The 263,897-nt window shown below is 43.3% G+C and overlaps 6 protein-coding genes and 1 long non-coding RNA gene across 14 annotated transcripts; 5 read left to right on the plus strand and 2 right to left on the minus strand.

The window, feature by feature from the left end:
- The first annotated feature begins 5,231 nt into the window (after positions 1-5,231).
- LOC138651416 (carcinoembryonic antigen-related cell adhesion molecule 1-like) lies at positions 5,232-23,469 on the plus strand. Its single transcript, XM_069741599.1, has 6 exons — positions 5,232-5,311; positions 8,549-8,833; positions 10,575-10,823; positions 11,853-12,149; positions 13,552-13,662; positions 23,107-23,469. The coding sequence occupies exons 1-5, from the start codon at positions 5,260-5,262 to the stop codon at positions 13,659-13,661; spliced, it is 993 nt and encodes a 330-aa protein (XP_069597700.1). The 5' UTR covers positions 5,232-5,259; the 3' UTR covers position 13,662; positions 23,107-23,469.
- A 6,191-nt stretch (positions 23,470-29,660) lies between these two features.
- On the minus strand, positions 29,661-35,724 carry LOC138652152 (carcinoembryonic antigen-related cell adhesion molecule 1-like). Its single transcript, XM_069742922.1, has 7 exons — positions 35,664-35,724; positions 34,335-34,661; positions 33,588-33,866; positions 32,288-32,569; positions 30,556-30,849; positions 30,186-30,425; positions 29,661-29,725 (listed from the first exon to the last, which is right to left on the minus strand). The coding sequence occupies exons 1-7, from the start codon at positions 35,722-35,724 to the stop codon at positions 29,661-29,663; spliced, it is 1,548 nt and encodes a 515-aa protein (XP_069599023.1).
- Positions 35,725-60,059: 24,335 nt separating this feature from the next.
- On the plus strand, positions 60,060-64,019 carry LOC138651539 (carcinoembryonic antigen-related cell adhesion molecule 1-like). Its single transcript, XM_069741831.1, has 4 exons — positions 60,060-60,178; positions 60,281-60,607; positions 62,892-63,176; positions 63,685-64,019. The coding sequence occupies exons 1-4, from the start codon at positions 60,070-60,072 to the stop codon at positions 64,017-64,019; spliced, it is 1,056 nt and encodes a 351-aa protein (XP_069597932.1). The 5' UTR covers positions 60,060-60,069.
- A 26,485-nt stretch (positions 64,020-90,504) lies between these two features.
- On the plus strand, positions 90,505-103,732 carry LOC138650932 (uncharacterized). Its single transcript, XM_069740817.1, has 7 exons — positions 90,505-90,581; positions 93,943-94,233; positions 95,862-96,026; positions 97,370-97,446; positions 99,283-99,324; positions 100,678-100,723; positions 101,903-103,732. The coding sequence occupies exons 1-7, from the start codon at positions 90,518-90,520 to the stop codon at positions 101,974-101,976; spliced, it is 759 nt and encodes a 252-aa protein (XP_069596918.1). The 5' UTR covers positions 90,505-90,517; the 3' UTR covers positions 101,977-103,732.
- A 6,864-nt stretch (positions 103,733-110,596) lies between these two features.
- Positions 110,597-141,812, plus strand: LOC138651280 (carcinoembryonic antigen-related cell adhesion molecule 1-like). Of its 6 annotated transcripts, none has more exons than XM_069741357.1 (12): positions 110,597-110,687; positions 111,933-112,241; positions 119,189-119,473; positions 123,695-123,970; positions 124,255-124,494; positions 125,153-125,473; positions 131,278-131,400; positions 131,613-131,702; positions 131,908-131,969; positions 133,402-133,461; positions 137,718-137,763; positions 139,651-141,812. In XM_069741357.1, the coding sequence occupies exons 1-12, from the start codon at positions 110,648-110,650 to the stop codon at positions 139,722-139,724; spliced, it is 1,926 nt and encodes a 641-aa protein (XP_069597458.1). In that variant the 5' UTR covers positions 110,597-110,647; the 3' UTR covers positions 139,725-141,812. The 6 variants fall into 6 exon arrangements, with proteins under 6 accessions (XP_069597458.1, XP_069597464.1, XP_069597461.1 ...); XM_069741363.1 differs by having other exon boundaries at positions 133,402-133,434; positions 137,718-137,782; XM_069741360.1 differs by having other exon boundaries at positions 133,402-133,434.
- On the minus strand, positions 131,210-166,221 carry LOC138651281 (uncharacterized). Its single transcript, XR_011315461.1, has 4 exons — positions 166,078-166,221; positions 131,738-131,853; positions 131,529-131,636; positions 131,210-131,357 (listed from the first exon to the last, which is right to left on the minus strand). It is a non-coding gene; the product is annotated as an uncharacterized lncRNA (long non-coding RNA).
- A 160-nt stretch (positions 166,222-166,381) lies between these two features.
- Positions 166,382-223,702, plus strand: LOC138650917 (carcinoembryonic antigen-related cell adhesion molecule 1-like). 3 transcript variants are annotated; one of them, XM_069740792.1, is made up of 11 exons: positions 166,382-166,501; positions 167,421-167,729; positions 175,448-175,732; positions 181,739-182,014; positions 184,253-184,492; positions 191,022-191,342; positions 194,681-194,785; positions 195,044-195,097; positions 196,528-196,592; positions 220,778-220,838; positions 221,490-223,702. In XM_069740792.1, exons 1-11 carry the CDS (start codon positions 166,462-166,464, stop codon positions 221,516-221,518), a joined length of 1,785 nt encoding a protein of 594 aa, XP_069596893.1. In that variant the 5' UTR covers positions 166,382-166,461; the 3' UTR covers positions 221,519-223,702. The 3 variants fall into 3 exon arrangements, with proteins under 3 accessions (XP_069596893.1, XP_069596894.1, XP_069596895.1); XM_069740793.1 differs by having other exon boundaries at positions 195,047-195,097; positions 221,490-221,654; XM_069740794.1 differs by lacking the exon at positions 195,044-195,097 and having other exon boundaries at positions 221,490-221,654.
- Positions 223,703-263,897: the final 40,195 nt, after the last annotated feature.

Genomic DNA, 263,897 nt, shown 5'->3' on the forward strand with positions numbered 1-263,897 from the left:
TTTAATGATTAGCTAAAGTTATAAAACTTCCATTCCTCACACTGCCTGTCTACGTCTATAGTCCTGTGTGTGGAATTTTGGCATACTGTATATCTATGAGACTTAGCTTCACACTGCTAAGAGCTGACAGGAAGAAACTTATCACAAGCTGGAAGCAAAGGAAAAAAAAACAGCTGCATCTCATAGGAGTCATTCAGACTTATGCATCAAGTGACAGCACTTTAATGCCACAAACCGTTCATTGTATGGCCCTATATACAAGCAAATGCAATATGTTTAGACTTGACCCCTTCTGCAAAGCTAGGTGCCTGACAGATAATGCAATATGCATTAAGGAAAAATGGAATTGATATGGCAAATGCACCATAAATGGCACCTGGTGACCATATTATGATAGTCAGTGGGCTAAAAATAACCATCAGATCTACCATCTCAGTACAGATATCAGGTCCTTAGAAAGGGGTAGCATCTAACAGGATACTCTACATTACTGTGCTGACAGGCATAAAACATTGCAATACCAAAATACATTGCTACGTGGAAGTTTGTAAACCTATAAGAATTGTCCATATTAATTGCATGAGATAATTTGAAAGTGAAATTAGAGTTTGGTGTTTTCAATCAATGGGATGACAATCAGGTGTGAGTGGGTGACCTGTTTTTCTAAATGACAGGGAGACATAAAAATGTGATCTTAACAACACATTTTGTGGAAGTATATCATTACAGGTGCAAAGTAGATTTCAGAAGACTCCTGAAGAAAAGTTCCTGATGTTCAGGCTGGAAAAAGTTACTAAACCATCTTTAAAAACTTTGGGCTTCACCAATAAACATTCCTATAGATTGTATGCAAATGGTGCAAAATTCAATACAATTTTTACCCTTTCCAGGAGTGGATGATCCTTGAAGATCACTCCGAGAGCAAGGCCTATATAGTCTGCAAGGTCACAAAAGGAACCCAAGGTAACCTCTAAGCAACTAAAGGCCTTTCTCACATTAGCTAAGTTCACAGGGGTTTTGCCTGTTACAGAAATGTGATATTGGATCATTTAAAAAATATCAAAGTTTAATATTTTTGACTCATTTACTTTATTTGGATCCACTACTTTTAAGACTAATATGAATAGTTTTAAGCCACATTCAGAAGTATAGAAAATTCTGAAAGGTTCACACAAGACATCTGCTTCGATACCTCTGTCCTTGGTAGTACATATTAACATTTTGCTATTACCTACAGTAGCTTGTCTTGCTTATCCCAAGGATAATCAAAAATGTAATTCCCAGCACAATATATACATACTATATAAGTAAGAAATTATTCAGGCAGGGAATAGAAGCAGAGTGTTCAGAAAAGACCAGGGGCAATTATATCACTATCTCTTAGGATGATCTTATGTATTATCAGAGCTGTTTTCCTTTATTGATGGATACACCCTCTTTCCAATACATCACATTCCTCGCCCAAACGTTATACCAGATAACAGACTGCAATAAAATTCCTTTTATCACATTAGTATATTTTATGATTGATTCCTCTTCTTTCCTATGTCACAATTTCTGCTTTTCTGAAGTCATGAACTAGGCTACTGACCCAGAGTACAGTATATACGGTACCTTTGTCATTAGTATCCAAAATTGTTTCCTCTCAGATCCCAATATAAATTGCTCAAAAAAAAATAAAGGGAACACTAAAATCCCACATCCTAGATATCACTGAATGAAATATTCCAGTTGTAAATCTTTATTCATTATATAGTGGAATGTGTTGAGAACAATAAAACCTAAAAATGATCAACGTAAATCACAACTAATATCCCACGGAGGTCTGGAGTTGGAATGATGCTCAAAATCAAAGTGGAAAATGAACTTACAGGCTGATCCAACTTCAGTGGAAATGCCTCAAAACACAGAAATGATGCTCAGTAGTGTGTGTGGCCTCCACGTGCCTGTATGACCTTCCTACAATGCCTGCGCATGGTCCTGATGAGGCGGCAGATCCTGAGGAATCTCCTCCCAGACCTGGACTAAAGCATCTGCCAACTCCTGGACAGTCTGTGTTGCAATGTGACGTTGGTGGATGGTGCCAGTCATGATGTTCCAATTGTGTTCAATCGGATTCAGGTCTTGGGAACGGGTGGGCCAGTCCATAGCTTTAATGCCTTCATCTTCCAGGAACTGCTGACACACTCCAGCCACATGGGGTCTGGCATTGTCCTGCATTAGGAGGAACCCAGGCCCAACTGCACCAGCATATGGTCTCACAAGGGGTCTGAGGATCTCATCTCCATACCTAATAGCAGTCAGGCTACCTCTGGCAAGCACATGGAGGACTATGCGGCCCTCCAAAGAAATGCCACGTATATAGAATGCCAGGCAGGAAAGCAGAAGCAAAAAGACAACAAAGATCCACTTCCTGTAGAGAGACAAAGGCCCGCCCGCACTCCTTTTAAGGAGACAAAGAACCACTTCCACTTTCTGTAGAGAGACAAAGGCCCGCCCACACTCCTTTTAAGGAGACAAAGAACCACTTCCACTTCCTGTAGAGAGACAAAGGCCCGCCCCCATTCCTTTTAAGGAGACAAAGAACCACTTCCACTTCCTGTTGAGAGACAAAGGCCCGCCCACACTCCTTTTAAGGAGACAAAGAACCACTTCCACTTCCTGTAGAGAGACAAAGGCCCGCCCCCATTCCTTTTAAGGAGACAAAGAACCACTTCCACTTCCTGTAGAGAGACAAAGGCCCGCTCAGACTCCTTTTAAGGAGACAAAGAACCACTTCCACTTCCTGTAGAGAGACAAAGGCCCGCTCACACTCCTTTTAAGGAGACAAAGAACCACTTCCACTTCCTGTAGAGAGACAGAGGCCCGCCCCCACTCCTTTTGAGGAGACAAAGATCCCCTTCCACTTCCTGTGTAGAGACAACGACCCGCCCCTGCTTCCTATAATTTGCTTCAGTGAAACTATGCTTGACAACAGGAAATGGACAAGAGGAGTCTTTGGATTAAGCTAGACTACAGACAGTGGAAATTACAATTTACAGAAGAGAAAAACCTAGTGCTGAATATGGACACATTTTGTGCGGGATAAGATAGAATAATTTTTAAATGTGATTTGCAGATTTTCTCTTTATCATATTAACAATCAAAAAGGATTTAATTGCTTGAAAGTATTGAGAACATTTAAAGAAAATGTTTTAGCTTTTTATATTATTCTTGATGGCTGGTAGTTGTGATGCCCCGCTAAAGCTGGCATGGCAAAAGTTGCAAATGGCCTTTTTTGGGTTAACTGGACTGTCCTTAAAAAAGCGACAGATTCAGGAACACCTAACCCTTAGCTTGGCAACTACACCCATGTTGGTGCTCTGGTGAAAAGTTGCCCGACTTGTGTCTCTGGCCACCCCTCTGCCTCTTCTTGCCTGTTGTGCTCTCCCCCTGTGTGCTGCTATATTTGTTCTGCATGTGACCTTCCCAGGTTGGGTCAGTGACTTAATCGTGCGTCAATTCGTCTTCCACTTCCGCACCCTGGTCCTGCTCCTGATTTGGTGACATAACAAGACCACTTGTTGGCAATTGGGCTAGTCACGCGGTTTGGCAAATCCAAGAGTAAATCCTTCCTTCACCCATTTTTCCTTTTATAGTGATTTGGACTTCAATGTGGTTCCCTGGTTAGCTTTCACAGAGTGTCTGCTGGCTGGAGGAGCAAGCTGGAGGCAACAGTAGTCAAGCTAGAAAGGTCAGTAACGTCAGTGACAGAACAAGGAGAAAATCAGAAAACCAAAGCCAATATCTAGCAACATCAGCAAAATTTGGGGAGTTTAAATAGGGTGTGGTATTGCCCCATTGGCAAAGCTAATTACACATGCTGGGCAGCACACCCCCCATAACCGTAGCTGAGTGGAACCACAAGTACTAAACTAAATCTTGGCTGAACAGTATACGCAGGTACTAGCTATAACGTCTCTTCTATCAAAAGTGTTACCAGCTTACTGAATACAGTAGCACCTGGTAAAGCCATGGCAGTCCCCAAGATGGCACCGAGGAGGACACAACTCAGGTTCCTTGTTGGTGCTTGTATTTTGTATGTCTTGGCAATCACAAGATGGAAGGCACCATGATGTTGATCACTTTTTTCGAGTTGGATAGAGAAAGAGAATTTGATAAATGGGGCCAGAGTAGGTGGGTGTGCATTGTAACTTACAGTGCATGTGTAGCCCAGTTGAAGCCAAAGGAGTAGCAGTCGTGACTAATCAAAACCAACTTAGCTGAGATAGAGGCCACAAGAGGAGTCCTAGTGGGCACTTTACGAGAGGAGCTTGGAATCGCCTCTTCAAGTTGAATCACAAAAAACTTACTGAAGATGCAGGTCTTATGACGACACTGTGGGGCCAGAAGTAGAAGTTATATCAATATAAGTTGGCTGCCCGATAAACTGAAAATGTATTTTTTCATTGGGTCATCAGGTTCTTGTGTTGTTCTAATTTTATAGGGTTTGTAGGGCTTTTAACATTGATGGCCTATCCTTACGATAGATCATTAGATCATTAGTGTCTGATCAGTGGAGGTGCGACACCCGACATCCCTGCCCAACTTGATAAGTTAAAATGCTGCAAGAAGCAGTAGAATCAAACATCATAATTACTTGTGAGAAAAAAACCATGGGAAAAAAAGGTTTTCACAATTTTTTTTAAAGACAATAGGCTTACCATGAAATATAAATCATGAGTTTTTACCTTTTCTGAAGTAGCCTTAAAAATTATTTTAACTTTATTAGTTATACCTCGGCCAGTTGTGTTAGTTTTACATTATTTTAGCTAAGATTAAAATTTAATTAAATTACGTATTTTTTAGACCTGAGGCCAAATGATTATATTAACTGAACAAAAATTGTCATTTTAAAAGTATTTTTTTTTTTTTTGAAATTTCAAAAAATGTTTTCACATTTTATAATTACCGTAATTGACTTACAATTGAATCAGAGAAATTCACTTGGAAAATAATTTACTTGCATAAAATAAAATATTTTTAATGACAGCAAAATGGCATGTGATTCCAATGACATCACGATTGGTCAACTTGTGTGATAAGCAGCTTCTCATAGATATTGTATTAGCAAGTTGCAATAGTGAGAAGCTTATCACAGGAAAAAGTGAATGCAGCCAGGCTGTTGAGTTAATTATTAAACATTTTACAAGTAGTTACCATATAAAACCATGGATGCTGTGACGCTTCTTACACTAGAACATCATTTTGCCACCAAAGATGAGCCTCAATCAAGTTTGCACCTTCTTGATTTTATTTTTTGCTACTTTAGGTAAGTAAGAACCTTCTACATATTACTTTAAGAGATCAATTTGTTTCTTACAATCTTCTGTGGATTAACCAAAAGAAGCACCATTCTCTATCAATTAGGATGACTAATTTTTCATAGACGTTGGTGGTCGAAAGTGGTCTACTAGAGGTGGTCAATATGTAGTGTCTAATGTTGGAATTGATTTTGATCAAATAATCTAATTTTATAGTCTGATCTTCACTTTCAAAAAGGTCACTTTTTTTCTCATGTAGTTTTTAGAGAGAACCTTTCTAAAGGAACATGTTTTTCAGAAGACCACCATCCATCTAGGTTGGAATATCCAGCCATCCAAGCGATAATTGGCCAAGTTGGGTTTTTGGCTGATCCTCTGTTTTCCTCCATTCCAATCCTGACCATGGGTTTGATATTAGGGCATCAAAGGTAATAGCTTTTGGCCATACAACCATTCAGCTAACAGCTATGCATAGTCTTACCATCAGGGATACAATGGTGCTAGTTGACCAGTGGTCTCGACTTTACATGAAATGTGTTTTCAGTAGATGTACGGTAATAACTTCTGCATCTAAACTTCCTAGTAATTTTAAAGGAGTTTTCCAATTTTGGCATATCTAAGGCCAGCTTGTTCTACCGCTTCTATAACTCAGTGGAGAAAGGAGAACATTCACAACCACCCTACCATGGACACATCACTATGTGGGCCACCTGGGACCATCATTTTTCCAATAGGTGCAGTCCTATTCGAAATGTTGAGACACTGGGACTTATAGAAAAACCCTGCCTAAGTTAGGAAAATCCCTTTCAGCTATCTTGGGTACATTTTATGAGAAGACAAACAGTTTACCCAGTTTTATGGCCTACAATTCACTGCTGCTGATGGAACTGCACTCTGTCCTCTCAAGGCAGCAAAGCACAGAAAGCCATCTGCTCATATCCTTCAATTTATACTGTATTTACAGAAGATAAAGCAAATTGCCTTTAAAAATATTCAGGACGCTGTGTCCAAAGGACAATTAAAGGGACCTAATTTGTTTTTTGTCATTCTGCCAAAAATACTTTTTTAATCTTTTTCTATCAAGCAACTGATTAGCCATTTAAGAGCATTAACCAGAAAAGGTTTGGAACGATGTCTCCCACTTTTGAATATTTATCTAATAAAAAGAAAACAACAAAGCACCATTGCACCAATGCGGGTGCAAACTTCCAGATCTGCAGGTAATCAGATCCCAAAATGCAAGTAGGAAAATTAGGGGCAGCATATCCGTCAATAAAGCTTAGAAAGATATTTATTCCATGGCCAAGGTATGCAACACATCAGCTCTAACATTGAGCCAAAAGTCGCATTCCTTGGACATCGAAAAAATATCTATCACAGTTTTGTTTCTTTTTGTCTGTCTTTCTTTTTCTGTCTCTCTTTTTTCTTTCTTTCTTTCTTTCTTTCTTTCTTTCTTTCTTTCTTTCTTTCTTTCTTTCTTTCTTTCTTTCTTTCTTTCTTTCTTTCTTTCTTCCTTTCTTTCTTTCTTTCTTTCTTCCTCTCTTTCTCTCTTACTTTGCTCCTTCTTTACATCCTTCATTCTCCCTTCCTCCTTCTTACTTTGTCTTCTTTACTTCCTTTTTTCCTCTCTCTTTCTTCCTTCCGTCCTCCCTTCCTCCCTCCCTCTTTCCCTCACTTCTTCCCCCCCCTCCCCTCCCTCTTTATCTTCTTTCTTTCTTTCCTATCCTTCTTTCTTTTTTCCTCCTTTCCTTCTGTCCATCCTCACTTCCATCCTTCTATTCTTCCTTCCTTTCTCCCTCTCTACTTCTTTCTTTCATCCTATCTTACGCCTTTTTCATCTTTTTGCAGATTTATGTTTGAGATGTTCCCACTTTGCATATCTTGCACTCTATATCTCTTCAATTTTCACGGAGCACGTGCAACCATATACAGTATAATTAAAGAGAACCTGTCAGCAGGATTTTGCTAAGTAAATTACAGGCATTATCAGGTTGGTGCCGTTATACTGATTAAAATTATACCTGGGGCGAAGAAATCTGTCTTGTGGTTCTTGTGTGATCGGTGTTAGAAGATTTCAGTTAATGAGATGCCCGTGCTTTGGGGCAGGACTGTAGGCAGAGTCTTATCTTGCTGCTCTAAGCCAGAGAAACCAAGGAGAGGCCTGCCCACAGGCTGCCCGAAGCACAACCATGTTCCTCACCATAGAGAGACACAGAGAGAGAGAAAGAAAGAGACAGAGAGACACAGACAGAGACACACAGAGAGAAATACACAGAGCAGACAGCGAGATAGACAAAGGGAGAGACAGACTGAGGCAGACACAGAGACAAACAGAGCAAAACAGACAGAAAGAGATCCTCTGGTGGGGTCACTAACATACTCTGTGCTGCTGAGGCAGGGTCTCTGGAATGGGCTGTATACATATGAGTGGTTGATGTATAAGATAGAGAGAATCTGTCTATCTCTCTCTCTGCCTCTCTTTGTCTGTCCCTATGATGAGGAACATGCTGGTGGTTTGGGGTGGCCTGTGGGCAAGTCTTTTCTTGGTGTTCTGGCCTAGAGCATCAAGAAACGGCCCGGCCCAAAGAACAAGCATATCATTAAATGAAATCTTCACACAAACATTACACAAGAACCACAAAACTGATTGTTTTCAACACTGATATTTTAATCAGTGTAATGACGACAACCTAACACTGTCTGTAGTTTACTTAGCAAAATCCTGCTGACAGGTTCGCTTTAAGTGGTTACTGCCTGTCAGTGCTTCACATACTTGTATTAAAGGATTTTTTTAGATATATAAAAAGGTCTTCAGATGTGTTTAAAATAGAAATATATTCAACATACTAATATACTTGAATTAAGAAAGGGGTCCTGATCTCAAGATTTTAGGCTTTGTCTCGGGTCCTTGCAGCTCCATTTCTGGCTTGGAATCTTGTGTCGGCTCATGATCATGGATGTGAGTAAAACCCCCTTCACACAGCGCTCGTCTCCTATCTCAATGGTTGTGTGCTGACACTGGAAAATTTGTCCTGTGTAGAACCCAAACTGCTGGGATCCAGGACCATCGCTGATCTGTAGACGACCACTTTATGACCCCCTATCTGTATAAGACGATTGTAAAAGTTAACCGGACACTTTAGAATGATTGATATCAGGAAACGGGGATAAAAGTGTAATACATCTGAGATGCCGAGTCTGCACTACGTTTATGACTGTTTTCTGTTTTTGGTTCCTATATCAAGCCTCGGGCACCACAGTAAATCTGACCAGTAACTCCTCAGGATTGCTCTGGGATGGAGAAGATTCTGTCTCTCTTCAGTGCACAACTCTTATAAATGACACTTTCATTTGGAAACTGAATGGAGAAGCTCTGCCCCATAATCGTCGATACAACATCACCGAAGAGAGTTCAGGACTAATCTCTAATCTCATCATCAGCCCTGTCTCCAGAAATGACACTGGATCATTTACCTGTACAACCTCCAACACCAATGAGACCAGCAATGCTCTCAACCTCGCTTTAGCCTGTAAGTTCTATTGTGCGTAATGTGGACCCATAAAACCCAGTGAAGAGATTACATTCATTGTATATGTTCATAATAATCTGGGGTCATCTGTAGTCACCAATATTTCATCATCATCATCATCATCATCATCATGTAGAATGCTCCTCCTTCTTCTTGCAATGAGACTTCTGCACATGACACAGCATGCTCACTACACTCCAGCACAGTGACATCTGCACATGACACAGGGCATACTCAATACCCTCCTGCACAGTGACTTCTGCACATGACACAGAGCATGCTCACTACACTCCAGCACAGTGACATCTGCACATGACACAGGGCATACTCAATACCCTCCTGCACAGTGACTTCTGCACATGACACAGAGCATGCTCACTACACTCCAGCACAGTGACATCTGCACATGACACAGGGCATACTCAATACCCTCCTGCACAGTGACTTCTGCACATGACACAGAGCATGCTCACTACACTCCAGCACAGTGACATCTGCACATGACACAGGGCATACTCAATACCCTCCTGCACAGTGACTTCTGCACATGACACAGAGCATGCTCACTACACTCCAGCACAGTGACTTCTGCACATGACACAGAGCATGCTCACTACACTCCAGTACAGTGACTTCTGCACATGACACAGAGCATGCTCACTACACTCCAGCACAGTGACTTCTGCACATGACACAGAGCATGCTCACTACACTCCAGCACAGTGACTTCTGCACATGACACAGAGCATGCTCACTACACTCCAGCACAGTGACTTCTGCACATGACACAGAGCATGCTCACTACACTCCAGCACAGTGACTTCTGCACATGACACAGAGCATGCTCACTACACTCCAGTACAGTGACTTCTGCACATGACACAGAGCATGCTCACTACACTCCAGCACAGTGACTTCTGCACATGACACAGAGCATGCTCACTACACTCCAGCACAGTGACTTCTGCACATGACACAGAGCATGCTCACTACACTCCAGCACAGTGACTTCTGCACATGACACAGAGCATGCTCACTACACACCAGCACAGTGACTTCTGCACATGACACAGGGCATACTCAATACCCTCCAGCACAGTGACTTCTGCACATGACACAGGGCATACTCAATACCCTCCTGCACAGTGACATCTGCACATGACACAGGGAATACTCAATACCCTCCAGCACAGTGACTTCTGCACATAACACAGGGCATGCTCAATACCCTCCTGCACAGTGACATCTGCACATGACACAGAGAATACTCAATGCCCTCCAGCACAGTGACTTTTGCACATGACACAGGGCATGCTCAGTATGCTCCTGCACAGTGACTTCTGCACATGACACTGGGCATGCTCATTATGCTCCTGCACAGTGACTTCTGCACATGACACTGGGCATACTCAATACCCCAGCACAGTGACTTCTGCACATGACACAGGGCATACTCACTACCCTCCTGCACAGTGACTTCTGCACATGACACAGGGCATGCTCACTACGCTCCTGCACAGTGATTTCTGCACATGAAACAGAGCATGCTCACGACACACCAGCACAGTGACTTCTGCACATAACACAGGGCATACTCAATACCCTCCTGCACAATGACTTCTGCACATGACACAGGGCATACTCACTATTCTTCTACAGAAATTAATTGATTGTTACAAAATTTCAAAACAATTGAATCTCATATTGCAATTTACTATTGAAAGATCTTGTCTCCTTGCAGGGTCTCCGGATAATTTACATATTGCCTGCAATATCCAGTCTAATAAAAGTGCTTCATCTCTCCAGTTATCTTGCTCCTGGGGGGGTGGAGAGCCTGCAGCTGAAGTGACCATGATTTTTAATAATACTAAAGAAACAGCAAATAATACATTGATGAGGGATGTGCACCCAACGGGAGATGGCAACCCAATTATTCTGCACTGTGAAGGTGTCCACGTCAGAGCAAACTCCAGCTGTAGTATTACTCTTGGTAAGTTTCCTATAAATATGGGAGAATCTTTCTGATAGTTCTCTCTAAGGGTATGTTCACATGGAGTTTTTTGAGGCATTCAAAAACCACAAGTTTTCAAGTGAAATCCAATTCAAGAACGCACTTTTTTAGAGACATTTTCTAAGCATTTTTAATTTCCTGAAGAAATTTTGAAGATCTTTGGAAGAGTTTTTTTTCCTGGCGTGTTTTTTACAGCCTTTTGATTGGACAGTTCATAGTTTGAAGAGGCTCCCTTCAGGATCCACTTTAAAGGAGGAAAATGTACTTTCTTTTTTACCACTATGCATTTTTCAAAACGTCTTTAGGAAAAAAGCTAAAAAAAACTCCTCGAAAAATTGGATTTCTCATAGAAATGAATTGGGAAAAACTTTCCAAGCGATATTGGAGGGTTTATTTTTAAAGAAGATTTCAGAGAGAAGCTACTAAAAAAGCTGCTTAAAAAAACTCTGTGTGACCAAGGTTTAATGCCCACTCCAAGTTTCCTGAAGTCTGTATTTCAGTTCTGTGTGAAGGGTAGCACTCTACTAATGGGGGATACTTTACTTTTCTGGAGGTTTGTGCAATCCTTTCCTTGGGCTACTTGATATTTCATTTTCATATGTCTGATACCAAATGATAGTGCTTACTTTATAGCAACATTAAAGGAGCTGCAGTGGTGGGAACAATAAAAGAGCTGCAGTGGCTGCAACATTAAAGGTGCTGCAGTGGCTGCAACATTAAAAGCACTGCAGTGGCTGCAACATTAAAGATACTGCAGTGATTACAACAATAAAGGAGCGGCATTGGCTGCAACATTAAAGGCACTGCAGTGACTTCAACATTAAAGAAGCAACAGTGGCTGCAACATTAATGGAGCTGCAGTGGCTGCAACATTAAAGGAGCTGCAGTGGCTGCAACATACTGTAAAAGGAGCTTCAATTTCTTTTTTTATTGTACATCAGCTTGGATTTATAGTTATAGAAGGGTACTATAGTCACTTACTACACTTTCTTACTTTTTTTTCAACAGAACGACCACAGTCTTCAGATAACAAAAATGATACTACGACCTCAGTGAAGCCTGGAGAGACCACAGTACTGACTCTTAATCTGCAAGCCGGATTATATGCTCAGTTTGCATGGTTCCATCACGATCCAAACCCTGTCCCTCTCACAACGGGAGGAAAATACAAAATCGAGTCTGACGGGTCAAATTCCAGACTTCATATCTCTGAAGTGACTTCTAAAGAGAAAGGGACGTATGAGTGTGTCGCTATGACTCCTATAGGAAGTACAAGCTTCGTGTTTAAACTTGATGTGGAACAAGGTGAGATATTATCAATTTTTCCACTGCAACCAGATTTATACTACTCTCATCATGGCAGAACTGCATATGAAAAAATAACAGTAGTACGTATCATTTGATTGCTCTGATGACGCATTTAATGGGTTGGAAAACCCCTTTTGTGCATGGAGGAAACTTTGCCGCTGATAGCCTTGCTCTCTTTTTTTTGTTGGCTCCACCAGTGGCGGCTTTCACTCAAATACTTAAACTTTGTTGGGACAGTAAAATACTGCTTTCTTCACAGCAAAAACGGGAAAAACAGGAAGAACGAGGCATAAACACGATGTGTGTACATACCCTTAAGCGAAATGCTAAGTTTTTGGAGCAGAAACTGGTCGGAAACTCAACGTTTTTGAGAAGTTTTGAGATAAGGAGGAAGTTTCTGCTTAGTTTTTGCTCCGAAAATTTCTAAAAAAAAACTCAGTGTGAACATAACTATACTCTTTGATCGGTCCTTAAGGAATCATGATCACAACTTATTCCTTAAAGAGAACATTAGAGGACTCCATGGCTGTCTGACCAAATTTCCTGGTGATAGGACATGTGTAGATATGCTATAAAAACTGAGACTTTACTTTAAATACACTGGTTAATATGGGTAATACGGGTATATAGATATACGCCAGTACATTATACTAAAAGGGTACAAATCAAGAAAAAAAATGTAAGAAATTTTTTTTAAAAAAAGCTAAATAAATTATGAATAAATACAATCTACAAGTAAATTACAGTGAAAACATGCAAGTAAAGTTAAAAAATAATAATTTATAAATGAAATTGGTACAATAAATAACAAAAACGAATAGATATTACTATATTTCAGTAACAAAATCAAAATAAAAAAAAAATATAGAAAAAAAAAAATCAGTACCATAAAGTCCCCCATATACATTGGAAAATTGGAAACCCTGTTATTATCTGTTGCGGGAGACTTGGGAGGCCTCGAAATACTTTAGATTGTCGGTTCATATTATTGGTGTTACTGGCGTGTACAAGTGCCTTAAAAATTTCCAACACAAATGTGCATTTCATTACAATTAGTATTTTGTACCGTCAAGACCATAAAGAGAGAAACAATAAATTTGTATCATCATTTATGATAATCAATTGAGGTTGCAAAATCAGATTTGTTTTTTCTTCAACTTTTTTGCCAAAATTTTAAAAATTATTATATCTCACAAGGTAATGTTTTTTATATCCAAAGTGGTATTGACGCAGACAACGACGCATTTCGCCAAAAAAATATAATAGTTATAAATGTAAAGATATATAATACATTCTTCTGGTCATCAGAGCCAAAATTCAAATTTCAATGAGAAGAGACCAAGTTTTGACAATTCGGTATCCCATCATATTGCTAACGTGTTTTATTTTTGTGTATTAGTTGCAGATTCTGGACTCAGTGGTGGTGCGATAGCTGGAATCGTGATCGGAGTGCTGGCCGGAGTCGCCCTCATTGGAGTCGCTGTGTTTTTTATCTTAAAGAAAAAGTAGAGTAAGTTGAGCATCAATTCGAGAGGCCATTGCCGTGTCCACTTGGGTTGTCACCTTCAACCATCCTCCATCAGATGTTTAGACTTATGTCACTACCCTGTCTCTTACTGTTCTGCCCGATATGGTGACTGTAAGCCTGTCTAGGTGAGGTGGATCACTTAAGCCAGGTATGGGTGGGCATACGGGTCACGGGTGACAGTACCGAAGGAAGTTGAGGCACACGGGAACCGTAGACAGGTAGCGGAAGTCCTGGAAACCGCAGAGAAGTAGCAGAGGTCCTGGAGACCACACACACAGGTATTAGAGGTCCTGATGACTGCAGAAAGGTAACAGAGGTCCTGGAGACCACGGACAGATAGAAGAGGTCCTGGAGACTGCAGACGGGTAGCAGAGGTTTTGGAGACTGCAGACGGGTGGCAAAGGTCCTGGAGACTGCAGGCTAGAAGCACAGGTTCTGGAGACTGCAGCGGGGTAACAGAGGTCCTGGAGACCGCAGGCAGGTAGCAGAGATCCCAGAGACCACAGAAGGGTAACAGAGGTCCTGGAGATGACAGACGGGTAGCAGAAGTCTTGGAGACCACAGACAGGTACCAGAGGTCCTGGAGACGACAGACGGGTAGCAGAGGTCCTGCAGACGACAGACGGGTAGCAGAAGTCTTGGAGACCACAGACAGGTAAGAGAGGTCCTGGAGACGACAGACCGGTAGCAGAGGTCCTAGAAACCGTAGACGGGTAGCAGAGGTTCTGGAGACCACAAACGGGTAACAGAGGTCCTGGAGACGACAGACGGGTAGCAGAAGTCATGGAGACCACAGACAGGTAACAGAGGTCCTGGAGACGACAGATGGGTAGCAGAGATCCTAGAGACCATAGACAGGTAGCAGAGGTCCTGCAGATTGCAGAAGGTAAGCAAAGGTCCTGAAGACCGCAGGCAAATATCAGAGGTCATAGAGACAGTTACTGAGCAAGTCATGGTGCACAATCAAGCTGAAACTCTTAAAACCTAGACACGTGTGTTTTTTTGGGAGGCCTGATATAGGCCCAGGTAGAGCTTCACAATCATCACATGGGTGTACACCAGGCTACTTGCAAAGCATGACATGGAGCAGCACAAGGGAGTTTAGCGGACCAGGGTGAAGGGATCAGAGCCCGGCCCCGGTAAAAGTGGGTAACAGTGAAGTTGTGCCATTCCATTCTTAGATGATGAAAATAGTTTGTCCAGAGAGGAAGAGAACTAGAACTCTATTGTCACCTATTAAATGTAGTAATCCTTGACCCTTTAAGGAGCCTTGCTAGTAGACACTCTATTTTCAGAAACGTGTTTCGGAGTTTTTGCCCCTCATTAGTACAAAGCAGGAGACCAGATTTGACAATCTATAAGGAGCTCTTGGAATGGCTCCATGATTTCTATAAATGTCCAGATTATACAATGACACAAAAAACTTGGCCGTGGGAGTCGTAGAGGGAGTGTAAGAGAACATCTTGGAATGTAACAGGTGATTTCCCTTGACATTTCACGTTGCAAACAGAAATCCTCTCTGCTCTTATGAATCAGCTTTATCCCCAGATTAGGGTTTATATACAAAGAACAAATATTACAGAATCTTAATCCAGTAGACAGGTGACTAAGAAATATGTATCATGTCTTGTTCTTAAAGGGGAAATCCATTTTTTTGTTTTTTCAGATGTCAGAGGATTTGAAAAGATTGATATAAAAGTTTGTCAAAAATATTTTGTACAATGTGTTAATTATCAAATTATACCCATGCTATTTCTATACTTTAAGGGTCCCATGGGCGGTCCAAATCAATGATTGACAGTTCTCCTTTATGACAGCATTTATTGTTGTCAATCACTAAGTAGGACCGCCCACTGGACTTTTATGCATAAAGACTGGTAAAATAGGACATTATGCTGAATAATTTCCCATAAACCTATATATTAACCAGCTGGACTCCTCATTGTGATGCTGGGTCACTTCTCGTGGACAAGCCATGAGTCAGGGTAGTCAAGGAGTGTGAGGTCAAGAGCCAGAAGGCTACGTCATAAACAGAGGGAAGACACAAAGATGTAGTCAGGTAACGGTCCGAGGTCAGAGCACCAGGAGGAAAACGGATCAGAGCAAAGGGGTTAGACAAAATGGATGGTCAGAAGAAGATCCAAGATCAGGCAGCAAAAAGATCCACAAGTTACAAAGAGCTGAATCTACGTCTGGCAGAGATCTGGGACAGAAAGCCCAGATAAGTAGCTGGGCAATCACCTGGGACAGGGAACACCTGAAAGCAGCCCCGCACCTCCCAGTCTCAGAATGGATGGCTAAGCTGTCAATCAAAACAGCGACAGCTCAGCACGCCCCTGCATCAAACCGTACAACTGAGCTGTCAATCAAAGTACTGTCAGCTTAGCACGTCCCTGCACCAGATTGGGCGGCTGAGCTGTCAGTAACTGTATCCCAGACACACTGATTGGTTGAATCATGACACTCCTGCTTTATACAAAGTAGGACCGCCCACTGGACTCCTAAGCATAAAAACTTAGTCTAATTGCAAATTACATTGAATAAATTCCTATAAACCTATATATATAAATCTACTGCTCCTCCAGCATTATACTATAACAATATAATTAATTCCATTTAAAGGAATTGTCCACATTTGAGGACACTTATTTTTAATTACACACACATGGAAATTGTTGTCCCATTTGCCTTCTACAGCTTCTGTGCTACATTGCCTATTGCAGTCTGAATAGTGAGTTAACTGAGAATCCGTCAGTGAGCTCATTTTGATGGTATTACAGAGAATCGGTAACTATTTTATATCTTTTTTCATCTTCTCTCAACTGATTTGCGACTACAGATACATCAAGGGGTAATGCAAGGAAAGCAAAACCTGTAAAAGCCCCAAAATTTAATGAAACCCAATTGAAAAAAATATATATATTTTGTCTCCCAAATACACTCTCGATGATGTTAGTGGCCAATCAGTGGGTTTGGCAGCCTGGCGCTTCCATCCTGACAAGCGGTTGTCCTGAGGACACCGCCCCTTTAAACACTATACAAATGCCATGATACAATAGAGCTTCCATGACGTTTCACGTTGCAAATGGAAAATCTCAATGTGTTTACAAATCTTATTCATAAGCCTGAATTAAGACTGGGGTAGAAAAAGCAAATATTGTAGGCGGGTAATCCCATCCTGAAAGTGGTGAATAAGATGGATGGATTGTGTCCTTAAAGGGGAAGCGGGCACTCACTAAACCCCATAGGGACACCCATGACGAGGCACCGCCAGCTATTAGTCTGCCTTAAGATTGCACAAGTAACTGGCAAGAGCTGAAAGCGCAGAAGACGCAAGGGGTCTTGGCACAGAGCACTTTTCTTTACCTATTAGGTCCTAATTAAATTCATGTGTTCCAGAATGTGATCAGGGAGGAGAACCTCAAAAAAAGCTCCGCAAACTATTGGGGGCTTTGAAATGTTAACACATACGTCCATCTTCTGAACTAGTTTTATAATTATAGTCAACGGAAAACGTGGAGTCAAGTTGTAAATACGTTATATTACTAATGTTGGAGTCACATCCAGAGCTGCATTCACAATTCTGCTGATTGTTACTGGAGCCAGTCAGCACGCTTCTCTAAAATGCTGAGCTCCTATAATACAAAGGAGCAATGACAGAAGTAGCAGGCATTGGTCTGTTATCAGTGCAGACCCCTACACAAGCAGAATAGTGAGTACAGCTCTGGAGTATAATACAGGATGTAACTCAGGATCAGTAATGTAATGTATGTACACAGTGACTGCACCAGCAGAATAGTGAGTGCAGCTCTGGAGTATAATACAGGATGTAACTCAGGATCAGTAATGTATGTATGTACACAGTGACTGCACCAGCAGAATAGTGAGTGCAGCTCTGGAGTATAATACAGGATGTAACTCAGGATCAGTAATGTAATGTATGTACACAGTGACTGCACCAGCAGAATAGTGAGTGCAGCTCTGGAGTATAATACAGGATGTAACTAAGGATCAGTAATGTATGTATGTACACAGTGACTGCACCAGCAGAATAGTGAGTGCAGCTCTGGGGTATAATACAGGATGTAACTCAGGATCAGTAATGTAATGTATGTACACAGTGACTGCACCAGCAGAATAGTGAGTGCAGCTCTGGGGTATAATACAGGAGGTAACTCAGGGTCAGTAATGTAATGTATGTACACAGTGACTGCACCAGCAGAATAATGAGTGCAGCTCTGGAGTATAATACAGGAGGTAACTCAGGATCAGTAATGTAATGTATGCACACAGTGACTGCACCAGCAGAATAGTGAGTGCAGCTCTGGAGTATAATACAGGATGTAACTCAGGATCAGTAATGTATGTATGTACACAGTGACTGCACCAGCAGAATAGTGAGTGCAGCTCTGGGGTATAATACAGGATGTAACTCAGGATCAGTAATGTAATGTATGTACACAGTGACTGCACCAGCAGAATAGTGAGTGCAGCTCTGGAGTATAATAAAGGAGGTAACTCAGTATCAGTAATGTATGTACACAGTGACTGCACCAGCAGAATAGTGAGTACAGCTCTGGGGTATAATACAGGATGTAACTCAGGATCAGTAATGTAATGTATGTACACAGTGACTGCACCAGCAGAATAGTGAGTGCAGCTCTGGGGTATAATACAGGATGTAACTCAGGATCAGTAATGTAATGTATGTACACAGTGACTGCACCAGCAGAATAGTGAGTGCAGCTCTGGGGTATAATACAGGAGGTAACTCAGGGTCAGTAATGTAATGTATGTACACAGTGACTGCACCAGCAGAATAATGAGTGCAGCTCTGGAGTATAATACAGGAGGTAACTCAGGATCAGTAATGTAATGTATGCACACAGTGACTGCACCAGCAGAATAGTGAGTGCAGCTCTGGAGTATAATACAGGATGTAACTCAGGATCAGTAATGTATGTATGTACACAGTGACTGCACCAGCAGAATAGTGAGTGCAGCTCTGGGGTATAATACAGGAGGTAACTCAGGGTCAGTAATGTAATGTATGTACACAGTGACTGCACCAGCAGAATAATGAGTGCAGCTCTGGAGTATAATACAGGAGGTAACTCAGGATCAGTAATGTAATGTATGCACACAGTGACTGCACCAGCAGAATAGTGAGTGCAGCTCTGGAGTATAATACAGGATGTAACTCAGGATCAGTAATGTATGTATGTACACAGTGACTGCACCAGCAGAATAGTGAGTGCAGCTCTGGGGTATAATACAGGATGTAACTCAGGATCAGTAATGTAATGTATGTACACAGTGACTGCACCAGCAGAATAGTGAGTGCAGCTCTGGAGTATAATAAAGGAGGTAACTCAGTATCAGTAATGTATGTACACAGTGACTGCACCAGCAGAATAGTGAGTACAGCTCTGGGGTATAATACAGGATGTAACTCAGGATCAGTAATGTAATGTATGTACACAGTGACTGCACCAGCAGAATAGTGAGTGCAGCTCTGGGGTATAATACAGGATGTAACTCAGGATCAGTAATGTAATGTATGTACACAGTGACTGCACCAGCAGAATAGTGAGTGCAGCTCTGGGGTATAATACAGGATGTAACTCAGGATCAGTAATGTAATGTATGCACACAGTGACTGCACCAGCAGAATAGTGAGTGCAGCTCTGGAGTATAATACAGGATGAAACTCAGGATCAGTAATGTAATGTATATACACAGTGACTGCACCAGCAGAATAGTGAGTGCAGCTCTGGAGTATAATACAGGAGGTAACTCAGGATCAGTAATGTAATGTATGTACACAGTGACTGCACCAGCAGAATAGTGAGTGCAGCTCTGGAGTATAATACAGGATGTAACTCAGGATCAGTAATGTAATGTGTGTACACAGTGACTGCACCAGCAGAATATTGAGTTCAGCTCTGGAGTATAATGCAAGATGTAACTCAGGATCAGTAATGTAATGTACGTGCACAGTGACTGCACCAGCAGAATAGTGAGCTCAGCTCTGGGGTATAATAAAGGAGGTAACTAAGGATCAGTAATGTAATGTATATACACAGTGACTGCACCAGCAGAATAGTGAGTGCAGCTCTGGAGTGTAATACAGGAGGTAACTCAGGATCAGTAATGTAATGTATGTACACAGAGACTGCACCAGCAGCATAGTGAGTGCAGCTCTGGAGTATAATACAGGAGGTAACTCAGGATCAGTAATGTAATGTATGTACACAGTGACTGCACCAGCAGAATAGTGAGTTCAGCTCTGGGGTATAATAAAGGAGGTAACTAAGGATCAGTAATGTAATGTATATACACAGTGACTGCACCAGCAGAATAGTGAGTGCAGCTCTGGAGTATAATACAGGATGTAACTCAGGATCAGTAATGTAATGTATGTACACAGTGACTGCACCAGCAGAATAGTGAGTGCAGCTCTGGAGTATAATACAGGATGTAACTCAGGATCAGTAATGTAATGTATGTACACAGTGACTGCACCAGCAGAATAGTGAGTGCAGCTCTGGGGTATAATACACGATGTAACTCAGGATCAGTAATGTAATGTATATACACAGTGACTGCACCAGCAGAATAGTGAGTGCAGCTCTGGAGTATAATACAGGAGATAACTCAGGATTAGTAATGTAATGTATGTACACAGAGACTGCACCAGCAGAATAGTGAGTGCAGCTCTGGAGTATAATACAGGAGGTAACTCAGGATCAGTAATGTAATGTATGTACACAGTGACTGCACCAGCAGAATAGTGAGTTCAGCTCTGGGGTATAATAAAGGAGGTAACTAAGGATCAGTAATGTAATGTATATACACAGTGACTGCACCAGCAGAATAGTGAGTGCAGCTCTGGAGTATAATACAGGAGGTAACTCAGGATCAGTAATGTAATGTATGTACACAGTGACTGCACCAGCAGAATAGTGAGTACAGCTCTGGGGTATAATACAGGATGTAACTCAGGATCAGTAATGTAATGTATGTACACAGTGACTGCACCAGCAGAATAGTGAGTGCAGCTCTGGGGTATAATACAGGATGTAACTCAGGATCAGTAATGTAATGTATGTACACAGTGACTGCACCAGCAGAATAGTGAGTGCAGCTCTGGGGTATAATACAGGATGTAACTCAGGATCAGTAATGTAATGTATGTACACAGTGACTGCACCAGCAGAATAGTGAGTACAGCTCTGGGGTATAATACAGGATGTAACTCAGGATCAGTAATGTAATGTATGTACACAGTGACTGCACCAGCAGAATAGTGAGTGCAGCTCTGGAGTATAATACAGGATGTAACTCAGGATCAGTAATGTAATGTATGTACACAGTGACTGCACCAGCAGAATAGTGAGTGCAGCTCTGGAGTATAATACAGGAGGTAACTCAGGATCAGTAATGTAATGTATGTACACAGTGACTGCACCAGCAGAATAGTGAGTGCAGCTCTGGGGTATAATACAGGATGTAACTCAGGATCAGTAATGTAATGTATGTACACAGTGACTGCACCAGCAGAATAGTGAGTGCAGCTCTGGGGTATAATACAGGATGTAACTCAGGATCAGTAATGTAATGTATGTACACAGTGACTGCACCAGCAGAATAGTGAGTGCAGCTCTGGGGTATAATACAGGATGTAACTCAGGATCAGTAATGTAATGTATGTACACAGTGACTGCACCAGCAGAATAGTGAGTGCAGCTCTGGAGTATAATACAGGAGGTAACTCAGGATCAGTAATGTAATGTATGTACACAGTGACTGCACCAGCAGAATAGTGAGTGCAGCTCTGGAGTATAATACAGGAGGTAACTCAGGATCAGTAATGTAATGTATGTACACAGTGACTGCACCAGCAGAATAGTGAGTACAGCTCTGGGGTATAATACAGGATGTAACTCAGGATCAGTAATGTAATGTATGTACACAGTGACTGCACCAGCAGAATAGTGAGTGCAGCTCTGGGGTATAATACAGGATGTAACTCAGGATCAGTAATGTAATGTATGTACACAGTGACTGCACCAGCAGAATAGTGAGTACAGCTCTGGGGTATAATACAGGATGTAACTCAGGATCAGTAATGTAATGTATGTACACAGTGACTGCACCAGCAGAATAGTGAGTGCAGCTCTGGGGTATAATACAGGAGGTAACTCAGGATCAGTAATGTAATGTACGTACACAGTGACTGCACCAGCAGAATAGTGAGTGCAGCTCTGGAGTATAATACAGGATGTATCTCAGGATCAGTAATGTAATGTATGTACACAGTGACTGCACCAGCAGAATAGTGAGTGCAGCTCTGTAGTATAATACAGGATGTAACTCAGGATCAGTAATGTAATGTATGTACACAGTGACTGCACCAGCAGAATAGTGAGTGCAGCTCTGGGGTATAATACAGGAGGTAACTCAGGATCAGTAATGTAATGTACGTACACAGTGACTGCACCAGCAGAATAGTGAGTGCAGCTCTGGAGTATAATACAGGATGTAACTCAGGATCAGTAATGTAATGTATGTACACAGTGACTGCACCAGCAGAATAGTGAGTGCAGCTCTGGGGTATAATACAGGATGTATCTCAGGATCAGTAATGTAATGTATGTACACAGTGACTGCACCAGCAGAATAGTGAGTACAGCTCTGGGGTATAATACAGGATGTAACTCAGGATCAGTAATGTAATGTATGTACACAGTGACTGCACCAGCAGAATAGTGAGTACAGCTCTGGAGTATAATACAGGATGTAACTCAGGATCAGTAATGTAATGTATGTACACAGTGACTGCACCAGCAGAATAGTGAGTACAGCTCTGGAGTATAATACAGGATGTAACTCAGGATCAGTAATGTATGTACACAGTGACTGCACCAGCAGAATAGTGAGTGCAGCTCTGGGGTATAATACAGGAGGTAACTCAGGATCAGTAATGTAATGTATGTACACAGTGACTGCACCAGCAGAATAGTGAGTACAGCTCTGGAGTATAATACAGGATGTAACTCAGGATCAGTAATGTAATGTATGTACACAGTGACTGCACCAGCAGAATAGTGAGTGCAGCTCTGGGGTATAATACAGGATATAAGTGACTCAATTGATGAAGTTATGTAATTAGGGTGTGTCATGATACGCTTATTGATCGGGACCCCTCTGGTAATTATGTATCTCCTATTCATTATCGGAGAGGAACTTGTGTGAATACTACCCATTTTCACTGAAGTGGGAAAACATCTACCATTTTATACACAAATGATAAATAGGGAAGATGATGATCCGTTATAAATGATGCATTGATTTATATTTGTACTGACTCATTTGTCCTCGTCACCCGCTCATTCACTAATGTAAACTTCTCTTCACTTTCAGGTCTCACCTTTAGAGAACAGATTAATCCTCCAAATTCAATGCTGCAGTCCGTTGTTAGTAAACTTCAAGAACCATTAAAGATTTTTGACCCTAAAACATGAAGACCCTTTGAGCACTCGACACAATATTAGCCGGGATTGGACTGGTCGCACTGGTCATTATGAATGGCTTTTACTGGGTAATATTGGGGGTTATGCACCAAGCTTCTGACATATGATACTCCGAAAGGCAACGATCATGTGGATATTCTCTGTTTATCACATAATAGTGTCCGAGGAAGGAGCAGAATGCAGATTGGGTACATGCCACGCATTTTATTAGAAATTTATTTTGGACTAACTAATAAACATTTTTACATCAAGTTCTAATCGTTATTACACTTTTATTATCCTTTAATTTTGGAGTTCTTTTAACATTTTTTTCTCAGTCACTTGTATGGAAATGAGGATTTGCTGGCAGCCAAAAATACAATTCGAAGAATACTACTTTATAGCTACTATCTATGAATTAAAGGCGTTTTCTGCTTTGCACAATCCTTACCTGTAGGAAAGGTCGGACTGGTTGGACCAATATCGATCAGCTGTAATATGGGGGGATACCTAACAATAAGTGATTAATTTCCCTACAGCACACCCAGAGGGGAAGTGAAGTATTACACTGTTTGACAAAACTTCACAGAAATGCCCAGCTTACATCAGAGTTGGTTTGATAATCATGGGCATGCACAAGCTCCTCGGGGGCTTTCAGGCAACTTCAAGATCTCATGGATTTAGCCGCCAAGAATACCCAAACTTTATAGTATATTAATTAATTAAAAATTGATAGATTGATGCAAATGAGATGTCACCATGCGATGCGTTTTGAGCTATACTAGTTATGTCCCCACATAATATTGCAGACATGGCAATCAATAATTTTCTACAGTCGCTTAATCTGCATCATGTTTGATAACATTACCTCTAGGTTGAGCAAAAGGTTCCTCAGGACCCCCGTCCATTGGCCAAGTTGAAAACATGCTACCAGATGGGATCCTTGGCGGCTCTTTTGATTATTAAGTCTCGAGTGGGATTAAAGTTGTGGTGTAACGTGACGTCATGCCAAGGCTTCTAATCAGAAGGGTCACCGGGGATGTCGCTAGGTAGGAAGAGATTGACAGACTTATGGTCCAGTGGTCATGGACAACCAAAGTAGCCACTGGACTAGAGTCCTGAAGACCTTTTTGCTTCTCTAATTTCTTCACATCAAACCTTTACTTGTACTGCCCTTAGTCCTGGTCTAAAAGTCCTTTTTCTTATGATCTATTGTAAGAAATTCATATTAGCGCTATTGTCTTGTGCAAATCACATTTTATTGCCCTCCCGAATTCTATCCCCCATTCCTTTCTTAGGACGACAGAACTTTTTCCCCAAAATGTGAAGGACACAGAACTACTGGATGGTCATAACTTTATCTTTACTCAGATGTGACCTAAAGCTCTGGGTGAGATTGTAAGCAAATTCTTACCACACCCCATGGGTTTATCAGAGACAAAGAAGGTTAGGGAATTTTAAGAAGATTAAACCATGATATTTACAATGATCTCAAGGAGCGAACTCCATTAACTCTTCTCATCACAGACACTGAGATGGTGATGCTCAGGAGTCAAGTTAGAGCCAGAAAGCAAAAGCGAGTGAGATCTAGAATAAAATGATCAGAATTCCTTAGAGTTCAACATTTTTAAATGGTTATTCCAAAATATAACACCTGGAGAGCGGATAGACATAGTGATCTCTGGTGATCAGTCTGGTCGGTCCCTTGTGATGTGGGCTCTGGAAGTCTAGCAACGAGCCCTGTCCTGAGTGGTGCAGATGTGCACAGACTCCATCAATGTCCCGTTTGTTGTCTATGGAACTGAGGCAGTTAGTTGAACACCGTGCTTAGCTTTCTCTAAAAGTTCTGTAGACAATTAATGGATTGGAGGTCGAGCATGCACACCACCACTCCATTGAAAACAAGGTTCTATAGAATATGAGTACCAGGTCCCCAGTGGTTGGACTCCAAGCATTCAGTAAGTTTTCCTTTATTCCATGGAAATGGGATATGGATAAGGCATAACTTAATATTTTGCAAATAATTATTTTATACACCGTAATCCTTCTTTCCAGAAGATTCTACAATCTCTTACAAATTTTGGGACTTGGAAAGACCACAAGAAAAGCTCTACTGTTCCACTTTTTTTTTCCACCTATTCCACTGATTTCGTCCACCTACTTCCACCCAATTCGTCCACCTAACTTCCACCGATTTCGTACGCCTACTTCCACCCTTACTTTTTTTCCCACCTATTTTTGCTTGGAAAGGAAAGTTAGATTCTCGATATTTTATTATTTTACTAAAGATTTTTCAAACACAATCAAACTCTTGTGTGAAATTTCTCATGGAAGTCAAGATGACCAAGGTCAAGGCCCACGTTTCTAATAAATATGGAGAAGGCTTTCGTGTACTGGGCATATAGTCGTATTTCCAGACTTTACAACTTGGTAGGTGGCTTCTCAGCAGATCTAATAAATTACGTATCTTTTGGTTACCTCTAGACAATACCATCTTTATCTAAGAGCAGCGCTTTGATAATACATACAATTTAGGGATTTGGAGGTCGGTTAGATTTTGGAGAAACCAAATTTCTGGTGTTTTTTTTTTTTTTACAAGCTTAAAAAAAATTCTGAACTTTGTAAAAAAAAATTGATTTATAACATGATTGTCCAAGTCCCAATATATATTTTTTCCATCAATGCATGATGGGCTGTTTTGATCAAAGTTTGATCAGACTGTGATCCAATTTTCTCGGAGGTGGAGAACTTAAAAGATTTCTCCAACTTCTCCGTTCTGTCAACCCGTGAAAATCAGACCACACTCAGGTGACATCCATTTTTTTTTCCAAAGATCAATAGACATAAATGGCTGGGTAATGCAACTCGTGTATGCTGCAATTTTTTCCTTGGACCCACTCGACCCAAGTGAAATATCAGACATGTGCATAGAATAACATGGGGATGAGTGCTATTCGTCAAAACTCTCCGATTTTACCATCATGTGCACGAAACCTTCCTTAAATTTATATTTTCACTTTGGTTTTCAATTTTCCCATCTGGCTTGAACCTGCGATCGTTTGACTACTTGTACTATATACTATAATCTAGGGTTGGGCTTTCCAGGAGTCCCAATATAATGGCAATAGAAGTATTCAACACTCCTGGACTGCCCTAACAACACATTGGCAGCCCGATTGCTTCATGGAGAAAGGATCGGTTCCGGAACTGATGTCTCCCCTGGATCGCAACACTGAAATGTCACCGTCGAAGACTGAATGGTTGAACAGCAGCGATCAGAGCTAGCTCCAGTCGCTGCTGTTAGAAAAAGGTTTATAACTAGAGTTAGGCACATTTTTCAAAATTTGGTTCCGATTAAAATCGGCGGCGAATATTGTTTTAGCAATATTCACCCAACACAGCCGAATGTCATTGGCGTCAATGGAAGTAGAAATGAATGAATATGTTCGGAACTGATCATCAAACATAAATTTGGCACGGATAGGGTACCAATATGGCATGAATATGGCAAATTCAGATTCGGCATCGAAATCTGAATATATTCACTCAACTTTATAATACATGGGCACCTGCTTTACATGGAGGAGGCCCACCTCCTGAACTCACCCATATATCACCACCCAATTAGAATATTCTAGAATTCTGGTGTTAAATGATGCATAAGCAACTCTTCCTCTTAGAGTAGCTTTGCTCGTTTTGACAAAATACAGGTTGTCGATTTTGCAACCCATAACTATTTTTTTTTACTAGTTTTGAAACAGATTTGAATGATTAGTGCTAACATTTGGTAATTCCTCAAAATAGAGATGAGAATGCATTTGTACCTACATAGCACAGAAGGAAAGCACCGAAATCTTAATGGATGAGTCAATTGTCGGAGTGATTGCATTTACACACCTTGTAATTTGTTGATATTACCATCAACATTTTGTAGCCCTCCTGTATATCTACGATTTGGACCACTTAAAGGGGTAGCTATTATTGTTCAAATCAATCTTCTGTGATACACATATTTTAGAAAAAGTTTCTGAAAAATTGTCGTTACTCTTAATTTAGCAATTATCACACTGCCCACTAGGACTATTTTAGACTTGTGCAATGTGGTAGACACTGGTGGCATTATATTATATCTGGGCATCATACTGCAAGTGGGGGACACTGGGGGCATCATACTGTGTGTAGGGGAATCATACTGTGGGGGCATTATTCTGTGTATTGAATACTGTGGGAAAATATACTGTGGGGGTATCATACTGTTTGTGGTAGAATGGAATATAGGTGTCGCAAGTGTGTCAGGCCAACCTGGGTGACCTCGGGTAGAAGATCACTGCATATCTTCCATTTAGCCCGTGTGTTGGGATCCCATATTAAATGAATTTGGTTTCCTTTGGTGCTGAAGAGGTTAACAACTCTTTCTATGCTGGTCAGAAACAGGCAGCTCCATTTCAGCTGCTTCTGATCTGGTTGTTAACTCTTCCTATAAAACCTGGCCAGACTCTCATTGTCCTGCTGTGAAAGCTCTGCTTCATGGCTCTTAGGAAACACTGTTCTGTGTCCTAAAGCAAAGTAGTTGAAGATTGGAGTTGGAGTTGTGGTGTTCTGTGGTTTGCTGTTGTACGCGTGTGTTTATCTCCTAGTCCCCTTTTCCCATTTAGTTTATTCCTCCCTGTCCCTATCCTCCTCCCTGTTGTTGGTTAGTGCTTTTGTACGATAGAGGTTTTCTGTTATCCCTCTTTTGTCTTTATATCTAGTTTACCGTTCATTTCTGTCCCGTGCCTCATGGGGTGAGGGAGGGGAGAGATTAGGTTTTTTATAGGAGCATAGTAAGGTTGGAGACTCGGGCCTTTCTACCTTTTAAGAGTACCTCCGGGACAGGGATAGTTGGGGTTTGTGTCGACGTTCAGGATTCCATCAGGATTTGGTCAGGATTTTATGCAGGTAAAATCCTGACTAAATCTGCACCTGAGGTCACTGGCAGGTCACCTGCGTTGTTTCAGCATTGTAAGGACATGCTGCATTCTGAAAAGACGCGCCGCATGTCTGTTTCCGTGGGTCTGCCGCATGCGTCTTTTAATGCATTTCATGAAATCCCCTCCACTATGCTGTAACATCTGGACGCTGCGTGTTTGACGCTGCGGCTCTACGCTGCGTCAAACACACAGCGCTTCCTGAACGTGGAAACATACCTTAGGGTCCCAACTCCAGGGACAGTTTGAGGCCCCTCTTCCTTACTGAAGACGGTCACAGAGTGACAGTAGGTTTGTGGGTTTGGAGTCTGTAGGAACATCATACTGCATGTTGAGGTCTGTGAAGGCATCATATTATATATGAAAGTCTTTGCGGGCAACAAACTGTGTGCGGGGGGTCTGTGGGTAGATTATAGTGTGGTTGTACATTTGTGGGGACATCATTCTGTGTGTGAGGATCTGTGCGAGCTTCATGCTGTGTGTGGGGATCTGTGGGTGAATCATTCTGTGGTTGTGGATCTGTGGGGACATCACACTTTGCGTGGGGATCTGCAGGTGCATCATATTGCGTGTGGGAGTCTGTGGGGGCATCATACTCTGTGGGAGTCTATGGGGTATCATACCGTGTGTGTGTGTGAGAATCCTACTATGTGTAGGGATCTGTGGCAGCATCATAACATGTGGAGGGAATCTGTGTGAGCAGAATATTGTGTAGGGGTTTGGTGTGAGCATCAAACTCTGTGGGAGCATAATACTGTGTGGGGTTCTATCGGGGCATCATACTGTGTGTGGGAAACTGTGGGAGCATTATACTGTGTGTGGGGATCTTTGGAAGTATTATACTGTGGGGGGGATCTTTGGAAGTATTATACTGTGGGGGGGATCTTTGGGAGTATTATATTGTGTGTGTGGATCTGTAGGAGAATCATACTCTATGTGGGGATCTGTGGGGACATCATAGCATGTGTGGGGATCTATGGAGGCATCATACTATGCATGGCAAAATCTATTGTTGGTGCGTTGTACTATATGTGAGGTAATATACACAAGTAAAGGATAGGGAAAGGGCAGAGTACTGGCTTATGGTAAAATAAGGAAAAAATGATGTGGTGTACTCTGCAGTATGTGTCCCTCTTTCTTATCTTTCAAAGTTGGGAGGTATGATAATAGTCAGCGCAGTGGGTAGCTCATACACAGCCTAGACCAATTAGAAGTTGACAAAATCAGTTTTATTGTAGACCTTATACCCAGAATTTGCTTGGACCAAATTACAGGAAATACATTTTAGGGATATAGATAAAATGTACAAAATACGAGTACTAGGATCTACAGTATATACCCTCCAATATCTAAAAATACCACTTCCCCTGTCACCCAGGGAACTGGAAAAAACCTAACAAAAACATCCTGCACTGCATGCAATACATTTATATATCAGTTGTCTTCAGTGACCATATCGTTGGCCCAAGGCAGGAGAACCTGGGGGAATGTCAGGGCTTCAATTCTTTCCTTCTTTTACTGTTGTCACAGCTTTATCTTTACCTTTGGGTAACCGTGGGATCCCTGAAAAAAAAAATGTAGTCATCATTCACCTAGAATAGTCTTATGGATCTATGGCGATTGACACTTCTCTATGGCTGATTGTTGACTTCAGCCTCAACGTATAGAATTAACGGAAATGTCTGTTTTATATTGATTAGAAGAGAGAGTATGTGTGAGATAAATTACGGTTCTATTATGTCTAAATGTTACAGTTTACTTTTTTTATTTTGAAAAACTTTATAAAAGGCGGCCATTTTGAAAAAAAAAAGTTTCCTTCCTATATGGTCCGAAAATCCAGTGCAGAATGATTTGTGTGTTTTATGGCATCTGTAACGAGCAGTTACTGTATATAGTATTACATAAATCTTTTAGACCCGATTGTGCTGATTTGCTTCTTTTAAAAAAAAATCTGCACTAAAATGGTTGTATAATCTGCAAATAAAAAATGAACATTTTATAAGTCAAGCTCCTAACTCCTTACCGAAAAGTAAAGTGCAAGAAAATCTCTTCTGCAGGTGATTACTAATACAGGTAAGGTTTGATTTTTGGACGCTTCGACCAAAAGGCACATTTCTGGTTACTTCATTCTGCCCCATTGTTACTATGTTATTAAATATCATGGTCACATTGGCCGCAGGTTGACCTCCTGGCCAGGAGCAGTAAATTTGTAATCTACTATCATAGGGATCTGAGATACATGCAATGCTTCCTTCTGGATTCCCTGCAAGAAAGAAAAGAGACGCTTTAGACAATGGTCAGTCATGACAATTTTTCACGAAAAAAAAATATTTTCTGGTTGGTTATTAGAAAATATGTAGTCAAAATTCATTCAGATCTAAAATGTTGCTCACAGTTCAGAAGAAGCTTGAGCTCACTGCTGGTTTCACTGTTTAGGAGGTTGGATGCTTCACAGGTGAATGGTCCGGTGTCATTCTTGGAGACGGGACTGATGGTGAGAGTGGAGTTTGTAGGAGAATCACTCTGAGTAATGTAATATGGAGGATTCAGGGAAACCGGTTTTCCATTTAGTCTCCAGGAGAAAGAGATAGCTGAACCCTGAGCTGAGCAATGAAGAGACACCGAGTCCTCTCCTGCCCAGAGCTCTCTTGATGTCGTATTTGATAACATCACTGATGAGACCGGTGCTGGAAGGAGAAGATGACAGCTTAATATTGTTATATAATATTCATACCTGAGCTGTAGAGTATGAAGTGCAAGGAACTTAGATGAAAATAAGAAAGTAAACTCCCATCTGCCGTGATCATGACCAACGATGTGGAAGTCAACGAAAACTAAACCTACATCATCTTCTGAAGGTCTCAAAAAATGTTGTGACAATTCGAAATAAGGCAACATGAAGTCCTTAGACTGATGATAAATACCACCAAAATTTGCCAAGTATCTTGAGTCTATGGCCATCTCAACCTCAGGACATTAATGATTTCTTTACTATCACAATTTTAAGGAACAACCAAGTAGGAAAACTGGACGCTTTCGAAAGGACATTCTAGACTGAGTGAACATCACCTTTATTTCTTGAGAGGAATGGATCAATATGTAATTGAACAATGGAGTCTGGGAATCTAAAGGTCCCATACATATTAGAACAGTGGTCCCCAACTCCAGGCCTCGAGGGCCGCCAACAGTGCAGGTTTTCAGGATTTCTTTAGTATTGCATCGGTGGTAATGTAATCATCTGCACAGGTGATGATTCCAACCCCTGTGCAATACTAAGGAAAACCTGCACTGTTGGCGGCCCTCGAGGCCTGGAGGTGGGGACCACTGTATTAGAATAACATTGATGGAACCCACCAATGTCAACAGGTTTTGGCCAGCAGTCAAATGTGTATAGGGACCCCCAAAGTCTCCCCAGACAGGTAATCCCGGAAGGAGATAAGGATCTGGCATGTTCAATGTCGGATGACTGTTGTTGATCCTTTTGTTCTCTAAAACATAATTCACTGCCAGTGGTGTCTGGTAGAAGATCTCCTGTAGACAACTCAGGAGCTCGGCAGAGCAAGTGTTTTTGTGTGAGGGAGTTGGGCAATATAGCTACCAGCCAACCCATCGTTCGGCCAACAAATATCTGAAGTGTATGTGGGGCTTAACATATCTGAATTTCTAATTGATAGCCAAGTATTAAAGCTAAGGACAATGAGGATCATTTCACATCCAAGACATCATTTGATTTCTCACCTTCAAATAGCTCTTGACCTTCAATACCTGTGTCCCAACTCCAATAAGCATGTACACGAAGATTAGTCAACGTGCAGCTAATCCCAATGGAAAGAGGTGAATAAGTCACAGCCAGAAATCTATAGCTTATCTCCCATAAAAACAAAGGATTGGCTTGTCAAAATTCGACTTGCCGATCTGGCTCTACCTCACCATCTGCCATCGGAACTCGAAACATACATATAAAATAAAAAGGTTCCACCAAAATCATTGGGTTAGGATGAGTCTTCTCTTTTGTATACAGTCATGCTAATTATGTCCAATGGTTTGAGTTTCTTGTCTTAATTATTAGTTTTTTTAATGTACTGTTCAACATTTTTGAAAAATGTGAAAGATTTTCATACTTACAAGCAAATTTAAAGTCCAGTTTGTTGCTGGTCTCCGTGTTTACCCAGTTCGAAGCTGTGCATGTCAAGAGTTTGGTGTCATCAGAGGAGACTTGGTTAATGATGAGGGTGGAGTTATTTTTGGAGAGATGATATTGAGAACTTTCTGGCAGTGGTGCATCTTCCTTACTCCAGGAGTAGCTGACATTTGTACCGCGGGCCGAACAATGTAGAGACACTGAATCTCTTCCAGGCCAAAGCAATCCTGATGCGTTACTGGTAAGAGTTACAGAAGAGACTGGTACTGCAAAATAAAATATATATGTATGTGTGTTATATTAAGAAGAGAGAACAAACTACATCTTATCATTACTTTACTGAGTTACGTAGACAGTAGCAAGGTAAGGAAAATATGGGACCATTACTGCACCATTGTTACCGTCAAAAGGACTTGTCCTCTTCAACACCTCATGAACCTGGTTGCAGCTTGACTTGTTTCCAGAACCAGATCTAAGGGCCCTCATACACATTAGATTAAGGTTGACTGAACCTGTTGATATCGATGGGTTGGGCTGATTATCTAATGCGTATGGGGGCCCAAACAATTTATTGCTGGGGGGGATATTGATCTAGTTTATCCGAATTTGGACTGCTGAAAATTTTGTTCTCGCGAAGATAAGTTGAGGCCAGAAATTTTTGGTTGCAGCTCTCATAGAGAACACAGGAACGCTCAACCGAACTAAAGTCCCCATATATGGGATAGCCACTGGCCAAACAATTGGCCGAAGTATCATTTGGCCCACAGCTATCTCATGGGTTTGGCAGCCTTAAGCCTACGAGAACATCTCTCTGATGGGAAACAAATGCAGTATACTAGGATTATTTTGACTGCACAAAAATTGGATTCAGTGCATTTTTCTTGTGTTTGTGATAGCTTACGATGGAAGATTGAATACACAACAATCGCATCTCTGACAGCTCGGAGCCCTTCGAAAGGTAGGTTTTCTTAAAGCTGTTTTCCAGGATGCGAGAAGCTAAACAAAATGTTGAATCTATGGTCAAGCCAAAATTTATGGCTCAAGACTGTAGACTGGTATTTGGCAGCATCGATTGATGTATGACATGTAAAAAAAGCAAAGGAAAGTAAGGCGAACCACCAGCGTGGTGGTGCACCAAAAGATTTAATAGGAATTCACCATCTTTATCTTGGATTGCCCATTTAAGTATGACATTATTGTTATATTTAGCTTGTACTTTATCCAATCACGCTACAGGGATTGGTGTTTAGACTTTTTACAGGGTTTATTTTATCAAGCACTCACCAGATACAGTCACAGCTATGGAGTCGCTGGTGTTGGAGCTGACAGGGTTTTGGATGGTGCAGGTGTAGGATCCAGTATCATGCTCAGTTATTGACGTGAAGTCCAGGAATGATCCCTTACAGATCACATGGGGCTCAGAGCAGATAATCTTCTGACCATCTCGGTAGAAAGTGTAAGAAGTCACAGTCTGACTCTCGGCATCGCATTGGAGGGTCACATCGGTGCCACTAATAAGGGGACTTCTTCGGTTGAGAATGAGAAGCGGAGTAGTAAGTTTAGCTAGAAAAAAGAATCGCATAAATGTGGCTGAGAACAGGAAGGGAAAAAAAGTAAAATTAAACTAACTTTCTCTAAAAAGTCTTTTATTTTATTGCCAAAAGCCAATCGATTATCTAATGTAACTGAATTTGATTGGGTCATCTGCTTTGTAATATTTTCGTTTTCTTTTTTTTCTGGACGTCGCCCTGTATATTGTCCTGCTGTGTAGACTCCGAGCGATCACCTAAGACCCGCATAAAACTCAGTAACAAGTATTCCATATCCCTGCAGTGCCTCCACAGGTCAAATAGAGAATTACATCACGCTTATTGAAATCAATGAACAGTCTAGTACAAATTTAACATCAAACATCAGCAATGAAGAGGGTTTCCTCCCACCCTGTTGACCGTTTATGGGGCATCCGAATATTGCGACATTATGGCTAAACACATTTGAATGAGGAAAAAATAGAGTAAAATGAATACTTACAGTAGATGGTCAGCTGATAGCGCTGAACATAGGAATTGAATGTTACGGGATTGAATACTTTTGTTTTATACGTGCTCTCATCCGCAAAGGAGATGTTGTTCAGCCTCAAAGTCCCGTTTTCCATCAGCTCAGTCCTTTCTTTATACAGAGGATTGTACTGCGGAGAGCCACCAGACGTCAGTCTCGCAATTACAATAACTTTCCCGGTGTGTCCGCAATTCCAGTCTATTCTGTACTGAGGAGGTAAGGAAATGGGAATTTCGAAATTCACAGAATGTCCCAACATACCATCCACCTGCTCCATAGAAATGACTGGAGTCACTAAGCCTACAGCAGAAGATAAAAGAAAAACAGTCTATGTGAAGGTCCGGAATCGTATTGTTTGCCATAGGCATCAGTTCATGTTTTCTGTATTTTAATACATTTTATGTTATATGTTTTAATTAAAATATACTCTAGGGGACCTTACATGAGGGAGGACAACACATATTTATAGGATCTAAAATAATACAACGCCGTTGGGGTTCAGGTCTCATCAGACTCTACTTACGCCACCGGGAGGAAACATCTAGACCATCTTAGCTCAAGAGACAGAAGCCAACAAAAAACAGTCCTAGATGAATTTATTGGGTCCCTGGTGCCCATTATAATGACTTGTATCCCTTCCAATCTCCATCTGAGCATGTAGGGGTCTCAGTACCAGACATCTCATATGTACAAAACACCGTGCTTAATTAAAAAGGGGATGTCCAAAATAAAAAATCTCAATAGGAATGTGTCAAATTATAGAATGCTAAGCGTGATGGCTATTATGTAAGGATAATTTCCATTATCAATTTATTTTCTCACTATTTTAATCATAAAACCCTTTAAGATATCCCAGCATGGTGTCCCTTCGTCATATAAATCCCCAAAAGACATTCTTATCTTGAAGGAGTCAATGAAAATGGGATGAAATTTACATCCTGCAACTGAAAGACGTCATGCAAAGGCTATGTGCACACAGAGAGGGTTGAGGACTTTGTTTTGGAGCAGAAACTGAGCAGAACCTCTTCAAATTTCAAAACTCTTCAAAAACTTTCATTTTCTTTAGTTCTTTTCAGTTTCTGGTCCAAAAAGTTCCTTCACTGGTACAAGGGCAGGTTAAATAAACAATTTCCAACAGAATACAGAGATGTTTGATTGGTGCACACAAAGTCTTTTTTTGTAGAGTTTCTGGAGCAGAAACTGAAAGTTTTGAGATTTGGAGAAGGATTTTGAGAATTTTCGCTCTGTTTCTGCTCCAAAAAACTCATCTGCGTGCACGTAGTCATGTGAGGGAATTCTTACCTGAAGCCACCAGAAGTGTGAAGATTGGGAACATGGACGGAAACCTCGGGGCGCTCTCCATTGCGTCTCTGCACCAGGTCACAGCTAGTACTTTGCCTTGTTTCAAGTTCTCTAGTCTGTGGATTAGGATGTGGAATGAATTTTTCTAGTAAAAGGTTAGACTGTGACGTCTGTGTGATCCCTGCCAAAAACACACCTAAAATAGGAATTATTTAAAGAGCATCCTAAAATTAGAATCCTCATCCATTTCCAATTCCGATATCCCTGTGTGGGAGGATCTTGGATGACAACCAGTAAGACAGTGTTCTCTACACTTTACACTTCTGCAGACCATGGGACCTGCAAACAGCTGATTGATGATGATGAGTGTTGGTCCCCCAGTGATCCAATTGATTGATGATCTATCTTATGGATCAATATTTTTGTCCAAAATGCACATCTCCTTTAAGTAGGGGTATACACATGATTTTGTCAAGGAGGTTCATGCAAACAAAAAGATTACACACGTTCTCACTTCCAAAGTTAATCCCCCAAAAATCAAGTTATTCCCTTTCTATTTGATAGGGAAGAACTTGTTGATTGCTGGGGGTCCAACAACTGGGTCCCCAGTGATCCCAAAATCAAGGCCTTGGAATTCTAGAACAGGGGTTCTGCAGCCTTGTCCGAAATGGATGGCGCAGAGATGCGCATGCTCAGACTCTAGTTCATCCACTGTCTATGTGGTTGATGGAAATACCTTGAGAGTACCATAGACAATGAAGGGAGCAGAGACTGATCCCGTTCTAGGGATCAGTGGGGATCCCAGCTGTTGAATCCTCAGCAATCAGCAAGTTATGCCCTGTCAAGTGAATAGAGGAATGATATGATTTTTTGGGGACTTGATTGCTAGGGGTCTAGTTGCTGGGACCCCTAGTGATCTCGAAAATGGGGCACTTGAATTCTGGAACAGGGGTTCTGCAGAATTGTATGAAATAGATGGAGCAGAGATGCGCATGCTCAGCCGCTACTCTATTCCCTGTCTATGGGCTTGTTGGAAACAGCTTGACAGTACCGTAGACAATGAATGAAGCAGAGGTTGGTCCCGTTCTTGGGATTACTGTGGCTCCTAGCTGATGGATACCCAGCAATTATCAAGTTATCACCTATCAAGTGAATAGAGGAATAACATGATTTTTTGTGGACTTGATTGCTGGAAGTCCAGCCACAGGGACCCCCAGTGATCCCGAAAATGGGGCTCTGCAACTCTACAACAGGGGTTCTGCAGAACTCTTTGAAATGGTGAAGCAGTGATGCACATGCTCAGCTGTTGTGAATTCTGTGGCCAAGCTCCCTCCTGTGGTTGTGAGTGGTACTGCGGCTGGTTCTGTCTATAAGCTTCCCTTGGTGGATGAGAGTGGTACTTCGGCTTCTGAGTTTCCTTCCTCAGGTGATGAGGTTAAGTCGTTAGGTGCTGCTCTATTTAACTCCACCTGGTGCTTTGATCCTGGCCTCCAGTCAATGTTCTAGTATTGGTCTTGCTTCCTCCTGGATCGTTCCTGTGGCCTGTCTATCCTGCATAAGCTAAGTTCTGCTTATGTTATTTTTGTTTGCTATATTTTCTGTCCAGCTTGCTATATTGGTTTTTCTTGCTTGCTGGAAGCTCTGAGACGCAGAGGGAGCACCTCCGTACCGTTAGTCGGTGCGGAGGGTCTTTTTGCCCCTCTGCATGGTTGTTTGTAGGTTTTTGTGTTGACCGCAAAGCTATCTTTACTATCCTCGGTCTATTCAGTAAGTCGGGCCTCACTTTGCTAAATCTATTTCATCTCTGTGTTTGTATTTCATCTTTACTCACAGTCATTATATGTGGGGGGCTGCCTTTTCCTTTGGGGAATTTCTCTGAGGCAAGGTAGGCTTATTTTTCTATCTTCAGGGCTAGTTAGTTTCTCAGGCTGTGCCGAGTTGCATAGGGAGCGTTAGGCGCAATCCACGGCTACCTGTAGTGTGGTGTCATAGGATTAGGGATTGCGGTCAGCAGAGTTTCCACGTCTCAGAGCTAGTCATATGTTTTTGGTAAATGTCAGGTCACTTTGTATGCTCTGAACTTCAAGGTCCATTGTGGTTCTGAATTACCTGTTCATAACACTCAGCCTCTACTCCATTCCCTGTCTATAAGGTTGATGGAAACACCTTGACAGTACCATAGACAATGAATGGAGCAGAGGTTGATCCTGTTCTCGGGATCACTGGGAGTCCCAGCTGTTGATCAGCATCATATTCCCTATCAACTACAGTACAGACCAAAAGTTTGGACACACCTTCTCATTTAAAGATTTTTCTGTACTTTCATGACTATGAAAATTGTACATTCACACTGAAGGCATCAAAACTATGAATTAACACATGTGGAATTATATACTTAACAAACAAGTGTGAAACAACTGAAAATATCTCTTATATTCTAGGTTCTTCAAAGTAGCCACCTTTTGCTTTGATGACTGCTTTGCACACTCTTGGAATTCTCTTGATGAGCTTCAAGAGGTAGTCACCGGGAATGGTCTTCCAACAATCTTGAAGGAGTTCCCAGAGATGCTTAGCACTTGTTGGCCCTTTTGCCTTCACTCTGCGGTCCAGCTCACCCCAAACCATCTCGATTGGGTTCAGGTCTGGTGACTGTGGAGGCCAGGTCATCTGGCGTAGCCCCCCATCACTCTCCTTCTTGGTCAAATAGCCCTTACACAGCCTGGAGGTGTGTTTGGAGTCATTGTCCTGTTGAAAAATAAATGATGGTCCAACTAAACGCAAACCGGATGGAATAGCATGCCGCTGCAAGATGCTGTGGTTGCCATGCTGGTTCAGTATGCCTTCAATTTTGAATAAATCCCCAACAGTGTCACCAGCAAAGCCCCCCACACCATCACACCTCCTCCTCCATGCTTCACGGTGGGAACCAGGCATGTAGAGTCCATCCGTTCACCTTTTCTGTGTCGCACAAAGACACGGTGGTTGGAACCAAAGATCTCACATTTGGACTCATCAGACCAAAGCACAGATTTCCACTGGTCTAATGTCTATTCCTTGTGTTCTTTAGCCCAAACAAGTCTCTTCTGCTTGCTGCCTGTCCTTAGCAGTGGTTTCCTAGCAGCTATTTTACCATGAAGGCCTGCTGCACAAAGTCTCCTCTTAACAGTTGTTGTAGAGATGTGTCTGCTGCTAGAACTCTGTGTGGCGTTGACCTGGTCTCTAATCTGAGCTGCTGTTAACCTGCGATTTCTGAGGCTGGTGACTCGGATAAACTTATCCTCAGAAGCAGAGGTGACTCTTGGTCTTCCTTTCCTGGGGCGGTCCTCATGTGAGCCAGTTTCTTTGTAGCGCTTGATGGTTTTTGCACCTGCATTTGGGGACACTTTCAAAGTTTTCCCAATTTTTCGGACTGACTGACCTTCATTTCTTAAAGTAATGATGGCCACTCGTTTTTCTTTACTTAGCTGCTTTTTTCTTGCCATAATACAAATTCTAACAGTCTATTCAGTAGGACTATCAGCTGTGTATCCACCAGACTTTTGCACAACACAACTGATGGTCCCAACCCCATTTATAAGGCAAGAAATCCCACTTATTAAACCTGACAGGGCACACCTGTGAAGTGAAATCCATTCCCGGTGACTACCTCTTGGAGCTCATCAAGAGAATGCCAAGAGTGTGCAAAGCAGTCATCAATGCAAAAGGTGGCTACTTTGAAGAACCTAGAATATAAGACATAATTTCAGTTGTTTCACACTTTTTTTGTTAAGTATATAATTCCACATGTGTTAATTCATAGTTTTGACGCCTTCAGTGTGAATGTACAATTTTCATAGTCATGAAAATACAGAAAAATCTTTAAGTGAGAAGGTGTGCCCAAACTTTTGGTCTGTACTGTATATAGAGGAAACTTGATTTCTAGGGGACCTGATTGCTGGACGTACAGCCACTGGGACCCCCAGTGATCTCGAAAACAGGACTTTGGAACTCTGAATCACGGGTTCTGCAGAATTGTCCGAAAAGGATGGAGCAGAGATGCACATGCTCATCCTCTACTCAATTCACCATCTGTGGGGTTGATGGAATTATCTTGACAGTACCATAGTCAATGAATGGAGCAGAGGTTGATTCCTCTCTCAGCTGTTGGAACCCCAGCGATCAGCAAGTTATTCCCTATCAAGTAGATATGGAATATCTTTTTTTTTTGGAGACTAACCCTGTAATATCGGTATATAAGTTATACTATATGCTATTACTTGATCAATACTGGACCTAATGCACACTATAACCCAGCCCTCATTTACTGCACCTAGAGCACAGAGAGAATAGAAAGCCTAGATTTACTAATCCTGTCCAATATTTAGACAGTGGAAGCTTAGACTAAACAGTCTGCAGAAGCAGAACCTTTATCAGAGTCGATGATAACATTTGACTCATCTTTGGACATTTTTCATCTATGACTGTTAATATTTATTTATTGCAGTACCGCATTTCACCACCTGGTGGGATCGGGAGCCATGTTGGAAGTTTGGTAATATTATGACGTTGATAAGTGAACGGTGCCCAGGAGTGTGGTATTTAGTGTGTGCACAGCTACCTGGTGCATATAATCTCCGGGAGACGCCGAGCTGAAAACATCGCAAACAAATGGACAACGGCCAGGTCCCTTTCTGTTGGATTTTATTTATCTTTAGCCTCGGTAAGAGAACGTAAAACTCTTTATAATAGATGCTTTATAGGATATATCATTCCCAACGTTTTCTCTTTCAGCGCACACAGGTTTGGCAACACCTACCTGGCCGATAAATGGAACTTTTGGAGGATCTGTGTATTTTGACGCATTTGCCGACCTCCCTGATAAATATCGCATACAGTGGATCTTAGGAGAGACCGGAGATGTCGTTGTGATCGCTGAGGTCAATCCTGGTAGTGTTCCCGAGTACCATCCTCAGTACAGGGGCAGAACTCAGCTGTATGATAATGAGACATTGAGACTGGACAACCTGACGTCCGCGGATGAAGGACATTATGGCCTCTACGTGTTTGATGAAAATACGTTCAACACTGAAATCGTCTCCTACGATCTCAAACTCTACTGTAAGTAATGGCTTCTAGTGTATTTCCTCCATGTAATATAAAATAGAGACACCCGACCACTTTGAAATAAATTGGAAATAAATTCAAGCGCGCTGCAATACCAGATACCACCTGTGGGAAAGGGTGGCGCTGTTTCTGGTTCGGAAACAAAAAAAAAACCAGAACCTTTTTTTCTTGACTTAAATAGCTAAAAAATTGTATTTTATTAACATTTTTTTGCCTTCTATAGCCTCCGTGTTGCATGGTCTATGGCTGGGTATGGAATGAGTTATCTAAGAATCTGGCAGGAAAGTTTTTCACTTTTATCTTCCTTCTTTTGAGCTCTTCTCAGCTGATTTATGTCCAAGGATAATGTAGTATGTCCAAGGTAGACATCATCGTCCCCAGGAAGAAGCAGTAGTGAAACGCGCGTCGGGGCTTCCGCCACTTTTCTAGTTATTTAAACATCGGGGTCTCCTGTAGTGATCACGGGCGTCTGCTTGAACCCTTATGTCGTCATAAATCAGCCGAAAGGAGCTGGAAGAAGGAAGATAAAATATTCTCTCCCGACAGAACACAAAGCCAACGTCAGATGATTATATCATGTAATATTATGTTTCTATAACGTCCTTGTTTTGTTTCCATTCAGCTTTCCTAAATGTGCCGACTCTCAGCGTGATCTCTGACCGTATTGTTGATGCCACCAATGTGACCCTCCGCTGTGATGCCGGGAGTCAGATTGTGACTACTTACATGTTCTACCGTGAACAGAAATCAATCTGCTCTGAGCCCCATGTGAGCTGCAGGGGATCATTCCTTGACTTCACCCCGATATCTGAGAATGACGGCGGAGCCTACACCTGCACCATCCAAAACCCCATCAGCGCCAACAGCAGCGACTCCCTGAGTCTGACTGTAGCAGGTGAGCATATACTGTTGCCTTAACTTTCATGCTCCTTCATTCATTATGATTAGTGATGAGCAAGCATGCTCGGATAAGGTGTTATCTGAGCATGCTCGAGTGCCAATCAAGCATTTCGGTGTACTTGAAAAAATATGCTCGAGTTGCCGCGTCTGCATGTCTCTCTGCTGTTCGACAACCGCAACACATGGCATGGCCGCAATCCCTGCATGTGTTGCGATTCGAACAGTCGTGAGACATATAGATGCGACAACTCAAGCATATTTTTCGAGCATGCCGAAAATACTCGACTAAGATATGAGCGTGCACAGATAACGCATGCTCGCTCATCACTAATTATGATACAACGATCCACTAAGAATCTAAAATTTGGCAAATGTTGCACAATGTGTTATGTTTGTTTGTTTGTTTGTTTGTTTTCTTTGCAAATTCTATGTTACTACTGTATTTTTTTTGTTTGTTTTCTTAGCAAATTCTATGTTATTACTTTTTTTTTGTTTGTTTGTTTTCTTTGCAAATTCTATGTTATTACTGTATTTTTTTGTTTTCTTTGCAAATTCTATGTTATTACTGTATTTTTTTTGTTTGTTTTCTTTGCAAATTCTGTTATTACTGTATTGTTTTTTTGTTTGTTTTCTTTGCAAATTTTATGTTATTACTGTATTGGTTTTTTGTTTGTTTTCTTTGCAAATTCTATGTTATTACTGTATTTTTGTTTTTTGTTTTTTTTGCAAATTCTATGTTATTACTGTATTTTTTTGTTTGTTTTCTTTGCAAATTCTATGTTATTACTGTACTTTTTGTTTGTTTTCTTTGCAAATTCTATGTTATTACTGTATTTTTTTGTTTGTTTTCTTTGCAAATTCTATGTTATTACTGTATTGTTTTTTGTTTGTTTTCTTTGCAAATTCTATGTTATTACTGTATTGTTTTTTTGTTTGTTTTCTTTGAAAATTCTATGTTATTACTGTATTGTTTTTTGTTTGTTTTCTTTGAAAATTCTATGTTATTAATGTATTTTTTTTTTGTTTGTTTTCTTTGAAAATTCTATGTCATTACTGTATTGTTTTTAGTTTGTTTTCTTTGCAAATTCTATGTTATTACTGTATTTTTTTGTTTGTTTTCTTTGCAAATTCTATGTTATTACTGTACTTTTTGTTTGTTTTCTTTGCAAATTCTATGTTATTACTGTATTGTTTTTTTTGTTTCTTTACTTTGCAAATTCTATGTTATTACTGTATTTTTTTGTTTCTTTGCAAATTCTATGCTATTACTGTATTTTTTTGTTTATTTTCTTTGCAAATTCTGTTATTACTGTATTTTTTTTTGTTTTCTTTTCAAATTCTATATTATTACGGTATTTTTTTGTTTTCTTTGCAAATTCTATGTTATTATTTTTTTTTTTTGTTTGTTTGCTCTTTTGGAAAATCAAGTTGTTATCTTTATAACAGACATTTTGTTTAGCTCTTTCTGCTAGGGGGTATTCTTTTTCCATGTAGAAACTGCTATCTGGCATAGTAAGGGTTCGTTTACACGAGCAGATAATCGTCTAGATCAGGGGTGTCAAACTGCATTCCTCGAGGGCTGCAAACAGGTCATGTTTTCAGGATTTCCTTGTACTGCACAGGTGATAATTTAATCACCAACTCATTATTTGTGTAGGTGATTAAATTATCACCTGTGCAGTACAAGGAAATCCTGAAAACATGACCTGTTTGCAGCCCTCGAGGAATGCAGTTTGACACCCCTGGTCCAGATGATGAACGATTCGATTGTTATACTAATTATTTTGAATCACCAACCCAAAAAGAACAAAGCACATAGACCCAAATAATAAAATAGGATCATCTGTATTGATTGGTAAGATTAAAAGAAAAAATGCTAAAAATGGAAATTATACCATAGAGGAAAGAATAAAGAGCAGAGTGATGCCCAGCCCAAGGCACAATCAAAAATAAATATCCAAATATAATACAGGTATATTCACAATTGAGGAATAAATATAGATATGTCCATGGAACTCATCGTCCCCAGGAAGAAGCAGTAGCGAAACGCGCGTCGGGGCTTCCGCCCAGCCTAGCCGACACCTTACATCCATGCACTTTTCTAGTTATTTAAACATTGGTGTTTTCTGTGTCTCCAAACTACCTTTGGAATGATTAAATCTCTATTTTAGATTTACTTATGCTTCTCCATATGCACTTTGGATTGATATCATGTCATCAGATTAGATATCCACTAGATGTCTCTATTACTATTCAAGAGAAAAGTTTTTAGATGGAATGTAATAGAGACATCTAATCAAATGACATGGTATGACATTTTTACTTTTTGCTCTCCTAAACAATGTTATTCACAATTTGCATATTTAATTTTCCAGAGGAGCATGCGTGGCCTATAAGTCTCCTCACTCTGATATGCCAGGCCTGCATTGTCACTCTCTACAAGTAGAAATGTTACCCCTTAACCACAGTCCAGAGCCTCTCACCTAGCCAAACAGATCTCATACTTTGCACTGATGAGGAGCAACACCCCGAAACACAGTGTCTGCAAATTTAGATTCTGGTATGGCTTTTATCCTAAATCGTATTGCAAGGCTCGTTAAAGAGTCGATATTGACTTTTAGGATTGCTACTTCCAATAGGTGGCCCTAGAGTTTTAGCCCTCTTCCTCTCTGAAGAGACAATTTGCATATTTAATTTCCCAGAGAAGAATGCATGGCATATAAGTCTCCTTACTTTGACATGCCAGGCTTGGTTTGTACTTCTCCACAAGAAGACAATATACACAAAGAACGAGCATGTTTGGAAACATCGTTTAATTGTTTAACCAATTCACATCACACAATTATTGCGAACGATTGGTTGCTAGTGGTAGAATCTGACAGATTACAACGGAAAGTTTTAATGGTTTTTTTGGCAACCAATTATCCCTGGGAGAAAAGGTATACCAACTAGCTCTCGTCTAAAAGAATGAAAGATCTCTTTAGTGCCATCTATTGGAGTTACTTTTCTTATAAGTTAATGATAAACCCTTAGAAATAAAAAATTTAAAGATATGGAATCTTTCGGGCAATTTTTTTTTCTTAAATGCTTATCATTTTGGCTAAAATGCATTTTTACTATAGAAAAATATAGATTCTACAGCTCCTATGGATCACCGTACATAGCAGAATGCGAGAATGAAATACAAGTTAATCAATTTGTGAACTCGTTCTGATTTTAAGGTCTGTAGCCCTCAACTCACCTTTGTCTTTGTCTTCAGAGCTGATGTATGACCATATAAAAGTTGAACTGTGATGTGGTCAAAAAGTCATAAATCAGCTCAGAGGTCGTTCTTCATTTTCCGGAGTATATGCCGGACACTCAGACGCAGTAGGCGAACACTCAAGAAAAAAGTTCACGGCAGAGCTCACGTTCCCTTGACCACCGCCTTTACAATCTATTGCCTCAGTCGACGCATACGTCCGGACCTCATTTTGCGAGGGGGGTTGTACGTATGCCCTGACGTGGCCACTAAACGCAATGTGAAAGCACCCTTATAAAGCGGATTTTTGACCAGTTAATCACATCAAAGGTTAACTTTCACATGGTCATAATTCAGCTTAAGAATTCTGGACAGAAGAGAGTTAAGGCTTATAGACCCTGCACTCAGAATGAGCTTACTGATGGATTCACTGGTAAAACATTCTGCAGTCTGCTATGTACTGTGATAATTAAAGGCTGTAGAAGCCAAATGGATTCAGTAATAATAACTTATTCCGCACTTAGTTGAAAGTGACTGTCTCAAACTGTAGGAAAATATATAGAGGATCAAAAAAAGTGGTGGCATCCTAAAGACAGACCCTATCTATGTACAATGATCCTTAGAAGCACAGGCATTAGTAAGATAATCTCTAATATTTAATATTGATCTAATATTTTCTATACTACAGTGGATAATTTTCTGATTGGGACGGGACCGACCGTTGGAGCACATGCTAATCCTGAGAACTGTCCTCCAAAATTATTTAGATTTAAACCCTCCATAACCCTGTACATGCTCTGTGTATTGTTGATCTGATATTTTCTATATTATAGGGAATAGTTTTCTGATTGGTGATGATTCTGATTCTGATGCTCCAGCGCATACTAATCCTGAGAACTGTTCCCCAAAATTATTTATATTTAAACCTTCCATAACCCTCTACATGCTCTGTCTAATATTGATGTGATATTTTCTATTGTCAGTTCCTGTATCTGCAGTCACCCTGACCAGTAACACCTCCGACCTGTTGCTGTGGCCGGGGAGGGATTCGGCTTCTTTAAGGTGTTCATCTAATGGTACAGATGTCACTTACTCCTGGAGTCTGGACGGAGCAGCGTTACCACCGGACCCCCAATACCAGCTCACCCTAAATAACTCCATCCTCATAATAAGCCCGATCTCCACCAAGGATAATGGATATTTCATGTGTACGGCTAGAAACTGGATGAACAGTGAAAACAGCAGTAGACTGTACCTCAACCTGGCCTGTGAGTATATAAATGATAAAAATATATACGATAATTGTATAAATAATATTAGTAAACACCAATAATAAGGAGTTCATTTATATGCCAAATCCTGTGCTCTTAGTAGAGAATATGCCTAAAAATCCAGGATCTTTTTTAAAGGTTCAATTTTAATTAACACTATATTGCTATTAGTTTTAGAATTTTAATATATATATATATATATATATATATATATATATATATATGTACATATACATAATATATATATACATAATATATATATATATATATATATATATATATATTCTAATACTGATCTCTAAATCTCCAAAACAGAGTTAAACACAAACATACTGGCTGATTGCTGCCACTGCTAGGGGGAGCTCAGGAGCTTACTGCAGACTGATAGTAACGGAGGATGTAGTGAGCTCCTCAACTTTTGATGGTCTTACATCATGATTATAAATACATTTTCTGGTGTTCGAGGGTCAACATTGGCTTCCAGTTTGAAAACAATTCCAATTCCTCATATTCTGCATATTTTATGGTGAACTTTGTAACAGTAGGTTTTGTTCTGGTTCACAGCTCCGGTCTCGGCAGTGATGTTGACCAGTAACACATCGGCGGTGCTCTGGGCAGGAGAGGACTCGGCGTCTCTCCATTGCTCAGCTCAGGGTTCAGCCATCACCTTCTCCTGGAGACTGAATGGACAACCAGTGTCCCCGAACCCTCCATATTCCATTACCCAGAGTGATTCTCCTCCAGACACCACTCTCACCATCAGCCCCGTCTCCAGGCGTGACGCCGGACCGTTCACCTGTACGGCATCCAACTTGGCAAATAGTGAGACCAGCAATGTCGTCAACCTAACATTGGGACGTAAGTGTTATGAGATATTACGGTTTAGCTCAACCTAATTTACGTCACTTTCTCAATCTAACGAATCACTGGCAAAGGAGATCAATGTAGAGTTGAACGTTTACTCTTTTTTTGAAGCTTTTTACAATAAATTAACCACAAGTGTATGGCAGAAAAGTTTAAAAGACATTAAAGTTTCTTCCTGACATGTTCCCCCCAAAAAAAGTCTGTGCTTGGATCGTAAGCTACATTACCATGATGGCAACATAGCTTACGATCCAAGCACAGTCTTATTTTGAGAACATGATGCCAGGAGGAAACTTTTATGTTTCCTTAGCTGTCCACCATTGTGTCGAAGCACTTTTGTTACTGGCAGAACATTATTTTGAATCTTGCCACTTTCAATTGAGTAGAGATGAAGATGTAGTTGACTACTATGGTGGAACAGAAATCATCAGCTCTCTGCTCCACCATCTGCTCTTGTAGGTCACAGGCCACTTCAGACTTGTAGAATATGAGATTCTGTCTGTTGCATATTTCAGCTTTCAGCAGAATCCTCCAGATATTGCATGTATATGTTCCTGCATCACCTTTTTGCATGTCAAGTCTCCTTTTGCAGTTTCCTGAGCTGGTACCTTGCTCTTTAGGTTCGATATCTCACACATCTTTTGCAGTTTGTCCAGTGAAAATGTAAGCTCTGACATCCTAGTCATTTTCCTACTTAGTTTGCATACAGGAGTATGAACATCTAGAAGATTCGTTGTATAATTCTGATCACTGTGCTGCGCTTTTGTGCTTTTTCTGTGTCTGGACCCTTAACCTGCTGCAGATTTCGGCTTTCAGCAGAATTCTTTTTGTTCCACTGTCTCAAGTCATGCAGGAAGCACTTGGTCCTGGCCTTTTTATGTTGAAATGTTGTTCTATCCACTTACAGATTATGGCCCAAACAGTGCTCACTCAAACCTTCAGTAGCTTAGAAATTCTTCTGTAACCAATATTATCAGTATGTTTTGCAACAATAAGGTTGCAAAGGTCTTGAACCAGCTGACTGATTTTACCAATCATAAGATGTTTCTTGTGTGGCACCTTAGTAATGAGGCATCTTTTTATAGGCCATCAGCTGAACCATTTGATTATTATTTGTCACTGTGGCAAGATTTTTTTAGCTCGTAGATTTTAGCTCGTGTCATGACTTTCCATTGTTTTTTTGCATCTTTCTTTCTCCATGTGTTCAATACTTTCTCCCTGTGTCATTTTTCATTATTACCCATACCTTAATTTATGGACATCTATCATTTGATATATTTGACTGTATGGATTGGATGTGTTGTTATCGACATCTGATGAGAATTTCATGTCAATAGCACCTTTATAAATAGATTTACTTAGTAAATTGGTGAGATGTTCAATACTTTTTCCACCCCCTTATACATATATATACATTTTTTGTCTGAAATAATATGTCAGTCTATATAAAATATTGTTTTTATGGATAGTACCTGCATCTTTCTGTTTTTCTTCTTTTAGCGGACCTAATTGCCCCATCCCTCACTATAATCTCTGATCGCATTGTTGATGGCACCGATGTGACCCTCCAGTGTGATGCCGGGAACCAGAATGTGACTTCTTACACCTTCTACCGGGATGGTCAGAAGATTATCTGCTCTGGACGTGTGATCTGCAGGGGATCATTCCTGGACTTCACTCCGATATCTGAGAATGATGGTGGATCCTACACCTGCACCATCCAGAACCCCGGCAGCTCCAACACCAGCAACTCCCTGAGTCTAACTGTATCAGGTGAGCGTGTTCTTCAATTTAGACCATAGTTGTCAACTCATTGAGACTTCTGGAAAATGGTGAGACTTCATGGACTACAAGAAGGATGAAAAAAAATCTCCTGGTAGTAAGTTGATTCCTCCGAATAACTCCGGGAACGCAAATCTTTTGGAAGGTTTCATTCATGTAGTTGGTTTGGAAGGATCGTAGAGATGGTGGAAAAGAGTTGTGGAGTGTAGACCGAAAGGGATTGTGGCTATAGAAATAATATGCTTCATACAGTCTATTCTTGGAAGACCTTACCCGGGGCAGGTGGGTTAGGTGATTGGTATACTTTTGTAGATCAATTGCATGGGCATTGACCCGCTTAGTATTTTTCAGTAGTCAACTACTTGGAAGATCAAGATGAAGAGCAACATGGGACATGGCTATATAGGAGAATGAATCGGAGCAGTTTTCTGTTTGTGTGTAATATATGATCACATTGTGGCACAGATCCTTCAAAATCCTCAAGAGAAGGACTGAAAAATAAATTGAATATTAAACGTTATACTGCAGATCTTGGGATTTCATGTAACATACTGCAGGAGTACATGCAATAGTAAGATGGTCTCTATGTGAATATCAATCCAATATTCTCTCTCTTCAGTTCCTGTATCTGCAGTCACCGTGACCAGTAACACCTCCGACCTGTTACTGTGGCCGAGAAGGGATTCGGCATCTTTAAGGTGTTCATCTAATGGTACAGATGTCACTTATTCCTGGAGTCTGGATGGAGCAGAATTACCGCAGGACCCCCAATACCAGCTCACCCTAAATAACTCCATGCTCATAATAAGCCCGATCTCCGCTAAGGATAATGGATATTTCATGTGTACGGCTAGAAACTGGATGAACAGTGAAAACAGCAGTAGACTGTACCTCAACCTGGCCTGTGAGTATCTAAATAATAAAAATTAATATAATATTATAAATCTTGATAGAAAATGCTACTAATAATGAGTAATTAATTTATGCCCTAAATCCCGTGCTTCTAGAAAAGAATACTTCCAAAAACGCAGGAACTTTTTTAAAGGATCAAATTTTTAACACTAATTTGAATTTTAAAAAATATTATTTTTTTTCTAATCCATAGTACCTGCCCGATTATAAACTTATCTTCTGGTAATCAGGGCTGGATATTGACTTCAAGTTTGGGGCGTTGAAAACAAGTGCAACGTTCCATATTCTGCCTTTTTGCCTAAATATTTCATGTTATGGATACTTGGATAACAGGAGGTTTTGTTCTGGTTCACAGCTCCGGTCTCGGCAGTGACGTTGACCAGTAACACATCCGAGGTGCTCTGGGCAGGAGAGGACTCGGCGTCTCTTCATTGCTCAGCTCAGGGTTCAGCCATCACCTTCACCTGGAGACTAAATGGAGAACCAGTGTCCCCGAAGCCTCCATATTCCATAACTCAGAGTGATTTTCCTCCAAACTCCACTCTCACCATCAGCCCCGTCTCCAGGCAGGACGCCGGACCGTTCACCTGTACGGCATCCAACTTGGCAAATAGTGAGACCAGCAATGCCGTCAACTTAGCATTGGGACGTAAGTGTTATGTCACATTACGGTTTGTGGTTAGATGTATTTCCTAAATAGTCCCAGGTTGTGCTGACACAAGATGAAGCATCCATATATATCAACATTATGTCGCAGTATATAAAATATTGGAGTTTTTTGGTAATCTGGACATCTTTCTGTTTTCTACGTTCAGCCGCCCTCAATGCACCATCTCCCAGTATAATCTCTGATCACATTGTTGGTGGGAAAGTGCCTTTACTGAATACTGATGATAATTTGGATAATGACTGATCAATTCTGGTAAAGAAGCAGATTTATCTGATAAGATCTATGACAAAGTTGCTTATTTTCACTTTTATAATTGATTTAGGAGATAAAAATTAAAACGAAGGTGACTCGTTAAGTCAAAGTTGCCAACTCTCAAGATCTATGAGGCTCTCGGGAAAAGGGGAGACTTCCCCGACTACCGAAAGATATGGCAAATCTCCCCGCCATTACCTCCTGGCAGGGCTGCCAACCATCCGGAAATTCCACGACAGTCCGTAAATATAGGACACTTTTTGCCCTGTCCGAATAAAAACTTTCTTAGGCGTCCATGATAGTTTTTTGAAGCTGAAGAAGCAGATTGTTTTGGCTATAATTCGTCAATTTACAGTTTACACTGAATACAGTTAATATCTTTATATCAGAAGAATTATGGGCTGTAAACATGTATCACTTATACGCAAAATGAGTTATTATGGTTTTCCGATGGGTCCACAAAAAATATCTGTCCATGTTTTTTTGATAAGCTATCCAGAAAAAATAGAAATTAAAATTGGCAACCTTGCCTCTCGAAATGCAATGTTGCTTGACATACCCAATGCAGTGGGTATGGAAGAAGTGTTGATAGGGGTACAAGTAAAAAAGGTGCGGAGGGGGCGTAAGAATTTGCCGAAAAGTTGGCAAATAGTATTTAAAGGGAACCTGTCACCTGAATTTGGCGGGACAGGTTTGCGGTCATATGGGCGGGGTTTTCGGGTGTTTGATTCACCCTTTCCTTACCCGCTGGCTGCATGCTGGCCGTAATATTGGGTTGAAGTTCATGCGAATTCAGGTGACAGGTTCCCTTTAAAAATAGTACCTCAAAAAGTTAGCCAAATCCTAACTACTAAAAAAAAAAACGCAACCCAATCCAACAACTTCGTTTTCCAATTTGAGGAAAAAATGGCATAAAAAAAAATCGGGAATGTAGATTTGCTCTTGATTTTTACCGAAACACATTAGATTTCTATCGGGTGATCCCATTTTATTTTAACAGGATGCAATAACAAGCGAATGTCTTCATAGTGGATAAAACCCCATACACTGTGTTATAGCTCGTGCAGAAAGCAATGGAGGCAGTGAATGATTCATATATTTTCTTTAATGTCATGTAACAATCCCCCCAGGCCTTGTCTTCACTGCAGGCCTCATAATTAAAACCATCTAACAGGAAGCAGGCCCATAGCAACCAATCACAGCACAGCTTTCATTTTTCCAGAGCAGGTTAACAAGTGAAAGCAGAGCTCTGATTGGTTGCTATGGGATACAGGGCTTTTTTCCACCATGTTTTGATAAATGAGGCCTGTTGTGTTAGTTTCACCCTGAATTTTCCTTCAACCATTGAAACCATTGTCAGTCTCAAATCAAAGTCACTCTGTTTAAGACCAATTTATTGTTGTCCTCAATTCACAAGTTTTAAAGTCGACGACATATTGAAAAATTTACCACAGTGCGAGAAATTTAGCACACCTTGTTAGATATAGTCAAAACGTTTCATTACACTAAACCTCGGCTGACTAACTTCACACAAATATTTTATGGCAAAATAATGGCATATGTTATTAATAAATCTAGCTCAGTTTACAGATCTATTTGGCCTAACCCCAAAATATAATGATGCACATGGTATTACAGCTCCGTACCACACTGACTTATAATATGGCAGTCATAGAAGTCGATAGGAGCCTTACTGTGACCGGCGTATGATGCCAGATTCGTATGGATGGACACAGAGGTTAATTCTCTCAAACGGTTAACAGAAGCTGGACGTAATGGTAAAATAAAGACCACCATGTCAGCTGACTCCGGCCTCCCGAACCACAGCACAGACTTCGTTATTGCAGTCATGTATATTATGTTTTACTCTAAAATCTAGGATTTTCAGAGAAAACATGCTTTGCAAAGTCGGCCGGTTTGAAAATATGCATCTCAGGTGACTAGTCTGAGGACAGTCCACAGTGGGTTCCCCTTGACCAGATCCCCTTGACTGACAGGTCTCTCCCTATTCATGTGTATAGTATGAGTCTTGTCAGTGATGGGGGCATAGCGGGGAGAAGCTGCCGGGGACCTGCGTCGAACTAGTCATCTGAGAACATAGTCTCTAGTCAGCTTTTCAAAGCATGTTTTGTCCGAAACACCTGTATTCGGGAATAAAACATACATAGATGCAATAATGCACCCGGTGTCTGATTTATTCTGCCCGTGGTTCCCTTTAAAGGGATTGTACCACCAATTAAATTTATTACCTACAGTGTAGGTGATAAACGTTTGATCGACAGGGGCCATTTGAGAACAAGGGGTCCCAAAGTCGTTACCTGTGAATTACATTCACTTTAATGGGAGTGGTTGTAAGAGAGTTGGGAAATTGGGGTGAGTTGACCCATGGAAGTTCAGGTTCATCTGGTTCAACGGAACTTTAGTCTAAAGTTCGGTTTGGTTACCAGAACTGTACCCAATTTGAACCTGAACCGGAACCCCTGTCTCTCTCTCTCTGTTACCCGAACCCATGAACAGTAAAATGGACTTTCAGAGAAGCCCGTGTTTGGAGTTCAGCACCGGATACTACGGTAGAGGTGAGCAAACCTGTTGAAGTTTGGGTTCTGGTACACGACTCAATATTTATTCTAAAATTCAGTTCGGATACCAGAATTGTAACCAAAGTTGAACTAGAACCCGGACCCCATTGAAAACAAAGAAGACCCAAAGTTCTGAGCTGAAAAAAAAATTCCCTCCCTCCGTTCTGCCCTCTCTGCAATAGACTTCCCCCAGAACTCCGAATATTGCAACAGAATACCTGGAAAAGTCTGTGTTTGGAGCTTTGTATGGGACACTAACTGTCCGGTATGAACCCCGAACTTTTAAGTCCTGGTTCGCTCATTTCTAATGTCTGGTGCAAACCTCGAACTTTACAGTTTGGGTTTGATCATCTCTACTTGAAAATGTTTGCTTACCTTCTTACGAGTTACTGTGTCAAGTTGTTGGGTTGGAGCACCGACTCTAATTTGGTACATTGTTTTCTTGTAACGAAAAAGTTGGTGCCAACTCATGTTGGGCAAATTTGACCTTAACCACCACCAGTTACCCAGATACTCCTGTATTGTGCATGTAACACACCAGGACACAAAACGTGGGTTCAACGAAGCCCTTATACCGCATAAGAGTGGGCTCACAATATTATTAAAGGCGATCAGGGCATTTACCATTTCAATTTATTTTTCTAATGTTCAAAATTGTCCTGATTTTTTCTATCGCCAGTACCCGTATCTGCAGTAACTCTGACCAGTAACTCACCTGACCAGTTACTGTGGCCAAGAAGGGATTCGGCATCTTTAAGGTGTTCATCTAATGGTACAAATGTCACCTATTCCTGGAGTCTGGATGGAGCAGCGTTACCACCGGACCCCCAATACCAGCTGACCCTAAATAACTCCATCCTCATAATAAACCCGATCTCCACTAAGGATAATGGATATTTCATGTGTACGGCTCGAAACTGGATAAACCGTGAAAACAGCAGTAGACTGTACCTCAACCTGGCCTGTGAGTAATAGCAATCATTAGAATATATGCAAAAAAAGTTTAACTTAATAATATTAATACTGCTACTAATGAGAGCTTTAATTATCCTGTAAACGAAGTGTTTCAAAACAAAAATACTTTCAAAAATACAGAAGCTATTTTAAAGGGAATATATCAGCACAATTCATTCCCCCAATCTGTTTATATGTTCATTTTGCTCTTTGAGATAAAGTATCATGCACATTTCTTAATTATGCAATATGTTGCTCTTTTACTGAAAAATTGCAGTTTTAATTCATATGCAAATTAGGCTTAAGTGCTCTGAGAGTATAAAAGCACTTGCCAAGTCACTGCATCCCTGTATCTTTCCCCACCTAGCGCCACCTTCCTCTGCATGACTGACAGCTCACCGACTTGAATACATAATACATAGCTAGTAAACTGTCAGTCAAGCATAGGAAGGTGGTCCTAGGGGAAGAATAAAGCCAGGGAGACAATGACTTGTAAAGTGCTCTGATATTCCCTGAGCACATACGCCTCATTTACATACAAATTAAAACTGAGATTTGTTTCAGTAGTGGAGTCTACATCTATGCAGGAAATTTCGAGCTCTGTATAATTAAAACTAAGCTCTGTCTGATATAAAGATACATGGATAATATGATGGATATTGACCTATTGTCTGGTGGTCAACGCTGGACATTCGCGGGAAGTATGATGTTGGCTACTGAAAGCAATATCAACTCTTCATTTTCTACATTTTGCCTAAATATTTCATTTTATGGAGAATTTAGTAACAGGAGGTTTTGTTCTGGTTTTCAGCTCCAGTCTCGGCAGTGACGTTGACCAGTAACACATCCGAGGTGCTCTGGGCAGGAGAGGACTCGGTGTCTCTCCATTGCTCAGCTCAGGGTTCAGCCATCACCTTCTCCTGGAGCCTGAATGGACAACCAGTGTCCCCAAACCCTCCATATTCCATTACCCAGAGTGATTCTCCTCCAAACTCCACTCTCACCATCAGCCCCGTCTCCAGGCAGGACGCCGGACCGTTCACCTGTACGGCATCCAACTTGGCAAATAGTGAGACCAGCAACACACTGACCTTAACAATGGGACGTAAGTATTTTGTGAATTTACAGTTTTTGGTTATTTTGGGGAAAAAAATGTATCCTCTAATTTCGTTTTGGAACAGATCATCATGTTGACATATGATGAAACACAAAATATTATATCCCAATATATAAATTCTTGTTTCTTTGTTGGTAACATCTTTCTGCTTTCTACATTCAGCCGCCTTAAATGCCCCAATTCTCAGTATAATCGCTGATCGTACTGTTGATGGCACCAATGTGACCCTTCAGTGTGATGCCGGGAACCAGAATGTGACTTCTTTCACTTTTTACCGTGATGGTCAGAAGATTGTCTGCTCTGGACGTGTGATCTGCAGGGGATCATTCCTGGACTTCACCCCGATATCTGAGAATGACAGTGGGTCCTACACCTGCAAGATCAAAAATTCTGGCAGCACCAACACCAGCGACTCCTTGAGTCTGATTGTATCAGGTGAGAACGTTCTTCAAATTAGGTCAAACTTGCAAACTATTTAGGACCACTCGTGAGGCTCTCGGAAGAGGGTGGACAACCGTGAAAGATGCCAAATGTTCCAGGAGTATGTTGAAGCTTCCCAACAGATTCTAGAAAGAAACGCTCCTGGAACATTATATCTACATAGTTGGTATGGAATGCAATCTATTTAGGACCACTCGTGAGGCTCCCAGAAAAGGGTGGATGACCAGAGGTGATGCCAAATGTCCTGGGAGTATGTTGAAGTTTCCCAATACATTCTGGCTTCCCAACAGATTTTGGAAAGAAACGCTCTTGGAACCTTATATCTCAGTAGTTGGTATGGAATGTGCATGGAGCTGGTCCAAAAGTGGTGTGGAGGGAGTCTAGCTTGGAAAGGGTTGTGTCTATGGAAATAATTTGCGGAACATAGTCTCTTCCTGAAAGACCTTAACGGGCAAAGGAAGGTAAACTAATTTGCAGGATGGTTGCATGGCAATTAGTTTCGGGTAGTATTCCTGGGTGATCAAGTGATTGGGGTAGTAATCATATACTTGGAAGATCAGGATGAGGAGCAATATAGAACTTTGGATAACACAACATCTCAGAGCAGTTCTCATTTTGTGACTGCACTATATGATCACGTTCTGTCACAGATCTCTCAAAATCCTCAGGGGAAGGGCTGAAAAATAAACTAAATACTAAATATTCCATTTCAGATTTTGACATTTCCTTCAAGATGTTTCAGGAATTTAGGCATTGGTATGTAAATATTAATCCAATTTTTTCTATTGTCAGTTCCTGTATCTGCAGTCACCCTGACCAGTAACACCTCCGACCTGTTACTGTGGCCGGGGAGGGATTCGGCTTCTTTAAGGTGTTCATCTAATGGTACAGATGTCACTTACTCCTGGAGTCTGGACGGAGCAGCGTTACCACCGGACCCCCAATACCAGCTCACCCTAAATAACTCCATCCTCATAATAAGCCCAGTCTCCACCAAGGATAATGGATATTTCATGTGTACGGCTAGAAACTGGATGAACAGTGAAAACAGCAGTAGACTGTACCTCAACCTGGCCTGTGAGTATTCCAAGAAATAAGATATATACATAGACATATACATGGACGGATACTGTGATTATACACCTATTGTCCGGTGCCTTTCTCCTTTCTATTACTTTCAGTGCACACAGGTTTGGTAACACCTACCAGGTCGGTAAATGGAACTTTTGGAGGATCTGTGTATTTTGACGTATTTGTCGACCTCCCTGATGAATATCGCATACAGTGGGTCTTAGGAGAGACCGGAGATGTCGCTGTGATCGCTGAGGTCAATCCTGGTAGTGTTCCCGAGTACCATCCTCAGTACAGGGGCAGAACTCAGCTGTATCCGAATGAGACATTGAGGCTGGACAACCTGACGTCCGCGGATGAAGGACATTATAGTCTCTATGTGTTTAATGAAAATACATTCATCACTGAAATCGTCTCCTATGATCTCAAACTCTTCTGTAAGTAATGGCTTCTAGTATTTTTATACTGTGAAAATTAATATAGGGACACCCAACCACTGATCACTGAGTCAAATAAGCCTTTTGGAGATATTTCATGCCTTTGGCAGACACAGGTACAAATGTAACAGCCTCTAGCAGGTTTTCCTCTATGATTGCCCTGTATTTAGCTCCATCCATCTTCCCATCAACTCTGACCAGCTTTCCTGCGCCTGTTTAAAAACAGCCTCCCCACAGCATTATACTGCTGCCACCATGTTTGATGGTGGGGATGATGTTTTCAGGGTAATGTGCAATATTGATTTTCCACCACACATCGTGTTTTGTATTTAGCCCAAAAAGTTCTACTTTGGTCTCATCTGATCAGAGCACCTTCTTCCAAATGCTCACTGTGTCCACTATGACTTTTTGAAAACTTCAAATGGGATTTCTTATTGTTTGATTTTAAAAACATTCCCACCTGAGCTGTGGATCTCTGCATCTCCTCCAGAGTGACCATGGGCCTCTTAGCTGCTTCTCTCATTAATCTCCTTCCTTGGGATACCAGTTTAGGCTGGCGACCATGTCTTGGTAGGTTTGCAGTTGTGCCACTCGCCTTCTATTTTTGGATGATGAATTGAATAGTGCTGCGTGAGATCTTCAGATCTTGTGCTAATTTTTTATGACTTTACCCTGCTTTATTCTTCTCCAAAACTTTATCCCTGACCTATCTGGTGTGCTCCTTGGTTCTCAAGTTGCTGTTTGAGCCCTCATACAAACCTCTGAGGCCTTCATGGAACAACTGCAGTTAAACTGTGAATAAATTACATACAAGTGCACTCAATTTACAGATTATGCGACTTCTGGAGGCAAATATTCATTCAAAATTGTATTCAATGGTATAAGACTACAGGTGGATGATGCTGTGACGGTCTTCAGTAAGGAAGAGCGGCCTCAAACTGTCCCTGGAGCTGGGACCCTAACTATCCCAGGCTCTAGGATACTTTTAAAGGTAGAGAGGCTTGAGTCTCTGACCTAACTCTGCTCCTGTAAAAACCTTAATCTGTCCCCTCCCCCACACCTTGATTTATGGGACAGAAATGAAAGGTACAACAGACACAGAAACAAAACAGGGATAACAGAAAACCTCTATCACACAAAAGCACTAAAAAACAATAGGATGGAGGATAGGGGCAGGGAGGAATAACTAAATGGGAAAAGGGAACAGGAGATAAACACACAAGTACAACAGTAACCACAACTCCCACTCCAAACTTTAACTACTTAGCTTTAGCACACAGCATAGGAAGACAAATCTCCAATAATAACAATGAACTTCTATTCAGTACAGTGTCTCCTAAGGCTTCTTTCAGACTTCCATCGGTACGCGGCCGTCGCTAAGCGTCGGCGCGACGTACCGACGGACGTTGAAGCAGACACAGTGTTTCAACGCGTCCGCTGCCCATTGTGAAGTCCAAGGGAGGAGGGGGTGGAGTTCCGGCCGCGCCTGCGCAGTTTAAGAAGCAGGACCCGACGTACGAAAATACGTTCCCTTGAACGTTTTTTCGAAATGACGGCCCGCCAAATACCAACTCATCCAGTGCACGACGTATGGAAAGTGTGTCCATACGTCGCGATGCGTCGGTAATACAAGTCTATGTGCAAAAAAACGCATCCTGCGAGCAACTTTGCAGGATGCGTTTTTTTACACCGAACAACGCATTTGTGACGTCTTGTAGAAGACGGAAGCGTGAAAGTAGTCTAGGAGCAAGGAAGCAAAGCTTTCACTGGCAAGACAGAGAAGGTCTGGCCAGGTTTTATAGGAAGAGTTAATGACCAGGTCAGAAACAGCTGAAATGGAGCTGCATGTTTCTCACCGGCATAGAAAGGGTTGTTAACCTCTTCAGCACCAAAGGAAACCAAATTAATTTAATATGGGATCCAAATGCACACAGGCTAAATGGAAGATCTGCGATTCACAATACGCAGTGCTCTTCTACCCCAGATCTCCCAGGTTGGCGTGACACATTCGTGACAGCTGAATACCAATGCACATCACAATTTTCAGATTTACATTTTAAAATATTTGGAAAACCATATCTCATTTCTTTTAAACTTTACAAATACTTTCTACTTTGTGTTAGTATATCCTTCTGGAGCCTTTATGAAGCCTACATATAAAAAAACATGGTGACAGATAACCTTTAATAGGAATGTGTGGTCAAGCCAGATTATTACTAGCATTGAAAGTTATCACCTATCCCCATTATAGGGGATAGTTTTCTGATTGTGAGGGGTCCGACTTCTGGAACACATACTGATCCTGAGAACTACTCTACAAAATTTAGATTGAAACCCTCCATAACCCTCTACATGCTCTGTCTAATATTGATCTGATATTTTCTATATTATAGGGGATAGTTTTCTGATTGTCAAGGGTCCGACTGTTTGAAACCCTCCATAACCCTCTACATGCTCTGTCTAATATTGATCTGATATTTTCTATATTATAGGGGATAGTTTTCTGATTGTGAAGGGTCCGACTGTTTGAACACATACTGACCCTGAGAACTGTCCTCCAAAATTATTTAGATTGAAACCCTCCATAACCCTCTACATGCTGTGTCTAATATTGATGTGATATTTTCTATTGTCAGTTCCTGTATCTGCAGTCACCCTGACCAGTAACACCTCCGACCTGTTACTGTGGCCGGGGAGGGATTCGGCTTCTTTAAGGTGTTCATCTAATGGTACAGATGTCACTTACTCCTGGAGTCTGGATGGAGCAGCGTTACCGCAGGACCCCCAATACCAGCTCACCCTAAATAACTCCATGCTCATAATAAGCCCGATCTCCACTAAGGATAATGGATATTTCATGTGTACGGCTAGAAACTGGATGAACAGTGAAAACAGCAGTAGACTGTACCTCAACCTGGCCTGTGAGTATTCCAAGTAATAAGATATATACATAGACATATACATGGACTGATATTGTGATTATACACCTATTGTCCGGTGTCTTTCTTTTCTATCACTTTCAGTGCACACAGGTTTGCCAGCACCTGCCAGGTCGGTAAATGGACCTTTTGGAGGATCTGTGTATTTTGACGCATTTGTCGACCTCCCTGATGAATATCGCATACAGTGGATCTTAGGAGAGATCGGAGATGTCGTTGTGATCGCTGAGGTCAATCCTGGTAGTGTTCCCGAGTATCATCCTCAGTACAGGGGCAGAACTCAGCTGTATCCGAATGAGACATTGAGGCTGGACAACCTGACGTCCGCGGATGAAGGACGTTATGGCCTCTACGTGTTTAATGAAAAAACGTTCAACACTGAAGTCGTCTCCTATGATCTCAAACTCTCCTGTAAGTTATGGCTTCTAGTGTTTTTCTACTATGAAAATTAAAATAGGGACACCCGACCACTGATCACTGAGTCAAATAAGCCTTTTTGGAAATATTTCACTCCTTTTGCAGCCACAGGTACAAAGGTTACAGATACAATTGTGTGCCTTGGAAAAATATCCAGTACACCTTGAAATTTTACACTTTGCGCTTACAAGCTTCCATTTATGTTAGTGGGATTTTATAGGATACACCAACACAAAGTAGCAAATATTTGGGATGTGTAAAGAAAATCATGCATGGTTTTCTAATTATTTTTAAAATGAAATCTTTTGCCGCCTCTAACAGGTTTTCTTCCAGGATTGCCCTGTATTTAGCTCCATCCATCTTCCCAACAACTCTGATCAGCTTCCCTGCCCCTGCTGAAGAAAAGCCTCCCCACAGCATGATACTGCTACCACAATGTTTGATGGTGGGGGTGGTGTTTTCAGGGTGTTGTCTAATGTTAGCTTTCCATCACGCATAGCATTTTGCAATTAGCCCAAAAGTTCTATTTTGATCTCATCTGACCAGATCACTATCTTACACATGTCCGCTGTGTCCCTTACATGACTTTTTGCAAACTGCAAGCAGTATTTTATATGACTTGCTTTAAAAAATATTCCTCCTGAGCTGTGGATCTCTGCAGCTCCTCCAGAGTGACCTTGAGCCTCTTAGCTGCTTCTTTAATTATTGCTTTCCTTGCTTGGGATATCGATTTAGGTGGATAGCCATGTCTTGGTAGGTTTGCAGTTGTGCCATTCTCCTTTCATTTTTGGATGATAGATTGAACAGTGCTCTGTGAGATGTACAGAGCTTGAGCTATTTTTTTGTAAATATAACCCAATCCTGCTTTATTCTTCTTCACAACTTTATCCCTGACCTGTCTGGTGGGCTCCTTGATTTCATGATGCTGTTTGATCCCTGATGTTCTCACACAAACCTCTGAGGCCTTCACAAAACAGCTGTAGTTACACTGAGTAACCACAACTTTATCCCTGACCTGTCTAGTGGGCTCCTTGATTTCATGATGCTCTTTGATCCCTGATGTTCTCACACAAACCTCTGAGGCCTTCACAAAATAGCTGTAGTTACACTGAGTAACCAAAACTTTATCCCTGACCTGTCTGGTGGGCTCCTTGATTTCATGATGCTGTTTGATCCCTGATGTTCTCACACAAACCTCTGAGGCCTTCACAAAACAGCTGTAGTTACACTGAGTAACCATAACTTTATCCCTGACCTGTCTGGTGGGCTCTTTGATTTCATGATGCTGTTTGATCCCTGATGTTCTCACACAAACCTCTGAGGCCTTCACAGAACAGCTGTAGTTACACTGAGTAAACTGAGTCCAACTGTGTGTAATTTATTCTAACTTGGAGACTTCTGGAGGCAATTGGTCAACCAGAATTTTATTTAGGGGTCGCAGACTACAAGGGGTTGAATACAAATGCACAACTCAATTTTCATGTTTATATTTTTAAAATATTTAGAAAACCATGTATCACCTCCTTCATTCTTTACAAACACTTGCTACTTTGTGTTGGTATATCACATACAATCATAAAATAATACATTTAAGTTTGTGGGTGTAACGTGAAAAAATATGGAAAAGTTCACAAGGTATTAATATTTTTCAAGGCACTGTATGTATTTCTAATTAGAGATGTTAAAATGTAACTTATAGGACTTGTATTAGATTAGAAATCAATTCAAGAGATCTGTAATACCAGATACAGCCTCTAGGGTAGTGCGGTTCTAATTCTGGTTGGAAAAAAAATACACTTTTTTTTTTACTTAAATGGATGTATTTAGAGCTAAAAATATTTTTTTAAATGTTTTTTATTTAAAAAATGTTGCTGTTTTTCTCCTTTATAGCCTACAAACCAGAAAGCGCGGTGACAGATAACCTTTAATAGGAATGTGTGGTCAAGCCAGATTATTACTAGCATTGAAAGTTATCACCTATCCAAATTATAAGGGATAGTTATCTGATTGTGAGGGGTCCGACTTCTGGAACACATACTGATCCTGAGAACTATCCTACAAAATTTAGATTGAAACCCTCCATAACCCTCTACATGCTCTGTCTAATATTGATCTGATATTTTCTATATTATAGGGGATAGTTTTCTGATAGTGAAGGGTCCGACTGTTTGAACACATACTGACCCTGAGAACTGTCCTCCAAAATTATTTAGATTGAGACCCTCCATAACCCTCTACATGCTCTGTCTAATATTGATGTGATATTTTCTATTTTCAGTTCCTGTATCTGCAGTCACCCTGACCAGTAACACATCCGACCTGTTACTGTGGCCGGAAAGGGATTCTGCATCTTTAAGGTGTTCATCTAATGGTACAGATGTCACTTACTCCTGGAGTCTGGACGGAGCAGCGTTACAGCAGGACCCCCAATACCAGCTCACCCTAAATAACTCCATGCTCATAATAAGCACGATCTCCATTAAGGATAATGGATATTTCATGTGTACGGCTAGAAACTGGATAAACAGTGAAAACAGCAGTAGACTGTACCTCAACCTGGCCTGTGAGTATCTGAATAATACAAAAATAGTACAACCAATAATAATATCAATATTGATACTAATAAGGGGTTTAGGTATCCCTTAAATCCCATGCTTATAGGAGAGAAATGCTAAAAAAAATACAGGACCTATTTGAAATTATTGAAATTATGTGCTGATTAATTTCTAATTATCTTTATAATGGTCACGGTTCTATTTTTCTGATTCTGAGCTTTGAATCCCCAAAATGGTCATTGAGTCGTCAAATGATAACATACTATCTGCCTCCAGCCACCACTAGGTGGAGCTCATGAGCTTACTGCATACTGAGCCCAATAGTAATAGAGTTTGCAGTAAGCTCCACAGCTCCACCTAGTGGCTGGTGGCTACAGGTAGTGTACGCCTATGCCAGGAATTTGGAGCATTGTATAATACAAAACGGGCTCTCACTGATATAAACACATATATATGGACTGATATTATGATTATACACCTATTGTCCGGTGCCTTTCTCTGTTCTATCACTTTCAGTGCACACAGGTTTGGTAACACCTACCAGGTCGGTAAATGGAACTTTTGGAGGATCTGTGTCTTTTCACGTATTTGCCGACCTCCCTGATGAATATCGCATACAGTGGGTCTTAGGAGAGACCGGAGATGTCGTTGTGATCGCTGAGGTCAATCCTGGTAGTGTTCCCGAGTACCATCCTCAGTACAGGGGCAGAACTCAGCTGTATCCGAATGAGACATTGAGGCTGGACAACCTGACGTCCGCGGATGAAGGACATTATAGTCTCTATGTGTTTGATGAAAATACGTTCATCACTGAAGTCGTCTCCTATGATCTCAAACTCTCCTGTAAGTAATGGCTTCTTGTTCTCAGTGATCACTGTGTCAAATAAGCCTTTTGAACCTATTTCACAACTTTCTGAGGCCTTTACAGATCAGCTGTAATTGTATTGTGTGATACAGTGTGATACAGTGGTAGCATCGTTCGCAGTTTAATGGCAGTGACCCAAGCAAGTTCAAGCAAAACGTTCCTTTAATGTGTTACTTCACACAGTCCATAAGAATACATAGTACACGGCTTCATGTTTGCAGTCCCTAAACAGGCCGGACTTCCCTTTGTCCAGTTTCCCTGAGCAACCGCACGCCGGTACCAAGTCTCTTTACTCACGCAGTGCACAGCATGCTGTATCCTCCGGATCGCAGCCGGGAAAACAAAACGACAGTCCGTGACACATGGCGTTAGCCTCTTTGGTTCTTCTTGCCCCTGTGTTGCTTCACACAGGGAGTACTCTGTTCTGTCTGCTTCCAAGACCAACACTGACACACCTCTCCCTATACTATAGGACTTTTAATCAGTCACCGCTTCACCATTCAAATCATAGCTACACCTGTGACTGCAATACACCCTCATGGCCTCACTATGCCACTGTGCGCATCCTGAGGAGAATAAACAGCGCTCCCTAGCTGTAACAAGGGTCACTGCCTCACAACTGAGAAACAGGTGAACTCAATCTAAACATTTTGCAACTCCTAGAGACTTTTTCAAGGTGCTGTGTATGTCATAGACATAATATTAAAATCTATAAGGCCATATCTTAAGAGGGAACATGTCACCCCCATATTGGGATTGATGCAAGGTCTAGTTATAACCCAGGAAGTGAAAAAGAGCTTTCACTTCATTCCATTCCCTATTCAATATGACCCCCTGTTGTGAGTGATCTGATGCAGACAGACAAGGCGTATAACCAGAGGCTAGAAGGTGACAAATATCACCTCTGGAGGTAACTGTTCTTGACTTCAAAGGAATTATAGCAGACTTTGTGGAGCCGGATTCCAGTTATGAATATTGTTGGGTTTTTTTGTGAACGGCATAGGTCCTAGATTCATGGGCAAACATACTTTCAGACTTATGAAAAAGTGGCAAGCTTAACGCATTTATTTACATCACTAGATGGCCTGCGCATGAGTTCCAAATCTGTACTGAACCCATGGATAACTTTATATATGCCATGTTTCCTATCTATGGAAAGATAAACTCATGATAGGAAATATGGCGTTAATATCTCCCACCTGGGACCTCCAGGTGGGGAAATATCACGAAAATTGGGAATCCCATAATTTTTTAGGACCTAGCCACATCCCATTGAACAGCACTAATCTGAAGTCACCCAGGGGAGGTATGAGGGCATGACTTTTATCCAAAAAAAAAGCATATTTTTAATTATTGTCATTGTCAGTCCTGGGAGTCACAGATTGCTGTAGTTCTGTATCGTTTTCATAAAAGGATTGCTTCCCTTCACTAAGATCTGTGCATTTTCCACAACACAAATTTAGTACTTTTCTTTTGTTATCCCTTTTTATTTTATGCAAGTGTATATTCTACATTGTTTTGTTCCCATTTTGTATCATCTTTTTATGTTTTTATAAATACTGCCTACCTTTCAGATTAAATTTTATAATTGAATATCTTTGTTCCTCTTGCTCTATAAACCACACTCCAGAAGCCAAACACTACCTGTAACTGGTGTCTAATCGGCCTGTTTAAACGATAAGTAGTGGCAGCTAGTTTTCTTGGGCTATTATGGAGCTTAGCAGTAACCGTACCAGATTATGTTTATATATTCCATGCATTGGAATTGTAGTTGTATATACTATACTACGTTTGCTGTGACCTTCCCAGTGTCCGGCCTTGTAGCAAAAGCAGCCGTGGCTTTTACCATCAACTGCAGTTCAATTGCGTAATTTTGCTGACGATTGGAGGCAGCGGAGTGTTGCTTGTGACAAATTAATAACAGCGGAGGGCATATCGGCCTGATACTCGGCTGGTTCCCTGACAGATTGGTGGCAGCGGTGAGATATCTGTGGGATTACCCAGCTGTTCCCCTGACAATGTATTATTAACTAGAGATGTTAAAATGTAACTTATAAGGCTTGTCAAAGATACACAGCCGAGAGGGTCACTCAGATCCCCCTGTAATTATCATTTCGTCATGGTAATGCAACTCTGCTGCGTCCAATCGCCAGAAAATTACACTGTTTTTTGATGATTTTCTTACGCGGCTGCTTCTACTACTAATCAAATTATTGGGGAACTCACAGTGAGTGTATGGTATATACACCTCAGATTCCAACGTATGGAATATAACTTTATATCCCAGGTATGGTCACTGTCAGCTCCGCAATAACAAATGTACTCGCGCTGCCATCACCAAGCATTTATACAGGCTGATTGGACAACCATCACAAGTAGCAAATGGCTTCCGGGTGCGGTTTATAGAGCAAAAGGAACAGAGCTATTAATTGTTATATTTAATCCAGAAAGATAGGCAGTGTTTATAAAAAAAACCAAGATGATACAAAATGAAAACAAGACAATATGAGGTTTACAATTGCATAAAATAAAAAGAATAACAAAAGAAACTTGCTGAATCTGAGACACGGAAACAGCTCAAGTTTATTGAAGGAAGAACTCCGGGAGAAAACATCTGTTGAACGTGGAACGTGGATCAGTGCTACACAGCAATCTATCTCCTTGGCATTGAACAAAGATCATAATTGCCATTGCCTTTTTATTAGCAAACCTCACGTTGATGACCTCATGTGTGAAGGATTTGTGAGATATTCTCAGTCCTTCAGAATTTTATGAAATCCCTAACTTACAAGATATCTTCCCCTCTAAAGGTCATGGGTGTTCGATATTGATGTCATATTTTTATTGTGATTTCACCTTTACGGTGGGACCAAATATGAGCTGGTTCTCACTATCTATCAGACCGTTATTCAGCTGTAGGGATTATAGTGGTCTTACAGTGATGTGAGTTAATGCGTCACGTCTGTCCCTTCGCTACGGCAATGAAAATCTATATCCAATAAATGTTGGATTGATACAAAAACCCAATATTTATATCTGGACAATGGAGACACTACTTCTGGACCCTTCTCATCAGGATCTTTTGATGGCAGGAAGAGCTACCTCTGGAGGTGCAAGATTTTCGCTTCCCTTCCTCTTTGAATCTACAAATACCAGTCAGGGTGGCTGTTTCCCACTATAAATATCCTGTTTTAATTACCTGGACACTGCAGGAAATCTCTGCCTCAAAGAGGTTAAAATGTTCTCTCTTTCTTTATTTCCCCTATGTTATTTGGTTTCTATTTCTCTAGGTTTATTTAATCCCAGATGATCCAAGCATAATTCTACTTCAAAAGGGTTTGAGTGTCAGCTCTTTATTCTCCCGGAGAAAGTTTATGGATTTTAAGTTTTTTTCCATGACAGGCTTGTATTAAATAAGAAATGAATTCCAGTGAGCTGCAATACCAGATACAACCTTTAGGGTAGTGTGTCATTGTTTCTTTTTATCCAAGAAGTATCATTTCTCCTTGCGGAAATTGACATGCTAAGCATGCCGAGATGAGGAGACTTAAAGTCGAAATGCTCCTCTGGGAAATTGTTTCTTTTTGGAAAGAAAAAAAAATCTTTTTACTTAAATGGGTGTATTTTTTCTACAAATAGCTTTTTAATTTGATTTATATATAAATATATATATTAAATATTTAGCAATGTCTCTCTTCTATAGCATCTACATAGCCTACATTACAAAAAGCTTGATCTTTAATAGGAATATGTGGTGAAGCCAGAATATTCCTAGCATTGAAAGCTATAACCTATCCACATTATAGGGGATAACTTTCTGATTGGGAGGGTCCGACCTGCAGGAACACATACTAATCCTGAGAACTGTCCTCTAAAATTATTTACATTTAAACCCTCCATAACCCTCTACATGCTCTGTCTAATATTGATCTGATATTTTCTATTGTCAGTTCCTGTATCTGCAGTCACCCTGACCAGTAACACATCCAACCTGTTGCTATGGCCGGGGAGGGATTCGGCTTCTTTAAGGTGTTCATCTAATGGTACAGATGTCACTTACTCCTGGAGTCTGGATGGAGCAGCGTTACCGCAGGACCCCCAATACCAGCTGACCCTAAATAACTCCATGCTCATAATAAGCCCGATCTCCACTAAGGATAATGGATATTTCATGTGTACGGCTAGAAACAGGATAAACAGTGAAAACAGCAGTAGACTGTACCTCAACCTGGCCTGTGAGTATCTAAATAATACAAAAAAATAGTATAACCAATAAAAATATTAAAATTGCTACTAATAAGGAGTTCAATTATCCCTTAAATCCCATGCTTATAGGGAGAGAAATCCTAAAGAATGGAGGACTTATTTTAAACTGTTGAAATTCTGTGCCGATTCATTTCTAAATTCCTTTACAGTGGTCACAGCTCCATTTTCTGATACTGAGAACTAAATCTCCAATATTGTAATTGAGTCAAATGATAACATACTATCTGCCTGCAGCCACCACTAGGTGGAGCTTATGAGCTTACTGCATACTGAACCTTACAGTAAGAGTATGTAGTAAGCTCCTAGGCTCCACCTAGTGGTGGCTGCAGGTAGTAAGGAATTTGGAGCATTTTATAATACAAAATGGGCTCATACTGATATAAAGATATTTGGACTGATATTGTGATTATACACCTATTGTCCGGTGTCTTTCTTTTCTATCACTTTCAGTGCACACAGGTTTGCCAGCCCCTACCAGGTCGGTAAATGGAACTTTTGGAGGATCTGTGTATTTTAACGCATTTGTCGACCTCCCTGATGAATATCGCATACAGTGGATCTTAGGAGAGACCGGAGATGTCGTTGTGATCGCTGAAGTCAATCCTGGTAGTGTTCCCGAGTATCATCCTCAGTACAGGGGCAGAACTCAGCTGTATCAGAATGAGACATTGAGGCTGGACAACCTGACGTCCGCGGATGAAGGACATTATAGTCTCTATGTGTTTAATGAAAAGAACTTCATCACTGAGATCGTCTCCTATGATCTCAAACTCTATCGTAAGTAATGGCTTCTAGTACTTTTCCTCTGTGTAATATAGAATAGAGACACCCGGCCACTGATCACTGAGTGAAATTAGCCTTTGGGACATATTTCACGCTTTTAGCAGCCGCAGATGTAATTTTTTTTTAATTACAGATGTTAAAATTTAACTGAAAAGGAATGTTTTAAATTAAAAATAAATTCAAGTGAGCTGCAATACCAGATATGACCTGTAGGGTGGCGCTGTTTCTGGTTGAAGAAAAAAAAAACCAAGGCAATCTCCACCCTCCATCCTGTGTCGGTTTTAATTGCAGCAGGATCCTACCTAACCATAAATTTAGGCTTTAGCCTTAGAGAGGTATTCACACTAGATAGGTTCCCAGCATAACTGGAGATTGCCTTGTCCTTGGGCATAAATTGGCCAAATTATATGCTAAGTATCTCCATTACTACTTATTATCTAGAGCAGTAATGCAATTCGCATTTCAGATATTTCGTATTTACATGCTTTAGCACTACAGAGTGCAACTTTATTTGTCAGTCATCAGTCATCCAATCTGATCCTGGGGTGTTTTGATTGACAGCCTTGCTGCTCAATCTGGTCGAGCCTGCGGGTGTTTCTCCAGGTGCCTCCCATCTTTAATTATTTACAAGCTATTTAACTGGGCTGCTGTGTGCAGTCCTGTGTCAGTTGTAGCTTTGCTCAATAAGGTGTGTGCGTTTGCTCTGTGTCTGACTTCTCTATCTTGTTGCTGATCTCGGGTTTGCTTAGACTATTAGTGTGGATTATCTCTTTTGCTATTAATGCTCTCTGACTTCAGGTATCTGACCCCGGACTTAACCTTAGACTATCCGTTTTTTGTACTCCCTTGTCTTGCTGTACCCTCCTGGTATTTGACCCCGGACTGTTATGTGACCACACCTTTGTTTTACCCTCTGTACTATAAGCCCTCCTGGTATCTGACTTCAGACCTTCTGACTACCCAGTCTCACAGCTTGCCCGTGATTAGTGACTAAGCATCACACTCATGATAAGATTACCCCTGTCCATTTCATCTATTAAGGGCACAAGGACATTAAACACGAGGGTTCTTCCACAAAGGAACTCCCTCTATGAGCTAAAAATGGTGCTTCCTCTTGGCAAACCAGTCACGTTAATGTAATAAATGAGCTGCTCACGGCAGAGGCCATGACAGTAAAAATATATTTCCTAAATGAGCACCCGCCACATCAGAAGATTTTATAATATTATGTTTTTATAATGTACATTTTTTTGTTCTTGTTTAGCTTTCCTAAATGCTCCATCCCTCAGTATAATCTCTGATCGTACTGTTAATGGCACCAATGTGACCCTTCGGTGTGATGCCGGGAATCACGAGGCAACTACTTACGCATTCTACCGTGATGGTCAGAGGATTATCTGCTCTGGACGTGTGATCTGCAGGGGATCATTCCTGGACTTCACCCCGATATCTGAGAGCGACAGCGGATCCTACACCTGCACCATCCAGAACCCCGTCAGCGCCAACACCAGCGACTCCCTGAGTCTGATTGTAATAGGTGTGTAAAGGAGTGGAAGAGCTGTTGACAACCCTTCTGAAGACCTTTGTATTAATGAAATGCTTTGACTTGTTTTAAAATGTTGCTTTATCGATTTGGTGGCCTGCATCAGTTAGCCTGTGCATAGGGTTAACTATCAGGCTGGCCTTTGGGGGAGGGATTTTTAGGAGGTGTTAGACTGGGTTCCTGCTTGTTAGTAGAGTTAGAGAGAAGTTACTGAAGAAAATAAGAAGATTTGTTTTTTTGAGGAAAGGGACACAAGTGGAGAGTGTGTTTAATTCAGAACATTTAAAGATAGCAAGTTCCTAGAACCAAATAATCAATTAGCAACTGTTTATTATGCGGCACGGAGTGCGGAGATTGAATGAAGACTAAGAAGGTATCTACCAAGCTGCAGTCAGTACGGCCATATCATATCAGAGTTGTGAGAGGTAGAATACCCCAAAGCAGCTAGGAGTGGGCTAGCAGGGCAATGTCTTAGCCGATCCTGGAACAGAGCAGTTTTGTTTCTGACCAGGAGGGGATAACGAGGTACATTTGCAGTGGTGGATGGAGAAGGTGAAAGCCAGAGCCAAAAAGCTTGAGTACTCCGACACACGTGTAATAAACCAGTACCATCGAAATGTCATATTTTATACTCATAAGGAAAGAGCCTCTGTATCAATTGTACCAAAAATATTTTGCCTGCTATCGATTGTTGCAATTCTATTTAAAGAATTCCAGTAAAGATGTTTTTATCTTTTCACATTGGACTCTGGTCTCCCTGATACGTCACATTCTGTCAAGGTTGTTATATCATCTAACTACTTGTGGCTTAAATTGGGGCGGACATCAAACCCCCAGACTTCAAACACACACTCAGGGACTCCTTTACCCGGTGCTTTGGGACCATGAAGCAATCTTCGCCACAAATTTTCCTTTACACCGAATTTGCCATAGTCAGCGGGTTGAACGTATGATCCTGAAAAAGGAAAATGTAACCTGCAGCTTAGTAAAGATAGGGCCTGACATGTGTGTCAAGATGGCGATTGGTATTCCAGTGCAGAAAGAAAGAATCATCCATCGTGGGAGAGGAAGACACAGAAGAGCACAAGAATATGTCCAACCCATGAAAACTTTTGAAAGCAAAAGTTCTGCTCACCAGGAAGTGAAGAGAAAACATAGGTGACATAGCTGAAGGTGGAGGCACCAGGAGAGAAGAGCAACACAAGACACACATTCACAGTTCGGCCCTTGAAAGGGTGTCGACGAAAGAAAAATAGCACGGTGACGAGAAAGACAGTGTGACCTATATAGAGACATGATGGTGTACTAAAAACCGTGAGAGAAGAGTTGGCTAGGAAGATTTGGGCTTGTCTGGCTTATTTGTGGACGAGGAAGCTGCCGAGGCTGACCTTATTCGAATCTTGAAGTTGCAGTCAGTACAACCAAGCCCGGGAGTCCCTCGGAAAGGGCCGTGGACGGCTGGATGAGCTAATCAAATACCGCAGCCTTGAATCAGAATGTTACTCCATTAAGGGGTCTTGTGCTGAAACTAGGTATCCAATGAAGAAGAGCCAAAGGAGCTCGCTGCCCCACGACGATATCCCATCTAGTCAAGGCATGACTACGAAATGATGAGAGAGAGCTAGCAATAAAAAAAAACTAGTCAATAACCCTGTTGACTCATTAGTCAACTCTTCGTGGCAAAAAGTGCTTTCAATTCCTTTTGTGGCCTACCCTGCTGGCCAGAAGGCCGGAGAGACTGTTCTCACAAGATGACTGGCCTGTTGATATCATAGAAGAATGAAAAACCACTGATGCTATAGCCCAGGAGTGGTTAGCAAGTCCAAAAAAAAATCATATTTGAGGATTAGAGTCGCGTAGTCCAGTTCAACGTAGACAACGGGTATTGATTCCTTGGAGAATTCAGCACCAGTGACCAAGTATATACAGTACAAACAGGAGTTTTCTGAAGGAGAGGTATCTGCCTTCCGGGCTGCAAAACATCTACATGGGGGAGGTCATCTCCATCATGAAGTAGGAAGGAATGGTTTGCAGTAGGGGTCAGCCGACCTTCCATTGCTGATGCTGTGGACAACTCGGAGACGACGGGTGCTGCAGATAAGTAAGCACTGGAACAGCAGTGTTGGGGGAAAAAAATTGGGCAGTCCCTGCCAATAGACAGGAGTCACCTACCATATAGAAAAGGTGAGGATACCACCAGTATTGTGGTATCGCAAAGAAAAAGTTCTCTACTCCTAGCCATCCAGGTAAGTCAACAGATATCTCCACTGCCAATCCTGCTACCAGTGCTATGACCAATAGCTTCCATTTGTCTCTCAATGGCAAGGCTACTGTGATCATGGGAGGTACATCCTAGACAACAGAAGACTCGCCTCAGAAGAAATACCCAGACCACAGTGGTGGTAAAAACATCCATGTTAGGACAAGGTCACCAATTGAAGTTCTCTATTGTATTCCGTAATGGCCTTGAAAAATTCTAAGTCTGAATTGTCAGTTTCAGTCGCTGCACCTGTTTTAGGGGACAGATCTGGAGATCAAATCATCTGCAGTGGTGAGACCAGTCAGGTCCAAGAAAGAAGCTCTACTGTTGAAGGCTGAATAGCCTTTGTTACACAATGACTGTTCTCGTTTAACCCTCTGCAGCCGAGAATAGGTCTTACAGATAGCTGGATAGACCAAACTTTTATTTTTCCTTTTATTTTTGTTGCGCCTATTGTGCCCTTTTCTACTAGATTAGGGGTGCCTATGCAGCTGGAGGGTCCTACACCCTCAGCCATGGACTAAGACAAACCCACTAGATCAATTTTGCACCTAGTGGATGGAGATTGAATGCCAGAACTATGTTCAACTCTTTCCAGGTTCCTTACCGAGAAGGACTGGATCCATTGAAAGGAATTCTATGACTTGAAGAAAATGAGAAACCAGGTCATCCCAAGTCCAAGAATGCATAAGATAGAGTTTTATTAATTGGCTGTTTTACTTTGTTTTATAGGTTCTGGATTGCTAAGGAAAGCAATCAATAAATAATTTGGATGTGTAAAGGAGTGGAAGAGCTGTTGGAACCCCTTCTGAAAACCCTTGTATTAATGTAACGCTTTGACTTGTTTATTTCTGTTATTTTATCTATTTGGTGGTCTGTAACATAGGGATAACTACTGAGCCAGCCCAAGTGTTTAGGAGGCATTAGACTGAGTTGCTGTTTCTTACCAGAGTTGGAGAGAAGTTACCGATTGAGTAGGAAGTTTTATTATTGAGGAAAAGGCCACAAGTGGAGAGTGTGTTTAGTTCAGAAGAATTAAGGATAGCAAGTTTGAGACCCAAGTAATCTATTATCAACTGTTTCATGTACAGCCATTAAATGAAAACTAAGAAGGTATCTACCAAACTGCAGTGAGTATGGCCGTAGCATATCAGACCTGTGTGAGGCAGAATATCCCACGGCAGCTAAAAGAGTTGGCTACAAGGACAATGTGATAGCTGGTCTTGGAACATAGCAGTTCATATTCTGACCAGAAGGGGACATGGAGATGCATCTACAATGGTCAATAGACGGTGAAGGCCTGAGCAAGAAAGCTTGAGAAGTACTCCGACACTAGAGTAAAAAAATCAGTACCGTCAAAATCTCCTATCTCATAAACATTTGGAAAGTGCCTCTGTACCTTTCGAACCAAAAGTATTGTGCCTGCTATCAAATGTTACAGTTCTTTTTAAGGGATTCCTGTAAAGATCTTTTTACATCGGACTCTGATCTTCCTGATACATCGCCTTCTGTCAAGGTCCTAATGCCATCTAACCACTTGTGGCCTAAATAGGAGCGGACATCAAGCTTCTATCATTCAAACACACTTTAATAGGCTCCTTTACCGGGAGCTTTACGATCATGAAGCAATCCTCACCACTAATGGTCCCTTACAGGAGAACATGTTCTTCAAATGATGCCAAACTTGCCATCTTTGAGGTTTATGGGGGAAAAAAAGAGACTTCCCGAATTCCTGGAAGAGATGGAACATCTACCGGGGCACATTGAATCTTTCTTATACTTGGGAATTAAACAATTTATATTCGATTTTCATGACGCCAGGATACCATCCATAAATAAACCTCACTAGTGTACTTATCCTATAACTACATAAGGATTAAAGCGAATCTGTCAGCAAGTTTTGCTATGTAATCTGAGAGCAGCATAATGTAGGGGCTGGGACCTGGATTCCAACGATGTGTCACTTGCTAGACTGTGTGTTGCTGTTTTAATAAAATCAGTATTTTATCAGCAGGAGATTATAACTACAGGACTAGGTGTCTCGTGCCATCTAGTCCTGCTGCTCTCTTTAATTACACCGCCACTGATTAGTAGATTTCTGCCAATGTTCTGTGTGCACAGAAAGTTATCAATCATTCTGAGCTCTTCAGAGAAAACTGTGATTCTATCAAAATGATATCATGCAGACCAGCAAGTGATACATCACTGGAATCAGGGTCACAGTCGCTACCTAGTGCTGCTCACAGATTGCATAGCAAATAACTGGTGACAGATTACCTTTAACAGGAATGTGTGGACAATTTAGAATATGCTTGTTCAATTTGGGAAGTATATGATGTAAGAGGGAAGGTTATTCCTAGCATTGAAAGTTATCCATATTATAGGAGATAACTTTCTGATTGGGATGGGTCCCACTGCTGGAGCACTTACCAATCCCGAGACTTGAGATCCTACATTATTTAGATTTCAACCCTCCATAACCCTCTACATGCTCTGTCCAATATCTGCAGTAACCCTGACCAGTAACACATCCAACTCCTGGAGTCTGGATGGAGCAGCATTACCACCGGACCCCCAATACCCCCAATACCCCCAATACCAGCTCACCCTACATAACCCTACATAACCCCATACTCATAGTAAGCCCGATATTCAATAAGGATAATGGATATTTCATGTGTACGGCTAGAAACTGGATGATCAATGAAAACAGCAGTAGACTGTACCTCAACCTCTCTTGTGAGTATCTAAAAGATAAGAATATATAAAAAAACAGTATAAATAATATTAATACAACTAACGAGGCACCTAATTCTCTCCTAGATCCAGTACTTCGATGGAAGACACCTCCTCAAAGACAGGAACTAGTTTGAAGTTTTCAATTTTTTTAAATTCTCAAATTATTGCAAATTATTGTGTTTTACAATTTCAGAGCGGCCAGAACTCCTTTTTTATAATACATAGTTATAAATCCCAAGCATGGATATAGAATTAACTGTTAAAATATTGTCTGCCCGCTTCCACCACTAGGGGGAGCTTAGAAGCTCACCGCATACTGTCTAGACATAGAACTCTATGAGAACTCAGTACGCGGTAAGCTCCTAGGAAGATGAAGACAGATATAATTTTAAGAAGAATTCAGAAATCTGTACGTGAAAAATTGGGGACCGACCTTTGTAGAGACATATGGAGAAAGTAATCTATTTTATGTATTAAAAGGGTCGAAATTGGAAAAATAATAGCAACTTTCAGTATTCAGCATTTTGCCTAAAATTCTCATATATTAAAAGTTTAGTAACAGGAGGTTTTGTTCCGGTTCACAGCTCCGGTCTCGACAGTGACGTTGACCAGTAACACATCCGAGGTGCTCTGGGCAGGAGAGGACTCGGCGTCTCTCCATTGCTCAGCTCAGGGTTCAGCCATCACCTTCTCCTGGAGACTGAATGGAGAACCAGTGTCCCCGAACCCTCCATATTCCATTACCCAGAGTGATTCTCCTCCAAACTCCACTCTCACCATTAGCCCCATCTCCAGGCGTGACGCCGGACCGTTCACCTGTACGGCATCCAACTTGGCAAATAGTGAGACCAGCAACGCACTGGACCTAACAATAAGATGTAAGTATTATGTAACATTGGGTTTATGATTAGGTTTAGGCAAACATTTTGTCATCAGCCACCCATTGACTCACTTCCAAAAAGAGCTTTTTTTATAGCTATCTAATTTCTGAAAACATCTACTGACAACAGTAAATATTAATTCATTTAATTCTCATGGAACTAAATGTAGAACAAAAAACACTAAATTAACTTACATATGCAGCACCCCAGAGTCCTGGTCGTAGCAGTATGACACTCTGCCGCTAAGGGGAGTGATGTTATGTCTGATTGCACTAAAGGAGTTCACCTGACCAGGTATCACAGTCACACATTACACTTCACACTCCGGCCACTAGGGGGAGCAAAAGGCACTATGTATTAGGCCACTCCTCACACTGGTAAAACTAGGGGTCGGATAGGAAGTTAGAACAGAACGCAGCCTGGGAGAGCTCCAGGGAGGCCCTGTCAGGGGTGGGTTCCTGACAGGGGCCTAGCAGAACGAATAGATAGCAACGGAACCGCGCCTGCACTAACTTGCGGCGGTATCCTAAGAAAAGATACGAAGAGAAGGATATTGTGGAAAGTGAGAAACGAGATCAAAGCACAAAGGAGAGCCAGTAGGAGTCGTGCCCCGAGAACGGCAACATCCTACTGAGGCGCGTAGCCGGTGGCCGGAACACCGAGGAAGTAACTGACTTTATTCCTTACTTCAAATACTGCAGGACAGTTAATTATAGGTTGGCTGTCTACCATATATCACCTAAGCAGACATAGGGGGCAATGCGTGGAGAGGGGCGTCTCTAGGGTCCCAGAATAGCTCCGAGCCTTCCCGTCAAACGGGTGCGTCCTATCCAGATAAACTTGGGGGACGGAGAGAGAGAAAGAACGAGAACAGAAGTTGTGAGGACTATCCCGAATGCTCAGCAGGGAAGAACTACAACACACAGGCGCTAGTGGTAGGCACTGATTTCCACCTGCAAAGGGAACTCTTGATGTGCCATCGGACCGGCCGGTCTCAGATAGCCCTGTTAACTGTGCTCTGGATTGAGGATCCCGAAGTCTTCAGTAAAAGGTAAAGAGACTGCAACCCTGTATCCTCGTTATTAACTGTGCCTCACATCATCACCACCTACACTACTGGGAAGCCCTGGGGACACACTTCACCTGTGGGAAGTTATACCATCTGGCTGCCGTCACATCACCCCAGTGGACCCCGAGCAGCGTCGGTCACCCTGACCGAACACCACAGGTGGCGTCACGAAACTTTAGCCGACTTTCATCACTCCCTTTCATTGGACACCCCTTAGCAGGGTCACGGACCGGGTCCAGCCACTGTGACAACCATAGAACTGAGACAGAGAGGACCGGTACCGAGTACCCCACGGCTCTGCGTCTGGGGGCGCTCCACATAGGCGGACAATCATATCTTTAAGGAATGGTAAAGGTAACCCTCGCTCCACCATACCCTCACGAACATTGTCCCAACAGTATGTCTCTAGATAATTCTTTGAGGTGGCATCAATGCCATACCTATCTTTGGGCTCTGTGCGATTCTCCAGTACATCTCCATCAATATGCTAAGCAGCAATACCAGACCTATCTGCTGTCTAAGTCAGCCTTAATGTTTTCTTAGATGGGTAGTATCACTTCCTTGATGTTTTAACTTTAAGGATTACTATCGAACCAGCGCATGGCTGTAATCTCATCAATTGTTGCAATCCGTAAAATAACCAGCTGAGGTTATGAAATTTTCCACTTTGGACATTTTGGATAAGTGTCTCTTGACTTTCGTTGTGCATGCCAAGGTGGCCGCTCCTGTAGAGAAATCCATTGATATGTGTAGCAATCTCTCCATTGAATGTTGTAAGTGGCCAGAATCTGAGGATACACAATCTGCCAATAGTTGGAGATCCAATTAGTGTGATCTCCACCAATTAGTGCATGATAGTCGCCCGCATCCAGTAAATTGCATTAATTTACATGGCATTAAAATATTGAATGCCATATGGGTCAATGCAATGTAGCACAAATTGATTTTTTTTTTGGTGCAAAATTTCAAACAGCAAGATATAGATTATCAACCCACATATCAAGAGAGGGATTGAGATGCAATCCCCTTGTCCCACAAAACTTTTCGTTCCACTTGAGCTGAACGATCTTCATGATGGTTTCTCACATTACCTATGGCCCACGCCATTTAATAGATTTAAAAACAATAATATCACGAACCCGTACACTAAGACTACCCTCAGATTATGGCACAAAGCAAATAAAAAAATGAATCTTATTCCAAATATATGCAAAGCCACTCCTATCTTGCATTTGATCCCTAATAATTATAGATCTCTTAAGAGGAAAATCTCTCTTGGCTCCCTTCAGAAATTTGCCGATTTACTCCGTGGTGTATAAAAACAGATGTATGAGCAAGAACAAGATCAGCTCACTCACTAAAAACCTTCTCTTGAAAGATGAGGAAATTCAAACTTTACAAGAAGTTACAAAACTTTATCTCCCAGACATTTCTACCTCAACACCTGATCCGCCAATCCTTAAACTATTTATGAACACAAAAGGAAAGGAAAAAATGATAGCCAAAATAAATAAGAACCTAACCCAAACACAGGAGATCCCAGATTCCATAAAAAAATGGGAATTAGAACTAAACACAAAATTTCTCCCCGAAGAAATTCATACAATCTTCAAAAACATCCACTTCCTAACATTTTAAGTGACAACCGGTAATCTTTAATTTCTGTCTCCCTACAAATTTCTTTTGCTATTCCCTTTTTCTCTTTTTTCTTTCCATATAGTCTGTTCTGTAATGTTGATGCCTCGATTTGAGTTTGATCTCCCAAATCGCTTAGTTAATCTCTATATTTTAAGCAGGACTTTCTGACTCCCTACCCTTCCCTTTCCTTCCCGTGTCCTTCCCCACCACTGTCCCTTGTTTTTTTAAATTCTTCTTACAACCATTTTGGTTCGCAAATCCGCAGCCTTGTAGCATTATCGTTGTGGTTTATTACGATTGTATTTTTGTTTGTTTGTTTTTCTATACTTTTACTATTTCCGGAAAATATTTACCCTTTTTTTCCTTTCCTGTTATATTATTGAAATTTTCTAAATAAAGAATATATACAAAAAAAAAAATTTCAAACAGCACTGGATGAATTTCTCATAGTGATGAGCGTATGTGGTATCCGAGCATGCTCAAGTATTATCCGAGTATTTTAGGTGTGCTCGAATAATAGGTTCCAGTCCCCGCAGCTGCATGTCTCGCGGAAGTGAAAGACAGACGCAACTCATGCAGGGACTGCCTAACAAACAGACAATCCCGACATGTGTTGTGGCTGTCGAACATCCACATGACATGCAGCCGCGGGGACTGGAACATATTATTCGAGCACGTTGAAGACACCCGGTTAGCTCCCAAGCATGATAACACATTATCCGAGCACGTTTGCTCATCTTTAATTTCTAATTGTTGCACTCAGTCAATTAAACACTCCTCAATTTTCAACTATTTTTTGCAGTTACAACATCGCATGCACATATTCGGCGCAATACGAACATAGGACGGAAGCAGGACGCATCATTTCTTAAGATATTGTTGTACCAAGCTTCAAATTTATTTCAATCAGTTCCATTAGCTGACCCTTTGTCATTCAACAGGGCGTCCGGAAGGAAACGTCTCATGCTTAGTGACTTCCGAAAATGATGGGTATGTGGTTCTGGGCTGTTCCTGTCCAGGAGGGAATCCTCCCGCTAATGTGACCATGAAGCTCAATAACACCTTAAGCACCGCATGGACCACTGTAACCAGAAATATATCCAGAGATCACAATCTTCAAGGATCGAACCTCACCTGCTTTGGAGATCAAATGGGAAGAGCATCTTCATGCACCGTCGCTTTGGGTGAGGTTCAATATTATGATAGCGAATCTTTAGTGTGATCATGCATGAACAGCGACCGATATTGTTCCTCTTAAAATGGAACTGCATGAAAAGTGCAAACGTGCTACCAAAAGCTTTACAGGCTTCCTATCTTCAGTCTGAACATTGCATGGGCGTCTGAAAAACCCAGCAAATGGGCTAATTGGTAGGACCTCAACTGAGCTGGTTGCACCCTTGTCCACTGTTCACAGATGAGTCTCCTGCAAGGAGACATCTGCTTATTGGTGCCACTTTCATGGTGCTGTGTTTTAAAGCCCGATGGCTACTATTGTTTGGGGTTTATAAAACATTTTCGGGTCTCCCTGAAAATGAATAATAACAAATTAATGATACCAAGTGCAGCTTGGCAATGTAATGTAACGGGTTAATCTTTTCTTGTCCTCCATGAAGAACCTCCACGTTGTTCAACGCACAATAACAGTGCCATCATTCACATAAAAGAAGGAGAACCAGTAGCCATGAGAGTGTCGCTTGCACCCGGACTTCCTGCTGAGTTCACCTGGTTCCATCTTAATCCGGATCCTGTCCCCGTCAATGTCCAAGCTGATAGAAAAATCACAGTGGAGTCCAATGGCTCTACATCTTCTCTCTTCTTGTCTCAGGCAAGAGCGAGTGAATCAGGATCATATGAATGTCGGGCAAGAAATATTATTGGAAGAGGAACCTTCAATTTCAACCTCAGGGTGGCAAAACAAGGTAACTTTCTACTCCATTGATAATATTTTCAGCTGTATTTATAATTCTGGTGGATTTTATTGGAGACAGTCAACAAGCTTGTAGTGAGAGTCGTCTCTAACCGTATAGCTATAATGTAGGGGAATGGTTACTTTTTCTAACAGCAAATGACCAAACCATGTTTGATGTACATCACAAAAAAACGCTGTTCAAGCAGTAAGATTTCAGCTCTGAAGCCTGTAGAATTGTGAATGAAGCTCTGCACTAGGACACAATCAATCAGGAATGAGCAACGTTCTAGAGTTGCACACCAAGCTTTCGCAAAACTGTCAGAAGTTCTTATCGTTAAAGCTCTAGTTGCTGAAAATCCCACTGATCGCCAAAACAGAGGGACAGAAGAACTCAAGGGACCTCTATTCTTCTCGAAGACATATGATAGGTGCAATGGTAAAGGCAGTGATCAAATAAGGTCCTTCCTACTGGTTATTAGTGGCGGTCTCAACACCTAGATTCCCACCAATAGAATCTTTATTACATGTCAGAATTTTGATGATTGAACCTCTAGATGCTGAAGCCCCTCTGATCACTAAAACAGAGGGACAGAAAAGATCAACTGAGCATTTCTCTTCTTAATAACTGACGATGAGTGCAGAGGAAGGTCTATATACCTGTCTTCCACTTCCTCCTTTTCAGTAATCAGTGATTTCAAAACTTGGACCTCCACCAATAAAAACTTTACGACACGTCAACGGTTTTGTGAAAGTGCAGCTACTCACCTAACGAGACAAAAATATGTTATATTTATATCTCTTTCTTTCCTACGCATACATTTATGTTTTCCTCATAATTCGCAGCTTCTGGATGGAGCGGTGGTGCAGTCGCTGGAATAGTGGTTGGAGTACTGTTATTATTAATCATCATCGCAATTCTCATCTTTATTCTCGTCAGGAGACGTGGTATGTCTAAATATGGCTTCTATATGTCATATATAAATGCTGATATTCTCAAAATCTCCCATACATGGTTGATGGTTATGCCAAATGCTTTTTTGCAATGAGGGCCTTGTTAACAAAATCAAAGGAGATGTTGCGTTGACTGGTAGTATCTCTATTGACTCGGGCAGTGCAAGATCTCTTGGGTATCAAAGCAAACATGTCAATATGTGCCTCTAGTCTTTATACCTTTCTTGTCTTCTTCTACCTAAACAGAGCTAGCTCAGATTGCTGCTGATAAAGGCAGGGGCTGGTTATGACACCGGTGGCTTACCCTCTGGGACACACCTGCACACGACATGCACAGTACATGGGAGGGAGTTAATGTAAAGAGTGTGCAAAAGTAGCAGTTACACTAGGCCCTAATGCTTGAGTATTGTAAAAAGGAAATGTGGAAAGTAGGTGCCTTTTAACCTTTGCGTTGGGGCCCTCAAGGTCAATGTTGTACACTGCTGTCGTGCCCTGCTTCTTGCTGTGTTGGACTATTGCAATGAAAACATAATTGGACACCCTAAACTAGAAGTTGCACACATTAATTTGCTGATGGAATCATGATATTTCCAAAATTTACATTGTATTATCTATATAAATACTGTATGAGTCATCATGTAAAATTACATGTGTCACTGACCATTTCATCACTTGCCTCTGACAGCTCGAAGAAGAAAATCCGTATTAAGCAAGAATCAAAATAAGAGGTATATAACATCAATGCATAGATCTGAATCTGAATGCTATCTGATATCAAATTATATTTTTCATATTTTTTTTTTTGCTGAGGAATTTGGAAAAATAGGTTAAGAGTCCGCTTTGTGCCCAGCCCAGTGTCTATCCCTTTTTCGACTCATTTTTCTTAAGCAAATTCTACATGACCACACTGATGTCGTTCTCAATATATATATATATATATATATATATATATATTTTTTTTTTTTTTTTTTCTTTTTACTTCTTCCTATTCAACATCCTGTATATCACAAGTTACACTAGTCATAGTGCGATCCGATGTTTTGAGCTGCGTGAAATTTCTCTAAAAAGTGAAGGAACTTTGTAAATACTTTACTGATGTTTCCTCCATTTACATTCCAAGGTGAACGATAAATGTTGCCTATCACAAGGAACGCTCCTGAGAAAGCTACGCGACTCCATGGACAACGAGCACGTTAAGAAATTCTCCAGCTTTGCGTCGCACCTCATATTCATAACATATAAATGTATTTACATGGCAGAATATCTATATTTTATATTAATTTATCCGGTACTGTATATGACTGTAATCAGTTTTACTCGGTTCTTATATTTCGGCATATTAGTGCCCACTATTGTTCTGCAGAAATCAGATCATTATAAAGCATATACGGTAGGTCTATATAGCAAAAAACGGGAGAATAGGAGCAATGATCTAAGCATGAAGGGTGGCGATCTAAGTCTAAAATAGCCTGAAAACTAAAATAAATATTTGCATAAATATACAGTATATATAATTATGACCACTGTGTCTGTTGTATGCATGCTTAAACACTCATATGCACTGTTCCGCAGGTCACTTATGCACTGTTTTTTGTTGATCCTTGTATTTTTCCTTGTCTTTTTATGATATTTAGTACTAATGCAACAATAATTTTTATTCAGCTTAAAAAGTCAGTTTATTTCTCCATTGTGCAATCAATTTACAGTATGTCCAATGTATGCATGGAAGTCATGGACAGGGATCCAAAGACAGAACAAATATGGCTGCTAATAAAGGATGGTCCATTTACATGGAAGATGGACAAAGAAGATGTTTTATTCAAGATGTCTGTGTCAATGTGTTTTCAGACCAGGTTGATCAAGTTCATCAGGGTTAAAAGATCATCATATATAAATATACTGTTATTACAGTAAATTTTATTAAACAGCAGAAAAATTGTGGTGTCATTAGGCAGGCATGTCATGTAAATTTGCCTAAAATAGAAAATAATAAAATATAATGTATAAATATGCAGTTAAAAACCTAGAAGTAATGATAGTAGCTCATCCTATACACAGAGTTAATCCAGAAATTTTGGTGGATCAATAGCCAAAGTTTCTAAAATAAAAGACCTGTTTTTAAGAGATTTAAGACAGATCAGAAAAAAAGTGAATAAATCTGCAAATTTGTAGGAACTCAGTGCCTCTCTGTATATTTAGAGTTAATTCAGTGCCCATCCGTGGATTTAGAGTTAATTCAGTGCCCATCCGTGGATTTAGAGTTAATTCAGTGCCCAACTGTGGATTTGGAGTTAATTCAGTGCCCGTCCGTGGATTTAGAGTTAACTCAGTGCCCATCCATGGATTTAGAGTTAATTCAGTGCCCATCCATGGATTTAGAGTTAATTCAGTGCCCATCCATGGATTTGGAGTTAATTCAGTGCCCATCCATAGATTTAGAGTTAATTCAGTGCCCAACTGTGGATTTGGAGTTAATTCAGTGCCCGTCCGTGGATTTAGAGTTAACTCAGTGCCCATCGTGGATTTAGAGTTAACTCAGTGCCCATCCATGGATTTAGAGTTAACTCAGTGCCCATCCATGAATATAGAGTTAACTCAGTGCCCATCCATGGATTTAGAGTTATCTCAGTGCCCAACCATGAATATAGAGTTAATTCAGTGCCCATCCATGAATTCAGAGTTAACTCAGTGCCCAACCGTGGATTTAGAATTATCTCAGTGCCCAACCGTGGATTTAGAATTAACTCAGTACCCATCCTTGGATTTAGAGTTAATTACATGCCCATTCATGGATTTAGAGTTAACTCAGTGCCCATCCGTGGATTTAGAATTAACTCAGTACCCATCCTTGGATTTAGAGTTAATTCCATGCCCATTCACGAATTTAGAGTTATCTCAGTGCCCAACCATGGATTTAGAATTAACTCAGTACCCATCCTTGGATTTAGAGTTAATTCCATGCCCATTCACGAATTTAGAGTTATCTCAGTGCCCAACCGTGGATTTAGAATTAACTCAGTACCCATCCTTGGATTTAGAGTTAATTTCATGCCCATTCATGGATTTAGAGTTAACTCAGTGCCCATCCGTGGATTTAGAGTTCAGTAGGAGCTGTGCAAATCTCTAGGAATTGAACGCCTTCTAGTGTGAAGAAAACGGAATATGAAGCTCTGATTCCTCCAAATTAAAACTTGCTGATGGAAGAAATTCTGAATAAATTGGGAAGCAATTTTTTTAATTAAAATTAATATTCTAAAATATATTTTAAACTGAATTTCAGGTTCTAAGATTGGGTTTATAACTATAGGTTATTTATTATGAAGGGATTTTTACACTGAAAAAATTAAAATCAAAATATTGGAAAAATGAAATCTCACAGAGTGATGAGATTCAGGATCATAAAAACTCTCGATGCTGTCTGATAAATGGTATTGGTAAAATAGAAGTACTAATTGAAATTTCAGGCAGCAGCGATCTCCCTGGGTTGATTCAATGGTATTATATTATTCTTGATGTTCTAAGGACGACTTTAGAGCGGACCTGTCACCATGTCAAAAGTGTCCAGTTTTGGTTCTTTTTTTATTTCCGCTGCTCCCCTGAGTAATACTTTCTTTATTTAATTTAAATCCGCCATACAGATCCAGCGATTTTTGCCTTTTTATTTAGTGCTAATTTGTATGGTTTTTACCGAGGGGGCGTGGTTTGCAGGGCAATTATGCAAAACAGCCTAAAGACACGCCCCAGAGGATCCTGTGAGCACTTTGCAAAGACTATAAAACCTAGCACTTAATGAAAAAGGTCTATATTTCAAACACCACATGATGCATTTATAGAATTTGAAAACAGAAAATCCATGGAAGCAGCAGTTATAAAATAAGAGCAAATAAAATTAGCCACTTTTGACCTGCTGAAGGTCTTCTTTAAAGGTGAATTCAGACATGTTGGATTTGCTGCCGATTCCCGTTAATTGTAAATCTGCAGCTAAATCCGACGTGACACGCTCAGATTTTGTTTTGTATTTGCACGTAAACCGGTAGAGGAAAAACCTTGACCACATGTGGACGTACACTCATAGTGTTATATATATACAGTATATATTTTTTTCCATTCAAAGAGCAGAATTGCATGATTTTCTCTTCTATGGATGGTATGCTACAATCTTATGTTGATATGTATATAAAAATATTTAATAAAGAAAAGAACCTAAATTATTTAAAAGAAAATGTTCATGTTTTGCACATCTCTTTTTGTCACTCGTAGTTTCTTTGTGACTCTTCTTCAGTATTTATGCTAAAAATAAAGCGGCAATTCAACACGGTGTTTATGCCAGTTTTTTTTTTTAAGTTTGAAAAGTCATAAGACGAGAAGTTTGGCAAAAATTTTGCAAATTTTGGTGCCTTCACAACAGTCCTGGCAAGCTTTGTCAAAGTTGGAGTAGCATATATGGGACAGGGCATGGTGGTGCCTGGTCACCAAATTCGTCAAAGGTTTTGTGGGCCCGTGATGTGTGGAATCGAAACGCTTACACCCCATTGCCATGTAAAATCTCTTAGCGGTATGGAAGTTCCAATATGAATTTAGCAAAACCTTCTTTGAGTTTGGCATCTCTCAACACTATTCCCCCCTTCTGCATAGCCTTCAATAGAGATGTGCTTGGATACCCCAAACTAGGAGGAGAAAACTTATGATCTTGTGGTCCTGGGACAGAGCATTGACAGCAACGTGATAGATTTGACCTACCGGTAGGCAGTGTGTGAAGTTACTCCAGTGAGTACTGTGTGTGCGAAGATTTTGAGAACAGTGTAGTTAGAGAAAAAGTCCAAAAATTATACCAGCCAGAGTGAAAAATCCAAGCTACCAGGAGAGGACTTATGATCTTATGGTCCTGGGACAGAGCATTGACAGCAACATGATATATTTGACCTACCGGTAGGCAGTGTGTGTGAGGTTACTCCAGTGAGTACTGTGTGTGCGAAGAGTTTGAGAACAGTGTAGTTAGGAAAAAAGTCCAAAAATTATACCAGCCAGAGTGAAAAATCCAAGCTACCAGGAGAGGACTTATGATCTTGTGGACCTGGGACAGAGCATTGACAGCAACATGATAGATTTGACCTATGGATAGGCAGTGTGTGTAGTTACACAATTGAGCATTGTGTGTGAGGAGATTGTGAGAATAGTGTAGTTAGAGACCTGGTCCAAAAATTATACCAGCCAGAGTAAAAAATCCAAGCTACCAGGAGAGGACTTATGATCTTGTGGTCCTGGGACAGAGCATTGACAGCAACATGATAGATTTGACCTATGGATAGGCAGTGTGTGTGGAGTTACTCCAGTGAGTACTTTGTGTACGAAGATTTTGAAAACAGTGTAGTTAGAGAAAAAGTCCAAAAATTATACCAGCCAGAGTGAAAAATCCAAGCTACCAGGAGAGGACTTATGATCTTGTGGTCCTGGTACAGAGTATCGACAGCAACATGTTAGATTTGGCCTGCGGATAGGATAGGGTGAGTGTGAGAAGAGTTTCTCCTCTGAGTACATGTGTGTGCAGAGATCATGAGTACAGTGTAGTTAGCGTCCAAGTCCAAAAATTATAGCAGTCAGCAGTTATAGCAGTTATGTTCTCTTGGTCACACGACAAATGGCAGCAACGTGTTAAGTTTGAGCTGATACCAAAGCTACAAAAAAGAGAAAAGGAAGCATGCATATAAAGTGCACACCCAAATCATAGAAAAATTGTATAAGTATAATAGGTATAAAATATATTAATTGACAAAAATGCACAATAAAAACATATTAAAAGAACAAACCACATCACCACTAGTCCCATGACATTGTAATATGTGCAAAAAAGTCATAGTGGTGCAATAAATTGCTGATAACTTCCCCTGACTAAGCTGCGCTTCCCCCACACTCCTCTGGTCCCGGGACTATTCTCCCCCTGACGCTTTGACTGCTGATGCTACATGCTGGGCTGCCCCATATGGTGATGTTACCACTCTTGGTCGCCTTTTAGTTCTACCTTCTGGCTCTGATTTCCCTCCATACTACTTTCCATTATAATGGAAGCCTTCATTAGCTTCTTTGCAATCTCTATGGGGCTTATTGGAGCTTTCTTGGGAACATCAGCACCTACACACACACATATATATATACTGTATATATATATATATATATATATATATATATATATATCTTCCATTAAGTCTGGGGACGCCCAGAATTTATGTGGAGTTTTTTTTTTTTGCCTTGCTTATTTGCATGTCATCAGCAAATTATTGTGTTTATGTGTAATGTCATTTCAGGGACTTATAGTGCCATTGTAACTTTTTTGTATATTATGTTATAATGTCATGGGACTAGTGGTGATGTGGTTTGTTCTTTTAATACAGTTTTATTGTGGATTTTTGTCAATTAATACATTTTGTACCTATTATACATATACAATTTTTCTATGATTTGGGTGTGTCTTTGTTGATGCATTGTTCTCCCCTATGCAATAAGCTGCACCTCTATATGTCACTGGTTGACCTTATGCCCGTTAGTAGTGCTCCACGGCCCTCTTTTTTCTGATACCAAAGCTATTGATGGCAGTGATAAGTGGTGCTTATAGCAGCACAGTAGCAGACAAGTAACCCAACCACCAAAAAATACAGCTATTTCTCATCCACAGGACCCCTGACTGAGTACTAGCTCGGTGCTTGAAGACAGTTGTCTTAGTAGTATGTGGCACCCCAGGAGTTCTGGTATCACAGTAGTACTGACTTCCTCTCTGGGAGGGTAGTGCTATGCCTGGAGACAAGTGAAATTCCCTTTGGCAGGTTATCACACACTCAACACCTTCCAAATCCAGGCCAGGAGGGGGAGCCCAAAACCCTGTTTTAGGGCAGCTTCCCAGGATAAAGATCCTGGTTTGGAGGAGATGTTAGTTCAGTTGGTACAGTCTGTGAGTGAGGACACACAGGAAATGAGCAGAGAAGAGATTCAGGGCTATAGGAGGCTGAGAATAGGCCTCCGAGGAGTCAGTGCACAGAGACCGGGTACCGGGAGCCCGAGGCTAGAGTGGAACTACAAAACACTCAGCAGAACTGGAGAGCAAAAGATCATATAGACATTGCCCAAATTACGCCTGTGGCACAACAGCATCCTGGAGCCTGGAGTCACCATGTAGAGACTCCAGAAGGTACGGCTCAAGCTGCCTGCCATGCAGGTACCTATCCCAGGACAGGAGAAAGAACTGAAAGAATTAGGACCTTGTTTGGAACACTTCAGGCAGCAAGGGACTTTAGCAAGCGCAGAGTGGAAGGCTCCTAACCTGACTTGCCAAGGGGATTCCGCTTGTTTCCGGGCTGCCTGGACTCCTATGTACCTGTTGCTGGTGCCCTGGACTATGGCTTGCCAACTACAGTAAACCAGGTAAAGACTTACAACTTGTATCGTTTACTCATTTACCGTCAACTGTCATCACCACCATACACCTTAGGACCCCTGGGGACCCCGCTTCACCTGTGGGAAGCATCACCATCACAGCTGCATCAACATCCCCCAGAGGACCCCTTTAAAGAAGCATCGGTCACCCTAACCGAAAACCACAGGTGGTGTCACGTATAGACTACATCATACCAAATCCCTTTAATTTGCTCCCAGGGCTATGGACCAGGTCGCAGCCACAGTGACATCCCCTTTAAGACCAGACCCAATACCGAGTACCCCACTGCCCTGGAGGGCGACTCAAGTACATGATGCAGTACATTCTAATCTAGCTTATATGTGACCGGCCGGATAGGGCACATTCCGATGCCAGTTTTTCTCGTACAAGTTCTATCCTTATAATATTTCATGAACAGAACTTATATCTATGGCGCCGCTGACATGTCCATATATTTTTGCAGACAGAGTGGTCCATACAAAATTACAGGAACATGTCCGAGTCACAAATCAATCTTGCCAATGCACTTCTATGACTCCATAAAAAAGCAGACCGCACGCAGATGCCATCCACCTGCTCCCCATTTTTCATGGTCTTTTAGGAGAAGCTCGAGGAACCACCATCAGTTTTGATTTTGTGTTTTGCATACGCGAAAAACTGATGAAATCCTGATGGTAAAAATAAACACGTTGACCAAACTTCAATGAAAATCTGATGTAACTTATCAAGCTATAATGACTTTCTCATTATATTCGAGTCAAACTCGGTCATTTAGGTTCATAGGCCTCCTGACGAGATTTTGTAATGATGCTAAAACTGCTGTTGAGGCTGAATCTTTATCATGCGCAACTTCAGTTTACATGAATCTTTGTGGCTTCTATGTGGATACATCACTTCCTAATAGAAGAGGAATTTGCGGCTTGTGCATATTGTGAAAAACTTAGAAGGAACACTAACAAGGAATCAGGTGGGAGGCATTAAAGAATCGAGACGTGCCATCTGCAGCATCAGTATAGAAGATGGTGATGGTCAGTCAAGGTCAATGTTTCCTCCTGTGCAGCACATTGATGTTGATGGTTTCAGGTAAGTTTTACTGGATCCCAATGGTTACCTTAAAATGCTATAATTGCAAATTATATTCCTTTTTTTTCCTGTAAATATCTGATCCTAATGAAATATTCACACCTTATATTTTATATTACCTTATTTGACCGATTCATGGAGGCAGCACTTACCATAGACTTCTACAAATATTAATGGGAGTTCGTAGGGACTTCCTCAATAAGGTTGTCATGCAGCTGCAGTGCAGTACAGCGCAACCTTCACCAGGGGGAGTTTTATAGGGACGCGTGACTGCACACACTGAGCAGCTGAACAGATGCCACCTAGTGGCAAGAGAGTAGTCAGAAAAGCCGAATCAGGGCACAAGATAACATGTCAGTACAAAAAGGATATAAACAAAAAGGATAGTCAGGACGTAGCAAGGGATCAGTAAACCAGGGCGAGCAAAATACGGTACAATAGGGACAAATCAAGACAGAGTCAATAGCCAAGCCAGGAGGTCAGAATCAGAGAATCAAGCACAACAGACAAACGCAGGGAAAGGGCAGACAGAGGGGGGATAACAGACACAGGACAAGTTAGGGTTCACAGCAGGACAAACCAAGGGTTTCCAGAGTCAGGTTCACAAGCCGAAGACAGAACTATAACTGACACTGCCAGCAAGATTCATGGGAGCTAAATAGCAAACCTGAACCCAGAATAAGGCAGAGCAAAGTTACCCCTTGACATGATCCGTCCAAAAAAAGGCAGACACTAATAAACCCTGGAATGGATCATGACAAAGGTATAATTGAGATGCTCCATTTTTAGATGACGTGGTCCTCAGGTCTATAGAGAGAAGGCTCTTTTCTTTAACCACCGTATACATACAATGTAGGCAAGACGTCATTAACGAGAACTGTCATACATGAAAACCAGTAGCTTGTGTCAACATAGCATACAGCTGACGGCCAACTTCAACAAATTTCTGTTGTGGAATTTTACCCTCATTTTCACCCCTTTCTGTGCAGAAGGAAATAACTAATTGTAGAAATGTGGATTTTTTTCCCTTCTAATGTGCATGCATTCCTATACTGACAGGCAAGATACTCTGTATTAGAGAAGTATTGCATTGTAATATTTCAGTCATGTGATAACATGGTCAGGTGGTCGCCTCGAGAGGCCCCCCAAAAAAATAGCACACGTAAAACTTTTTCTATTGAATGCTTTATTACGGTTTGTCAAAGAAATCAAAATAGCATAAAAATATACACTTACGGTAATTGGTTTCACTTTGACAATAACAACCCACAGTATAAATTGAACGCTTTAATTATCCTTTAAGATGAAAAATCATAAAAAGAAAGAATGTCTGAATTGCTGCTACTTGCTCATCTCGCCTCCGAAAAAAAAAAAAATACATAAATTAATTTATAACTCAATGTATAAAACCAAATTTTCACATCTCCAAAACCTGCCTCTGCGACATCTGTTTCTGTCAACTGGCATCCATATTCACTCTGCGGGCCGCGCTGGGGACAGAAGAAAGAGGGAACCAGAGGCACAGAACGGCACGGGCTCTGTCTAACCACTTAGATTTGGGTGGCTGGGACCTGTAATGCCATCAAGTCTGCAAGTATGGGTGTGTGTGTCTTATCCAGCTGGAGTTATCATCTCCCTCCGGGAGCAAAATGGAGAGCACCACAACCTACTTTAGCTTCCGGCTTACTGCTAATAGGAAACAGCCACACCCTACTTTAGCTTCCAGCTTACTGCTAATAGGAAACAGCCACACCCTACTTTAGCTTCCAGCTTACTGCTAATAGGAAACCACCACATCCTACTTTAGCTTCCAGCTTACTGCTAATAGGAAACAGCCACACCCTACTTTAGCTTCCAGCTTACTGCTAATAGGAAACCACCACACCCTACTTTAGCTTCCTGCTTCCTGCTGATAGGAAACCACCACACCCTACTTTAGCTTCCAGCTTACTGCTAATAGGAAACAACCACACCCTACTTTAGCTTCCAGCTTACTGCTGATAGGAAACCACCACACCCTACTTTAGCTTCCAGCTTACTGCTAATAGGAAACAACCCCACCCTACTTTAGCTTCCAGCTTACTGCTAATAGGAAACCACAACACCCTACTTTAGCTTCCAGCTTACTGCTAATAGGAAACCACCACACCCTACTTTAGCTTCCAGCTTACTGCTAATAGGAAACCACCACACCCTACTTTAGCTTCCAGCTTACTGCTAATAGGAAACCACCACATCCTACTGTAACTTCCAGCTTACTGCTGGAAGCTGCCAGATATAGTCGTGTGCTTCTCTGGTTCAGTCCTGTCTGTTTAGCTCCTTGTTGTTTCATTACTCCTTGTTTTGACCCCAGCTTATGTTTTCTGATTATTCTTATGGATCCTGATTTTGTCCTTTAGGGCTGTCAGAATGTGGTCACTATTTTACATCAGTATTTGAAGATCAGAAGTGGGACAGTCAGAAAAAATCATAATAGAAACACATCACCACTTCTGCATTTCCTACCCACTCCTGGTTTTGGCTTAAAAATACTGATGTAAAATACTGACCAAATATTTAACTCGTGAACGTGTCCTTACGCTACTTTTCAGCTTTGACCCTGCTAGTTGATCCTTCCTTCCTCTGGTTTTCTCCTCCAAAAAAGCCTTTTTGAGCGTTTGACCTCAACAACCAAAAAAACAACAATTCCAAACCTGTTTTTTTTTTTTACATTCCGTCAAAAAAGTTTCATAACTTATATCTTCTTTGTATCTATTTCCGACAAAAAAAATCAGGCTCTAATTTGCCTGAATCAACAGAAATGTAAACAAAAAGTTGTCACTTTTGGAAAGTGGAGATGAAAAAAACAAAAAAAAACATGTAAACATGTAATATTCTTAGTGTATTTTCAGTTTTGTATATATCTGGGTATTTCACTTTTTAAGCACAGCACGGACCAGCTGAAGTCTGTGCTGTGCTCTACACTTAAAGGGTTTGTCCACCTTTCAGGGCAATTTTTTTCTTCTAAATGGCATGTATTTTGGGTTAAAAATAATTTTTGCCCTTTCGTTTCATTAAAACTTTTGCACCATGGGGCTTCTACAGCCTCTGTGTTGCATTGCCTATTGCTGGCTTCTCATGGTCTTCGTCTAGAATACTGTAATTCTTTTGTCTGCCTCAAAAAATAGATATAACACTTCCTTTCCAAACAATGAAATCCACTCTCTTCTGATTGTGGGGACCTCAAAAAGTGAGACCTCCCATGATCGTGAACAAGGATCTTTCATCACACTCTACTAGTTATTTGCAATTTAATTTTCATCCTATTGACTTTGTTAGAAGCTTTAATCTATTTTTCAAATTTTTTTTGCTAAATCAACAGGGTTTGTACATCGAAAAGAAGTCAGTTGTGGGGAATCTGTACATTTTAATCCACCTGTCTCCCTGGAAAAGAGCCAGTCAGTAGTATGGAGCTTCAGAAAGGAGCTGTTCATCAATCAAGCTTGTGCTGATGCTTCCAAAGATAATGGGAAAGTCAAAAGACAATGGGAATTGTTTTCAAATGGAAGTCTCAAACTGACCGACGTCACACATTCTGATCAGGGACATTATAGAGCCTCCATAAAAAAGAGAAATTTTTCAGCAATAGTGATGTATGAGGTTTACTTGCGCTGTGAGTAATAGTATGATAACCATTACTGTTGATGTGGCTATTGCAATATTTAACTCACATGTACCTACATTCCAAGACTTTTTCTTATCAAATAGGGGAAATCCAACTCCTTGAGCATAGCACACAAAGACTATGATATGATACAACTTCCTGTTTGCGCAAGCTGTCCACCTCCTGTCCAGAACATGTCTCTGCTTTCTGTCCGGTCATATTTCTCTGTTTCCTGTCTGTGTCAGCTCTCCACTTGCTGTCTGGACCAGCTTTCTGCTTCAGAACAGTCTAGACCTCCACTTCATGTCTTGTCCAGCTCTCTGCTACCTGTCTGGGCCAGCACTCCTGCTTACTGTCTGTTTAATTTCTCTGCTTCCTGTCTGGGCCAGCTCTCCACTTTCTGACCGGGCTTTCTCTCTGCTTCCTGTCTGTGCCAGCTCTCCGTTTTTTGTCCTTGCTAGCACTCTGCTACCTGTCTGGGCCAACACTCTGTTTCCTGTCTGGGGCAGCACTCCACTGACTGTCTGAGCCAGCAGCATGCTTCTTGTCCAGCCCAGCACACTGCTTTTGTCCAAGACAGCTCTCTGCTTCCTGCCTGCGCTATCCCTCTGCTACCTGACTGGAATAGCACTCTGCTTCCTGTCCATGCAAGCGCTCTGCTTCCTGTCTGGGCCAGCTCTCCGCTTTCAGTCCAGGCTAGCCCTCCACTTCCTTTCTTTACCAAATCTCTGCTACCTGTCTGGGCTAGCTCTTTGCTTTCTGACTGGACTAGCTCCCTGCTTCCTGCCTGCACTATCCCTCTGCTACCTGTCTGGGCAACCACTCTGCTTCCTGTTCATGCCAGCACTCTGCTTCCTGTCTGGGCCAGCTCTCCACTTTCAGACCGGGCTTGCCCTCCACTTCCTTTCTTTACCAAATCTCTGCTACCTGTCTGGGTCATCTCTCTGTTACCTGTCTGGGCTAGCTCTCTGCTTCCTGCCTGTGCCACCCTTCTGCTACCTTTCTGGGCCAGCACTCTGCTTCCTGTCTGGGCCATCTCTCTATTTCCAGACTTGGCTATCCCTCTGCTTTCTTACCGAGCTAGCTCTTTGATTCCTGCCTACGCTATCCCTCTGCTACCTGTCTGGGCTAGCTCTCTGCTTTCTGACCGGACTAGCTCTCTGCTTTCTGCCTGCGCTATGCCTCTGCTACCTTTCTGGGCAAGCACTATGCTTCCTGTCCATGCCAGCACTCTGCTTCCTGTCTGGGCCATCTCTCTATTTCTGGACTTGGCTATCCCTCTGCTTTCTTACCGAGCTAGCTCTTTGCTTCCTGCCTACGCTATCCCTCTGCTACCTGTCTGGGCTAGTTCTCTGCTTTCTGACCGGGCTAGCTCTCTGCTTTCTGCCTGCGTTATCCCTCTGCTACCTTTCTGGGCAAGCACTATGCTTCCTGTCCATGCCAGCACTCTGCTTCCTGTCTGGGCCAGCTCTCCGTTTTCAGACCAGGCTAGCCCTCGATTTCCTGTATATGCCAACTGTCTGCTACCTGTCTTGGCCATCATTCTCCTTCCTGTCTTGGCTATTTCTCATCTTTATGTCCCAATCACACTTGAGGCCCATTACATATTGTGATTCTGGTTGTATTTTTCATAACAGCTGCAGGAAGCCTACTTGCAGAGCTGAATAATGACGGACCAGCTACCACAGCAGAAAAAATGAACACATTTGTGCCTGGCGCAGTGATTGGCATTGCGTTGGGAATCATCAATGGTGTGATTATCACAGTGGTTATCGTCATCTTTGTCCTAAAAAAAGCTAAAGGTATTGTATACTCTGTTCATGAATAGTCAAGAATAGCGAGAGGAGGTGTCGATCAAACCGATGTTATAAGTGGAAACCCATCTTTTGGATCCCATCGATATTATAAAGAAATCAATCCCCACGCATTGTTTTAAATTGTCTAAACAGATTAGATGAATGTCAGCTGAACCTGCCTATTTTGGCGAAAGTTACCAATCTTCTGAAGGGGTCCCAATAGGGGTAATTCTCTCAAAATTCGAATGACAGAAATTCACTCAAATTTGGCCAGGAAATTCGATTCACATTGGATTAATTCAGTGTGAATCAAACTTCCAAGAAAGTAGTTAAGAAAATAGTCTTAAGCTTACCTCCCCCCGGTCCTCCCTGCAGCTCTCCCGTTGCCGGTGGGTCCTCCAATCTACTCCTCTGTCTTCTCTTTTCTCCTAACTCTGGGCCTTCAACAGTCAAAATGATTTTGTTGAGCTTCATTTAATTACTTGCATGCTTGGGAACAAAAGGAAAAAGAAGAAAGAGGAGCGAATTAAAGTCTGATCCCAGCATAAGAAATATGGGATTGCCAAGAAGAGGTGAGTATATATTTTTTTACTTCCAAGCCCTTTAGCATCTAGCCACCATTTTGCTGGAATACCCAATAGTTGAGGATTCTGGAACATCTGATTTTTTTGGAGAAGTTCGTAACGTATTTGATCTTTAGTCCCAACTCACTGGTGACGGCAGATGTTTAGGAAAAAAATGATTGGACGTGTTAGAATTTACCATATTCGAGATTGTGTTTTCGCAGGGGACAAGCTGCTGCCAGAAGTGTAGGGCAGCAGCCTTTTCCTGTCTCTGTTGGAATCACATACTTTACACAGTCAGCCAAAGCTAATTGTGTATTAGTATGGGATGAATAGCTGTCGGCTGATTTGGCCAACTGCTATCTAAAGTGCTTGAATATCTTAAGAGTGTTTTTTTTTGCCGATAAGAACAAAGAAAATGCATTTCACTCCTTTGAAGCTCGTGGAATCCTGTTCCAATCTAGGCACTGTTCGATCAAAAGGCTTAACGTTTAAGGAAATGAAAAACTCCTCCAAAAAGGAGTGTTTCTTAAAGTGGTCTCCACTTGAAGAACTCCAGATGCATATAGTATTAAGGCATTTGTACACAGAGATTTTCTAGGAGTTTTTGGAGCACAAGCTGAGTGGACACTCTCCAAATCCTCCTCAAAAAGTAAATAATCTTCGAAAACTTTGCAAAAAGACTTTGCGTGCAGGAGGCCATGTATAACTTGAAATATAGTGGCAGACGGTGTTCTTGTAAATCACATAGATGTTTAAGAATATATGTCTCGTTCTGTCTTGCAGGCAAAATTACAAAAAATCCTGAGAATGAAAACTTACCATCTCCACACATCTATGTAAACGAGAGTGTATCCTTTGAGGTATGATTTTCATGACCACCTTCAATAGTAAATTTAGGCATAGTTCCATACTTGGACTTGGACGAACGGTCAGATGCCATGTTAGTGGGATTTTCCATGGAAATTTTAGGACACTTATTATGATAATGATTCCAATTGGGTTTTTTTTAGATGCACTGTATAGCAAAACATGGAATGAAATTAGAAATAACTCTTTAAAGTAAATGGGACAAAAAAAGATCGAACTATTAGGCCACATTCACAGCTACAAATTTTTTGCTACAGGTTTATCATCAAAATTAGTGACAAAATTTACATGTTACAATCAGATTTGTGATAGATTTTGATGCGAATATGATAAGTTTGCGGAATAAGTTGACATGATGCGGATTTAAGATTTACATACACTACAGTTCTCGAATCCTCCTCAAAAAGGCATTGAAAGCTCCTCGTATTCATTTCTATGAGAAATCCACTTTGAGGTTCATATGAGAGTTCCGGGAATGTGTTATTTTTCCTGAAGAGATTTTGAAAAAAGGTTTTGTGATGAAAAAAGTGCATGCCACTTCCTTGAGGTGGATACTGATGGAATCCTCTTTGAACTAGTCACTGTCCAATCGAAATCCAGGAAAAAAAACTCTTCAAAACCTTTTCAAGGACAAAAAAACCTCCAAAAAACTCCTAAAAAAGAAGCATTTTCCACTTGAAAAACAAATTTTTCAGACACCTAAAAAATGCTGCGTGAACTCAGCCTAAAATTCCTATAAGAAAGGAATGTCAAAAAAAGCCTAAAATACACAAAGCCTGCCATGGTCTGCCAACATGTAAAATATCAACCAGTTTGTCTTTGTCTCTCTATAGTTCTCTTTTATTCTTGAAATCATTGATGTTGTAAAGCTGAGGTCTGTGATTGAGGTGCAGTCGTAGTATGTCAGAGGTATATGTCAGGTGGATTTATTGTATGCCTAAAGCCGAAAACTTCCAGCGTATGTCACTGTGCAGACATACAGTAGTATATAATCATTATATGCTCTCATGTGTTAAGAAAATTAATACATACAGCTATTAAAATCTTCAATTTGCTACAGTGTTATATTATTTGTGACTTGCCCGCATTCTCCACCACTTGTTAAGGAAAACTGTGCTAGCAAAGATTTGGTTTTCGCAAATGATTTGAATAAACAAAAATATATATTTAGAATAAGAGTTACAATTTTTAAGAGGTTAGATAAAGATAAGATATAGAAAGGTATATATATAAAGATCTCTCTCATACTCACGAGATTTCCATGTTCGTACCTTTTAATATCCTATCTTTATCTATCCCTTTTCAATTATAACTCTCAATCTAAATCAACTCAACTCACCAGTGAAGACCAAATATTTGCTAGCACCATATCACATGTAAAAAAGAATAAAAAAACAATACTGCTTGATCAAAAATTTTTCACTGGATTCCAAGTTATACAATAGAGTAATCTCACTAGTCTACACAGCGAAAGCAATAGATACACCGCCATTTACCGACAGGCCAGTAATCCATATTAGAAGTTTGTAGGATTCAATTAAATGGCCAGAGAGAATAAGAAAAGCTCAGCTTGTAATTTTGAATAATCTCCAAGGTTTGTCAGAGTGTTCGTTTATTTTATACCCTTCATGAATATAGGTGTTCCGAGCATAAACGTAGGCGTCATAACAAATTGCATAATTCATAGCTGCATAATAAGTAAAGCCCGTAGGCTGGAGTTATGCTGAACTTAATGGTTACCTTCATCACCACAACCAGATTATATTTTACACCTACGTCTCGAAATTCATTTTGGTGCAAGTTATTTCCTTTCATTCTCTCTTGTACAGATGGAAAGAACCGAATCGATAAATTCAAATCGACATTATGAGGTAAAGCAAATATTACTTATGGACCTCTTCTTTTTTTTAGCTTTTGTTTATTAGTCTGATTATGACTTGCGCCAAATTCTTCACCTTTTAAAAAAAAATGTGTTCATCTATTCTGTTTTTTTTCTATGTTCGTCATTCTGCGCAGGGTTTTTTGTTTTTCAGATATTTGCATCCAATTCAACATTTTTCATCGAATGTACTTCAGTCCCTCCCCCACCCTAAGATTGATTTGACAAACGCCTGAAATATTTTTGAGCAAATTTTGTGCCCTTTTGTTCTTTTTAAGGTGCAAAAAACAAATGTAACAAACAAAAATAAAGCGTATTTTTTGATTTTGTGCAAAATTTACGAGCCAAGTCATTTGGAACAATTTGGAGTAAGACCATCGACAAATACCACAAGACAAAAAAAAGAAAAAAACTTACATGATTCACTCTTTTTCTCACATGCAGTGTGACCAGAAAATTGAATTGATCCACACTATGGTACTAGATAAAAGATAACAATTTATTGAAGTCAAATATTAAAAAACATGTAAAGTACAAAACTACAATTCAAAAAAGGTGCAAAGAATCCACAAAAAGAGGACCCAACCTTCATAGGCAAATTCAAAACCCAAATCTGCATATACGCCTACATGAATGATGACCATCTACAAAACCAATCTAGATAACTAGGAAATACCCTGAATAGGGAGCTAAGGAAGCCCCACTGTAAGGAGGAATATGTACGTAATTCCAACAAGAAGTGACCTAAAAAGATATATAGTCGTACTCCTATGCACAAGTGGCAATGGTGGAATTAACAGTTTGTAGATGCAGGTTTACACTAATTACCTTGTGGTGTATGCAGGGTGAATGCCCCGACGTCCCTCTGCTCCGACGCGCGTTTCGCGTTCGCTTCTTCTGGAGGCGTGATGATTCACTCTTTATTGGGCAGCCGAGCGCTGCACTCAGTTTTTTTCCGGTAGCACATAAATATAGCGGTGGTCGGGCATGCAATCTGCAACTCCATTTTGTAACATAGATAAAAGAGCCCCTTCGGGAATGGAAGTTCCCTATTCTGTTGATCAGTATGGATCCCAATGGTCAGACACCCACCAATCGGTAAATTATCACCTGGCCTGTGGATAGGAGATGAAGGAGTTGTCCGGTGGAAAAACATTAAGTAAATGAGGCTGGCTGCATTTTTTTTTGCACTAGTGTGCTCTTAACCACCGATATTCGTAGGGAATGGAGAACTACACCAGACCCTACATTATGAGGGTTGATTTCCCCGATTATAAAGTGATACTAAATATGTACTATAATTATCCCTAATTACATTCTCATTACGCACAATTTTTCTTTGCAGTCTCTCACGCATCCAGATGGAGCACTATACAACCAGCTGAATAAAGGTAAAGCAGAACGTCACTTGCCAAGAATCTGTCTACACTAGCCGACTGGTGGCACTAAACTGCTGCCGATCAGCTCCTTTTTTTGCTGGGTGGCGGTCATTTAATAGCCCGTTTACACAGACAAACTGTGCTTCTGAAACGCACCATATGATCTGCTTACACAGGATGATGTGTTGCCGGGAATGATGATCATCTTTTGTACAAACCAAAAGATCATTTCATCCAACGATCGAGCGTTTTGCTCGTTGACCGGGTGATTGGCAGCCTGTCTAAACTGCTTTATTTTTGTAAAATGGACAAAAATGCAAAGAATAAGTGGTTCCTCTGCGCTGCTGATAATGATCCAAAAGAAAAATCCAGGAGACTCGATAAACTTGATGCGGTTTTAGTATCAACACTTTTCAAAGTCATCCAACTTCTTCATCGGGATACAGCTACAATCCGTTGATTGATCCTGGATTGCGGTTGAATCCTGATGAAGAAGTCGTATGACAAGGAAACACGTTGATAATAAAGTTTATGGCGTCTCCCGGATTCCTCTTTTGGATCATCAGAAGAGGAACCACACATTCTTTGTATATCTGTCTACCTATGGTTTTCTCACCCGTGGATCTGCAGCAGTTGATTAATCAAGCTTCATTTACGTTGCGTGTAACTGTCCCAGATGAGCAACTCCCTGTTTTTTCGTGCCTCCTATTATTGTATAAGACCCTACTGCTCTTCGCTGTTTTGCAGCTTTTTTCTGCACTTTTATTGTGAAATGAACGCTTCTAGGAACAATCATAAGGTGAAAATACACTAAGTTTTTGGCATTAAATGACCCCTGATTGGTAAATCTTTACCAATTCGTTGTCATTTAAAAACCTATTTTCACAAACAAACTGGACTTTATATGCTCATTGAATAATCTGTAACAATTTTGATTGCCATTGCCATGGATTGCCATTGTTTTCGCCAGCACGATTCCCGTTTACACAGCATGTTGCGCTGCCGAGAACTATGATCTTCTGTGCAAATCAAAAGATTGTTTCACCCGACTAACAAGCATTTTGCTTGTTTGTTGGGTTATTTGCAGTCTGTTTAGATTGTATTGCTTTCTTAAGGGTGCAGTCAGACAACTCTATAAATTAGACTAAGATTGAACCACCCTGCACAACACATTTGTTTCTTGTCTTTCAGCACCTGCAGCCAATTTTTTCCAACCTGGCAACAGACCACAGGAAACATTTTCCAATATCAGACTACAAGCATGAAATTATCCATCAGAAATTATTTTTGAAACATTAGGACGCAGTCAGACAACTCTATAAATCAGACTAGGATTGAACCACAATGCACAATACATTTGTTTCTTGTCCTTCAGCACCGGCAGCCAATTTTTTCCAACATGGCAACAGACCACAGGAAACATTTTCCAATATCAGACTACAAGCATGAAATTATCCATCGGAAATGCTGTTTGAAACATTGTGAGCCCCAATGAAAATTTTTTAACTTGATCCCAGATATTTGTCAAAACTTTTACAGGAGGACTTTATTCTATGGTGACTTCTTTGCACGATCTCCAAGCACTAGATATGTTTTAATGGCTCCACTTATGGCGGTGATTTCAGCTTCTAGCCCTATAAAAATGGCAGCTTCGGATTAGAGAACAGTTTTCTAGGCGGTATAAGTCCTTTCCTAATTGGGCAGAGGAAGGATTTGGGGAGCTCTGGGTTTACCTGAAAGTGCAATTGTTAAAGGGAACCTGTCACCTGAATTTGGCAAGACCGGTTTTCGATCATATGGGCGGAGTTTTCGGGTGTTTGATTCACCCTTTCCTTACCCGCTGGCTGCATGCTGGCCGCAATATTGGATTGAAGTTCATTCACTGTCCTCCGTAGTACACGCCTGCACAAGGCAATCTTGCCTTGCGCACGTGCAGTATGCTTTGCCCAACTGCGGGCAAAGCCGAAAAGCATTAGTGCACATGCGCCGGCGCACTATGTCCTGGAACACAGCGAAGTACTTCCAGGACATAGTGCGCCAGCACATGTGCACTAATGCTTTTCGGCTTTGCCCGCAGTTGGGCAAAGCATACTGCGCGTGCGCAAGGCAAGATTGCCTTGCGCAGGCGTGTACTACGGAGGACAGTGAATGAACTTCAATCCAATATTGTGGCCAGCATGCAGCCAGTGGGTAAGGAAAGGGTGAATCAAACACCCGAAAACTCCGCCCATATGACCGAAAACCGGTCCCGCCAAATTCAGGTGACAGGTTCCCTTTAAAGTAGCTTTTAGAAATAATCAGATCTTGGGTGGTGGAGGAGGTCAGGCATCAAAAATATAGAATTGTGCCTGATAAACAATGAATTGGGCATGTTGGACTACTGCTCCCTGTTGGATCAGCTCATGGGCGCAAAGACAATACGCTAGAACCCAATCAATATTATAAAAAAATTTATATGGAAGACCTGAAAACCTTTTAAGAGTTAGAATTAAAAGGGTTTTCTGGTCCTTTCTTTATATTTAGGTATGGCCTCAGCGTGGTAAAGAAAAAAGAAATGGCAAATACTCACTTATCCATCTCCTACTTCTCCTCCGTTCTTCCGACAGGTTTCCCCGTCAGTCTCCTCTTCTGGCTGCAGCTGTCAATTGTCGGCCATGCTGGAAAGAGAAAAGGAGACCGGCAGGGGAACACCACCGGACTGATGGAGGAGTGATGGGAGACTGAAAGATGAGTATATATTAAGTCTTAATATTTTTTATCACATTGGGGCAATATGTTAGTTTAAAGAAAGAGCAAGGGAAATTCTTTAAGCCCCTTCAGGATCTGCGACATAATATTGACAAGTCTTCTTTAAAATTTATCAGATATTTCCTTAAAGGCAGATCGATAACTCTCCAGAATCTTTATGCAAATATTTTGTTTTAGCATATTTTTATGATCGAAATTAATGTGATTTTTAACTGTTACATATGTTTGTGTATCAGTATTGAGAAATAAACAGAATATTATTATTTAATAATTTGTAATAGTTTCATAGTGGTTTGTCTGGTTTGTGCTCGGAATTTTGCCTTTCCTCTTTTTTTTTGCGGTTGTCTAAATGGTCAGTACTCGCATCTTTTTTAAAATAAAGCTTTAGTCTATGTTAAAACTGATTTTTATTTTTAGGAGTTTTTTTTTTTGTTATAGAGCAGATCTGTTCGAAAATCCAAGATTGTAAAACTTTTCTTATTCATTTCTATTTCTAATTTCACTTTATTGTTCGTATGAGGAGTTTTTGGAGCATTTTTTATTTTCTGAAGAGGTTTTGGAAAACAACCGGTGGAAAATGTAAAAGCCCACATCACTTATTTGTAGCAGATCCTGATTGAATCCATCCTAAACCGGGAACCGGGGCTGTGGAGTCGGTAAGCTAAACCTCCGTCTCCGGCTCCTCAATTCCCTGCAAATCTTGGCTTCCATCAGTGAATAATAATATTCTTATAAAAATGCCAAAACCTCTGATCAACAAAGAACTGCTACATATATTACTCACTCCGGACAATCCTCTGAGTTCTGAAGCACAAATTCCCTTTCCTGTTCGTTATGGTTTAGAAATGTTTGTTCCCCTTTTCGACATATAATTTTTTTTTCTTTTTTTCAAAAGGGAAGTGATCATCATAAAAACTATATTTCTTTGGACGCATGCAGTTTTATGTTCTTTAGAGCGATTCAGTCCAAGGTTTGGATAGACAGTTACAAAAAAAATGGATTTGGCTTCCAATGTTGTGGCTCTGTATTGTAAATCTGAGGTCCTTCATATATTCAATAAATCAGTTCAATGCTTTTAATATCCGTACATTCCAACCTTATAATCTTAAATCACGGGGTGTTTACTTCTCCCTTTGGAATGGAATAAATGCAAAAGCCAAGCTGTAGCTCACCCCTACAGGCTCAAGAATCAGATTCTTTTGACTTCGTCCTTCCCCTTGTTGCAGCCAGCTCTCTCTGCTCCTGTATAGTTTTATAGGCTAGCTCGGGTGGCAGAACACTGCCTGAGTTTTCAGGTTGTTTGGCATCTGCTCCAATACCACATCGCTGGTCTTTTCTTTGATAAACCCACCAGTGCTACATCACTGGACTCTGCTATAACAACCCCCTGACATGACACATTCTGCTACATCAACATAGGTGAGCCTCCCATACTAGCCAGCTCTGCTGTTTTGCTATTCTTCTTCCCTAAATTTCCAGCTTCCCTGTGGTCCTCTGCAAGGACTCCATAGCCTCAGCCTCTAGAACCTCCACTGCTTCATCAGTGTCACCTGTCCGTGCAACATTCCATCTGCTCATCTGCACTTTGAGGATCCGTTAGCTTTTTCTGCGGAGATAATGTCTGTAGCAAATAGGATAATTGTACAGTACTTCCACATAACTTTTCAGATAGAGGGTTCATGTGCATGTACATGAGTAATAATTCTATATATGGCCATTATATGACTTGTATCAAGCATTTTCCACCAGTGTTCCCTTCAGCAGGTACCATCCTTTAATTTTCAATAGACTCGAAGCTGGTGTAAGAAGAATGGCTGCCATAATGTCTCCCATATGGAGTGCAAACCTAAGGATAGATTCCTGCTTTTCATTCCTCTTTAGCACTCAGACACCAGCAGCAGCACTGAGAAAACTACAAAGCAGTACTAAGCTGTCTGGACTCAAGCTCTAATATGAGGTAAAAGACTTGTGAGAAAGCTCACCATGATTATTTTACTCATTTCTTTCCTTGTTTTCTCTCTCAGCTCCTTACTCCTACTCACACTTCCACCCTCCAGAGAGTATAATGAGCTGCCATTTTTCTCCGCCCTGCTCCTTGTATGCACACAGGGAGAGGCCTGTCAGTCAGAGGAATTGGGGGCGGGCAGACTCAAAAACATACCCAGCTGCAATTTCAGAGTCACTAAATGATTCATGCTGCCCGTAGTTCAGGCAGCATAAATCTAATGACAGGCTCTTTTTAATAATAACAATTTTGACATAATGTTAAATATTGCTGATTTATAAACGTTCACTTGTAAAATGCATATTTCTCTTTTATGTAAATTACTGGTGTTGCCCAAGAAGAAAAACAGGAAATAATCTGCATTGTCTTGATCAGCTAATCCTCTGCTTTCCAGTCCCATTATTGCAACACTTCTTGCCGTATCGGTGCTCATAAACTTCCCTTCTTAGAGATGACGTGAATATGAACTTCATAATTGTATAATACCGATCGATGATTATATGACATAAATACCACTAACTAACTCATAAAATATAACTTTTATTTAATTATATGAAAGTTTTGTCAATCAAATTAGTGTCATCACGGTAAGTCAAGGAATAACAATAAAAATGACACCTATCTTGTAGTAATCCGATGTGGCAGTGCCAAGAAATCAAGCATTAATGTGCACAGAGGGGGCGTGTCCATGTACAGCAAGTATCTAGACACGCCCCCTTTTCAATTCCATGCTAATTTGCATGCGACTTTCAAAGCTTGATTTCTCAGCTCTGGCACGTTGGATTTTCACAAGGAGGGTAAGGTTTTTATTGTTGTACTAGGGCCAATAAAACCATACCACTAGTTTTATTAGTGCAATCATCCTGCTATGTTCCCTTTAATACAATGAAATTAAAGCTACTGTTTATTTTATGAGTTGGCTAGTGGTATTTGTGCCTTAAGACATCGTTTTCATACATTATTTGGGTTCACAACCCCTTAATTTCAAATTAGGGATATTTATGAGATTAAACGAAAATTGTTGTAAAACTAAAAACCACCGGATTAATACAACACCGATTATTTCCTGACTTTCTGTGTTCTCTATTGCGTATCGCTGGCAAGCAAAAGGATTGGGTGATTGAATTTCAACACCCCGATCCTTATGTTCCCCGACATATGGTAATTTGTTTAGGGTTATGGCACAATTACCTCTTCCTAGTTCATAAAATATAATTTTTGCTTCACTAGTGTCCTGCTTCCCCTGATGAAGCCAAGGTGTTGGTGAAACATGTTGGAAGTAGACATCACCTACTTTTAAAGGGTGATGTCAAATAATGTTATCAACCTGTATATATGGGGTTAATCTGCAGGTTATTAGTTTTCTGAACAAGGTGTTGCTGGTACTTAGACAACAGCTTCCAGGAGGAAATTAAATTTATTCACCCCTTGGCAGTGTTTGGCTTTCAGTCATAGGGGTTGGCTGCCACGGTTACAGACACCGCCCTGTGTATAGAGAGTGGTGGTTGTAACCGCACCACCCTCGCACTGACTGACATCCGGGTCTAATGCTGAGTCGCTGTCAGTCAGTGCCAGGGGTGCGGTTACAATCGCGGTGACTGAAACCATGCCGGCACCACCCCTTTGACTGGAAGCCGAACGTTGCCAAGGGGAAATAAACGTCATTTCCTCACGGCGGCGGGTGTCTAAATGCTGGCGCCAGGCAGGTTCTGAATGCTATTAACCTGCAGAATAACGCTATATCTGCAGGTTAATAGCATGGTTTTACATGACAGTTTCCCTTTAAAAGTAGGTGGTGTCTACTTCCAACATGTTTCGCCAACACATTGGCTTCATCAAGGGAAACAGGACACTAAAAATGGTATTTTATGAATCAGCAAGAGGTAATTGTGCCATAAGGCATCCGTGTAGTAAAACTATTTGTTATCAAGTACAATTGGCAGTATTAGGGTTATCAAAGAATAAAGGGTCAGAAACTGCACAAGTCTTGCCATGTGAATGGGGCCCAATCTGCAGTACTAGATACAGCCTTTTTGTACTCAGCAATATATGGGAAGGTGATAGTGTATTCAGTACGTTCCTCATTTTAGGTCTTTCCTGATTTGCTGAGCATTTGTAGGCGACAAGGTTGACACAATGAACATTCAGTTTATATAGGTAGATTCTTAGGTTTCCTTTCCTATACCCAATGATTTACCTCTGTACTCTACAAAACCATGAGCTATAAGTTATTACTTAACCTGTTGCCACTCAGTGCTTTATGAGTTAATCAGTCCCATTGTTTTACAGTATTAAAAAGGTTGTAAAAACTAAGAAAAGGCAGAAATTAGGAAAAAAAGTGTGTTTTTTTTCTTTCCAAATAAAGTACTATTGTTGATCACAGGTCGTGTCATTACTCTAACTCAGCACCATTCACTTGAATAGGACTGAGCTGCAATACTAGCAGTAGCCCATGGACAGCAGTGTCTTTTTTTTCTGGAAAAAAATGAAATGGTAAAGAAATATTACAAAAAATGAAAAAAAAGTTTAATTTTATTGTTTGCCTCACAATCACAAGTCAAAAATGCATTTTTTGATCCCCCAATGAGGAGCGGGTTGTAAGCAGATGTTATTACTGAGTATTGTCACCAGCAAGAACATCCAAGAGATGATGGAGCAAGGTGAGTCCTCCAGAGGACATTGTGGATCTACACCATAGTTTGTTGAATTGAAGAGAGTCCTGAGCAGAGGACCCTTCTCTGTCCTATTGGGGAATATGGATAGGAGATGTATAAACATATTTTTAGCTAAATAAGTTTTCCTTTTCAGAAAAACAAAAAGGAAGCAATGCTGAATCTGTCACATGATTGACACCAATGATGCCAAAGGGCTAATCAAATTATACTGGAGTCTATCAGGTCCCATCTCGGAGAATGCCACGTTTCCAGAAAAATTATCTAAACCCAAGATAAAAAAAACATGATAAGCAGTAAATAAATAAATAGCCAAAGTGCACAAAAATAATATAGTGTGCTTATTTAAAATAATTTTGATTTAAAAAAAAAGAGGAAAAGCCAGCCCACCACGTCACGGTGACCCTATTTGGGATGGTCCTAACCTCTAGTGTTAAAACCTTACCATTTATCAAGTGACACATGTGTATAAAAGCTGAGAAGGACTGAGATCAGGCTAATGGATACTCAGGAATGGGGAACTACATGCCTGGGTGTTCATTAGCCAGATTCAGTCCTTTTCAGCCCTTACACATGCACGTCACTTGACAAATGGCAAGGTTTTAATACTAGAGGTTAGGACTGTCCCGAATAGGATCACCTTGACGTGGTGGGATGGCTTTTACATTTAACTAAGCACCCTATATTATTTTGACGCGCTATTGCTATTCATTTACTTACCGCAGGGTATTTGCTTATTATGTTTTTATCTTGGGTTTTGTCTGTTTAGTGGCCAGTGTGAACAAGCGTTTACATGGTGCATGGACACCAACTTATCTTCCAGTTCATCTCTTTAGGTTTTTGCTTAAAGATGAATAGATTTTCAATCTCCTTTGCTCTGAGATGACAAGGGTCCAGTAGGGGGACCTTTCATGCTACATGTCCCGGATCTCTTCTCTGTAGACTTCTTAATTCTGCCCCTCTGATCTGATTGACACCTCTAGTGTCCAACCGGGAAACCGCTAAACCAAAAGGAAGAGGTTAGAGAGTGGACACTTCACATAATGGGACCTCCCAAAGGAGACTTCCAATCACAGGGCATTGGGGATTAAAACTCGTTTTTCTTGGTCATGCAACCTAAGTATATTTAATTCAGTTCACTCAATCTGTGACAGATGGTAGCAAGCCACATCCAGAGTAACCAGAGTAGAGATATCCAACTTCCACATATTATATCCAGATCAGCTCTTCTATTCACAGCTAAATACAAAAGTAGAGGCTTGCTGTTCATACTTGTTAGCTAGACCTAATGCACCTAGCTTGCAGAGAGCCACAAGCCACACAACATGGACCGGAGAGCCACATATTTTTCCTGAACCACTGGTTGGGGACCCCTGCCATAGGCAATCAAGCAATTGGTTCAAGTCTGTTAGGTTGAATATTTAATACAATTAGGAAGAGAAATAAAAAATATATAAAATAAAACTTAAAATCATATTTTACCACTAGTAAAATGTAACAAAAATACATTAAAAAATAATTGAAAAATTACATATTTGGTATTGTTGTGTGTGGAATTGACAGAACTACTAAAATATAAAAAAAATATTTATCCCATACAGTAAATGCTAAAACCAATTTAAATTTTTCTATCTATATAATTCCCCCCTCCCAATAAATGCAATCAAAATTGTTTAAAATATCAGCTCAAAGTGCAAAAAAACAAGCCGTTGATATAAAAATGAAAAAAAAAATCCTGGTCTCAGAAAATGGCAACAAAATCCACATTTTTTTTTCAATTTTATGAAGTTCTAAAATATTCAAATAAACTTTTAAAATCACCGTACTCATACTGTACTTGTAAAATCACGGTTTTTCGCAAAACGAACACCAAAACAGAAAAATACAATTGCTGTTTTTCACAATTTTATACCAATTGGAATTTTTCCCTATTTTTCGCTATATAATTATAAAATGGATGGTGTTAGTCAAAACTTCAACTTGTCGCCCAAAATCCAAACCCTCTTAGAGTTACGTCAATGGAAAAATTAAACAAAAATTTGGGGCTCTTGGAAGAAAGGGAGGAAAAAAATAGCAAAAATTAAAATTTACCCTGTCATGGAGGACTTAAATATAACTTGTGCCTTGTGTACACGTGCTTTCAGGTTGGATGGAAAAGCAAATCACCAATTAATGACACATGGTTACCGAGTAAATAAAATGTACCCAACACGTTCAACAGTTCTGCATTCGGTGTAACGTTCAGGCTGTAAATCGGGGATATAAAAACGTCAGGTAGTCAGTCGATAAGTACATTCCTACTGTACTAACATCAAGTCAACTTCTTATCAAGTTATGATACTGCAAAAAAAAAGAATGAGCACCTTCCTCTTTGCTGTCGCCATAAAGTGACAAATGACACATTTCTGCGAATGATCTGTAGAGCACTCTGTACCGTGGGAGTCGGGAGACTTCTACACCACTGGGACCAGAGCGGATGCAGTAACATATGCTGGAAAGAAGTGAGACCTGATGGGTTTACTGCTCTGGAGTGTTTTTCTGGGCACCATTGGTAAGTTGAAATATTATTAATTGGGGTCTAGATAGCACAGAAAACTTGGGGATGATGAGGTCACATTTGGAACCATTTTACTATTTGGCTTAAGTCGAGAGCTACACTTTGGTTGTGGAAGGTGGCAATGATCTCCGCAGATGTGGTGGACATTTCATTTTCCTCTTTTAGAACCTGAAACCCAATAAAAGGGTTTTCCACTCAGCAGAGACCCAGTGCCCCCTTATAGAGAGACGGAAGTAGAGGTTCACTCCTCTTATTTTGGAGGACTCAAGTTGACCATTGGCAACGGAGGTTCCCAACAGAGTCAAATTCGGTTGTGACAAGAGGTGTTATGGCCAATCGAAAAAAAACTCTTATCCTGCAAATGATAAAGTTTTGACCCTACTACCAAGGTCTGGTAAGGCTCTAATGTTTCTCCCACCAATAGTGTTTCAATACTATCTATGTAGTTGCCAAGATCAGGGCAAAAATAATGCACAAGGTCCAAAAGCCACGTTTGGCAGGGGAACAAAATAAACTAGGATTTTCATTTTAGACCATTTTTCTTTTGGCTTAACGTGAGAGCTACGCTACAACCCATACATTGATATTTGAAGACATTTCATTTTCCTGTTTTCCTATTTTAGAACCAGAAACCCAACAAAAGTGTTGTCCGCTCAGCCCAGATCCAGTTCTCATGCCCCATTATGGAGTCTTCTCTTAATTAGTCAGAGAGTAACTCTTGCTTTAGGAGATTCAAGTTGACCATGGGCAATGGATGTCCCCAACAGAGCCACATTTAGTTATGACAGGTGGTGTTTGATGACCAAGTGAAAAGTCTCTTATCCTACAAGTGATATGGTTTGACCATAGTACCAAGATCTGGTAACGTTAGTGTTCTTGGTGCCATTAATGGTCAATGGTATTTACAGTTTCCAAAAACAGGGCAGGTGATCCTAAAGGCAAATATGGCTGGGGAACACAATGCCATAAAACAGTTGCCTATTGACTTTGTGCATCGTTGTAGGTGAAACATGTTATTGCCAACGTTGATCGCAGTGTGAGTTGTCCAGATATGGCATCCATATGTAGGAGGTCCAAGAGTGAACCCAATGTGTTTGGGTAACATAATGCTATATTGTAGTGGTCCAATTATTTTGATACGTTGGTGTAGACAAAATGTGTTAATGCCGACACTGATCAGAAAAAGAAGTTGTCTGGATTGGAAATCTTGCTTATGCTTATCGATTCTCTTGTCCGTAGGCATGGTGGCCACCATCAGACAATTTAACGCCTCTATTGGAGGAACAGCATTCATTTCTCCAAGTTCACCTGCCAGCCCAGACCATCGGATAGACTGGAACTTTGATATCGCGGGGTCAACTATTGCAACTCTTATTCCGTCCAGTAGTCCTACTTACGCTGGGAGATGTAATGGAGGCAAATGTAGACTTTTTACAAATGGAACTCTCCAAATGGACCAGCTCGTCAGTAGTGAGAACAGATCTTACTCAGTGTCATTGCAGTTTGAAGGGAAGCTAATAAAAGAAGAGGTCAAGCTCAATGTATATAGTAAGTGCTTGTGATATATTGTCAAATGTCTGATGTAGAAGAGCAGATAAAACTATCTGATCCCCACGTAAATCCTGATCTTCTCATTCATGATATGTTGATGTAGAAGGGCCAACAACATCAACTGGTGAGACTATGCTCCCAACAGTATTGATAATGGTTCTATATGTTATGACTTGTGTTAAGTACTGATGTTTGGTTAGGGTCTGAGTCTATAGAACATCTTCAACCTCTCAAACCAAGAGGCAGAAGATCTCAGTAGATGCTTGAGTATGCACAGAATAGTCTCAATAGGAAGTCAGTACACCACTCTATGTGCACTGGAACATAACCTGACCCTTTCAGTTTAAGCGATCGGTGCATAGCACAGGAACCAGAACCCCATGTATGAACAGTACTTACAATGAGATACAACATACTGTACCAATTTTTTTAAAATAAAAAGTTTAGTTACCCTTTAAAGAAAATATTTTTAAAAAGTGTGTGGTCTACAACTATTTAACCCCTTCCCGACCTGTGACACAGCGTATGCGTCATGAAAGTCGGTGCCAATCCGACCTGTGACGCATATGCTGTGTCACAGAAAGATCGCGTCCCTGCAGATCGGGTGAAAGGGTTAACTCCCATTTCACCCGATCTGCAGGGACAGGGGGAGTGGTAGTTTAGCCCAGGGGGGGTGGCTTCACCCCCTCGTGGCTACGATCGCTCTGATTGGCTGTTGAAAGTGAAACTGCCAATCAGAGCGATTTGTAATATTTCACCTAAAAAAATGGTGAAATATTACAATCCAGCCATGGCCGATGCTGCAATATCATCGGCCATGGCTGGAAATACTAATGTGCCCCCACCCCACCCCTCCGATCGCCCCCCCAGCCCCCCGATCTGTGGTCCGCTCCCCTCCGTCCTGTGCTCCGCTCCCCCGTCCTCCTGTCCGCTCCCCCGTGCTCCAATCACACCCCCACGTGCTCCAATCAAACCCCCCCGCACTCCGATCCCCCCCCGTGCTCCGAACCACCCCCCCTGCACACCGATCCCCCCCCCCTGCACACCGATCCACCCGCCCGCACACCGATCACTCTCCCCCATGCTCCGATCCCTCCCCCCCCGTGCTCCGACGCCCCCCCGTGCCCTGATCTCCCCCCCCTGTGCCCTGATCTCCCCCCCTTATACTTACCGATCCTGGCGGGGTCCGTCAGTCTTCTTCCCCGAGCGCCGCCATGTTCCAAAATGGCGGGCGCATGCGCAGTGCGCCCGCCGAATCTGCCGGCCGGCAGATTCGTTCCAATGTGAATTTTGATCACTGTGATATAATCTATCACAGTGGTCAAAATAAAAAAACAGTAAATGACCCCCCCCCCCCCTTTGTCCCCCATAGATAGGGACAATAATAAAATAAAGAATTTTTTTTTTTTTTTCACTAAGGTTGGAGTTAGAACTAGGGTTAGGGTTAGGGGTAGGGGTAGGGTTAGGGGTAGGGGTAGGGGTAGGGTTAGGGTTAGGGGTAGGGTTAGGGTTAGGGGTAGGGTTAGGGGTAGGGTTAGGGTTAGGGGTAGGGTTAGGGGTAGGGTTAGGGGTAGGGGTAGGGATAGGGTTAGGGGTAGGGTTAGGGTTAGGGTTAGGGTTTCGGTATGTGCACACGTATTCTGGTCCTCTGCGGATTTTTCTGCAGCGGATTTGATAAATCCGCAGTGCTAAACCGCTGCGGATTTATGGCAGATTTACCGCGGTTTTTCTGCGCATTTCACTGCGGTTTTACAACTGCGATTTTCTATTGGAGCAGTTGTAAAACCGCTGTGGAATCCGCAGAAAGAAGTGACATGCTGCGGAATGTAAACCGCTGCGTTTCCGTGCAGTTTTTCCGCAGCATGTGTACAGCGATTTTTGTTTCCCATAGGTTTACATTGAAATGTAAACTCATGGGAAACTGCTGCGGATCCGCAGCGTTTTCCAAAGCGTGTGCACATACCTTTAGAATTAGGCTATGTGCACACGGTGCGGATTTGGCTGCGGATCCGCAGCGGATTGGCCGCTGCGGATCCGCAGCAGTGTTCCATCAGGTTTACAGTACCATGTAAACCTATGGAAAACCAAATCCGCTGTGCCCATGGTGCGGAAAATACCGCACGGAAACGCTGCGTTGTATTTTCCGCAGCATGTCAATTCTTTGTGCGGATTCCGCAGCGTTTTACACCTATTCCTCAATAGGAATCCGCAGGTGAAATCCGCAGTAAATCCGCAGGTAAAACACAGTGCCTTTTACCCGCGGATTTTTCAAAAATGGTGCGGAAAAATCTCACACGAATCCGCAACGTGGGTACATAGCCTTAGGGTTAGGGTTGGGTTGGAATTAGGGTTGTGGTTAGGGTTAGGGGTGTGTTGGGGTTAGGGTTGTGGTTAGGGGTGTGTTGCGGTTAGGGTTGTGGTTAGGGTTACGGCTACAGTTGGGATAAGGGTTAGGGGTGTGTTGGCGTAAGAATTGAGGGGTTTCCACTGTTTAGGCACATCAGGGGGTCTCCAAACGCAACATGGCGCCACCATTGATTCCAGCCAATCTTTTATTCAAAAAGTCAAATGGTGCTCCTTCCCTTCCGAGCCCCGACGTGTGCCCAAACAGTGGTTTACCCCCACATATGGGGTATCAGTGTACTCAGGACAAACTGGGCAACAATTACTGGGGTCCAATTTCTCCTGTTACCCTTGAGAAAATAAAAAATTGCTTGCTAAAACATCATTTTTGAGGAAAGTAAAATGATTTTTTATTTTCACGGCTCTGCGTTGTAAACGTCTGTGAAGCACTTGGGGGTTCAAAGTGCTCACCACATATCTAGATAAGTTCCTTGGGGGGTCTAGTTTCCAAAATGGGGTCACTTGTGGGGGGTTTCTACTGTTTAGGCACACCAGGGGCTCTGCAAACGCAACGTGACGCCCGCAGACCATTCCATCAAAGTCTGCATTTCAAAACGTCACTACTTGACTTCCGAGCCCCGACATGTGCCCAAACAGTGGTTTACCCCCACATATGGGGTATCAGCGTACTCAGGACAAACTGGGCAACAATTACTGGGGTCCAATTTCTCCTGTTACCCTTGAGAAAATAAAAAATTGCTTGCTAAAACATCATTTTTGAGGAAAGAAAAATGATTTTTTATTTTCACGGCTCTGCGTTGTAAACGTCTGTGAAGCACTTGGGGGTTCAAAGTGCTCACCACATATCTAGATAAGTTCCTTGGGGGGTCTAGTTTCCAAAATGGTGTCACTTGTGGGGGGTTTCTACTGTTTAGGCACACCAGGGGCTCTGCAAACGCAACGTGACGCCCGCAGACCATTCCATCAAAGTCTGCATTTCAAAAGTCACTACTTCCCTTCTGAGCCCCGACGTGTGCCCAAACAGTGGTTTACCCCCACATATGGGGTATCAGCGTACTCAGGAGAAACTGGACAACAACTTTTGGGGTCCAATTTCTCCTGTAACCCTTGGGAAAATAAAAAATTCTGGGCTAAAAAATTATTTTTGAGGAAAGAAAACGTATTTATTATTTTCACTGCTCTGTGTTATAAACTTCTGTGAAGCACTTGGGGGTTCAAAGTGCTCACCTCACATCTAGATAAGTTCCTTTCGGGGTCTAGTTTCTAAAATGGGGTCACTTGTGGGGGGTTTCTACTGTTTAGCCACATCAGGGGCTCTGCAAACGCAACGTAACGCCCGCAGAGCATTCCATCAAAGTCTGCATTTCAAAATGTCACTACTTGACTTCCGAGCCCCGACATGTGCCCAAACTGTGGTTTACCCCCACATATGGGGTATCAGCGTACTCAGGAGAAACTGTACAACAACTTTTGGGGTCAAATTTCTCCTGTTACCCTTGGGAAAATAATAAATTGCAGGCTAAAAAATCATTTTAGAGAAAATAAAATTTTTATTTTATTTTCATGGCTCTGCGTTATAAACTTCTGTGAAGCACTTGGAAGTTCAAAGTCCTCACCACACATCTAGATTAGTTCCTTTGGGGGTCTAGTTTCCAAAATGGGGTCATATGTGGGGGATCTCCAATGTTTAGGCACACAGGGGCTCTCCAAACGTGACATGGTGTCCGCTAATGATTGGAGCTAATTTTCCATTTAAAAAGCCAATTGGCGTGCCTTCCCTTCCGAGCCCTGCCGTGCGCCCAAACAGTGGTTTACCCCCACATATGGGGTATCAGCGTACTCAGGACAAACTGGACAACAACATTTGCGGTCCAATTTCTCCTATTACCCTTGGCAAAATAGGAAATTCCAGGCTAAAAATCATTTTTGAGGAAAGAAAAATTATTTTTTATTTTCATGGCTCTGCATTATAAACTTCTGTGAAGCACCTGGGGGTTTAAAGTGCTCAATATGCATCTAGATAAGTTCCTTGGGGGGTCTAGTTTCCAAAATGGGGTCACTTGTGGGGGAGCTCCAATGCATAGGCACACAGGGGCTCTCTAAACGCGACATGGTGTCCGCTAACAATTGGAGCTAATTTTCCATTCAAAAAGTCAAATGGCGCGCCTTCCCTTCCGAGCCCTGCCGTGTGCCCAAACAGTGGTTTACCCCCACATATGAGGTATCGGCGTACTCGGGAGAAATTGCCCAACAAATTTTAGGATTCATTTTATCCTATTGCCCATGTGAAAATGAAAAACTGAGGCGAAAAGAATTTTTTTGTGAAAAAAAAAAGTACTTTTTCATTTTTACAGATCAATTTGTGAAGCACCTGAGGGTTTAAAGTGCTCAATATGCATCTAGATAAGTTCCTTGGGGGGTCTAGTTTCCAAAATGGGGTCATTTGTGGGGGAGCTCCAATGTTTAGGCACACGGGGGCTCTCCAAACACGACATGGTGTCCGCTAACGATGGAGATAATTTTTCATTCAAAGAGTCAAATGGCGCTCCTTCCCTTCCGAACCTTACCATGTGCCCAAACAGTGGTTTACCTCCACATGTGAGGTATCGGTGTACTCATGAGAAATTGCCCAACAAATTTTAGGATCCATTTTATCCTGTTGCCCATGTGAAAATGAAAAAAATTGAGGCTAAAAGAATTTTTTTGTGAAAAAAAAGTACTTTTTCATTTTTACGGATCAATTTGTGAAGCCCCCGGGGGTTCAAAGTTCTCACTATGCATCTAGATAAGTTCCTTGGGGCGTCTAGTTTCCAAAATGGGGTCACGTGTGGGGGAGCTCCAATTTTTAGGCACACGGGGGCTCTCCAAACGTGACATGGTGTCCGCTAAAGAGTGGAGCCAATTTTTCATTCAAAAAGTCAAATGGCGCTCCTTCCCTTCCAAGCCCTGCCGTGCGCCCAAACAGTGGTTTACCCCCACATATGAGGTATCAGCGTACTCAGGACAAATTGGACAACAACTTTCGTGGTTCAGTTTCTCCTTGTACCATTGGGAAAATAAAAAAAATGTTGCTAAAAGATAATTTTTGTGACTAAAAAGTTAAATGTTCATTTTTTCCTTCCATGTTGCTTCTGCTGCTGTGAAGCACCTGAAGGGTTAAAAAACTTCTTGAATGTGGTTTTGAGCACCTTGAGGGGTGCATTTTTTAGAATGGTGTCACTTTTGGGTATTTTCATCCATATAGACCCCTCAAACTGACTTCAAATGTGAGGTGGTCCCTAAAAAAAATGGTTTTGTAAATTTCGTTGTAAAAATGAGAAATCGCTGGTCAAATTTTAACTCTTATAACTTCCTAGCAAAAAAAAATGTTGTTTCCAAAATTGTGCTGGTGTAAAGTAGACATGTGGGAAATGTTATTTATTAACTATTTTGTGTCACATAACTCTCTGGTTTAACAGAATAAAAATTCAAAATGTGAAAATTGCGAAATTTTCAAAATTTTCGCCAAATTTCCGTTTTTATCACAAATAAACGCAGAATTTATTGACCTAAATTTACCACTAACATGAAGCCCAATATGTCACGAAAAAACAATCTCAGAACCGCTAGGATCCGTTGAAGCGTTCCTGAGTTATTACCTCATAAAGGGACACTGGTCAGAATTGCAAAAAACGGCCAGGTCATTAAGGTCAAAATAGGCTGGGTCATGAAGGGGTTAAGAAGCATTCCCAGTCTGCAGTCAAAATTAAGGGAACTTGCCTAAGAAAACTTATTAAAGGAAGTCTGTCAGCTGTTTTGTCCCTTGGTGTCAGCCAGAGATAACCAGAGATAAATGAGGTGTACTCTGGGCGTTCCTTTACTGGGAAGAGTTCCAGGCTGTCTGCGCTGATTGTTCCCCAATCCCTCTTTTTATTATTTTTGGTGATGGTCCAGTGGTCTCCTGAATGGATTCTGGAAGCATATCCAACGAATAAGCCAAAACTGTCTCTTGTGAACCAACCCCTTTAAATATTTGACCCATCTTTAAAGAGTAACAATTGCTGTAAAATTACCTTCATACATTAATAGTACGTGTAAAAACGAGAAAAAAAATCTCAGAAACGAGAAAAATTTGTTTTAGCTGATTACAGATTTCACCTATAAATTGAGAAAATAGTCAGTCCAGGAAAAGAAAGAAGCAGATTTCTCTGATGAGAATTATTACAAAGTTGATTATTTTCTTGTGTACTATTAATTTATTGGATGAAAATTAAAACGATGGTTACACTTTAAAAATAACACTTCTGTATAGAACTTATTTTCTTCTTTTTTTTTCGCCACCCCCTCCTATTGGAGCCAGTTTGTCTCAATTCATAAATGTAGCTTACACTTTAGTTGCTTAGAGATCCACCCACAGATTAATCTGACTTTTCACGAATAACGAGAAAAAATCGACAAAATTTGGAGCAGAACTATTTGATTTATTCCTCCGATTTCAAGCGGGACCCTCATGATCTTACGTGGCTTTGCAGCAGCTGCCTGGCACTACATTGCACTTATCATGTGGTTTACTAGATCATACCTCTATAATTCTATTTCAGATCTTCTCACCCCTCCATCCTTGATCGTCTCTTCCTCCATTCGCCCGGTAAATGGCACCACCCTAAATTTGAAGTGTAATCCAGGGACACAGACCGTCCACAGTATTTACTTCTATAGAAATGATGAATTACTGTCATGCAGCTCCTCTCATCTATCGTGCAGTAGTTCTAATGTCTACCTGTACTTCAATCCCATCCTGGGCAGTGATACCGGTATTTATACTTGTGGCATTGAAAATCCTGTAAGCAGCAACAGGAGCACAGGGAGGTACCTGGATGTTGCAGGTAAGTGTGAGAAGATGGACATACTGCCCCCGATCCCCCGTGAAGACACGGGTACTAATACAGTGCATAACGTGAATTGTCATATGGTTATTAGTCTTGGTGTTTTCTTCTGCCCAGCAACAGGTAGTAATGGACAGAGTGAAAAGGTGGGACTAGCCCAGAGAGGGAGGGGCAACATAGCAAGATCAGAGAGGACTTCCTGGCAGTGAGTCAGACAAGACGTAGCTTACAGCTAGAGCAGATGTTTGGTCTGAGTGAGTGGAGACCGAGGCAGTGAATAGCCTGATTCTGAGCAAAGAAAGAAAAATGTATATACACAGTGACTGCACCAGCAGAATAGTGAGTGCAGCTCTGGGGTATAATACAGGATGTAACTCAGGATCAGTAATGTAGTGTATGTACACAGTGACTGCACCAGCAGAATAGTGAGTGCAGCTCTGGAGTATAATACAGGATGTAACCCATGATCAGTAATGTAATGTATGTACACAGTGACTGCACCAGCAGAATAGTGAGTGCAGCTCTGGAGTATAATACAGGATGTAACTCAGGATCAGTAATGCAATGTATGTACACAGTGACTGCACCAGCTGAATAGTGAGTGCAGCTCTGGGGTATAATACAGGATGTAACCCAGGATCAGTAATGTAATGTATGTACACAGTGACTGCACCAGCAGAATACTGAGTGCAGCTCTGGAGTATAATACAGGATGTAACTCAGGATCAGTAATGTAATGTATGTATACAGTGACTGCACCAGCAGAACATTGAGTGCAGCTCTGGAGTATAATACAGGATGTAACTCAGGATCAGTAATGTAATGTATGTACACAGTGACTGCACCAGCAGAATAGTGAGTGCAGCTCTGGTGTATAATTGCTATGAACTGGTGGTTTAGGAGCAACATGGGACGAGCTTTGAAGGAAGTGGTAACTGTACTGACCGCAGTCCCTAAGCTCAACACAACACTAGAAGTAGCCGTGGGATGCTCCTGTCACTCCCTAGGCACCTCGTCACAGCCTGAGAATTAACTACCCCTAAAGATAGAAACAGGAAAACTATCTTGCCTCAGAAAAATCCCCAAAGGATAGATAGCCCCCCACAAGTAATGACTGTGAGTGGAGAGGGAAAAGACATACACAGAATGAAACCAGGATGTAGCACGGGAGGCCAGTCTAGCTAGATAGATAGTACAGGATAGAATACTGTGCAGTCAGTATTAAAAACTACAAAAATCCACACAGAGTTTACAAAAATCTCCACACTTGACTAAAGGTGTGGAGGGTAAATCTGCTTCCCAGAGCTTCCAGCATAACTGAATTAATCCATACTGACAAGCTGGACAAAACATAGAATGCACAGAACGAATAAGTCCACAACATGTGGACAGAAAAGAGCAAAGCAAGGACTTATCTTTGCTGAACTGGTCAGGATATCAGGGAAATCCAAGAGAGATGTGAATCCAACCAGGAACCATTGACAAGTGGCACTGGCTGAAGGAAAGAGCCAGGCATAAATAGCCGAGCAAAAAGACAATCAGTGGAAGCAGCTGCAGACTGCTAAATCCAAGAAGCAGCCATTCCACTTAAAACCACCGGAGGGAGCCCAAAAGCAGAACTCACAAAAGTGCCACTTACAACCACCGGAGGGAGCCCAAGAGCGGAATTCACAACAGTACCCCCCCCCCTTGAGGAGGGGTCACCGAACCCTCACCAGAGCCCCCAGGCCGATCAGGACCAGCCAAGTGAAAAGCACGAACCAAATCGGCGGCATGGACATCGGAGGCAACAACCCAAGAATTATCCTCCTGGCCATAACCCTTCCACTTGACAAGATACTGAAGCCTCCGCCTCGAAAAACGAAAATCCAAAATTTTCTCAACCTCATATTCCAACTCTCCCTCAACCAACACCGGGGCAGGAGGATCAACCAAGGGAACAACGGGCACCACATATCTCCGCAACAAAGATCTATGGAAAACATTATGAATGGCAAAAGAGGCTGGAAGAGCCAAAAGAAAAGACACCGGATTAATAATTTCAGAAATCTTATAACGACCAATAAACCGAGGCTTAAACTTAGGGGAAGAAACCTTCATAGGAACATGACGAGAGGACAACCAGACCAAATCCCCCACACGAAGCCGAGGACCAACACACCGATGGCGGTTAGCAAAACGTTGAGCCTTTTCCTGAGACAACGTCAAATTGTCCACCACATGAGTCCAAATCTGCTGCAGCCTGTCCACTACAAAAATCCACACAGAGATTACAAAAATCTCCACACCTGACTAAAGGTGTGGAGGGTAAATCTGCTTCCCAGAGCTACCAGCTAACAGAAATAAACCATCCTGACAAGCTGGACAAAATATAGAATGCACAGAACAATAAGTCCACAACATGTCGACTGAAAAGAGCAAAGCCAGGACTTATCTTTGCTGAACTGGTCAGGATATCAGGGAAATCCAAGAGAGATGTGAATCCAACCAGGAACCATTGACAAGTGCCACTGGCTGAAGGAAAGAGCCAGGCATAAATAGCCGAGCAGAAAGACAATCAGTGGAAGCAGCTGCAGACTGCTAAATCCAAGGAGCAGCCATTCCACTTAAAACCACTGGAGGGAGCCCAAGAGCGGAATTCACAACATATAATACAGGATGTAACTCAGGATCAGTAATGTAATGTATATACACAGTGACAGCACCAGCAGAATGGTGAGTGCAGCTCTGGAGTATAATACAGGAGGTAACTCAGGATCAGTAATGTAATGTGTGTACACAGTGACTGCACCAGCAGAATTGTGAGTGCAGCTCTGGAGTATAATACAGGAGGTAACTCAGGATCAGTAATGTAATGTATGTACACAGTGACTGCACCAGCAGAATAGTGAGTGCAGCTCTGGAGTATAATACAGGATGTAACTCAGGATCAGTAATGTAATGTGTGTACACAGTGACTGCACCAGCAGAACAGTGAGTGCAGCTCTGGGCTATAATACAGGATGTAACTCCGGATCAGTAATGTAATGTGTGTACACAGTGACTGCACCAGCAGAATTGTGAGTGCAGCTCTGGAGTATAATACAGGATGTAACTCAGGATCAGTAATGTAATGTATGTACACAGTGACTGCACCAGCAGAATAGTGAGTGCAGCTCTGGAGTATAATACAGGATGCAACTCAGGATCAGTAATGTAATGTATGTACACAGTGACTGCACCAGCAGAACAGTGAGTGCAGCTCTGGGCTATAATACAGGATGTAACTCAGGATCAGTAATGTAATGTATGTGCACAGTGACTGCACCAGCAGAATAGTGAGTGCAGCTCTGGGGTATAATACAGGATGTAACTCAGGATCAGTAATGTATGTACACAGTGACTGCACCAGCAGAATAGTAAGTGCAGCTCTGGAGAATAATACAGGAGGTAACTCAGGATCAGTAATGTAATGTAATGTACACAGTGACTGCACCAGCAGAATAGTGAGTGCAGCTCTGGAGTATAATACAGGAGGTAACTCAGGATCAGTAATGTAATGTATATACACAGTGACTGCACCAGCAGAATAGTGAGTGCAGCTCTGGAGTATAATACAGGAGGTAACTCAGGATCAGTAGTGTAATGTATGTACACAGTGACTGCACCAGCAGAATAGTGAGTGCAGCTCTGGGGTATAATACAGGATGTAACTCAGGATCAGTAATGTAATGTATGTACACAGTGACTGCACCAGCAGAATAGTGAGTGCAGCTCTGGAGTATGATACAGGAGGTAACTCAGGATCAGTAATGTAATGTATGTACACAGTGACTGCACCAGCAGAATAGTGAGTGCAGCTCTGGGGTATAATACAGGATGTAACTCAGGATCAGTAGTGTAATGTATGTACACAGTGACTGCACCAGCAGAATATAATATAATAATATATAATAATATAATCTTCAATGACAAAGCCCTGATGGCTGCATTTTTAGATATCCTAGCTAATTTTTCAGCTCAACCTCAAATATTGTATTTAGAGCACAGAAGTCAGCAGTTTGTACCTTTGGATACAGGATGGTCATTTGTGGTATAAAAACAGCAGAACATTTTTTTAATTAAGGCTATTTGTAAAATTGCCTAAGTTTCTATTTTTAGGTTCATTGGTGCAATAACAAAATTCCGCATTGATGTGCACACTTACTCATTTTATTCCTTTGTCTACGCTCTGATTTACAGTCCATGTATCTGGAGTGACTCTACGCAGTAATGCCTCCGGTCCGGTCATCGCTGAGAAGGAGGCCGTCTCTCTCGTTTGTTCTTCCTATGGCACAGACGTCAGTTACAACTGGACACTAATGGAGTTACCATTGCCTCAAAACCCCCGATATCACCTGACTAACGGTAACTCAACTCTCGTCATCAGTCCGGTGATGAGGAGCGATCGGGGATCATTCACTTGCCGAGTCTCCAACTACCTGAACAGTCAACTAAGCAACCCCCTAAATCTGACATGTGAGTACTCCTTCACGTCCATGGTTCATCGTATACTGTATGCCGGTAGTAATTCCGATAGATAGTTTTACGTGAGCCTCCCTCATCCATGGCTGGTCTCTGTTCTCCTGGCTCAAGCAATGAGCCATCAACCAGATGTGTTCACTTCAGCCAAGAGTTGACACCACTGAGGCCACCAGTGTTTGACTGTAGCGATAAAACGTTGTGTATAGGAAAAAATTGAACCTTGTTCTGATGTTTTTTAAGTTCTAAGGCCCCTTCAACAAGGATTTTTCCATCCACAGGGTCTCCAGAAGGCAACATTGAGTGCCGAGCAGAACATTTAGATCAAAGTGTCCAGCTTTACTGCTTGTGGCCTGGAGGATACCCACCGGCTGTTGTACACCTGATGTATGAAAACATTGTTCTAAGTGGGGCTGATAATAGCACAGCAGTGGTGCCGACCAACCAGTTTTCCCCTGGAGCTCCGCTGTCTTGCAGTGGAAGCCATGTTGGATCAAGTGAAATGTGCTTGCTAGCGATTGGTAAGAAGTTAAGAAGACTATACGGTACCCTAACATTTCCGAAACATTATTTTGAGGGTGATATTTGTCCATATGCCCTAATAAAGCTTATGGACATTATGAAGGAAGTCCACCTCTTGAGACTCCTCTACGAGCCATGGTGGAGCGTCTCATGCATAAAGCTTCTTCAGAGGAGTGTAGTACTGGAGCTCTAGTGCCACTTACCCTAAAATCCAACATCAATCCATTATCGAGCCTTGCCACATGACTTGGCATAAGAAGTCCAACCAGAAACTCTATTTGCAGACACGTGTTTCAGGGTGTTTGCTCTTCATTGGTGCAAAACAAGAGATCTAATTTGGCTGGATGAGAGACCTCTAATGTTTCTCCTTGTGTAAGGAGACTTATAGGCAATGTCATGCTGTTTTAGGAAGTTAAATATGTAAATTACCTCTAAAGAGAAGAAGAGAACTGGAACTTTTGTGCCACCTATTGGAAGTAGCAATCCTAAAAGTCAATATCGATCCATTTAAAAATGATGATCACTAACGGGAGGTGGGATTTTGAGGAGCTGTGTCATGTTTCATATCATAGGAATTTCGGACAGGTTAATTAAAATGTATGTAAATGAAGTCCACAAAATCTTCCTCTCTGATGCCATATAATTTTTTTTTTTCAGATATTCCGCGGTCTACTGGATTCATTAACGACAGCATTAACACGGCCAACAAGGGGAACAGCGCCGTTCTATCAGTGACTCTAAACAGCGGGAACGCTTCGGGAGCTCAGATCTTCCCTGCAACGTTCTCGTGGGTCCGCCTTGACCCAACTCCATCCAAACTGATCACTACGAAAGATATCATCATTATGTCTAATGACTACTCATCATACATGATCATACAAGAAATGAATGAGGAGTTTAATGGAAAGTACATGTGCAGAGCTGAGAATCCCATTGGAAGCAATTATTTTACATTCTTTCTCAATGCGAAGAAAGAAGGTACATTAAATATCTGTATGTGGCAGTAATTATCATCCAATAATTTATGTGTGTTATGATTATTAAGGTCCAATGTAAATGAAATGGGGCGCTATAGATTTCTACCATGGTGCACTACCCATTCCTACCACCAGATGGGAGAATTCTACAGTAGGATTGTGCTATGTTATATGCTATCAAGATTAAATATTACAGCACTCCATGTGGTCAGGCTTGGTGCTGCAAGCAAATTGTTACACCAGATTTTTTTATGCAATATTTAATTGAAAAAAAAATAAAAAATTAAAAGCGTTATTAGAGCCTAAACAATAATGGACTGTTCTTAGGACATGTTATTAATGTACTAAAGGTAGAATTCCACAAATGGGATCTCATCAAATCGGCTTCTATCTGCCGGAACCTCTCTCGATTAGCTTTGACTTGTCCAACATCAGTGTTGAGATGTGATACGCATGATCAAAGGAGGAGCTGAAGATGCCCCCAGGTGGGAGGCTCATCAAAGGGATTCTGTTCAATGACCATACCATGCTAAACTGGCCACTGGATCAGGGTCCCACTAATCAATTAGCTCATCTCTACGTCTAACACATCACTATAATAGGAACCTTCTAAATCCTCTTCATTCATTTTCAGACCACCTGATTGGTGGTTTTCAGCCCGATTCAAGTTTCAAAAAGTTTCTCTTGTGGGAGTGTCTCTCCATGTAATATAGGCTGGATGTGAGCTCTGTGTGTCTCTCCCAGTAATATAGCCTGGATGTGAGCTCTGTGTGTCTCTCCCAGTAATATAGGCTGGATGTGAGATCTGTGTGTCTCTCCCAGTAATATAGGCTGGATGTGAGTTCTGTGTGTCTCTTCCAGTAATATAGGCTGGATGTGAGATCTGTGTGTGTCTCCCAGTAATACAGGCTGGATGTGAGTTCTGTGTGTCTCTTCCAGTAATATAGGCTGGATGTGAGATCTGTGTGTCTCTCCCAGTAATATAGGCTGGATGTGAGTTCTGTGTGTCTCTTCCAGTAATATAGGCTGGATGTGAGATCTGTGTGTCTCTCCCAGTAATATAGGCTGGATGTGAGTTCTGTGTGTCTCTCCCAGTAATATAGGCTGGATGTGAGCTCTGTGTGTCCTCTTAGTAATATAGGCTGGATGTGAGTTCTGTGTGTCTCTCCATGTAATATAGGCTGGATGTGATGTCTGTGTGTCTCTCCCAGTAATATAGGCTGGATGTGATGTCTGTGTGTCTCTCCATGTAATATAGGCTGGATGTGATGTCTGTGTGTCTCTCCCAGTAATATATGCTGGATGTGAGCTCTGTGTGTCTCTCCCATTAATATAGGCTGGATGTGACCTTTGTGTTTCTCCCTGTAATATAGGCTGGATGTGAGGTCTGTGTGTCTCTCCCATTAATATAGGCTGAATGTGAGCGCTGTGTGTCTCTTCCAGTAATACAGGCTGGATGTGAGCTCTGTGTGTGCCTCTCCCTGTAATATAGGCTGGATGTGACCTCTGTGTTTCTCCCAGTAATATAGGCTGGATGTGAGTTCTGTGTGTCTCTCCATGTAATATAGGCTGGATGTGAGCTCTGTGTGTCTCTCCCAGTAATATAGGCTGGGTGGGAGATCTGTGTGTCTCTCCCAGTAATATAGGCTGGATGTGAGATCTGTGTGTCTCTCCCAGTAATATAGGCTGGATGTGAGCTCTGTGCGTCTCTCCCAGTAATATAGGCTGGATGTGAGATCTGTGTGTATCTCTCAGTAATATAGGCTGGATGTGAGCTCTGTGTGTGTCTCCCAGTAATATAGGCTGGATGTGAGGTCTGTGTGTCTCTTCCAGTAATATAGGCTGGATGTGAGCTCTGTGTGTATCTCCCAGTAATATAGGCTGGATGTGAGCTCTGTGTGTCTCTCCCAGTAATATAGGCTGGATGTGAGCTGTGTGTTTGTCTCCCAGTAATATAGGCTGGATGTGAGCTCTGTGTGTCTCCCAGTAATATAGGCTGAATGTGAGTTCTGTGTGTCTCTTCTAGCAATATAGGCTGGATGTGAGGTCTGTGTGTGTCTCTCCCAGTAATATAGGCTGGATGTGAGCTCTGTGTGTCTCTCCCAGTAATATAGGCTGGATGTGACCTCTGTGTGTCTCTCCCAGTAATATAGGCTGGATGTGAGCTCTGTGTGTCCTCTTAGTAATATAGGCTGGGTGGGAGATCTGTGTGTCTCTCCCAGTAATATAGGCTGGATGTGAGATCTGTGTGTCTCTCCCAGTAATATAGGCTGGATGTGAGCTCTGTGCATCTCTCCCAGTAATATAGGCTGGATGTAAGATCTGTGTGTATCTCTCAGTAATATAGGCTGGATGTGAGCTCTGTGTGTGTCTCCCAGTAATATAGACTGGATGTGAGCTCTGTGTGTGTCTCTCCCTGTAATATAGGCTGGATGTGACCTCTGTGTTTCTCCCAGTAATATAGGCTGGATGTGAGTTCTGTGTGTCTCTCCATGTAATATAGGCTGGATGTGAGCTCTGTGTGTCTCTCCCAGTAATATAGGCTGGGTGGGAGATCTGTGTGTCTCTCCCAGTAATATAGGCTGGATGTGAGATCTGTGTGTCTCTCCCAGTAATATAGGCTGGATGTGAGCTCTGTGCGTCTCTCCCAGTAATATAGGCTGGATGTGAGATCTGTGTGTATCTCTCAGTAATATAGGCTGGATGTGAGCTCTGTGTGTGTCTCCCAGTAATATAGGCTGGATGTGAGGTCTGTGTGTCTCTTCCAGTAATATAGGCTGGATGTGAGCTCTGTGTGTATCTCCCAGTAATATAGGCTGGATGTGAGCTCTGTGTGTCTCTCCCAGTAATATAGGCTGGATGTGAGCTGTGTGTTTGTCTCCCAGTAATATAGGCTGGATGTAAGCTCTGTGTGTCTCCCAGTAATATAGGCTGAATGTGAGTTCTGTGTGTCTCTTCTAGCAATATAGGCTGGATGTGAGGTCTGTGTGTGTCTCTCCCAGTAATATAGGCTGGATGTGAGCTCTGTGTGTCTCTCCCAGTAATATAGGCTGGATGTGACCTCTGTGTGTCTCTCCCAGTAATATAGGCTGGATGTGAGCTCTGTGTGTCCTCTTAGTAATATAGGCTGGGTGGGAGATCTGTGTGTCTCTCCCAGTAATATAGGCTGGATGTGAGATCTGTGTGTCTCTCCCAGTAATATAGGCTGGATGTGAGCTCTGTGCGTCTCTCCCAGTAATATAGGCTGGATGTAAGATCTGTGTGTATCTCTCAGTAATATAGGCTGGATGTGAGCTCTGTGTGTGTCTCCCAGTAATATAGGCTGGATGTGAGGTCTGTGTGTATCTCCCAGTAATATAGGCTGGATCTGAGCTCTGTGTGTCTCTCCCAGTAATATAGGCTGGATGTGAGCTGTGTGTTTGTCTCCCAGTAATATAGGCTGGATGTGAGCTCTGTGTGTCTCTCCCAGTAATATAGGCTGGATGTGAGCTCTGTGTGTCCTCTTAGTAATATAGGCTGGGTGGGAGATCTGTGTGTCTCTCCCAGTAATATAGACTGGATGTGAGCTCTGTGTCTCTCCCAGTAATATAGGCTGGATGTGAGATCTGTGTGTCTCTCCCAGTAATATAGGCTGGATGTGACCTCTGTGTGTCTCCCAGTAATATAGGCTGGATGTGAGCTCTGTGTGTCTCTCCCAGTAATATATTTCAAAAACCTGACCGGCACATCCAAACATAGACTCAGTGTGAACAGGTGCTGAACCTAGAGTCGCCAACTCGTATATAGTTAAGTAAATAAGGCAGCACACTGCAGCGCTAGAACATATAAACTTGAAAAACGAAATTTGAACTGCATTACTGCACTAGAAATATGAAAAATGAGAGCATTTATAGTTATTTACTTAACTATATACGAGTTGGCGACTCTAGGTTCAGCACCTGTTCACACTGAGTCTATGTTTGGATGTGCCGGTCAGGTTTTTGAAATGTATTCTTTAGCCTTCTGACTGAGCACTCCGCCTCCTTGTCACAGGTGTTTTAATTACAGCAGGTCCATTACCCCTCCATAGAGAGAGAGAATTTTAGTCTAAGAAGAGGTTTCACAGGTACCCATTCAGATGGAGACGTTTATTCACAGCGAGGAAAGGCAAGTTTAGGACCTGGTATAAGAGATGCCGTAACGGGGCTAACAGGTACACATAAAATTGGCCATTTTTATGCGCTAAAAGCTCTCATTTTTCATATTTCTAGTGCAGTAATGCAGTTCAAATTTCGTTTTTCAAGTTTGTATGTTCTAGCGCTGCAGTGTGCTGCTTTATTTACTTTCCCAGTAATATAGGCTGGATGTGAGCTCTGTGTGTATCTGCCAGTAATATAGGCTGGATGTGAGCTCTGTGTGTATCTCCCAGTAATATAGGCTGGATGTGATCTCTGTGTGTCTCCCAGTAATATAGGCTGGATGTGGGTTCTGTGTGTCTCTTCCAGTAATACAGGCTAGATGTGAGTTTTGTGTGTCTCTTCTAGCAATATAGGCTGGATGTGAGGTCTGTGTGTGTCTCTCCCAGTAATATAGGCTGGATGTGAGTTCTGTGTGTCTCTCCCAGTAATATAGGCTGGATGTGACCTCTGTGTGTCTCCCAGTAATATAGGCTGGATGTGAGGTCTGTGTATCTCTCCCAGTAATATGGGCTGGATGTGAGCTCTGTGTGTCTCTCCCAGTAATATAGGCTGGATGTGAGATCTGTGTGTCTCTCCCAGTAATATAGGCTGGATGTGAGGTCTGTGTGTCTCCCAGTAATATAGGCTGGATGTGAGGTCTGTGTGTCTCTCCCAGTAATATAGGCTGGATGTGAGGTTTGTGTCTCTCCCAGTAATATAGGCTGGATGTGAGCTCTTTGTTTCTCTCCCAGTAATATAGGCTGGATGTGAAGTCTGTGTGTCTCTCCCAGTAATATAGGCTAGATGTGAGCTGTGTGTCTCCCAGTAATATAGGCTGGATGTGAGCTGTGAGTGTCTTCCCCAGTAATATAGGCTGGATGTGAGATCTGTGTGTCCTCTTAGTAATATAGGCTGGATGTGAGGTCTGTGTGTCTCTCCCAGTAATATAGGCTGGATGTGAGCTGTGTGTATTTCCCAGTAATATAGGCTGGATGTGAGCTCTGTGTGTCTCTCCCAGTAATATAGGCTGGATGTGAGCTGTGTGTATTTCCCAGTAATATAGGCTGGATGAGAGCTCTGTGTGTATCCAGAGTGCTGCTATCTTCATTAGCTCACATATCCACACAGAATAAGAACTGTACTCATTTCATCCACATTCGCTTCCTTCCTTGTCTACAGTATGTTTTATCTGCCCTCCCTGGAATACTTTCTCCCCTCTCCGCAGTGGAGCAGTCAACAACCCTCTCCCTTTTGTTATCTCAAACAAAATTAGAAAAGCTAGATAGCCATGTGGAGCAAAAGCTTTGAGAGATTTGTATCTTTTATATGCGGTGTACTCAGCTACTGCATATAAGAGACTTACAGACACCCTACAGCTAAAAACGGAAGAACATTTCTAATAAAGATTATTTAGGAAGTTGCTGAACTTTACATTCAGGGAAAAAAAAGAACAATATGAAAATATATGCACACATACATGATCTTTAAAGGAGGATACTAGACAAAAGGAGCTATTACACATCCCCAGCTTGTCTAAATAGAGTATACAGACAATGAAATATAATCCACGTGGTGTTTTAGTTGTTTTTTATTATATTTTTACAGTTTACAACCTATAACAGCTTCTCTTTTCGTGTTCTTTCTACAGAAATCCTCTCGGCAGGGGCTATCGCAGGCATAGTAATTGGGTCCATTGTGGCTTTGACGCTGATCATTCTGGTTCTCATCCTTGTTTTCCGGAAAGACAAAATAAACAATACAAACAATGCTGGTAAGATAAATGGAAAAGAATAAAGAATAATTTAGTGATCTTGAATAAATATTTTGAGATAGAAACTTATATGCATTAATAGAAGGGGGGAAATAGGTGTAAATGCCCAAGACATCGGGGTAATTTACCTGCGAGAGGTGTGTGTTCATGTAGGGTCATTCTCAATGATTGACACTTACGATCACGAAGCTCGATCATCTGTTTATTCCCAGCAGAACCACCATCTGCACCACATCCTAAGCTCATCCGTAAGATACAGAGAAGAAACAAAGAGAACCTTTCCAACAATGAAACCAGGAATGGTAAGAAGGCCACGAGTATAAGATCAACCACTAACCGTGATCACCAGGAAAATGGTAACTTGCCCATATCTGTGTTGAGTTCCATCTCAATGGGGTCCTGCCTTGGTACAAAGACGAAGTCATCCAGAGAATATCCACCGTGTGACCTGACCTAGATGAAGCGGTTACATCATGATAAGGTCACCAACGCATTTGTCTTTTTCAGATAATTGTATTAGTTCCAACGAATACATCAACGCGGGCGAACGATCAATGCCTTCAGGACCGGTATGTTATGCTCACAAATACTGTCGCATCATTAAATGAGGTTAGGAGAAACATAAGGGTTGTCTACTTCCCTCAGAACTAAATATTTGGGTTTTGGTTACTGTCAACTAGTGATATCAAGAGAACCAAAAATTAGTAATAGTCATACATGGTGTCATGGTCATGGCATCTTCTTTGAGTGAACCTTTGCATGACTTTTCTGCAACAACCTGTGGTGGTGTTGTATGGAGTAATGACGATATTGGGGCTTCTTCTCCATGTAACCCCTTGGGACCTCCAGAAGAAGCTGACCACGCTCAGTCACCTGTTTCTATGCAGCCCCAGCATGCTCTCCACACAACTCCTCCTTAACAAGATAAGGAAGAGATGGGGGTTCCGTTCAGGTGATGAGTTGTATCCTCATCTCTCAGATGTTTATTCCATATTCTATCGATATGACATACGGTAAATGTCCCAGACATGAACATCTCTTTAACTACCAGAATAGAATGTAAATTCGGAGATTGCTCCTAAAATTGACCTTACACTTCTCACCGATCCTTTTTTCCCCCAATATTTGTACTGGTAAAATGTTGAGGACACCCTTATACACATTGAGGACACCATTTCCTTTCAATATGTATGACACTTATTGACAAGACTTAGGAAATAACTAGAAACAGTTCCCACTGGTGGAACCTCAACTGATCACTGTAATGGTGTCCTTACTGTCCATTGCTCCATACCTACAAAACTGAAGGGAGCAGCATGGAAAAGTAAATCTGTCAAAATTGAGTTCAGCAATTTTCATCAAATTTATTTTACGCAAATGGAATGAGACCCAATTTCAAGAACCAAAGCAGAATAAATGGATGGGCAAGCTTGTGGTCGATCATCCAAAGCTCCCTACGCCGCCTGATCTTCTCCTGCTCTGGTCTCCTCTTCTTGTACACCGGTTAGGCCTCAATGCACATTATAATGTCATAATTTGTTGTGCCCCATGTTATCACGTGGGATGGTTCATAGCATCGTGATAGAAGAACATTGAGGCCTAGCCGGCACCGGTGAAGAGAAGACTGGAGCCGGAGTAAAGTAGGTGTCTAAGGAAACCAGAGGAAGATCGGCAAAGATCTGAGGTGGTAAGAACAGGTAAGAGGCTAGTTAAGTATGACAATTTCTTGGTTTTTAAACTCCTACTGGCCTATATGAATCCAACAAATTGGAAACCAATTTCAAGTCTGACCACAGTAAGAAGGAACGAAAAATCCTTCCCCCGGTCAGATGACCAGCAGTAGGAATCAGACATTTACTACCAATTATATGGATAGATGATAAAGGTCTTTTTGTGGGAAAACAACATTGATTACTGTCTGATTCTACGATAACATTGATAAACACAAGCACAGTTACGTAAAGTTGCATATTTCTAATAGTCAATGTCTTTTTTTATAAGCAGGAGAATGAAATGTCCACTTCAACATATGAGGTGAGCAATTTACATTCAATATACGAGGTGAGCAATTTACATTATTAATTACTGTCCTCTATGTACAAGAATGCAGTATACTGTATATATATGAAGAGAGGGGCAAACCAGAAGCCCCGCTTGATTGCAAAAGATCTTCAGAAAGATTTAGCAGGCTCTGGAGTTGTGGTACATTGTTCTACTGTTCAGAGACACCTGCACAAATATGGCCTTCATGGAAGAGTCATCAGAAGAAAACCTCTCCTGTGTCCTCACCATAGAATTCAGAATCAGAAGTATGCAAAAGAACATCTACAAGACTGAGGCCTTCTGGTAACAAGTCCTGTGGACCGATGAGGTTAAAATAGAGCTCTTTGGCCACAATGATCAGAGGTATGTGTGGAGAAAAAAGGGCACAGAATTTAAGGAAAAGAACATCTCGCCAGCCATTAAACATGGGGATGGATCAATCATGATTTGAGGTTGTTTTGTAGCCAGTGGTATGGGGGATATTTCATGGGGGAGAGGGAAGAATGGATTCAATGAAATTTGGACAAATTCTTGATGCAAACATAACACCATCTGTAAAAAAGCTGAAGGTGAAAAGAGGAAGAGGATGGCTCCTACAAATGGATAATGATCCTAGACACATGTCAAAACCCACAATAGACTACTTCCAAAGGAGCAAGCTGAAGGTTTGACAATGGCCCTCACAGTCCCCTGATCTGGACATCATTGAAAATCTGTGGCTAGACCTGAAAAATAGCAGAGGATGCAAGACGACCCAGGAATCTCACAGAACTGGAAGAATTCTCCAAGGAAGAATGGCTGAAAATCCCTCAAACAAGATACTTTCAAAAGGGGTGCTACTATGTACTAACCATGCAGGGTGCCCAAACTTTTGCATCGACCCATTTACCTTTTTGTAATTTTTAAAATGTAAAAGATGGAAAAAAAATATTTGGGGGGCTAAAATACAAAGGAAATATGTCGTCTTTAACTTTAGGCTTTTTAGAGATCATTTGATCTTCAACTTTCTTAATGGTTCACAATAGCAGTAATTTTGACCAGGGGTGACCAAAACTTTTATGAGAGAGAGAGAGAATGAATAAATTAAATAAAAAGTTTCTCTGCCATATTCCAGCCTAATGGAGACCAAAACAACACTTTTTCCACCATAAATGGATCCTTGGAATTTTGAAGTGAATATAAAGAAGGATTTTTTAAAAATTTAGAGTTTTTGCATTTTTTGCACTACTTATGTCCAGCTCCATTAGCTTTTAGAAAAGCTGGTGTAACTGGGAAGGGAAGGGTTAGAATTGGTGCCCCTAACTAATTCATGATCATTTTCACCTCCAACGTACCTGAAATTACTCCAGGTGATGGATGCATCAGATCCAATTCCCAGAGTGAATTTGGCACATAGTTCATTAAGACTGGTACGAAACGGGCATTATTAGGCAAAGGAAATAGTAACATAGTAACATAGTAACATAGTTAGTAAGGCCGAAAAAAGACATTTGTCCATCCAGTTCAGCCTATATTCCATCATAATAAATACCCAGATCTACGTCCTTCTACAGAACCTAATAATTGTATGATACAATATTGTTCTGCTCCAGGAAGACATCCAGGCCTCTCTTGAACCCCTCGACTGAGTTCGCCATCACCACCTCCTCAGGCAAGCAATTCCAGATTCTCACTGCCCTAACAGTAAAGAATCCTCTTCTATGTTGGTGGAAAAACCTTCTCTCCTCCAGACGCAAAGAATGCCCCCTTGTGCCCGTCACCTTCCTTGGTATAAACAGATCCTCAGCGAGATATTTGTATTGTCCCCTTATATACTTATACATGGTTATTAGATCGCCCCTCAGTCGTCTTTTTTCTAGACTAAATAATCCTAATTTCGCTAATCTATCTGGGTATTGTAGTTCTCCCATCCCCTTTATTAATTTTGTTGCCCTCCTTTGTACTCTCTCTAGTTCCATTATATCCTTCCTGAGCACCGGTGCCCAAAACTGGACACAGTACTCCATGTGCGGTCTAACTAGGGATTTGTACAGAGGCAGTATAATGCTCTCATCATGTGTATCCAGACCTCTTTTAATGCACCCCATGATCCTGTTTGCCTTGGCAGCTGCTGCCTGGCACTGGCTGCTCCAGGTAAGTTTATCATTAACTAGGATCCCCAAGTCCTTCTCCCTGTCAGATTTACCCAGTGGTTTCCCGTTCAGTGTGTAATGGTGATATTGATTCCCTCTTCCCATGTGTATAACCTTACATTTATCATTGTTAAACCTCATCTGCCACCTTTCAGCCCAAGTTTCCAACTTATCCAGATCGATCTGTAGCAGAATACTATCTTCTCTTGTATTAACTGCTTTACATAGTTTTGTATCATCTGCAAATATCGATATTTTACTGTGTAAACCTTCTACCAGATCATTAATGAATATGTTGAAGAGAACAGGTCCCAATACTGACCCCTGCGGTACCCCACTGGTCACAGCGACCCAGTTAGAGACTATACCATTTATAACCACCCTCTGCTTTCTATCACTAAGCCAGTTACTAACCCATTTACACACATTTTCCCCCAGACCAAGCATTCTCATTTTGTGTACCAACCTCTTGTGCGGCACGGTATCAAACGCTTTGGAAAAATCGAGATATACCACGTCCAATGACTCACCGTGGTCCAGTCTATAGCTTACCTCTTCATAAAAACTGATTAGATTGGTTTGACAGGAGCGATTTCTCATAAACCCATGCTGATATGGAGTTAAACAGTTATTCTCATTGAGATAATCCAGAATAACATCCCTCAGAAACCCTTCAAATATTTTACCAACAATAGAGGTTAGACTTACTGGCCTATAATTTCCAGGTTCACTTTTAGAGCCCTTTTTGAATATTGGCACCACATTTGCTATGCGCCAGTCCTGCGGAACAGACCCTGTCGCTATAGAGTCACTAAAAATAAGAAATAATGGTTTATCTATTACATTACTTAGTTCTCTTAGTACTCGTGGGTGTATGCCATCCGGACCCGGAGATTTATCTATTTTAATCTTATTTAGCCGGTTTCGCACCTCTTCTTGGGTTAGATTGGTGACCCTTAATATAGGGTTTTCATTGTTTCTTGGGATTTCACCTAGCATTTCATTTTCCACCGTGAATACCGTGGAGAAGAAGGTGTTTAATATGTTAGCTTTTTCCTCGTCATCTACAACCATTCTTTCCTCACTATTTTTTAAGGGGCCTACATTTTCAGTTTTTATTCTTTTACTATTGATATAGTTGAAGAACAGTTTGGGATTAGTTTTACTCTCCTTAGCAATGTGCTTCTCTGTTTCCTTTTTGGCAGCTTTAATTAGTTTTTTAGATAAAGTATTTTTCTCCCTATAGTTTTTTAGAGCTTCAATGGTGCCATCCTGCTTTAGTAGTGCAAATGCTTTCTTTTTACTGTTAATTGCCTGTCTTACTTCTTTGTTTAGCCACATTGGGTTTTTCCTATTTCTAGTCCTTTTATTCCCACAAGGTATAAACCGCTTACACTGCCTATTTAGGATGTTCTTAAACATTTCCCATTTATTATCTGTATTCTCATTTCTGAGGATATTGTCCCAGTCTACCAGATTAAGGGCATCTCTAAGCTGTTCAAACTTTGCCTTCCTAAAGTTCAATGTTTTTGTGACTCCCTGACAAGTCCCCTTAGTGAAAGACAGGTGAAACTGCACAATATTGTGGTCGCTATTTCCTAAATGCCCAACCACCTGCAGATTTGTTATTCTGTCAGGTCTATTAGATAGTATTAGGTCTAAAAGTGCTGCTCCTCTGGTTGGATTCTGCACCAATTGTGAAAGATAATTTTTCTAAAATTATTTCTATTGCTTTTTCTGATCATTATGTAGTATTGCACATTACTATTTTTGGCATTAAAATTGTTGTCCAGAATATCAAAACATTGGTGCTTTAGTCAAACACAGCGCCACCCCTGTCCACAGGTAGTGTGAGGTATTGCAGGTAAAACTTATTGATATCCTAGAGCTGACCTGATATAAGCCATGGACAGGTGTTTTCATATGTCAAAGAAAGTAGACACTCAGGAAAAAAACATGATTCCCCAGTTCCTTCCAGGTTCTGACTTTTAAGGGATCTCCCAGCACTGAGGCCGCTTCATCTTCAGGCCCCATAGTAAAGTGATATTAAATTATAGTTTGTCAGGTTTCTTAGCATTTAGGCTTCTGTTGTATATTTATCCCTAATTACTTCCTCACTATTGATAACTTCTCTCTTTGCAGACACTGAATTTTTCAGACAGAGCGTTATACAACCAACTGAATAATGGTAACAAAGCACCATAATGGTAACAAAGCACCATGACAGTATCACTCACTAACATTAGACTTTTACTAACAACATTATTACTTTACAGACAATTATTAGTTGGTTAACGGATTTCTACGCAATTTATCTTACAACATTTTGATTCATGTGACTGCACCAAAATATCTGGCTTAAAGGAAATGTTTCATAAAGTAATTTCGTCACTCCTCCTGCGCTCCCTTCCTGCATAATAATCGTTGAACACGCTCATTAGATGCTTAAGTACAAAAGATAAGCAGATTCTGTTCATTGCTGCTAATGTACGTGTGCATTTACTGAAACAGGAAGTTCTAATCTAAAACAAGCCCTAGTGGTCGGCGTGAGAATTGCAAGATTTTTAATTTTTATTTATAATACAGATTGTTATTGGGATAAAAAAATAAGTTAAAAACAATGAATACATTTAAAACAAAAACTTTATTTAGGCAATAAATTATTTTCTGATGACACGTTCCCATTAAGTACAACTGAGCTTTTTTGCAGTTTCTAAGCTCAATACTAATTTAGGACCTAAAATCTGGTAGAGAAAGTCTTGTTGCTCAGTATGGGAGTCCTGACAACCATGGATAAGGCTGTAGTTTATATTCTATTCAGGATCGACTATGATGTCATGCAATTAGAGGCACAGACGTTACTAATATTATAAAGTGAGTAACTAATGTCAATGACATACGGTACAGCATATAAAAGAGGCTCATTAACCATATCAATGTCAATGTCAGTATGCACATTACCCATGTCTATGTCAGTACGCAAGTAAAGCTGACATAAAATGTGTTTACATCCTGTACACATAAACAGTGCTGACATACTGTGCAGATAAAAAGTGCTGCTATACTGTACAAATAAAAAGTGCTGATATATTGTAAACATAAAGCTGGTATACTGCACACATAAAAAGTGCTGACATACTGTGCAGATAAAAAGTGCTCATATACCATGCACATAAAAAGTGCTGCTATACTGTACAAATAAAAAGTGCTGATATACTGTACACATATAGCTGATATACTGCACACATAAAAAGTGCAGAAATGCTGTACAAATAAAAAATGCTTCTATACTGTACACATAAAGTTCTGCCATATTGTACAATTAAAACATGCTGATATACTGTAAACAAAGCGCTCATATACTGTACACACAAAAGCGCTGCTGTACAGTGCAAATAAAAAGTGCTGATTTACTGTAGAGATAAAAAATGGTGACATACTGTACACATAAGTGCTGAAATACTGTACAAATAAAAAATGCTGCTATATAGTGCTGCTACGGTACACAAAATACAGTGTTACTATACATATAAAAAGTGAGGATATACCATGCACATAAAAAGTGCTGACATACTGTACAAATAAAAAGTGCTGATATACTGTACAAATAAAGTGTTGCTATACTGTACTCACAAAAAGTGCTGACGTGCTGTACAAAAATATTGCCATCATACAGTGCACAAAATAATTTGCCCTATGTCAGCCAGACTGCCCAATTTTGACATCGGAGTGAACGCCATTGATAGCGTTACACAAAAAGGATATGGCAGTATTATTTATGGTGGTATTAGGGATTGGAGAGACCACAGGCAAAATGGAAATACTTTCAAATTGAAATAATTAAAAAAAGTGTGGTATGTGCAGACACTGGTGCGACCATACGGTACTTGGTATGGCGCCTCCTGGGGTTCTTTGCGTTGCCAATTGTTCTGTTACTATAGTAATTAAATTCATTAGTAGAACTTACCCCATAATCCCCCTCTCGTTTTGTGGGCACGATCTGAACCACATGAGCTGCATGTATTAAGCTATCACTCCCATATTTGACGCATACATTTTATTTCTTCCCGTTTAGTACCTGCAGACAATTGTCTCCAAACTGGCCACAGACGACAGGAAACGGAGTGCAATAAGGGACCGAAATTGTGAAGATCTTTGTATGACGCTCAAAAATTCAACTCGCAAATGTGGTTTTAGATTCGTGAGCTCAAGTGTAAAACTTTTTTTTATTGGATCAGACTTCTAGACGAGGACTTTCTGATGACTTTCTAGTAGGATCTAGATACACTAAATAAGTGCTAAAGTCTCCTGTGAGAGCAGCCAGACCTTCAAAAGTGGCAGCCTTGGATGGGAAAAAGGGTGAATCTCGAACCATCTCTGCTGCGGTCTCCCATTCTTCTCCTGCCACAGTGGAACCTGCTCAGCGGAGACGTCGGTCCCAGTGTCTTGCTCAGTCCCACTCTGTGCATAGGGTTACTGCTGCTTTTCCGGCTTCTGCCATTGAATTCAGTACTGGGCAGCGGCGAGCAGATGCTTCTGGGACTAAGTCCTGCTTTTCTCGTTCTGAGCATGCCCAGTGTAAGACCTCTCAGTGGAGATCGAGGGTCACATGGTCAGATACTGCAGCTAAGTCCATTGGTCCTTTCAGGAAGGTCCTTTAAGTGCTAGGACTAAGTCCTGCTTTGCACACACTGAGCATGCCCAGGGCAAGATCTCTCAGTGGAGATTTAGGGTCACATGCTCAGGTACGGCAGTCTCTCATTGGTCCTTCTAGGAAGGTCTTTTACTTGCTGCAGCTATATAAGGCTCGCATGGCCGCACGGCCATGCGCTAGTGTACATTTGTATACGTGTGTTTGTTGTGAGTGCAAGTCGTTCATTAAATACCCCTACCCTATTGTATGACTGTTTGCGTAAGGAGTATGGCTGCTGCCTAGCGCCCGACTAACCACTCAACGTGTTACACACGAAACACCGCCTACTGCTGTGACCGGCAGTACGGTGCCACTCACCATTAGAGCGCTTCTTTAACCATATTCTGGGTGGTTAGTGGCGTCCGCCAGTACGGCACAGTTCGCACTCTCGTGCTATTCAATTATTAGTTTTGTTAAGTGCGGTACTGCGGCCCTGTGACTCAACAGGGTTCGCTTCCTTCACACAGGGTGAAGTTAACCCGTGTGTGTATTCACATTGTACCGCCATATAGTCCGTCATTACTTGGCAGCAGGTTCCATCTCTGCAAGGTGGACCCCGGGCTGTGAACGCACCTTTCTCTATCTGTCTTATTATTTTGTGCGTTCCGCTAGCCCTAACAAAGGGTTTCCTACGTGGTCCATCCTTATAGCAGGCCCTTTTTCTTCAGCAGCCAAATTAACAATGAGGGGTTTAATACTGCCCTCCTTGGTTGTAGTGTGTTAAAAAGGCTGTTAAGGTTCCTTCACTGCAGTATATGACAGATCAATCAGTTCAGTCACAGTGACTCTGCAGGTCCTGCACCTCCCTATTTCGCATGAAGATTTGGATTATTGTTCACTGACTGAGACTACCACTCCCATTTTCAATGTTTCAGTGCTGCAGTAGTACAATACACTCAGATTAGGCCTTCTTTTTATCGTTTTGTGGAATTATCTACTCGCTCTTACCTCCTATCCGTATGCTGTAAACGCCCCCATCTTTTATAGTTTCAGGGCAGAGAGCAGCGCCGAACCTGCGGAGGCTGGGCACTATCTCTGTTTATTGTTTTAAATGTCTAAAATCATTTGGGGGACAACTTTTTTGGAAAGTAGAAAACCAGGCAGATCGATAATACTTTGGAATGTTTATAGGCATGTTTAGTTTTGATTATATTTACAACCAACTGAATAATGGTAACAAAGCACCATAATGGTAACAAAGCACCATGACAACCTAGTAACTAGAGCGGGGGCACCACATAGGGACCGGGGATCCAACCAGGTCTATAAGATACTGAACCACATACATAAGACAAAAGATAGACCATAAACGGGGATCACCCAAGGCAATGGATTGAATATAAGAAAAAAGCAATCTTTATTAACAATAATTATGGACATACAAAAAACCACATAGAGCACACAAATTAAAAACATTTAAAACAATGGTCACACATAGGACCTATATACATAGACATTCGGCTCACAATAGAGCCCTCCCCCTCGTACGGCACCTCCCACACACTCTCTATTCTATTATAGTAGACCAAAGGTATATGAAGTGTGGGACGTCTGCATGAACAGCACCAAAAAACAGAGAAATTCTGAATCATAGGGCGATAATATGGCCCAGAAAAATATATGTATGCACCAGCAAAAAGTTTACTTACAAAACCAGGCTAACTATGAAATAGATGAACAGATGTGTGTGGTGAAAAACCTGCTTACAATATAAGGACAATATGAGCGATAACCATATCACACCAAAATATATGCATAAAAGGTGAAGCAGGTTCTAAATCACAATGATAACAGGTAAAACTGCTCACTATGAAATATGACAGTAAATAATCACTGGGCAATGTATAATGTCATAGGGCGATGATATAGCCCAGAAACATATATATGCACCAGCAAACAGTTTATTTACATAAACAGGTAGACTATGACATACATAAACAGATGTGCACCGATATATATGCATACAGGGTAAGACAGGTTCTAAACCATAATGATGACAGGTGAAGCTGCTCACTACGGAATATAACAGTATAAAATCACTGGGTAGGTCATATGGCGGTTCCACCAGACAATTAAATCATGTAGTGAGACCTCAATCGTAGGGAGCCACAGACCTCTGGAGTGAGACACATAGAAAACCTGCTAACAAGTAAGAGTATAAGTAGCCAAATAGCATAAACCTGGAATTAGAATTGGTTGCGTCCATAGAGCTCCATGACAACAGCAGTTAACTGTATGACGGCCAGCAGAGATCTACCCTCCATGGAGGCATGCTGTTCAAGCACCGCTGCAGTAACTACCAGAATGGAGCATAGGGGTTGGTAGGCACACGCGCCGTAATACTTCTCGGCTTCCGCACACAAACCGGTAACTATGGATACTAGACCGGAAGTGTGACGGCAGCCAGTAGGAGGAGTTCTGTTGTATTACACGCGGCGGAGGAGCGAGAAACTGCCGCGTCCTTTGGACACTATGGCAACCGCAGTGCGTGTATCAAGATAGAGGTAGGAGGTGTGGTGGAGTCCCATGGCTCATTGGTAGCGATCCCGTGCAGTACCGCCCCTGAAATCACCGTATGTGTCTGTCTCTGTTAAGCAGCACAGCTGCAGCTGCGTTAAAAGCAATCATTAGACTAGATAAGGATGCCGGATTTCCACAGGAGCTACCCCTGACGAAGCCACTGCTGTGGCGACACGCGTCGGGTCTCTGCTCCTCCTGTCGGCACCCCCCCCAACTGTGTACGGGGCCTGAACAGCACTGGGGTTTGCTTACCAGGTTTATGCTATTTGGCTACTTATACTCTTACTTGTTAGCAGGTTTTCTATGTGTCTCACTCCAGAGGTCTGTGGCTCCCTACGATTGAGGTCTCACTACATGATTTAATTGTCTGGTGGAACCGCCATATGACCTACCCAGTGATTTTATACTGTTATATTCCGTAGTGAGCAGCTTCACCTGTCATCATTATGGTTTAGAACCTGTCTTACCCTGTATGCATATATATCGGTGCACATCTGTTTATGTATGTCATAGTCTACCTGTTTATGTAAATAAACTGTTTGCTGGTGCATATATATGTTTCTGGGCCATATCATCGCCCTATGACATTATACATTGCCCAGTGATTATTTACTGTCATATTTCATAGTGAGCAGTTTTACCTGTTATCATTGTGATTTAGAACCTGCTTCACCTTTTATGCATATATTTTGGTGTGATATGGTTATCGCTCATATTGTCCTTATATTGTAAGCAGGTTTTTCACCACACACATCTGTTCATCTATTTCATAGTTAGCCTGGTTTTGTAAGTAAACTTTTTGCTGGTGCATACATATATTTTTCTGGGCCATATTATCGCCCTATGATTCAGAATTTCTCTGTTTTTTGGTGCTGTTCATGCAGACGTCCCACACTTCATATACCTTTGGTCTACTATAATAGAATAGAGAGTGTGTGGGAGGTGCCGTACGAGGGGGAGGGCTCTATTGTGAGCCGAATGTCTATGTATATAGGTCCTATGTGTGACCATTGTTTTAAATGTTTTTAATTTGTGTGCTCTATGTGGTTTTTTGTATGTCCGTAATTATTGTTAATAAAGATTGCTTTTTTCTTATATTCAATCCATTGCCTTGGGTGATCCCCGTTTATGGTCTATCTTTTGTCTTATGTATGTAAAGCACCATGACAAAGCACCGTTTTGTGGAATTATCTACCCGCTCTTTGATTATATATATATACTGTATATATATGTGTGTATATATATATATATATATATATATACGTATATATATATATATATATATATATGTGTATATATATATATAAGAAAGTTATGTTTTTTTATTTGTTATATATTTTTATAGAGAAAAATAAATTGATTATTACTACTTATAGTATAACGCAGTGGTCTGTCGGCGGCGTTTTGTTTCACATTCTTTTTTATTTATAGTTGTATGACTGCTCAGTTCTAAAGAGTTTTCTGGGATTTTAATATTTATGACCTGTCCTTTAGGAGAGATCTAGTATTGGATTGGTGGAGGTCCACCTTCCAGGACACTCTGATGTTTGAAGGGGGCACGGTATCGATCGCTGATAAACGATCGTAATATCCAAATTCTGGAAAACCCTTATGAATTTTCCTATTAGTGCATATGGACATTCACAAGAATCCCACATTCAAGACCCTCTTCCATAAGTCAGGGCAGACAACTACTGCAAAGAGCACATTGGGTCTGTACAGAAGTCAACAGCACAAATCCCTTTCTCGGTCCTTAAGTTTTAGATAAGGATAAGTTTATGACAAATTTGTCACTCCTTAAGGCTTTTTAACCCAGCTCAGGCAGCAGAACACTACCTGAGTATTCAGGTAATTTATCATCTACACCATTACCACATTACTTGGCGTTGGTTTTGTTTTAAAGTATGCCTCCTGGCATACACAGGTCTGTTCCAGTCACTGGGTTCTGCTGCATCGCACATATATGATCTAAAGGTGCCCTCTGACAAATGCAGTTTGCTACTTTTGCCAAAAGTGTGTAATTTGACAAATCCAGCTCTGCTACATCACTGGGCTCTGCTACAGTACAACTAGTGTGTCTCCTGAAATAGCCATCTCTGCTGTACCAATGCCAATTAGAAAGCTAATAACATAAAAGCAAACATCTGTTTTCTCAGTGGTAGATGAAATGATGGACAAACTTTTCTGTAACAGCACATTAAAAATAGGCGATGTGTAACCTTAATGAGTTTCGCCAACATTTTGGCTTCATCAGGGGAAATAGGAAACTAGTCAAATAAAAATAACATTTGAGGAGCTAGCGAGAGGTAGTTGTACCATAAGGAATCCGTGTAATATAACTACTAACTATCAAGCAAAATTATCAAAGAAAAAAGAGTCAGAACCTGCAACACTTTTGTCCAGAAGTTGTCTAGTATTGTAGATTCAAGTGACCAAGAAGTTTTCCCAACAACTAAACTTCATCAGGGGAAATGGGAAACTAGTCACTTAAAAATTACATTTCATGAGCTAGCAAGTGGTAGTCATGCTGTAAGGTATCGGTATAATAAAACTAATAATTATCAATAACAATTGTCAAAGACAAAAAGGATCAGAACCCGAATCACTCTTGTCCATAGGCTTTGCCTGGAATTGAAAGTTCAAGTGACCAACAAGTTTCACCAATACCTTAGCTTCCTCAGGGGAAACTAGACCCTTAAAAATTATATTTTATGATCTAGGGAGTGACAGTCATGCTGTAAGGCTTCTGTATAATAAAACTATTAATCACTAAGCACAATTACCAAAGACAAAAAGAATCAGAACCTGAATCACTCTTGTCCATAGGCTTTGTCTGGAACTGAAAGATCAAGTGACCAACAAGTTTCACCAATACTTTAGCTTCATCAGGGAAACTAGACCCTTAAAAAATATATTTTATTGAGCTAACAAATGGTAGTCATGCTGTAAGGCATCTATATAATAAAACTAACAATTGTCAAGCACAATTATCAAAGACAAAAAGAATCAGAACCTGAATCACTCTTGTCCATAGGCTTTGCCTGGAATTGAAAGTTCAAGTGACCAACAAGTTTCACCAATAACTTAGCATCATCAGGGGAAACTAGACCCTTAAAAATTATATTTTATGATCTAGGGAGTGACAGTCATGCTGTAAGGCTTCTGTATAATAAAACTATTAATCACTAAGCACAATTACCAAAGACAAAAAGAATCAGAACCTGAATCACTCTTGTCCATAGGCTTTGTCTGGAACTGAAAGATCAAGTGACCAACAAGTTTCACCAATACTTTAGCTTCATCAGGGAAACTAGACCCTTAAAAAATATATTTTATTGAGCTAACAAATGGTAGTCATGCTGTAAGGCATCTATATAATAAAACTAACAATTGTCAAGCACAATTATCAAAGACAAAAAGAATCAGAACCTGAATCACTCTTGTCCATAGGCTTTGCCTGGAATTGAAAGTTCAAGTGACCAACAAGTTTCACCAATAACTTAGCTTCATCAGGGGAAACTAGACCCTTAAAAATTATATTTTATGATCTAGGGAGTGACAGTCATGCTGTAAGGCTTCTGTATAATAAAACTATTAATCACTAAGCACAATTACCAAAGACAAAAAGAATCAGAAACTGAATCACTCTTGTCCATGGGCTTTGTCTGGAACTGAAAGATCAAGTGACCAACAAGTTTCACCAATACTTTAGCTTCATCAGGGAAACTAGACCCTTAAAAAATATATTTTATTGAGCTAACAAATGGTAGTCATGCTGTAAGGCATCTATATAATAAAACTAACAATTGTCAAGCACAATTATCAAAGACAAAAAGAATCAGAACCTGAATCACTCTTGTCCATAGGCTTTGCCTGGAATTGAAAGTTCAAGTGACCAACAAGTTTCACCAATAACTTAGCTTCATCAGGGGAAATGGGAAACTAGTCACTTAAAACATATATTTTATGAGCTAGCTATGCTGTAAGGCATCTACAGTATATAATAAAAATATGAATTATCAAGCACAATTGTCAAAGACAAAAAGGGTCAGCAGAACCAGCATCACTTTTGTCCATAGTGTGTCTGGTATTGCCGGTTGAATGGCTAGGACTGATCTGCAGTACCGAATACAGCCTTTTCTAGTCTAACCCTTAGCTATACATGGGAAGGTTACAGAGTGTTTAGAAAGTTCCTTATTCTTTGCCTTTTCTGATATGCTGATTAGTTAGTTCTAGGGAGCAAAGTTGACACAATGAACATTGCACATTGAGCTTTTATAGCTAAATTCTGATGATTGCTTTCCCATACCCAATGGTTTGCCTCTCTGCTCTAAAAAAAACCCTTAACGCTAAATTTATTCTCAACTTGTAGCTGCTCAACTCATTTATGATTTAAAAGGGTTCCTGAAATGTAGAGAAGGTTGAAAATAGGAAGAAAAAAAAGTAAATTATTGACCCTTTAAAACTCCTGACTTCAATAGGAAAGTGAAAGTTAGCACTTAAGGCTCTTTAAACCCTCCCCTCTGCTTTGATTGCATAATTAATTAATTAAAAAATCCCCAAAATATAAAAGTTTCCCCAAATGTAAATATTAATATATATATATATATATATATATATATATATATATATAATATATATATATATATAATATATATATATATATATATATATATATAATAACATGGTTGGTATTGCTATGTGTGTAATTGACAATATTAATAAAAGTTAAAAATTATTTATCACATATAGTTAAGGCTGAAAAAAACAAAAAATTAAACCACCAAAATTCTATTTTTCGGATGTTACAATACCTCCCACTCCCCCCAAAAAAATGCGATCCAAAATGGTATCAATGACAATGTCAATTCAACATGCAAAAAGACAAGCTCACAAACAGCTCCATCAAAGGAAAAGTCAAAAAAAAAATTATGGGTCTCCGAACACAGCGACAAAATAGTTTTTTTTTTGTTTTTACAAAGTTTTTAAACCACCACGATATAAGATTAAAAAAATAACGTATGTTTGGCATTACCCTAATCATACTGACTAGAGTTGAGCGACCTTGACCTTTTTAGAGTCGAGCCGGGTTTTGCGAAACCCGACTATGTCCAAAGTCGGGTCGAGTGAAATCGGCCGATTATGACGTAAAGTCGGGATCGACCGAAACACGAAACCCAATGCAAGTCAATGGGGCAGCATAGTCGGCAGTGAGTGGGGGCCAGGAAAACACCTAGAGTGGCCATTTTAATGTCAAAACCATCCATTCTTCTTAATGAAGCTTGTCAAGCGTAATTTACCTTATAATAATTGGAAGGCATTTGAAATTGGGGGTCATTTGGCTAAAGTTGTGGGGGGTAGGGCTGGTTCAAGTAATTAGTGGGCCCAGGAAATCTGGACCACGTCACGGCAGTGGAGCAGGGAGAGGTAAGTATTTCAACTTTGCAAGTGCTGTGAACCTGAGCAAGCAGGGGGGGCCCACTCGTTGGCATTGGCACTGGCACAGGGCCCCTCAAAGTACAGCGGTGTGTTTGCACGGCGGGGGCGCCTCCCACCGGCAGCAACACTTTTGCGTACTATGAGAGGCCCTGTGCCAGTGACGTCGCCAACTAGTATTCCTCCCCCCACCTGATGAAGGAACCTGCACTTTCATCTGCACCTTCCTCTTTGTCCCCGTGTAAGGTGGTATGGTATGCGGGAAGAGCAACCTGACTTTCAGCAGGGTCACAATGTTGTTGTGTAGCGTGCACGGGGAATGTTGCGTTATGGGTCAATGTACCAGCAGACTCATCTATCACTGGCTGGGCAATGGGCACGATGAAGTGGAAACACAGATATAGGCCCAAAGAAGAAAGTGGGCTAAATGCAGTTCAAAATTGGTAACACAGGAATAACCAGGGGGCATTGCAGTGGAGGACAACTGGAATGAGAGGCTGACACAGAGAGTAGGGCCAAATCAGTAAGTAGTCGAAATGCAGTTCAAAATTGGCAACCGTAGTAAACAGGCGGCACAGCTTTGTTCAGTGGAGGAGAACAGCAAGGAGTGGCAGACACCGATAGTAGGCCCCAAACCAACTAGTACGCCAAATGCAGTTGTTCCATTTAACCACAATTTAATGAGAGCCTGAAGATAGAAGCTCAGGAAAGGCAACCTGGGGAACACCTTGGAGTGTAACACACCATCTCTCTCCACCCCATACCCATTTTGTATGGCCTAATGCAGTGTACTTTTCTACAACTACTAAACGAGAGTCGGAAGACCGAAGCAATGGCAAGGAAACCTGGGGAACACCTTAGAGTGTAACACACCCTCTCTCTACACCCCATACCCAATTTGAAGGCCTAATGCAGTGTAGTTTCCAAGAACTACTAAACGAGAGCCGGAAGATCGAAGCTCAGGAAAGGCAACCTGGGGAACACCTTGGAGTGTAACACACCCTCTCGCTACACCCCATACCCAATTTGAAGGCCTAATGCAGCGTAGTTTCCAACAACTACTAAACGAGAGCCGGAAGATCGAAGCTCAGGAAAGGCAACCTGGGGAACACCTTGGAGTGTAACAAACCCTCTCTCTACACCCCATACCCAATTTGTAGGCCTAATGCAGCGTAGTTTCCGACAACTACTAAACGAGAGCATGAAGATCGAAGCTCAGGAAAGGCAACCTGGGGAACACCTTGGAGTGTAACACACCCTCTCTCTACACCCCATACCCAATTTGTAGGCCTAATGCAGCGTAGTTTCCGACAACTACTAAACGAGAGCCGGAATATCGAAGCTCAGGAAAGGCAACCTGGGGAACACCTTGGAGTGTAACACACCCTCTCTCTACGCCCCATACCCAATTTGTAGGCCTAATGCAGCGTAGTTTCCGACAACTACTAAACGAGAGCCGGAATATCGAAGCTCAGGAAAGGCAACCTGGGGAACACCTTGGAGTGTAACACACCCTCTCTCTACACCCCATACCCAATTTGAAGGCCTAATGCAGTGTAGTTTCCAAGAACTACTAAACGAGAGCCGGAAGATCGAAGCTCAGGAAAGGCAACCTGGGGAACACCTTGGAGTGTAACACACCCTCTCGCTACACCCCATACCCAATTTGAAGGCCTAATGCAGCGTAGTTTCCAACAACTACTAAACGAGAGCCGGAAGATCGAAGCTCAGGAAAGGCAACCTGGGGAACACCTTGGAGTGGAACACACCATCTCTCTACACCCCATACCCAATTTGAAGGCCTAATGCAGAGTAGTTTCCAAGAACTACTAAACGAGAGCCGGAAGATCGAAGCTCAGGAAAGGCAACCTGGGGAACACCTTGGAGTGTAACACAACGTCTCTCTACACGACGGAAGGGCTGATTCTTAGGAAGGAAGGCTGTTGGAAATAAGCATTGCGCGTCCGAGGGTGATTATATTCTTATTAGGTATATACTCACCCTCGGACGCGCCCTGCTTCTTTATTTGGAATGAATGTTTATTTGCAATGTGGTGTTGACTTTCTCTATTATTTTGGTAATTAATGATTTTATTATTTTCATTATTTTGCATCTTCTCGGCAATAATATAAAGAAGACGCGACAGGACAACACTCGGTGGATGCCATATGTGTGTTTTCAATTTAAAAAAACTTTCAGTTAACTACTTGCAGGAGAAAGTAATTGTAGCTGGTGGCCATTTTTAGTACTGTACCAGATTAGAGTTGTGTGTTTGTTTTTAATGTTAAAATGTCTGCATTTGATATCTCACCAGTATTTTCTTTTTTATAAGCAAAATACTTATTTTTATATTTTCTGATGTTGGTTCCAGGGGTACACGGCCAGCAGTGCCCTGGTCAGTGTAGTAGTAGTTGAAAGAATGGACCGCAGACAGGCATCGAAGGCCTAAAATAATAACACATGGCTGTAGGCAATTTTAAATTGGTTCCAGGGGTACACGGACAGCAGTGGTGTGGTCAGTGGAGGCCTAGTGGAAGGAGTGACCGCAGACAGGCATCGAAGGCCTAAAATAATAACACATGGCTGTAGGCAATTTTAAATTGGTTCCAGGGGTACACGGGCAGCAGTGACCTGGTCAGTGTAGTAGTAGTTGAAAGAATGGACCGCAGACAGGCATCGAAGGCCTAAAATAAAAAAATTGGGCTGGCTGTAGGCAATTTTAAATTGGTTCCAGGGGTACACGGGCAGCAGTGGTGTGGTCAGTGGAGGCCTAGTGGAAGGAGTGACCGCAGACAGGCATCGAAGGCCTAAAATAATAACACATGGCTGTAGGCAATTTTAAATTGGTTCCAGGGGTACACGGGCAGCAGTGACCTGGTCAGTGTAGTAGTAGTTGAAAAAATGGACCGCAGACAGGCATCGAATGCCTAAAATAATAACACATGGCTGTAGGCAATTTTAAATTGGTTACAGGGGTACACGGACAGCAGTGACCTGGTCAGTGTAGTAGTAGTTGAAAGAATGGACCGCAGACAGGCATCGAAGGCCTAAAATAAAAAAATTGGGCTGGCTGTAGGCAATTTTAAATTGGTTCCAGGGGTACACGGACAGCAGTGGTGTGGTCAGTGGAGGCCTAGTGGAAGGAGTGACCGCAGACAGGCATCGAAGGCCTAAAATAATAACACATGGCTGTAGGCAATTTTAAATTGGTTCCAGGGGTACACGGACAGCAGTGGTGTGGTCAGTGGAGGCCTAGTGGAAGGAGTGACCGCAGACAGGCATCGAAGGCCTAAAATAATAACACATGGCTGTAGGCAATTTTAAATTGGTTCCAGGGGTACACGGGCAGCAGTGACCTGGTCAGTGTAGTAGTAGTTGAAAGAATGGACCGCAGACAGGCATCGAAGGCCTAAAATAAAAAAATTGGGCTGGCTGTAGGCAATTTTAAATTGGTTCCAGGGGTACACGGGCAGCAGTGGTGTGGTCAGTGGAGGCCTAGTGGAAGGAGTGACCGCAGACAGGCATCGAAGGCCTAAAATAATAACACATGGCTGTAGGCAATTTTAAATTGGTTCCAGGGGTACACGGGCAGCAGTGACCTGGTCAGTGTAGTAGTAGTTGAAAAAATGGACCGCAGACAGGCATCGAATGCCTAAAATAATAACACATGGCTGTAGGCAATTTTAAATTGGTTACAGGGGTACACGGACAGCAGTGACCTGGTCAGTGTAGTAGTAGTTGAAAGAATGGACCGCAGACAGGCATCGAAGGCCTAAAATAAAAAAATTGGGCTGGCTGTAGGCAATTTTAAATTGGTTCCAGGGGTACACGGACAGCAGTGGTGTGGTCAGTGGAGGCCTAGTGGAAGGAGTGACCGCAGACAGGCATCGAAGGCCTAAAATAATAACACATGGCTGTAGGCAATTTTAAATTGGTTCCAGGGGTACACGGACAGCAGTGACCTGGTCAGTGTAGTAGTAGTTGAAAGAATGGACCGCAGACAGGCATCGAAGGCCTAAAATAAAAAAATTGGGCTGGCTGTAGGCAATTTTAAATTGGTTCCAGGGGTACACGGGCAGCAGTGACCTGGTCAGTGTAGTAGTAGTTGAAAGAATGGACCGCAGACAGGCATCGAAGGCCTAAAATAAAAAAATTGGGCTGGCTGTAGGCAATTTTAAATTGGTTCCAGGGGTACACGGGCAGCAGTGGTGTGGTCAGTGGAGGCCTAGTGGAAGGAGTGACCGCAGACAGGCATCGAAGGCCTAAAATAATAACACATGGCTGTAGGCAATTTTAAATTGGTTCCAGGGGTACACGGACAGCAGTGGTGTGGTCAGTGGAGGCCTAGTGGAAGGAGTGACCGCAGACAGGCATCGAAGGCCTAAAATAATAACACATGGCTGTAGGCAATTTTAAATTGGTTCCAGGGGTACACGGACAGCAGTGACCTGGTCAGTGTAGTAGTAGTTGAAAGAATGGACCGCAGACAGGCATCGAAGGCCTAAAATAAAAAAATTGGGCTGGCTGTAGGCAATTTTAAATTGGTTCCAGGGGTACACGGACAGCAGTGGTGTGGTCAGTGGAGGCCTAGTGGAAGGAGTGACCGCAGACAGGCATCGAAGGCCTAAAATAATAACACATGGCTGTAGGCAATTTTAAATTGGTTCCAGGGGTACACGGACAGCAGTGACCTGGTCAGTGTAGTAGTAGTTGAAAGAATGGACCGCAGACAGGCATCGAAGGCCTAAAATAAAAAAATTGGGCTGGCTGTAGGCAATTTTAAATTGGTTCCAGGGGTACACGGGCAGCAGTGGTGTGGTCAGTGGAGGCCTAGTGGAAGGAGTGACCGCAGACAGGCATCGAAGGCCTAAAATAATAACACATGGCTGTAGGCAATTTTAAATTGGTTCCAGGGGTACACGGACAGCAGTGGTGTGGTCAGTGGAGGCCTAGTGGAAGGAGTGACCGCAGACAGGCATCGAAGGCCTAAAATAATAACACATGGCTGTAGGCAATTTTAAATTGGTTCCAGGGGTACACGGGCAGCAGTGACCTGGTCAGTGTAGTAGTAGTTGAAAAAATGGACCGCAGACAGGCATCGAATGCCTAAAATAATAACACATGGCTGTAGGCAATTTTAAATTGGTTCCAGGGGTACACGGGCAGCAGTGACCTGGTCAGTGTAGTAGTAGTTGAAAGAATGGACCGCAGACAGGCATCGAAGGCCTAAAATAAAAAAATTGGGCTGGCTGTAGGCAATTTTAAATTGGTTCCAGGGGTACACGGACAGCAGTGGTGTGGTCAGTGGAGGCCTAGTGGAAGGAGTGACCGCAGACAGGCATCGAAGGCCTAAAATAATAACACATGGCTGTAGGCAATTTTAAATTGGTTCCAGGGGTACACGGACAGCAGTGGTGTGGTCAGTGGAGGCCTAGTGGAAGGAGTGACCGCAGACAGGCATCGAAGGCCTAAAATAATAACACATGGCTGTAGGCAATTTTAAATTGGTTCCAGGGGTACACGGACAGCAGTGGTGTGGTCAGTGGAGGCCTAGTGGAAGGAGTGACCGCAGACAGGCATCGAAGGCCTAAAATAATAACACATGGCTGTAGGCAATTTTAAATTGGTTCCAGGGGTACACGGACAGCAGTGGTGTGGTCAGTGGAGGCCTAGTGGAAGGAGTGACCGCAGACAGGCATCGAAGGCCTAAAATAATAACACATGGCTGTAGGCAATTTTAAATTGGTTCCAGGGGTACACGGGCAGCAGTGACCTGGTCAGTGTAGTAGTAGTTGAAAGAATGGACCGCAGACAGGCATCGAAGGCCTAAAATAAAAAAATTGGGCTGGCTGTAGGCAATTTTAAATTGGTTCCAGGGGTACACGGGCAGCAGTGGTGTGGTCAGTGGAGGCCTAGTGGAAGGAGTGACCGCAGACAGGCATCGAAGGCCTAAAATAATAACACATGGCTGTAGGCAATTTTAAATTGGTTCCAGGGGTACACGGGCAGCAGTGACCTGGTCAGTGTAGTAGTAGTTGAAAAAATGGACCGCAGACAGGCATCGAATGCCTAAAATAATAACACATGGCTGTAGGCAATTTTAAATTGGTTACAGGGGTACACGGACAGCAGTGACCTGGTCAGTGTAGTAGTAGTTGAAAGAATGGACCGCAGACAGGCATCGAAGGCCTAAAATAAAAAAATTGGGCTGGCTGTAGGCAATTTTAAATTGGTTCCAGGGGTACACGGACAGCAGTGGTGTGGTCAGTGGAGGCCTAGTGGAAGGAGTGACCGCAGACAGGCATCGAAGGCCTAAAATAATAACACATGGCTGTAGGCAATTTTAAATTGGTTCCAGGGGTACACGGACAGCAGTGGTGTGGTCAGTGGAGGCCTAGTGGAAGGAGTGACCGCAGACAGGCATCGAAGGCCTAAAATAATAACACATGGCTGTAGGCAATTTTAAATTGGTTCCAGGGGTACACGGACAGCAGTGGTGTGGTCAGTGGAGGCCTAGTGGAAGGAGTGACCGCAGACAGGCATCGAAGGCCTAAAATAATAACACATGGCTGTAGGCAATTTTAAATTGGTTCCAGGGGTACACGGGCAGCAGTGACCTGGTCAGTGTAGTAGTAGTTGAAAGAATGGACCGCAGACAGGCATCGAAGGCCTAAAATAAAAAAATTGGGCTGGCTGTAGGCAATTTTAAATTGGTTCCAGGGGTACACGGGCAGCAGTGGTGTGGTCAGTGGAGGCCTAGTGGAAGGAGTGACCGCAGACAGGCATCGAAGGCCTAAAATAATAACACATGGCTGTAGGCAATTTTAAATTGGTTCCAGGGGTACACGGGCAGCAGTGACCTGGTCAGTGTAGTAGTAGTTGAAAAAATGGACCGCAGACAGGCATCGAATGCCTAAAATAATAACACATGGCTGTAGGCAATTTTAAATTGGTTACAGGGGTACACGGACAGCAGTGACCTGGTCAGTGTAGTAGTAGTTGAAAGAATGGACCGCAGACAGGCATCGAAGGCCTAAAATAAAAAAATTGGGCTGGCTGTAGGCAATTTTAAATTGGTTCCAGGGGTACACGGACAGCAGTGGTGTGGTCAGTGGAGGCCTAGTGGAAGGAGTGACCGCAGACAGGCATCGAAGGCCTAAAATAATAACACATGGCTGTAGGCAATTTTAAATTGGTTCCAGGGGTACACGGACAGCAGTGACCTGGTCAGTGTAGTAGTAGTTGAAAGAATGGACCGCAGACAGGCATCGAAGGCCTAAAATAAAAAAATTGGGCTGGCTGTAGGCAATTTTAAATTGGTTCCAGGGGTACACGGGCAGCAGTGACCTGGTCAGTGTAGTAGTAGTTGAAAGAATGGACCGCAGACAGGCTTAGAAGGCCTAACATAACAAACTTGGGCTGGCTGTAGGCACTTTTAAATTGGTTCCAGGGGTACACGGGCAGCAGTGGTCTGGTCAGTGGAAGTCTAGTGGAAGGAGTGACCGCAGACAGGCTTCCAAGGCCTAACATAACAAACTTGGGCTGGCTGTAGGCACTTTTAAATTGGTTCCAGGGGTACACGGGCAGCAGTGGTCTGGTCAGTGGAAGTCTAGTGGAAGGAGTGACCGCAGACAGGCTTCCAAGGCCTAACATAACAAACTTGGGCTGGCTGTAGGCACTTTTAAATTGGTTCCAGGGGTACACGGGCAGCAGTGGTCTGGTCAGTGGAAGTCTAGTGGAAGGAGTGACCGCAGACAGGCTTCCAAGGCCTAACATAACAAACTTGGGCTGGCTGTAGGCACTTTTAAATTGGTTCCAGGGGTACACGGGCAGCAGTGGTCTGGTCAGTGGAAGTCTAGTGGAAGGAGTGAACGCAGACAGGCTTCCAAGGCCTAACATAACAAACTTGGGCTGGCTGTAGGCACTTTTAAATTGGTTCCAGGGGTACACGGGCAGCAGTGACCTGGTCAGTGTAGTAGTAGTTGAAAGAATGGACCGCAGACAGGCATCGAAGGCCTAAAATAAAAAAATTGGGCTGGCTGTAGGCAATTTTAAATTGGTTCCAGGGGTACACGGACAGCAGTGGTGTGGTCAGTGGAGGCCTAGTGGAAGGAGTGACCGCAGACAGGCATCGAAGGCCTAAAATAATAACACATGGCTGTAGGCAATTTTAAATTGGTTCCAGGGGTACACGGACAGCAGTGGTGTGGTCAGTGGAGGCCTAGTGGAAGGAGTGACCGCAGACAGGCATCGAAGGCCTAAAATAATAACACATGGCTGTAGGCAATTTTAAATTGGTTCCAGGGGTACACGGACAGCAGTGGTGTGGTCAGTGGAGGCCTAGTGGAAGGAGTGACCGCAGACAGGCATCGAAGGCCTAAAATAATAACACATGGCTGTAGGCAATTTTAAATTGGTTCCAGGGGTACACGGGCAGCAGTGACCTGGTCAGTGTAGTAGTAGTTGAAAGAATGGACCGCAGACAGGCATCGAAGGCCTAAAATAAAAAAATTGGGCTGGCTGTAGGCAATTTTAAATTGGTTCCAGGGGTACACGGGCAGCAGTGGTGTGGTCAGTGGAGGCCTAGTGGAAGGAGTGACCGCAGACAGGCATCGAAGGCCTAAAATAATAACACATGGCTGTAGGCAATTTTAAATTGGTTCCAGGGGTACACGGGCAGCAGTGACCTGGTCAGTGTAGTAGTAGTTGAAAAAATGGACCGCAGACAGGCATCGAATGCCTAAAATAATAACACATGGCTGTAGGCAATTTTAAATTGGTTACAGGGGTACACGGACAGCAGTGACCTGGTCAGTGTAGTAGTAGTTGAAAGAATGGACCGCAGACAGGCATCGAAGGCCTAAAATAAAAAAATTGGGCTGGCTGTAGGCAATTTTAAATTGGTTCCAGGGGTACACGGACAGCAGTGGTGTGGTCAGTGGAGGCCTAGTGGAAGGAGTGACCGCAGACAGGCATCGAAGGCCTAAAATAATAACACATGGCTGTAGGCAATTTTAAATTGGTTCCAGGGGTACACGGACAGCAGTGACCTGGTCAGTGTAGTAGTAGTTGAAAGAATGGACCGCAGACAGGCATCGAAGGCCTAAAATAAAAAAATTGGGCTGGCTGTAGGCAATTTTAAATTGGTTCCAGGGGTACACGGGCAGCAGTGACCTGGTCAGTGTAGTAGTAGTTGAAAGAATGGACCGCAGACAGGCTTAGAAGGCCTAACATAACAAACTTGGGCTGGCTGTAGGCACTTTTAAATTGGTTCCAGGGGTACACGGGCAGCAGTGGTCTGGTCAGTGGAAGTCTAGTGGAAGGAGTGACCGCAGACAGGCTTCCAAGGCCTAACATAACAAACTTGGGCTGGCTGTAGGCACTTTTAAATTGGTTCCAGGGGTACACGGGCAGCAGTGGTCTGGTCAGTGGAAGTCTAGTGGAAGGAGTGACCGCAGACAGGCTTCCAAGGCCTAACATAACAAACTTGGGCTGGCTGTAGGCACTTTTAAATTGGTTCCAGGGGTACACGGGCAGCAGTGGTCTGGTCAGTGGAAGTCTAGTGGAAGGAGTGACCGCAGACAGGCTTCCAAGGCCTAACATAACAAACTTGGGCTGGCTGTAGGCACTTTTAAATTGGTTCCAGGGGTACACGGGCAGCAGTGGTCTGGTCAGTGGAAGTCTAGTGGAAGGAGTGACCGCAGACAGGCTTCGAAGGCCTAACATAACAAAATTGGGCTGGCTGTAGGCACTTTAAATTGGTTCCAGGGGTACATGGGCAGCAGTGTATGGTCAGTGGAAGTCTAGTGGAAGGAGTGACGGCAGACAGTCTTCGAAGGCCTAACATAACAAAATTGGGCTGACTGTAGGCACTTTTAAATTGGTTCCAGGGTAACACGGCCAGCAGTGGCCTGGTCAGTGTAGTAGTTGTAGAAAGAAGGGACCGCAGACAGGCTTCGAAGGCCTAACATAACAAAAATGTCAAAACAATGGTATTGTCAGTGCCAGGCATTGAAGGATGTCAGCGGCTAGACTACACATTGGTGAAGCTGTGAGAGATAATTTTGCTAGTGGTAGAGCACTGTTTGAGCTGGGGGGGGGAACTGTCTTGTGGCCGGCGGTACAGGCACAGGGCCCCTCATATTACAACGGTGTGTCTGACGTTGGGTGCGCACCACCACCGCCAGAGACACTTTATTGTACTATGAGGGACCCAGTGGCAGTGCCGTCGACCAAAAGCGGCCACACCCACCTCTTCAGACAAACAGCACTCTCAAGGGTCCAAGCGCAAAGTGGCGATAGCACGGCCCCGTGTGGGGAGTTTGGCCATTTCGTGAGGTGGAAACATGTCGTATGCTGGACAATCAGGTGAAGAAAATTACGAGATTGGAAAAGTCATTCAGAATAGTCCACAGGCAAGACCTTTTCATAGGAAAGCTAGGTGTCAGCCGGGCAGGGTGGGGCAAAAGATTTTGAAATCCAGTTGTGGTTCATTTTAATGAAGGTTAGATCATCTACATTTTGGGTAGCCAGACGAGTCCTTTTTTCTGTTAGTATTGAACCTGCAGCACTGAATACTCTTTCTGATAGGACACTAGCTGCCGGGCAAGCAAGCTCCTGCAATGCATATTCTGCCAATTCTGGCCAGGTGTCTAATTTGGATGCCCAGTAATCAAATGGGAATGACGGTTGAGGGAGAACGTCGATAAGGGATGAAAAATAGTTTGTAACCATACTGGACAAATGTTGTCTCCTGTCACTTTGAATTGATGCTGCAGTACCTGTCCTGTCTGCGGTCATAGAAAAATCACTCCACAACCTGGTCAGAAAACCCCTCTGTCCAACGCCACTTCTGATTTCTGCCCCTCTAACACCTCTGGTCTGCTGGCCCCTGGAGCTCGTGTGAGAACGATCACGGGCGCTGTGTGCAGGGAATGCCAGAAGCAAACGGTCAACAAGAGTTGATTGTTTTGTTGCTAATATTAGTTCCAAGTTCTCATGTGGCATAATATTTTGCAATTTGCCTTTATAGCGAGGATCAAGGAGGCAGGCCAACCAGTAATCGTCATCGTTCATCATTTTTGTAATGCGTGTGTCCCTTTTGAGGATACGCAAGGCATAATCCGCCATGTGGGCCAAAGTTCCCGTTGTCAAATCTGCGGTTGTGCTTGGTTGAGGGGCAGTTGCAGGCAAATCTACGTCACTTGTGTCCCTCAAAAAACCAGAACCCGGCCTTGCCACGCCACCAATTTCCCGTGCCCCCGGGAAAGCTTCCTCATTAAAAATATACTCATCCCCATCATCCTCCTCATCCTCCACCTCCTCTTCGCCCGGTACCTCGTCATGTACACTGCCCTGACCAGACAATCGCTGACTGTCATCAAGGCTTTCCTCTTCCTCTGGTGCAGACGCCTGATCCTTTATGTGCGTCAAACTTTGCATCAGCAGACGCATTAGGGGGATGCTCATGCTTATTATGGCGTTGTCTGCACTAACCAGCCGTGTGCATTCCTCAAAACACTGAAGGACTTGACACATGTCTTGAATCTTCGACCACTGCACACCTGACAACTCCATGTCTGCCATCCTACTGCCTGCCCGTGTATGTGTATCCTCCCACAAAAACATAACAGCCCGCCTCTGTTCGCACAGTCTCTGAAGCATGTGCAGTGTTGAGTTCCACCTTGTTGCAACGTCTATGATTAGGCGATGCTGGGGAAGGTTCAAAGAACGCTGATAGGTCTGCATACGGCTGGAGTGTACAGGCGAACGGCGGATATGTGCGCAAAGTCCACGCACTTTGAGGAGCAGGTCGGATAACCCCGGATAACTTTTCAGGAAGCACTGCACCACCAGGTTTAAGGTGTGAGCCAGGCAAGGAATGTGTTTCAGTTGGGAAAGGGAGATGGCAGCCATGAAATTCCTTCCGTTATCACTCACTACCTTGCCTGCCTCAAGATCTACAGTGCCCAGCCACGACTGCGTTTCTTGCTGCAAGAACTCGGACAGAACTTCCGCGGTGTGTCTATTGTCGCCCAAACACTTCATAGCCAATACAGCCTGCTGACGTATGCCAGTAGCTGCCCCATAATGGGAGACCTGGTGTGCAACAGTGGCAGGTGCGGATGGAGTGTTTGTGCGACTGCGGTCTGTGGACGAGCTCTTGCTTCTGCAGGAGGACGAGGAGGAGGAGGAGGAGGGGGTGCGAACGGCTACAGACAACTGTTTACTAGACCGTGGGCTAGGCAGAACTGTCCCAAACTTGCTGTCCCCTGTGGACCCTGAATCCACCACATTTACCCAGTGTGCCGTGATGGACACGTAACGTCCCTGGCCATGCCTACTGGTCCATGCATCTGTTGTCAGGTGCACCTTTGTGCTCACAGATTGCCTGAGTGCATGGATGATGCGCTCTTTAACATGCTGGTGGAGGGCTGGGATGGCTTTTCTGGAAAAAAAGTGTCGACTGGGTAGCTCGTAGCGTGGTACAGCGTAGTCCATCAGGTCTTTGAAAGCTTCGCTTTCAACTAACCGGTAGGGCATCATCTCTAACGAGATTAGTCTAGCTATGTGGGCGTTCAAACCCTGTGTACGCGGATGCGAGGCTAAGTATTTCCTTTTTCTAACCATAGTCTCATGTAGGGTGAGCTGGACTGGAGAGCTGGAGATCGTGGAACTAGCGGGGGTGCCGGTGGACATGGCAGACTGAGAGACGGTGGGAGATGGTATTGTTGCCGCCGGTGCCCTAGATGCAGTGTTTCCTACTACGAAACTGGTGATTCCCTGACCCTGACTGCTTTGGCCTGGCAAAGATACCTGCACAGATACAGCAGGTGGTGCGCTAAATGGTGGTCCTACACTGCCGGAAGGGATGTTGCGTTGATGACTAGCTTCATTGGCCGAGGGTGCAACAACCTTAAGGGACGTTTGGTAGTTAGTCCAAGCTTTCAAATGCATGGTGGTTAAATGTCTATGCATGCAACTAGTATTGAGACTTTTCAGATTCTGACCTCTGCTTAAGGAAGTAGAACATTTTTGACAGATGACTTTGCGCTGATCAATTGGATGTTGTTTAAAAAAATGCCAGACTGCACTCTTTCTAGCATCGGATACCTTTTCAGGCATTGCAGACTGAGCTTTAACCGGATGGCCACGCTGTCCTCCACCAGGTTTTGGCTTTGCCACGCGTTTTGGGCAAGATACGGGCCCGGCAGATGGAACCTGTGGCGATGTTGATGCCTGCTGCGGCCCCTCCTCCTCCTCTGCTTCAGAACTGCTGCCGCCTGCACCCTGTTCCCCCAATGGCTGCCAATCGGGGTCAAGAACTGGGTCATCTAATAACTCTTCTTGTACCTCCTGCGCAACTTCGTCTGTGTCACCGTGTCGTTCGGTGGTATAGCGTTCGTGATGGGGCAACATAGTCTCATCAGGGTCTGATTCTTGATCAGCACCCTGCGAGGGCAATGTTGTGGTCTGAGTCAAAGGACCAGCATAGTAGTCTGGCTGTGGCTGTGCGTCAGTGCACTCCATGTCAGATTCAATTTGTAATGGGCATGGACTGTTAACTGCTTCACTTTCTAAGCCAGGGACGGTATGTGTAAAGAGCTCCATGGAGTAACCCGTTGTGTCGCCTGCTGCATTCTTCTCTGTTGTTGTTTTTGCTGAAGAGGACAAGGAAGTGACTTGTCCCTGACCGTGAACATCCACTAACGACGCGCTGCTTTTACTTTTACCAGTTTCACGAGATGAGGCAAAAGAGCTAGAGGCTGAGTCAGCAAGATAAGCCAAAACTTGCTCTTGCTGCTCCGGCTTTAAAAGCGGTTTTCCTAATCCCAGAAAAGGGAGCGTTCGAGGCCTTGTGTAGCCGGACGACGAACCTGGCTCCACAGCTCCAGACTTAGGTGCAATATTTTTTCCCCCACGACCACCTGATGCTCCACCACTACCACTACCCTCATTACCAGCTGACAATGAACGCCCCCGGCCACGACCTCTTCCACTAGACTTCCTCATTGTTTTAAAAACGTAACCAAACTAACGTTATTTGTTGCAGTCACACAACTTACACGGTGAGCTATAACTTCAGTATGATTTAGCTACCCCTTTACAGGTTGGTGAGACCACAGCGAAAATCAGGCCCAATGTTACACACTCTTTTTTTGGTGGCTGCAAATTAGAGAGATGCCCCACACGCAGGACTGTCACTGAAGCACAAATGTTAATATTAATGTCACACTATTATTTTTTTTTTATTTTTATTTTTTTCAGGAACACTTTAGAAACCCCCCAAAAAAAAAAAAATAGATTTTTGCAGGGAGAATTTAGAAAACAAATGTAACAAACTATATGCTTTCTATGGGCCACTGAGTGAGAGATGACGCACACAGGAATCAGGAGTGGCACACAAGCCCAGAGGCCAATATTTTTCTACCAATGATTGATGGAGTTATTTTCTCTGGTAGATTTTGGAACCCAAATCAAGGAAAAAAAATGTAGGCTTTCTATGGACCACAATTGGAGAGAGAGAGAGAGAGAGATGGCACACCCAGGAGTCAAGACTGGCACACAAGCAGAAAGGCCAATATTAATCTCCCACTGTTTTTTTTTTTTTTTTTTTTTTTTTTTTTTTTTTTCAGGGAGACTTTAGAAAAAAAAATAATAAAAAAAATATGATTTTATCAGGAAGAATTTAGAAACCAAATAAAATAAAATGATTTTTTCAGGGAGAATTTATAAAACAAATAAAACCAAAAATAGGCGTTCTATGGCCCACTGACTGAGAGATGACGCACCCAGGAGTCAAGACTGGCACACAAGCAGAAAGGCCAATATTAATCTCCCACTGTTTTTTTTGGTTGTTTTTTTTTTTTTTTTTTCAGGGAGACTTTAGAAAAAAAAATAATAAAAAAAATATGATTTTATCAGGAAGAATTTAGAAACCAAATAAAATAAAATGATTTTTTCAGGGAGAATTTATAAAACAAATAAAACCAAAAATAGGCGTTCTATGGCCCACTGACTGAGAGATGACGCACCCAGGAGTCAAGACTGGCACACAAGCAGAAAGGCCAATATTAATCTCCCACTGTTTTTTTTTTTTTTTTTCAGGGAGACTTTAGAAAAAAAAATAATAAAAAAAATATGATTTTATCAGGAAGAATTTAGAAACCAAATAAAATAAAATGATTTTTTCAGGGAGAATTTAGAAAACAAATAAAACCAAAAATAGGCGTTCTATGGCCCACTGACTGAGAGATGACGCACACAGGAGTCAGGAGTGGCACACAAACCCAGAGGCCAATATTTTTCTACCAATGATTGATGTAGTTATTTTCTCTGGTAGATTTTAGAACCCAAATCAAGGAAAAAAAATATAGGCTTTCTATGGACCACAATTGGAGAGAGAGAGAGAGAGAGAGAGAGAGAGAGAGAGAGATGGCACACCCAGGAGTCAAGACTGGCACACAAGCAGAAAGGCCAATATTAATCTCCCACTGTTTTTTTGGTTGTTTTTTTTTTTTTTTTTTCAGGGAGACTTTAGAAATAAAAATAATAAAAAAAATATGATTTTATCAGGAAGAATTTAGAAACCAAATAAAATAAAATGATTTTTTCAGGGAGAATTTAGAAAACAAATAAAACCAAAAATATGCGTTCTATGGCCCACTGACTGAGAGAGAGAGAGAGATGGAACGCTTAGTACTGGCACACAAGCCCAAAGGGCAATATTAATCTCCCTTTTTTTTTCCAGGGAGAATTTCTGAAACCCAAAAAAAAAATAAAATAGGCTTTCTATGGCCCACTATTTGTGAGAGAGATGGGACGCTCAGGACTGGCACAGATGGCACGCTCAGGACTGGCACAGAAGCCCAGAGGCCAATATTAATCTCCCTTTTTTTCTGGGAGAATTTATAAAACCAAAAAAATATTTAAATAGGCTTTCTATGGCCCACTATTTGTGAGAGAGATGGCACGCTCAGGACTGGCACAGATGGCACGCTCACAACTGGCACACAAGCCCAGAGGCCAATATTAATCTCCCTTTTTTCAGGGAGAATTTCTAAAACCCAAAAAAAAAATAAAATAGGCTTTCTATGGCCCACTATTTGTGAGAGAGATGGGACGCTCAGGACTGGCACAGATGGCACGCTCAGGACTGGCACAGAAGCCCAGAGGCCAATATTAATCTCCCTTTTTTTCTGGGAGAATTTATAAAACCAAAAAAATATTTAAATAGGCTTTCTATGGCCCACTATTTGTGAGAGAGATGGCACGCTCAGGACTGGCACAGATGGCACGCTCACAACTGGCACACAAGCCCAGAGGCCAATATTAATCTCCCTTTTTTCAGGGAAAATTGATAAAACAAAAAAAAAAATTAAATAGGCTTTCTATGGCCCACTATTTGTGAGAGAGATGGCACGCTCAGGGCTGGCACAGATGGCACGCTCAGGACTGGCACACAAGCCCAGAGGCCAATATTAATCTCCCTTTTTTTCAGGGAGAATTTATAAAACCAAAAAAAAAAAAAAATAGGCTTTCTATGGCCCACTATTTGTGAGAGAGATGGCACACTCAGGACTGGCACACAAGCCCAAAGGCCAATATTAATCTCCCACTGTATTTTTATCAGGGAGAATTTATACACCCCACAAAAAAAAATACAGAAAAATGAAAAGGCTTTCTATGGCCCACTATGTGAGAGAGATGGCACACACAGGGATGGCACTCTAGCAGAAATGCCAAATTGCCAATCTTAATCTCCCACCAAAAAAAAAACAAAAAAAAAAACAGGGAATGTCCTACAATTACTATCTCCCTGCCTGCAGTAATCTCAGCCAGGTATGGCAGGCAGCTACTATCTCCCTGCCTGCAGTAATCTCAGCCAGGTATGGCAGGCAGCAATAAGGAGTGGACTGATGCACAAATGAAATAAAAAGTGTGGACAAACAAAAAAGATAGCTGTGCAGAAAGGAAGGAACAAGAGGATTTGTGCTTTGAAAAAAGCAGTTGGTTTGCACAGCGGCGTACACACAGCAATGCAGCTATCAGGGAGCCTTCTAGGGCAGCCCAATGAGCTACAGCGCTGAGGGGAAAAAAAAAAAAAAAAAAACTTCCACTGTCCCTGCACACCGAGGGTGGTGTTGGACAGTGCAAATCGCTGCAGCACAAGCGGTTTTGTGGTTAATGGACCCTGCCTAACGCTATCCCTGCTTCTGACAAAGCGGCAGCAACCTCTCCCTAAGCTCAGATCAGCAGCAGTAAGATGGCGGTCGGCGGGAACGCCTCTTTATAGCCCCTGTGACGTCGCAGACAGCAAGCCAATCACTGCAATGCCCTTCTCTAAGATGGTGGGGACCAGGACCTATGTCATCACGCTGCCCACACTCTGCGTTTACCTTCATTGGCTGAGAAATGGCGCTTTTCGCGTCATTGAAACGCGACTTTGGCGCGAAAGTCGCGTACCGCATGGCCGACCCCGCACAGGGGTCGGATCGGGTTTCATGAAACCCCGACTTAGCCAAAAGTCGGCGACTTTTGAAAATGTTCGACCCGTTTCGCTCAACCCTAATACTGACCAGTAGAATCAAGTAAGTTTTATCACGCAAAGAATAACAATGGTGGAATTGCAATTTTTCGCCATTTCACCCCACTTGGAATTTTTAAAAAAAATAAATAATGGTAAAATGAAGGGTGTCATTCATAGCTACATCTTATCCTACAGAAAAATAAGCTCTTGTATGTAAAAGGAGGAATAAAATAAAAGTATGGCTGTTGGAAGAAAGGGAGGAAAAATTGAAAAATGAAAAATGAAAAGCTTAAACATCACTTACATTTTTTTATAATACTTACCATAAAAATATATGTGAGCGCAGTCGTTTCTCCTGCCTTCCGCGCACTATGAAAATTGTGCCATGTATATAGGTTTCAGATTGGACTGACAGCAAATAATAAAAATCACGTTGTGAATCGTTCTGCATTCAGTGTATAGTTCAGATGGAATATGAGAAAAAGACAGGTAGTCAATCAATAAGTACGTTTCTATAGTAATAACATTAATCAATTAATCAATTTCTTATCAAGTTACGATACTGCAAACGAGCGCCTTCCTCATTGCCATCCCATAAAGTGACATAACACATTCTTGCAAGCAATCTATCAACCTCAGTACCGTGGGAGTCAGGAGGCTTCTACATCGCTGGGTCCAGAGCGGATGCAGTAACATACTGGGACCTGATGGGTTTACTGCTGTGGACTGTTTTTCTGTGCACCATTGGTAAGTTGAAATGTTACTATTAGGGGCTAGATGGGACTGGGTGGTATCACTATACAGAAAAATTGGGGATGATGGGGTTGTATTTGGAACCATTTTTCTATTTGGCTTAAGGCGAGAACTACACTTTGGTAGTGGAAGGTGGCTTCCGTGCATTGATCTCCGCAGATGTGGTGGACCTTTCATTTTCCAATTTTAGAACCAGAAAACTAATAAAAGGGTTTTACGCACAGTAGAGATCCAGTGCCCCTTCATAGAGAGAGGGCAGTAGAGATTCACTCTCACTTTGGTGGAGTCATGTTGACCATTGGTAACGGAGGTCTCCAACAAAGTCACATTTGGCTCTGACAAGTGGTGTAATGGCCAAGTGAAAAGACTCTTATTCTGCATATGACTTTGACCCTAGTACCGAGATCTACCAGCCTGATGAAGGGACGTAAGCAGTCTCGAAAGCTTGCTTTGCAACATCATTCACTATATTTTGTTAGCCATTAAAAGGTATCACACCCACAAGATTCCTATCTTGGTTCTCCCACTGAGAGCACTCTATATCTTGTAATGTTATAATGTTCCTGGTGCCGTTAATAGTCAATGGTCCACAAACAGGCAGCTACATGCAGGAAGTCTGAAAGCCAAATATGTCTGGGGAACACAATGATCTAAATGATTGTGTGCATCACTGATGGTGAAATTTGATAGCGCCAACGTTGATCAGAAGAAGGAGTTATCCAGATAGGGAAGTCTTGTACAGGAGGTCCGAGGGCTAAGCCAATGTGGTTGGGGAACACAATGCTATATTGTTGATGTCCAATCATGATGATGCATCGCTGTAGTCAAAATGTGTTAATATCGACATTGATCAGGGAAAGAAGTTGTCCAGATTGGAAATCTTGGTTATAATCATCTATTCTGTTGTCCATAGGTACGGTGGTCACCATAACGCAATTTAATTCGTTTATTGGGGGAACAGCTTACATTTTCCCTAACTCACCTGCCAGCCCAGATCATCGGATTGACTGGAACTTAGATACTACGGGGGCAACTATTGCAACTCTTCTCCCGTACAGTAGTCCTACTTATGCTGAGAGGTGTTCTGCAGGCAAATGTACACTTTTTATAAATGGAACTCTCCAAATGGACGAGCTCGTCAGCACAGATAACAGATCTTACTCAGTATCATTTCAGGCTGGAGGGGTGCTAATAAAAGAAGAGGTCCAGCTCAACGTATATAGTAAGTACTTGAAATACTTTGTTAAATGTCTAATGAAGAAGAGCAGAAAAAAACTATCAGATCCGCACCATAGATCGTGTTCCTGCCATCCATGATATGTTGACGTAGATGATAGACTATGCTCCTAACAATGTCTAGAATGAGACCTTAAAACTTAACTCAACTTTAATAACTCTTTATATGTTATAACTTAAGTACTAATGTTCAGGTAAGGTCTAGGTCCTGAGAACCCCACCGATCAATCAAACCAAGGGGCAGAAGCTCCCAATAAATGATTGAGCCAGAGGAGAATAGTCTTCATAGAAGTCAGTCCACCACTCTGTATGCACTGGTGCGGTAACCTGTCCACTTTTGCCTTTTGGTTAAGCAATTGTTTCAGATCTCGAGACCTGGACCTTTACAGATAAACAGTGCTAAATAGGGGTTAAAACATGTAAAAAAAAATGTACAAAAGTTTAGTATTTCTTTTTATTTACCGGCTTTCGGTTCCATCTTGAGCCATGGTGACTTGATTGATGAACACTCTGTAGGAAGATCAATTTTGTGTAAGCCTAGATAGGTCCACCAGGGTCTTCTCCGCTGTTATCTTGATACTATGAATCCATTGGGTTGCTGGTCTTCTTCTTTGCCTTGTTCCTTCTACTCTTCTAACCATTATGTCCTTTTGTTTACCCTTTTGAAAACCCTCCACTCTACTGGTGTGATTTTATGTATGTCTGTGTTTTGCAACATTTTAGTGGAACATCTGACTTTTGTTCTAAAAAGGGTTTTTTCTTAAATACCATAAAGCAAGGACAAAAATTGTTTACAAAAACCTGAATCCCACAGGTTATAGTTCAAATTAGCAAAATGCGGACCTTAAAACATAACATTTATTAATTAATTATTAAAATTCAAAGACACAACAACCATAAAAGTCAATGTCCCTCAACAAGTCAAGCCAAGAATTCGCCAGAATTGACGAATCAGAGGACTGACTGTCTATCAAAAAACTACCAATCCCAGTAAAACTGTCAGTGTAGCAAAAATAGACCTAATGAACCAAAAAGGCCAGGGCCAAGTACATACAAGAAGCAAATAGCTCACATTGCCCCACATATACATCCCCCACATATACATTGCCCCATCCATGTGATAAAACAACAGCTACAATCTCACCCATCCAGTAGGGAGTAGGATCTCCAAGGTAATTCAAAGAATCTATACCGTGGAGCTGAAGGCATAACACCATAAGGACAGGAAAGAAATATATCTTGGTACCGTGTTCGCCAGTAGATAGAAAAACATTTAGAATTAAGAGTCCTCAGTGGTTGATACCTTTTAATGGCTAACTGAAAAGATGGTAACAAATTGCAAGCTTTCCAGACTACTCAGGTCTCTTCATCAGGCAAAGACTAAAACAAATTCTGAAGAATCACATATTTATGCACAACATAGTATAGAAAAAAAAAGGGAAAAACCATAGATAAGACAGGTGACATGAAACAGAATTACCATGGGTGATAAACAGTTACGTCCATAAATATTGGGCCAATTCTTAGATAAGGATTGTTTTATTGTCCTGTGATTAGGGTCTCTGTTGTGATGACCCTTCATAGTCTGAGGGGCAAGTTCCTTAGTTGATGTAAAAAGACATAAATCCATGCGACACATTCATTCCTGCAGTGAGACTGTCAAAGGTCGTCATCAGTTTATATTCCCAGACTCTTCTGTCTCTCTGAGATTTGAAGCTACCTTTTAACACAAGTAATTTCATGTCCATAATGTTATGATTTGGGAGACAGAAATGTATTGCCACAGGTAGATCCATTCTTTTTTCTCTTATTGTGTGGCGGTGAGAATTCATTCTTGTTCTCAGTTTCTGCCCTGTCTCCCCCACATACAGACCCCCAGTTGGACATTTAGTACAAATAATTAGGTACACCACATTAGAAGTGACGCAGCTGAAAGTACCTGGGATCTTGTAGTCCTGATGTGAATTGGGGATCTTTATCTTGTCCGTTGTCATTATAAATGGACAGGTTTTACATTTTTTTCTGGTTATAAGGAAAGGTACCTGCAGCTGTTGGAGAGGACAGGGAGCTCTTGACAATGATGCTTCTTAGATTTGGGGGCTGCCTAAAACACAGTAGTGGGGGGTCTGGAAAAATGGATTGTAAGCGGGCATCTTTTTGTAGTAAAGGTTGTAGTTTCCGTGCAGATCCCCTCAGCACCTCCAGATTTGGATTGTAGGTGACTACTAGAGGCACCCAATTATTTTCTTCTTTAGCTTTGTAATGTAGCAGGTGATTCCTTTATATTCCGGTGGCTCTTGTGATCTGGTTTTCAATTGTTCTTGGATGGTCGCCCTGATTCAAAAAGGTCTTTCTGAGGCGACCAAGGTGTTCATCCCTATCCATTGGGTTGGAACATATACGATTGTATCTGATGGCTTGGCTGTAGACAATGGAGTTTTTTATGTGTTTTGGATGGAAACTGTCCCATTTAAGGTATGTTGGACGGTCGATTGGCTTCTGATACAGGGATGTCTCTATTTTATTGTTCTGCAGCTTAATGATGGTGTCCAAAAAGTTAATTTCAGTGCAGGAGTAGTTGAGTGTTAAGTTGATGGTGGGATGAAATTGATTAAACTGTTCATGGAACTTCCTTAGCTGCGGCTCAGACTCCGTCCAGATTATTAAAATATTATCAACGTAGCGGTAGTACGCCAGAGGCCTGATGGGACACGAGGACAAAAAGTCGCTTTCAAGCTTGGCCATGAAAAGATTTGCATACTGTGGGGCCATTTTATTTCCCATTGCTGTGCCAGTCTCCTGTAGATAGATCTTCTTGTCAAATTCAAAGTAATTGTGGGTGAGGGTGAATTTTATAAGTTTCACCACAGAATTTGCATCAGTCCCTGTGTTTTCCAGGAAGAATTTGCAGGCGTTTAATCCATCCTGGTGTGGGATATTGGAGTACAGAGATTCCGCATCCATGGTGGCCAGGATGGTTCCTTCTGGTAGAGGACCTATTGCTGATTCAATAGGTCAGTTGTGTCCTGAATGAAGCTGGGCGTATCTTTTACCAGAGGTTTAAGAATACCCTCTACCCATCCAGATACCTGCTCAGTAAGGTGCCCACACATGAAATAATTGGTCTTCCTGGGTTTCCAGATTTGTGGATTTTGGGAAGCATGTAGAATGTCCCTGTTCTTGGACTTTCTGGTATCAGGTCATTGGCTCTTATGGATTTGTCGGGCAGACAAGATACCAACTTGTTTAGTTCCTTGTAATAGTCCTGTGTAGGATCCGACTCCAATTTTTTGTAGTAGCGTGTGTCCATAAGTTGTCTGTTTGCTTCCTTCATATAGTCTGATGTGTTCATCATGACTATTGCACCTCCCTTGTCAGCAGGTTTGATGATGATTTCTTTGTTGGTTTTCAGAGACCGTATGGCCTTTCTCTCCTGGGCACTGATGTTGGATGCTTGTCTCCTGTTAGTATCTATGATGGTGGATTTTATCAAATGTCTGAAGGAGTCTATATATTTATCCAAATGAGGGTTGCGTCCAGGTGGAGGTGTCCAGTCTGACCTCTTCTTTGTTGTTAGGATCCCTTTTCCTTCAGTCCAGTTGGGTTCTGAATCTTCTGTATCATTGAAATATTCCCTCAGGAGCAGTCTCCTGAAAAAATGTTCCATATCACTGCAGAGTTCAGTTTTATCCAGGGCCTTAGTAGGACAAAATGAGAGTCCTCTGGAAAGCACGGCCAGGTCCACTTTGTTGGCTTTATAATCTGAGAGATTAATGACACAGTTAGATGCTTTCGTGTCTGGAATGGAGTGGTTGTCCAAGTTGTCAGGTTTTGGCTTTGTTTTGTATCTGTTTGCATTGAGTCCTGAATTGAGGCACAATCTGTGCAGTTTCTTTTCCTTGATATGAATCAGAAAGGCCCATAGTTTGTTGTAATATTGTTGTAATTTTTGCTCTGCGGCAATACATTTTTGTCTCCCAAATCATAACATTATGGACATGAAATTACTTGTGTTAAAAGGTAGCTTCAGATCTCAGAGAGACAGAAGAGTCTGGGAATATAAACTGATGACGACCTTTGACAGTCTCACTGCAGGAATGAATGTGTCGCATGGATTTATGTCTTTTTACATCAACTAAGGAACTTGCCCCTCAGACTATGAGGGGTCATTACAACAGAACCAGACCCCAATAAAACAATCCTTATCTAAGAACTGGCCCAATATTTATGGACATAACTGTTTATCACTCATGGTAATTCTGCTTCATGTCACCTGTCTTATCCATGGTTTTTCCCTTTTTTTTTCTATACTATGTTGTGCATAAATATGTGATTCTTCAGAATTTGTTTTAGTCTTTGCCCGATGAAGAGACCTGAGTAGTCTCGAAAGCTGCAATTTGTTACCATCTTTTCAGTTCGCCATTAAAAGGTATCAACCACTGAGAACTCTCAATTCTAAATATTTTTCCACCATAAGGATAGACATCCAAATCAGGAGAAGGGAATTATTCATGCCATTCCAAATGGGGACCGCCTCCCAACGCGTTTCATCCCACCAGGACTCATCAGGGGATATGGCAGCCGGGAAAAGAGAGCTCCACAATGCCAGGTGATACACTAGAGCCTCCCAGGAATTTGAATTTTAATAATTTATTAATAAATGTTTTGTTTTTAAGGTCCCCATTTTGCTAATGTCTTCTTTTTTTTCTTAAATACACTAATAAAGAGAATTTTTGATTTTTGCATGCAATTCATGAACCAGGTGTTCCATTTTTTTTAAAAAAAAGTTCACAAACACCATCAACGAATACAAGACCAAAGTAATTTCTAACAATCCACAAATGAAAAATTGGGCCTATTGGTCTCAAACGTCAATTTAATTTTTTACCAAAATTTTTCACCAAGTAGATTTAAAAAAAATACACTCATTAAGTAGTTTGAGGAGCATAGTTAACCACAAATGAGAAAATTTAGAATGTCCAAGCAATGTCCCAGAATTCCAGTTTATCGCCTGCTCTGCATATATTATGGCTCATTTGTTTTTGGCCACAGATATATTAAGTCATATCACAAAATTGCCAGCCGTAATGTGAATTGAACTTTAGTTATAAGACCCATTAATTATCGGGAAAGCAAATCTGCTTCAAGTTCAAAGGGTGATCATCACACATTTTTACATTTCTTCCTCTTCAGATAAATTTCTGTTTATGAGATTTCCTTATTACTTTTGGAATTTGAACTCCAAGATCAATAATTTTCCCTAATCTCAAATATATATATATATTTTTGTACAGACTGCACAAAACACATTTCAATCCCTTAACGACCAGAGAATTTTTCATTTTTGCAATTTTGTTATTTTCCTCCTCTTTTTCCAAGAACCATAACTTATTTTGTCAGCCCACATAGCCCTACGAGAGATTGTTTTAAGCAGAAGGAGTTGTGTTTTTCAATGACTCCATGCATTTTATCAAATACAGTACTGAAAAATTAGGAAAAAAATGTCAAATACGGCAAAAAAAAAACGCAATTCCGCCACATTTTTGCAGTATAGGGAAATCAGAGTTCTCCTATGAAGCTCAAGGCCTGTGATGGCAGCTACAAGGGCCGGCCATGGTAACCCATAGGTTCCCTCCATCACGTTGTGGAAAACCAATCGAAGATAGTGCATGAAGGCACCGGAACTGACGCCATTTAAATGCCGCTGTCAGAGATTGGTAGCAGAATTTAAGTGGATAAACTACAGTGTTTGCGGCAAGTTTATGGTTCCTGTAGTTACAGGCAGGTGCCGGCAATGTAACACAGCTGGCATCTACTTGGTATGAAGCAGGCTCAGCACCTGAGACTACTTCATACATTACTTACAAATCTATAAAAAGAAATGTACATCATGGGTCTTTAAGGAAAGGAATTTTCCATTTTACAATTGCAGTGGGGAAAAAAAAGTATTTAGTCAGTGACGAATCATGCAAGTTCTCCCACTTAAAAAGATGAGAGAGGCCTATAATTGACATCATAGGTCGACCACAACTATCAAAGTCAAAATGAGAAAGCAAATCCAGAAAATCACCTTGTCTGATTTGGCAAGATTTATTTTGCAAAATATGGTGGAAAATAAGTATTTGGTCACCTAAAAACATGCAAGATTTCTGGCTCTCACAGACCTGTTACTTCTTCTTTAATAGGCTCCTCTGTCCTCCACTCATTACCTGTAGTAATGGCACCTGTTTAAACTTGTTATCTGTATAAAATACACCTGTCCACAATCTCAAACAGTCACACTCCAAACTCCACTATGGTGAAGACCAAAGAGCTGTTGAAGGACACCAGAAACAAAATTGTAGCCCTGCACCAGGCTGGGAAGACTGAATCTGCAATAGCCAACCAGCTTGGTGTGATGAAATGAACTGTGGGAGCAATAATAAGGAAATGGAAGATATACAAGACCACTGATAATCTCCCTCGATCTGGGGCTTCATGCAAGATCTCACCCCATGGGGTCAAAATGATCACAAGAACAGTGAGCAAAAATCCCAGAGCCACACAGGGGACCTAGTGAATGACCTGCAGAGAGCTGGGACCAATGTAACAAGGCCTACCATAAGTAACACACTACGCCACCATGGACTCAGATCCTGCAGTGCCAGACGTGTCCCACTGCTTAAGCCAGTACATGTCCGGGCCCGTCTGAAGTTTGCTAGAGAGCATTTGGATGATCCAGAGGAGTTTTGGGAGAATGTCCTATGGTCTGATGAAACCAAACTGGAACTGTTTGGTAGAAACACAACTTGTCGTGTTTGGAGGAAAAAGAATACTGAGTTGCATCCATCAAACACCATACCTACTGTAAAGCATGGTGGTGGAAACATCATGCTTTGGGGCTGTTTCTCTGCAAAGGGGCCAGGACGACTGAAAGAATGAATGGGGCCATGTATCGTGAGATTTTGTGTGCAAACCTTCTTCCATCAGCAAGGGCATTGAAGATGAAACGTGGATGGGTCTTTCAGCATGATAATGATCCCAAGCACATCGCCAGGGCAACGAAGGAGTGGCTTCGTAAGAAGCATTTCAAGGTCCTGGAGTGGCCTAGCCAGTCTTCAGATCTCAACCCTATAGAAAACCTTTGGAGGGAGTTGAAAGTCCGTGTTGCTCAGTGACAGGCCCAAAACATCACTGCTCTAGAGGAGATCTGCATGGAGGAATGGGCCAACATACCAACAACAGTGTGTGCCAACCTTGTGAAGACATACAGAAAGCGTTTGACCACTGTCATTGCCAACAAAGGATATATAACGAAATATTCAGATGAATAATGATCCAAATACTTATTTTCCACCATAAGACAGCTCCAAAGCACAAACATGTTCCTCATCATAGAGACAGAAAGACAGGTTGTTTGCGCTTCGGGGCGGACTGTGGCCAGGTGTTTCCTTGGTCTTTCCTTGGTTTCTCTAGCTTAGAGCAGGGAGATCAGACTCTGCCTACAGTCCTACCCTGGATCACAGGCATAACTTTAACTGAAAACTTCTAACACTGATTACACAAGAACCACAAGACGGATTTCATCACCCCAGATATCATTTTAATCAGTATAACACTGCCAACCTGACAATGTCTGTAGTTTACTTAGCAAAATCCTGCTGACAGGATCGCTTTAAGTTATCTTGTGGTTTACTAGATTATACCTATATATTTCTATTTCAGATATTCTAACGCCTCCAGACCTGATCGTTTCTTCTTCCATTCGCCCAGTAGATGGCACCACCCTGAATTTGAGGTGTGATACAGGGACTCAGACTGTCCATCGTGTTTACTTCTATAAAAATGATGAATTAGTGTCTTGCAGCTCCATTCATCTATCGTGCAGTAGTTCTAGTGACTACCTGTACTTCAATCCCATCCTGAGCAGTGATACCGGTATTTATACTTGTGGCATTGAAAATCCTGTAAGCAACAGCATGAGCATCGGGACCTACCTGGATGTTGCAGGTAAGAACCATGAGCTATAAAGAAATTCAAAATAGTTTATAGATTGCATTAGGAAAACTGGATTCTGATATTGTTGTCTTTGGGGGTCATTACGCACACGCTGCATCATCTCCTGCAATCAGGTTTTGTAGTTGAACCATTCTCCATCATCCAATGCAGGAAATTATTACAAAGAGCAGCTATTAGTACAGAGGACAAGCAAGACCACTCAGACTTACCATCTATCCTGATTCTTCTCTGAGGTTTTAGGATAAGGGGTTGTAATAATCATGAATTAAAACCTGTTTTATACACTTCAGAGCTGCATTCACAATTCTCCAGACTTTAGAGCTATTGATTTTCCTGTATAAAGGTGTCTCTTGTAAGTTACACACCAGGAACTATTACTATTAATGATGAGCCAGCGTGCTTGGCATTGCTCTGCACTCGAACGAGCATCGAAGTGCTCAAGACACACGAGTATCCCTGGTGCTCGAACACTATGTTCGTGTCCCCGCCAACGTTTCGCAACTTTTTTCCACCACTAAACATAAGGGGATTGCCTGACAATCACGGTAATGCTGTAGCCATCTGATAAAACCCTATGTTCGCCCCACTGTACCTGTAAACAGAAAAGGGAGAGTCGCTGCAGAAGGGAAATTGAGCGTTATAGGCCTTGCCGAAGAAACCTAAAACCAACAGTCCTTATCAGGGCGCCATCAATCATACTGTATTCAATACCGCTGTGAGCTTTACTATTTAGCATAGGAATAGCTGGTGGAGAAGGGATATTCCATCTCAGGCACTACTGAAGAAAAAAAACATTATCAGGGCTCTATCTATTCTACTCTAGTACCTAATAATATAGCGGTTAGCTGCAGTACATAACTAATTTAAAATGCACAAGGCGTGCGGTAAGAGAACGAGAAGTAGGCATGCTGCTGATGGTTGACGCAGAGGTCGAGGCTGTGGAAAAGGTGAACTGTGCCTGCTGCAGGAGCACAACAAACATGCACACCTACAAGACCTAGCTTCCTGTCCCACTTTGCAGGGGTGCGTGGGACACCGCTCTCGAAGTCAGAACAGTTTGAACAGGTGGTCGGTTGGATTGCAGATAATATTGCCAGTCTGTTTTGCAGCACCACCCCGTCTTCCACACGGTCCAGTCTCACTAGCCAAGAGTCTAGACCACATAATCCTTACCCTGATCCCCCTTCCTCCCACTGTGTTGGGTCCCAGGAGACAAGCGATCCCATACTTGGACACTCTGAGGAGCTCTTTACATTTCCATTTTATTGATTCTGGCCCCACGCCCTGCACATTTCAAGAGGGACTTGAAAGACAGTGTGTAGTGATGCGGGGGTTGGCACCCTAAGTTCCTGCGCAAAAGGCGCCCCCACTCGTCGGCGGCTGTCCCTTAATGCTGTCCCTTCCCACACATTCCAAAAACAGGAATATATAAAAATTGAAAAAAGAAGGGGGAGGGGGGGATATTGTTGAAGCTAATCATGACAAAGACCATCAACTATTACAAAAAACAGCTGTAGGACTGGAGTTCATTCATACCGGACGGTTGAACCGTTTTGAGAGTGAATATCCATCTGCTCTCTTTTTGTAAAATCAGTTTATCCCAGTCACCCCCTCTTATTGGTGGAGATATTTTGTCTATCCCCACAAAGGTGATTTTCTTGGGATTCCGTTGGTGAAAGCGGTTTATGTGGGTTGCAACAGGGGTTTCTCTTTTATTGGCGATGTCCCGGAGATGTTCACCGATCCTTTTTCGGAAATCCCTTTTAGTCTTCCCCACATACTCTAAACAGCATTCGCAGGTGGCCTTGTATACCACACCTTTTGTGCGACAGTTTATGAAATGTCAAATAGAGTAGGAGGTGCCCGTTACATTGCTCACAAAGATCTTTGAAGGTGTGATTGAGGCACATGCTTTACAACCACCACATTTATAGCAGCCCTTCGTTTGGTTTAACCAGGTGGAGCTATTCAAGACATTGATTTATACAGTAGGATATAGGGCACATTAAGCTGTATCATTGCATACATGGCCAATTGTTGCTCCGGTATTGACGTTGCTCTTTACATTGGATCTTGCCTATATGTCCCATAGAGTTACCTGCTTTCCACACAGGTGGATATCTGCTTCATCTCTCTGACTGAACGTCATACATTCAGAGATCAATAGTGCTGTCATCCAAGCACCCGACTACGTGGAAGAACGCTTGGATCCACTATCACTGCCCCTTCCCCTGTGCCATGTGCTTGCAAAACCACTGTGCAGGACACAAGCACTGATGCCTCCTGCCCTGCACCTGCCTTTAGACCTTCGCAAGCAACATCAGCATCCATGCCTACTCCCTTGTCCCAAAGCAGCATTTAGCTGTCCCTGTCCCTACTCCAGGCCTTGAAACACAAGTTGAAATACGTATCCATACACCCACAGACCAAATCACTAAACACCCACATTTCCAGACTGTTTGCCGTGGAAATGTTACTGTATAGGCTTGGGGAAACTAATGTTTTCTGCAACCTCATGGCAGCGGCTGTTCCTCAGTACTCGCTCCCCAGCCACCACGCGTTGTGCCATCCTCGCCTTACACAAGCACGTGTCCAATAACATCACCTGTGCCCTGATCAACACTGTTACTGGGAAAGTCCACTTAACCACCGACACTTGAACAAGTGCTTGTGGCCAGGGACGCTACATTTCCCTGATGGCACACTGGGCGAACCTAGTGGAGTCTGGGACTGGGTCGGACCCTGGGACGTCACAGGTGCTACCAATGCCTACAAGGGCGGGACCTAGTTCCATCAGGGCTTCCCCCACCTCCTTTACCAGTTCCTGCACCACCTCCTCCTCCTTAGCCTTCATTTCCAAATTGTTGTCCATGTCATATTGGATGCACTGTAGCGCTGCCTCGGAGAAGCGGCAACAGGCTCTGCTGAAACTAATTTGTTTCAATGAAAAACAGCACGCCGGTGACATCTAATGAAAGGTATAAAAGACCAGACAGATTTGTGGCTCTTGCTGCTGAACCTACAACCAGGAATGGTCCTGTGTGATGTATAGAAACACATGCAGCCGCACGCTCCGGTCCCGAGTGCCGGCAGCAGTGACGTGACGAGTATTAATGCAAGAGACTCGCGTGAGTTTCTCGCATTGCACTCGCAAGTGTGACCCCGGCCTAACCGTCCTGCTTTTGTGTCTACTCAAACACTCACTTCTCAAAATTAAAGATTAATCTTTGTGTGTGGACCAGATTGAGATGGAGAAAGAAAGAACACAGGGAGATATTTCCAAGTCCAGTCTCATCTCATCTTTTCAGCTTCAATTGGGTGGTAACGAGGGACAAGGATGCTGAGGAGGAACCAGAGATGGTTGCCTGCGCAACAGAGGATACCATCCACACTAGCATCACCCTGTCTGTTCAGTGTGGATGAGCTGAATAGGAGGAGAAGGGAGATTCGTCCTACTGGTGGGGACAGGCAAGTCTTGCCTGCTGGGAATCTGGTACACATGGCTGACTTTATGTCCTGCTGCTTTTCCCTTGATTGTCATGTTATACGCCGCATTTTAGCCAACAATTGCTGGTTGTACACCCTTCTTGACCCACACTACAAGGAGAACTTTCCATCTCTCTTTCCTGGTGGTGGAGAGGAATAGTAAAATGGTGCAATACGAGAAGGCCCTAGTCGAACAATTAGTACAAAAATTCCCAACTTGCAACACTTGCGACAGAGCTCATAGTTCCTTGGACAACCAAGAAGTAGAGACGAGGGAGACACACACCAGATCCAGCAGAAGCAGGGGAAGACAATCAAAGGTCTGCGACACTTTCATGAGACCCTCACAGTGCCCAGACCCTGATCTGTGGGGTACTCTGACAAGGAAGGAAAAGTTTTGGAAGTTGGTGAAAGAATACCTTACTGACCGTACCAGCGTCCTCCTTGATTCCTCTGTGCTGTTCAACTATTGGGTATCCAAGCTAGACACCTGGCAGGAATTGTCCTTCTACACCTTGGAGGTGCTGGCCTACCCTGCTGCTAGTGTTGCCGCCGGGGGCATAATAACTGATACAATTCTCTTACATATATATTTGACCCCAGGAGTACGGTAAATGTTTTCAACTCTTGTACATAGTGCATAGGCTTTACCAGTCTAGGAGTCCCACTCCTTGCAAATGGTAAAAATACATTTTACGAGGCCCTCCTCTGCATGTCTTCCAGGGTGTATTGGAGTGCCTCCATCAAATTTTTTTTATTACGCGTAGTGCATACACTTTATCATTGTAGGAGTCTCACTCCTTAATAATGGGATTAAGATGTTTTCTCAGGCCCTCCTATATGTATCTTCCAGGGTATATTACCATCCCTACTTTTAATTTTTGCTAGGCCTTGCACGTAATCCATATGCTTTACCAGTGTAGGAGTCCCATTCTTTTTAAATCTCATGACATGAGTCCCTGAGAAAATGGCCATGGACAGTGATTCACCACGCACTTCCTGTACGCGTAGGTCCTCCTCTTGGGGCGCCGGTCCGTTGATGCGCCGCCTGTCACTCTCTTCAGCTGAACTGCTCTGACCCTTTGCTCTTCAGTAGTTACAGTGAAAGCCTTCCCAACTCTATCGTTGTTGTGGGGTATTTCTTCAATTTTTAATACAGCAATGGTGGTAAGATCTTTACTTTGCATAGTCTTCGTTCAGCACGTCAACAGCTTTAGATTCATACAAGTCAAGTTCTTGCTTTCTCCCATCTCGTTCTATTTCTCATTCCTCATGTCAGTATCATCTGATGGAAATGAGTGTGACAAATTCCGTCTCTTTGTACAATCTATGTGTCTTCCAGGGTATATTGCAATCCTTCATTCAAATTTTTGGCAGCCCTTGCACTTAGTTAATAGGTTTTACAAGTCTAGGAGTCCCACAATCTAACAATTTTAAGAGAATGTGTATGAGGCCCTCCTTTATGTCCAATACATGGTGTATCGGAGTACCTCTTTTTTTGGCAGTTCTTGCATTGTCCGCATAGGCTTTGTGACTTTCACAGTCCCTCTTTCATAAACTGTCTGATCATATCTCACATACCACATGCCCAGATAAGGTAGTAAAATGTTAACATTACATTTACTGGTAAATGCTTTTTTCACCATTGAAAGCAATGAGAAAGTGGTAACACTCAGCAAAAATGCTACCTGTGATAGCCCAAGAGGTGAAGGAGGCTTTTTTTGCTTTTCAATTTTTCCTTATATACAAGTCATTATACAGGAAAGAAGTTTCCTAACATTTTTTTCATGTAAAATCCATTTTTATCTTCAGTTTTGGATGTTTTATTGCCAGTCTGTAAGTGGCGTATTACTCTGACAACATTGTTCCCAGCAGCGACCTGGGAGTCAGAGATACATCCAGGCGCCGTCCCCATGCTGTTCACATTCCATCTGAGCGCTGTTTCCATCCATTTCAGTGATTTTCCTGTCCCCCCTGCCCTACTGTCAGGGTCTTCCGGAAAAATGCTCCAGTTCCCATTGACTTCAATTATACTAGTTATTCGAGCGGTCAACTTGCTCGATACAAGTAACGAGCACTCAAGCATTTTAGTGCTCAATAGTGATGAGCGAGTATACTCGTTGCTCGGGTTTTTCCGAGCACACTCAGTTGGTCTCCGAGTATTTCGGCCGTGCTTGGAGATTTCGTTTTTGTCCACGCAGCTGCACAATTTACGGCTGCTAGACAGCCTGAATACATGTGGGGATTCCCTAACAATCAGTCAACCCCCACATGTACTCAGGCTGGCTAGCAGCCGTAAATCATGCAGCTGCATTGACAAAAACTAAATCTCCGAGCACTAACGAATACTCGGAGACCAACTGAGCATGCTCGGAAAAACCCGAGCAACGAGTATACTCGCTCATCACTAGTGAGCACTAAAATGCTTTATTTAAGACCATTTGCAAAGTTGCCTAACTTTCTGTTGGTGGATAACACACCTATTCACTTTGTCTACGCTCTTATTTACAGTCCATGTATCTGGAGTGACTCTACGCAGTAATGCCTCCGGTCCGGTCATCGCTGAGAAGGAGGCCGTCTCTCTCGTTTGTTCTTCCTATGGCACAGACGTCAGTTACAACTGGACACTAATGGAGTTACCATTGCCTCAAAACCCCCGATATCACCTGATTAATGGTAACTCAACTCTCGCCATCAGTCCGGTGATGAGGAGCGATCGGGGAGCATTCACTTGCCAAGTCTCCAACTACCTGAACAGTCAACTAAGCAACCCCCTAAATCTGACATGTGAGTACTCCTTCACGTCACGTAAAACTTTAAATAAAAGCATTATCCACCTACCATCATTTTCTGTACATCGGGATGGTTTCCAATGTATGTTTTTGGATGGAATTGGATGGATTTGTCATTTATGAGGTCCAATATAAAAAAAAAAGTTACGAGACATAGGTATTTTTTCCTAACTACAAGGGCTTCTCACAAAAATTAGAATTTCATCAAAAAGTTAATTTATTTCAGTTCTTCAATACAAAAAGTGAAACTCATATATTATAAAGAGTCATTACACACAGAGTGATCTACTTCAAGTCTTTATTTCTGTTAATGTTGATGATTATGGCTTACAGCCAATGAAAACCCAAAAGTCATTATCTCAGTAAATTAGAATACTTTATAACACCAGCGTGAAAAAATGATTTAAAAATCCGAAATGTTGGCATACTGAAATGTATGTTCAGTAAATGCACTCAATACTTGGTCGCGGCTCCTTTTGCATCAATTACTGCATCAATGCGGCGTGGCATGGAGGCAATTAGCCTGTGGCACTGCTGAGGGGTTATGGACGCCCAGGTTGCTTTGATAGCAGCCTTCAGCTCATCTGCATTGTTGGGTCTGGTGTCTCATCCTGCTCTTGACAATACTCCTTAGATTCTCTATCGCATAAGGTCAGGCGAGTTTGCTGCCAATCAAGCACAGTGATACTGTTGCTTGTAAACCAGGTATTGGTACTTTTGGCAGTGTGGACACGGGCCAAGTCCTGCTCAAGAATGAAATTTCCATCCCCAAAAAGCTTGTCGGCAGAGGGAAGTATGAAGTGCTCTAAAATCTCCTGGTAAATGGCTGCGCTGACTTTGATCTTGATAAAACACAGTGGACCTACACCAGCAGATGACATGGCTCCCCAAACCATCACTGATTGTGGAGACCTCACACTAGACCTCCAGCAGCTTGGATTGTGGCCTCTCCACTCTTCCTCCAGACTCTGGGACCTTGATTTCCAAATGAAATGCAAAATTTACTTTCATCTAATAACAACACTTTGGACCACTGAGAACAGTCCAGTTCTTTTTCTCCTTGGCCCAGGTAAGATGCTTCTGGCGTTGTCTATTGGTCATGAGTGGCTGACACAAGGAATGCGACACTTGTAGCCCATGTCCGGGATATGTCTGTGTGTGGTGGCTCTTGAAGCAATGACTCCAGCAGCAGTCCACTCCTTGTGAATCTACCCCAAACTTTTGAATGGCCTTTTCGTAACAATCTTTTCAAGGCTTCAGTTATCCCGGTTGCTTGTGCACCTTTTTCTACCACACTTTTTCCTTCCACTCCACCTTCCATTAATATGCTTGGATACAGCACTCTGTGAACAGCCGGCTTCTTTAGCAATGACCTTTTGTGTCTTCCCCTCCTTGTGGAGTGTGTCAGTGACGCCTTCTGGACATCTGTCAGGCCAGCAGTCTTCCCCATGATTGTGGAGCTACTGAAACAGACTAAGGGACCTTTTTAAACACTTAGGAAGCCTTTGCAGGTGTTTTTTGTTAATTATTCTAATTTACTCAGATAATGACTTTTGGGTTTTCATTGGCTGTAAGCCATAATCATCAACATTAACAGAAATAAACACTTGAAATAGATCACTCTGTTTGTAATGAATCTATATAATATAGGAGTTTCACTTTTAGTATTGAAGAACCGAAATTATTGTTTTGATGATATTCTAATTTTGTGAGAAGCACCTGAATATATCCAGCCTAAATAATAGGCATAGCAATGTAAACCGTAAACCAGTCCTATGAAAGCCAAAAGACTTTTTTGGATTCCACTAGATCAATAGGGCTATAGATTTCCTGACACATACCGTATGACACGTTTCTCTAAACACCACATTTACCCTCCAAGAAATGGAGCTAAGAAGGCTGATGGAGTAGCAATATCTGGGTCTCCATTGCTTTGTCCAAAAACACCATCTTACGAATAACTTACAATGGTCTAAAATCATAAAAGGAGTAATACTCAACTTATACTCTGCTGCTTTGAACCATGCTCACACTTCCCTGGTTTCCCACCCATCTCTGTTAAACTCGCCCAAGAGATTTGTTGTCAACAAGTCGTGACCGCTGCCGCCAAGTGTTAACACCATTGAGGTCACCACAGCATTTGGTTGTAATGGTCGTATATAGTATAAAAGTCAACCCTGTCTGATTTTGTAAAATTGTAGGACTTCTTTAACATGAATGTTTCCATCAACAGGGTCACCGGAAGGAAATATTAAGTGCGCGGCAGAACGTTTAGATCAAAGTGTCCAACTTTACTGCTTATGGCCTGGAGGCTATCCACCGGCTGGTGTTCACCTACAGTATGAAAACACGATTCTGAGTGGGTCAGATACAAGTACTACAGTAGTGCCAATTAACCGGTTCCCCCTTGGAACACAGCTGTTTTGCACTGGAAGTCATTCTGAGTCAAATCAAGTGTGTTCACTAGTAATCGGTAAGAACTAATGAAGACTGTACGATACACCAACATTTATGAAACACGTTGTTCAGGATGACACTTGTCCATACTACCTATTAGAGCATGTGAAGATTGTATAGTGAGTCCCATGCTTGAAACTTCTTGTATGAGCCATAGATAGGAGTTTCTAATGACATATTTAGACGTGCCAACCACTGCAGGAGTTAAACACTCGTTTCTTGATTATCGGCCTAACCAAACAGAGCATAACTGTTGTGAATTCTGTGGCAGAGTTCACTCCTGTGGTCACAAGTGGTACTTCAGCTGATTCTCTCTGGGAGCTTCCGTTTGTGGAGGAAAGTGGTATTGCAGCTTCTGAGTTTCCTCCCTCAGGTGATCTGGTGAGGTCGTTAGGTGCTTCTCTACTTAACTCCACCTAATGCTTTGATCCATGCTTCCTGTCAATGTTCCAGTGTTGGACTTGTTTTTCCCTGGATCATTCCTGTGGCCTGCTTCTCTGCATAGCTAAGTTCTCCTTTGCTATTTGTTTGCTATTTTTTCTGTCCAGCTTGTCTATTTGTTTTGCTGGAAGCTCTGGGACGCAAAGGGTGTACCTCCGTGCCGTTAGTTCGGTACGGAGGGTCTTTTTGCCCCCTTTGCGTGGTTTTCTTTAGGGTTTTGTGTGGACCGCAAAGTTATCTTTCCTATCTTCGCTCTGTTAAGAAAGTCAGGTCTCACTTTGCTGAATCTATTTCATCTCTACGTTTGTCTTTTCATCTTAACTCACATTCATTATATTGGGGGGCTGCCTTTTCCTTTGGGGTATTTCTCTGAGGCAAGGTAGGCTTATTTTTCTATCTTCAGGCTAGTTAGTTTCTCAGGCTGTGTCGAGTTGCATAGGGAGCGTTAGGCGCAATCCACGGCTGCCTCTAGTGTTGTTTGGAGAGGATTAGGGATTGCGGTCTACAGAGTTCCCACGTCTCAGAGCTCGTTCTATTATTTTGGGTTATTGTCAGATCACTGTATGTGCTCTGATCGCTATGTACATTGTGTTACTGAATTGCCTATCACAACAGTACAGGAAGCCAAAAGTACTAATGATTCTCAATGGAATGAATCTGCTTGCAGCCATTTTCAGAAAGGGTCACTCTGAAGCCATTAAGGATGTCATGGTGGGATTTCCTATGCCTGCTGGTTTGAATGAGTCTATGTCTTTGGCCATTCAGATCGGTCGACGCTTGCGTGAGCGTAAATCTGTGCACCATTTGGCGGTATTACCTGAGATTAAACCTGAGCCTTTGCAGTGCGATAGGACTATGACCAGAGTTGAACGGCAAGAACACAGACATCTGAATGGGCTGTGTTTCTACTGTGGTGATTCCACTCATGCTATCTCTGATTGTCCTAAGCGCACTAAGCGGTTCGCTAGGTCTGCCGCCATTGGTACTGTACAGTCAAAATTTCTTCTGTCCGTTACCTTGATATGCTCCTTGTTGTCGTATTCTGTCATGGCGTTTGTGGATTCAGGCGCTGCCCTGAATTTGATGGACTTGGATTATGCTAAACGTTGTGGGTTTTTCTTGGAGCCCTTGCAGTGTCCTATTCCATTGAGAGGAATTGATGCTACGCGTTTGGCCAAGAATAAGCCTCAATACTGGACCCAGCTGACCATGTGCATGGCTCCTGCACATCAGGAGGTTATTCGCTTTCTGGTGTTGCATAATCTGCATGATGTGGTCGTGTTGTGGTTGCCATGGCTACAAGTCCATAATCCAGTATTGGATTGGAATTCCATGTCGGTGTCCAGCTGGGGTTGTCAGGGGGTACATGGTGATGTTCCATTTCTGTCAATTTCGTCATCCACCCCTTCTGAGGTTCCAGAGTTCTTGTCTGATTACCGGGATGTATTTGATGAGCCCAAGTCCGATGCCCTACCTCCGCATAGGAATTGTGATTGTGCTATCAATTTGATTCCTGGTAGTAAATTCCCAAAAGGTCGACTGTTTAATTTATCCGTGCCTGAGCACACCGCTATGCGCAGTTATGTGACGGAATCCCTGGAGAAGGGGCATATTCGCCCGTCTTCGTCGCCATTAGGAGCAGGGTTCTTTTTTGTAGCCAAGAAGGATGGTTCGCTGAGACCGTGTATAGATTACCGCCTTCTTAATAAGATCACTGTTAAATTTCAGTACCCCTTGCCATTGTTATCTGATTTGTTTGCTCGGATTAAGGGGGCTAGTTGGTTCACTAAGATAGATCTTCGTGGTGTGTATAATCTGGTGAGAATCAGGCAAGGAGATGAATGGAAAACTGCATTCAATACGCCCGAGGGTCATTTTGAGTATCTAGTTATGCCATTCGGACTTGCCAATGCTCCATCAGTGTTTCAATCCTTTATGCATGACATCTTCAGTGAGTACCTGGATAAATTCCTGATTGTGTACTTGGATGACATTTTGATCTTCTCGGATGATTGGGAGTCTCATGTGAAGCAGGTCAGAACGGTTTTTCAGGTCCTGCGTGCTAATTCTTTGTTTGTGAAGGGATCAAAGTGTCTCTTTGGTGTGCAGAAGGTTTCATTTTGGGGGTTCATCTTTTCCCCTTCTACTATCGAGATGGATCCGGTTAAGGTCCAAGCCATCCATGATTGGACTCAGCCGACATCTCTGAAAAGTCTGCAAAAGTTCCTGGGCTTTGCTAATTTTTATCGTCGCTTCATCTGCAATTTTTCTAGTGTTGCCAAACCATTGACCGATTTGACCAAGAAGGGTGCTGATTTGGTCAATTGGTCTTCTGCTGCTGTGGAAGCTTTTCAAGAGTTGAAGCGTCGTTTTTCTTCTGCCCCTGTGTTGTGTCAACCAGATGTTTCTCTTCCGTTCCAGGTCGAGGTTGATGCTTCTGAGATTGGAGCAGGGGCTGTTTTGTCACAGAGAGGTTCTGGTTGCTCAGTGATGAAACCATGTGCTTTCTTTTCCAGGAAGTTTTCGCCTGCTGAGCGAAATTATGATGTGGGCAACCGAGAGTTGCTGGCCATGAAGTGGGCATTCGAGGAGTGGCGTCATTGGCTTGAAGGAGCTAAGCATCGCGTGGTGGTATTGACTGAGCATAAGAACTTGACTTATCTCGAGTCTGCCAAGCGCTTGAATCCTAGACAAGCTCGTTGGTCGTTGTTTTTTGCCCGTTTTGACTTTGTGATTTCGTACCTTCCGGGCTCTAAAAATGTGAAGGCGGATGCTCTGTCTAGGAGTTTTGTGCCCGACTCTCCGGGTTTATCTGAGCCGGCGGGTATCCTCAAGGAAGGAGTAATTGTGTCTGCCATCTCCCCTGATTTGCGGCGGGTGCTGCAAAAATTTCAGGCTAATAGACCTGATCGTTGCCCAGCGGAGAAACTGTTTGTCCCTGATAGGTGGACGAATAGAGTTATCTCTGAACTTCATTGTTCGGTGTTGGCTGGTCATCCTGGAATCTTTGGTACCAGAGAGTTAGTGGCTAGATCCTTTTGGTGGCCGTCTCTGTCGCGGGATGTGCGTACTTTTGTGCAGTCCTGTGGGATTTGTGCTCGGGCTAAGCCCTGCTGTTCTCGTGCTATTGGGTTGCTTTTGCCCTTACCGGTCCCGAAGAGGCCTTGGACACATATCTCTATGGATTTTATTTCTGACCTTCCCGTTTCTCAAAAGATGTCAGTCATTTGGGTGGTCTGTGATCGCTTTTCTAAGATGGTCCATCTGGTACCCTTGTCTAAATTGCCTTCCTCCTCTGATTTGGTGCCTTTGTTCTTCCAGCATGTGGTTCGTTTGCATGGCACTCCAGAGAATATTGTTTCTGACAGAGGTTCCCAGTTTGTTTCGAGGTTTTGGCGAGCCTTTTGTGGTAGGATGGGCATTGACTTGTCTTTTTCCTCGGCTTTCCATCCTCAGACTAATGGCCAGACCGAACGAACCAATCAGACCTTGGAAGCATATCTGAGATGCTTTATTTCTTCTGATCAGGATGACTGGGTGTCCTTTTTGCCTTTGGCTGAGTTCGCCCTTAATAATCGGGCCAGCTCGGCTACCTTGGTTTCGCCGTTTTTCTGCAATTCTGGGTTCCATCCTCGTTTCTCTTCAGGACAGGTTGAGTCTTCGGACTGTCCTGGTGTGGATACTGTGGTGGACAGGTTGCAGCAGATTTGGACTCAGGTAGTGGACAATTTGACCTTGTCCCAGGAGAAGGCTCAACGTTTCGCTAATCGCAGACGCCGTGTGGGTCCCCAACTTCGTGTTGGGGATCTGGTTTGGTTATCTTTTCGTCATATTCCTATGAAGGTTTCCTCTCCTAAGTTTAAACCTCGTTTTATTGGTCCGTATAGGATTTCTGAGGTTCTTAATCCTGTGTCTTTTCGTCTGACCCTCCCAGATTCTTTTTCCATACATAACGTATTCCATAGGTCATTGTTGCGGAGATACGTGGCACCTATGGTTCCATCTGTTGAGCCTCCTGCCCCGGTTTTGGTGGAGGGGGAATTGGAGTATATTGTGGAGAAGATTTTGGATTCTTGTGTTTCAAGACGGAAACTCCAGTATCTGGTTAAATGGAAGGGTTATGCTCAGGAAGATAATTCCTGGGTTTTTGCCTCTGATGTCCATGCTCCCGATCTTGTTCGTGCCTTTCATGTGGCTCATCCTGGTCGGCCTGGGGGCTCTGGTGAGGGTTCGGTGACCCCTCCTCAAGGGGGGGGTACTGTTGTGAATTCTGTGGCAGAGTTCACTCCTGTGGTCACAAGTGGTACTTCGGCTGATTCTCTCTGGGAGCTTCCGTTTGTGGAGGAAAGTGGTACTGCAGCTTCTGAGTTTCCTCCCTCAGTTGATCTGGTGAGGTCGTTAGGTGCTTCTTTACTTAACTCCACCTAATGCTTTGATCCATGCCTCCTGTCAATGTTCCAGTGTTGGACTTGTTTTTCCCTGGATCATTCCTGTGGCCTGCTTCTCTGCATAGCTAAGTTCTCCTTTGCTATTTGTTTGCTATTTTTTCTGTCCAGCTTGTCTATTTGTTTTGCTGGAAGCTCTGGGACGCAAAGGGTGTACCTCCGTGCCGTTAGTTCGGTACGGAGGGTCTTTTTGCCCCCTTTGTGTGGTTTTCTTTAGGGTTTTGTGTGGACCGCAAAGTTATCTTTCCTATCTTCGCTCTGTTAAGAAAGTCGGGCCTCACTTTGCTGAATCTATTTAATCTCTACGTTTGTCTTTTCATCTTAACTCACAGTCATTATATGTGGGGGGCTGCCTTTTCCTTTGGGGTATTTCTCTGAGGCAAGGTAGGCTTATTTTTCTATCTTCAGGCTAGTTAGTTTCTCAGGCTGTGTCGAGTTGCATAGGTAGCGTTAGGCGCAATCCACGGCTGCCTCTAGTGAGGTTTGTTAGGATCAGGGATTGCGGTCTGCAGAGTTCCCACGTCTCAGAGCTCGTTCTATTATTTTGGGTTATTGTCAGATCACTGTATGTGCTCTGATCGCTATGTACATTGTGTTACTGAATTGCCTATCACAACACATAACATGGACTAACAAGATTTGAGTCATCACTGTATGACATCAATGAGGTTTTTAGGTCCTTGCCTTACACCAAGGATATCTTCTTCCACAAATGAAGGCCAAATTCTCCATATTAAATACATCAGTAAAACCTCTCCAAGAAGAAGATGAAGTGGGAAGTAGACAAAGAAATGGGAAGAAGTTCAAGAAGTAGGAATAAGACCAAGAAGTAGGAAGATGACCAAGAAGTTAGTAAGATGATAAAGGAGTAGGAATAATACAAAGAAGTAGTCAGAAGAAAAAGAAGTAGTTAGAAGACGAAGAAATAGTAAGAAGACCAAAAATTACTAAGACGACGAAGAAGACAGAAGTAGGAAAAAGATGAAGAAGTAGGAATTTGACGAAGTAAGAAGAAGACGAAGAAGTAGGAAGATGACCAAAAAGTAGGAAGAAGACAAAGACGTAGCAGGAAGACAAAGAAACGGGAAGAAGTAGGAAGTAGATGAAGAAGTTTCAAGAAGACAAAGTAGTATTAAAAATTAGGTAGAAGACAAAAAAGATGCATTGCTTAAATAGTATCTAACAACTGATATCACACAGATAGAATCATCATGCATTATTAGATATCTAATGAGTCCAAGTATGTGCACTCTCTGGCCCTCCCTCCCAGGCTCAATTGACTACTGCAGCTTGTACTGAGCTGAATGGAATTTCAGCAGCAGGGTGGAGGGACACTATGGAAGTATCAATCATGCTAGGTAGGTGGGTATTCTGCAGCAGCAGGAAGGAGGTACATTGAGGAGCTATTAATAATCCTAAATTGCAGAGATTCAGCAGCAGCAGCAAAGAAGAACATTGAGGAACTGTTAATAAGGCTAGGTGTACGGAAATCCATCAGCAGGGTGGAAGGACACTGATAAGCTGTAATTCAAGCTAGGTGGGTGGAAATTAAGATTATATCGTTCAGATCGTAGACTCACTAATTACATAGACTAATTACAATGCAACTTTGTGATGTCCACAAAATATTTATCTCTGACTTCATACCATGTTTTTCAGATATACCGCGGTCTTCTGGATTCGTCAACGAAAGCATTAAAGCGGTCTACAAGGGGAACAACGCCATTCTATCAGTGACTCTAAACAGCGGAAATGCTCCGGGAGCTCAAATCTTCCCTGCAACGTTCTCGTGGGTCCGCCTTGACCCGACTCCATCCAAACTCTTCACCACAAAAGACATCGTCGTTATGTCTAATGACTACTCATCATATATGATCATACAAGAAATGAATGAGGAGCTTAATGGAAAGTACATGTGCAGAGCTGAGAACACTATGGGAAGCAATTATTTTACATTCGTTCTCAATGTTAAGAAAGAAGGTAGGTGATCTTAAGAAAACAGCTTGATTTAGCTGGAATCAAAATATCATCTAACCTGGTGTTATTATTGGGTATGTTCTATCATCATAATAAGAAAGCACATAGCTAAGTGCAATGTAAATGAAGTAGTGTGCTTCGCATTTTTACCATGATACATCACACATTGCTACCATGGTGCACCAAACATTAATACCATGGTGCACCACACATTTGAGTTTTGTGTGCCTTTCCCAGAAATATAGGCTGGATGTGAACTGTGTGTCTCCTAGTAATATAGGCTGGATGTGAACTGTGTGTCTCTCCCAGTAATATAGGCTGGATGTGAGCTGTGTGCGCCTCTCCCAGTAATATAGGCTGGATGTGAGCTCTGTGTATCCTCTTAGCAATATAGGCTGGATGTGAGCTCTGTGTGTCTCCTAGTAATATAGGCTGGATGTGAGCTCTGTGTTTCCTCTTAGTAATATAGGCTGGATGTGAGCTCTGTGTGTCTCTCCCAGTAATATAGGCTGGATGTGAGCTCTGTGTGTCTCCTAGTAATATAGGCTGGATGTGAGCGCTGTGTGTCCTCTTAGTAATATAAACTGGATGTGAGTTCTGTGTTTCCTCTTAGTAATATAGGCTGGATGTGAGCTCTGTGTGTCTCCTAGTAATATAGGCTGGATGTGAGTGCTGTGTGTCTCCCAGTAATATAGGCTGGATGTGATGTCTGCGTGTCTCTCCTAGTAATTTAGGCTGGATGTGAGCTCTGTGTGTCCCTCCCAGTAATACAGGCTGGATGTGACCTCTGTGTGTCTCCTAGTAATATAGGCTGGATATGAGCACTGTGTGTCTCCTGGTAATATAGGCTGGATGTGAGCTCTGTGTGTCTCCTAGTAATATAGGCTGGATGTGAACTGTGTGTCTCTCCGAGTGATATAGGCTGGGTGTGAGCTCTGTGTGTCTCTCCCAGTAATATAGGCTGGATGTGAGCTCTGTGTGTTTCCCATTAATATAGGATGGATATGAGGTTTGTGTCTCTCCCTATATTATAGGCTGGATGTGAGCTCTGTGTGTCTCTCCCAGTAATATAGGCTGGATGTGAGCTCTGTGTCTCTCCCAGTAATATAGGCTGGATGTGAGCTCTGTGTGTTTCTCCCAGTAATATAGTCTGGATGTGAGCGCTGTGTGTCTCTCCCAGTAATATAGGCTGGATGTGAGCTCTATGTGTCTATCCCAGTAATATAGGCTGGATGTGAGCTCTGTGTGTCTCTCCCAGTAATATAGACTGGATGTGAGCTCTGTGTGTCTTTCCCAGTAATATAGGCTGGCTGTGAGCTTTGTCTCTCCCAGTAATATAGGCTGGATGTGAGCTCTATGTGTCTCTCCCAGTAATATAGGCTGGATGTGAGGTCTCTGTGTGTCTCTCCCAGTAATATAGACTGGATGTGAGCTCTGTGTGTCTCTCCTAGTAATATAGGCTGGATGTGAGCTCTGTGTGTCTCTCCCTGTAATATAGGCTGGATGTGAGGTCTGTGTGTCTCCCAGTAATATAGGCTGGATGTGAGCTCTGTGTGTCTCTCCCAGTAATATAGGCTGGATGTGAGCTCTGTGTGTCTCTCCCAGTAATATAGGCTGGATGTGAGCTCTGTGTGTCTCTCCCAGTAATATAGGCTGGATGTGAGCGCTGTGTGTCCTCTTAGTAATTTAGGTTGGATGTGAGCGCTGTGTGCCTTCTTAGTAATATAGGCTGGATGTGAGCTCTGTGTATCTCTCCCAGTAATATAGGCTGGATGTGAGCGCTGTGTGTCCTCTTAGTAATATAGGCTGGATTTGACCTCTGTGTGTCTCTCCCAGTAATATAGGCTGGATGTGAGTTCTGTGTTTCTCCCAGTAATATAGGCTGGATGTGAGGTCTCTGTGTGTCTCTCCCAGTAATATAGACTGGATGTGAGCTCTGTGTGTCTCTCACAGTAATATAGGATGGATGTGAGCTCTGTGTGTCTCTCCCTGTAATATAGGCTGGATGTGAGCTCTGTGTGTCCTCTTAGTAATATAGGTTGGATGTGAGCGCTGTGTGTCCTCTTAGTAATATAGGCTGGATGTGAGCGCTGTGTGTCTCTCCCAGTAATATAGGCTGGATGTGAGCTCTGTGTGTCCTCTTAGTAATATAGGTTGGATGTGAGCGCTGTGTGTCCTCTTAGTAATATAGGCTGGATGTGAGCGCTGTGTGTCTCTCCCAGTAATATAGGCTGGATGTGAGCGCTGTGTGTCCTCTTAGTAATATAGGTTGGATGTGAGCGCTGTGTGTCTCTCCCAGTAATATAGGCTGGATGTGAGCGCTGTGTGTCCTCTTAGTAATATAGGTTGGATGTGAGCTGTGTGTGTCCTCTTAGTAATATAGGCTGGATGTGAGCGCTGTGTGTCTCTCCCAGTAATATAGGCTGGATGTGAGCGCTGTGTGTCCTCTTAGTAATATAGGTTGGATGTGAGCGCTGTGTGTCCTCTTAGTAATATAGGCTGGATGTGAGCGCTGTGTGTCTCTCCCAGTAATATAGGCTGGATGTGAGCGCTGTGTGTCCTCTTAGTAATATAGGTTGGATGTGAGCTCTGTGTGTCTCTCCCAGTAATATAGGCTGGATGTGAGCTCTGTGTGTCTCTCCCAGTAATATAGGCTGGATGTGTGGTCTGTGTGTCTCTCCCAGTAATATAGGCTGGATGTGAGCTCTGTGTGTCTCTCCCAGTAATACAGGCTGGAATTAAGATCTGTGTGTATCCAAAGTATTGCTGTGTTCATTAGCTCATGCAAGTGCAGACATAACATTGATGCAACTTGTGCAGCAACACAAGGGTCCAAGAGGTAAGGGAGGCCCTCTTCTACCTCCAAAGTAGGTGGAACAGTGCATTATGATGAGCTATTGGACTGCAAAGGTTCCATGTAGTTTGTGCAGAGGCCTCTGCTGTCTGTGCCCGTCAGTGAGCTCATGTATTAGCAAAGTTCTAGAACTGCCCTTATTTTGCTCCGTGTTCTTTCCACCTTTTCTATGCCCCCCCCCCCCATGTAATACCTTCTTCTCCACTGCCAATCTGTGTAGAATCTCCTCCCTCCTGCTATCTCTAACACTGAGAAGTGTGTGTGTGAGTGGACTGGGGGGGGGGGCAGATTTCCATGGGGGGCAGGAGTTTTGATGGACTTCTAGATTTTTTTTGTAGAGCACTTAGCTAGATAAAGTATTTACAGACACTCTGCAACAGTAAAATGGTAGAAAATGAAGTTACTTAACTGCAGTCAGGATAATGAAATTGTCTTTTTTTATAGTTTACAATCTATAACATCTTCTCGTTCTCATTCATTTCTACAGAAACGATCTCAGCGGGTACTATAGCGGGAATAGCAATTGGATCCGTTGTGGCTTTGGCGATGGTCATTCTGGTTCTCTTTCATATTTTCCGGGAAAAAAATAAAGGTAATCCACACAATAATGGTAAGAAGCATGGGAAAGAATAAAATATAACAATGTTAAGATCTTGAAAAGACATTTCCTAGAATCAGAATACACCAGTTATGAGCTCTGACTTAGACACTTGGATTAATAGATAATATAAGAGGGTAAAGAGGTGCAAATGCCCAGGTCCCTTACTGGGAAAAGGTGTGTGCAAGTGCTTTCTTAATGATTGGTATAGCGTTCGTGAAGTTTTCAACCTGATCATGTGTTTGCTCACAGCAGAGAATCCATCTGCATCCAGACCTAGACAGCCCAGTGAGGAACAGCCTCAAAGTAAGTAAACCACTGATGGGCACCAAGTATGAAATTATCCACTGACCTTGATCAACAGAGAAATGGACAATAGCTCCTTGGTAGTGATGAGCGAATATACTCGTTACTCGAGATTTCTCGAGCATGCTCGGGGGGTCCTCCGAGTATTTTTTTTGTGCTCGGAGATTTAGTTTTTCTTGCCGCAGCTGAATAATTTACATCTGTTAGCCAGCATAAGTACATGTGGGGATTCCCTAGCAACCAGGCAGCCCCCACATGTACTTATGCTGGCTAACAGATGTAAATCATTCAGCTGCGGCAAGAAAAACTAAATCTCCGAGCACTAAAAAAAACTCGGAGGACACCCGAGCGTGCTCGAGAAATCTCGAGTAACGAGTATATTCGCTCATCACTATTAGTAATCCTTGTCAGAGCTAGCATTTGCTGCATAGCTAATGGTGGGAGAGGAGCACATACGAGAAGGAGAGTTGAAGGAGTTATTAGTGACTGGTGCTTGGTTTGTAAGCGTGGTAATTCCTTATCCTTCTCTGTTTTTGTTTATTCCCCTACCTCCAATATTCGGTGCATTCTTCTGTTATATGTGAGTGAATATTTTGTATGCCTGGAGTTTTCTGTTAACCCTTGTCCGTGGTGCCTTGTTTGTCGGGTTAGTGTACTGTAGTGCACAGTAGTGCTCCCTCTTCCCTAGGTGGAGGAAGAGAACAGAAGGAGAGCTAACTCAGGAGATAAGGCAAGGGCGGAGGCATCTTCGACATCTGGAGTACCCCGGGGAGCAGGGCAAACTAGGGCGCCCCCTAGTGTTAGGGACAGGGAAGGAGCCCCTGGTCCTGAGTCACCTGACAGCTGTGTCGTGACACCCCTCTACTAATTTACACCACTACATAACCTCTCTAGTACTCTAAACCGCACTGGAAACAACCCTCCATTAACCCAGATGGCCAAAAACGCAAGTATTAACTATTCTATTATCTCAAACAACCAGCGAACCAGACATTTACCCTTGATTTACTGCCATAAATGCAGACATGGTACTCACTGCTACCTCATCACTCGCTATAGATGAGTTTTAGGGATCCCGAGCCCCATGTTTTAACCTAAGAACACTTAAAATGCAAAAAAGTATGTTTGGAGGGGAGAGCCATATAAATGCTATTGTAGTTATAAAAGAGCACATTGTTAGGATTCCTACTTATGGGGCTCTCAACAATCGGACATTTCTTTCGTAGCCCAAGACACAGCATTAGAAGGCTTCCATGGATTGCGTGGACAGCCATTCACCTGGATGACCACCAGGCAATACTCTAGTTTCACATGCACTTTACGTAGCAAAGTCAACAGATTTTCAGAGACCGTAAGCCAGGCCCACAGTGAACCGCTCCCTTTGTTGAGTCCTACATGTGGTTAACACATCTACTGCTTTTTTATTTCAGATAGACCCACAATTGCTCCCAATCGACTCACTGGCAAACACGAACCACAAAGTAATTCAGAACCGGTATGTTATGCTCACAATTATCATATCACCATTAGTAGAGATATTGGGTCAGTCTACTCCAATTTTAGGGTTTTGGTAACTGTCCAGTGAAGATACCAAAATTGAGCAATAGTCATTCGTGGCATAATGGTCATTGACGGAGATCCTTATATCATCTTTGGAGTGAACCTTTGCTTTGAAAAGTAGAATTTGATGCTTTTCTAAATATATTGTGAAGTAGTTGACTGATGTAATGAGTTTACATCATGGCCTCTGCTCCATGGGAGATACAGAAGAAGCTGAACACGGTCAGTCACCTGTTTCTATATTTCTGAGTTGAATACAACCCCAGTATGCACTCCTATATACGCAAATAGCCTTATAGGGCTTTTCCACAAAAGTATTTATCACCTATCTAAAAAAAATGTGATAAATCTATGTTCCCTAGGACTCCCAGTACTGTGACCCCATTGATCACTATAATGGGGTCCTGATGGCCTGTTCCTCCTCACTTCGGGTGCTATTGCTGTGAACAGGATCGAAAAGCATTGAGGATGCGTGAATCTGCAAACATTTGAATTTGGTAGAGTTGCTCAAATTATAAATCAATGCAAATTAATTGATCCCTGATTAAGATTTAAAAAAAAATCAATCACAGCATTTAGAAGCCAGGGAGAGGAAGGGAGCTCCCTCTTCCCTCCAATGGGCGCCCCCGCAATGTCATTGCAAGGGCCCGATGATTGCCATGGTGATCTGAGGTCTTCACCAGGCTATAACAAGCCTGTTAGACCATGCACAGAGCATGGTCTAAGAGGCTTATGTCAGTGCAGCACTGACAGTTAGGCCGGTTTCACACGTCAGTGCCTCCAGTACGTGTAGTGACAGTTTTCTCACGTACCGGAGACAGTGACACACATAGACCCATTTAAATGAATGGGTCTATGCAGATGTTTGGGTGTTTTGACGAACCATGTATCCATGTGCAAAACACACAGACATGTCCGTTTATACCTAGACACACGGCCTGCCAAACGTACCGCACACGTGCACACGGAGAGCCACAGGGGAAGCAGCGCTACTGTAAGCTGCTGTTCCCCTGCGCGTGGAGCTTTGCCCCATTCTTCCCACTTGCCCTGTAGTGGTGGCAAGTGGGGTAATGAGGGGTTAATGTCACCTTCCTATTGTAAGGTGACATTAGGCCGGCTTTGTAATGGAGAGGTGTCAACAAGACACCTCTCCATTACTAATACTATAGTAGTTAAAGGGTTAAATAAACACCACACAGTAAGAAAAAAGTATTTTAATGAAATAAAACAATATACACATTTTTGCCATCTTTATTAGTCTGCCATTCCAAGCGAAGCCCTCAATCTCCTGTAAAAAAAAAAGTCAAAATAATAAACCAACAATATGCCATACCTGTCTGGCGTAGAGTCAGTCCCACGCAGTAATCCATGTCTAGGGGAATGTACAGTTTACAACCGGGAGCGCTACTAATTCAACCGTTCCCGGCTGTAAACTACTGGGGAATGAACGCTAAGCAGCGGGCGCAGACTCCGTAACTAGCGGTGACGTCACTGTCTGGGCTCGCTGCCGGCATGATCTCCTGTGACCTCAGGACCGTGGGAGAATGTAAATGATGACATCACAGCAGTTCAAGCTCTGTCACAGTGACCTCATCACTTACATTCTCCCACGGTCCTGAGGTCACACGAGTTCATGCCGGCAAGCAAGCACAGACTCAATGACGTCACCGCTAGTTACTGAGCCTGTGCCCGCTGCGTAGTGTTCATTCCTTCTCCCCTGCTAGCGCCGATCGCCGCCCGAGCAGGGGAGAAGGGATGACAGCTGGTTTCAGCACCACACGCAGGGGAACAGCTCTAACTGCAGCACTGCTTCCCGGCGGCCATCCATGTGGTCCTGATGCAGCACACGGGCGGCACACGGTTGCCACACGTGTGCCGTATGTAGGACACACACGGACACACGGACACTGATATCTCCGGTACCGGTTTTTCCGGTACCAAAAATATCAGTACGTGTGAAACCAGCCTTATAAAGCATTGCAATCCTCGTGCATTGCAATGCTTTATAACAGCGATCAGAGTGGTGAAACTGAAAGTTCCATAGAGGAACTAAGTAAAAAAGCATTTAAAAAAAAATAAAAAAAATTGTATAAATGATTTTTGAAAAAATATACAAAATAATAGTAAAGAATATTATTTTTATATATATATATATATATATATATATATATATATACATACTGTATATATACCGTACAGACCTAAAGTTTGGACACACCTTCTCATTTAAAGATTTTTCTGTATTTTCATAACTATGAAAATTGTACATTCACACTGAAGGCATCAAAACTATGAATTAACACATGCGGAATTATATACTTAACAAAAAAGTGTGAAACAACTGAAATTATATCTTATATTCTAGGTTCTTCAAAGTAGCCACCTTTTGCTTTGATGACTGCTTTGCACGCTCTTGGCATTCTCTTGATGAGCTTCAAGAGGTAGTCACTGGAAATGGTTTTCACTTCACAGGTGTGCCCTGTCAGGTTTAATAAGTGGGATTTCTTGCCTTATAAATGGGGTTGGGACCATCAGCTGTGTTGTGCAGAAGTCTGGTGGATACACAGCTGATAACGTGGAGAACGTGTTTCTATGCGTTTTTTTCTGCGTTTGCGTTTTTTGTGCGCAGGGCGAAAAATTTAACCGGAGAAAAATCTAGATAACCAGACATCGCCAATGGGACTACAGAGGGCGTGTATTATGGGATATCTTTATATAGACCCTTGAACACTGAAATCTTCAGATTTTGCTCCTGTATGCTGTGTCATAATGGATCTTCACATGGAGAGCTTTTATTTCAACCTGGATTTAAGCATCAAGCTGTTTCTGGCCTGTGTGTTTGCTTGGGAGCAAGACAGAAATTGCGAAAGATGGAGAAGGAGACGGCGTAGGCGTTTTTGGAGACACCCCATTATTGAACTACGTGAGAGACGTGGAACCTATCACACGCTGTATGGCGAGCTTAATGCCAACCCGGAGAAATTCCAAGAATATACAAGGATGTCGCAAGACTCGTTCCGGGATTTGCTTGCTCGTGTTCAAGGAACCATACGGAGACAGGACACCCAGCTCCGTAGAGCGATTCCACCCGAGGAACGTCTGCTGGTTACATAAAGGTACGTTCCAAATCTAAACCAATGACAGTCCAAATTTTGGGTGTTCAGACATGTATTTTTAGGGTATTTTCCTTTCTGTCTTTAGCATAACCACACCATAAATAGAATAGATTGTAATTTTTTTTTTTCTTACAGATTTCTGGCAACCGGAGAGAGTTTATCATCCCTCCACTTCCAATACCGGCTTGGAAAATCCACCCTGTCCGGAATAGTTGTGGACACCTGTCGGGCATTGTGGAATGTTCTCCGGGATGAGTTTATACCCCTACCCACCTTGGACATGGGGCTTGAAATTGCGGAAAAATTCTGGAGTGTGTGTGATTTCCCCAACTGTTTGGGAGCAGTTGATGTAAAGCACAGCCGCATTATCAAACCAGCCAGAACAGGATCGGAGTACTTTAATTACAAAAAATATTTTTCTGTTGTGCTCATGGCAATAGCCGATGCGGACTGTCGCTTCATTGCCGTGGACATTGGAGCTTTTGGCCGTGGCAACGATTCCCAGACTTTTAAGAACTCTGATATGGGCCGCCGTGTGTATGGCAAAAATTTTAATTTTCCACGGCCACGACCTCTCCCCAACACTCAAGGCCCACCGATGCCATTTGTTATGGTTGGGGATGAGGCCTTTCAGATGTGTGAAAACCTACTGAAGCCATATTCCAGTCGGGACTTGAACCACACTAAAAGGATCTTTAACTACAGACTGACCAGGGCCCGAAGAACAGTAGAGTGTTCCTTTGGCATTCTAGTCTCAAAATGGCGCATTCTTGCATCAGCCATAAATCTAAAAATGGAGACAGTCGATGACGTTGTCAAAGCCTGTGTGGTTCTGCACAATTACATAATGGCTAAGGAGCGACCCAACATTGAACTGGATGAACCAGTTGCACACCCACTGCCCAATTACCATCATCACCCGCTGCGGTCAACTGCTGAAGTTGGCCACATGCGGGACCAATTTGCCGCCTTTTTTGATTCTGATATTGGACGTGTGTCATGGCAGGACAATGTTGTGTAAATGTCATGTTGTAATTTTATCTGTACCAGTAATTTTCTTAAATGTTAATAATATTTCTCATTAATAAACTTTATTTTTTGTTGTCTTGACCGTGTCTCCTATGTATTTCCTCTACAAACCAAGGCTGTCCTCAAACTAGCAGTATTTGGCCTGTCTTTAATATCAGTATTTGTAATCCAAAACCAGGAGTGGGTGATAAAGGCAGAGGTGCTAGTTATGTTAATATTATAATTTACCTCTAATTGTTTCACTCCTTGTTTTGGCTTACAAATACTGATATAAAACACTGACCACATACTGCTATTGTGACGGCAGCCATGTTGGTTTAGTGGTAAGCTTGTTGACGTCATTGCATCCTGATTCTGTTCTGCAGTATCCATTGGACACAGACTGAAGAGACAATGACTGTCATACAACAGAGATCTATACTCATCAAGTCAGGTGTCAGAAATAATGAATTCATGATGCACATATAACAGCCTCATTCACTATTTCTGACACCTGTGCAGGTGAGCATAGATATGCCGTGTTTATGACCACCATCGTCCCTTCACTTTGTGTGGAATATTACGTACACAGATGAGAAAATGGAGGTCATACAAGGCACCAGGTCAGGTGTCCTAACTAATGAGTTTTTTGACACCTGACCTGTTGAGTATAGTTCTGCATTGTATTTCCGCCATTTTCTCTTCAGTCTGCAACACTAGTCACAGACTAAAGGAAGAGATTATGGAGATAATACATAAATTATTATTTTGGCCCACCTCATATCTCTATACTAAAGACACACAAAGCTGCAGTCATTTATTTGCTAACTACTGGAGCTATGATGTGGCCAAAAATTAAGTGTTCGGTGCACGGTGTGTGTTGACAGCGGCGAAAGACACAATAAACCACACATAACTGGGGGCAAAACATAATATGATTTATTTTTTTTACACAAACTTTAAATTTAACTGCGCCTGTTTGGGGTAGAGTGATGTAAACGGGGGGTGTGAAGCAGTGAGGACTGGCTAACAGTGGACGGCGCAGGGGTGGCAGGAGAAGGGGCAATGAAACTTGAGGGGTCTGGTAGTTCGGGGATAGGGCTTGACACATGAGAAGCTTGAGACGCACTAGATGGGTGAAACAAACCTGACATTACAGACACACTGGGATGTGAAGGGGAAGGAATACTAAGAGTCCGCTGTTTTGTTTTTTTTTCCTTTCTGGGATTGCCGGGTTGTGGGAAGCCTCGGAGGACTAATTTGACATGGCATGGTCGTGGTGGGTGACCTGTTAGGGTCCAGCTGCACTGTGCCAGAGTCCATAGTGCTCGTAGAGCGTGCAGCCATGCCAGAGTCCATAGTGCTCGTAGAGCGTGCAGCCATGCCAGAGTCCATAGTGCTCGAAGAGCGTGCAGCCATGCCAGAGTCCATAGTGCTCGTAGAGCGTGCAGCCATGCCAGAGTCCATAGTGCTCGTAGAGCGTGCAGCCATGCCAGAGTCCATAGTGCTCGTAGAGCGTGCAGCCATGCCAGAGTCCATAGTGCTCGTAGAGCGTGCAGCAATGCCGGAGTCCATAGTGCTTGTAGAGTGTGCAGCCATGCCGGAGTCCAAAGTGCTCGTAGAGCGTGCAGCCTTGCCAGAGTCCATAGTGCTCGAAGAGCATGCAGCCATGCCAGAGTCCATAGTGCTCGTAGAGCGTGCAGCCATGCCAGAGTCCATAGTGCTCGTAGAGCGTGCAGCCATGCCAGAGTCCATAGTGCTCGTAGAGTGTGCAGCCATGCCAGAGTCCATAGTGCTCGAAGAGCGTGCAGCAATGCCGGAGTCCATAGTGCTCATAGAACGTGCAGCCATGCCAGAGTCCATAGTGCTTGTAGAGTGGAAGGTCATGCCAGGGTCCTGCTGCATCATGGTGGTGGTGGTACGGAAGGCCATGCCAGGGTCCTTCTGAATCGTGGTGGTGGCGGTACGGAAGGCCATGCCAGGGTCCTGCTGCATCGTGGTGTCAGTGGAGGAGGTCCAAGCAGGAGCAGCGGTTGTCATGGTGGTGGTGGTGGGCTGTCCAACAGCACTCGGCATGGTGGTGGTGCTATACTGGTGTCCGGCAGTGCTAGGAATAGAGGTGGCCGTGCAGTGGTATGCAGCAGAGGTCGGCATTGAGGTTAATCATGACAGTGAAGGCACAGGTGGATATGCCGCCACTGTCTGCTGAAAATACCGACTCTGCTGCATAGCCTGCATGTAAGCAGCATTGCAGGCCTGCATTACACTAAGCTGGAGATCAGGAGTAAGGTGTTCCGACATGCCCTGCTCAATTTGGTTAAAAAAATTATGTGCTGGCCTCTGGAGGTCGGCTCTTACTTGGTCAAGGCTTTTGGTGACCTCCTGGATACGTGTATTCATGTGGCTAAGGGAAATATCCATTCGGTCACCTAAAGCTTTGAGTCCTTCGTGAAAAACCGAGCTCAAGTGCAAAAACTCGAGCATGAGGGACCTGTCCGATGCCCTCTGCCGCTGCCGGGAGGAGCCCCAAGAAAAAGGGGCAGTGGCAGAGGACTGGGAAAGGGGAAGACCTGATGGACCAGCTTCCTGGTCTCCAGTTTGTGTGGCAGGCCCACTTGCTGCAGCTTTGCTGGATGGCTGGGACGGGTCCGTGGCTGTTTGATGAAGGACCACTCCAGAACCTGGGCCAACAGTAGTGCTCCATGTGCTGTGAAAAAAGGGAAAAAAATTAATACCAAAAATTAAACAGATGACAAGTCCTGTGGAATAGAAACATACAGATTATGGCAATACAACACAACCTAATGCACGGGATAAATACTTACGTTCTCTGGGCAAGGACCAGTCTTAAAAATGCCAGAACACGATGGTATTTGTATTTTCGGATCCTTGCTCCTGAACCACTGGGAACACAGCTCTCTTGACACAGGTCCTTGTTGAAGCGGTCCTTCATCGAACGCCAACATGTTTTGACTTTGGCCACTGTTAAAAAAAAAACCATAATGGTCAGAAAATGGACTTTTACCCGTGCTCACACAACTGTGTGTGATGAGAGAAACTCCTGAGAGATCCTTTCATCACACACAGTTGTGTGAGCACGGCCACGGTCTCTGCTGCTTCACACTGCAGTGCAATACTTACCAAATGCATTTCGGACCTGAATCGGGGCGTTGTCCCAGCCATCCCACATCGCTTTGGCCACCTCATTCCATAGGCGCCGGATCGTTACGATGTTTGAGTGCAGTGGATCCGGGGTGTCCCACAACGGGACTCGCTCCTGGACCAGGGAGATGAGGAGGTCATTTTCTATGAGGTCTTCATCCCGTTCTGGAACCTAAAAATTAAACAAAGACATTAATGTTGGATACATTAACATAAGGAAAAGAAAGAAAACAGAGGCTGAGAAATGGCATGAATAAGGAAAGTCAAGATACAAAAGTAGTCCAGAAGAGAATTAAAAAGAAACAGTAAAGTACAGAAAGGAAGATTAAAGAATACAACAGTGAGGATACAGCAGTCAGACTTGTATACTTACCCGCTGCCGCCTTGCCACCCGACTGTGACTCCGCTGCTCCAGCCCAATCTCTGCCGCAGTAGAAGAAGTGCTCTAAAAAAATGAAAAAAAAAAATTGTCATATGTGTAGATGTGACAGTGAATACTTACCAATCTGAGGAGGTGAGTACTCACTTCACTGACATGTTCGACTTCAGAAGGCCCAGGACGTTGCTCCCCATCAGAAGAAGAAGACATTCTGATGCATGCAGAAAGAAAGAAATGGCAGAAATTAGGACATGTAGAGACAGAAAATAGAAAATAAAGGCATTGGCTAGGATATACTCACATTGTTCAGCGGCTTGTTTTCTCAAAGGTGCTGTGGTCTGTATGCTCTGCTTGGCTGTCTGCTGTGGTCCGACTGTTCTGCTTGACTGTTCTGCAACTGCCCACTACCTCCCTTTATCACCTGGTATGTGGGGGGTGGCTTATCAGTGTCTAGACATGTTTTTCTCTGGTGCAACGCATGCTTTTACGAACGCAAGCAAACGCATGTGCTTGTGAATGCATGCGTTCACATAGACAGCAATGCGTTTTTTTGGCGCATTCCTTACGCAATAGACCACATACGTTTGTAGGCGGCAAATTGACGCTTCTAAAAATTACTACATGTTGCATTTCCGCGCAAAAGCGCAGACGACGAAACGACGCATGCGTCGTCAAAGGCGGCAAAAGGCAAACGATCGCAGATGCATGCGTCCCTAATGTTAAATATAGGAATACACAACGCATGCGGATATATGCCGAAGAAACGCTGCGGACACAACCGAAGAAGAAAGTTGAGTGAAGACTCTCTAAATTTTCATCTAGATATTCTTTTAGTACTTTCAATTCTAGCTCAGAAAGATTATAAATTCGCCCAAATTGAATGGATGCTCCATAAAGGAATTCAATGCGACAGTTGTAAGAAGATCGATTAGTTGATCAGTTTTTTTCTTACTGCAGACCTCACTGAACTGTTGGTACTGAGATGGTAGTCTATCATAGTTCTGATGAGCAATCTCAGATAAATAAATAAATGGCGCTATAATAATAAATAATAATAATAATACTTGAATTTGTTTGAAAACAGAAAGACTAACATGGCATTGATTCTTACAGTGCTCTGTGGGAAAAGCAATGGTCCTCGATGCCCAGTTGATAGAAATGTTATGGATTGAAAACCATGGAATACCTAGAATAACTTGAAATTTTCAGGAGGAAATCAGATGGAAACTAACCGCTTCATGATGATTCGGTTCTATACAGATTTCAAGTTCAATTGTCTCATGAGTAACAGGTCCCGAAGATAAAGGTGATCCACCCACAGTTTCCATATCAATTGACATGGATTTAGACCTACTTGCAATGTTATCCATGAAATTCCCTCCTGCTCCAGAATCAGAGCATTGTAGTTTTTGACTCCCAATTATGACCTGTATGGGAACGACAAAATGAGAAGATGGAGATTGCTCCTTGACCTTATCCTGCATTACAGATGAGATGGTCTGGAGAACCGGATCAAGCCATTCAGAAAGGTCTAAGTTGCCTGCAGTTTTGGCAGTTGTGAAGGCTACAGATCTTTTATTGAGACAGTTAATGGCAAAATGTCCAGAGCCCCCGCAATAGAGGCATACATTTTCTGTACATCGCCTCTCCTTCTATACTACAGAGAGAGGTTTACGGATTACATCAATTGTTGTTTCCAAATACTCGCAGGCTTTCCTTTCTTCGTTCAGTCAGTCTCTGATCAAGTCGGATGCACAATTGAATAAAGTCCTCTAAATTATCAGGGGTCTCGACCCTTGCAAGTTCATCATTTACTAGCTCTGATAATCCTCATTAAAATTGATTCTTGTGGGCAGCTAAATTCCATGTGGTGTCTGCCACCCAACGGAGGAATTTGGAGGTATATTCAGCTACAGAACGCTGCCCTTGATGTAAGTTATGAAACCTGTGTAGGGATTGTACTCACTCAGATGCTGCAGGACCAAGACAAGAGGTGTGTTTCCTTAGGGAAGTCCGTGTGGGTTTATTTGCTTCATAACCCAGCAGCAACAAAAAGTAAATGGCCTTCGGAGCAGACAAAAACAACAATGTTCTCAGCAGAGGTTCTCTGCTCCCTCAGACCGGTGGGCACATAGGCTGCGGCAATGTCCAGTGTTGTGAATTCTGTGGCAGAGCTCCCTCCTGTGGTCACAAGTGGTACTTCGGCTGATTCTGTCTGTGAGCTTCCGATGGTGTAGGAGAGTGGTACTGCGGCTTTTGAGTTTCCTTCCTCAGGTGATGTGGTGAAGTCGTTAGGTCCTGCTCTATTTAACTCCACCTGGTGCTCTGAACCTGGCCTCCAGTCAATGTTCTAGTATAGGACTTGCTTCCTCCTGGATCGTTCCTGTGGCCTGCTGCTCTGCATAGCTAAGTTCCGCTTTTGTTATTTTGTTTGCTGTTTTTTCCTGTCCAGCTTGCGTATTTGTTTTTTCTTGCTTGCTGGAAGCTCTGGGACGCAGAGGGTGTACCTCCGTGCCGTTAGTTCGGTACGGAGGGTCTTTTTGCCCCCTTTGCGTGGTTGTTTGTAGGGTTTTGTGTTGACCGCAAAGTTACCTTTCCTATCCTCGCTCTGTTCAGAAAGTCGGGCCTCACTTTGCTAAATCTATTTCATCTCTACGTTTGTCGTTTCATCTTTACTCACAGTCATTATATGTGGGGGCTGCCTTTTCCTTTGGGGTATTTCTCTGAGGCAAGGTAGGCTTATTTTCTATCTTCAGGCTAGCTAGTTTCTCAGGCTGTGCCGAGTTGCATAGGGAGCGTTAGGCGCAATCCACGGCTGCCTCTAGTGTGTGTTGGAGAGGATTAGGGATTGCGGTCAGCAGAGTTTCCACGTCTCAGAGCTCGTTCTATGTTTTTGGGTTATTGTCAGGTTACTGTATGTGCTCTGGCTTCTATGTCCATTGTGGTACTGAATTGCCTTTCATAACAGTCCAGCATGCAGGCTCGGTCTGGAGCCACACACACAGGAGGTCTTCTACCTCCCAAGACATAGACCATGTGCCAAACAGTGTCCATTATGTAGGCTGTAAACCACACCCACAAGTGAGGTATGTGGGTAGCCAGACCCGCCATCTCTCATAGCTACCCGCAACACGGACCCAGACGCACTAAACGGCACCTTAGTGCTTACGTGCACTAAAGAGAAATACTCCGGGTTACATCACAGCATTAATTACACAGCCATTAGCCTCCTTCCACTTGGTATTAGCAGTAACACAACAATTTGGGCCATCAAACACTTGATCCATATCAGTGATGAAAAGCTAAATCATTAAGGCGGTCAGAGTTCTTTTCTACATAAAGTAGCCTTATTAGTGTTGAGCATTCCGATACCGCAAGTATCGGGTATCGGCCGATATTTGAGGTATCGGAATTCCGATACCGAGTTCCGATATTTTTGCGATATCGGGAATCGGTATCGGGATCCATATTCATGTGTAAAATAAAGAATAAAAATAAAAAATATTGACATACTCACCCTCGGACGCGCCCTAGTTGAAACCGCTGTAACCGGCAATCTCCCCTCCTAAGAATGAGCGAGTGAAGGACCTGCGATGACGTCGCGGTTTGTGATTGGTCGCGTGAGCGGTCACGCGACCAATCACAAGCTGCGACGTCATCGAAGGTCCTTCACCCTGCATTCTTAGGAACAGAGGCTGCCGGTTACACCGCTTATAGCCAGGGGCCATCGGAGGGGTGAGTATATCCATATTTTTTTTTTTTTATTCTTTATTTTTTTACATGAATATGGATCCCAGGGCCTGAAGGAGAGTTTCCTCTCCTTCAGACCCTGGGAACCATTCCAGGATACCTTCTGATATTTGGGTCCCGTTGACTTGTATTGGTATCGGATATCGGTATAGGCGAGATCCGATATTTTTCGGATATCGGCCGATACAATCCGATACCGATACTTTCAAATATCGGAAGGTATCGCTCAACACTAAGCCTTATCAATTTTACCACATGCAGAACGGCATAAAAAAATAACAATTCCTGAATTGCTGGTTTTTGTCTCCCAAAAATTGGAATAGAAAGCAATCAAAAAATGTCATGTGCCCAAAAATGGTACCAATAAAAAAGTCAACTCTTCAGCAAAAAACAAGCCCTCACATGACTTTATCTACAAAAATATCGAAAAATTATAGCTTTGAAAACATGGCAGCGTAAAAACTAGTTTTTGCAAAAACAAAGCCTCTTTTAGTGTGTGACAGCAGCCAAACATAAAAACCCGATATAAATCTGGTATTGCACCAACCCGAAAAACAGAGTCATCTAATCAAGGACAAGGAACGGTGTAAAAAATAAATGAAACCAATTTTTGACCTACTATTCATTTGTTCATTCTGCCTCCCAAAGATCGCAGTAAGGCTCGGCCCACATTTATCCTGCGCTCTGCTCGGAGTGCTCACCCCTGGGTTTTTTGTGTAAATCTCTGAAATACATTATTCAGACAGAATCCCCTGTGGTAGATTACCAATATTGAGGCAGATGGAGTCACTGTGGACGCTGTCTGACCTGTGATCCGGCGGTGTCCGTCTTTTTAGGATTGCATAAATGCGTAGTTTGGCACAATTTTGTGCACTTCTGAAAAGAAGGACATCGCTAAACAAAGGCCAGACGGAGTTCAGGGTAACTCTGCTGCCTCATTATAGTGAGTGGCTTCTTCGGGGGTTTCATCTGAATTACGTCACTAGAAGATTTAAAGGGAAACCCCAATGTAAATGCTCAGCGTAGAGCGACGGATAAATGTGATCCAAAATATTATATAAAATGTTCCCAATAAAAGCTTCAAATCAATCCACAAAAAAAAGCAAGTCCCCACTCAGGTCCATCATCGGTTACCGGAAATATAAGGGGCTTCAACGTTACTGGTAGTACAAATATCTGGATAAGTAAAATAGTTCCTCATCCCCGAAAAGAAATCCAACGAATTCTGCACTCCCAGATCCAAATGCCTACTCCCTTTTGAGCCCATCAGTGTACATAAACCACATTTAGTGTCCACATGTTTGGCATTTCTGTAGCGAAGAGAGCCCGCCTAATTTACAGGTGCGTGTCTCCAAAAGCATGAGCTGGGCATAATGCACTGGTCACTACAACGTACTGGTCACTACAACGTGCAAGCTATACAATGGCAGATTTGGAATCTTCGTTCAGCAAAATTCATTGCTGCTTGTCTCTGGGAAAACACCCATGGAGTCAAATCATCATTACAACAGTAGATTGTGAGGTCCAGTTTTTCCTATTAGTCCTTATAAAAATTAAAAATTTGGGGATGAATCAACATTTTAGCTCTAAAAATGTAATTATTCTTTCTTCACTGCCCAATGGTTTTCATTTCTGAGGGGCATATGTGGTATCAACATGCTAACTGCACCCCTAGAATTCATTGATAGGTATAACTTGCAAAATTATGTCACTTATGGGGGATTCCTCTGCTGTTCTGGGACCTCAGGGGCGCTACCAATGTGACACAACATGGACAAACCATTCCAGCAAAATCTGAACTCCAGTATGGAACTTCTTCAATTCTGAGCTTTGTAATGTCCCTCAAAAGTAGTTCTTGACCACATATGGGGTATCTGCATACTCAGGAGAAATTGCACCATAAATTGTATGGTGCAATTTCTCCTGTTAGCCTTGTAAAAATAAAAAAAATTGGGGCCAAAACAACATTTTGTGTGGGCTCAACATTTTAAAATTCTGTGAAGCACCTGGAAGTTGAATATACAGTGCCTTGCAAAAGTATTTGGCCCCCTGGAACTTTTCAACCTTTTCCCACATATCATGCTTTAATAATAATCTTTTATTTTCTTTATTTTTATAGAGCGCTAACATATTCCCCAGCGCTCTACAGTTTGCACACATTATCATCGCTGTCCCCAATGGGGCTCACATTCTAAATTCCCTATCAGTATGTCTTTGGATGCTTCAAACATAAAGATACCAAATGTAAATTTTTGGTGAAGAGTCAGCAACAAGTGGAACACAATTGTGAAGTTGAACGAAATGTATTGGTTATTTTAAATATTTGTGGAAATTCGAAAACTGAAAAGTGGGGCGTGCAATATTATTCGGCCCCTTTACCTTAATACTTTATTGCTCCACCTTTTGCTGCACTTGGGGTTTGTCTCTATCAGTTTTGTACATGGAGAGACTGAAATTCTCGTCCATTCTTCCTTGGCAAACAGCTCGAGCTCAGTGAGGTTTGATGGAGATCGTTTGTGAACTGCAGTTTTCAGCTCTTTCCACAGATTCTCGATTGGATTGAGGTCTGGACTCTGACTTGGCCACTCTAACACCTGGATACGTTTATTTCTGAACCATTCCATTGTAGATTTTGCTTTGTGTTTGGGATCATTGTCTTGTTGGAAGACAAATCTCCGTCCCAGTCTCAGGTCTTTTGCAGACTCCAACAGGTTTTCTTCAAGAATGGTCCTGTATTTGGCTCCATCCATCTTCCCATCAATTTTAACCATCTTCCCTGTCCCTGCTGAAGAAAAGCAGGCCCAAACCATGATGCTGCCACCACCATGTTTGACAGTGGGGATGGTGTGTTCAGGGTGATGAGCTGTGTTGCTTTACCCCAAACATATCGTTTGGCATTGTTGCCAAAAAGTTCGATTTTGGTTTCCTCTGACCAGAGCACCTTCTTCCACATGTTTGGTGTCTCCCAGGTGGCTTGTTGCAAACTTTAAACAACACTTTTTATGGATATCTTTGAGAAACGGCTTTCTTCTTGCCAGTCTTCCATAAAGGCCAGATTTGTGCTGTGTACGACTGATTGTTGTCCTATGGACAGACTGTCCCACCTCAGCTGTAGATCTCTGCCGTTCATCCAGAGTGATCATGGGCCTCTTGGCTGCATCTCTGATCAGTCTTCTCCTTGTTTGAGATGAAAGTTTAGAGGGACGGCCGGGTCTTGGTAGATTCGCAGTGGTATGATCCTCCTTCCATTTCAATATGATCGCTTGCACAGTGCTCCTTGGGATGTTTAAAGTTTTGGAAATCATTTTGTATCCAAATCCGGCTTTAAACTTCTCCACAACAGTATCACGGACCTGCCTGTTGTGTTCCTTGGTCTTCATGATGCTTCACACAGAACCCTGAGACTATCACAGAGCAGGTGCATTTATACGGAGACTTGATTACACACAGGTGGATTATATTTATCATCATTAGGCATTTAGGACAACATTGGATCATTCAGAGATCCACAGTGAACTTCTGGAGTGAAAGTAAAGGGGACAAATAATATTGCACACCCCACATCTCAGTTTTTGAATTTCCACAAAAATTTAAAATAACCAATAAATTTCGTTCAACTGCACAATTGTGTTCCACTTGTTGTTGATTCTTCACCAAAAATTTACATTTGGTATCTTTATGTTTGAAGCACAATATGTGGGAAAAGGTTGCAAAGTTGCAGGGGGCCGAATACTTTCTCAAGGCACTGTCATGGCTTAAGGGGTCTAATTTCCAAAATGGGGTTTCTTAATACTATACTATAATACTGCCACTATGTACAAGAATATAACTACTATAATACTGCCCCTATGTATAAAAATATAACTACTATAATACTGCCCCTATTTACAAGAATATAACTACTGTAATACTGCCCCTATGTACAAGAATATAACTACTATAATACTGCCCCTATGTACAAGAATATAACTACTATAATACTGCCCCTATGTACAATAATATAACTACTATAATACTGCCCCCTATATACAAGAATATAACTACTATAATACTGCTCATATGTACAAGAATAGAACTACTATAATACTGCTCCTATGTACAAGAATATAACTACTATAATACTGCCCCTATATACAAGAATATAACTACTATAATACTGCTCATATGTACAAGAATATAACTACTATAGTACTGCCCCTATGTACAAGAATATAACTACTATAATACTGCCCCCTATGTATAAGAATATAACTACTATAATACTGCCCCTATTTACAAGAATATAACTACTATAATACTGCCCCTATGTACAAGAATATAACTGCTATAATACTGCCCCTATGTACAAGAATATAACTACTATAATACTGCCCCTATGTACAAGAATATAACTACTATAATACTGCCCCTATGTACAGGAATAGAACTACTATAATACTGCCCCTATGTACAAGAATATAACTACTATAATACTGCCCCTATGTACAAGAATATAACTACTATAATACTGCCCCTATGTACAAGAATATAACTACTATAATACTGCCACTATGTACAAGAATATAACTACTATAATACTGCTCCTATGTACAAGAATATAACTACTATAATACTGCCCCTATGTACAAGAATATAACTACTATAATACTGCCCCTATGTACAAGAATATAACTACTATAATACTGCCCCTATGTACAAGAATATACCTACTATAATACTGCCCCTATGTACAAGAATATAACTACTATAATACTGCCCCTATGTACAAGAATATAACTACTATAATACTGCCCCTATGTACAAGAATATAACTACTATAATACTGCTCCTATCTACAAGAATATAACTACTATAATACTGACCCTATGTACAAGAATATAACTACTATAATACTGCCCCATGTACAAGAATATAACTACTATAATACTGTCCCTATGTACAAGAATATAACTACTATAATACTGTCCCATGTACAAGAATATAACTACTATAATACTGCCCCTATGTACAAGAATATAACTACTATAATACTGCTCCTATGTACAAGAATATAACTACTATAATACTGCCCCATGTACAAGAATATAACTACTATAATACTGCTCCTATGTACAAGAATATAACTACTATAATACTGCCCCTATGTACAAGAATATAACTACTGTAATACTGCTCCTATGTACAAGAATATAACTACTATAATACTGCTCCTATGTACAAGAATATAACTACTATAATACTGCTCCTATGTACAAGAATATAACTACTATAATACTGCCCCCATGTACAAGAATATAACTACTATAATACTGCCCCCATGTACAAGAATATAACTACTATAATACTGCCCCCATGTACAAGAATATAACTACTATAATACTGCTCCTATGTACAAGAATATAACTACTATAATACTGCTCCTATGTACAAGAATATAACTACTATAATACTGCCCCTATGTACAAGAATATAACTACTATAATACTGCCCCTATGTACAGGAATAGAACTACTATAATACTGCCCCTATGTACAAGAATAGAACTACTATAATACTGCTCCTATCTACAAGAATATAACTACTATAATACTGCCCCTATGTACAGGAATAGAACTACTATAATACTGCCTCTATGTACAAGAATAGAACTGCTATAATACTGCCCCTATGTACAGGAATATAACTACTATAATACTGCCCCCTATGTACAACAATATAACTACTATAATACTGCCCCTATGTACAAGAATATAACTACTATAATACTGCCACTATGTACAAGAATATAACTACTATAATACTGCCCCTATGTACAAGAATATAACTACTATAATACTGCCCCTATGTACAAGAATATAACTGCTATAATACTGCCCCTATGTACAAGAATATAACTACTATAATACTGCTCCTATCTACAAGAATATAACTACTATAATACTGCCCCTATGTACAAGAATATACCTACTATAATACTGCCCCATGTACAAGAATATAACTACTATAATGTGCCCCTATGTACAAGAATATAACTACTATAATACTGCCCCTATGTACAAGAATATAACTACTATAATACTGCCCCATGTACAAGAATATAACTACTATAATGTGCCCCTATGTACAAGAATATAACTACTATAATACTGCCCCTATGTACAAGAATATAACTACTATAATACTGCCCCATGTACAAGAATATAACTACTATAATGTGCCCCTATGTACAAGAATATAACTACTATAATACTGCCCCTATGTACAAGAATATAACTACTATAATACTGCCCCATGTACAAGAATATAACTACTATAATGTGCCCCTATGTACAAGAATATAACTACTATAATACTGCCCCTATGTATAAGAATATAACTACTATAATACTGCTCCTATGTACAAGAATGTAACTACTATAATACTGCCCCATGTACAAGAATATAACTACTATAATACTGCTCCTATGTACAAGAATATAACTAATATAATACTGCCCCTATGTACAAGAATATAACTACTATAATACTGCCCCTATGTACAAGAATATAACTACTATAATACTGCCCCTATGTACAAGAATATAACTGCTATAATACTGCCCCTATGTACAAGAATATAACTACTATAATACTGCCCCATTTACAAGAATATAACTATTATAATGTGCCCCTATGTACAAGAATATAACTACTATAATACCGCCCCTATGTATAAGAATATAACTACTATAATACTGCTCCTATGTACAAGAATATAACTACTATAATACTGCCCCATGTACAACAATATAACTACTATAATACTGCCACTATGTACAAGAATATAACTACTATAATACTGCCCCTATGTACAAGAATATAACTACTATAATACTGCCCCTATGTACAAGAATATAACTACTATAATACTGCCCCTATGTACAAGAATATAACTGCTATAATACTGCCCCTATGTACAAGAATATAACTACTATAATACTGCTCCTATCTACAAGAATATAACTACTATAATACTGCCCCTATGTACAAGAATATAACTACTATAATACTGCCCCATGTACAAGAATATAACTAATATAATGTGCCCCTATGTACAAGAATATAACTACTATAATACTGCCCCTATGTACAAGAATATAACTACTATAATACTGCCCCATGTACAAGAATATAACTACTATAATGTGCCCCTATGTACAAGAATATAACTACTATAATACTGCCCCTATGTACAAGAATATAACTACTATAATACTGCCCCATGTACAAGAATATAACTACTATAATGTGCCCCTATGTACAAGAATATAACTACTATAATACTGTCCCATGTACAAGAATATAACTACTATAATACTGCCCCTATGTACAAGAATATAACTACTATAATACTGCTCCTATGTACAAGAATATAACTACTATAATACTGCCCCTATGTACAAGAATATAACTGCTATAATACTGCCCCTATGCACAAGAATATAACTACTATAATACTGCCCCATTTACAAGAATATGACTACTATAATGTGCCCCTATGTACAAGAATATAACTACTATAATACCGCCCCTATGTATAAGAATATAACTACTATAATACTGCTCCTATGTACAAGAATATAACTACTATAATACTGCCCCATGTACAACAATATAACTACTATAATACTGCCACTATGTACAAGAATATAACTACTATAATACTGCCCCTATGTACAAGAATATAACTACTATAATACTGCCCCTATGTACAAGAATATAACTACTATAATACTGCCCCTATGTACAAGAATATAACTGCTATAATACTGCCCCTATGTACAAGAATATAACTACTATAATACTGCTCCTATCTACAAGAATATAACTACTATAATACTGCCCCTATGTACAAGAATATAACTACTATAATACTGCCCCATGTACAAGAATATAACTAATATAATGTGCCCCTATGTACAAGAATATAACTACTATAATACTGCCCCTATGTACAAGAATATAACTACTATAATACTGCCCCATGTACAAGAATATAACTACTATAATGTGCCCCTATGTACAAGAATATAACTACTATAATACTGCCCCTATGTACAAGAATATAACTACTATAATACTGCCCCATGTACAAGAATATAACTACTATAATGTGCCCCTATGTACAAGAATATAACTACTATAATACTGTCCCATGTACAAGAATATAACTACTATAATACTGCCCCTATGTACAAGAATATAACTACTATAATACTGCTCCTATCTACAAGAATATAACTACTATAATACTGCCCCTATGTAAAAGAATATAACTACTATAATACTGCCCCATGTACAAGAATATAACTACTATAATACTGCCCCTATGTACAAGAATATAACTACTATAATACTGCCCCTATGTATAAGAATATAACTACTATAATACTGCTCCTATGTACAAGAATATAACTACTATAATACTGCCCCATGTACAAGAATATAACTACTATAATACTGCTCCAATGTACAAGAATATAACTACTATAATACTGCTCCTATCTACAAGAATATAACTACTATAATACTGCCCCTATGTACAAGAATATAACTACTATAATACTGCCCCATGTACAAGAATATAACTACTATAATACTGCCCCTATGTACAAGAATATAACTACTATAATACTGCCCCTATGTACAAGAATATAACTACTATAATACTGCCCCCATGTACAAGAATAAAGCTACTATAATACTGCTCCTATGTACAAGAATATAACTACTATAATACTGCCCCTATGTACAAGAATATAACTACTGTAATACTGCTCCTATGTACAAGAATATAACTACTGTAATACTGCTCCTATGTACAAGAATAGAACTACTATAATACTGCCCCTATGTACAAGAATATAACTACTATAATACTGCCCCTATGTACAAGAATAGAACTACTATAATACTGCCCCTATGTACAAGAATAGAACTACTATAATACTGCCCCTATGTACAAGAATATAACTACTATAATACTGCCCCATGTACAAGAATATAACTACTATAATACTGCCCCTATGTACAAGAATATAACTACTATAATACTGCCCCTATGTACAGGAATATAACTACTATAATACTGCTCCTATGTACAAGAATATAACTACTATAATACTGCCCCTATGTACAAGAATATAACTACTATAATACTGCTCCTATGTACAAGAATATAACTACTATAATACTGCTCCTATGTACAAGAATATAACTACTATAATACTGCCCCTATGTACAAGATTATAACTACTATAATACTGCCTCCTATGTACAAGAATATAACTACTATAATACTGCTCCTATGTACAAGAATATAACTACTATAATACTGCCCCTATGTACAAGAATATAACTACTATAATACTGCCCCTATGTACAAGAATATAACTACTATAATACTGCTCCTATGTACAAGAATATAACTACTATAATACTGCTCCTATGTACAAGAATATAACTACTATAATACTGCTCCTATGTACAAGAATATAACTACTATAATACTGCTCCTATGTACAAGAATATAACTACTATAATACTGCTCCTATGCACAAGAATATAACTACTATAATACTGCTCCTATGTACAAGAATATAACTGCTATAATACTGCCTCCTATGTACAAGAATATAACTGCTATAATACTGCTCCTATGTAAAAGAATATAACTACTATAATACTGCTCCTATGTACAAGAATATAACTACTATAATACTGCTCCTATGTACAAGAATATAACTACTATAATACTGCTCCTATGTACAAGAATATAACTACTATAATACTGCCCCTATGTACAAGATTATAACTACTATAATACTGCCTCCTATGTACAAGACTATAACTACTATAATACTGCTCCTATGTACAAGACTATAACTACTAGAATACTGCTCCTATGTACAAGAATATAACTACTATAATACTGCTCCTATGTACAAGACTATAACTACTATAATACTGCTCCTATGTACAAGAATATAACTACTATAATACTGCTCCTATGTACAAGAATATAACTACTATAATACTGCCCCTATGTACAAGATTATAACTACTATAATACTGCCTCCTATGTACAAGAATATAACTACTATAATACTGCTCCTATGTACAAGAATATAACTACTATAATACTGCCCCCTATGTACAAGAATATAACTACTATAATACTGCCCCTATGTACAAGAATATAACTACTATAATACTGCTCCTATGTACAAGAATATAACTACTATAATACTGCCCCTATGTACAAGAATATAACTACTATAATACTGCCCCTATGTGCAAGAATATAACTGCTATAATACTGCTCCTATGTACAAGAATATAACTACTATAATACTGCCCCTATGTACAAGAATATAACTACTATAATACTGCCCCTATGTACAAGAATATAACTGCTATAATACTGCTCCTATGTACAAGAATATAACTACTATAATACTGCCCCTATGTACAAGAATATAACTACTATAATACTGCTCCTATGTACAAGAATATAACTACTATAATACTGCCCCTATGTACAAGAATATAACTACTATAATACTGCTCCTATGTACAAGAATATAACTACTATAATACTGCTCCTATGTACAAGAATATAACTACTATAATACTGCCCCTATGTACAAGATTATAACTACTATAATACTGCCTCCTATGTACAAGAATATAACTACTATAATACTGCTCCTATGTACAAGAATATAACTACTATAATACTGCCCCCTATGTACAAGAATATAACTACTATAATACTGCCCCTATGTACAAGAATATAACTACTATAATACTGCTCCTATGTACAAGAATATAACTACTATAATACTGCTCCTATGTACAAGAATATAACTACTATAATACTGCTCCTATGTACAAGAATATAACTACTATAATACTGCTCCTATGTACAAGAATATAACTACTATAATACTGCTCCTATGCACAAGAATATAACTACTATAATACTGCTCCTATGTACAAGAATATAACTGCTATAATACTGCCTCCTATGTACAAGAATATAACTGCTATAATACTGCTCCTATGTACAAGAATATAACTACTATAATACTGCTCCTATGTACAAGAATATAACTACTATAATACTGCTCCTATGTACAAGAATATAACTACTATAATACTGCTCCTATGTTCAAGAATATAACTACTATAATACTGCCCCTATGTACAAGATTATAACTACTATAATACTGCCTCCTATGTACACGACTATAACTACTATAATACTGCTCCTATGTACAAGACTATAACTACTATAATACTGCTCCTATGTACAAGAATATAACTACTATAATACTGCCCCTATGTACAAGATTATAACTACTATAATACTGCCTCCTATGTACAAGAATATAACTACTATAATACTGCTCCTATGTACAAGAATATAACTACTATAATACTGCCCCCTATGTACAAGAATATAACTACTATAATACTGCCCCTATGTACAAGAATATAACTACTATAATACTGCTCCTATGTACAAGAATATAACTACTATAATACTGCTCCTATGTACAAGAATATAACTACTATAATACTGCCCCCTATGTACAAGAATATAACTACTATAATACTGCCCCTATGTACAAGAATATAACTACTATAATACTGCCCCCTATGTACAAGAATATAACTACTATAATACTGCCCCTATGTACAAGAATATAACTACTATAATACTGCTCCTATGTACAAGAATATAACTACTATAATACTGCTCCTATGTACAAGAATATAACTACTATAATACTGCCCCCTATGTACAAGAATATAACTACTATAATACTGCCCCTATGTACAAGAATATAACTACTATAATACTGCTCCTATGCACAAGAATATAACTACTATAATACTGCCCCTATGTACAAGAATATAACTACTATAATACTGCTCCTATGTACAAGAATATAACTACTATAATACTGCTCCTATGTACAAGAATATAACTACTATAATACTGCCCCTATGTACAAGATTATAACTACTATAATACTGCCTCCTATGTACAAGAATACAACTACTATAATACTGCTCCTATGTACAAGAATATAACTACTATAATACTGCCCCCTATGTACAAGAATATAACTACTATAATACTGCCCCTATGTACAAGAATATAACTACTATAATACTGCCCCTATGTACAAGAATATAACTACTATAATACTGCTCCTATGCACAAGAATATAACTACTATAATACTGCCCCCTATATACAAGAATATAACTACTATAATACTGCTCCTATGTACAGGAATATAACTACTATAATACTGCTCCTATGTACAAGAATATAACTCCTATAATACTGCACCTATATACAAGAATATAACTACTATAATACTGCCCCTATGTACAAGAATATAACTACTATAATACTGCCCCTATGTACAAGAATATAGCTACTATAATACTGCACCTATATACAAGAATATAACTACTATAATACTGCCCCCTATATACAAGAATATAACTACTATAATACTGCTCCTATGTACAGGAATAGAACTACTATAATACTGCCCCTATGTACAAGAATATAACTATTATTATACATTATTGACAAATAAACTCTACATTGTTGAACATTTGCTTTTTTGCGTTTTACCCTCAGAAACCGGATGACATCACTAAGTCTGATGCTAATGTCTATGAAGAACCTTTGCCAAAACTAGGTAACAGTATAATCTTTTTACATCTATGACTGTTTCCGCAGCTGCGGATCCGCAGCAGTTTCCCATGAGTTTACATTACAATGTAAACCTATGGGAAACAAAAAACGCTGTGCACACGCTGCGGTTTACATTCCGCAGCATGTCACTTCTTTCTGCGGATTCCACAATGGTTTTACAGCTGCCCCTATGGAAAACCGCAGTTGTAAAACCGCAGTGAAAACCGCAGAAAAACCGCGATAAATCCGCAGCGGTTTTGCACTACGGATTTATCAAATCCGCTGTGGAAAAATCCACAGTGGACCAGAATACGTGTGCACATAGCCTTACCCATCCTGTCGAGGTGTTTCCTTCAGCATCTCTCCAGTACTTAGGAAGGAGGAGACGGGGTGTACTCTCTAGTTTGGCTGTGATAGTAACTGCAGGTAGAATTGCCCAAGTGTTAATGAATTCGGCAGATCTTACCCCTGTATATTATCACTGTCAATAATAACATGTGGCAGTGATGCAACAAAACCTACTAGTGATACAATATAAATAATGTGCCGTCATTTTCATGTTTTACTCTACAAAAAACAATTCTATTTTTCTGTGATTTTTTTCCTATATATCGCAGATACGTGCCATTTATAACCCTCGTCTCCCAATTTATAGGGTCCGCGTCTGGAAGCACACGGACATAACCTCTCCATTTATGTGGATGGACACAAGAAGACGACCCACCAGCTACTATGGCGTCATTTCTCATCGTTGTTTATATTCCTTACATATTACATACGTCATATAGTTACAATATTTTATTATCGCGCTACAGTGATAGAAGTTTACAATGGTGAATCTTTTTAGCAGTACTCTATCTTCAACTGACCCATAAACAATGAATGGAGCCGTAGTGTGGATGCTGAACCCCGTCCTCGAGATCGGTGGGGGTCCGAGTGCTGCGACCCTCAGTAATCACACTATAGACAAGTCATAATTTGCTATCATAACCTGTTTAAGTTGCACTTTTACATCCTATGTTGCATGTGGGTGTATGGAGAAGGTTTAGGAGCAGCACTCGTTCCATACATGTTGGATGCCGGCTGTGTTATACAGCAAGCACCTGCTTCTAACAGCAGCAAGCGGAGCTAGATCTGATTGATGCTGTTTAGACACTTGAATGAGACTGCCAATCCCTGGCAGTGACATTTTAAGAAGAAGTTGTCCACTACTTGGACAACTTCTTCTCATACCCCACCCTTGGCCCCAATGACATAAAAAAACCTATACTCACCTCCCATGCTGCCACCGTTCCCGCGATGTCCTCACTCGCTCTCCCAGGAAGCAGCTGCAGCCCTGACTTCTTCTTCATGTTCAATCCATGCGAAGGGGGAAACGGTGACTCCAGCGCTGATTGGGTGCCGGGGTCAAGTGTCACAACACCGCACAAGAGCCCCGGGCATAGTGAGCGCCGACAACGCGGGAACCGCGGCAGCACAGGAGGTGAGTATTGGCTTTCTTATGTCTTTGGGGCCAAACGTGGGGTACAAGGACAACCCATCTGGGTGTACATTTAGACACCCATCATCTCACCCATGACGTGATTGCAGATTGCCAATAGGTTGTCCTGACAGCCATGTGCTTACTGAGAGAACCATTGCCGCCATCTTGGTACTCCTTTGAAGAATGTCGACAGGCTGGGTTACATAGGAGACCATGATTTTCCCTATTTACTGAAGTATTGCAGTATATAGTGCAAGTGATGGTAAGGGAAAATCCTCTTGGTGGACTACAAAAAAAAAGATAAATAACATATAAAAAAAAATTAAGAATATAAAAATAAATGTGTATATCTGGCTGTTTTTACCAATACAAAAATGTTAAAACACTCCAATCTATCAAATGTATTAAACCCATATGTTAAACATCGTGAAAACAAAACAAAATTGAAAAGGTAGAAATGTCATTTTTCGACCACTGCATCTTTTCCCCAAAAATGTAATAAAAAGCAAGCAAAACAAGCAAAAACAAGGCCTCATACAACTTCACCGACAGAAAAATGAAAAAAAAAAATTAAGGGAGAAAACCGTCAGAAATCATTTTTTTTTAGAATTTTTTTTTTCACCTATTAAATAAAGGAAAGCAAAGACAAGTTTGGTATTGTTATAATCACACAACGAATCACATAAACATAATACCCCAAAAGAACATTGGCAGAATTGAGGCTTTTTTTGGGGGAGGGGGGGTGGTACCATTTTATTGGGTTTGGAATTTTTTCCCAATTTTTCAGTGTATTATATGGTAAAATGAATGGTGTCATTCAAAACAGGTTGAGTATGTCAACTAAACCAAAAAAAATGATGGCTCTTCGGAGGACAAGAAGGAAAAAATAAATGCAAAAACTAAAATTGAAGAGTTAAAAGACTTGTGTCACTACATCCTCTCCTAGATGGGCTTTCCATTGTTTGCAGCATCCCTCTGTTAGACTGGGTTGACATATCCGTTCCATGCCGGGATCACATTACCGAACCCAACCAGAAGAGTTCCTGACCAGACGTAACTTTAGCAGTTGGATTGAAAGCTCTACTGGACATATGGAAAAGACTTAATGACTAGTACCTGAGTACAACACTGGAGAATACGTGACCGGTAAACAATAAGTGTGATAAACGATCATAGAGACCACTGGTGGACGACGATCAATCAAAAACGTTGTTTATCATTGACCATCATTGACAGTTGATCGTTAAAAAATTTATGTGACTTGATTGTACTGTTGGAAATGTCCACAATGTTTGAAACCTTGCGTGTATATGGTTTGTACAATATCTTTTTAGAATTCCGTTTGAATAAAAAGTTACCCCCAGAAATAGGAGATCACGTACACGAAAAATGGTCCTAGCGTCAACACTGTTTTGGATCCAAGTTTCAGCAATGTTTGATCCATGTGTCAGTGTTAATTGTCTTCAGTGTTTTTCACTCATGGATAAATAAATTTCAAACATAAATATTCATTGTATTTTCATGGACCCACAGACAAGTCCAATTTTCTCATTCCAGCACTAGTCTCCAGAAAAGAGCTAGAGATGACCCAAAATTGAGTCCGCTTAAGCTCTCTACCTTATTGATGGTTTCAAAGTCACCTCAACTTAGAGGGTGACTTGTTTTGCTCTTCCTCCTCGGACCAATGCCATCCACAGTGGAAGCAAATCCTCGGCTCTCCAGCACAGGCCCCATGACACCATCGGAAAAAGCACAAGACCAACGACTGTACAAATGCCACAGCTCGTCAAAGAGATGACGGCTAATGTCCTCACAGAAGAGCAGTGACATGATCTAGATCCCCCACAAAGAGGGACCTTCTGCAGAACTTCAGCTTCCCGTGGTAGAAGGCCAGGATCCTGTCCCTTCCTAGAAGTGATGATTAAGGAATGTGGGTAACAGAACTGCCAGAATGTTTTAACTTCCTCATGAAAGTCTTGTCTCCCCAATCAGATGCCAAACTCTTTTTTTTGGCACCTCCACCACTTCTCATTATGTCCATTACATGGTAAAACAATAACTTTCTTGATTTCATTCTGAAGACATCGACCGGCTAGGCTCTTCCTTCACCAGATACAAGTTTGACCAAAACGAGGTCAAGACACTCTGAGCAAACAAAACCGATAAAAGATTGAGGAGACAAAATTATCTGAGTGTAGATGTTGATTGCCTTGAAATCCAAGCCCCTCACACTTTATTTTTTAAGGGCTGCCAGGCCATGCCTGTCTATTTATGCCTGTCTCTTCCCTCTATACCGATTGACCTCTTCCCCTTTTTTAAGGACCTTAAAGAGACATCAGTGCAACATGCCATTCCCAGAGTCCAGGCATGGAAGTGATGGCTAGCTAGCTGGCCCAGCGGCATCATTCACCTGACTGCAAACTTGAGAGCTCGCTGCCAGGGAAGGGGGGCATATGGAATAAATCGGCTAGCTGAACTATTTTGTCTCTCGGAAACAGACTTAACCCTTGTTGACCCAGCAGGCTCTGTAGCCCCAGCAACATTCAATGCCTCTTCCACCACAGTACATTGACATCACCACTATTCCTGTTATCCACCCACCCCTCCTGTATTTATACCAACAGTCCTATCTGTATTCCCCTCATTCACACATATACTCAAACTCCTGCCATCCAACTCACTATATCATGCATTCCTACTCCCATCATTGTCTCTAGACTTCCTAAAGCTTTTTAGCAGAGACATTACATCAACATGCAGCAGATGACCCAGCACCCGTCATCTCAATGGCTTCACGGGGCACCTGAGCACCACTGCACTGACCAAATCCCTCCAAAAGAGGAACAGCCATCAGCACCAGTGCCCCAGGATAGGTCGCCATACGATCTGCCTCTGCCATCTTAAATTTCTGTTCCCTGCTCCTACGATTTGAGTCCTCTTCAAAGCCTAACCTCGTGACGCTAATGGGGCCAATACCCTGTAGTAACTTTTCAGGTGACCAAGAGTGCTCATAACGAGGAACTTAGACCAGTCTCAACTCCTGCATTGTTGTCTTCATCTCTTTTTTCACTTTATTCCCTCCAGGAACGTCATCAAGTAGGTTACCCCCAAAAGAGAGGACCTCATCGGAGACTCGAGATGGTGTATCTGAGCCATAAGTAACCCATCCAAAATGTTGCTCTCCTCATCACTACTTCTGAAGAAGGCAGCAAAAAATTGTTCCAGATGGAGACTCCCATATATTCTCTTCCCTTCTGGATGTCCATCCTCATCTTCCTCCACAACCTTGGCTTTCTATGCAATTTCAGAGAACCTCATGTCCTTTTTCTGCTTCTCTTTAAAAAGCCCATTACCCTCCAAGATGCAGGTCCTCCACTACATCACAATGTTCATCTCAGCCCCGTTTTTGTATTTGGGTTTTGAATTTCTGGCTTCTGCTTCTTGGATGCTGAGTCTATCCTTACATTGGTACAGCACAGCTGCTCCTGAATCTACTTCAAACTCTCCTGGTATCTTCAAAATTACAGAGTTTACTCAAGATCCTGCAACCAACGGTGGTAATTACCTCCCTGAATACGCACTCATCCCAGGATTTACATGTGTGACCTCTTCTCTTCAGCCTCAGGAGCATCATCTCTCACTCCAGTCAACTCTCCATAGGGGCCAAAGGTGGAAATGAGGGCACATCACTGCTACTTAGGCAAGATCTCCTTACCCCTGGCCAGATGGTGAAATCCTGGCTAGTTGCTGGCTTCCTCTGCTTCCTGATACCCTAAACTTGAGAGCAGGGCACTGGGACTTCATCCAGGTGAAAGTCCAAGATCCACCTCTGGCACATGTACTTCTCCCATCTCACTAGATTTTTTACAGGAGCAACATGAGACACAGCTATGAGAGAAAGGAGTCAGAACACCGCAGTTTATGGTGAATGGTCGGAGTGCTCATGCTGACCACCGCGTGCCACCGAAAGTACCTATGAGGGCATGTGAGCATCCGAACTCACCCAAGGCAGCCTGGTCTGATGAATCACGATTGACTTCATGTGGGTGGTCGGGTCTGTGCGCGTCACTTACCTGGGAAAGAGATGTCACCAGGATTCATTATGGGAAGACAAGTCGGCGGAGGCTGTGCGATGGAGCATAGTTCTGAAACTAGAGTAGTAGTGCCCAGGACTACCATAACTCATGGCCAAGCCTTGCAGTGAGGGCAATCACTGGATGGTCTGAAGCACGCCATTATACCACGGATGAGCGAACGTGTAACTGTACGAAGTATGGAGGCCGATCTGGAAACATGAACAGTGCTTAACCTCCAGACTCGTCAGGGCATGTATGTACTCACCTGTGCTGCTTCTACAAATCCCCCTTGTCACAGGAGCCTGGCGGATGTCTCGGGAGACTTGTAAGATGCCCAAGTGAGGTAGTCATGGGAGAGATTCGGGCCCCACGCTCTCTGGCATCCTACAGCCATGGCATGTCTCAGTCCTGATGTGCTGCTGTGTATGTGTTACTTTCCACTTACTTCTGGTCTGGAGGCCTCTTCTGACCCCAGGAATCCGTCTTCTGGAACCAGGGCAGCGATCAAAAACCAAACTTTTACTGTGTGACTGACAGTCTGTCCAGTATTTACAGGCAGGTACAAAGCATAAGGCCCAACGAGTTGTCATCTTTCCCACAGGTACCGGATACAACTTTAGCCCTGGTTCTCGGGATAGGTGGGACATCCCCCTCTCTGGCTCTCATAGCCCTTGAGGATCTTACCCCCCTCTAGCAGTGTATCTGGATGGCAATACCTTCTGCCCCACGTGGTCCGAGGCCATCTTTCCCTGTAGCTTCACTAGCAGAGTGTACCCCTCGCCCCCAACGTCCATCTCAAGGTTGCCCTTGGCCATTAGAAGGAAACACACAGAAGGGTATCTGCGGCAATCCGCTGCCCCGAATGTTAGGCTCACGCTGTCCCTAGCAGCCAAAAATCCTGCTGCGTACTCACTACTGCCCTCGCATCGTACTCACTACTGCCCTCGCATCGTACTCACTACTGCCCTCGCATCGTACTCACTACTGCCCTCGCATCGTACTCACTACTGCCCTCGCATCGTACTCACTACTGCCCTCGCATCGTACTCACTACTGCCCTCGCATCGTACTCACTACTGGCCTCGCATCGTACTCACTACTGCCCTCGCATCGTACTCACTACTGGCCTCGCATCGTACTCACTACTGCCCTCGCATCGTACTCACTTCTGCCCTCGCATCGTACTCACTACTGCCCTCACATCGTACTCACTACTGCCCTCGCATCGTACTCACTACTGCCCTCGCATCGTACTCACTACTGCCCTCGCATCGTTCTCACTACTGCCCTCGCATCGTACTCACTACTGGCCTCGCATCGTACTCAATACTGCCCTCGCATCCTACTCACTACTGCCCTCGCATCGTACTCACTACTGCCCTCGCATCGTACTCACTACTGCCCTCGCATCGTACTCACTACTGCCCTCGCATCGTACTCACTACTGCCCTCGCATCTTACTCACTACTGCCCTTGCATCGTACTCACTACTGCCCTCGCATCGTACTCACTACTGCCCTCGCATCGTTCTCACTACTGCCCTCGCATCGTACTCACTACTGCCCTCGTATCGTACTCACTACTGCCCTCGCATCGTACTCACTACTGCCCTCGCATCGTTCTCACTACTGCCCTCGCATCGTACTCACTACTGCCCTCGCATCGTACTCACTACTGCCCTCGCATCGTACTCACTACTACCCTCTCATCGTACTCACTACTGCCCTCACATCGTACTCACTACTGCCCCCGCATCGTACTCACTACTGCCCTCGCATCGTTCTCACTACTGCCCTCGCTTCGTACTCACTACTGCCCTCGCATCTTTCTCACTACTGCCCTCGCATCGTACTCACTACTGCCCTCGCATCGTACTCACTACTGCCCTCGCATCGTACTCACTACTGCCCCCGCATCGTACTCACTACTGCCCCCGCATCGTACTCACTACTGCCCCCGCATCGTACTCACTACTGCACTCGCATCCTACTCACTACTGCCCTCGCATCGTACTCACTACTGCCCTCGCATCGTACTCACTACTGCCCTCGCATCGTACTCACTACTGCCCTCGCATCGTACTCACTACTGCCCTCGCATCGTACTCACTACTGCCCTCGCATCGTACTCACTACTGCCCTCGCATCGTACTCACTACTGCCCTCGCATCGTACTCACTACTGCCCTCGCATCGTTCTCACTACTGCCCTCGCATCGTACTCACTACTGCCCTCGCATCGTACTCACTACTGCCCTCGCATCGTACTCACTACTGCCCTCGCATCGTACTCACTACTGCCCTCGCATCTTACTCACTACTGCCCTCGCATCGTACTCACTACTGCCCTCGCATCGTACTCACTACTGCCCTCGCATCGTACTCACTACTGCCCTCGCATCGTACTCACTACTGCCCTCGCATCGTACTCACTACTGCCCCCGCATCGTACTCACTACTGCCCTCGCATCGTTCTCACTACTGCCCTCGCATCGTACTCACTACTGCCCTCGCATCGTACTCACTACTGCCCCCGCATCGTACTCACTACTGCCCTCGCATCGTTCTCACTACTGCCCCCGCATCGTACTCACTACCGCCCTCGCATCGTTCTCACTACTGCCCTCGCTTCGTACTCACTACTGCCCTCGCATCGTACTCACTACTGCCCTCGCATCTTACTCACTACTGCCCTCGCATCGTACTCACTACTGCCCTCGCATCGTACTCACTACTGCACTCGCATCGTACTCACTACTGCCCTCGCATCTTTCTCACTACTGCCCTCGCATCGTACTCACTACTGCCCTCGCATCGTACTCACTACTGCCCTCGCATCGTACTCACTACTGCCCCCGCATCGTACTCACTACTGCCCTCGCATCGTACTCACTACTGCCCCCGCATCGTACTCACTACTGCCCTCGCATCGTACTCACTACTGCCCTCGCATCGTACTCACTACTGCCCTCGCATCGTACTCACTACTGCCCTCGCATCGTACTCACTACTGCCCTCGCATCGTACTCACTACTGCCCTCGCATCATACTCACTACTGCCCCCGCATCGTACTCACTACTGCCCTCGCATCGTTCTCACTACTGCCTTCGCTTCGTACTCACTACTGCCCTCGCATCGTACTCACTACTGCCCTCGCATCGTACTCACTACTGCCCTCGCATCGTACTCAATACTGCCCTCGCATCGTACTCACTACTGCCCTCGCATCGTTCTCACTACTGCCCTCGCATCGTTCTCACTACTGCCCTCGCATCGTACTCACTACTGCCCTCGCATCGTTCTCACTACTGCCCTCGCATCGTACTCACTACTGCCCTCGCATCGTACTCACTACTGCCCTCGCATCGTACTCACTACTGCCCTCGCTTCGTACTCACTACTGCCCTCGCATCGTACTCACTACTGCCCTCGCATCGTACTCACTACTGCCCTCGCATCGTTCTCACTACTGCCCTCGCATCGTACTCACTACTGCCCTCGCATCGTACTCACTACTACCCTCGCATCGTTCTCACTACTACGCTCGCATCGTACTCACTACTACCCTCGCATCGTTCTCACTACTACCCTCGCATCGTACTCACTACTGCCCTCGCATCGTTCTCACTACTACCCTCGCATCGTACTCACTACTGCCCTCTAGAGTTGAGCGACCTTGACCTTTTTAGAGTCGAGCCGGGTTTTGCGAAACCCGACTATGTCCAAAGTCGGGTCGAGTGAAATCGGCCGATTATGACGTAAAGTCGGGATCGACCGAAACACGAAACCCAATGCAAGTCAATGGGGCAGCATAGTCGGCAGTGAGTGGGGGCCAGGAAAACACCTAGAGTGCCCATTTTAATGTCAAAACCATCCATTCTTCTTAATGAAGCTTGTCAAGCGTAATTTACCTTATAATAATTGGAAGGCATTTGAAATTGGGGGTCATTTGGCTAAAGTTGTGGGGGGTAGGGCTGGTTCAAGTAATTAGTGGGCCCAGGAAATCTGGACCACGTCACGGCAGTGGAGCAGGGAGAGGTAAGTATTTCAACTTTGCAAGTGCTGTGAACCTGAGCAAGCAGGGGGGGCCCACTCGTTGGCATTGGCACTGGCACAGGGCCCCTCAAAGTACAGCGGTGTGTTTGCACGGCGGGGGCGCCTCCCACCGGCAGCAACACTTTTGCGTACTATGAGAGGCCCTGTGCCAGTGACGTCGCCAACTAGTATTCCTCCCCCCACCTGATGAAGGAACCTGCACTTTCATCTGCACCTTCCTCTTTGTCCCCGTGTAAGGTGGTATGGTATGCGGGAAGAGCAACCTGACTTTCAGCAGGGTCACAATGTTGTTGTGTAGCGTGCACGGGGAATGTTGCGTTATGGGTCAATGTACCAGCAGACTCATCTATCACTGGCTGGGCAATGGGCACGATGAAGTGGAAACACAGATATAGGCCCAAAGAAGAAAGTGGGCTAAATGCAGTTCAAAATTGGTAACACAGGAATAACCAGGGGGCATTGCAGTGGAGGACAACTGGAATGAGAGGCTGACACAGAGAGTAGGGCCAAATCAGTAAGTAGTCGAAATGCAGTTCAAAATTGGCAACCGTAGTAAACAGGCGGCACAGCTTCGTTCAGTGGAGGAGAACAGCAAGGAGTGGCAGACACCGATAGTAGGCCCCAACCCAACTAGTAGGCCAAATGCAGTCTAACATTAACAACTACTTAACGAGAGGCTGAAAATGGAATTTCAGGACAGGAAACCAGGAGAACAGCAAGGAGTGGCAGACACCGATAGTAGGCCCCAAACCAACTAGTACGCCAAATGCAGTTGTTCCATTTAACCACAATTTAATGAGAGCCTGAAGATAGAAGCTCAGGAAAGGCAACCTGGGGAACACCTTGGAGTGTAACACACCATCTCTCTCCACCCCATACCCATTTTGTAGGCCTAATGCTGTGTACTTTTCTACAACTACTAAACGAGAGTCGGAAGACCGAAGCAATGGCAAGGAAACCTGGGGAACACCTTGGAGTGTAACACACCATCTCTCTCCACCCCATACCCAATTTGTAGGCCTAATGCAGCCTACTTTCCGACACCTACTAAACGAGAGCATGAAGATCGAAGCTCAGGAAAGGCAACCTGGGGAACACCTTGGAGTGTAACACACCATCTCTCTCCACCCCATACCCATTTTGTAGGCCTAATGCAGCGTACTTTTCTACAACTACTAAACGAGAGCATGAAGATCGAAGCTCAGGAAAGGCAACCTGGTGAAAACCTTGGAGTGTAACACAACCTGTCTCTACACCCCATACCAAATTTGTAGGCCTAATGCAGCGTAGTTTCCACCAACTACTAAACGAGAGCCGGAAGATCGAAGCTCATGAAAGGCAACCCGGGGAACACCTTGGAGTGTAACACAACCTCTCTCTACACCACGGAAGGGCTGATTCTTAGGAAGGAAGGCTGTTGTAAATAAGCATTGCGCGTCCGAGGGTGATTATATTCTTATTCGGTATCTACTCACCCTCTGACGCGCCATGCTTCTTGATTTGTAATTAATGTTTATTTGCAATGTGCTTTTGACTTACTCAATTTTTTTTTTAATTATTGATTTTATTAAATTAATAGTTTAACATCTTATTGGAAATAATTTAAAGGAGACGCGACAGGACAACACTCGGTGGATGCCATATCTGTGTTAACAACTCCAAAAAACTTTCAGTTAACTTCTTGCAGGAGAAAGAAATTGTAGCTGTTGGACCTTTGTAGTACAGTTCCAGATATTTGTTGTGTGTTTGTTTTGATTGTTAAAATGTCTGCATTTGAGATCTCAACACGATTTTATTTTTTATAATCAAATTAATTTTTTAAATATTTTATTAGGTTGGTTCAAGGGGTACACGGGCCGCAGTAGACAGGTCAGTGGAGGCCTAGTGGAAGGAGGGACCGCAGATGCGCCACTGTTTCACCCATACACAATTAGTAGGCCTAATGCAGCGTAGTTTCCAACAGCTACTAAACGAGAGCCGGAAGATCGAAGCTCAGGAAAGGCAACCTGGGGAACACCTTGGAGTGTAACACAACCTCTCTCTACACCACGGAAGGGCTGATTCTTAGGAAGGAAGGCTGTTGTAAATAAGCATTGCGCGTCCGAGGGTGATTATATTCTTATTCGGTATCTACTCACCCTCGGACGCGCCATGCTTCTTGATTTGTAATTAATGTTTATTTGCAATGTGCTTTTGACTTACTCAATTATTTTTTTAATTATTGATTTTATTAAATTAATAGTTTAACATCTTATTGGAAATAATTTAAAGGAGACGCGACAGGACAACACTCGGTGGATGCCATATCTGTGTTAACAACTCCAAAAAACTTTCAGTTAACTTCTTGCAGGAGAAAGAAATTGTAGCTGTTGGACCTTTGTAGTACAGTTCCAGATATTTGTTGTGTGTTTGTTTTGATTGTTAAAATGTCTGCATTTGAGATCTCAACACGATCTTATTTTTTAGAATCAAATTAATTTTTTTTATATTTAATGATGTTGGTTCAAGGGGTACACGGGCAGCAATAGACAGGTCAGTGGAGGCCTAGTGGAAGGAGTGACGGCAGACAGGCATCAAAGGCCTAACATTGGGCTGGCTGTAGGCAAGTTAAAATTGGTTCCAGGGGAACACGGCCATCAGTGGCCTGGTCAGTGTAGTTGTAGTTGAAAGAACGGGACGCAGACAGGCTTCGAAGGCCTAACATAATAACATAGGGCTGGCTGTAGGCAAGTTAAAATTGGTTCCAGGGGAACACGGCCATCAGTGGCCTGGTCAGTGTAGTTGTAGTTGAAAGAACGGGACGCAGACAGGCTTCGAAGGCCTAACATAACAAACTTGGGCTGGCTGTAGGCACTTTTAAATTTGTTCCAGGGGTACATGGGCAGCAGTGTATGGTTAGTGGAAGTCTAGTGGAAGGAGTGACCGCAGACAGGCTTCCAAGGCCTAACATAACAAACTTGGGCTGGCTGTAGGCACTTTTAAATTGGTTCCAGGGGTACACGGGCAGCAGTGGTCTGGTCAGTGGAAGTCTAGTGGAAGGAGTGACCGCAGACAGGCTTCCAAGGCCTAACATAACAAACTTGGGCTGGCTGTAGGCACTTTTAAATTGGTTCCAGGGGTACACGGGCAGCAGTGGTCTGGTCAGTGGAAGTCTAGTGGAAGGAGTGACCGCAGACAGGCTTCCAAGGCCTAACATAACAAACTTGGGCTGGCTGTAGGCACTTTTAAATTGGTTCCAGGGGTACACGGGCAGCAGTGGTCTGGTCTGTGGAAGTCTAGTGGAAGGAGTGACCGCAGACAGGCTTCGAAGGCCTAACATAACAAACTTGGGCTGGCTGTAGGCACTTTTAAATTGGTTCCAGGGGTACACGGGCAGCAGTGGTCTGGTCAGTGGAAGTCTAGTGGAAGGAGTGACCGCAGACAGGCTTCCAAGGCCTAACATAACAAACTTGGGCTGGCTGTAGGCACTTTTAAATTGGTTCCAGGGGTACACGGGCAGCAGTGGTCTGGTCAGTGGAAGTCTAGTGGAAGGAGTGACCGCAGACAGGCTTCCAAGGCCTAACATAACAAACTTGGGCTGGCTGTAGGCACTTTTAAATTGGTTCCAGGGGTACACGGGCAGCAGTGGTCTGGTCTGTGGAAGTCTAGTGGAAGGAGTGACCGCAGACAGGCTTCGAAGGCCTAACATAACAAACTTGGGCTGGCTGTAGGCACTTTTAAATTGGTTCCAGGGGTACACGGGCAGCAGTGGTCTGGTCAGTGGAAGTCTAGTGGAAGGAGTGACCGCAGACAGGCTTCCAAGGCCTAACATAACAAACTTGGGCTGGCTGTAGGCACTTTTAAATTGGTTCCAGGGGTACACGGGCAGCAGTGGTCTGGTCTGTGGAAGTCTAGTGGAAGGAGTGACCGCAGACAGGCTTCGAAGGCCTAACATAACAAACTTGGGCTGGCTGTAGGCACTTTTAAATTGGTTCCAGGGGTACACGGGCAGCAGTGGTCTGGTCAGTGGAAGTCTAGTGGAAGGAGTGACCGCAGACAGGCTTCCAAGGCCTAACATAACAAACTTGGGCTGGCTGTAGGCACTTTTAAATTGGTTCCAGGGGTACACGGGCAGCAGTGGTCTGGTCTGTGGAAGTCTAGTGGAAGGAGTGACCGCAGACAGGCTTCGAAGGCCTAACATAACAAACTTGGGCTGGCTGTAGGCACTTTTAAATTGGTTCCAGGGGTACACGGGCAGCAGTGGTCTGGTCAGTGGAAGTCTAGTGGAAGGAGTGACCGCAGACAGGCTTCCAAGGCCTAACATAACAAACTTGGGCTGGCTGTAGGCACTTTTAAATTGGTTCCAGGGGTACACGGGCAGCAGTGGTCTGGTCAGTGGAAGTCTAGTGGAAGGAGTGACCGCAGACAGGCTTCCAAGGCCTAACATAACAAACTTGGGCTGGCTGTAGGCACTTTTAAATTGGTTCCAGGGGTACACGGGCAGCAGTGGTCTGGTCAGTGGAAGTCTAGTGGAAGGAGTGACCGCAGACAGGCTTCCAAGGCCTAACATAACAAACTTGGGCTGGCTGTAGGCACTTTTAAATTGGTTCCAGGGGTACACGGGCAGCAGTGGTCTGGTCAGTGGAAGTCTAGTGGAAGGAGTGACCGCAGACAGGCTTCCAAGGCCTAACATAACAAACTTGGGCTGGCTGTAGGCACTTTTAAATTGGTTCCAGGGGTACACGGGCAGCAGTGGTCTGGTCTGTGGAAGTCTAGTGGAAGAAGTGACCGCAGACAGGCTTCGAAGGCCTAACATAACAAACTTGGGCTGGCTGTAGGCACTTTTAAATTGGTTCCAGGGGTACACGGGCAGCAGTGGTCTGGTCAGTGGAAGTCTAGTGGAAGGAGTGACCGCAGACAGGCTTCCAAGGCCTAACATAACAAACTTGGGCTGGCTGTAGGCACTTTAAAATTGGTTCCAGGGGTACACGGGCAGCAGTGGTCTGGTCTGTGGAAGTCTAGTGGAAGGAGTGACCGCAGACAGGCTTCGAAGGCCTAACATAACAAACTTGGGCTGGCTGTAGGCACTTTTAAATTGGTTCCAGGGGTACACGGGCAGCAGTGGTCTGGTCAGTGGAAGTCTAGTGGAAGGAGTGACCGCAGACAGGCTTCGAAGGCCTAACATAACAAACTTGGGCTGGCTGTAGGCACTTTTAAATTGGTTGCAGGGGTACACGGGCAGCAGTGGTCTGGTCAGTGGAAGTCTAGTGGAAGGAGTGACCGCAGACAGGCTTCGAAGGCCTAACATAACAAAATTGGGCTGGCTGTAGGCACTTTAAATTGGTTCCAGGGGTACATGGGCAGCAGTGTATGGTCAGTGGAAGTCTAGTGGAAGGAGTGACGGCAGACAGTCTTCGAAGGCCTAACATAACAAAATTGGGCTGACTGTAGGCACTTTTAAATTGGTTCCAGGGTAACACGGCCAGCAGTGGCCTGGTCAGTGTAGTAGTTGTAGAAAGAAGGGACCGCAGACAGGCTTCGAAGGCCTAACATAACAAAAATGTCAAAACAATGGTATTGTCAGTGCCAGGCATTGAAGGATGTCAGCGCCTAGACTACACATTGGTGAAGCTGTGAGAGATAATTTTGCTAGTGGTAGAGCACTGTTTGAGCTGGGGGGGGGAACTGTCTTGTGGCCGGCGGTACAGGCACAGGGCCCCTCATATTACAACGGTGTGTCTGACGTTGGGTGCGCACCACCACCGCCAGAGACACTTTATTGTACTATGAGGGACCCAGTGGCAGTGCCGTCGACCAAAAGCGGCCACACCCACCTCTTCAGACAAACAGCACTCTCAAGGGTCCAAGCGCAAAGTGGCGATAGCACGGCCCCGTGTGGGGAGTTTGGCCATTTCGTGAGGTGGAAACATGTCGTATGCTGGACAATCAGGTGAAGAAAATTACGAGATTGGAAAAGTCATTCAGAATAGTCCACAGGCAAGACCTTTTCATAGGAAAGCTAGGTGTCAGCCGGGCAGGGTGGGGCAAAAGATTTTGAAATCCAGTTGTGGTTCATTTTAATGAAGGTTAGATCATCTACATTTTGGGTAGCCAGACGAGTCCTTTTTTCTGTTAGTATTGAACCTGCAGCACTGAATACTCTTTCTGATAGGACACTAGCTGCCGGGCAAGCAAGCTCCTGCAATGCATATTCTGCCAATTCTGGCCAGGTGTCTAATTTGGATGCCCAGTAATCAAATGGGAATGACGGTTGAGGGAGAACGTCGATAAGGGATGAAAAATAGTTTGTAACCATACTGGACAAATGTTGTCTCCTGTCACTTTGAATTGATGCTGCAGTACCTGTCCTGTCTGCGGTCATAGAAAAATCACTCCACAACCTGGTCAGAAAACCCCTCTGGCCAACGCCACTTCTGATTTCTGCCCCTCTAACACCTCTGGTCTGCTGGCCCCTGGAGCTCGTGTGAGAACGATCACGGGCGCTGTGTGCAGGGAATGCCAGAAGCAAACGGTCAACAAGAGTTGATTGTTTTGTTGCTAATATTAGTTCCAAGTTCTCATGTGGCATAATATTTTGCAATTTGCCTTTATAGCGAGGATCAAGGAGGCAGGCCAACCAGTAATCGTCATCGTTCATCATTTTTGTAATGCGTGTGTCCCTTTTGAGGATACGCAAGGCATAATCCGCCATGTGGGCCAAAGTTCCCGTTGTCAAATCTGCGGTTGTGCTTGGTTGAGGGGCAGTTGCAGGCAAATCTACGTCACTTGTGTCCCTCAAAAAACCAGAACCCGGCCTTGCCACGCCACCAATTTCCCGTGCCCCCGGGAAAGCTTCCTCATTAAAAATATACTCATCCCCATCATCCTCCTCATCCTCCACCTCCTCTTCGCCCGGTACCTCGTCATGTACACTGCCCTGACCAGACAATCGCTGACTGTCATCAAGGCTTTCCTCTTCCTCTGGTGCAGACGCCTGATCCTTTATGTGCGTCAAACTTTGCATCAGCAGACGCATTAGGGGGATGCTCATGCTTATTATGGCGTTGTCTGCACTAACCAGCCGTGTGCATTCCTCAAAACACTGAAGGACTTGACACATGTCTTGAATCTTCGACCACTGCACACCTGACAACTCCATGTCTGCCATCCTACTGCCTGCCCGTGTATGTGTATCCTCCCACAAAAACATAACAGCCCGCCTCTGTTCGCACAGTCTCTGAAGCATGTGCAGTGTTGAGTTCCACCTTGTTGCAACGTCTATGATTAGGCGATGCTGGGGAAGGTTCAAAGAACGCTGATAGGTCTGCATACGGCTGGAGTGTACAGGCGAACGGCGGATATGTGCGCAAAGTCCACGCACTTTGAGGAGCAGGTCGGATAACCCCGGATAACTTTTCAGGAAGCACTGCACCACCAGGTTTAAGGTGTGAGCCAGGCAAGGAATGTGTTTCAGTTGGGAAAGGGAGATGGCGTCCATGAAATTCCTTCCGTTATCACTCACTACCTTGCCTGCCTCAAGATCTACAGTGCCCAGCCACGACTGCGTTTCTTGCTGCAAGAACTCGGACAGAACTTCCGCGGTGTGTCTATTGTCGCCCAAACACTTCATAGCCAATACAGCCTGCTGACGTTTGCCAGTAGCTGCCCCATAATGGGAGACCTGGTGTGCAACAGTGGCAGGTGCGGATGGAGTGTTTGTGCGACTGCGGTCTGTGGACGAGCTCTTGCTTCTGCAGGAGGACGAGGAGGAGGAGGAGGAGGAGGGGGTGCGAACGGCTACAGACAACTGTTTACTAGACCGTGGGCTAGGCAGAACTGTCCCAAACTTGCTGTCCCCTGTGGACCCTGAATCCACCACATTTACCCAGTGTGCCGTGATGGACACGTAACGTCCCTGGCCATGCCTACTGGTCCATGCATCTGTTGTCAGGTGCACCTTTGTGCTCACAGATTGCCTGAGTGCATGGACGATGCGCTCTTTAACATGCTGGTGGAGGGCTGGGATGGCTTTTCTGGAAAAAAAGTGTCGACTGGGTAGCTCGTAGCGTGGTACAGCGTAGTCCATCAGGTCTTTGAAAGCTTCGCTTTCAACTAACCGGTAGGGCATCATCTCTAACGAGATTAGTCTAGCTATGTGGGCGTTCAAACCCTGTGTACGCGGATGCGAGGCTAAGTATTTCCTTTTTCTAACCATAGTCTCATGTAGGGTGAGCTGGACTGGAGAGCTGGAGATCGTGGAACTAGCGGGGGTGCCGGTGGACATGGCAGACTGAGAGACGGTGGGAGATGGTATTGTTGCCGCCGGTGCCCTAGATGCAGTGTTTCCTACTACGAAACTGGTGATTCCCTGACCCTGACTGCTTTGGCCTGGCAAAGATACCTGCACAGATACAGCAGGTGGTGCGCTAAATGGTGGTCCTACACTGCCGGAAGGGATGTTGCGTTGATGACTAGCTTCATTGGCCGAGGGTGCTACAACCTTAAGGGACGTTTGGTAGTTAGTCCAGGCTTGCAAATGCATGGTGGTTAAATGTCTATGCATGCAACTAGTATTGAGACTTTTCAGATTCTGACCTCTGCTTAAGGAAGTAGAACATTTTTGACAGATGACTTTGCGCTGATCAATTGGATGTTGTTTAAAAAAATGCCAGACTGCACTCTTTCTAGCATCGGATACCTTTTCAGGCATTGCAGACTGAGCTTTAACCGGATGGCCACGCTGTCCTCCACCAGGTTTTGGCTTTGCCACGCGTTTTGGGCAAGATACGGGCCCGGCAGATGGAACCTGTGGCGATGTTGATGCCTGCTGCGGCCCCTCCTCCTCCTCTGCTTCAGAACTGCTGCCGCCTGCACCCTGTTCCCCCAATGGCTGCCAATCGGGGTCAAGAACTGGGTCATCTAATAACTCTTCTTGTACCTCCTGCGCAACTTCGTCTGTGTCACCGTGTCGTTCGGTGGTATAGCGTTCGTGATGGGGCAACATAGTCTCATCAGGGTCTGATTCTTGATCAGCACCCTGCGAGGGCAATGTTGTGGTCTGAGTCAAAGGACCAGCATAGTAGTCTGGCTGTGGCTGTGCGTCAGTGCACTCCATGTCAGATTCAACTTGTAATGGGCATGGACTGTTAACTGCTTCACTTTCTAAGCCAGGGACGGTATGTGTAAAGAGCTCCATGGAGTAACCCGTTGTGTCGCCTGCTGCATTCTTCTCTGTTGTTGTTTTTGCTGAAGAGGACAAGGAAGTGACTTGTCCCTGACCGTGAACATCCACTAACGACGCGCTGCTTTTACTTTTACCAGTTCCACGAGAGGAGGCAAAAGAGCTAGAGGCTGAGTCAGCAAGATAAGCCAAAACTTGCTCTTGCTGCTCCGGCTTTAAAAGCGGTTTTCCTAATCCCAGAAAAGGGAGCGTTCGAGGCCTTGTGTAGCCGGACGACGAACCTGGCTCCACAGCTCCAGACTTAGGTACAATATTTTTTTCCCCACGACCACCTGATGCTCCACCACTACCACTACCCTCATTACCAGCTGACAATGAACGCCCCCGGCCACGACCTCTTCCACTAGACTTCCTCATTGTTTTAAAAACGTAACCAAACTAACGTTATTTGTTGCAGTCACACAACTTACACGGTGAGCTATAACTTCAGTATGATTTAGCTACCCCTTTACAGGTTGGTGAGACCACAGCGAAAATCAGGCCCAATGTTACACACTCTGTTTTTGGTGGCTGCAAATTAGAGAGATGCCCCACACGCAGGACTGTCACTGAAGCACAAATGTTAATATTAATGTCACACTATTATTTTTTTTTTATTTTTATTTTTTTCAGGAACACTTTAGAAACCCCCAAAAAAAAAAAAATAGATTTTTGCAGGGAGAATTTAGAAAACAAATGTAACAAACTATATGCTTTCTATGGGCCACTGAGTGAGAGATGACGCACACAGGAATCAGGAGTGGCACACAAGCCCAGAGGCCAATATTTTTCTACCAATGATTGATGGAGTTATTTTCTCTGGTAGATTTTGGAACCCAAATCAAGGAAAAAAAATATAGGCTTTCTATGGACCACAATTGGAGAGAGAGAGAGAGAGAGAGAGAGAGATGGCACACCCAGGAGTCAAGACTGGCACACAAGCAGAAAGGCCAATATTAATCTCCCATTTTTTTTTTGGGTTTGTTTTTTTTTTTTTTTTTTGTTTTTTTTTCAGGGAGACTTTAGAAAAAAAAATAATAAAAAAAATATGATTTTATCAGGAAGAATTTAGAAACCAAATAAAATAAAATTATTTTTTCAGGGAGAATTTATAAAACAAATAAAAACAAAAATAGGCGTTCTATGGCCCACTGACTGAGAGATGACGCACACAGGAGTCAGGAGTGGCACACAAGCCCAGAGGCCAATATTTTTCTACCAATGATTGATGTAGTTATTTTCTCTGGTAGATTTTGGAACCCAAATCAAGGAAAAAAAATATAGGCTTTCTATGGACCACAATTGGAGAGAGAGAGAGAGAGAGAGAGAGAGAGAGAGAGAGAGAGATGGCACACCCAGGAGTCAAGACTGGCACACAAGCAGAAAGGCCAATATTAATCTCCCACTGTTTTTTTTGTTTGTTTGGTTTTTTTTTCAGGGAGACTTTAGAAAAAAAAATAATAAAAAAAATATGATTTTATCAGGAAGAATTTAGAAACCAAATAAAATAAAATGATTTTTTCAGGGAGAATTTATAAAACAAATAAAACCAAAAATAGGCGTTCTATGGCCCACTGACTGAGAGATGACGCACACAGGAGTCAGGAGTGGCACACAAGCCCAGAGGCCAATATTTTTCTACCAATGATTGATGTAGTTATTTTCTCTGGTAGATTTTGGAACCCAAATCAAGGAAAAAAAATATAGGCTTTCTATGGACCACAATTGGAGAGAGAGAGAGAGAGAGAGAGAGATGGCACACCCAGGAGTCAAGACTGGCACACAAGCAGAAAGGCCAATATTAATCTCCCACTGTTTTTTTTGTTTGTTTTTTTTTTTTTTTTTTCAGGGAGACTTTAGAAAAAAAAATAATAAAAAAAATATGATTTTATCAGGAAGAATTTAGAAACCAAATAAAATAAAATGATTTTTTCAGGGAGAATTTATAAAACAAATAAAACCAAAAATAGGCGTTCTATGGCCCACTGACTGAGAGATGACGCACACAGGAGTCAAGACTGGCACACAAGCAGAAAGGCCAATATTAATCTCCCACTGTTTTTTTTTTTTTTTTTTTTTTTTCAGGGAGACTTTAGAAAAAAAAATAATAAAAAAAATATGATTTTATCAGGAAGAATTTAGAAACCAAATAAAATAAAATGATTTTTTCAGGGAGAATTTATAAAACTAATAAAACAAAAAATAGGCGTTCTATGGCCCACTGAGTGAGAGATGACGCACACAGGAGTCAAGACTGGCACACAAGCAGAAAGGCCAATATTAATCCCCCACTGTTTTTTTTGTTTGTTTTTTTTTTTGTTTTGTTTTTTTTCAGGGAGACTTTAGAAAAAAAAATAATAAAAAAAAATATGATTTTATCAGGAAGAATTTAGAAACCAAATAAAATAAAATGATTTTTTCAGGGAGAATTTAGAAAACAAATAAAACCAAAAATAGGCGTTCTATGGCCCACTGACTGAGAGAGAGAGAGAGATGGCACGCTTAGTACTGGCACACAAGCCCAAAGGGCAATATTAATCTCCCTTTTTTTTTCAGGGAGAATTTCTAAAACCCAAAAAAAAAAAAAATAGGCTTTCTATGGCCCACTATTTGTGAGAGAGATGGGACGCTCAGGACTGGCACAGATGGCACGCTCAGGACTGGCACAGAAGCCCAGAGGCCAATATTAATCTCCCTTTTTTTCTGGGAGAATTTATAAAACCAAAAAAATATTTAAATAGGCTTTTTATGGCCCACTATTTGTGAGAGAGATGGCACGCTCAGGGCTGGCACAGATGGCACGCTCACAACTGGCACACAAGCCCAGAGGCCAATATTAATCTCCCTTTTTTCAGGGAAAATTTATAAAACCAAAAAAAAAATTAAATAGGCTTTCTATGGCCCACTATTTGTGAGAGAGATGGCACGCTCAGGACTGGCACAGATGGCACGCTCACAACTGGCACACAAGCCCAGAGGCCAATATTAATCTCCCTTTTTTTCAGGGAGAATTTATAAAACCAAAAAAAAAATTAAATAGGCTTTCTATGGCCCACTATTTGTGAGAGAGATGGCACGCTCAGGGCTGGCACAGATGGCACGCTCAGGACTGGCACACAAGCCCAGAGGCCAATATTAATCTCCCTTTTTTTCAGGGAGAATTTATAAAACCCAAAAAAAAATAAAATAGGCTTTCTATGGCCCACTATTTGTGAGAGAGATGGCACACTCAGGACTGGCACACAAGCCCAAAGGCCAATATTAATCTCCCACTGTATTTTTATCAGGGAGAATTTATACACCCCACAAAAAAAAATACAGAAAAATGAAAAGGCTTTCTATGGCCCACTATGTGAGAGAGATGGCACACACAGGGATGGCACTCTAGCAGAAATGCCAAATTGCCAATCTTAATCTCCCACCAAAAAAACAAAAAAAAACAAAACAGGGAATGTCCTACAATTACTATCTCCCTGCCTGCAGTAATCTCAGCCAGGTATGGCAGGCAGCTACTATCTCCCTGCCTGCAGTAATCTCAGCCAGGTATGGCAGGCAGCAATAAGGAGTGGACTGATGCACAAATGAAATAAAAAGTGTGGACAAACAAAAAAGATAGCTGTGCAGAAAGGAAGGAACAAGAGGATTTGTGCTTTGAAAAAAGCAGTTGGTTTGCACAGCGGCGTACACACAGCAATGCAGCTATCAGGGAGCCTTCTAGGGCAGCCCAATGAGCTACAGCGCTGAGGGGAAAAAAAAAAAAAATAACTTCCACTGTCCCTGCACACCGAGGGTGGTGTTGGACAGTGCAAATCGCTGCAGCACAAGCGGTTTTGTGGTTAATGGACCCTGCCTAACGCTATCCCTGCTTCTGACAAAGCGGCAGCAACCTCTCCCTAAGCTCAGATCAGCAGCAGTAAGATGGCGGTCGGCGGGAACGCCTCTTTATAGCCCCTGTGACGTCGCAGACAGCAAGCCAATCACTGCAATGCCCTTCTCTAAGATGGTGGGGACCAGGACCTATGTCATCACGCTGCCCACACTCTGCGTTTACCTTCATTGGCTGAGAAATGGCGCTTTTCGCGTCATTGAAACGCGACTTTGGCGCGAAAGTCGCGTACCGCATGGCCGACCCCGCACAGGGGTCGGATCGGGTTTCATGAAACCCCGACTTAGCCAAAAGTCGGCGACTTTTGAAAATGTTCGACCCGTTTCGCTCAACCCTACTGCCCTCGCATCGTTCTCACTACTGCCCTCGCATCGTACTCACTACTGCCCTCGCATCGTACTCACTACTGCCCTCGCATCGTACTCACTACTGCCCTCTCATCGTTCTCACTACTGCCCTCGCATCGTTCTCACTACTGCCCTCGCATCGTTCTCACTACTGCCCTCGCATCGTTCTCACTACTGCCCTCGCATCGTACTCACTACTGCCATCGCATCGTACTCACTACTGCCCTCTCATCGTTCTCACTACTGCCCTCGCATCTTACTCACTACTGCCCTCGCATCGTTCTCACTACTGCCCTCGCATCGTTCTCACTACTGCCCTCGCATCGTTCTCACTACTGCCCTCGCATCGTACTCACTACTGCCCTCGCATCGTACTCACTACTGCCCTCGCATCGTACTCACTACTGCCCTCGCATCGTACTCACTACTGCCCTCGCATCGTACTCACTACTGCCCTCGCATCGTTCTCACTACTGCCCTCGCATCGTTCTCACTACTGCCCTCGCATCGTACTCACTACTGCCCTCGCATCGTACTCAATACTGCCCTCGCATCCTACTCACTACTGCCCTCGCATCGTACTCACTACTGCCCTCGCATCGTTCTCACTACTGCCCTCGCATCGTTCTCACTACTGCCCTCGCATCGTTCTCACTACTGCCCTCGCTTCGTACTCACTACTGCCCTCGCATCGTACTCACTACTGCCCTCGCATCGTACTCACTACTGCCCCCGCATTGTACTCACTACTGCCCTCGCATCGTTCTCACTACTGCCCTCGCATCGTTCTCACTACTGCCCTCGCATCGTTCTCACTACTGCCCTCGCATCGTACTCACTACTGCCATCGCATCGTACTCACTACTGCCCTCGCATCGTTCTCACTACTGCCCTCGCATCGTTCTCACTACTGCCCTCGCATCGTTCTCACTACTGCCCTCGCATCGTACTCACTACTGCCCTCGCATCGTACTCACTACTGCCCTCGCATCGTACTCACTACTGCCCTCGCATCGTACTCACTACTGCCCTCGCATCGTACTCACTACTGCCCTCGCATCGTTCTCACTACTGCCCTCGCATCGTTCTCACTACTGCCCTCGCATCGTACTCACTACTGCCCTCGCATCGTACTCAATACTGCCCTCGCATCCTACTCACTACTGCCCTCGCATCGTACTCACTACTGCCCTCGCATCGTTCTCACTACTGCCCTCGCATCGTTCTCACTACTGCCCTCGCATCGTACTCACTACTGCCCTCGCATCGTACTCACTACTGCCCTCGCATCGTACTCACTACTGCCCTCGCTTCGTACTCACTACTGCCCTCGCATTGTACTCACTACTGCCCTCGCATCGTTCTCACTACTGCCCTCGCTTCGTACTCACTACTGCCCTCGCATCGTACTCACTACTGCCCTCGCATCGTACTCACTACTGCCCTCGCATCGTACTCACTACTGCCCTCGCATCGTACTCACTACTGCCCTCGCTTCGTACTCACTACTGCCCTCGCATCGTACTCACTACTGCCCTCGCATCGTACTCACTACTGCCCTCGCATCGTTCTAACTACTGCCCTCGCATCGTACTCACTACTGCCCTCGCATCGTACTCACTACTGCCCTCGCATCGTACTCACTACTGCCCTCGCATCGTACTCACTACTGCCCTCGCATCGTACTCACTACTGCCCTCGCTTCGTACTCACTACTGCCCTCGCATCGTACTCACTACTGCCCTCGCATCGTACTCACTACTGCCCTCGCATCGTTCTCACTACTGCCCTCGCATCGTACTCACTACTGCCCTCGCATCGTACTCACTACTACCCTCGCATCGTTCTCACTACTACCCTCGCATCGTACTCACTACTGCCCTCGCATCGTTCTCACTACTACCCTCGCATCGTACTCACTACTGCCCTCGCATCGTTCTCACTACTGCCCTCGCATCGTACTCACTACTGCCCTCGCATCGTACTCACTACTGCCCTCGCATCGTACTCACTACTGCCCTCGCATCGTACTTACTACTGCCCTCGCATCGTACTCACTACTGCCCTCGCTTCGTACTCACTACTGCCCTCGCATCGTACTCACTACTGCCCTCGCATCGTACTCACTACTGCCCTCGCATCGTTCTCACTACTGCCCTCGCATCGTACTCACTACTGCCCTCGCATCGTACTCACTACTACCCTCGCATCGTTCTCACTACTACGCTCGCATCGTACTCACTACTACCCTCGCATCGTTCTCACTACTACCCTCGCATCGTACTCACTACTGCCCTCGCATCGTTCTCACTACTGCCCTCGCATCGTACTCACTACTGCCCTCGCATCGTACTCACTACTGCCCTCGCTTCGTACTCACTACTGCCCTCGCATCGTACTCACTACTGCCCTCGCATCGTACTCACTACTGCCCTCGCATCGTTCTCACTACTGCCCTCGCATCGTACTCACTACTGCCCTCGCATCGTACTCACTACTACCCTCGCATCGTTCTCACTACTACCCTCGCATCGTACTCACTACTGCCCTCGCATCGTTCTCACTACTACCCTCGCATCGTACTCACTACTGCCCTCGCATCGTTCTCACTACTGCCCTCGCATCGTACTCACTACTGCCCTCGCATCGTTCTCACTACTGCCCTCGCATCGTTCTCACTACTGCCCTCGCATCGTACTCACTACTGCCCTCGCATCGTACTCACTACTGCCCTCGCATCGTACTCACTACTGCCCTCGCATCGTACTCACTACTGCCCTCGCATCGTACTCACTACTGCCCTCGCATCGTTCTCACTACTGCCCTCGCATCGTTCTCACTACTGCCCTCGCATCGTACTCACTACTGCCCTCGCATCGTACTCAATACTGCCCTCGCATCCTACTCACTACTGCCCTCGCATCGTACTCACTAATGCCCTCGCATCGTTCTCACTACTGCCCTCGCATCGTTCTCACTACTGCCCTCGCATCGTACTCACTACTGCCCTCGCATCGTTCTCACTACTGCCCTCGCATCGTACTCACTACTGCACTCGCATCGTACTCACTACTGCCCTCGCATCGTACTCACTACTGCCCTCGCTTCGTACTCACTACTGCCCTCGCATCGTACTCACTACTGCCCTCGCATCGTTCTCACTACTGCCCTCGCATCGTACTCACTACTGCCCTCGCATCGTACTCACTACTGCCCTCGCATCGTACTCACTACTGCCCTCGCATCGTACTCACTACTGCCCTCGCATCGTACTCACTACTGCCCTCGCTTCGTACTCACTACTGCCCTCGCATCGTTCTCACTACTGCCCTCGCATCGTACTCACTACTGCCCTCGCATCGTACTCACTACTGCCCTCGCATCGTACTCACTACTGCCCTCGCATCGTACTCACTACTGCCCTCGCATCGTACTCACTACTGCCCTCGCATCGTACTCACTACTGCCCTCGCATCGTACTCACTACTGCCCTCGCATCGTTCTAACTACTGCCCTCGCATCGTACTCACTACTGCCCTCGCATCGTACTCACTACTGCCCTCGCATCGTACTCACTACTGCCCTCGCATCGTACTCACTACTGCCCTCGCATCGTACTCACTACTGCCCTCGCTTCGTACTCACTACTGCCCTCGCATCGTACTCACTACTGCCCTCGCATCGTACTCACTACTGCCCTCGCATCGTTCTCACTACTGCCCTCGCATCGTACTCACTACTGCCCTCGCATCGTACTCACCACTACCCTCGCATCGTACTCACTACTGCCCTCGCATCGTTCTCACTACTGCCCTCGCATCGTACTCACTACTGCCCTCGCATCGTACTCACTACTGCCCTCGCATCGTACTCACTACTGCCCTCGCATCGTTCTCACTACTGCCCTCGCATCGTTCTCACTACTGCCCTCGCATCGTACTCACTATTGCCCTCGCATCGTACTCACTACTGCCCTCGCATCGTTCTCACTACTGCCCTCGCATCGTTCTCACTACTGCCCTCGCATCGTTCTCACTACTGCCCTCGCATCGTACTCACTACTGCCCTCGCATCGTACTCACTACTACCCTCGCATCGTACTCACTACTGCCCTCGCATCGTATTAACTACTGCCCTCGCATCGTTCTCACTACTGCCCTCGCATCGTTCTCACTACTGCCCTCGCATCGTACTCACTACTGCCCTCGCATCGTACTCAATACTGCCCTCGCATCGTACTCACTACTGCCCTCGCATCGTTCTCACTACTGCCCTCGCATCGTTCTCACTACTGCCCTCGCATCGTACTCACTACTGCCCTCGCATCGTTCTCACTACTGCCCTCGCATCGTACTCACTACTGCCCTCGCATCGTACTCACTACTGCCCTCGCATCGTACTCACTACTGCCCTCGCTTCGTACTCACTACTGCCCACGCATCGTACTCACTACTGCCCTCGCATCGTTCTCACTACTGCCCTCACATCGTACTCACTACTGCCCTCGCATCGTACTCACTACTGCCCTCGCATCGTACTCACTACTGCCCTCGCATCGTACTCACTACTGCACTCGCTTCGTACTCACTACTGCCCTCGCATCGTACTCACTACTGCCCTCGCATCGTACTCACTACTGCCCTCGCATCGTACTCACTACTGCCCTCGCATCGTACTCACTACTGCCCTCGCATCGTACTCACTACTGGCCTCGTATCGTACTCACTACTGCCCTCGCATCGTACTCACTACTGGCCTCGCATCGTACTCACTACTGCCCTCACATCGTACTCACTACTGCCCTCGCATCGTTCTCACTACTGCCCTCGCATCGTACTCACTACTGCCCTCGCATCGTTCTCACTACTGCCCTCGCATCGTTCTCACTACTGCCCTCGCATCGTACTTACTACTGCCCTCGCATCGTACTCATTACTGCCCTCGCATCGTACTCACTACTGCCCTCGCATCTTACTCACTACTGCCCTCGCATCGTTCTCACTACTGCCCTCGCATCATACTCACTACTGCCCTCGCATCGTACTCACTACTGCCCTCGCATCGTACTCACTACTGCCCTCGCATCGTACTCACTACTGCCGTCGCATCGTACTCACTACTGCCGTCGCATCGTTCTCACTACTGCCCTCGCATCGTACTCACTACTGCCCTCGCATCGTTCTCACTACTGCCCTCGCATCGTTCTCACTACTGCCCTCGCATCGTACTTACTACTGCCCTCGCATCGTACTCATTACTGCCCTCGCATCGTACTCACTACTGCCCTCGCATCTTACTCACTACTGCCCTCGCATCGTTCTCACTACTGCCCTCGCATCATACTCACTACTGCCCTCGCATCGTACTCACTACTGCCCTCGCATCGTACTCACTACTGCCCTCGCATCGTACTCACTACTGCCGTCGCATCGTACTCACTACTGCCGTCGCATCGTTCTCACTACTGCCCTCGCATCGTACTCACTACTGCCCTCGCATCGTACTCACTACTGCCGTCGCATCGTACTCACTACTGCCCTCGCATCGTACTCACTACTGCCCTCGCATCGTACTCACTACTGCCCTCGCTTCGTACTCACTACTGCCCTCGCATCGTACTCACTACTGCCCTCGCATCGTACTCACTACTGCCCTCGCATCGTTCTCACTACTGCCCTCGCATCGTACTCACTACTGCCCTCGCATCGTACTCACTACTACCCTCGCATCGTTCTCACTACTACCCTCGCATCGTACTCACTACTGCCCTCGCATCGTTCTCACTACTACCCTCGCATCGTACTCACTACTGCCCTCGCATCGTTCTCACTACTGCCCTCGCATCGTACTCACTACTGCCCTCGCATCGTTCTCACTACTGCCCTCGCATCGTTCTCACTACTGCCCTCGCATCGTACTCACTACTGCCCTCGCATCGTACTCACTACTGCCCTCGCATCGTACTCACTACTGCCCTCGCATCGTACTCACTACTGCCCTCGCATCGTACTCACTACTGCCCTCGCATCGTTCTCACTACTGCCCTCGCATCGTTCTCACTACTGCCCTCGCATCGTACTCACTACTGCCCTCGCATCGTACTCAATACTGCCCTCGCATCCTACTCACTACTGCCCTCGCATCGTACTCACTAATGCCCTCGCATCGTTCTCACTACTGCCCTCGCATCGTTCTCACTACTGCCCTCGCATCGTACTCACTACTGCCCTCGCATCGTTCTCACTACTGCCCTCGCATCGTACTCACTACTGCACTCGCATCGTACTCACTACTGCCCTCGCATCGTACTCACTACTGCCCTCGCTTCGTACTCACTACTGCCCTCGCATCGTACTCACTACTGCCCTCGCATCGTTCTCACTACTGCCCTCGCATCGTACTCACTACTGCCCTCGCATCGTACTCACTACTGCCCTCGCATCGTACTCACTACTGCCCTCGCATCGTACTCACTACTGCCCTCGCATCGTACTCACTACTGCCCTCGCTTCGTACTCACTACTGCCCTCGCATCGTTCTCACTACTGCCCTCGCATCGTACTCACTACTGCCCTCGCATCGTACTCACTACTGCCCTCGCATCGTACTCACTACTGCCCTCGCATCGTACTCACTACTGCCCTCGCATCGTACTCACTACTGCCCTCGCATCGTACTCACTACTGCCCTCGCATCGTACTCACTACTGCCCTCGCATCGTTCTAACTACTGCCCTCGCATCGTACTCACTACTGCCCTCGCATCGTACTCACTACTGCCCTCGCATCGTACTCACTACTGCCCTCGCATCGTACTCACTACTGCCCTCGCATCGTACTCACTACTGCCCTCGCTTCGTACTCACTACTGCCCTCGCATCGTACTCACTACTGCCCTCGCATCGTACTCACTACTGCCCTCGCATCGTTCTCACTACTGCCCTCGCATCGTACTCACTACTGCCCTCGCATCGTACTCACCACTACCCTCGCATCGTACTCACTACTGCCCTCGCATCGTTCTCACTACTGCCCTCGCATCGTACTCACTACTGCCCTCGCATCGTACTCACTACTGCCCTCGCATCGTACTCACTACTGCCCTCGCATCGTTCTCACTACTGCCCTCGCATCGTTCTCACTACTGCCCTCGCATCGTACTCACTATTGCCCTCGCATCGTACTCACTACTGCCCTCGCATCGTTCTCACTACTGCCCTCGCATCGTTCTCACTACTGCCCTCGCATCGTTCTCACTACTGCCCTCGCATCGTACTCACTACTGCCCTCGCATCGTACTCACTACTACCCTCGCATCGTACTCACTACTGCCCTCGCATCGTATTAACTACTGCCCTCGCATCGTTCTCACTACTGCCCTCGCATCGTTCTCACTACTGCCCTCGCATCGTACTCACTACTGCCCTCGCATCGTACTCAATACTGCCCTCGCATCGTACTCACTACTGCCCTCGCATCGTTCTCACTACTGCCCTCGCATCGTTCTCACTACTGCCCTCGCATCGTACTCACTACTGCCCTCGCATCGTTCTCACTACTGCCCTCGCATCGTACTCACTACTGCCCTCGCATCGTACTCACTACTGCCCTCGCATCGTACTCACTACTGCCCTCGCTTCGTACTCACTACTGCCCACGCATCGTACTCACTACTGCCCTCGCATCGTTCTCACTACTGCCCTCACATCGTACTCACTACTGCCCTCGCATCGTACTCACTACTGCCCTCGCATCGTACTCACTACTGCCCTCGCATCGTACTCACTACTGCACTCGCTTCGTACTCACTACTGCCCTCGCATCGTACTCACTACTGCCCTCGCATCGTACTCACTACTGCCCTCGCATCGTACTCACTACTGCCCTCGCATCGTACTCACTACTGCCCTCGCATCGTACTCACTACTGGCCTCGTATCGTACTCACTACTGCCCTCGCATCGTACTCACTACTGGCCTCGCATCGTACTCACTACTGCCCTCACATCGTACTCACTACTGCCCTCGCATCGTTCTCACTACTGCCCTCGCATCGTACTCACTACTGCCCTCGCATCGTTCTCACTACTGCCCTCGCATCGTTCTCACTACTGCCCTCGCATCGTACTTACTACTGCCCTCGCATCGTACTCATTACTGCCCTCGCATCGTACTCACTACTGCCCTCGCATCTTACTCACTACTGCCCTCGCATCGTTCTCACTACTGCCCTCGCATCATACTCACTACTGCCCTCGCATCGTACTCACTACTGCCCTCGCATCGTACTCACTACTGCCCTCGCATCGTACTCACTACTGCCGTCGCATCGTACTCACTACTGCCGTCGCATCGTTCTCACTACTGCCCTCGCATCGTACTCACTACTGCCCTCGCATCGTACTCACTACTGCCGTCGCATCGTACTCACTACTGCCCTCGCATCGTACTCACTACTGCCCTCGCATCGTACTCACTACTGCCCTCGCATCGTACTCACTACTGCCCTCGCATCGTACTCAGTACTGCCGTCGCATCGTACTCACTACTGCCCTCGCACCGTACTCACTATTGCTCTCGCATCGTACTCACTACTGCCCTCGCATCGTACTCACTACTGCCCTCGCATCGTTCTCACTACTGCCCTCGCATCGTTCTCACTACTGCCCTCGCATCGTTCTCACTACTGCCCTCGCATCGTTCTCACTACTGCCCTCGCATCGTTCTCACTACTGCCCTCGCATCGTACTCACTACTGCCCTCGCATCGTACTCACTACTGCCCTCGCATCGTTCTCACTAATGCCCTCGCATCGTACTCACTACTGCCCTCGCATCGTACTCACTACTGACCTCGCATCTTACTCACTACTGCCCTCGCATCGTACTCACTACTGCCCTCGCATCGTACTCACTACTGCCCTCGCATCGTTCTCACTACTGCCCTCGCATCGTACTCACTACTGCCCTCGCATCGTACTCACTACTGCCCTCGCATCGTACTCACTACTGCCCTCGCATCGTACTCACTACTGCCCTCGCATCGTACTCACTACTGCCCTCGCATCGTACTCACTACTGCCCTCGCATCGTTCTCACTACTGCCCTCGCATCGTTCTCACTACTGCCCTCGCATCGTACTCACTACTGCCCTCGCATCGTACTCAATACTGCCCTCGCATCCTACTCACTACTGCCCTCGCATCGTACTCACTACTGCCCTCGCATCGTTCTCACTACTGCCCTCGCATCGTTCTCACTACTGCCCTCGCATCGTTCTCACTACTGCCCTCGCTTCGTACTCACTACTGCCCTCGCATCGTACTCACTACTGCCCTCGCATCGTACTCACTACTGCCCCCGCATTGTACTCACTACTGCCCTCGCATCGTTCTCACTACTGCCCTCGCTTCGTACTCACTACTGCCCTCGCATCGTACTCACTACTGCCCTCGCATCGTACTCACTACTGCCCTCGCATCGTACTCACTACTGCCCTCGCATCGTACTCACTACTGCCCTCGCTTCGTACTCACTACTGCCCTCGCATCGTACTCACTACTGCCCTCGCATCGTACTCACTACTGCCCTCGCATCGTTCTAACTACTGCCCTCGCATCGTACTCACTACTGCCCTCGCATCGTACTCACTACTGCCCTCGCATCGTACTCACTACTGCCCTCGCATCGTACTCACTACTGCCCTCGCATCGTACTCACTACTGCCCTCGCTTCGTACTCACTACTGCCCTCGCATCGTACTCACTACTGCCCTCGCATCGTACTCACTACTGCCCTCGCATCGTTCTCACTACTGCCCTCGCATCGTACTCACTACTGCCCTCGCATCGTACTCACTACTACCCTCGCATCGTTCTCACTACTACCCTCGCATCGTACTCACTACTGCCCTCGCATCGTTCTCACTACTACCCTCGCATCGTACTCACTACTGCCCTCGCATCGTTCTCACTACTGCCCTCGCATCGTACTCACTACTGCCCTCGCATCGTACTCACTACTGCCCTCGCATCGTTCTCACTACTGCCCTCGCATCGTACTCACTACTGCCCTCGCATCGTTCTAACTACTGCCCTCGCATCGTACTCACTACTGCCCTCGCATCGTACTCACTACTGCCCTCGCATCGTACTCACTACTGCCCTCGCATCGTACTCACTACTGCCCTCGCATCGTACTCACTACTGCCCTCGCTTCGTACTCACTACTGCCCTCGCATCGTACTCACTACTGCCCTCGCATCGTACTCACTACTGCCCTCGCATCGTTCTCACTACTGCCCTCGCATCGTACTCACTACTGCCCTCGCATCGTACTCACTACTACCCTCGCATTGTTCTCACTACTACGCTCGCATCGTACTCACTACTGCCCTCGCATCGTACTCACTACTGCCCTCGCATCGTACTCACTACTGCCCTCGCATCGTACTCACTACTGCCCTCGCATCGTACTCACTACTGCCCTCGCATCGTACTCACTACTGCCCTCGCATCGTTCTCACTACTGCCCTCGCATCGTTCTCACTACTGCCCTCGCATCGTACTCACTACTGCCCTCACATCGTACTCAATACTGCCCTCGCATCCTACTCACTACTGCCCTCGCATCGTACTCACTAATGCCCTCGCATCGTTCTCACTACTGCCCTCGCATCGTTCTCACTACTGCCCTCGCATCGTTCTCACTACTGCCCTCGCATCGTACTCACTACTGCCCTCGCATCCTTCTCACTACTGCCCTCGCATCGTACTCACTACTGCCCTCGCATCCTTCTCACTACTGCCCTCGCATCGTACTCACTACTGCCCTCGCATCGTACTCACTACTGGCCTCGTATCGTACTCACTACTGCCCTCGCATCGTACTCACTACTGGCCTCGCATCGTACTCACTACTGCCCTCCCATCGTACTCACTACTGCCCTCGCATCGTTCTCACTACTGCCCTCGCATCGTACTCACTACTGCCCTCGCATCGTTCTCACTACTGCCCTCGCATCGTTCTCACTACTGCCCTCGCATCGTACTTACTACTGCCCTCGCATCGTACTCATTACTGCCCTCGCATCGTACTCACTACTGCCCTCGCATCTTACTCACTACTGCCCTCGCATCGTTCTCACTACTGCCCTCGCATCATACTCACTACTGCCCTCGCATCGTACTCACTACTGCCCTCGCATCGTACTCACTACTGCCCTCGCATCGTACTCACTACTGCCGTCGCATCGTACTCACTACTGCCGTCGCATCGTTCTCACTACTGCCCTCGCATCGTACTCACTACTGCCCTCGCATCGTACTCACTACTGCCGTCGCATCGTACTCACTACTGCCCTCGCATCGTACTCACTACTGCCCTCGCATCGTACTCACTACTGCCCTCGCATCGTACTCACTACTGCCCTCGCATCGTACTCAGTACTGCCGTCGCATCGTACTCACTACTGCCCTCGCACCGTACTCACTATTGCTCTCGCATCGTACTCACTACTGCCCTCGCATCGTACTCACTACTGCCCTCGCATCGTTCTCACTACTGCCCTCGCATCGTTCTCACTACTGCCCTCGCATCGTTCTCACTACTGCCCTCGCATCGTTCTCACTACTGCCCTCGCATCGTTCTCACTACTGCCCTCGCATCGTACTCACTACTGCCCTCGCATCGTACTCACTACTGCCCTCGCATCGTTCTCACTAATGCCCTCGCATCGTACTCACTACTGCCCTCGCATCGTACTCACTACTGACCTCGCATCTTACTCACTACTGCCCTCGCATCGTACTCACTACTGCCCTCGCATCGTACTCACTACTGCCCTCGCATCGTTCTCACTACTGCCCTCGCATCGTACTCACTACTGCCCTCGCATCGTACTCACTACTGCCCTCGCATCGTACTCACTACTGCCCTCGCATCGTACTCACTACTGCCCTCGCATCGTACTCACTACTGCCCTCGCATCGTACTCACTACTGCCCTCGCATCGTTCTCACTACTGCCCTCGCATCGTTCTCACTACTGCCCTCGCATCGTACTCACTACTGCCCTCGCATCGTACTCAATACTGCCCTCGCATCCTACTCACTACTGCCCTCGCATCGTACTCACTACTGCCCTCGCATCGTTCTCACTACTGCCCTCGCATCGTTCTCACTACTGCCCTCGCATCGTTCTCACTACTGCCCTCGCTTCGTACTCACTACTGCCCTCGCATCGTACTCACTACTGCCCTCGCATCGTACTCACTACTGCCCCCGCATTGTACTCACTACTGCCCTCGCATCGTTCTCACTACTGCCCTCGCTTCGTACTCACTACTGCCCTCGCATCGTACTCACTACTGCCCTCGCATCGTACTCACTACTGCCCTCGCATCGTACTCACTACTGCCCTCGCATCGTACTCACTACTGCCCTCGCTTCGTACTCACTACTGCCCTCGCATCGTACTCACTACTGCCCTCGCATCGTACTCACTACTGCCCTCGCATCGTTCTAACTACTGCCCTCGCATCGTACTCACTACTGCCCTCGCATCGTACTCACTACTGCCCTCGCATCGTACTCACTACTGCCCTCGCATCGTACTCACTACTGCCCTCGCATCGTACTCACTACTGCCCTCGCTTCGTACTCACTACTGCCCTCGCATCGTACTCACTACTGCCCTCGCATCGTACTCACTACTGCCCTCGCATCGTTCTCACTACTGCCCTCGCATCGTACTCACTACTGCCCTCGCATCGTACTCACTACTACCCTCGCATCGTTCTCACTACTACCCTCGCATCGTACTCACTACTGCCCTCGCATCGTTCTCACTACTACCCTCGCATCGTACTCACTACTGCCCTCGCATCGTTCTCACTACTGCCCTCGCATCGTACTCACTACTGCCCTCGCATCGTACTCACTACTGCCCTCGCATCGTTCTCACTACTGCCCTCGCATCGTACTCACTACTGCCCTCGCATCGTTCTAACTACTGCCCTCGCATCGTACTCACTACTGCCCTCGCATCGTACTCACTACTGCCCTCGCATCGTACTCACTACTGCCCTCGCATCGTACTCACTACTGCCCTCGCATCGTACTCACTACTGCCCTCGCTTCGTACTCACTACTGCCCTCGCATCGTACTCACTACTGCCCTCGCATCGTACTCACTACTGCCCTCGCATCGTTCTCACTACTGCCCTCGCATCGTACTCACTACTGCCCTCGCATCGTACTCACTACTACCCTCGCATTGTTCTCACTACTACGCTCGCATCGTACTCACTACTGCCCTCGCATCGTACTCACTACTGCCCTCGCATCGTACTCACTACTGCCCTCGCATCGTACTCACTACTGCCCTCGCATCGTACTCACTACTGCCCTCGCATCGTACTCACTACTGCCCTCGCATCGTTCTCACTACTGCCCTCGCATCGTTCTCACTACTGCCCTCGCATCGTACTCACTACTGCCCTCACATCGTACTCAATACTGCCCTCGCATCCTACTCACTACTGCCCTCGCATCGTACTCACTAATGCCCTCGCATCGTTCTCACTACTGCCCTCGCATCGTTCTCACTACTGCCCTCGCATCGTTCTCACTACTGCCCTCGCATCGTACTCACTACTGCCCTCGCATCCTTCTCACTACTGCCCTCGCATCGTACTCACTACTGCCCTCGCATCGTACTCACTACTGCCCTCGCATCCTTCTCACTACTGCCCTCGCATCGTACTCACTACTGCCCTCGCATCGTACTCACTACTGCCCTCGCATCGTACTCACTACTGCCCTCGCATCGTTCTCACTACTGCCCTCGCATCCTTCTCACTACTGCCCTCGCATCGTACTCACTACTGCCCTCGCATCCTTCTCACTACTGCCCTCGCATCCTTCTCACTACTGCCCTCGCATCGTACTCACTACTGCCCTCGCATCGTACTCACTACTGCCCTCGCATCGTTCTCACTACTGCCCTCGCATCGTACTCACTACTGCCCTCGCATCGTACTCACTACTGCCCTCGCATCCTTCTCACTACTGCCCTCGCATCGTACTCACTACTGCCCTCGCATCGTACTCACTACTGCCCTCGCATCGTTCTCACTACTGCCCTCGCATCGTTCTCACTACTGCCCTCGCATCGTACTCACTACTGCCCTCGCATCGTACTCACTACTGCCCTCGCATCGTACTCACTACTGCCCTCGCATCGTACTCACTACTGCCCTCGCATCCTTCTCACTACTGCCCTCGCACTCGTACTCACTACTGCCCTCGCATCGTACTCACTACTGCCCTCGCATCGTTCTCACTACTGCCCTCGCATCGTACTCACTACTGCCCTCGCATCGTACTCACTACTGCCCTCGCATCGTACTCACTACTGCCCTCGCATCGTTCTCACTACTGCCCTCGCATCGTACTCACTACTGCCCTCGCATCGTACTCACTACTGCCCTCGCATCGTACTCACTACTGCCCTCGCATCGTTCTCACTACTGCCCTCGCATCGTTCTCACTACTGCCCTCGCATCGTACTCACTACTGCCCCTCGCATCGTACTCACTACTGCCCTCGCATCGTTCTCACTACTGCCCTCGCATCCGTTCTCACTACTGCCCTCGCATCGTACTCACTACTGCCCTCGCATCGTACTCACTACTGCCCTCGCATCGTTCTCACTACTGCCCTCGCATCGTACTCACTACTGCCCTCAGCATCGTACTCACTACTGCCCTCGCATCGTACTCACTACTGCCCTCGCACCGTACTCACTACTGCCCTCGCATCGTATTCACTACTGCCCTCGCATCGTTCTCACTACTGCCCTCGCATCGTACTCACTACTGCCCTCGCATCGTACTCACTACTGCCCTCGCATCGTACTCACTACTGCCCTCGCATCGTACTCACTACTGCCCTCGCATCGTTCTCACTACTGCCCTCGCATCGTACTCACTACTGCCCTCGCATCGTACTCACTACTGCCCTCGCATCGTACTCACTACTGCCCTCGCATCGTGCTCACTACTGCCCTCGCATCCTTCTCACTACTGCCCTCGCACCGTACTCACTACTGCCCCCGCATCGTACTCACTACTGCCCTCGCATCGTTCTCACTACTGCCCTCGCATCCTTCTCACTACTGCCCTCGCATCGTACTCACTACTGCCCTCGCATCGTACTCACTACTGCCCTCGCATCGTACTCACTACTGCCCTCGCATCGTTCTCACTACTGCCCTCGCATCGTACTCACTACTGCCCTCGCATCGTTCTCACTACTGCCCTCGCATCGTTCTCACTACTGCCCTCGCATCGTTCTCACTACTGCCCTCGCATCGTTCTCACTACTGCCCTCGCATCGTTCTCACTACTGCCCTCGCATCGTTCTCACTACTGCCCTCGCATCCTTCTCACTACTGCCCTCGCATCGTTCTCACTACCTGCCCTCGCATCGTTCTCACTACTGCCCTCGCATCGTACTCACTACTGCCCTCGCATCGTTCTCACTACTGCCCTCGCATCGTACTCACTACTGCCCTCGCATCGTACTCACTACTGCCCCTCGCATCTGTACTCACTACTGCCCTCGCATCGTACTCACTACTGCCCTCGCATCGTACTCACTACTGCCCTCGCATCGTACTCACTACTGCCCTCGCATCGTACTCACTACTGCCCTCGCATCGTACTCACTACTGCCCTCGCATCGTACTCACTACTGCCCTCGCATCGTACTCACTACTGCCCCCGCATCGTACTCACTACTGCCCTCGCATCGTACTCACTACTGCCCCCGCATCGTACTCACTACTGCCCTCGCATCGTACTCACTACTGCCCTCGCATCGTACTCACTACTGCCCTCGCATCGTACTCACTACTGCCCTCGCATTCGTACTCACTACTGCCCTCGCATCGTACTCACTACTGCCCTCGCATCGTACTCACTACTGCCCTCGCATCGTACTCACTACTGCCCTCGCATCGTACTCACTACTGCCCTCGCATCGTACTCACTACTGCCCTCGCATCGTACTCACTACTGCCCTCGCATCGTACTCACTACTGCCCTCGCATCGTACTCACTACTGCCCTCGCATCGTACTCACTACTGCCCTCGCATCGTACTCACTACTGCCCTCGCATCGTACTCACTACTGCCCTCGCATCGTACTCACTACTGCCCTCGCATCGTACTCACTACTGCCCTCGCATCGTACTCACTACTGCCCTCGCATCGTACTCACTACTGCCCTCGCATCGTACTCACTACTGCCCTCGCATCGTACTCACTACTGCCCTCGCATCGTTCTCACTACTGCCCTCGCATCGTTCTCACTACTGCCCTCGCATCGTACTCACTACTGCCCTCGCATCGTACTCACTACTGCCCTCGCATCGTACTCACTACTGCCCTCGCATCGTACTCAATACTGCCCTCGCATCGTACTCACTACTGCCCTCGCATCGTACTCACTACTGCCCTCGCATCGTACTCACTACTGCCCTCGCATCGTACTCACTACTGCCCTCGCATCGTACTCACTACTGCCCTCGCATCGTACTCACTACTGCCCTCGCATCGTACTCACTACTGCCCTCGCATCGTACTCACTACTGCCCTCGCATCGTACTCACTACTGCCCTCGCATCGTACTCACTACTGCCCTCGCATCGTACTCACTACTGCCCTCGCATCGTACTCACTACTGCCCTCGCATCGTACTCACTACTGCCCTCGCATCGTACTCACTACTGCCCTCGCATCGTACTCACTACTGCCCTCGCATCGTACTCACTACTGCCCTCGCATCGTACTCACTACTGCCCTCGCATCGTACTCACTACTGCCCTCGCATCGTACTCACTACTGCCCTCGCATCGTACTCACTACTGCCCTCGCATCGTACTCACTACTGCCCTCGCATCGTACTCACTACTGCCCTCGCATCTTCTCACTACTGCCCTCGCATCGTACTCACTACTGCCCTCGCATCGTACTCACTACTGCCCTCGCATCGTTCTCACTACTGCCCTCGCATCGTACTCACTACTGCCCTCGCATCGTTCTCACTACTGCCCTCGCATCGTACTCACTACTGCCCTCGCATCGTACTCACTACTGCCCTCGCATCGTACTCACTACTGCCCTCGCATCGTACTCACTACTGCCCTCGCATCGTTCTCACTACTGCCCTCGCATCGTTCTCACTACTGCCCTCGCATCGTTCTCACTACTGCCCTCGCATCGTACTCACTACTGCCCTCGCATCGTACTCACTACTGCCCTCGCATCCTTCTCACTACTGCCCTCGCATCGTACTCACTACTGCCCTCGCATCGTACTCACTACTGCCCTCGCATCGTACTCACTACTGCCCTCGCATCCGTTCTCACTACTGCCCTCGCATCGTACTCACTACTGCCCTCGCATCGTACTCACTACTGCCCTCGCATCCTTCTCACTACTGCCCTCGCATCGTACTCACTACTGCCCTCGCATCCTTCTCACTACTGCCCTCGCATCGTACTCACTACTGCCCTCGCATCCGTTCTCACTACTGCCCTCGCATCGTTCTCACTACTGCCCTCGCATCGTACTCACTACTGCCCTCGCATCCTTCTCACTACTGCCCTCGCATCGTACTCACTACTGCCCTCGCATCGTACTCACTACTGCCCTCGCATCCTTCTCACTACTGCCCTCGCATCGTACTCACTACTGCCCTCGCATCGTACTCACTACTGCCCTCGCATCGTACTCACTACTGCCCTCGCATCCTTCTCACTACTGCCCTCGCATCGTACTCACTACTGCCCTCGCATCGTACTCACTACTGCCCTCGCATCGTACTCACTACTGCCCTCGCATCCTTCTCACTACTGCCCCTCGCATCGTACTCACTACTGCCCTCGCATCGTACTCACTACTGCCCTCGCATCGTACTCACTACTGCCCTCGCATCCTTCTCACTACTGCCCTCGCATCGTACTCACTACTGCCCTCGCATCGTACTCACTACTGCCCTCGCATCGTTCTCACTACTGCCCTCGCATCGTACTCACTACTGCCCTCGCATCGTACTCACTACTGCCCTCGCATCGTACTCACTACTGCCCTCGCATCGTTCTCACTACTGCCCTAGCATCGTACTCACTACTGCCCTCGCATCGTACTCACTACTGCCCTCGCATCGTTCTCACTACTGCCCTCGCATCGTTCTCACTACTGCCCTCGCACCGTACTCACTACTGCCCCCGCATCGTACTCACTACTGCCCTCGCATCGTTCTCACTACTGCCCTCGCATCCTTCTCACTACTGCCCTCGCATCGTACTCACTACTGCCCTCCGCATCGTACTCACTACTGCCCTCGCATCCTTCTCACTACTGCCCTCGCATCGTACTCACTACTGCCCTCGCATCGTACTCACTACTGCCCTCGCATCGTTCTCACTACTGCCCTCGCATCCTTCTCACTACTGCCCTCGCATCGTACTCACTACTGCCCTCGCATCGTACTCACTACTGCCCTCGCATCGTACTCACTACTGCCCTCGCATCCTTCTCACTACTGCCCTCGCATCGTACTCACTACTGCCCTCGCATCGTACTCACTACTGCCCTCGCATCGTTCTCACTACTGCCCTCGCATCGTACTCACTACTGCCCTCGCATCGTACTCACTACTGCCCTCGCATCGTACTCACTACTGCCCTCGCATCGTACTCACTACTGCCCTCGCATCGTTCTCACTACTGCCCTCGCATCGTACTCACTACTGCCCTCGCATCGTACTCACTACTGCCCTCGCATCGTACTCACTACTGCCCTCGCATCGTTCTCACTACTGCCCTCGCATCGTACTCACTACTGCCCTCGCATCGTACTCACTACTGCCCCTCGCATCGTACTCACTACTGCCCTCGCATCGTTCTCACTACTGCCCTCGCATCCTTCTCACTACTGCCCTCGCATCGTACTCACTACTGCCCTCGCATCGTACTCACTACTGCCCTCGCATCGTACTCACTACTGCCCTCGCATCGTTCTCACTACTGCCCTCGCATCCTTCTCACTACTGCCCTCGCATCGTACTCACTACTGCCCTCGCATCGTACTCACTACTGCCCTCGCATCGTACTCACTACTGCCCTCGCATCGTACTCACTACTGCCCTCGCATCGTTCTCACTACTGCCCTCGCATCGTACTCACTACTGCCCTCGCATCCGTTCTCACTACTGCCCTCGCATCGTACTCACTACTGCCCTCGCATCGTACTCACTACTGCCCTCGCATCGTACTCACTACTGCCCTCGCATCGTACTCACTACTGCCCCTCGCATCGTACTCACTACTGCCCTCGCATCGTACTCACTACTGCCCTCGCATCGTACTCACTACTGCCCTCGCATCGTACTCACTACTGCCCTCGCATCCTTCTCACTACTGCCCTCGCATCGTACTCACTACTGCCCTCGCATCGTACTCACTACTGCCCTCGCATCGTCTCACTACTGCCCTCGCATCGTACTCACTACTGCCCTCGCATCGTACTCACTACTGCCCTCGCATCGTACTCACTACTGCCCTCGCATCGTTCTCACTACTGCCCTCGCATCGTACTCACTACTGCCCTCGCATCGTACTCACTACTGCCCTCGCATCCTTCTCACTACTGCCCCTCGCATCGTACTCACTACTGCCCTCGCATCGTACTCACTACTGCCCTCGCATCGTACTCACTACTGCCCTCGCATCGTTCTCACTACTGCCCTCGCATCGTACTCACTACTGCCCTCGCATCGTACTCACTACTGCCCTCGCATCCTTCTCACTACTGCCCCTCGCATTGTACTCACTACTGCCCTCGCATCGTACTCACTACTGCCCTCGCATCGTTCTCACTACTGCCCTCGCATCGTTCTCACTACTGCCCTCGCATCGTACTCACTACTGCCCCTCGCATCGTACTCACTAC

The sequence above is a fragment of the Ranitomeya imitator genome, chromosome 10 (assembly GCF_032444005.1).
Source record: "Ranitomeya imitator isolate aRanImi1 chromosome 10, aRanImi1.pri, whole genome shotgun sequence".
NCBI lineage: Eukaryota > Metazoa > Chordata > Amphibia > Anura > Dendrobatidae > Ranitomeya > Ranitomeya imitator.

Excerpts from the sequence above, each read along its gene's own strand:
- LOC138650932 (XM_069740817.1), top strand. The coding sequence starts at position 90,518 with ATGGTGATGGTCAGTCAAGGTCAATGTTTCCTCCTGTGCAGCACATTG. Across the intron at positions 94,234-95,861 it reads GTATGAGGTTTACTTGCGCT|CTGCAGGAAGCCTACTTGCA; the intron begins GTGAGTAATAGT and ends TTTTCATAACAG. Across the intron at positions 99,325-100,677 it reads ATTCAAATCGACATTATGAG|TCTCTCACGCATCCAGATGG; the intron begins GTAAAGCAAATA and ends TTTTCTTTGCAG.
- LOC138650917 (XM_069740792.1), top strand. The coding sequence starts at position 166,462 with ATGGGTTTACTGCTGTGGACTGTTTTTCTGTGCACCATTG. Across the intron at positions 166,502-167,420 it reads TGTTTTTCTGTGCACCATTG|GTACGGTGGTCACCATAACG; the intron begins GTAAGTTGAAAT and ends TGTTGTCCATAG. Across the intron at positions 191,343-194,680 it reads TCTCAATGTTAAGAAAGAAG|AAACGATCTCAGCGGGTACT; the intron begins GTAGGTGATCTT and ends TCATTTCTACAG.
- LOC138652152 (XM_069742922.1), bottom strand. The coding sequence starts at position 35,724 with ATGGAGAGCGCCCCGAGGTTTCCGTCCATGTTCCCAATCTTCACACTT. Across the intron at positions 30,850-32,287 it reads ACTGGACTTTAAATTTGCTT|CACCGGTCTCATCAGTGATG; the intron begins GTAAGTATGAAA and ends TTCTCCTTCCAG. Across the intron at positions 29,726-30,185 it reads TTCTTGCACTTTACTTTTCG|GGATCCCACGGTTACCCAAA; the intron begins GTAAGGAGTTAG and ends TTTTTTTTTCAG.
- LOC138651416 (XM_069741599.1), top strand. The coding sequence starts at position 5,260 with ATGAGCCTCAATCAAGTTTGCACCTTCTTGATTTTATTTTTTGCTACT. Across the intron at positions 5,312-8,548 it reads TTTATTTTTTGCTACTTTAG|CCTCGGGCACCACAGTAAAT; the intron begins GTAAGTAAGAAC and ends TCCTATATCAAG. Across the intron at positions 12,150-13,551 it reads TAAACTTGATGTGGAACAAG|TTGCAGATTCTGGACTCAGT; the intron begins GTGAGATATTAT and ends TTTGTGTATTAG.
- LOC138651539 (XM_069741831.1), top strand. The coding sequence starts at position 60,070 with ATGCTCATAATAAGCCCGATCTCCACTAAGGATAATGGATATTTCATG. Across the intron at positions 60,608-62,891 it reads CTATGATCTCAAACTCTCCT|TTCCTGTATCTGCAGTCACC; the intron begins GTAAGTTATGGC and ends TTCTATTTTCAG. Across the intron at positions 63,177-63,684 it reads ACTGTACCTCAACCTGGCCT|TGCACACAGGTTTGGTAACA; the intron begins GTGAGTATCTGA and ends TATCACTTTCAG.
- LOC138651280 (XM_069741357.1), top strand. The coding sequence starts at position 110,648 with ATGGGTTTACTGCTCTGGAGTGTTTTTCTGGGCACCATTG. Across the intron at positions 110,688-111,932 it reads TGTTTTTCTGGGCACCATTG|GCATGGTGGCCACCATCAGA; the intron begins GTAAGTTGAAAT and ends TCTTGTCCGTAG. Across the intron at positions 125,474-131,277 it reads TCTCAATGCGAAGAAAGAAG|AAATCCTCTCGGCAGGGGCT; the intron begins GTACATTAAATA and ends TTCTTTCTACAG.